Here is a 288,358-nt window from a genome sequence, read left to right as displayed (position 1 = left end):
CTGCCCACCCTGGCCAGACACCACAGTTACCATTTGCATGAGTTATTTTATGAAAGGAGTTTCTGGTAAGGAACTTGGAACTAACAAGCCATCACCAACCAGAAGAATTTGGGAAAGATCAACAAGAGATAACAGTTCATATGTTCTACCAAGTGAAAGCGTTAGTCACCCAGTCATGTTCAATTCTTCACGACCCCATGAACTGTAGCCTGCCAGGCTCCTCCATCCATGGAATTCTCCAGGCAAGAATACTGGAGTGGGTAGCCATTTCCTTCTCCAGGGAATCTTCCCAACCCAGAGTTCAAACCAAGGTCTCCTGTATTGCAAACAGATTCTTTATCATCTGAGCCACCAGGGAAGCCTTACATCCTAACAACCTCCCAGAATCCTCCTAGCTAGAATCCATCTTTGCTGAGTATTGTACGTGACATCAGGAAGGACTCTGAGTCAGAATGATTGGCCAGAGACAACCTAGAAACTAATTCCATCACATGAAACCCAAGACTGAAAGCCATGTGGCAGAGCAGTTCTCCTGAGTTCCCTTACCCTCCTGCCCTGCACCTGGGTGCCCCTTCCCAATAAAGTCTCTTGCTTTGTCAACACATGTGTCTCCTCAGACAATTCATTTCTGAGTATTAGACAAGAGCCCACTCTTGGGCCCTGGAAGGGGTCCCCCTTCGTGCAACAGTGGGAAACCACTGGACAAGGAGTCCACAAGAAAAGTTCACACAATCAGCTCTGGTAAGCCACTGCCAGCCAGCTCCTCACCATTACATAACCAAGGCTCCACTTTGAAAACCATATCAAGTAATGGTTCCTATTATTTTCCCCTGCACCTTACTCCTGATCAACAGAAAATTTTGGCCTTATCTTGTTGTCAAACTAAAGTCCCTTTCTTGAATCTCAGAAGTGACCCCAGAAGATGCTATCTATCAGAAATCCCTGATCAGACAATGTCCGTGCTCATCTGGGTCTTAGCATACCCCTTGCTTCCAAAATTTCTGTCATCATGTCTCCATGTTTGTCAGGCTATTCTATCCTTGAGAGATGTGTTTATATTAATCTGCATGGACTGTCAGCATCTTCAAGTTATGGTTACAGTTAGGGCTGTATCTGGGGCCAAAGACAGGGTCTACTGAAATAGGGGTACACCTCATGACTAGGAATAAGGAGTTCACTCACCTGTAGAAATAAAATCTATTCCCTTGGTATAATTAGCACCTTGTTTTCACTATCTAGATACTAAGCACAACCTCCAGGTACAAGTCATTGACCATACTGCCATAAACACAACCAGGAGTTTCAGGATGCTCTGGACACAGCCCACTCATAAGTAAGAGAGCAATATCTATTTAATGAACAACTCATAGCATATAATCACATGCAGACCATGAACTCTGAAGTTGCTTCATCATATAGACTAAAGCAGTGCCAGTAATTCACTCATATGCTCATATGGCTGTCAAGTATCTTACTTGGTAATTGGCAAAGCTGAAGGCATATTGATGCAATTATCTGTGTCAGTGGGTAAGTGATCCAATTATGTGTATAATTATGGCACAGCATTAATGCTGATAATGATGAAAAAGATGATTCCATAACGACTAAGCCAGAAAACAGAAAAAAGTAATTTGATTTGGAAAACATGAAGCCACTGAGAACATCTGTTGGCAATGGACATCTCTGGAATATTCACAAGAGAAAAAGGTCAAGAGGCAGAGAAAATGACTCAACTAGCCCAGTAAACTTTACATCTCAGTAAATAGAAAGTTTATACCCTACAGACTATATAACAAATATTTGACACTTTGAAATGCAGGTAGCAGAGAATCCAATTATGATCATGCTAGTCTTCTAGCATCTTGAAAGTTCTTGGAAGTACCATATGCTCAGGAGTTTTCCCCTGAACTATAACTATAGAAATGCTGAATGATTATAAAGCTCCTGGATTTCTCTCTCTCCTGATAATATATACATATATCCAGCCTGTTGCATCTCTTAAGACAGCACACTAAAGTGATAAAGCTCACTGCAGTCCACATAAAAAGAAGGCTCTTATAGAAACACAACTAAGTCTCACCCACAAAAGACATCTTAGCTTCTCCTATTTCCATTACAATTTATATTATTTCCACGTGGCCAATCTCCCTCTTCATTTATCTAGCAAGCCAACCCCAGCCCTGAGGCTGGCTCACTCATTTGATTGACTATTCTTCCACCTATTTTATTGTTTCTTAAATAATCATTATTGAACATATACCAAGAATTGGTGCTTTTGAACTGTGGTGTTGGAGAAGACTCTTGAGAGTCCCTTGGACTGCAAGGAGATGCAACCAGTAAATCTTAAAGGAAATCAGCCCCGAATATTCAGTGGAAGGAATGATACTGAAGCTGAAGCTCCAATACTTTTGCCACCTGATGCGAAGAGCTGATTCATTGGGAAAGATCCTGATGCTGGGAAAGATTCGGGCCAGGAGGAGAAGGGGACGACAGAGGATGAGATGGTTGGATGGCATCACCGACTCAATAGACATGAGTTTAAGCCAACTCCGGGAGATGGTGAAGGACAGAGAAGCCTGGTGTGCTGCAGTCCATGGGGTCACAAAGAGTTGGACACGACTTAGCGACTGAACAACTATGTGATAGACACTAAAATGCTTAGGGTTAAATACATACATACACATAAACATATATATCAGGTCAATGTACTCAAAGCACCAACAAATCTAGTGCAAAAGCAGACAGGTAAACTGGCAATCATAAAGGACTGTTAAAATTCTTTTTTGAGTCATCATGGGGCAAAAAATGGAGCCCAGAAGAGAAACACTAATCCAGAGGAGTCAGAGGTTTTCTGGAGGAAATAACATTGGAGACAAAGGACTAGTAGGAGGTAGATGAAACAATACTGCAGTGCACAAAGCAAAGGCCTTGCCTACGTGGATCTTCAGTGTAGGGAAAGTTAAACAATAAAAACTTCATACTGGGTTTGCCAAAAAGTTCATTAGTGATTTTCCCTAAGATGTTATGGAAACCCCAAATGAACTATTTGGCCAACTCCATATATATTATATATCACTTAGTATCTGGTATGAAGAAAACCAGACCAAGGTGTAGAGATAGCCTAATAGGGGTGCACTTCAGATTGAAGGATCAGAGAAGGCCTTGCTGAGACATTTGTATAGACTTGAATGACATGAGGGAGCAATACATGTGGATAATTAGAGAGGAATATTCTGGGCCCTGAAGTAGGAGCATGCTGAAAGAGTTTCAAGGACTGATATAAAAAGCAATGTAGTAATTTAGCACCTTGCTAAAGCTGAGTTGGTGATGGACAGGGAGGCCTGGTGTGCTGCGATTCATGGGGTCGCAAAGAGTCGGACACGACTGAGCGACTGATCTGATCTGATCTGAAAGCTGAGTATACAGGGTAAGAGAGGAAGGAAATTAAATCAGAAGGCAAGCCAAAAGCCAGGTCACATAGCAGCTTACAGGTCATGGCAAGGTATTTGTTTGGGACTTTTCTTAAACTTCGGGTGTACAGAATTTAATTAATCCTAGTTCCTAATTCAGGTTATACTATGATTGCTTTACAAATTATTCATCTGTTTTAGTGTCTTAAATATCCATGAACCTGCTGCCCAAACCTGAAACTGGATCTTACCTGTATTTCTCCCCTAACCCACACTCTATGGCACCTTGAAGGTAACCACTAGCCTGAATTTTATGTTTATTATTCTTTTTCCACTTTATTAATTTGATCAAGTATGATATGTGTATTCCTTTATAATATTTTTCCTTTTTTTCATTTTACAAAAAGGTTGTTATATTCTATGCTATCTTCTAAAAAGTGGATGTGTTAGTCGCTTAGTCGTGTCCATCTCTCTGCAACTCCATGTACAACAGCCTGCCGGGTTCCTCTGTCAGTGGAATTTTGGGGCAAAAAATACTGGAGTGGGTAGCCGTTCCATTCTCCAGGGAGTCATCCTGACCCAGGGATCAAACCTGGGTCTCCTGCATTGCAGGCAGATTATTTACCATCTGAGTCATCAGGGAAGCCCAAGTAAATGCTATAGTTATCCCCAGTATCATATCATGAAGGTTTATTCACATTGCTTTACACTGACATATCACATTATGTGACCATACCACAAACCATCCATTACTCATTTTCTTGTTAATGGGCATTTAGTAGATTCCCCAAATTTTGCTATTACAAACAATGCCACTACACGTTTCCTTAGGTACATGTGTTAAAATCTGTCTTGGAATACGCTAGGTCATAGGATGTGCAAATGCTTGACTTTACAAAATAATAACCAAATTGTTTTCCAAAGCAGCTATAGCAAGCTATATTCCCACTAACAATGTAAAAGAGAACTCACATACGCATTCTCCCTAGCACTTTGCATTTGCAGGCTACCTAAATTTTATCATTCAAATACATGTAAAATGGTTTCTCCCTGTGGTCCTGATCTGCATTTCCCTAAGGAACTGTGGGCTTATCTCTTCCTATTTATTAGCCATGTTGCCATTTCTCTGAAATGCTTAGTCCTCTTTGTTTCTCCATTCACTTATAATGAAAAAAAAAAAAACTGTCAAAAAAAAAACAACAACAAATACATAAAGTTTTTTAAGGTAACATTGGTTTATAACATTATGTGTTTCACGTGTACATTATGTTTCTTTTTATTATTTTTTTTACTTTACAATATTGTATTGGTTTTGCCATACATCAACATGCATCCACCACGGGTGTACATGTGTTCCCCATCCTGAACCCCCCTCCCACCTCCCTCCCCATACCATTCCTCTGGGTCATCCCAGTGCACCAGCCCCAGGCTTCCTGTATCCTGCATTGAACCTGGACTGGCGATTCGTTTCTTATATGATATTACGGAGTATTACTCAGCCATTAAAAAGAATACATTTGAATCAGTTCTAATAAGATGGATGAAACTGAAGCCTATTATACAGAGTGAAGTAAGCCAGAAAGAAAAACACCAATACAGTATACTAACGCATATATATGGAATTTAGAAAGATGGTAACGACAACCCTGTGTGTGAGACAGCAAAAGTGACACAGGTGTATAGAACAGTCTTTTGGACTCTGTGGGGGGGGGGGATGATTTGGGAGAATGGCAATATTATATTTCTGCTCTGTATACCTTACAGCATGCTAACCACCCAATACTTATTTTCCATCCTTATGTAACCTGTCTTTCAATTTTGCCTGTGCTGTTTATTGATAATCAAGATATTTAACTTATCAACCCTTTATACTATGGCTAGGTCTATTTTCTCACTCCAAAGTAAGAAACATAACCACCCACATTTTCTTTTGAAAGTCTTAAAATTTTGCTTTCAGCATACAAGTTCTTAATTCTTCTAAAGTTGACTTTTTAAAATACAGTATAAGGTAAGCATCAATTTTCATTTTTCCCTATATGTAGTTTTCCCAGATTCACCTGTTGGATAGTTCCCTTTTTTCCCTGTGATCTGCCAAATCACTTCTGTTATGTGTCAAAGTTCATTGCATACATAGATCTATTTCAGCAATGTTCTATTCTACCGTCAATGTGTCTGTCCATGTTCTGATTCCATACTGTCTACCTAACTCTTGTTTGAGGTCCTACCTTCTTGCCAAACATGACCCACAATCAGCTACTATTAGCAATATCTGTTTGGCCAGCCATAGAACCCCCTTCTTTTTATATACTTCTTTATAAAATAAATGTTATATACCCTCATTGGTTGTAAATGGCCAGGTCATGGCAAAAGTCCAAGTGTCAGGCTCGTATAGTATATGCGTCCTCTCACAGCAACACGTACCATTAAAAGAAGGGGCCATTCCCTTCCCTTCCTTGCCCCCTTCTTACTTCCTACAGCCTGGAATGAGGGTGCATTATCTCGAGGTGAAGCAACCATCCAGGAATATGTAGAGACTTTGGGAACAAACACTTCACACAGCTGAGCAACAAGATAGAAGGATCCTGGGACTTAAGACCATGGAACATCCTAACAGCTCTGTAAGACCTAGCTCCAATGTTTCAGATGACTGAGATTATTCTTGTAGTTGTAAGCTGCTGCCTTAGAGTTTTGATTTTCTGCTACTGGCAGCCAGATCTAATCCTAAATTAAATAATTCCCATTAACTAAACTCATGCACCTTGCTTCATTCAGTAATATAAAACCTCTACTGGTGAGACACTTGCCAGATAGCTCAAGCTTAAATCAATAGCTATCCAATTCCCGCCAAAAGCCAAGTTAAAGCAACTAATAGTCATGAACTGAACAAAAGACGTGCTACTCATCCATTCCTCAAGGCCTTCTACACCACCTACATTCACCTAGATCACCAGAAAGAATACAACCTGACTGCAATTTCACCTCTCTGCCAAAATGTTTCAACTGAAGTATAAGTTAACAATATGATCTCCTATCTGGGTGAGTAGGGATCAAAAGGAACCTATATTAAGCCTCACAACAAAGCAGGAGAATTCGTGTTTGTTTTTTACAGATTTTTTTTTCTATGCTGGTTGGATCAGGATTGCTGTGGTGCTGATATTTAGGGCAAATACAATTTGTTTCCAAGTCACAACACTTTTAGGAGTGAAAGAAGATGCTACTAACACATACATCAGGAAAACAGGCATGAGCCAGGAATTTCCTGGGCAAACAGATGTATGGTCACCCTGGTATGGAGAGTTAGCTTTCTTAGTCAAACTTAGATCAAGTGAGTACATTTTTTAAGTAAGAAACCAATGACACCCCAATGTTCATCGCAGCACTGTTTATAATAGCCAGGACATGGAAGCAACCTAGATGTCCATCAGCAGATGAATGGATAAGAAAGCTGTGGTACATATACACAATGGAGTATTACTCAGCCATTAAAAAGAATACATTTGAATCAGTTCTAATGAGGTGGATGAAACTGGAGCCTATTATACAGAGTGAAGTAAGCCAGAAGGAAAAACACCAATACAGTATACTAACGCATATATATGGAATTTAGAAAGATGATAACGATAACCCTGTATACGAGACAGCAAAAGAGACACTGATGTATAGAACAGGCTTATGGACTCTGTGGGAGAGGGAGAGGGTGGGAAGATTTGGGAGAATGGCATTGAAACATGTGAAATGTCATGTATGAAACGAGATGCCAGTCCAGGTTCAATGCATGATGCTGGATGCTTGGGGCTGGTGCACTGGGACAACCCAGAGGGATGGTATGGGGAGGGAGGAGGGAGGAGGGTTCAGGATGGGTTCTTAAATTTGTAAGGAGAAAAAAAAAAAAAAAAAAAGAAACCAATGACAATACCTTAGATACTACCTTCAATTCTTATACTCTTACCAAAACACTGTAAACCAAAACTACCAGGAAAAACGATCTGGTCAGTCAGCAAAATCCAAATGAGATAGGTTTCACTACAACTGTTACATAACGAATGATTTCAAGGTTGAGAAAAGAGGCTTCTCACATGTATGACTGATGCAGTATAAAGACTTAAGCATTTAGCATCTCCAACAAGCTATGCAAATTCATTCAAATATTATTACATTCATTTATTTGCTATTCTGGAACTCCCTCAGAAGCTACTTAATAAGGGCCTGAGGGCACTGGTGGTCAATTTCACATAGGGTGAAGTGAAAGAAGCTTACACAGCTCTTGGCTGCAACACGTGTTTAAGAAGTCATCATTTCTTCTTTATTCTTCCCTTTATCCTTCCCCACCTCTTCCTTCTTCATCCTCTTTTCCCTCTTCAGATGGGTCTAGTTTGAGCTTATTCCTTTTTTTAATGCTATCTAGCATAATCTGGTTATGACCACTTATTAACTCTGTCTTCAGAGACTAAAAAATAGGCTTATCAAATATATTAGAGGGGTTATATGATTCTGGGCTTATGCCCAAGTAGGCTGCTGTCCAACTGTGTTTTCATCTTGCCCTACAGTATGGCAGAAGATCATCCAGAGACACTGATGTGCATGTTTCTGCTGATGAGCTCATCAACAGATACAGCTTTGTTAGGCTTTACTCCCTATTATCAGCAACCCTCCATTCTTTTTTTTAATTAATTTTATTTTTAAACTTTACATAATTGTATTAGTTTTGCCAAATATCAAAATGAATCCGCCACAGGTATACATGTGTTCCCCATCCTGAACCCTCCTCCCTCCTCCCTCCCCATACCATCCCTCTGGGTCGTCCCAGTGCACCAGCCCCAAGCATCCAATATCGTGCATCGAACCTGGACTGGCATCTCATTTCATACATGATATTTTACATGTTTCCATGCCATTCTCCCAAATCTTCCCACCCTCTCCCTCTCCCACAGAGTCCATAAGACTGTTCTATACATCAGTGTCTCTTTTCCTGTCTCGTACACTGGGTTATTGTTACCATCTTTCTAAATTCCATATATATGCGTTAGTATACTGTATTGGTGTTTTTCCTTCTGGCTTACTTCACTCTGTATAATAGGCTCCAGTTTCATCCACCTCATTAGAATTGATTCAAATGTATTCTTTTTAATGGCTAATACTCCATTGTGTATATGTACCACTGTTTTCTTATCCATTCATCTGCTGATGGACATCTAGGTTGCTTCCATGTCCTGGCTATTATAAACAGTGCTGCAATGAACATTGGGGTACACGTGTCTCTTTCCCTTCTGGTTTCCTCAGTGTGTATGCCCAGCAGTGGGATTGCTGGATCATAAGGCAGTTCTATTTCCAGTTTTTTAAGGAATCTCCACACTGTTCTCCATAGTGGCTGTACTAGTTTGCATTCCCACCAATAGTGTAAGAGGGTTCCCTTTTCTCCACACCCTCTCCAGCATTTATTATTTGTAGACTTTTGGATCGCAGCCATTCTGACTGGTGTGAAATGGTACCTCATAGTGGTTTTGATTTGCATTTCTCTGATAATGAGTGATGTTGAGCATCTTTTCATGTGTTTGTTAGCCATCTGTATGTCTTCTTTGGAGAAATGTCTATTTAGATCTTTGGCCCATTTTTTGATTGGGTCATTTATTTTTCTGGAGTTGAGCTGTAGGAGTTGCTTGTATATTTTTGAGATTAGTTGTTTGTCGGTTGCTTCATTTGCTATTATTTTCTCCCATTCTGAAGGCTGTCTTTTCACCTTGCTAATAGTTTCCTTTGATGTGCAGAAGCTTTTAAGGTTAATTAGGTCCCATTTGTTTATTTTTGCTTTTATTTCCAATATTCTGGGAGGTGGGTCATAGAGGATCCTGCTGTGATGTATGTCAGAGAGTGTTTTGCCTATGTTCTCCTCTAGGAGTTTTATAGTTTCTGGTCTTACGTTTAGATCTTTAATCCATTTTGAGTTTATTTTTCTGTATGGTGTTAGAAAGTGTTCTAGTTTCATTCTTTTACAAGTGGTTGACCAGATTTCCCAGCACCACTTGTTAAAGAGATTGTCTTTAATCCATTGTATATTCTTGCCTCCTTTGTCAAAGATAAGGTGTCCATATGTGCGTGGATTTATCTCTGGGCTTTCTATTTTGTTCCATTGATCTATATTTCTGTCTTTGTGCCAGTACCATACTGTCTTGATAACTGTGGCTTTGTAGTAGAGCCTGAAGTCAGGTAGGTTGATTCCTGCAGTTCCATTCTTCTTTCTCAAGATTGCTTTGGCTATTCGAGGTTTTTTGTATTTCCATACAAATTGTGAAATTATTTGTTCTAGCTCTGTGAAGAATACTGTTGGTAGCTTGATAGGGATTGCATTGAATCTATAAATTGCTTTGGGTAGTATACTCATTTTCACTATATTGATTCTTCCAATCCATGAACATGGTATATTTCTCCATCTATTAGTGTCCTCTTTGATTTCTTTGACCAGTGTTTTATAGTTTTCTATATATAGGTCTTTAGTTTCTTTAGGTAGATATATTCCTAAGTATTTTATTCTTTCCGTTGCAATGGTGAATGGAATTGTTTCCTTAATTTCTCTTTCTATTTTCTCATTATTAGTGTACAGGAATGCAAGGGATTTCTGTGTGTTGATTTTATATTCTGCAACTTTACTATAGTCATTGATTAGTTCTAGTAATTTTCTGGTGGAGTCTTTAGGTTTTCTATGTAGAGGATCATGTCATCTGCAAATAGTGAGAGTTTTAATTCTTCTTTTCCAATTTGGATTCCTTTTATTTCTTTTTCTGCTCTGATTGCTGTGGCCAAAACTTCCAAAACTATGTTGAATAGTAATGGTGAAAGTGGGCACCCTTGTCTTGTTCCTGACTTTAGAGGAAATGCTTTCAATTTTTTCACCATTGAGGATAATGTTTGCTGTGGGTTTGTCATATATAGCTTTTATTATGTTGAGGTATGTTCCTTCTATTCCTGCTTTCTGGAGAGTTTTTATCATAAATGGGTGTTGAATTTTGTCAAAGGCTTTCTCTGCATCTATTGAGATAATCATATGGTTTTTATTTTTCAATTTGTTACACTGATTGATTTGCGGATATTGAAGAATCCTTGTATCCCTGGGATAAAGCCCACTTGGTCATGGTGTATGATCTTTTTAATGTGTTGTTGGATTCTGATTGCTAGAATTTTGTTTAGGATTTTTGCATCTATGTTCATCAGTGATATTGGCCTGTAGTTTTCTTTTTTTTGTGGGATCTTTGTCAGGTTTTGGGATTAGGGTGATGGTGGCCTCATAGAATGAGTTTGAAAGTTTACCTTCCTCTGCAATTTTCTGGAAGAGTTTGAGCAGGATAGGTGTTAGCTCTTCTCTAAATTTTTGGTAGAATTCAGCTGTGAAGCCGTCTGGAACTGGGCTTTTGTTTGCTGGAAGATTTTTGATTACAGTTTCAATTTCCGTGCTTGTGATAGGTCTGTTAAGGTTTTATATTTCTTCCTGGTCGAGTTTTGGAAAGTTGTACTTTTCTAAGAATTTGTCCATTTCTTCCTTGTTGTCCATTTTATTGGCATATAATTGTTGATAGTAGTCTCTTATGACCCTTTGTATTTCTGTGTTGTCTGTTGTGATCTCTCCATTTTCGTTTCTAATTTTATTGATTTGATTTTTCTCCCTTTGTTTCTTGATGAGTCTGGCTAATGGTTTGTCAATTTTATTTATCCTTTCAAAGAACCAGCTTTTGGTTTTGTTGATTTTTGCTATGGTCTCTTTTGTTTCTTTTGCATTTATTTCTGCTCTAATTTTTAAGATTTCTTTCCTTCTACTAACCCTGGGGTTCTTCATTTCTTCCTTTTCTAGTTGCTTTAGGTGTAGAGTTAGGTTATTTATTTGACTTTTTTTTGTTTCTTGAGGTATGCCTGTATTGCTATGAACTTTCCCCTTAGGACTGCTTTTACCATGTCCCACAGGTTTTGGGTTGTTGTGTTTTCATTTTCATTCGTTTCTATGCAAATTTTGATTTCTTTTTTGATTTCTTCTGTGATTTGTTGGTTATTCAGCAGCGTGTTGTTCAGCCTCCATATGTTGGAATTTTTAATAGTTTTTCTCCTGTAATTGAGATCTAATCTTACTGCATTGTGGTCAGAAAAGATACTTGGAATGATTTCTATTTTTTTGAATTTACCAAGGCTAGCTTTATGGCCCAGGATGTGATCTATCCTGGAGAAGGTTCCATGTGCACTTGAGAAAAAGGTGAAATTCATTGTTTTGGGATGAAATGTTCTATAGATATCAATTAGGTCTAACTGGTCTATTGTATCATTTAAAGTTTGTGTTTCCTTGTTAATTTTCTGTTCAGTTGATCTATCCATAGGTGTGAGTGGGGTATTAAAGTCCCCCACTATTATTGTGTTATTGTTAATTTCTCCTTTCATACTTGTTAGCATTTGTCTTACATACTGCGGTGCTCCCGTGTTGGGTGCATATATATTTATAATTGTTATATCTTCTTCTTGGATTGATCGTTTGATCATTATGTAGTGACCTTCTTTGTCTCTTTTCACAGCCTTTGTTTTAAAGTCTATTTTATCTGATATGAGTATTGCTACTCCTGCTTTTTTGGTCCCTATTTGCATGGAAAATCTTTTTCCAGCCCTTCACTTTCAATCTGTATGTGTCCCCTGTTTTGAGATGGGTCTCCTGAAGACAACATATGTAGGGGTCTTTTTTTGTATCCATTCAGCCAGTCTTTGTCTTTTGGTTGGGGCATTCAAACCATTTACGTTTAAGGTAATTACTGATAAGTATGATCCCAATGCCATTTACTTTATTGTTTTGGGTTCGAGTTTATACACCGTTTTTGTGTTTCCTGTCTAGAGAATATCCTTTAGTATTTGTTGGAGAGCTGGTTTGGTGGTGCAGAATTCTCTCAGCTTCTGCTTGTCTGAGAAGCTTTTGATTTCTCCTTCATACTTGACTGAAATCCTTGCTGGGTACAATAATCTGGGCTGTATGTTATTTTCTTTCATCACTTTAAGTATGTCTTGCCATTCCCTCCTGGCTTGAAGAGTTTCTATTGAAAGATCAGCTGTTATCCTTATGGGAATTCCCTTGTGTGTTATTTGTTGTTTTTCCCTTGCTGCTTTTAATATTTGTTCTTTGTGTTTGATCTTTGTTAATTTGATTAATATGTGTCTTGGGGTGTTTCACCTTGGGTTTATCCTGTTTGGAACTCTCTGGGTTTCTTGGACTTGGGTGATTATTTCCTTCCCCAGTTTAGGGAAGTTTTCAACTATTATCTCCTCAAGTATTTTCTCATGGTCTTTCCTTTTGTCTTCTTCTTCTGGAACCCCTATGATTCGAATGTTGTAGCGTTTAATATTGTCCTGGAGGTCTCTGAGATTGTCCTCATTTCTTTTAATTCGTTTTTCTTTTATTCTCTCTGATTCATTTATTTCTACCATTCTATCTTCTAATTCACTAATCCTATCTTCTGCCTCTGTTATTCTACTATTTGTTGCCTCCAGAGTGTTTTTAATTTCATTTATTGCATTATTCATTATATATTGACTCTTTTTTATTTCTTCTAGGTCCTTGTTAAACCTTTCTTGCATCTTCTCAATCCTTGTCTCCAAGCTATTTATCTGTGATTCCATTTAAATTTCAAGATTTTGGATCAATTTCACTATCATTATTCGGAATTCTTTATCAGGTAGATTCCCTATCTCTTCCTCTTTTGTTTGGTTTGGTGGGCATTTATCCTGTTCCTTTATCTGCTGGTATTCCTCTGTCTCTTCATCTTGTTTAAATTGCTGAGTTTGGGGTGTCCTTTCTGTATTCTGGCAGTTTGTGGAGTTCTCTTTATTGTGGCTTTTCCTCGCTGTGTGTGGGTTTGTACAGGTGGCTTGTCAAGGTTTCTTGGTTAGGGAAGCTTGTGTCGGTGTTCTGATGGGTGGAGCTGTATTTCTTCTCTCTGAAGTGCAATGAAATGTCCAGTAATGAGTTATGAGATGTCTATGGTATTGGGGTGACTTTGGGCAGCTTGTATTTTGAAGCTCAGGGCTGTGTTCCTTTGTTGCTGGAGAATTTGCTTGGTATGTCTTGTCCTGGAACTCGTTGGCCCTTGTGTGGTGCTTGGTTTCAGTGTCGGTATGGAGGCGTTTGATGAGCTCCTGTCAATTAATGTTCCTTGGAGTCAGGAGTTCCCTGGAGTCAGGGTTTGAACTTAAGCCTCCTGCTTCCAGTTATTGGTCTTATTTTTACAGAAGTTTCAAAACTTCTCCTTCTATACAGCCATTGATAAAACATCTACGTTAAAGATGAAACGTTTCTCTACTGTGAGGGTCACTCAGAGAGGTTCACAGTGTTACATGGAGAAGAGAAGTGGAAGGAGGGAGTTAGAGGTGACCCCAATGAGATGAGGTGGAATCAATAGTGGAGAGAGTGGGGTAGCAGTAGTCACTTCCTTATGTGTACTCCACAACTGGACCACTCAGAGATGTTCACGGAGTTATACAGAGAAGAGAAGAAGGAGGAAGGAGAAGGAGACAGAGGTGGCCAGAAGGATAAAAGGGGGGAATGAAAAGGAGGGAGACAGATCCAGCCAGTAATCAGTTCCCTAAGTGTTCTCCACTGTCTGGAACACACAGAAATTCACAGAGTTGGGTAGAGTAGAGAGGGGTTAGGGAGGAGATACAGGTGACCTGGTGGAGAAAAAGGAGAGTCCAAAGGGAGAGAAAGCAGTCAAGCCAGTAATCTCGCTCCCTAGTGAAAAATGGGTCCTGAAGATTGGGTTCTTAAAGGTACAAAATTGGTAACAAATACATAAAAGCAAAAATTAAAAATCTAGAGTAGAGTTTGGAATTTCAAAAATACGATGTTAAAGAAGAAGGAAAAGAAAGAGAGAAAAAACGAACAAAGAAAAACAAGGTCGCAAAAATTATAAAGAAAATGTAGGTACAAAATTGATAACTAATACCAAAAAGCAAAAATTAAAAATCTAGAGTAGAGTTTGGAATTTCAAAAATACGATGTTAAAAAAAAGAAAAAGAAGCATAAAGAGAGAAAACAAACAAACAAACAAAAACAATGTCACAAAAATCATAAAGAAAATACAGGTACAAAATTGATATCAAATACTAAAAAGCATAAATTAAAAATCTAAAGTAGAGTTTGGAATTTCAAAAATACGATGTTAAAGAAAAGAAGAAGAGAAAGAAACAGAAAAAAAAAAGTCACAGAAATTATTAAAAAAAAACTATAGGTACAAAATTGATAACATATACCAAAAAGCTAAAATTGAAAAACTAGAGTAGAGTTTGAAATTTCAAAAATACAATGTTAAAGAAAAGAAGAAGAAGAAAAAAAACAAGGTCAAAAAATTATAAAATATATATATATATGAAGTTTGCTGAAGAAGAAAAAAATAGGGTCTTTTTTTTTTGCAAATTAATAGGTTATAAAAGTGAAAATTAAAGGAACAATAGAGGACTTAAATTTTTTTTTTAATTAAAAAAGAAGGAAAGAAAGAATGATCGTAAAAATAGTAAAAATATATCTAGGACTTTTTCTGGTTTTGTTGTGAGTATTGGGGGTTCAGTTCATTTTTGGCTAGTTCCTTGGTCCGACTTATATTTCTCAAGATCTATAGGCCCCTTCCTATGTAGTCCATAGTAACCACAGGGTTTTCATCTATTGCCTGTAGCTTCCAGGGCGTTTCCCTCTGTCATAGCTTCTTCTGTTTGCTGGTCTTTTCAGTGTCTGGTTTCTGCCCTGACACAAAGGGGACAGTGGAGGAAACTTTTTTTTTTTTTTTTTAAGGCTCACTTGTTCAGTCGCGCTGTGGGGAGGGAGGGAGGGATGCTGCAAACAAATAACACTGGCGTGCGCTCGCAGTGCCTCAGCCACACTGGGTCTGCCCCCGCTCATGGCGCATGTAGCCTCCCTGCCCACACTGCTCGGGCTCTAGGTTGTTCCGCCGGGATCAATCCGAGGCTGGCCCTGGGCTGCATGTACCTCCCAGGTCCAAGCCGCTCAGGTTCAGGCACTCGGGTAGTCCTCAGAGGCGCAGACTCTGTTGGGCCTGCATTTTGTGCTCTTCCCAGGTCCGAGCAGCTCAGGTGATGAGGTGTTTGGCGAGTGCCAATGCTGCGACTTAGCGCCTCCCCGCCACTCGGTTATCTGGGTGTAAAACCGGCGCACCTTCTCAGGCAGATGTTAACCGTCCAGACCCCCAAGAAGTTTTAGTTAGCAAAGAAGCCTGCTTATAGTTTTATAGATAATGTCTCTCTGGGGCTGCGATTGCCCCCTTCCGGCTCTGGCTGCCTGTCACCGGAGGGGGAAGGTCTGCAGCCGGCTATCTCTGTTCAGTTCTTTGTTCCGTGCGCGGGCCTGGCGGTGTCTTAGGTTGGGGCTGGCTTTTCGCGTGGTAGATATCCCACAGTCTGGTTTGCTAGCCCAAATTATTTCGCTCAGATAGCGCTCAGGGTATTCAGGCCAGATTCTTTCTCTAAGGGATGCAGCCCGCGCTGCGCCTCCCTGCCCAGCCCCCGCTTGCTAATGGCGTGTGCAGGCGTCTGCGCTGCTTCTCTGCTGGGGGAGTTACCGTAGGACTCGCAATCTGCGAGTTTTAATTGTTTATTTATTTTTTCTCCCTGTTATGTTGCCCTCTGTGCTTCCAAAGCTCGGCACAGATTCGGCAGTGAGAAGGTTTCCTGGTGTTTGGAAACTTCTCTCTTTTTAAGACTCCCTTCCCGGGACGGAACTCCATCCCTCCCTCTTTTGTCTCTTTTTTTGTCTTTTATAATTTTTCCTACCTCCTTTCAAAGAGTTGGGTTGCTTTTCTGGGTGCCTGATGTCCTCTGCCGGCATTCAGAAGTTGTTTTGTGGAATTTACTCGACGTTTAAATGCTCTTTTGATGAATTTGTGGGGGAGAAAGTGTTTTCCCCATCCTACTCCTCCGCCATCTTGGCTCCTCCTCAGCAACCCTCCATTCTATCCATACATATTTGGTAACCATAGTATCATATATACACATATACATAAGATATGTGTACATATACACATATACATAACTATCCCATGTACAATATCTTTGATTGAATCTATACTTAAAAGTCTTTACATAAAAACCTGTGAAACATACTATGATTAACTCACAACTCAAAGCACCTCTTATTGATTTAACATCATTTAGCCAATATTAATAGTGGAAGCTAACCCATTTGATAGTTTATGATTCACTCTTTGGAAATAGAGGCCTTCATAGAGTTCAGGCTCCAGGCCCACAAAAAGAGAATTTCATGGGAAATATTTTCTGATGCTTTAACTTTAAAATGCTCTCCTCTCAACCCCAGCCTGTCAAGCAGTTAATGATCATAAACAAATGCTTGAATGCACTCAAAGGATTGCTATTTAAAGCAAAATTACAGTCAATCTTCCGGTAGAGCAAAAATTTTTCTTGAAATGGGAGTAATCATTCCCTAATTCATATGTTTTCCAAAAGTTTTATATCTATGGTTTGCAAAAGCTCCACTCTTCCTTCAATTCAGGTCAACAGGTATTTACTAAGTGTTTAGAATAATCTTTTCTTCCTTGCTCATGTAAGCTAGCAAGGAAATTTCCCACCCTGGATCAGGTGCCAATCCTTGCAAAAATCTACTGTGTCCAGGAGGTGGGATCCCATGGTAGCAGCATGGTGACTTCTGTGGAAACCATGTAGATGTGGGTGGGGTAAGGAGAGGAACATATTCTAGAAAAGAGAGTGTTCAAGGCATAAAACAATAGTTGCCCACTGCAGCATAATGCACACAAGGTTACAACACAGTTTGTCTTTGAGAAACTTTTATCATTTTCCTGTGCCAGAGATGTTAAAATTAAAAAAAAATCATACTTGAAAGAGGCACATATCTTGACTTGTCCACTGGCAGAATCAAGTTTAGGCTCTTCCATAATTCAACAAAGTGGCTATTTTGCCAGGGATTCACTTTCTCATCCATCAAAACAAGGAGGTTGGACTAGATGATTTTTAAATTCTGTCATCCTTCCTACTTAATGATACTGCACCACCATCCACCCAATGGCTCTTGCCAGAAATCTAGGAGTCACCCTGAATTTACTTTCTCTCACCTTCTAAATCTAATAACCCTCCCCACCAAAACCACTGGCCCCATTCTCCCTCATCTTAGCCTGTAACAACTCTAATTCCTTCTGGTTGCTCAGACTGTATCATCTTTGACTTTTTCCTTTCTCTCATGACCCACATGAAATTGATCAGTAACCCCACATGTAATTGATCAATAAACTCTATAGACTTTACCTTCAAAATTTATACAGAACCTAACCACTTCACAGTACCTTCACTGCTGCTGCTGCTAAGTCGCTTCAGTTGTGTCCGACTCTGTGCGACCCCATAGATGGCAGCCCACCAGGCTCCCCCGTCCCTGGGATTCTCCAGGCAAGAACACTGGAGTGGGCTGCCATTTCTGTCTCCAATGCATGAAAGTGAAAAGCTGCTGCCACCCAAATCCAAATCACCGTATCTCTAGCCTAGATTATGCAATATCCTCCTAAATGGTTTCAGTGCTTCCTCTCTTGACCCCTTATTATCATCAACAGAGCAGCCAAAATGATCCTGTTAAAATGTAAACTGTTACATAAAACTCTCTTGCTCAAAACCCTCCAAGGGTTTCCCATCTTATTATCTTAAAAGCCAGGGTCCTTACACTGGCCCAGCATGAGTGTCCCCACTGCAGAACACCCCAGTCTCAGTTGTTAACTCTCCCCCTCACCCACTCTAATCTAGACACACTGCCCTCTCCACCACTCCTCAAGCTGCCCAGTACCTTCCTGATATTTTATTCACCTAGAATTCTTTCCCAAGATAACCATACAGACTGCTACCTGATTTTCTTCAATATCTGCTCACATGCGACTTTTAAGAGCATATTCCCTTAAACCACTCTCTGTATAACAGGAATCCCAAAGCCATCCCAGTGTTCTCTAAAAATGCCTTGCTTTATTAGCATCTATGACTCTTATCACCCTTGGGCATATTATACTTATGTGTTTATTGTCTATATCTTCCCACTAGACTGTAGGCTCCATGAAGGCAGAGATTCTATGTCATTTATTTCTCTCTCCCCAGTACTGACAATTGCTTGACACAGAGGAGGCACCCAAATTTGGTAGATGAATAAATGAATGAATCCAGTTCATCAATAATCCTGTCATTTCTACCTCCAAAATAGAAGCCAAATTGGTGTATTTCTCTCCCATCCACTGTTTGGATTTAAGTTCATATCATTCTCATCTGAATGGAAGCAGCAGTCCTCTACCTACTCTTCCTACCTCCACTCTCACTCCCCCCCCTGTATTTTTCATAGCACTCTCCTAACAATGTGCAGTGTATCAGATCACATTCTCTCCTACGTAAAACTCTCTAAACGTTTTACATTGCTTTCGGGATTAAACTCCTTCAAAGCCCTACATGATTTAATTTCCACCAAACTTTCCAACTTCATTTTATATTGCCCTTGTTAACATTTATGTGTTTCCATTCCTCCTAGAAAGAACCATCTCGAAATTTTGCATATGCTATTTGTTCTATCAGTCTATCTTCTCTTCTGACTTTTCATGTTTCCATTTATCACTTCCTTCCTAATGAAATATCTTCACTTCCTCTATTAGCAGGACTTTGTACATCATTTTCTCATGAAGAACCTTCCTTTTCGTCTTCTTAAAATGTATTAAAATTTGTAACAATAATTATATCTCAACATTCAATGCCTGCCTACCCAGCTTCTCTAATTTCTCTGAGGTCCTTATTTGGAACTTATTTGCTTTGGTCACCACAAGATACCCAATGCTTAGCAAAGTATTGGGAACACACTGAATGAATAAGCATGAAATGATTTTGTCTAAGCGAATAAATTTAACTATTATTTGTTAATATATATAAATATGTTTCTCTTTTAGTTTCCGGTTTTGATGTAGAGCTCCAGATAATGTCTCATAAACCCAAAGGAACTATAGCTTTCTTATTTGACCCTGCTCTTCACAGATAAATAAAGACCCTTCTGGGAAATAAAGTGCAATATTGAAGGTAACAAGCAGTTCAAACTCTTAACTCTTTAGTCAGGGCAATCCCTGGAGTGGGAAAAAGACTGGAATTTTCATGTTTTTCTTTTTTTCTTTTTTAAAATGTGGCTTCTGCCCATAAAAACCATTTGATTTAAAAAATAGATCACAAAATTGACAGGCCAATGTGAACTATAGTGACATATCAATGAAGATGTAGAATGATGGGTAGAAAAGAGGTACTTGGGTATTTTTATTTTCTTATCTAATCTATGCACATGAAGATTCTTCTTGGTGTTTGGCTCCATCTCCTCATGTACTTTATTGTCAAATATGCCACTCTTGGCTAATTTCATATTGGCCACCATGAGAAAAACAGCAATACAGTTCACAATGCCACAGCTCTTCAGAACCCATTTGTATTGAAATGATGTAGATCTTGCCTCTGCTGCTCCTGTAATGTTGATGACATCATTACTTATGGCGCACTATCCATGCTCCACACCCACTGATGCTCACTCCCAATTACTCTCAGAAGTTTTTATTGTGTCTCATTCTTGATGACCACAAATGTAAACCTTGACCAGTACATGCAATAAAATGTGAATGATGATTTATTTTCTCTGGTTGCATTAAATTTTTACTATTTGGGGTTTCATAGCATAAATGTAGAACAGTGTATCTTCCCATCAAGTCTTTTGAATATTTTCAGCCATAATTATTGCATTCCAAGTATACGCTTGCTTTCAGATGTGCTGACCACATCTCTGCTTTTATACACCACCACCAGCTAGGGGAATATGCAAGGGGCACATGGACAGAGAGTGAGAGGAGTTGTTCTACTCATGCAAGGACTGTCTGCCCCTCATCTAGCACAGCTTGAGGCTTGCCACAGAGAATGTGAAATCCCTACCTCTGACCCCATCAGACCCAAGAGGGAATGTCCATGGGAAGAACCCATTGGCAGTATACAACAATGGTCTCAAAAACCCTGAGAGATAGGCATGAGCAGCCAGAGAGGACTGTGTGGCACAAGACACAGAGCCTATGGAAAGGGATGAGGTAGTGACTGCCTCAGATAACAGCAGTAACAGAAGGGTAAAAGATACCTGAAGCTACTACCCTCACCACTCTCTGCTGATAGAAGCAGAAGGCCTAGCCATGGTTAGAACGGAACTAGGAGAGCCAGCACTTAGGTCAGTGGAAACGTATGCTCCTCCCGTGTTCAGTATGACTGAGTCAAATGTAAAGGTAAAGTCTTAGTCGCTCAGTTGTGTCTGACTCTTTGTGACCCCACTGACTGTAGCCTGCCAGACTCCTCTGTTCATGGGATTTTTCAGGCAAGAGTACTGGAGGGGGTTGCCATTTCCTTTTCCAGGGGATCTTCCTGACCCAGGGATTGAACCCAGGTCTTCCGCATTGCACACAGACTCTTTACCGTCCGAGCCACCAGGGAAGCCTATTGGGCTTAGGGTCATCCCAAATCAACATCGCAGTAGGAGTCTGGCAGCCTCATCTAGCACAATCCTGGGAAAGAAATACTGGTTTGTCAAAAAAGTTCACTCTGGTTTTTCAGAAAGATGTTGCAGGGAAACCTGAATGAACATTTTGGCCAACCCAATACTTTTTAAGGGAGCTAGCAGCTTACTAGGCCACCCTCTTAGGATAGGGTACCATTCACAGGTCTGTGAAAGGGTTTTACAGGAATGAGTCCTGGTGCTCCTTGAGGCATCTGATCAACCCCATGCCCAGACCAGAGAAGGATGGAGAGTCCTAACCTAGAGAAACAGGGAGTGAGATTCACAGTTACCAGCCTACATTGAGGACAGCTCAATGGACAGCATTCGGGGTGTCATCTCAGAGAACTGTGAGGAAGTACAGGATCCCCTGAGGTGTGGGCTGTAGCAAGGGCCCTACTTGCCTGGTCTAAGCAGGTTGGGGGGAGGCTTTGTTACATACATATGTCACACACACACACACACACACACGCTTCATTTTCTCTATTCCTTGACTCTCCTTATTTCCAAATGGCAATGGTATTCTTCAGGGTAGCCCGTTTCTTCAGCTAGTCCCTTGCCTAGTAGCCTGAAGCAAAGCCCAAAGGCTTTTACATTAGGTACTGTGCCCAAGAGACACGGGTTCACTTGTAGATACATATTATAGATCTTTGATATTGTCTTTTAGGAAATATACTAAAGGTGACAATAGGCCAGAAACCACCAAGATTTTCTTCATTTCTAATTCACATGCCTTCTTTTGAGCCCTCAATAGTTGGACAAGGAAAGCGGCTCCTTTGTTAACAAAAAGCCAAGGACGTGGGGATGGAGTGATGAGAGACATCTATACCAGTTTAAAAAAAAAAAAAAAAGACAAAAACAAAGCAAAGGAACTAAAACACTTGGGCACCCCAATCAGATCACTTTCTTTCCAAGATCATAGCCTGCATGGTAAACTTATTTTTATAAAATGTTAAGATTAGCAGAAAAATCAAGCTGTCCCTTTGAGTGCATTTTCCTCTTTTGTCTAAAGCCTATGAATTAAAACCACTATTTTGGGCAGATTTGAAAATAGGATGTGAGTATTAGAAAAGATGCCATGGGTTTTCTTCTTGAACCATTTGAAAGGAAGTGCTGAGGAAGGCATAATTTTTAGTGTGCTCTTTTAGCAACTTGGGAAGAATTCAACTGCTTTACTGCTTCTGAACATACAGGCCCCAGGGCCCTATATTCTTAGGGTAAAATGAGCTTTGGGACCTGAAGAACCTCCACAGAGGCCTCTTTTGTAGCTCCCAAGCTTCCTCTGTGATTAAGATCCATCCTAGACCTCAGCAGTGAGGTAGCACAGACAACCCCTGCATCTGCATATCTGCTAGTCAATTTCCTCTCACTTAGGGGTTCCCAGACAAGCACTAGAATTGGGTGGTTTTATTCCTTTCGGAAATGAACTGTAAGGTTGATATCCGGACTCTATTATAATGAACACCTTAGGTCGACTACATAATGGTTCTTTATAAAGTGGTTTCTCTTTTAGGCAAAGGCAGTTGTGGCTTTAGAAAGTGTGGGGTTTTTCTTTTCGTCTGTATATATACCTTTGTAACATACTATGCGAACAGGAGAAAAGTAGAAATCTTGTTTTAATGCAAATGAAGGAAGAGTAGCAGGGTGGTGGGGGAGGGGAATGGAGTCTATACTCTCTTATATCAGCATCTGGATGCTGTGAAAATACTACACGCTTGAAAAAAGAAAATTTGCATTCCACGTGAATTTCCATGCCTCTCATGTGAATCAAAGATAATATGAGGTAACTTAACTTTCCTCAGGAAGACAAATATAGCAGCGAGTTTCTTTAAAGAACTATTCAGCAATGAAAATGCTAACAGCATTTCATTAAAGGCAAGTAGAATTCACTAATCTATGATTAAATTTTAATAAGGATAACCAAAGGGTATGTGATTTGATTGGATTATAAATTAAAAAGATCAACTCTCTTCTCTCAAGCCCCTAAAATTTTGTTTTCTTAGAATGTGTCTACATGGGTACTGAGTCAGTGTTTGCAAGGTCATCCAAATAAACCGCTGACCTTCCTATCTGTGACACAGCTTCATAAGAGCAAAGGAACATTTGCTAGCATGGATGTGCAAGATCAAGTCTTATTCCTTCTTTCAAACTTTGCCAATTTTAGAGTAGGGTGGGTACAGAGGTCAAGGGAGCATCTAGGTCCAGGCAATGTGGCTCTGTCCTCACATTTTTCCAGCAAAGCAGCTGTGATCAAGGTTCTCAATATTATCTCAGTTGCTAATTCAACTGAAATTCAGCTGCACTTGAAGTTATTTCAGACTCCTTCACCTTTGAAACTCCTATCCCTTAGCTGTAGTTAACACTTATCACTTATTTTTTTCCGTCATAACTTCAAAAAAATTATTTATTTGGCTGTGCCAGGTCTCAGCTGCAACATGTGGAATCTAGTTCCCTGGCCAGGGATCAAACCTGGGCCCCCTGCACAGGGAGCATGGAGTTTTAGCCACTAGACAACGAAGGAAGTCCCTTGCCATCATAACTTGACTTTTCTGAATTTTCTTTTCCTTTATTCTTCTTCCTTTGCCTGTCCTTTAAATGTTGGTGTCTTTGGATCCCATTCTCAGTTTTCTTATAGTTTTACATGCTCTTTTTAGATAATCTCACCTAATATTTCCTCGAGTACATTTTCATCAACCAAAACCTATTTCCATTAGTTTCACTAAATCAGTCTTGAGAGAGAGAGAAAGATCACACAGGCATATAAACTTGACAAAAACCTCCCATAATGGATTCAGCACTCCTCAGAAAACTCCCACACCTAACCTCTTATAATCCGCATTTCAGTTAAAGGAATCACCATTCCTCCCTAATTCTCAGAACTATCTGTGGTTTCATCTTTGACTTTAATTGTTCTTACCTCTGTGAATCAAGAGCTCAGAGGACAGTCCTCTAAATCTCATTGAGCTCATCCCCTCGTAACTTCCTTGTTAAAGAAAACAATGATTCTGACATTTGCTCATTCATATAGTAAGGCAGACAATTCAAAACTATTGCAAAACAGGTATTGTGATGGGGACAGAGATCAGACTCAACCCTAAGTGCACCAAAGACAGATGGGGATTTTTCACTCATGAGCAGAGTCGGGGGGTGGAGGGGGGAGGCAGCAGATGGAAATAACTAATAGGAGACATCAAGGGTGGAGAGATTCTTGCTGAAGGCAGGCCAGGGTGACCAAATATCAAGGGTGAGAGACTCTCTCTAAACAGGCCTAGCAGGATTTTTACTAAAATTGGACTTCACAAGTATGGCCATGGAAGTCCAAGATTGAAGGCTAGTTGAGAACAGGGATCAGAGAAGCATAAGTAAAGTTTAGTCAGAGACAGCATCTTTGGCACTCTGCCCCCCTTTTTGTTCAGGCCACTGTTACCTCTTTCCTTAACTATTGTAGTAGTCTCCTACTATTAACTTTGCCTCTGGTTTCCAATCTGTAAGATCATTCCTCCTCTTTCTAGCCAGAATGGTCTTTCTAAAATAAATAATCAAATCAAGTCCCTCACCTTCTCAAGAATCAAAAGCCAATAGATTTCAATTGCCTAAATATATAATTTAATCTCCTTTACATGAAAAACAAGTGTTTCAACTCATTGAACACGTACTATGTCTCAGGCCTTATGCTAAGCACTTGGCAAACATCATCAGTTCAGTTCAGTTCAGTTGCTCAGTCGTGTCCGACTTTTTGCAACCCCATGAATCGCAGCACACCAGGCCTCCCTGTCCATCACCAACTCCCGGAGTTCACCCAGACTCACGTCCATGGAGTCAGTGATGCCATCCAGCCATCTCATCCTCTGTCGTCCCCTTCTCCTCCTGCCCCCAATCCCTCCCAACATCAGGGTCTTTTCCAATGAGTCAACTCTTCGCATGAGGTGGCCAAAGTACTGGAGTTTCAGCGTCAGCATCAGTCCTTCCAAAGAAATCCCAGGGCTGATCTTCAGAATGGACTGGTTGGATCTCCTTGCACTCCAAGGGACTCTAAAGAGTCTTCTCCAACACCACAGTTCAAAAGCATCAATTCTTCGGTGCTCAGCTTTCTTCACAGTCCAACTCTCACATCCATACATGACCACAGGAAAAACCATAGCCTTGACTAGACGAACCTTTGTTGGCAAAGTAATGTCTCTGCTTTTGAATATGCTATCTAGGTTGGTCATAACTTTCCTTCCAAGGAGTAAGCGTCTTTTAATTTCATGGCTGCAATCACCATCTGCAGTGATTTTGGAGCCCAAAAAAATAAAGTCTGACACTGTTTCCACTGTTTCCCCATCTATTTCCCATGAAGTGATGGGACCGGATGCCATGATCTTCGTTTTCTGAATGTTGAGCTTTAAGCCAACTTTTTCACTCTCCTCTTTCACTTTCATCAAGAGGCTTTTGAGTTCCTCTTCACTTTCTGCCATAAGGGTGGTGTCATCTGCATATCTGAGGTTATTGATATTTCTCCCAGCAATCTTGATTCCAGCTTGTGCTTCTTCCAGCCCAGCGTTTCTCATGATGTACTCTGCATAGAAGTTAAATAAGCAGAGTGACAATATACAGCCTTGACGTACTCCTTTTCCTGTCTGGCAAACATCATACTTTACATAAATTAATCCTCAGTATAATCCCACAAAGTTGTTACAATTATTATTCCCATTCTATAGGTGAGGAACTCAAGACAGAGGGATTCATTAACTTGCCCAAAGTCACACATCAGTCACTTAGCAGCAAGTGGCAGTGCCCAATTTGAACCTGGTCCATCTGATCCAGTAACATATGGTTATACAGTTTCTCTCCCTCACCATCTGGTTTAATCTGTCTGTCCGTCATCACCACCATGATATTCCCCTACATACTGTCACCACTCCAGATACCCCAAACTAGTCACAATTTCTTTCTTAAAGACACCTTATGTCCATCTTTCATGTTTATCTGTCTTTATACATAATATCCATTCTGCCTAGAATGTGTTCTTTCATCTCCTAGACTTTATGAATCTCTACTCATTCTCCCAGATCCAGCTCAAAAGTCATGACCAGTACATAGCCCTGCCCAGCCCTTTCAGTTAACTCATTCCCTCTTGGGTTGGATAATACTGCCTTTTACACAGAAGAGAATGTATGGTCAATGAGCTTGTCTTCTTTACTCATTGCTATTTCTTAGTCACAGGGCTTGACAGATGGTAGGCAGTCAATAAACATGTGTGGAACAAATTAATTAAAAATACATTTCTCAGGAGACAGGAGGGGGCTCAACAGGGAGGGGTATATATGTAATTATATATATATATGGATATATATGTAGGGTATATATGTATCCTACAACAGGATATACATGTAATTATGACTGATTCACATTGTTGTATGGCAGAAACCAGCACAACATTGTAAAGCAATTATCTTCCAATTAAAAAATTAAAAATTAAATAAAAACCAACACTTAGAACTCAAGAATTAGAGAAGGTTTTAAAAATACATTTCTCATAGTGCTCCTAATACTACATTGAAATTTTTTCACATGGCTGTCCCCATACGACACTGTAAACACCTTGTAGTGTTTACAGTGGAACCACATTTTATTATCACATCCATTATTGCTAATGTAGCAAGCATGTATTAAAAACTTATTAAAAGAATAAATGTCTGATATTCATACCATAGAGATGCCCTGGGATAAGGTTTCATGGTGCTAACAATTTTCTTATCAAATGCAAATATGCCTGAGGGAAAGAATAGAAGCCGCACTTTGGCAATTATCAGGTATTAGGACCATAGCAGAGATTGATTTGCCAGCCTGATTTCTGTGACAACTGCCAGCAGGTGAGTACTTGGATAAGACAGAACATGGTGCAGTACAACAGGTCCACAACCATGGACACAGTTTGAGGTCCCTGAGCTGTCTGAGGGTTGCCTAAAGGCACGCAGTGACTTGAGGAAGAAGAAAGGCCTACGTACTTGTAAATGTCTCCACGTATAAGGTGTCTGAAAGTGGAGAGTGAAGCAGATGGTCAAATAAATTGGTTGCTAGTTGGATGAGGAAGATATTAGTCTGGAAAATTCACAGATGGAGAAATAGTCTCCTAAGGCTTTCCCATTCTGCACAGATAATTCTTACATGGAAACACAGACAGCATGCACTGAAGAACAGATACTAAGTGGTTATTCTGAATAAAGAGTGAAGTGTCTCCATTTTGCTTAGTGCTGACTGTGGATAGGGCTTTGTGCCACTTTAGACTCTGCATATGGTGAGCACTCAGGCCTGTGATTACTGGCAAGGGCCCCAGACACTGCTTGAAACCAACAGCACCACTGACGCAGTCCTCACTCCCTAGAAGGTGCCTATCAAAAAAAGCCCCCCTTGACATTTACATTCCTTAGTGAGCACCTGGAGTTCTTTGACTAGGAGAAAGAAAATGGATGGACAAACTCAAGTTTCAGCCAGTTCAAGAATTAGATTTATCTGATTATAGAGTTTTTCATGTAGAGTTAAAACCACTTAATGGGTCTATTTTCAAAGCTTCTTTTCATTGATTTGAAGAAGTACCTTTCTAAGGCTCTTTGCAAGATTTAGCTTATTTATGCCTCAAGCAGGCTGGGGGATAAAGTTTCTGAAGAGAAAAGAAAGAAAGAAAGAAAATAACCACACAATTCACAGAGGCCTAAATAGATGGGCCAGAGAGTGAAAATTCAAGAAGTTGTAAGTTTTTGTACCAAAAAAGTTGGGGTGCTATTACTTCTAGGCCACAGGGAACCAGGGCTAATCCCAAGTGCTCTGGGAAACAGAATCAGTCTTGCACCTCAGTGAAACCAGAGGCAGTTGAATGTCTTGCTGGTTTAATTTGAAGTCCAGGAAGCCCTTTCTTCCTTTTCTTCCCCCTTCTCTGCTGCTGCTGCTGCTAAGTTGCTTCAGTCGTGTCCGACTCTTAGCGACCCCATGGACTGCAGCCCACCAGGCTCCTCCATCCATGGGATTTTCCAAGCAAGAGCACTGGAGTAGGGTGCCATTGCCCTCTCCGTCCCCCTACTCTAGAGCTTTCAATTCCCATCATGACAGTTTGGGTTTTTCTTTGGGGTAAGGCACTCAAGTGAAATGGAAAAACCCCTGGGAGCCTGAAGACATTAACTTCTGATTAGATTTAACTACCTTAGCACTGATTCACTTAATAGCTACCAGGGGAACAGCCTGGGAAGAAGAGAGCAGGGCCTTGAAGGCACAGAATCAGATGTCAGAATCAAGGAAGGAAAAAGTTTAGACCAGAGCTTGACCAGTATTTGGTGCAACCCTGGTGAAAGAGAAAATGTTTCTGGGGTCATAAGCACTTTGCCAAGAGGCAGCAGCACTAGGGCCACCTAGAGGAAAGGTGAGGAAATACCATGGACCATAAAGCAATCCCCCCATGTCCCAGTTTTTCAAATCTAGCTCTGAAGGAAACCTTCTAAAGATACCCATCAGCAGATGAATGGATAAGAAAGCTGTGGTACTTATACACAATGGAGTATTACTCAGCCATTAAAAAGAATACATTTGAATCAGTTCTAATGAGATGGATGAAACTGGAACCTATTATACAGAGTGAAGTAAGCCAGAAAGAAAAACACCAATACAGTATACTAACGCATATATATGGAATTTAGAAAGATGGTAACAATAACCCTGTGTACGAGACTGCAAAAGAGACACCTATGTATAGATCAGTCTTATGGACTCTGTGGGAGAGGGAGAGGGTGGGGAGATTTGGGAGAATAGCATTGAAACATGTATAATATCATGTATGAAACGAGTCGCCAGTCCAGGTTCAATGCACGGTACTGGATGCTTGGGGCTGGTGCACTGGGACGACCCAGAGGGAGGGTAGGGGAGGGAGGAGGGAGGAGGGTTCAGGATGGGGAACGCGGGTATACCTGTGGCGGATTCATTTCGATATTTGGCAAAACTAATACCATATTGTAAAGTTTAAAAATAAAATAAAATTAAAAATAAATAAATAAATAAATAAAGTGAGGTTGGCCCCTCCTCTTCACCCCTTTAACTCCACAGTACTTCTTTTAAAACACATTTTTATTTGTGTTTACACAAAGGCATTGGAAGGCACTGCCAAACCAGAGGAGTAGGGAATCTATTAATCATCAGAAATAGGATGGGGAGGACACTTTGTCCTCTTTGAAAGAAGGGCTTGGATGTGGGGTGTCACCACTCACAAAAGGTATGCTGTCAACATCAGTCAGGAGCCCACACAGCCGTGTGAGTGCAGCTCTGAACCTCTCCAGTGCAGCCCTGAGCCTCACCAAGGTCTCACAGGAAGTCTAGTGAGCTCTAGTCAAGGACATCAGTTTCCATCCTTCTGGGGCAGGGACTGCCTCCCCCTCAACTAGGTCCCAATGTGAAGCCTGAGGACCCTGTGTCCCTCATCCCCATTAGTCACCATCACACTTGCTCACAGAATTGATCTGTCCCCTATGGAGCCAAAGTCCTGTGCTTTCTGTGGTCCACTGGGGCCGTTGCACTCTGCCCTCTGGAGCCCTGTTCTACTGTCAACAGCATTTATTCTACTTTCTACCTTTCCCCCAGATTTGGATTTCTACCAAATCCCCTCTGCCCTGGGATTTGCCTACTGCCTGTTGGCTTCCCCCCTGAGATCCCTGCTTCCCTCATAACCTGTTCAAGAGGCTCTACCTCTCCCTCTCAGGGCCAAGAGAGTAGTTCTATGAACGCCTCACTCACCCCAGCTGTCTGCCTTCTGCTGTTCTATCACCTCCCTTTGAGCACCACAACTTTGAAGCTCACCCTGCAACCCAAGCACATCTGCGTCTTCCTGCCCTCCACAGCAGCATCACTCATCCTCCACACTGTTTTCTAATATTTTCTTCCACACAGACTCCTGTTCAGGGTGACATTAATTTTTTAAATTATTCTTAAAAGGTTTTATTCTGTATTGGAGTATAGCCAATTAACAATGCTGTGACAGTTTCAGGTGAACAGAGAAGGGACTCAGTCATGCATATACATATATCCATTCTCCCCCAAACTCCCCTCCCATCCAGGCTGCCACATAATATTGAGCAGAGTTCCCTGTGCTACACAGTAGGTCCTTGTTGGTTATCCATTTTAAATTTAACAGTGTATACATGTCCATCCCAAACTCACTACAGGGTGACATCAATTTCTAGATGACTAATCTATATCACACCCTGGCCTAGCAAATCTTTCATTCATTCTTCTCTGAAGATGTTCACTTCCACTCTTTTGAACCACACTCTCTTTTGACAAAAATTTGTAACTCAATCTCATCTGGAACTCTAAGACCCATCCTCTCCCACACTTCTGGGCACAACTTACTTTGCTCCCCCTACTCTGAGTCCCACCAAATCTGTCTTGAACCTTATCATGAGCCCCACTCTCAATTGTTCTCCATCTTCCCAGTCTGTGAGGGCCCTCCTGCTTTCTTTTCCCCTCCCTTGCCGGCCAGATCCCCTAACTCTCCAGCTCCCAAGGAACACAACTCAAAAAGACACCGTCAGACAAATGAAGACAAATCAATGTTTCCTTTCTTCAGCTGGGCTCTCAATGCTTCCAGTCGCTTTCTTTCTTACTTGCTGCCTGCCCCAATCCTCCCAGCTTATACCCCACTCTTCTCAAGCCCCCAGATTCACCTCATCTTCACAGTTAAAAACAAAATAATGATTTTTTCAAAAAAGACCTTATGTGAACACTGCATTCTTCAAGTAATTCCCCATTTCTCATTTCTTTTACTGACAAAAATCAATGAGTACATTTCATTTTGTACACCTCTTTGCCACACACTCCCTTATTAACTCTAACCACTATACTTAAACTGTTCATTCAAAGGTAACTAATGATCTCCTAATTGCTGAATGCATCAGCCTCTTCTCCAGCTACATCCCACTCAATCTCTCAGCACCATTTGATAGTTTATCACACCTTGCTGCTGCTGCTGCTGCTAAGTCACTTCAGTCGTGTCCGACTCTGTGCGACCCCATAGACGGCAGCCCACCAGGCTTCCCTGTCCCTGGGATTCTCCAGGCAAGAACACTGCAGTGGGTTGCCATTTCCTTCTCAATGCATGAAAGTGAAAAGTGAAAGTGAAGTCGCTCAGTCGTGTCCGACTCTTAGCGACCCCATAGACTGCAGCCCACCAGGCTCCTCCATCCATGGGATTTTCCAGGCAAAAGTACTGAAGTGGGGTGCCATTGCCTTCTCCGTATCACACCTTATTTGTTTAAAAAAAAAAAAAAAAGAAACCTCTGCATCACCTCCTGTTCTTCCCTCTCCTCTTCCCTCTCTCCCACTAGAAATAGCCTTTGATATCAGGAAGACAAGGCCATCAGCTTCTCCAACCTTGCCAGTTATTTAGCTGTTCTCCTTCCGCAGCCCTGAGCACCCCCTCACCAGGCATTCCCACCAGATCTTCAATGATTTTGCTTCCTTTGCCTTCTGCTGTGTTTGCCTTGCCAAAGCCCAAGTTTGGACACACACAACTCTCTTTTTTTCCCATGCCAGCTTCCAGGCCACAAAGCACAGCAGACAGAAGTCAAGCCCCAACAATAAGTATCTCCACGGCTATGTGAAGAACTGACTATCGATAAATAAGTCGCAGGATGCAAGATAAATGGAGGTAGGTCATTTCTCTGTTCTGGAAATTGAAACAGTTTTGATATTCTCATATATAATGTGAAAAGTCGACTGTGATTAATTTCCCAATGTATCTGCCTTAGAAACATTTTTCTCATTGTCTCCCAAAATAACATTCTGAAGGATATCATTTACTAAAATACTGCGATTTCACATTCAGCATTTTCCATTTTCTTTTCTCAGATTTGCTCCCTCAACCCATTCTCAAATTATCAGAGGTATTCCGGGTTTCCTTGCTCTTAGCTAATGATTTGTGCATCCTGCCTCACTGAGAAAAATATATTTAATGTACATGAAATTCCCAGCTGTTACATTGATAATTGTTCTCTCTCCAAGGTCCATGTGGCTCTCCTCAGCTATGAAGCTAAATCCTGCTTTGCGCTTCTGATCTCTCATCAACTCCATAATACTGGTTCTCCCCACTACTACTACATTTTTTTTCCTTCATCCTCCTGGGACTTAACACCCTCTGACTCAGACATGGGCTCGTTCAAGTTCTCTTATCCCTGAAATAAACAAACCGGCTTGCCCTGCAAGGTAGCATTTATTTCCTTTCATTGCCACCTGCCAACTCCTTGACCGGGTAGTCAGTCTCAGGGCCCTGCCTCCTTTTCATCATCTGCTCACTCTTTTACTCCTGCAGTTTGCCTTCTGCCCTCACCATGACCACTGTGCTCATAAGTCAACAGGGTTTTCATAACTGAAAGGCCTCCTCTCAATACCCATCCCAATGACTACTGTAGAGCATCTAACAGCTCCCATCACTTACTCCTCTCAAGGCTTAGACAATCCTGCCTTCTTTCAGTTCTCCCCTTAAATCCTTGTCCACTCCATTTCAGTCTCCTTTGCTGCCTCCTCTCACAGAGCCCCTTCCTTTAATGTAGTGCTTTCCCAGAGTTCTGTCATTCCCTCTTCTATTTTCTCCTTCTACAACTTGCCCCCAAAGTGAGCTCATTCTATCTCATTCTTCTCCTTGTGACCCTTCTTCTGAGCTTCAGACTTGACTTCCAAATAGCCCCTAAGCATCGAAACGACATTTTCCTAGTCACAGGTGCTAACAATTTCCCACATCATTTTTGACACCTCCCTCCCTCAGGATCTCCAAACATGATCCCACCCACATGCAATCCAAAGAGCCACTGAATTCTAATTCTACTTCCAAAATGTCATTTGTATTTGCACTCAATTCCCAACCAATTTTTAGGACTCTAGGTTAAGCCTCCATCATCTCCTGTATTATGTGAAGCCATCCCAATTCAGGTAGGAGTGGTATGCTATTCACACCACAGGCACTCAGTTCATTTTGTAATTTAAGTGCATTGAACAATATGATGAAACTGAAAGGGCGGGCTGTGGGCTCTAAACATGGAAGGCTGTTTGTCCCCTGCCCACTCCACCGCCCATTTCTTGTAGGTAAGACTTCAGCTGGCATGATCTTCTCTGAGTTCCAAAGGGTGAATTCCAACAGTTGCTGATCAAGAGAGAGGCAGCCCCAAGCTGGATGGGAGGGGACTTTGGGGGAGAATGGACACATGTATATGTATGGCTGAGTCCCTTAGCTGTTCACCTGAAACTATAACAACATTGTTAATCGTCTATGAAAGTGAAAGTGAAATTAAAGTCGCTCAGTCATGTCCTACTCTTTGTGACCCCAAGGACTGCAGCCTACCAGGCTTCTCCATCCATGGGATTCTCCAGGCAAGAATACTGGAGTGGGTTGCCATTTCCTTCTCCAGGAGATCTTCCCAACCCAGGGACTGAACCCGGGTCTCCCACATTGTAGGCAGACGCTTTACCATCTGAGCCACCAGGAAGTCCTTCTATACCCCGGTACAATATTAAAATTTTTTTTTCTTTCTTGTAAAAAAGAGGGAGGAGCAGTCAAGAAACAACCTGAGGCAAGATTAAAGGTACCAGAGAGGCTCACCAAGATTAGGAGACCAACCAACACACAGCTGCACACACACCCTAATCTTGTCAGCAACCCCACCCTTATTAAGCTCATCAAATCCTCCAGGGTTGAGGGGACACAGTTTTGCTGCATCCCCCTTTGCCTGGCAAAGACTATTCTTTTCTACTTCACCCAAAACTCTGTCTCTGAGATTCAATTCAGCACTGGTGCAGAGAGGCTGAGCTATCAGCATCAAAAGTGTTAGTTGTTCAGCCATGTTGAACTCTTCTCAACCCCATGTAGCCCACCAGGCTCCTGTCCACGGAATTCTCCAGGCAAGAATACTGGAGTGGGTAGCCATTCCCCTTCTCCAGGGGATCTTCCCAACCCAGGGATCGAACCTGGGTCTCCCATATTGCAGGCAGATTCTTTACTGTCTGAGGCACCAGGGAAACCCTAAAACCATCTGCAAAGAAAGCCCATCTAGTTAAGAGAAAAGGCTTTGGAGCCAGGCTTACCTGAATTCATATTCTGGCTATGAAAGGGTAACTTATTAGCTTTTCAGTTTGAGCAATTTAAAGAACTATTTCTTTTTACTTAAGTTTCCTCATCTGTAAAATGAAGATAATAATACCTACCTCATAAACTTATATGGATTAAACAAGTTAAAACATTTTAAAAAATGCTCTAAAACACATAGCAAACAAATAGTAAGCAACTCAGAAGTGTTAATAGTTATATCATAATTACTTCCTTACACACTCATTGCAATACAAGCTGATTCATAAAACATTTCCAGAGTCTCCAGTTCCTATTTAGTATTTTCCCTGACACAGGCTGGTATCCACTTTAACAGAAAAGTCTCAGACCAAGCTAATCAAACATACTGTTTCTGTCAACAAGTCACTTAAAGTGACAACATCAATACTGATTTGAAAGCAAGATTTGGCCCAGATAATTTCTAATCCACTCAAACTACCTCTAGAGGATCCACTGTTGAATGCCATTAAGGATTGGATTAAATTCTTTGTGTGATGTTGATTTATCACAGACCAGAACAAGAGTTTTTCCAGTAGTCATATATGGATGTGAGAGTTGGACTACAAAGAAAGCTGAGCATCGAAGAATTGATGCTTTTGAACTGTGGTGTTGGAGAAGACTCTTGAGAATCCCTTGGACTGCAAGGAGATCCAACCAGTCCATCCTAAAGGAAATCAGTCCTGAATATTCATTGGAAGGACTGATGCTGAAGCTGAAGCTCCAGTACTTTGGCCACCTGATGTGAACACCTGACTCATTTGAAAAGACCTTGATGCTGGGAAAGATTGAAGGTGGGAAAAGGGGATGACAGAGGATGAGATGGTTGGATGGCATCACCAACTCAATGGACATGAGTCTGAGTAAACTCCAGGAGTTGGTGATGGACAGGGAGGCCTGGTGTACTGCAATCCATGGGGTCACAAAGAGTCGGACATGACTAAGCGACTGAACTGAACTGAGAGTAAGAGTTGGCTAGAAAGGCCTTTGGGTCAGTATTAAGGTATTGAGGATGGAAATAAAGGATAAAGCAGCCCAGGTATGGCTCTGAATCTGTGCAAGACCAGAGACAGAGCCTGAGGGCAGACTACTAGCAGGGAAGTCAGAAGTCTACTAGCAGGGAAGGAGAAGAGGTATCCAGTCAGAACTGGACTCTGGATTCAGACGGCCTAGTTTCAAGTTCTTACTCTTTGACTTGGTGAAGTGTGACATTGAAGACACTGCTTCACCTTTCCATGTCCTTATCTACATCATGGGATTACAATATAATACCGCCTCCTTCATAATGTAGTTGTGAGGATGAAATGACAAAAATCTATGTGCACAGCTTGGCACAATGCCTGACTCAAGGATTACCTTTAGCATCATCATCATCATTAATGGAGTTTAAGTGCAAAATGCCAGCCCATAGAGATCCAAACCAGAGTCAAGGGCAAGCAGCAGCTATAGGGCTCTTATGACAGAATATGCTATCTTAAGACTGTATTGGACTTCCTTTATCCTGCTTTGTTCTCACTTTCAGTTCTTTTAGAAGTTAGGCTCTTATCCTCATGAATGACTATGAATTTTCCCTCCACAGTCGAATTCTCAAGAGTTCAAATGCCTTAACAAGGTCCTCCATGACCTGTCCCCCCGCATTCTTTTCAGCCTCATCTGCCTTCACTCTCATTTTTACATATTATCCTCTAGGTACACTGAGTTGTTCATAGGGTCCCCATAGTCCATCATGCCTCTCTGCTTGAGTTCAAGCTCTTTCATCTGCTTAAGAACCCCTTGTCCATTTAGCAAATAATTGAGAATGTTCATCAGCATTGTTTCAGATACTGAGGACACAGCAGTGAATACAAAAAACAAAACTCAATTACCTTCATGGCTCATATCTAGGTGGGGGGTTAGTAATAAATATGTGAATAAAACAAATAACACAATGACAGATTGTGCCAGTGCTATAAAAAATGGAGAGTCATATAGAAAATAGGATATTATTTTCAACAGTGGAGTCAAGAAAGGGCTCTATGAAAGATGTCTTGGACTTATTATTAGTATGGTTATTCTTCTAATCCTTTAGGTTTCTGTGTCAATTTTCACCTCTCCAAGAAGCCTGCTCTAAATCACCAACTCAGGATAAATACTTTTCTTGTGGCCTCTCACAGCACCCAGGGTAGGCTGCCCACAGTGCCTGAGTCCTAACAACTACCTGGTAGAGCAGGGGTTCCTAACCAGAGGACAATGGACGTTTTGGGAATCCACAGGAAGAGTAAGTTGCACTCCAAAGTGAGTATACACGTGCACTCATGTATTTTTCTGGTCTGAGTGGTCACAGGTTTCATATTCTCAAAGAGCAGATGACCTCATCAAAGTGTAAGACCTACTGCTATGTTGACGGTCAGTGAACCATCAAATTTCACCATCTCTTTGTGAGCAATGCATTAGCTATCCTTGGATGAGCTCTGTCCTGTGGTATGTATGGCTTAATGCTGAATTACTCCCCACACTAATTTGTTTCTTTAATGCATTTAACATCCTTTTATTGAGGGGCAAAAATACAGCAGGCCCTCAATAAAGGGATGTTAAGCACAGTGGGGGCTGAAGAGATGAGATCCAAATATTCAATAGAAAGCAGAGCAAAGGCCTTACACCATTCCCACACATAGATCCATTCTCTATTTGGTCATAAACTCCTGTAAAGACAGAACCTCTCACTGTGCTTTCTTCCATATCTCCCTTTAGCTCTTAATGTGAAGTCCTCATGTAAATGGTACTCAGTCAAAGGCTATTCATATCTTGGTCATTTGTGTCAGAAGACAGGGCAATGAGCTGAATTCTATTGTATCCAGTTAACAATGGGTCTGACTGTACTTTCAGAAATGTGATTACATATAATGTATAAAAGATAACAGCTCAGAAAATACCAATCCTTCTGAACTAATGGCATGACCTCCTCTGGAACTGGAACAGTGACCCATGTTATGTTCTACAGGAAAATGAGCGAGGCTTCAAGGAGGGAACTAAAATAGCCAGAAAAATATGTCTTTGGGCTAAATTTATACCCATTGGAGGTCACAACACAGCATAAGGGCATAATTCCAAAAGCAGCAGGATCATTCAAACCAAGAACAGCTTGCTAGGGGAGAGCTCAACAGCTAGAACAAGGAAGGATGTCAGGGAGGGGGAAGAAAGGGAGGAAAAAGGAAAACCTGTGTTGCTGGTGACCACAGAGTATCATTTTGGTCCTTTGTCAAATGTGAAACGGTTTCATTCCAGTCTGTTAAAACTGCCTCTGACATGATAATTCTAAATTCTTCTCTATCTAATTCCTTTCTAACACTCTGGGTCATGCCTAGATAAAAAAAAAAAAAAAAAAACCAAATTACATTCCTTCAGTGAGGAGTAGCCTTCCTTAGAAGAATAATTAAGACCATGTCTCAAAATATTTACCTTTTTTCCTTAGATTCCACTAAAACATCATTTTTGTTTTCTCTATTTTGTTAAAACATCAGTTGGGAGAATCCAAGAAAAGGGGTATTCAGAGACGCCTTTTGTAAAAATAAAGCTTTGCCAAATTAGATTATTTAGGAATAGGGTTAAATGAAATTTGTGCAAAGTTTACCTTTTGGAGAAAAATCAAAGAAAAAGAATACTATCAAGTATTATGCACTAATGTAAACTAATTGCTAATAAACCGTTTTAGAAAAGAGTCCCTTGGACAAGCTTTAATTAAGAGATATGACTCATTTGTAATTAGAATATTATTTGTAGGAAGGCAGGTGTAATAAAAGGCAATTTGAGAACTGTTTTTTTTTTAAGTTTAATTGCTTAAGTAGGCTTGGCATGCCTCCTACAATTTTGTTTTTACTGTTTCTTTATGCATGCAAAGAGAATCAAAGCCTAGTGTTTGCCAAATGATCATAAATTCTAAAATTTAGAGAAGACGACTTATGTATCATAGCACTAATTTTTATATCTGAAAAGGAACATGAAACCCTAAATGTTCAAGAAAGTCACAAGCATCTGTGGAAAACTAACCTTCACATGGATGGCAACACTTCATATCAGCTCTTACAGGTAGCTTTCCAAGTATACAGGGGATGGGCAAATGGCAAATTTTCCAAACTGACAAATGTGTCACTAGATATCCAGATAGATTTCTGTAATTCATCTCCAACCTAGACCAATTCTTTAAACATAGAAATTATGGTTAAAGTCTGTATCATATAAAGCCATTATCAGAGGGCCCTTGTGGGTCTATTATTAAATATATGTGCTTTACTTTAGGTTTTGGTCACATGGTCTTATCTCATTCTCTGATTACTTTTGACTAAATGTCCAAAACATCATGGGCAAAAAACTGTAAAAACCAATTTGAGATTTTAGATAATTTTATCTTCCTTTAGAGACAATTAACACTTGTTTTTGGCAGGCACTAACAGTCTAAGGGCACCATCACAGATCACTTTTAATCGGATCAGATGTTGGAGTGACTACATGCTAGCCTTGAGTCCCTACAAGGACTAGCCTATTTCTGGTTTGCCCTTATGCCTAGGATATTGTTCTTCGGGGTCACAACCCCAAACTGGAGACTTAACCAGAAACCCTCTTCTTTGATGTGCCCTGACATTCAACTGTGGCTCCCCCAGCCTCTGGAGCTGTAATTTCTGCTCAGTTTCTTGGCCTCTGTTACACTTTTGGAATCAATAAATATGTTGAAGAAAGATATAGCACCAAATGTTGGATTCCCCTCTTTGGGCTTCTCTCTTCCCTTGGTCTTGGGCCACTAATTCTTCCTGGCTTGGTGTGATCTCCAGTGTTTAAAGTGGGTATTGTGTACATTTTGAACAGCTTTGTTGTTTTCAGTTGAAGGGTTGGTCCGAACTAGCAATAATGACTTGACTTCATTAGGAACAACAGACGCTGGGCTAAGGCCCACAATACTTTATGGGCCCACAAAAATGTTTTCATTTCTTTTCAAATCAAAAGAAAAAAATGAACTTTTAGGTTGGATAAAATATTTTTTTAATTTATTTTAATTAGAGGCTAATTACAATATTGTATTGATATTTTTTATTTTATTTGTAAACTTTACAATATTGTATTAATTTTGCCAAATATTGATATTTTAACATGTAATCTTAACATTACCATCTTTAGAGCAATGAAATTATAAACTGCTGCTGCAGCTAAGTCGTGTCAGTCATGTCCAACTCTGTGCGACCCCATAGACAGCAGCCCACCAGGCTCCCCTGTCCCTGGGATTCTCCAGGCAAGAACACTGGAGTGAGTTGCCATTTCTTTCTCCAATGCAGGAAAGTGAAAAGTGAAAGTGAAGTCGCTCAGCCATGTCTGACTCTTAGCGACCCCGTGGTCTGCAGCCTACCAGGCTCCTCCGTCCATGGGATTTTCCAGGCAAGAGTACTGGACTGGGTCGCCAGTGTCTTCTCCAGAAATCATAAAAAACAATGTTTAATATTTTCTTATGGACGAAAAGAATTCATGAAGTCAAAAGTGCCTACAGCCCACAAAAATCATAATGGCTGAAAGTCATAGTAGCCATGGCTAAAAGCAAAACTTCTTTAAAGGTATTTCAAAGGCATTAATAACACTGTATAAAATGACATGTAAGATGAGATTGCCAAAGACTTTCTTATCCACCATCTTCTTTGAAACTCCTGTGAATCTGGTAAGGGAGGTGAGGTAGGTGTTAGTTGTTCTACTGAGGGAAATGGGACACAGAAAGTTTAAGTGAATCGCTCAAGGTCACACAACAAGTCAGTAATAGACTCTGAATTAGAGCCTATATCTGGAACTGAAGAATGTTCCAGAAATGAAGTATGCAATATATCCACAGAACCCTTGAATATTTTGAGAATAATATGACATGATAACCTTTTATCAAAAAGTTATGAAAACACTTTTTTACTTCAATAAGCAGACTGTTCCAAAAGTCAGAAGATCTGAGTTCTAATCCTGGCTCAGCACTAACTTATTGTGTGGCCTTGAATAGGTCTTATCTTGGTCCTAGTCCTCTTCTCTAAAATGAAGCACTTGGAGAGCTCAATCTGAAATTCTCTACCAGCTCTATTTTATTTATTTATTTTGATTCAGTGAGCCTACCAAGCCAAAACACTCATCCTAGAAATGTTTTAAAGGCTGCTGGAAATAAAAAGATTGTAATTCTCTAAGTCAACATAAATAACATGCTATATAATAGCCAAAAGTACCCAGTCTTCTTTGATGCCACAAATTAAAGCATACAGGGGAAAATAGAGCCCCCAACAATGAAAGACCATATCAGATAAATACCATTTCCCCTCTTATCTGCAGGGTCTCAGAGACAAATCAATACGTGTGGAGCCAGGTCCCTGTCCGCATTTCCACTACCTTTATTAATATGGCTTTCTTCGATTCCATTAATATTGCAAATACCAGCAAACAATTTGTGTTTAAACTTTTCCCACTCTCTTTTACTAAGAGATGACAGTTCAAAAGCAGAGAGTTATATTTGTTTAAATCCTGTGTACTTGAATGTTAGAACAGTCCTCGACAGCAAAGTCACTTTCTAGCCTCATCCCTGGGTTACTTAGATCACACTTTGACCTCAAGAGAACACAAAGTAAACAAGTAGAAAGAAAATCAGGGAACCACACTTTAATTGTGGCTGCCTATGGTGAGAGTTCAGAGAAGGCAATGGCAGCCCACTCCAATACTCTTGCCTGGAAAATCCCATAGACCGAGGAGCCTGGTAGGCTGAAGTCCATGGGATCGCTAAGAGTCAGACACGACTGAGCGCCTTCACTTTCACTTTTCACTTTCATGCATTGAGAAGAAAATGGCAACCCACTCCAGTGTTCTTGCCTGGAGAATCCCAGGGACGGGGGAGCCTGGTGGGCTGCCGTCTATAGGGTCGCACAGAGTCGGACACTACTACAGCAACTTAGCAGCGGCAGCAGCATGATGAGAGTTACATTCAGTTCCTTTCAGAATTGCACATGCCTTATGCTTCAGATGGAGAAGGAAATGGCAGCCCACTCCAGTATTCTTGCCTGGAAAATCCCATGGACGGCGGAGCCTGGTGGGTACTGTCCATGGGGTCACAAAGAGTCGGACACAACTGAGCAACTTCACTTCACTTCACTTCACTTATGTTTCAGAGGTAAGGAAACAACACTCCTCTAGGAGTGAGGCCGCCAGGGTTTAGAGCCTACTCTGCCACAGACAGCCGTAGTGTAAGTTCAGTAAACCTCTTCCTTCTCTGTACCTCTGCTGCTGCTGCTAAGTTGCTTCAGTCGTGTCCAACTCTGTGCGACCCCAGAGACGGCAGCCCACCAGGCTCCCCATCCCTGGGATTCTCCAGGCAAGAACACTGGAGTGGGTTGCCATTTCCTTCTCCAATGCATGAAAGTGAAAAGTGAAAGTGAAGTTGCTCAGTCGTGTCCGACTCCTAGCGACCCCATGGACTGCAGCCTACCAGGCTCTTCCACCCATGGGATTTTCCAGGCAAGAGTACTGGAGTGGGGTGCCATTGCCTTCTCCGCTCTGTACCTCTGACTTCTGTTTATTACAGAGAGGCAATTGGATTCATGATTTCTAAGAGCCTTTTCATTCTAAATGTGTATGATTCTGTTCTGAGGGTTGCAATGTATGGAGGGCTCGCTACAATCTTCATCAGTTTCCTGCCACCAGAACCCCTCAGTCTCCTGTCTCCCTGGCTTTACTCAGTGCAGCTGTGTGATACCAGGTCGCTGACAGGACTAACACAGACTGCCTGACACTTTCCAGCTGTGCTGCCCACATGGGCAGCTAAAAGGATTTTAAGAGCATCATCTACTGACAAGTCCAGATCTCTTGGGGGATGGAAGTAAGAGTGGAGGAAGGAAAGAAAAACCTCAAGACACAGGGCTTCATTTTAAGCAACATACAAGCCACACATTTTCCTTTCACATCATCAAAGCCTCGCTTTGTGAGGAGCAGAATGCTGCTGGGGCACCTGGTGGTCCCTTTTCTGAGAATACATTTTCTTTGCACATTGACGGCCCTTTATCGTCTTTAAAGACTCAGACAGCATGGGCTGTCCACTGCCACGGCAGGGAACTGCGCCAGTTCCGGGAATGTAGCCGCCCAGAGTAATCTACATAAAAATCTCAAGTAGGGTCGGCAACTACTAGGGGGCTGCAGTGGCCAGGCACGCTGCTGTGGACACACAATGGAAGAGAAGAGGAGATGAAAAGGCGAGGAGGAGAAAGAGCACAAAGGAAGAAGGCAAAATAATATCCCGAAACTTGGAAACAAATGTAACCGATTCTCTGTTAGTAAAAGTAATATCTCTTTCTGTTCACATTAAGGGAGTTATTAAATGCAATTTGGGGAACTAGAAAATTTATGGTGAGGCATATTAACAATGTTTAAAATTTAGACAGGAAAATGACTCACTCACTCCTGGCACACAAAACTAGACCACTGCTTACCCACTTTGGGCAACTGCCTGTTCTGAGGATTGGTGATAAGGCCTCTGCAGTGCTTCAGCCAACTTGTATGCATTATTGCTGCTGCTGCTGCTGCTAAGATGCCCCAGTCATATCTGACTCTGTGCGACCCCATAGACGGCAGCCCACCAGGCTCTCCCGCCCCTGGGATTCTCCAGGCAAGAACACTGGAGTGGGTTGCCATTTCCTTCTCCAATGCATGAAAGTGAAAAGTGAAAGTGAAGGCGCTCAGTCGTGTCCAACTCTGTGCGACCCAATAGACGGCAGCCCACCAGGCTCCCCCATCCCTGGGATTCTCCAGGCAAGAACACTGGAGTGGGTTGCCATTTCCTTCTCCAATGCATGAAAGTGAAAAGTGAAAGTGAAGGCGCTCAGTTGTGTCCGACTCTTAGTGACCCCATGGACTGCAGCCTACCAGGCTCCTCTGTCCATGGAATTCTCCAGGCAAGAGTACTGGAGTGGGGTTACTCAAAAGATATATGTGCAATCTGGCAAGGGGTTGTTTGCATTTTGGGCCAAGCCTCTGTCTGCTTTGCGAATCTTGCTTTTGGAATCCCCGGTGGCTCAGTGGTAAAGAAGCCACCTGTCAATGCAGGAAATGTGGGTTCAATCCCTGAGTCAGAAGTTCTCCCAGAGAAAGAAATGGCAAATCACTGCAATATTCTTGGAGAATCCAATGGACAGTCGATCCTGAGGGCTAGAGTCCATGGGGTCACAGACAGACACTACTGAGCAAGCAAAGCACCACCATTGTCTGCTGTGGATTATGTTATGTTAGTGGCTCAGACATGTCTGACTCTTTGTGACCCCATGGACTGTAGCCCACCAGGCTCCTCTGCCAATGGGATTCTCCAGGCAAGAATATTAGAGTGGGTTGCCATTTCCTCCACCAGGGGATCTTCCCAACCCAGGGATTGAACCTGAGTCTCCTGCATTGCAGGCAGATTCTTTACCATCTGAGCCACCAGGGAAGCCCCTGCTTTGGATAGGGTGGAGCCAATGATAGGTGGGTTCATGAAGAAAGCTGAGTTAAGTGGCTCCACAATTCCACATTTTCCAATGCTCCACAAAAATTAAAAACTGCTGCTCTGTGAAAGACAATATAAAGAGAATAAAGAGGACAAGGCACAGACCAGCAGAAAATATTTTCAAAAGACACATCTGATAAAGGACTGTTATCCAAAATACACAAAGAACTCTTACAATTCAACAGTAAGAAAACAAGTCCATTCTATATGTGTGTAACTGAATTACTTTGCTGTACAGCAGAAATTAACAGAACATTGTAAGCCAACTAGACTTGAATAAAATAAAAAGAAAAAAATATTTTCCAGTACAACACAAATACCCTATACAGCCTGATGTTTCCAGGGAATTCCAAGCACACTACCTCTACAGCATGACCCTTTGCCAAATGGGCAGAAGAGTCTAGTTAAAAGTAGGGAATTCCCTGGCAGTGCAGTGGTTAGAACTCTGAACTTTCACAGCAGTGGCCCAGTCACATTCGATCCCTTGTCAGGGAACTAAGATCCTACAAGTGGTGCGATGCAGCCGAAAAACAAAAAAAGTGCTGAAAATAATATTGCTCCGGACAGTAATAGACTTGAGGTGAATCTGGGCTCTACAATAATCTAGCTCTGTAACACTGGACAGATTACAGCTGATGATTCATGGCATGCATGCCATTCATTCATATCTTGCAACCACCAGATAAACTAATGAATGTAAGGTCCTCTGTCCATGGGATTTTCCAGGCAATAATACTGGAGTGGGTTGCCATACCTTCCTCCAAGGGATCTTTCTGACCCAAGGATTGAACCCGTGTCTCTTATGTCTCCTATATTGGCAGGTGGCTGCTTTACCATTAGCGCCACCTCGAAAACCCCAATTAAGGTAAAGCCACTAGCACAGCATAGGTGTTCAGGCAATGCTAGATGTCACATTATTTGTTCTAACGCTAACAAATAATGACAATTGTTACTGCCATTACTCTGTTATGGCTATTCTGACACTAGCCTGGTTCAGCTTGTTCCTGTAGCCTACAGTCAACTCACCCCAAAGCCTCTGCCTCATCGAGTGGATACTGCTGTTCCCAGATCCTCTCCCATCCTGCCTGACCTGCCCTCCTACCCAACTCCTACCCAACAGAAGCTTGAGGCTTCGGTTCTGACAAACAAGTGGGCCACAAACCAGAACTCACCAGTGGGGACAAGGAGCTAATGGCCCTACCAGCTGCAGCACCTAACCCTGGGGGAGGAAAGAAAAACGAGGGTGCCAAATATGTAAATGGCCCCTGTCTTGACAGCTCATAAGAATTATCAGTTAAGCCCAGAGGCTGCTTTGTATGCTCATGTCTTCTCTGTTATGGGAATGATGGCTGCGATGTAACAGATCACCCTTAATCGCTCCAGCCCATCAATTACCTGCAAGGGAGGGGAGGGAGCATGGCCTGCTGCCAGGGGGGACCTGTAATTGATAGTCACCTGAACAGCAGGGATCAGGTCTTGCATTCAATATAAGCAATTAAAAAGAAAGTTACACTGGAAATGGGCGGGTACTACATTGGCTTGGACTCTCTCTCACATTTCAGAACTTGACCCTAGGCCTGCAATCTGGCAAGGTATTATTTGATATACTCATGGACAAAGCCATACTTGCTTAGGAGGGCTTGGGTAGCCATTGCTTAGGCCTCAAGTTTAAAGGCTTCTGCCCCCTAGAAAATATTAAGCCCTAAGGTTTCATCTCAAATCATGTCTCTGGAAGGAGCTGCTGAGAAATAGGAGATGCTACATCTTGAGAGAGAGAGAGAGTGTGTGTGTATGTGTGTGTGTTAGTTGCTCAGTCATGTCCAACTCTTTGCAACCCCATGGACTGTAGCCTTCCAGGCTCCTTTGCCTATGGGGATTCTCCAGGCAAGAATACTGGAGTGGGTTGCCATGCCCTCCTCCAGGGGGTCATCCCGACCCAGGGATCGAACCCAGGTCTCCTGCATTGCAGGCAGATTCTTTACCAACTGAGCCACCAGGGGCTTATATACATCTTAAATGGCCCCTCCCTAAGCTAGCATACTAGACTGCCATATAGACCCTTATCCGTCACAGTCACCTGTACCAGGGAACTAAAGGCTCAGAATCAGAATCCCACAGGAAGCAACGTACTCTTACATTTCAATCCCTTGCCTGGCTGATATTATGTCCCATAAAATGTTATCCCTTTAGAGCTCTTGGTGAATTGAACCAATGTGCCACCCCTTCCTTATCTCATCTTTTCTCTTCTGTCACTGCACCCTCTTCTGCCCTTGGTTGCTCAGCTCAGTTTTTACCACGTAATTATAAACCCAAGTGTGGCAATAGATAGAACAAGTTTGGGCCCAGGCAGCAGTAGCAACCAAAGAGCACACATTGACCCTCTCCAAATTCTAGCATCTGTCACAAAGAGGGGATGTTTTTCCTCCTGGGGCTATGAGCTGCTGGAGGGCTGGAAGCATGACTTTAAAAAGCCTCTACAAAAGGTTATCTTGAGCATTACCAGTCAATCCAAAGTTTCCCCTAAGTTCTTCATGGTGTCTGGCGTGGGGTAAGTAGTCTGAAATCATTGTGTATGTCATCATCACCCTTGCCCCTCTTCACAGTCCCAGCAACTAGCACAGTGCCTGGCATTTGGAAGGCACTAAGTAAATATGATTATACAGATAATCAAATCCCTTATGATTATACAGTGGAAGTGAGAAATAGATTTAAGGGACTAGACAGAGTGCCTGATGAACTATGAATGGAGGTTCGTGACACTGTATAGGAGACAGGGATCAAGACCACCCCCATGGAAAAGAAATGCAAAAAAGCAAAATGGCTCTCTGGGGAGGCGTGACAAATAGCTGTGAAAAGAAGAGAAGCAAAAAGCAAAGGAGAAAAGGAAAGATATAAGCATCTGAAGGCAGAGTTCCAAAGAATAGCAAGGAGAGATAAGAAAGCCTTCCTCAGCGATCAATGCAAAAAAAAAAAAAAAAAATAGAGAAAAACAACAGAATGGGAAAGACAAGAGATCTCTTCAAGAAAATTAGAGATACCAAGGGAACATTTCATGCAAAGATGGGCTTGATAAAGGACAGAAATGGTATGGACCTAACAGAAGCAGAAGATATTAAGAAGAGGTGGCAAGAATACACAGAAGACCTGTACAAAAAAGATCTTCACGACCCAGATAATTATGATGGTGTGATCACTCACCTAGAGCCAGACATCCTGGAACGTGAAGTCAAGTGGACCTTAGAAAGCATCACTACGAACAAAGCTAGTGGAGGTGATGGAATTCCAGTTGAGCTATTTCAAATCCTAAAAGATGATGCTGTGAAAGTGCTGCACTCAATATGCCAGCGAATTTGGAAAACTCTGCAGTGGCCACAGGACTGGAAAAGGTCAGTTTTCATTCCAATCCCAAAGAAAGGCAATGCCAAAGAATGTTCAGACTTATCTCACACGCTAGTAAGGTAATGCTCAAAATTCTCCAAGCCAGGCTTCAGCAGTATGTGAACCGTGAACTTTCAGATGTTCAAGCTGGTTTTAGAAAAGGCAGAGGAACCAGAGATCAAATTGCCAACATCCACTGGATCATGGAAAAAGCAAGATAGCTCCAGAAAAACATCTATTTCTGCTTTATTGACTATGCCAAAGCCTTTGACTGTGTGGATCACAACAAACTGTGGAAAATTCTGAAAGAGATGGGAATATCAGACCACCTGACCTGCCTCTTAAGAAACCTATATGCAGGTCAGGAAGCGACAGTTAGAACTGGACATGGGACAACAGACTGGTTCCAAATAGGAAAAGGAGTACGTCAAGGCTGTATATTGTCGCCCTGCATATTTAATTTATATGAGAGGACATCATGAGAAATGCTGAGCTGGAAGAAGCACAAGCTGGAATCAAGATTGCCAGGAGAAATATCAATAACCTCAGATATGCAGATGACACTACCTTTATGGCAGAAATTGAAGAGGAACTAAAAAGCCTCCTGATAAAAGTGAAAGAGCAGAGTGAAAAAGTTGGCTTAAAGCTCAACATTCAGAAAACTAAGATCATGGCATCTGCTCCCATCACTTCATGGCAAATGGGGAAACAGTGGAAACAGTGTCAGACTTTATTTTGGGGGGCTCCAAAATCACTGCAAATGGTGCTTGCAGCCATGAAATTAAAAAACGCTTACTCCTTGGAAGGCAAGTTATGACCAATATAGATAGCATATTCAAAAGCAGAGACATCACTTTGCCAACAAAGGTCCGTCTAGTCAAGGTTTTTCCAGTGGTCATGTATGGATGTGAGAGTTGGACTATAAAGAAAGCTGAGCACCAAAGAATTGATGCTTTTGAACTGTGGTGTTGGAGAAGACTCTTGAGAGTCCCTTGGACTGCAAGGAGATCCAACCAGTCCATCCTAAAGGAGACCAGTCCTGGGTGTTCATTGGAAGGACTGATGCTGAGGCTGAAACTCCAATACTTTGGCCACCTCATGTGAAGAGTTGATTCATTGGAAGACTCTGATGCTGGGAGGGATTGGGGGAGGAGGAGAAAGGGACAACAGAGGATGACATGGTTGGACGGCATCACCAACTCGATGCACATGAGTTTGAGTGAACTCTGGGAGTTGGTGATGGACAAGGAGGCCTGGCGTGCTGCGATTCATGGGTCACAAAGAATCAGACATGACTGAGCAACTGAAATGAACTGAACTGAAGTAAGTATGTACTTATGGGTCCAGAGTCATTTATCTAAAACCTTTGGGCCCACGAGTACTTCCAAATTTGAAATACTTTTCAGATTTGAGAAAGATAAGATGGGGGACATGCTGTAAAGTATACCCCAGCAAGATAAGGAACAGCATACCACAAACACATGAACCTATCTGTAGTGAAACAAAGAAAGAGCCCCTCAACTTGGATTAATCAAGAAGATAAAAGCCTTTGAGTATCAGACCAGAAGAGATTTGTTTTCCAGTGAATTTGCATTCCAAATTTGCCAAAACACAACTTAATTTTCAGACTTCCAACTTTGGAATAACAGATGGGAGTTTATGGATCTGTATGAAATAATGAGTGGAGGAACAGTCTTTAGCCTCAGCACCCCATTCAGGGTAGGGAGATGTTACTCACTATCATCCTCTAAGTCCTCAGGCGAGTTTGCCTTCCGTGTCTTATAACATGGGCAGACCCTGTACAACCGAACTTCTAAGGAAGCCAGTTCCCTCCCCCTATCCCGTTCTCTTAGCTTTCAACATTACATAAGCAAAGGAAAGAGGGGCTTATGTAGAGCTAGTAATTCTGTCACTCACAGGATTGTGGCCTCAAGCAAAGCCCTTAGCTCTTTTAGCTGCAATCTCTTCTGTAAAACAAGAAAGGGTAAATTGAGGCAGTAAATGCTAATATTACTGAGAACCTTCCAGGGTATGATTATCACCTGTATTTTACAGATGAGGTAACCGAGGCTGAGTTAGGGAACCTTGGCCCTTTTCTCCTTGGTTGGGAGGGAGACAATTGAGAGAATAGAGGGGAAAATTATAGAAGCCAACCAATGAGCTAAGTATACACATGCAAAATCCTCTAAAGATAAAACTAGTTAGTGTAAGGAATTGCTAACCGGATGCCTCTGCCCACCTCCTTGCTACCTCTGTGTGTCACAGCAAATGTAACAAGGACAGAGTGGGAAATTAAAGGCTAAAAGGAGAAATCAGTGAGATGGCAACACCCCCGAGTGAAGGGGAACCAAGGGCCACTTAATTGCAGAGATCAAGGTACTATATTTTACTCCTAGTTGAGAATGCAAATGATGGCATCATCCATTATTCTTTGGCAATATTTTTTAGTATTCAGAGTGCAGTTTTGTGGTCTGAAAACAATTTAAACTGAACAAAAACTAATGCTGCTTTGACTGATTCTTATACTGGATTCTTCCCTTTCCCTACCCCCAGCCCCTGCCCAACCGAGTCTCTTCTATGAATACACAGTGAGTCAATCTGGTATATCTTGATGGTTGAATAAGCTCTTTGATTTTTGAATTATTTTGAGATTAACTGAATTTGAAATGTGGGCTGCCTGCAATGTCTTGCTGGCACAAAAAGATGAGCTTTGTTATTGACAGAGAGACTTGCACATGACATTTTTTTTTATCATTATTCGCCTGCACTGAACTACTGTTCGCTTTAGCCTGGCCTGGCCGCCAAAACGGGTGCTGCAAGGCCAAGTTCAAAAGTGCAATTTACAATCTTCTCTCTCTTGTGAACTTCCACGTGGCATGGGGCAACTTCTGCCTGGGAAACCAGACACATATTTCTGACCGCAATCAAGTCACACTGCCCATTATATTACAGTTTTTGAGAACTTGCATAATGTCCCAAATGCATAAAAGCTATCATGCAAGAATCATATTATGGGTAAGTTGAATCAGAATGTCACTGGAGCTGATCAAGGGTTTCTGTGTGTGAGCCCTCCAATCCTGTCCTTGGTCCCAAAGGAAACTTAGCAATTTCACAGCAGCCTTAGGGACTCAGTCTGTGGACTCCATGATAAACAAGCATCCTCTCCCTTTTCAATTCCCATAGTAACTCTCACTTTTTCCTTTCCTTTTATTTATCCCCTATATTTTCTCAACCCAGACTTTGTTATCTACTTCACAGGATGACTTTTCCATCCACCCTACTATCACTCTCCCTGGCCATCCACTTCTCATTTTGATATCTTTTCTTTTTCTTATTCCTTCTAGGCCATCTCGTCCTATCCTATCCTTTCAACCTTCAGTTTTTCTTCAACTTATTTCCCTAGCCTTTTCATCTTCTACCTGCCCCCTAGCAAAAAGCTGCCTTGGCCGGTCCTACAGATAGTGGTTATAGCACAACACATATGAAAGCACCCATGAGGCAGGCACAGCCACCTATTAAGAATTCTGCGTTAAGGCACAGGTAATGATGATTTTAAATGACCATGCATTAATTTGCAGAGGCCAGTATTTCTGAAGTGATCCAAGTTTTGCCCTCCTATCATACAGGGTAAACTTTACATATGAAGTGTTTATAGAAACACCAGCCTAGGGATACAGTGGTGCTTTAATAACAACAACAAAAAAGCAAAAGCCAAGAGGCCTCACAAAGCCCCCTTGGGAGACAAACTGGCAATTCTTGAACATGATGACAAGCAAGAGGGCAGCCTAATGACCAACACTGGATAGCAATCCCGAGACCTACTGATACCCCAGCCCTTCCAGATCTCTCCCTCTGTCTCAGACCTGGGGTCAGGAAGAGTCATGATGGCCCTGGGCAGGTAGCAAACAGCAACCGGCCTGCACGTCCCCACCGGATCTCTGGGCCAGTACTGCTGCCCAGTCTGTCTGCACAGCACTCAGTCTGCCCCAGCAGGCCCAACAGGCGCCACAGTGAAATCAGTAGGGAGAAATCCTTTTTCTTTACCAGTTCTATTCTGCTTTTAGGTCACACAGCAGCAACAACTTGTGCTCCTAGGGCCATCCATAAACTCTCCAGATATGACGATTTGGGCTATGATCCCTACCATTAGTAAAATTGCAAGCAGCTTGAGGCAAGAGCTGTGTCATTTCTCTATCTCCTGGTGCCTCTAAATGTGATGCCTATCACACACTGGATGCCCAATAAATATGTATTGGATTGAGTCGTACTACTCAGTACCATTATCAATATTAAAATATTCCGTTTTCCACTTTATTCACTACAGACATCTGCAGCGCTCTCCTTCTACCTGGTCTGCACTTCACGGCAAGATGAAAAATGAAACTGTTACTTTAAATTCAGTGGCCTTCCCTTTATTGAAAGTTAATCATCCACCAGGTTTTTCTTTCTCACTGATACTGTATGAGGAAACAATTAGCAATACTTTTTCTGATGTCAGTAAATGACCTCAATATTAATCTTATCAGGCTTGCTTCTTTGGGGAGTTTATTCCGAAATCAATTCAGGTTGCACTATAAATCAAAAAGAAGAAAAAAGCAATTCCTAGCTTTCTCATCTACTAATGTGAGCACATCAATTAGGTAATATCCTGATTAAAATCTCAGGATTGTGTCACAAATGAGCCTTTCAATTTTTTTTTTCCTTTTCAGACAGATACTTAATTTGCTAATCTGCTGAAATCATTGGTTCCAATAATGGCTGCTATATTTTCTGTCTGTTCACTCACTCGTGTTTTTTTTTTTTTTTTTTTTTTGCCCCCAGAAACTGGACACAGGGTCCCTTATCTTCATTTCTGCCTATGTGCTTGCCACCCAATAATGAAGACATCTTTTAAATCCAAACTCAGCTCTCAAATTAGGCACTTCATTAAACATTTTCACTGGAAATTCCATTTCTTTCATCTTCCTTTCAGCATCAGCCAATAATCATGGTGACTCTGATGACCTGCATAACTAATCTCTAACCCAGTTACTTTCTTTTACACATGCAAGCTCAGAACATAAAAGCCCCAACTGGCTTTTGTCAGTGCACTAAATTTAGCAAATTTTCAGCCAGGTTTCTTCTAGTTATTCATCTGGATGTCTAGGACCTCTGTGACTCTTTCCACAGCAGCATGTTCTACTTCAAGACTGAAATGAGCTCAGGGTATACAAAGACACAAACTGTGCACTCTCAGAATCATCTAATTAGTTAGTAATGATCCTGTTTATACCATTTCCATAGCCTCCCCTTCTGCCGGAGTCCCTTTCTCTTCAACTTCTTGGCCTCTGACATATAAGGCATTTCACTTCCCTTAAGTCATATCAGAGAAAGTCTATTTTTGATGGCTTTGTACATTCTTTCCCTTCTCTGATCAATGTCACAATGAATTAGATCAGCCTTCCTGGAGCCTAGTCCATTTGTCAAGAACTTTTGTCCATCTGTTAAGCAATAGATTTGGTAAACAGCCAAGTATTCTATACAATAACTTGGTTAGAGACTTCCTAGTTACATAAGAATCCTGGCTCAAATAGCCCAGCCATTGAAAGATTTTGACCCTAAGGGTTTTATGATTTTCTTTATGTTCTAACAAGATCTCTGCTTTAAGGAGAATAGACCACACAGAAGGGTGTAAACAGACAGACAAGTTAATAAATTTTGTAACAATCCAGGTGAGAATATATTGTGTTCTGCATGAAAATGGTAGCAGTAGAGGTGGTGAGAAGTGGTTAGATTTGGAATATATCTCAAATGTAAGGACAACAAGATATCTAATTATCTTCAATTACTAAAACAGGGAGAAGTATGGGATAGGAGCAGGATCCGGAGTTTGATTTTTAATATTTTAAATTTGAAATCCTTTTTGGAAATCCAAGTGAAAAAAAATACTAGGTGCACACATGCATGCAAACTAAGTCACTTCAGTCATGTCCAACTATTTGAGACCCCAGTGGACTGTAGCCCGCCAGGCTCCTCTGTCCATGGGATTCTCTAGGCAAGAATACTGGAGTGGGTTGTCATGCACTCCTCCAGGGGCTGTTTCCAACCAGGGAAAGAACACAAGTCAAATGTCTCCTGCATTGGCAGGTGGGTTTTTGTTTTTGTTTTTGTTTTTTACCACTAGCGCCACCTGGGAAGCCCCCGCTGTTAAAAGTACTTAGCTATTTGATTCTGAGCTTCAGGGAAGAGTCTGACCTAAAGATAAAAAATATCTGGGTAGTCAGCATATATAGATGGCAGTTAAAACCATAAGGCTGGATGAGATCATCCCAGGAATGAGAACAGATGGAGAAGAGGTCAAAGGAATGAGGCCTAGAACCCTCCAGCAATTAGACCTCACAGAGATAAAGAAGAACTAGTAAGGAAGATTGCTAATGCATGACTAAAGAGAAAATCACAGAGAATTTTATCTTGGAAATCAGGTGATAAATTGTTCTATGGAGGAAGGAATTATCAACTGTGGTGAATACTGCTGAAAAGACAAATAAGATGAGGACTGAGAATTAACTACTGGGTTTGGCAATTTATTGATTATTGGTGACCATAGTAAACCATTTTGGTGGAGAAGTGAGTATAATTAGAGTGGGTTTAGGAAAGAAGGCATTACTTTTCTGACAAAGGTCCGTATAGTCAAAGTTATGGTTTTCCAGTAGTCATGTATGGTGTTCGAGTTGGACCATAAAGAAGGCTGATCGCAGAAGAATTGATAGTTTTGAACTGTGGTGTTGGAGAAGACTCTTGAGAGTCCCTTGGACTACAATGTAATCAAACCAGTCAATCCTAAAGGAAATCAACCCTGAATATTCATTGGAAGGACTGATGCTGAAGTTGAAACTGCAGTACTTTGACCACCTGATGCAAAGAGCCAACTCACTGGAAAAGACCCTGATGCTAGAAAAGATTGAGGGCAGGAGAAGGGGACAACTGAGGATGAAATGGTTGGATGGCATCACTGGCTCAATGGACATGAGTTTGAGCAAGCTCTGGGAGATGGTGAAGGACAGGGAAGCCTAGTGTGCTGCAGTCTATGGGGTCACAAAGAGTTGGACATGACTGAGTGACTGAACAACAAACAGGAAAGAAGCTTCCCAGAATCTCTCTCCTTTCCTTCCAGTATCCCAGTTTAGAAAAAAACACTTCTCCCCTCTTATGGGGAGGCTTAGCAGAAGATTAATTCTTAGCTTCATTTCTCTCTCCCTGCCTCTCATTATGAATATCCAGGAGTCCAGATCCTTTTTCTACCAGCCCCTGATATAGCCAAGGAGCAGTCATGTGACAAATTCAACCAGTATGATGTCTCATCAGGAGTTTGCATTTTTTCATACAAGCAGCAAGGACATAAAAGTTAACAAGTGTGGCAGAAGTTGTAGCAACAGCGGCAGTGTTCTAACTAGGTAATTTTCACTGTGATACAGTGTTTCTACGTTCACTAGAGCGTCTTCAGTTTCTGCTCTTTGCAAACCAGGTTTCCCAGCCTCCTTTGAATCATATGAGTCCCTGATGTCCTTCACAAATATCTCCTTGAGTTTCATGTAGCCTGAGTGTGTTTGCCTTGCTCGTGGCCTAGAACCTCACCTTACAGTCATACAATCCCCTCAGGGGGCTGGACCACTAGCCATAATGGTAAGAGTTGTTATGGAAACTCATATTTTAGATAATTAGGTCCAGTTCTTTCATCCTCAAGAGGCCAATGGGCCAAGAAGTTTTTTTTTCCTTAAAGTTTTTGCTGAGACAGCAACAGAATCAGCTTAGAACTCAGCATATCCTATACCATTCAACTAAGCAAGCATGGAGCATACCATGTACCTGATAACTCCAGTGCAAAGAAGAAATGAAATTAATGAGTGACAAACAGTGATGGAGAAGTGGGGGAAGACCATAAGGGGTGGCCAAGTGTAATGCACAACAGGACTTCATCTACTCCTTTTCCCTAACATGTTCTTTGGCCAGATGACATTTTAAATACTCCTGATGGAGTTAGATTTTTACTCAATCCTTTAAAAAAAACAAAAAAAAAGGAAGAAAGAAAAACTCTGTCCACTGAAGATCAATGGGAAATGAAGACAAAGTAGCTCTGAAATGGCAATGTCAATCAGCAGGGATGGATAATCAATTTCCATAGGACTTTTCAAGGCCACATTCAATGTTCATCGCAAGCTAAACCTAGGTTTAAACTGTCTATTTTATCTTCATTTCCCGGGACTATACATCTCTGTGTTTACTTTAGAATAGCTCTCAAATCTGGGGCCATAACTGAAGACTATTTAGTAAGTCAATGTTATAAACTCTAAGCTCCCTGAGGGCACTTCTCAGCATGATGCCTGACCTATGATAGGTAATCAAAACCTGTTTAGTAAATAAATAAAATAGACTTTTAAAAACTTCTCTAGGAACATAAAGATAATTTTGCTTTTAATTTTCAAGGTGCTATCATTTCTTAATTTTTTTTGGTGGGGGTAGATGTTCCTCTCTCAGCATTTGATTCAGAATAGTTTATAGTTTAGACTTTGTTAACATGAACATGAGAAGTTGACAACTTTATTCCAGCCTGAAGCAAAAGAGAATGTTATTTTTTAATCCAAAGAAACTCTTCTTTTAAAAAAAGAAGGAAAAGAAAGCATCTCTGCTTCTATCCCATGTGTGAACCAGCAGATATAGAAGACAGTGTTGCTTTGAGACAATAATTATCATAGGTAAAACTTTTTGAAAGCTTAACTCTGTGCTGGGAATTGTTCTAAGTGCTTTACATTTAGTATTTGATGATCTACTCCAAGCATGAAGAGGAAAAGGCAAATAGGAAAAAGATGAGGGATGAGAATAACTATTTTAATAGTAATAATCATAACAATAATACCTATTGGGCACTTAAACATGCAAAGAATGTTGTGTTTTGCATAATTATCTATCCCATTTGATCCTCATAAAACCCTATGAGGTAGGAACAATTATTATTTCCACTTAGATGGGGGGATAACACTTTGAAAGGTTAAGTGACTTGCCCAAGAGCATACAGCTAGTGAGTGGTGGAATCAGGAACTCCGAGTACATCTGCATGACTCTAAAGCCTAAATTCTTTCCCACTGTGCTACAACGCCTCCCTTTTGGATAGTTGTTTGTCCTGAATCCAACTTTACTGATTCAAGTAAATGGGAAATAACTTTACAAATAGTTCTCTGCTTTAAAATTATAAGCGTGTATTTTCAACATTCCTTTGCCTACTGAGCATTTCTTGCATTCTTTTTCATTGCTAGAGATAGAGCTGTGAGCAAGGAAAACATAGCCCCTAACCTTAAGGGGCAAACAGTCTAATGGAAGAGCAGAGATATAAATAAGGAACTACAATCAAATGAGAGATATGTGCACAAATTATTATGGGACTGCAAAAAGGAGGTATTAACCTACCATGGGAGTGGGAAGGGCAGACAAGGACTATTTCCTAAAGAAGATAAATATAAGGTGAGCTCAAAGCTATGTCCAATTATACAGGCCAGGAAGGTATAAGCACAGAAAGGCAATCTTGACAAAATGGATAGTATACACAAAATATAAAAGCAAAAAAATGGCAGAGTATAGGGAAGGAATGAACAGCATTTCCAAGCTAAGCCTGAAAAAATAGGCAGGATAAGATCCAGAGGCCTTATATGCCATACTGGGGAGGTTGAGTATTATTCGGTAGGTAATGAGGCAGTTTTACAGAGTTTAAGCCACAAAATTAATGTGGTCAGATTTTCTTATAGAAAGATCTTGCTGGTGGCAGTGTGGAGAATGGCTTGGAAGAGAGAAGATCAGAGGTCAATTGGAAAAACTATTTTTATAGTCCAGAAGTTAAAAGAGAAGAAAGGACAAATTCAAGGAATGTTTAAGAGAGAGTCAACTAGACATAGTGATTTATTAGAGGTATGGAAAAATAAAGGAATGAGGTAGGACTTTTCAATTGGGTGACAAAATAGAGACATCAAAAGAAAGGATGGGTGTGAGGTGGGAAATGATGAGTTCTGTTTTAGACATAAAGAGTTTGAATTGTCTATGAGACATCCAATTGGAGTTGCTGGCAGGCCATTGAATATATAATCCTGACATTTCAGGGAGACATTGGGGCGAAAACATCATCTGGGAATCATCAGCACATAGGTGATGAGTGAATGGCATTGCCCAGTGAGAATGCTGACCTTGATAACAGTAGTTTTTGTGGATAATGGCAGCAGAAGACAGTTTACTGTAGCATGAAGAGGGAATAGAGGTGTGAAAGTGGAGACAAAGAATGCTATCTACTTATAAATTAGGATAAGAAAAAAATAAAAAGGAATAGGACTATGAGAATCAAGGGTGAAATTTTGTTTTTAGAATAAGAGACTGAAACATGATAATTGCTGCTTGTAAATTCTTTCAAGGTCACCGTTGAGATGGCAGCTCTATTGGAAATGGGTAAGTCAGACTCCCTAGTAGTGGATGAGAGGAAAGAAGCCTGGCTTCTCCAATGTTTTGAGAAATTCAGGAATGACGATTCTGAAAGATGAAGTTGACAGGGGTTATTTTAGAATAAGACAAATCAATTGGTGATCCACTTATTGGTATTTTTGGATTGTTAATAAATGTTTAACAAAAAAGGGCTCAATAATTCAACATCACATTAAGGCAGAAAAATATTTTAAAGCTGTCTGTAGCTGCCCATGAATTGTGCAGTGTGTGATCGACTTCCTGCCAAGAACATTTGCTTGTTCCAACTTCGTCTGCTTTATCTAGATACAGTAATTATTTCATTTTGGCAAAGATGCTTGTTTGAAATTAACACTCATTGACCCCCTCCATTTTCCCCTTCCTGAGTTCTCTTCATCTCCCATTGTCTGCCTAATAACTCTGTTTATGACAAGGTCTCGGCAATAAAGGCCTTTCAGAAAACACTGGTCTCCAGATAGACAGTGGAAAGGAAATGACACAATCAGAAACAAGAACTGGGCTGTCATTCAAAGAAGGCCTCCACTGCTACCCTCCTATAGAGTGAAAATAATTAAACCTCAGCTGTATTCATCATTTGTATCTTACTCCCAGCAGTCCTTTCCCAAAGAAGAGCCAGCAGTCAGTTGGTTTCCCTGGAAAGTGGGAGACAGTTGCAGAAACAGGTGATCTAAGGTTGGAAGAGAGATCAACAAAAGCGGTCTTCCCAGGCTTCATCATCTTGTATTGTGCTCGGCACATCAGTGCCTCCTCTCACAAGGGTGGGGGTTGGGGTGGCCTCTTCCATTAGTCACAATAGGCACAGGGCCTGAGGCCTACAAAAACATTTTGCTTTCTTTTTAAATCAAAAGAAAAGCTGAACTTTTAGGTAGAGTTTTAACATATAATATCCCTGATGGCTCAGTGGTAAAGAACTCACTTGTCAATGCAGGAGACGCTGGTTCAATCCCTGGGTCAGGACGATCCCCTGGAGAAGGGCATGGCAACCCACTCTAGTATTCTTGCCTGGACAATTCCATGGACAGAGGAACCTGGCGGGTTACAGTCCATGGAGTTGTAAAGACTCGGACATGACTGAGAGACTTTCACTGTGTGGTAGCAACACTTGTAGAAGGGAAGGAAAGGAAGCAGAAAGGAATAAAAGGGGAAAGCAAGCTGGAAGGCACATTCAAGGGCAGACTGGGCTGGTTCCATGGGAGTTCTGAAGCTAGAATGGCCCTTCATTTTGTTCCAAGCGGGCTGAGATGATGGGCCTTTTATTCCCACATCTGTCGTTGGCTACAGGATGCTCCCAGGCGACATGACCCTCTGCAGCTGAAGCACACCTTGAAGGGCCGACAGCTGGAGGCTCTAAACTAACCTCACCCCCAAGTGGCTGAGCAGTGAGTTCTCAATGGATGGAGGATCTGGGCAGTGTTTCCCCAATGCCTCTTATACGCACATCCACACCACTTCTGCTGGCGGAAAGTGAGGCCATCATAGCCCCACTTCCTTCCAGTCGGTTAAGAACAGCCACAGGAAAGACATCATAAATTAAATCAAATACATTATGTTGTGCATTTATTTTTATCTGTCTACAGCCCTTAGGTTATTTTTATTACCTTTTAAAAAAGAAAATTCAGGTCTCCCTGGCCATTCCATCAATTTGTCAGGTTTGAATTCTCAAATCTATATATCCATATAAAATTTACACCCCCTCCAAGCATATTTTTATCCCCACATAAAGTTTATGTCAGTAGTCTTTTGCCAATATGGCTACCATAAAAGTTTTGTTTAGACTGAGAGAGTGAGCTCTATACATTGTAGATAACGATTTCCTTAGTGCAGGAGAGCCAGTGATATAAGTTATGGGATAGAGCGCTTGGCTGTCTTGTGCACACATTTATTAGCATAAATGTATTCATCTTCTGATGAGATGAGAAATGGTCCAGGTCTCATCTTATCTACAAGCCTTTCTCGAGTCTCTACTGCACAGGTAACAAAACCCAAAGAAGGGAAGAAAATCAACATCAACCCAAACACAAGAGCCAGTTGAATAAAATCGGTTTGAGGAATGACAGAGGAGGAGGAGGTGCTACATTTCGAAGTTTGGACAAAGGTGGAGGCTTCAGGGGAAAATCACCTACTGTTTTCCCATTTGCAAGTGGTAGAGGGGAGATCTCTGGCTAGATTTTCTTTTTAATATGACTATTATCCCCATTATTACAGGGAAGAAACAATGAGATGGAAATGCCTGTTTTCTTCTTTAGTGAAATACCTGTCACTTCACGCTTGGCTCCTCTCCTCCCTAGATCTGATTATTTGGAGATAAGTTATGAAAAGCAATTTCAAAGTCTGTACAGTATACCAGGCTCATTTTCCCAAGTATTCTTTTTAATGGGTTTTGCACGTCCTGGGTTTCAGATTATGTCATCATAGACAAACTCCCATGATCTGACTCTAGCAATTGACAGACAGAGATTTGATTATACAATCCTGAACAGCTAGGGAAAGCTTTTATTCTTCTTGCAAAGGCATAATTGCCTGAGCTTTCCTTTGCAGCTGCCTGCCTCTCGGCAACCCAGTTGGGTTTCAGTTTGCAGACTACTAACTTCTAATCACAAACTCCAGTTTTTGTGATGGGGAAAACATCCATTCGGCACTAAAACAAAATGATACGACCACCCTATCCTGCCATAAAAATGGTCCAAATACCAAGTCCTATTTCTGCCTCACAAATGTCCCTATCTGGGTTTTGCATGGCCTATTTATTCTATATTGTTTTTTGTTTTTTGGGTTTTTTAATTGAGATATGATTGACATATAACATTCTGTTGGTTTCATTGGTACATCATGATTCAATATTTGTTTTTTATTGGAAAATAATTACTTTACAATGTTACATTAGTTTCTGCTGTATAATAAAGTGAATCAGCTATAATAATATACATATATCCCCTCCCTCTTGAACCTCCCTTCTGCTACCCAGCCCACTCCTCTAGGTCATCACAGAGAACCCAACTGATCTCCCTGTGAATGCAATTTTATATTTCATAATAAAAATTCCACTATAAGAAGATCCAAATTTATAAAGCCCTGGGGGTAGGTGATATGAGTGAGGATAAGTTAGAAGATAAAACAGACAGGAAGTGTAAAATCACATATTTTCTTTAAATGAAGGCTCACATAATAATCCTCTTGAACACCAACACTCCCAAACACTCATACCTGGTCCATTTAAGTGCACCCACACTTCTTGACATGTTACCTTGTAACTTTCAAACTGAGCCTTTCATTCATTTTATATAACTTTAGTTTCACCAACACAGTGCCCATCCTAGGGCATGGTAGAGTAGCTTGTACACAAAATGGAGCATAAATGGTAAAATGATCATAAATGATATCATAAATGATAACTAAAAGTGAGGCAATATATGTGAAACAACGTAACAGAAAGCCTGGCACTTAATACATGCTGTTTCTACTTTTTAGTGCAAAGTACATTACAGACATAATTGACGGAAGAGAAGGTACAATCAGAACCTCAAATCTGATTCCTAAGATGCTCAATATTTTATCCAAAATAATTCCAAACTAATCAGTAAAACCAGGGAGCTCATTATATGAGCATGAGTCATCTACCTATCTGGTATCTTAATTTAATTGAGGAAGATGAAATAATCTATTTAAGAACACTTTAGAGACTGAGAACAATATCTGTGCATAAACACATACATACACACGTGTGCACACATGCACGCACACAACGGAACAAAAGGGATAGAATTACCACAAATTCAGACTCAGTACGTGATAAATTCTGTTTTCCATCTTAAAACAAGGAAAATAGACATCTTAATCCAAGTATTGTATCTATGGTCAATTACCCATATTGCCTTAGAAAGACACCGATTACACAGGGCAAGCAGTGATGAGCAACTGCCTAACACAAGGAGAAAACCTGCATGAAAACTCCACATGGAATGGCTAGTGTTCTCCTTTGTCCAGTGGTTGCTGGGAAGAACAGAGATTACATAAAAAGTGAAGCAAGGTTCAGCCAGTCCACTTTTCAACCTATGAGTTATCAATGACATCTGGTTAACAAGAGTCCTTTTCTGATATTTTTAGTTTCGTAGACTATGGAAATAATATTCATGTATGCCCCATCACAAAACTCTGGACTTCCTACAATATTAAAATTTTAAGATACTGTAACAATATTTGAATCTCATAGCCTATGTTCAGCTGCTAAAATAAAATACCAAACAAGAGACAGATTCTTAAGTCTACTGATTCACTAAACTAATATTTTCATGACCCTAAGATAATGTTAGCTAGTTCTTTCCCTGGCTGCAAAGCTACAAAGATTGATGAGATAAACCTGATGATCGACTTTGATGTTTGTGAAAGTAAGTTAAGTTTGAAGCTTGTCAAAAGACTGACAGTTCCTTTTTAAAAATAAATTGCCCAGAATATTAAATGATGTTTTATGTACAGGCGCAATTTTATTTTTGCAATATCAAAGAAATTACCAAGCATGGTGTTGGAGGTTTGCGGGGGGGACCTTTCAATCTTTATTCTGAAGTTGGATTCTGAACCCCTGAGGGTGGCTCCTTTTGAAATTTTTTTTCCTGTTATAAAGGTCTTAAAGGCTTCATTAATAATTCTGCTTTGAAAGCATAAAACATCATCCTTGGCCTTGAATCTAGTAGGCTCTCAAGAAAATTGTTGAAGTGTGCTGTGACTTTGTCTCCTTTGGAAGATTTATTGTATGGGATTACAGGGAGAAAGACCTCTTGGCTCCAAAAATAAGAGATCCATTAAGGAAGCTTTGACATGTAGAACAGGCTTGTGGTTGCCAAGGGGGACAGGGGTAGGGGAGGGATGACTTGGGAGTTTGGGACTAGTAGATGCAAACTATTACATATAACATGGATAAACAATGAGGTACTACTGTCTAGCACAGGGAACTATATTTGATATCCTGAGATAAAGCATCATGAAAAAGAATATTAAAAAAGGAAATATATATATAACTGAGTCACTGTGCTGCTGCTAAGTTGCTTCAGTTGTGTCCAACTCTGTGCAACCCCAGAGACAGCCCACCCGTCCCTATGATTCTCCAGGCAAGAACACTGGAGTGGGTTGCCATTTCCTTCTCCAATGCATGAAAGTGAAAAGTGGAAGTGAAGTCGCGCAGTCGTGTCCGACTCTTAGGGACCCCATGGACTGCAGCCTACCCAGCTCCTCCATCCATGGGGTTTTCCAGGCAGGAGTACTGGAGTGGGGTGCCACTGCCTTCTCCAGTCACTGTGCTATACAGTAGAAATTAACACAAAACTGCAAATCAACCACACTTCAATACTTTTTTAAAAAGAGAAACCTTGACATAGCTTTCCTATTTTACAGTTCCATGGAAGAAGCAAGCTCACTATGGAAGAAACAATGCTGGCAATTTGTAGCATCAGTGCCAGTGTTGGTGAACCAGATGGTTCTCAATAGCAGCTCCAGAACTGAGACCTAAAATTGAATGGAATTAAGGAGCATAGGCTACTAGGCTGGAGAAGGCAATGGCACCCCACTCCAGTACTCTTGCCTGGAAAATCCCATGGATGGAGGAGCCTGGTAGGCTGCACTCCATGGGGTCGCAAAGAGTCGGAGATGACTGAGCGCCTTCACTTTCACTTTTCACTTTCATGCACTAGAGAAGGAAATGGCAACCCACTCCAGTGTTCTTGCCTGGAGAATCCCAGGGATGGCGGAGCCTGGTGGGCTGCCATCTATGGGGTCGCACAGAGTCGGACACGACTAAAGCGACTTAGCAGCAGCAGCAGGCTACTAGGCTATGGATGGGAGAGCTCTGAACCAAAGTAATGTTTACTTTATTGTGATCCATGGACCACTGCATCAAAATCACCTGGGGAGTTGTTACAAAAACAGATTCCTGAGCCATATCCCCAGTCTACTGAATTAGATTCTTGATCAGGGAAATACCTTGAAACTGCAGTTATACCCATCACCCCCAGGTGACTGTCATAAATAATAAAGCTTTGTTGTTATTCAGTCACTCTACTGTCTCTGACTCTCTGAGACTCCATGAACTGCAGCACAACAGGCTTCCCTGTCCTTCACTATCTCCCAGAGTTTGCTCAAACTCATGTCCATTGAGTCAGTGATGCCATCCAACCATCTCATCCTCTGTTGTCGCCTTCTCCTCCTGCCATCAATCTTTCCCAGCATCAGGGTATTTTCCAATGAGTTGGCTCTTCACATCAGGTGGCCAAAGTAATGGAGCTCCAGTATCAGTCCTTCCAATGAATATTCAGGAGTGATTTCCTTTAGGATGGACTGGTTTGATCTCTTTGCTGTCCAAGGGACTCTCAAGAGTCTTCTCCAACACCACAGTTCAAAAGCATCAATTCTTCAGCACTCAGGCTTCTTTATGGTCCAGCTCTCACATCCATACACTGGGAAACATTAAATTGATGCTTCTGAAACTGGGCTGACATTCCAAGGTATAAATCTTCCAAGATTTCAACATTTGAAAAGTACTTGACTGTTCATAAAGTAAAACATGAAAACAACAGCCAGGACTACAGAAATATATTTGAGTAGATGCATAGGAATTTGGGAAGAAGTTTCAGCACTACAGGTTTTATTCTCCCCATCAACCCAGTTTATATATTATCTAGTGTAGTTTTTAAAATGCTTCCTGGAATTCCCTGGTGGTTCAGGGGTGAAAACTCAAGAGCTTTCACTGCTGTGGCCTGCATTCAACCCCTGGCAGGGAACTAAGATTTTACAAGCCATTCAAAAAAATGAATAATTTTTTAAAAAGCTTCCACCCATTTAAGCAGAGAAACTCAGGACTATGGCTGAAAGTAGCTACCACATGACCCACCCACTTAGTGGTGGCTTCTGAAACCTTCGTGAAATAGATGATGTAAGGTGAAGGCTTAGGGTCATTTGCAATTTCTGGTTAAATACAGATTAAGAAGATCTAAATTAAGAATTTAGATTCAACTTCCAGTGTGGAATATATTTCTCAAATGTGATTTATTTTTCTATCTGAAAAAAGTCTGGACTAGTGAACAATTAACTGAATGACTCCTTGAGTCCCCACAACTTTGCTGGGTCTCAGAGGCTCCTGAACATTTCGATGGTCAGTAGCACAAGTCTACATCATATCAAAGACAGGAGCCAGGGCTAAATTATTCTAGCCCCAAGAATTCCACAACCACATAGCTGTTGGTTTTAATTCAAACAATTCTGAATGTTTTTATATCACCTATCTTTATTAAATAAAAATGTTTTCTTACAATTTCTTTTTCTATAAAGTGGGTTGGTGACAAGATAATCAGAAGGGGACAGTCCAGCACAGACATTCCTGTCATTACGGGCTCTAAGTAAATGGGCTTCAGTTAAAAACAGACAGAGCTGTATCTGAGACCTGTGTGGCTGCCCTGTCACACGTTGTCCACTGCTTTCCAAAACACTCCTCCTTCCCTAGGATAAGCATTACACATAAAAAAAAGTCGTCAAATATATCTAAGAGACACTGAGATGCACAAAATTAACTGATTTCTTTCCTGCAGGACTTCCAAGAGTTTTTCTTATACTAATCTGCATCAAGAATCTCCATGAGAAACAGCATGCAGCTTTTCACAAACTTACATTTATTTGTTGATTCCTTTTCCATAGAGAAGCTTCAGTGAGCAGTTCCCCACCCCTTCCTCACATGCCACCCCAGCCACCCAAACAAGTCATGCTCAGAGAAACTGAGCTGACCATTTTCTCCAAGGGAGCCCTGATCTCATTCGGCTCTATCCATCTAGTTGCCTTTATTTGCTTCCTGGAACTTACCACTACCTAATAAAAATATGGGGTTTTGAGATTATTTGTCTGATTTACCCCATCTCCTCTACTAGATGAGAAGCTCCAAAAGAGCAGAAGATGTGTCTCTTCAAGACAACTTCTCCGGTTCTAGTGTCTAGAACAGTGTCTAACATATAGCAAGCACCTCATCAACATTTGTTGAAAGAAAAAGCAAACTAAATAGCTGACTAACTATTGGTCAGCTTTTGACCTTTTGGTCACCAGACACCAAGAAACATTAACATTGACACCAGATGACCAAACCAGTATCACCACCCAGTATCATACAGAGCAGATGATGTGAAAGAGGGAGGTGGCCTGTCCTACCTGCTTTCTGGGCAGCTCTGAACTATGCAGCTCAGCACTGTCAGCTGAATTCTCACATTTTGTCAAATCAAACCTTTGAGATTTAGTCTGTCTTGAGAAGATAGGCTATTGCCTGAAATATTCTGTGTCTTACATCCTGGTACTGTACCATTTAAACCAATGCTCACCAACTTTGTGGCACCAGGGACCAGTTTTGTGGAAGACAATTTTTCCATGGATGGGGTAGGCGTGTGGTTTCAGAATGACTCAATGCATGTAAATGCATTACATTTATTGTACATTTTATTTCTATTACCACACAGTTCCACCTCAGATCATCAGGCATTAGATTCCCAAGGTTGGGGACCCCTGATTTAGACAATAGGACAATAAGATATTTCCATGTTCAATAACAGAAAAATAAACTGCATTGCCTATACTATTAACTGAATTTCTAGCAGCTAATCCTCATATATCAAGGCCATCCTAGCATGGGAGTAAATACCCTAAACCACATCACAGATTAGGTAACATAGGCTTTTAACTACCCTGGACCACGGAAAAGGGTGAAGACAAAGAATCAAGAATTACAGCACTTCATTATTAGAAATGAAGCTAGATAGAAAAATAAAGACAACACAAACGAACTCTAAGGATAAGGTGGTAGAGTTAGGCTTGTTCACACAAAATCTGTTGCCAATATTTCATGAAAACAACAATAATAAACATAAAATAAGCAGCAAACAACAAAGTCACACATTCATGCCACAATAAAACTGAAGCTAACAGAAATGAGAAATGGAAGATTCTCAGAATTAATACAGCTCTCACCAAGCTCCTTTCTCCCATGAATTAGTACAGTGGAAAGAATGTGAGTGTATAAAAATCATGAAAGTACACTGAAAGGAAAAGATCTGGAATACCTCTCAAGAAGAGAAGTCACTCCTTACTAGCTCAGAATCTTGCCAATTTACAGAGGAAACAGCAGGAGAGTCAGTAAGGCTTCATTCTGAGTTTTGCGAGCTAGGGCAGACGCAGGAGTGAAAAGACAAAACAATCATCATCACTCACAGATCATTTTTTTCTGTCAACAACTGAGACTGGACAGAATAGAAAACAAACAAGCAATTAAGTACAATGAAACTGGAGTAGTTAGGGGCTCAGAAAGAAGAGGCACACGGACATGACCTGATGAATTTCCCCCTCCAAGTATGCAAGAAAGTAGTGCTGTGGCCAAAACCCAAAGGTTTGTATGCTTTATCTCTAAGGTCTAAGATGGAAGGATAGAGTGGGAAAAGTTGATTTCTAGCATTAAAGTACTTTTTGAAAGGGAAGATCCTAGGCTTCATCTTGATTTAGATGACAACCTGGAGCTGGAGACATCAAGGTGGAATAAATAGTTCTGCCACTTGGGTCAGTGGTTCCCAGTCATTGTTATGCAGAGGGAATCATCACACTATATACAGAACATCTCCGAGAAGTCTTTTAACTTAAACATGAATACAATGAAATTGTGTAGAATAAAAACTCCACAAAAATACTATAGGAAAGAGATGGGGTGGGGGAAAGCAAGGGAAAGAAGGAGGGAGAGAAGGAAATACAGATGATGAATCTGTGCTTGAAGAAAACATTCCCACTAAAGAAAAGAAATATTTCCAGGGCACATAGAGTCATTGCAACAAGACATCAAAGACAAATGATAAAACAATGGAATGATAAGAATGAGATGAAAAGGGAGACTACAGAGTTAAGAAAACAAATTGAAAACCAAAACAGCATTACTGAACTATGAAACATATTACATACCATAAAAATGATGAAAGAAGAAAGCAGAGGTTATGATATTAATAACAGAGAAGATTGAATTCAAGGAAAAAAGTGTTTTGATAAAGGACACCATCCACAATAAGGATATAACTGCCATAAATATTCATACACCAAATAACAGAATCAGAATACACAGAACATAAACTACATAAAATGCAAGGAGAAATCCCTAAAAACCCATGGTAGTAGGAGTAGATCTTAACACGTTTCTGTCATCTAAGACAAAATATAATCAAGAATAGCAAGGAACATTCTGAAAGAAGCATAGAACAAAATTAAGAGCACTGTGAAGCTGCAAAGATTAAAAGAATTTAATAAAGTAGAAGAAAAAGGTAAATCAATGGAATACAGTACAGTTCAGAATTAGACTAAAATGCATATGAAGGTTCAGTGTTTGACAAACACTGATAACATTTCACATCAGCAAAGATATGTATAATTCAATTAATATGTTGGGAATATGTGACCGTTTCAGGAAAAGACTGAATTTCTTCTGCATTTATTAAAATAAATCCTCTCTGGATTAAACATTTTGACAATGAAAAAAACAAAACCATAAAATTGCTAGGTAAAAACACAAGGAGACTAATTCATAAACTTGAAGCTAGAAGTACTTTCAAAACAGAATACAAATCTCAGAATCCAAAAAGAAAAAGACAAATAAAACTGACTCCAAACAAATGTAAGGCTTTTTTTTATTGCCTATGCCAAAAACAAAAGACAGATTGAAAGAGTGTTTGCAGCATATACGACAAACAAATGACTGTCTCTTCATTCACAATAAGATTGTAAAAATCAATGACTAAAGGATGAACAGCCCCCAAAGAAAAAGAAGCAAAGAATATTAGCAGGCATTTCTCAGAAAATGAAACATAAATGGCCATTAAACATTTGAAATGATGCTTGACCTTATTCATGATTAATGAAATGCAAATAAAGACAGCTATGAAGGTGCCTTTTTCACCCATCAGATTCTCAATAATTCAAAAGCTCACCAAGATAAGAAGTAAAAGGCACTCTCATACACTCTCACATACTGTTGGTAGAAATGCAAATTGGTCCCACCTCTGGGGAGGCTAAGTGAGCAATAGAGAAATTCTATGTATCCAAGAATAATCACTACTGGAAAAGGGGCCACTTAAAGGAAATCTATTGGATTGGCCAAAAAGTTCTGTCAGGCTTTTCTTAGCAGCCTACAAGAAAAAAATCAAATGAGCTTTTTGGCCAACCCAATATTTAAAATGAGAGCCAGAATATCATAGACTTTCATTAAGTTTAATTGGAATTTTATTTTTAAAAAATTAAGGAAAACTGAGTCTGCTCAATTTTTTTTTAAAAAAGAAAGATTTCATGCAACTATACATGAAAATTACAATGTAATTTTCAAATACTAGTTGCAGATTTTCTTGCTGTGACTTTTCTAAAAAAAAAAAAAGGCATGATATTGCAATAGGCATCTTTCTTATTTTACAACAGGATCATAAACAATAAGCTTTATGATTACCTCAATTTTCCCAAGAAACCTATTTGCATGAATTTGTTCTTTTCCTCAAAAATAAACTTTGCCAAGTCCTTACCTGTCAATGGCTTTGTAAAAGTCAACCAAATTTCCACTTTCAACAACTTCATTAAATTTTGTATCTTTTACAAAATTTGAAATTTCACTTTGTGATTGATCTGTACTTTCAAAAATACAAAAGTGGTGCAAAAGTAATTGTGGTTTCAGGCTGTGAATTTTAAATTATTATGAAAAGTGAAAGTGAAGCCACTCAGTCATGTCTGACCCTCTGCAACCCAATGGACTGTAGCCTACCAGGCCCTCTGTCCATGGGATTTTCCAGGCAAGAGTACTGGAGCAGGTTGCCATTTCCTTCTCCAGGGGATCTTCCCAACCCAGGGATGGAACCTTGGTTTCCCGCATTGTAGGCAGACGCTTTTACCGTCTGAGCCATCAGGGAAGTCATTATAACTAGGCTCAAACACACCTTTATTAATCAAAAGAGGAACCATTACAATCAACACATTTTGCCAATGAGAAATATGTTTGTTTATACCTGTAGTGTAAAAATATGTGCTTCAGGATTTGATGAACTCTTGGAAAGCATTTTCTGCATCCTGCTGGTTATGGAAGCATTTTCCCTGCAAAAAGTTGTCTAGATGCTTAAAGAAGTAGTAGTCAGTTGGTAAGAGGTCAGGTGAATATGGCAGAAGAGGCAAAACTTCATAGCCCAATTCACTCAACTTTTGAAGCTTTGGTTGTATGACTTGTGGTTGGGCATTGTCTTGGGAAAGAATTGGGCGCCTTCTACTGACCAATGCCAGCTGCAGGTGTTGCAGTTTTCAGTGCATCTCATCGATTTGCTGAGCACACTTCTCAGATGTAATGGTTTCACTGGGATTCAGAAAGCTGTAGTCAATCAGACCAGCAGCAGACCACCAAACAGTGACCATGACGTTTTTTTGGTGCAAGTTTGGTCTAGGAAAATGCTTTGGAGCTTCTTTTTGGTCCAACCACTGAGCTTGTTGTCACCAGTTTTCATATACAATCCACTTTTCATCACACGTCACAATCTGATCGAGAAATGATTTGTTGTTGTTGCATAGAGTAAGAGTAGATGACACTTGAAAATGATGATTTTTTAAATTTCTGGTCAGCTCACAAGGCATCCACTTATCCAGCTTTTTCACCATTCCAATTTGCTTCAAATGCCAAATGACCATAGAATTGTCAACACTGAGTGCTCTGGCAACTCCTTGCATAGTTGTAAGAGGATCAGCTTCGATGATGCTCTTAATTGGTCTTTGTATACTTCCAATGGCTGGCCACTACGCTCCTCATCTTCAAGGTTCTCGTCTCCTTTGCAAAACTTCTTGAAACACCACTGCACTGTATGTTTATTACCAGTTACTGGGCCAAACGCATTGTTAATGTTGGGAGTTGTCTCTGCTGCTTTATGACACATTTTGAACTCAAATAAGAAAACTGCTCAAATTTACTATTTGTCTAACATCATATCCATAGTCTAAAATAAATATAACATAAAGAGCAAGGATTAAGTCATTAGCAAAAAAAAAAAACCATAAAGCAAGAACTGTGCATTAAAATGATAACCACATTTATTTAAGAATGTATTCTGATATCAAACAGCAAATTTCAACAATGCAAAAACCGCAATTACTTTTGCACCAACCTAATAGAAACTGCTAAAGACATTTATATGATGTGCAATGATAGGAACCAGTATAAAATAGGGAGCAGTATTAAGTAAAATTTTCCAAGTGATCAATTCACTAAAAAATGAAACTCATTGTTTGCAGATGACATGATCCTATATATAGAAAACCCTGCTGCTGCTGCTGCTGCTAAGTTGCTTCAGTCGTGTCCGACTCTGTGTGACCCCAGAGACGGCAGCCCACCAGGCTCTGCTGTCCCTGGGATAGAAAACCCTAAAGACCACCAAAAAACTATTAGAGTTCAATGGATTTAGTAAAGGGTACAGGATATAAAATTAATATACAGAACTCTGTTGCATTTCTATATACTAGCAACAAACTATCAAAAAAAAAAAAAAAGAAATTAAGGAAAAAATCCCATGTACCACCATATCAAAAAGAAAAAAATACCTATTAATAAACCTGACTAAGGAGGTAAAATAACTATACTCAGAAAACTATAAAACACTGAATAAGTAAATTGAAGTTAATACAGACAGATGGAAAGATTTGCTGTATTATTGGTTTGGCACTTTTCACAGAACTAGAGAACAAATAATTCTGAAATTTGTATGGAAACACAAAAGACCTTGAATATCAAAAACAATATTAAGAAAGAAAAACAGAGCTGGAGGAATTACACACCCTGACTTCAGACTATACTACAAAGCTATATTAATCAAAAGAGTATGGTACAGGAATAAAAACAGACATATACATCAATGGAACAGAATAGAGTGCCCAGAAAGAAGCCCACACATTTATGGTTGATTTATCTATGACAAAGGAGGGAAGACTATATAATGAAGAAAAGACAGTCTCTTCAATAAGTGGTCCTGAGAAAACAGTGAAGCATCATGTAAAGAATGAAATTAGAACATTCTCCAACACCACATACAAAAATAAATTCAAAAAGGATTAAACACCTAAATAGAAGACCAGACACTATAAAACTCCATAGGAAGTTTAGTCATAGGAAGATATAGGCAGAACATTCTTTGACATAAATCATAGCAATATTTTTCTGGACCATCTCCTAGAGTAGTGGAAACAAAAGCAAGAATTAACAAATGAGACCTAAAAAAACCTCAAAGCTTTTGCACAGCAAAGGGAATCATAATCAAAATCGAAAGACAACCTACAGAATGGGAGAAAATATTTGCAAATAATGTAACTGATACAGGCTTAATTTCTAAAATATACAAGCACCTCATACAGCTCAATACACACACACACATGTGTGTATATATATATATACACATATATACACACACATATATGTATATATACACACACATATATGTATATATACACACATATATGTATATATACACACACATATATATGTATATATATATATATAACACACATGTGTATATATGTTTGTGTGTGTGTGTGTATATATATATATATATAACCAACAACCAAATCAAAAATAAAAATAGCCAGAAGATCTGAATAGACATTTCTCCAAAGAAAACATACAGATTGCCAACAAGCAAGTGAAAAGATGCTCAATGGTGCTAATTATTCAGTTCAGTTCAGTTCAGTCGCTCAGTCATGTCCAACTTTTTCACCCTCCTCTTTCATTTTCATCAAGAGACCTTTTAGTTCCTCTTCACTTTCTGCCATAAGGGTGGTGTCATCTGCATATCTGAGGTTACTGATATTTCTCCCGGCAATCTTGATTCCCGCTTGTGCTTCATCCAGCCCAGAGTTTCCCATGATGTACTCTGCATATATGTTAAATAAGCAGGGTGACAATATACAGCCTTGACGAACTCCTTTTCCTATTTGGAACCAGTCTGTTGTTCCTTGTCCAGTTCTAACTGTTGCTTCCTGACCTGCATACAGGTTTCTCAAGAGGCAGGTCAGGTGGTCTGGTATTCCCATCTCTTTCAGAATTTTCCACAGTTTATTGTGATCCACACAGTCAAAGGCTTTGGCATAGTCAATAAAGCAAAAGTAGATGTCTTTCTGGAACTCTCTTGCTTTTTCTGTGATCCAGCAGATGTTGGCAATTTGATCTCTGGTTCCTCTGCCTTTTCTAAAACCAGCTTGAACATCTGGAAGTTCATGATTCACATATTGCTGAAGCCTGGCTTGGAGAATTTTGGGCATTACTCTACTAGCATGTGAGAAGAGAGAAACGCAAATCAAAACTAACAAAAAAATGAAGTATCATCTCACACCAGTCAACATCAAAATGTCAACATCAAAATGTCTACAAATAATAAATGCTGGAGAGGTTGTAGAGAAAAGGGAACTCTCCTACACTGTGCTGAAGCCTGGCTTGGAGAATTTTGGGCATTACTCTACTAGCATGTGAGAAGAGAGAAACGCAAATCAAAACTAACAAAAAAATGAAGTATCATCTCACACCAGTCAACATCAAAATGTCAACATCAAAATGTCTACAAATAATAAATGCTGGAGAGGTTGTAGAGAAAAGGGAACTCTCCTACACTGTTGGTGGGAAGGTAAATTTGTGTAGCCACTCTGGAAAACAGTCTGGAGTTTCCTTAAAAAACTAAAAATGGAGTTTCTGTATCATCCAGCAATCTCATTGCTGGGCATTTATCTGGAAAAGATGAAAACTCTCATTCAAAAAGATACATCCACCCCAAGTTTATAGCAGTAGTACTTACAATAGCCAAGACATGGAAGCAACCAAAATGTCCATCAACAAAAGAACGGATAAAGAAGATGTGGTATATATACATTTTGGAATGTTACACAGCCATAAAAAGAATGAAATAATGCCATTTGCAGTGACATGGAGAGACCTAGAGATTATCATACTAAGTCAGAGCAAAATAAATATATGTCACTTATATTTAGAATCTAAAAAATACAACAAACAAGTGGATATAATAAAAAAGAAACATACCCATAGAGAACAGACTAGTCACTACCAGTGCAGACAGGGAATTGGGGGCAAGATAGGCATAGAGGATTAAGAAGAACAAACTATTAATATTATGTATAAAATAAGCTACAGGGATATATTGTACAACACAGGGAATATATTAATAGCCAATATTTTATAGTAACTATAAGTAGGGTATAACCTTTAAAAATTGTGAATCACTGTATTGTATACATTTAACATACAATATTGCACACCTTTAACATATAATATTGTACAACAGTTACACTCCAATTTAAAAAATAAATGATAAACAGCCAAAAAAAAAAAGTTATGCTCTAATGACTTTCTCTTCTAAAATCTTGTAACTTCAGTGACTCAGATAATGAATATCTGGATAATAAGGATTTTTCTGTTGCATATCCGTATTTAAAATGCATCTACCCTTAGTACTGTGCTGAGAATATTCTTTTCCCTTCTTTACTTTGGTAACTTCTATTCATCTTTCAGTAGTCAGTTCAAGAATGAATTTCTCAGGAGAGTGTTTCTCAGCCTCCCCTGACAAGGTCAAACACCCTATTTCAGGTTGTCAAAGCACCTCTGGAACATATGTCATGGTTGCAATTCTACTTTTCTATAATTTAATGATCATATTTTCCATTAGATAATTGACTTTCAAGAGGCAGAGATTATGTCTGGCACATAGGAGTCCCTCAATAAGTATCAATTTAAAGAATGAATAAAGAGCCAGATAGAATGTACACAAATATCTGTATAATGGAACAACGTATTAAGTAGTCAAAAAAAGAATGAAATACGTTCTGATATAGAATTATTTCCAAGATATTACAATGAAAAGCAGCAAAGTGCATAACAGTCTGTAAGATTCTGCTTGTTCATATTTGCAAAGACTACATATGGATGCTTGTAGGTGCACACAATATTTTTCTGGAAGAATTACTATCAGAGGTTACCTTTGGGGAAATGGACTGGGAATTATGAAGAGGGGATTTTAAGTTTCCTTCCCTGGTAGCTCAGTTGGTAAAGAATCCACCTGCAAAGCACAGGAGACCCTGGTTCGATTCCTGAGTTGGGAAGACCCCCTGGAGAAGGGAAAGGCTACCCACTCCAGTATTCTGGCCTGGAGAATTCCACGGGTCGCAAAGAGTCAGACACAACTGAGTGACTTTCACTTCACTTATACACATATGTACTCTTTGAATTGCTTTACTATATCATGTGTTATTTTTCATTTAATACAAGTATATATATTTTTTAATATAGGGCACAAGTGCTGAGCAGCAGAGTGAGACAAGAAGTTCAAGGTCCATGTAAACAGTCAGCAGCTGGAAGCCATGCCAGAGTTGAAACAACTTAGTGTATTTCCTATCTTGGTTGGTGATCTTCATTTCCCAGTAATGAAGCAGAAAACCAAGTCATCTTCTGCTGTCATTGTTCACTTCCTAAGTTGTATTGGACTCTTTTGCAACCCCATGGACCGTAGGGCGCCAGGCTCCTCTGTCCCTGGGATTCTCCAGGCCAGAATACTGAAGTGGGTTGCCTATTTCCTCCAGGGATTGAACCTACATCTCTGGCACTGGCAGGTGGATTCTTTACCACTAATCCACCAGGGAAGCCCAAGTCATCCGGTTTTCTTTTTCTTAGCCCTCGGATCTCAGTTACTAATTCCTATTGACCCTATCACCTAAAGAGCTCTCACCATCCTCTTACCATCACCATTAGCACTGCCATTGTCTTAAATCAGCTCATCACATCTCCCATAGATGTGCACTACTGCAAGCTCTCTTTTTCTCCCTCCTTCTAGTTTCCATTCTCACAGACCATCCTCTAGTCTGCTGCTACAATCATCTACCAGTCTAATTAAACCAAAACAAACAGACAAAGACTATCAAACCAACCCAATCCCTCATCTGCTACTCTTTCCCATGGCCTTTCACATTTCAGCCATCCTGGTGTACCGTCATGTACCTGAAACAACCTAGTTAGCTTCTCCCTTGGGGATTTTGTGTCTATCCCTCCTTCTGTCTTTGATACCCTCCTTTCCCCATTTGCTTCATTAACTCATATTTTATTACTACTTCTTCAATCCTCACCCCTCCAGACTAGATTAGATCGCATAGCATTTTGCCCTTATCCTTCAGAGCACTCATCACATATTTGTTTTTCCCTTACCTGTCCTCCCTACTTCCATCAAGAGAAAGATTATACCCACAGAGCTTGACAGAGAACTTGGCACATAGCAGTGACTCAATAAATTCCTATTAACTGGTTGACAGCCTGAATGAATAAATGAATGCAAGTTGGTTTACTTAACTTTCTTGTTTAAACTCCATCACTGGCTCCTTTCCATATGAAAAATAAAGTCTATGACACACTTCATGAGTGGGTTCCTGCCTGCCTTTCTAGGCTCATCTTCCCTAACCCAAGCCTTTGCATCTCATGCTCCAACAATCTGAATTATGTAGAGTTCCTGTAATAAATGTTGCTATTCCCCTTGCCTCTGGATCTGCCAATCCTGCCCCATCAATTACTTCTCATTCCTTCTCCCTTATGTATATCCAGTGAATACCCACTTATTCATTAAAAGCCAGCCAGAAGTTCTCTAGAGAAGTCTTCCTTGATCTCCTTAATAAAGTTCATTCATCCTTCCTCTGTATCTTGTATGTTCTCTTTTTATGCATTTATCATTTTGTGAATATTCTTCACATAAAGATTTCTGTCTTATTTTTATGTCTAACACATAACTAGCACATAGTAAACACTAAATATATGAAGCTAATTGAACATGGATTGGTTTTTGAGTATAAACTACTAATAGTATATGTATAATACCTACAAGCTTATGTATAATTTCCCGGGCAATAGAAAATATTATCAAGATTTTATATGCAGTAACTCCATTTATATATAGTAACCTGAAAGAAGAGCAAATGCATACCTTTTTTTTTTTTTACATCAAATAAATCTTCATGCTGCTGAGCGAAGAGCAGCATAAAGCTTTGTTTCCCTAGGACACCACCAAATCTAGGGCAAACGGGTCTTTTTTTCCCTCAGATCTAAGGTTTCAAATCCATGTGGCAAGGAAGGAAAGCAAATGGCCTTCATAGACTATGCAATTTAACAGCAGTAAACAAACCAGCCATTTGGTGCCCATGTAAGCACTCCATACCATCTTCTCAGGTCACATGAAGGAAACTGGGCCTAGCAGATCTAACGACATGAAAAAAGGAAATAGAAGAGAGAGCTTTTCCTTCTGCACAGGAACTTTCAAAATCACAAATACCAATTCAGAGTTAGCAATGCCTAGCTAACTGTTGTCATTTAGTCCCACCATTTAGATTAAGAATCACTGGGGTCATCCTCCAGGTACACAGAGAGGTTCATAAAATAACAACTACAGCTTATTCTTCAGCTTCCTAGGGCTCCTCCAAGGTGTCCCACATTATTCATCACTGTTAGGCCCATTAAGCATTGGATAATTTCTGTTTAAAGTCCCTTTTGGCACAGTCAAGATACAGCCCATTGGAGGATTCTTATTTTTAGTGATTCTGAAGTTGCTTGGATATCTGCCAGGATCATAATCATCTAGGCTTATCTAGGGCCTTTGAGGTCTGCAAGGGGTCCTTCTGGAACCTTTCTTTTGGAACACCATAGGTCAAAGGCAAATTCTACCTATTCTTTGAGGGCAAGCCAAGTTCTGCAACCTTCAGGAAGCTTTTCCTGGTTAACCCCACTCTGACCTGAACAAACTTTTGTCAGCATCCCTATAACGCTAACAGTCTACATCCCAAGACCGGGGGCTTAATGATATGGAGCTGTGTATTGTTATCCAAGGGTTTCACATTGGTTACTTTTCTTCTTCCTAAAGTAGAGTGGTAAGAAGCTCCATTAGGGCAGAAATCAAGACTTCCCACTGGAGCCCAGTTCAACAAATGTCATCTACCACTTACTAAACCCTAGACTGTATTGGTTAGAACTCTTAGTTGGAAGCAACATAAAACCAGTTGAGTGGCTTAAGCATAAATGGTGACTTAATTATAAGATATAGAAATGAAAGAAATATAGCTGTGTCTGAGGAATTGACTGCTTTAACACTCCCATTGTTCTTTTCAAATCAGTTTCCCCTATTTAGGGGAACAATATGTTAGAAAACATAGCTTCAGGTAATCCCTAAGCATATGTTACTGATCCAACCATACAAAGGCAGGATCTTTCTCAAAGTCCCAATTCAAATTCACATAACATGGACTCTAGGCCTAAGATTGTTAACTGTGCTGCGAACATAGGTGGGGACACAGACATATAATTAAATAATATTAATATTCTTAAATGTTTTAAAAAGAGCTAAACAAATGGTGTTATAAAAAAGAAGGAAATTGGGGATTTGAAGGATATTATTGAAAAAAAGAGGTAGGTAGGAAGGCATTTCTTGAATAAAGAAAGAAACGGACACATAAAACAGAAGCACATGTCTGAGAATCTACAAGCAGCATAAAATAAGAAATATAATGTGTTTAGAAAGAGCCTGGAGAGGTAGACAGGGACAAGATCAAAGTCCTTGAATAAGAGATTAGGAAAACTGGTTCTATGTAGAATGTGGTATCATCCGATTAATGTTCTAGATGGCTCCGACAGCTGTTGGATAATGGATTGGAAGAGGAGGCACTGTGCCCCAGCAACACAGCATGAGGTACATTTTGGTCACATTGTATGAAAATCTGGCTGAATGATTGATTCACATCATCTTGGTTCTGGCAAACAATTAACTTCCCAACAGATACCCATTTATCTGATCACTGCTACTCCCACATTCCCTACCTCCCAAGTTTCAGGTGGGTTTGCTTATGTATCCCAGTGACTAAGTCCCTAGTTTTAGAGTTCAGGCTGTTTTACAGACTTCCATGGGGCAGGACAAAACCATAATTAGGAGTCAGTGACCTATGGCTTGAGAAATGATCTTTAGCCTGGGGCAATGTGAGCTCAGATTGAGACCGGTTAGCCTGAGACTTAAAAGAAGATTGTCAGGTCACCTGGTAGGATTGGGTAAAAAGCTACATGAGTCCCAAGACCTGCCTTTCATAGGTGCACTGCCAGTCATCTCTCCCCCTCCTTCCCATCCTGCTACCCACCACCTCCAGCCCATTCACCTCCAAATAGCTCCAACATTCCTTTGGTAATCTAACCTCTGATGGTCAGTGGGTAACAAGAAAAGAAAGGGACACTAAACCTATGGCCAGATGGAGCCTATGGAACTCGTTTGTGACTGCATAACATTCTCATGTCATTCTTTCAATCCCATCAGCCAACATGTTCATATTCAATAATAGTTACTGTTTTTTTCCTGCCCCACCACATAAGATTGCAAGATCTTAGCTCCCCAACAAGCATTTAACCTGGGGACCAAGCAGTGAAAGCACCGATTCCTAACCACTGGACCATCAGGGAATTCCCCATAGTTACCATGTGAGGAACTATTTTTAGCAAAGCAAACCTGGCCCTCCAGCTCTGTCTGCTTAAAAAGTTTTGAGGATCGTATTCACCTCTCTCTCTTCTCTCATTCTCTCAACAAAACAATGCTTTATTTGAGGTGAAACGAAACCAAGTCAGACTCTATTAAAGTTTACTATTCAAGAGACACATTTAAAGGTCACCCAAAGTTAGGGCCTGGCATTTGCTGTCACAGAGAGTGGCTTTCATGTGGAATCACACAGAGTTTTTAGGGTTTGCACTGTTTGTGATTCTTTCAAATCCCCATTTCCTGGAAGAGTCCTGAGGACACATGTCAGAGTCCATTTCCCCGCCTGATTGCCCTTTTGCTATCTGCCTTCCCTTCTCTTCCAGGGTCATCTACCAACTGCTGATGAAGGCTCCAACGATCTTCCTTTCACACTATCCATCCACCCTGACTCCCACCCTCAGCCACTCCTTTCCTTCCTGCCTACTGTCTCCAAGATAGAATGGATCTCCCTCAGCAGAGGAGCTGTTTCCTCTCAAAGACAATGGAGAGAAATCCTCAGCTAACTCAGCACCCAAGTCAAGAGCTAAATAATTAGACACTTGCAACACTGTCCCTCCAAGAATAGAAATACATATGAGCATGGAAATGATGATTATGTGTGTGTATACTCACGCAAACACATAATCATTATTTCTCTGGCTATTTCACAGCAAATAAATTAAGAACTGATTCAGAGAGAGAATAAGATGAGGCCAATCTAGGGATGTGGATTCTCACAGTGGGTAGTGACTTATTCTCAAGGGAAACCTTTGTTCACACAGAAAAGCATGATTCTAAGTCTACCCCTCTTCAAGAGAAGTACAGGCATCTCATTGGTAATTCAAATATTTTGAGCTGAGAGCTGGCTCATATTTCAAGCCAGAAGCAGGGAGAGTCTCCATGGAAAGAGTATCCCCACTGCTTCCTCCTTCCTCCTCAGGTATTCTGTGCTCTTGGGAAGGCCTCTGCCCTGAAGGATGAAAGGAACTAATGAACACCTTCATAGTGAAAGCTTGATGACAACACTGTATTCTTTCCAAGTGTATTTACATTTCAAAAGAGAACAGAGAGTATAACCCTAAGAAATGAATCTCTAAGAGTGGAATTGCAACAATATGATACTTGGAGAAGGAAGTTATAAGTGCTGAGAAATCAGGTTGGAGGGGGCTTCCCAACTTCCCTCAAATTATAGTTTTTCTTCCTTGCCAATATGTTAAGACAAGGTATTAACACCTTCTCAAAGTACTTCATTTATCCTTACTGTCTACAGGGTCAAGACCACGCTCCTTAGTAACATTCAAATCTCATTTTTTCCTGCCTCCTCTTCCAAGGCTCCCCTATACTTCACTCATTCTCTCCCAAACATACCTTCATTTAAATTTTGCTCATGAACCATCTTCTCCCTGGAATTGCCTGTAACTCAATATATTCTTCCAACTTCAACCTCATTTATTCTTCATGGGGCAGCTCAAATCCTACCTCCTGTATCAAATCTCCTCTGAACATCCCAACCAAAAGTAATATCTTGCCAAATATTTACTTGCATTCCTGCATTATAACTAAAATGAAGAAAAATTCAATACTACACAGTAATTGGAATTGGATGGACCTGGTTTCATAGCCATCTTCTATCATTTCTACAAATTCTGTGAACCTGGGTAAGTAGCCAATCTCTTTGGACCTTATTCTCCACATGTTTAAGACAGAGATAGTAAGGATAATTCACAAAAAGTGCTAACACAGCTCCTAAATGAATAATCACTACTGTGTTAGCACACCCTCACAATAATCATTAAATGGGTTAATGCATAAAAAGCACCAGCCCAGTGCCTGAATGAATAACCACTATTATGGTGTGATCACCCTCACAGCAACTCAGTGAGGACCCTGGAGTATTTCATCAAGTACTCTTTCTGCTTCCTTTATCTACTGCCTCCATATTTCTTCCAGCTTGCCCTCCTAATTTGAACTACCAGAGTATATTAGATGTTATTAGCTGACCACCAAAATCTGTTCAATTTTTTCTGGAAATATGAAGAGTTTGCATTATTGAAACTTTCTTGCAGTTAGGTGTGGTTTTGTGACTACACATACACAAGACATGTTCTAGTTTCTTCTCAGTTAATTTCTTAAAAACCTTGCAAAAGCCACTTTACTTCCATTGATTATAATACTTTCATTTGGGAGACAGAGGTAATAAATTAGAATTATTATAGTATCTGAAATAATCTCACTTTACTCTGCATCCAAAGGCAGGGACCAAGTATTTTATTTCCTAAAGGCTCACAAATATATAGAAATATTCCATAACAAATAGGAGCTCTGTAAATTTAGCCAAATAATCAGAGGCCATAGATGACACGCACGACCTTACATAATCAGGAAAGAAAGGCAAGAACATATTTGACTTCATCTCTAAAAGTCTACAGAAACCCTGAAGTATTGTGTGAAAATTAATATCCACAAAGGTCAAACCTAATTATACCTCAAATAAATATTATAACTAGATCATAAGCTAGTCCTCTTTTTTTAATTATTTGAGGAACTTCCATACTTTTTTCTACAGTAGTTCTATCAATTTACATCCACTAGCAGTGCACAATGGTTCCCTTTTCTTCACATCCTCCCCAGCACTTGTTATCTGTCTTTTTGATGCTAACCGATGTAACAGATGTAAGGTGATAATACACCGTAGTTTTGATTTGCATTTCTCTGATGCCTGTTGATACTCAGTACCATTTTCATTTACTTGTTGAACATTTGTATATCTTCTTTGGAAAAATGTCTATTCAATTATTCTGCCCATTTTTAATCAAGCTGTTTTTATGCTATTGATTTATATGACTTCCTTATATATTTTGGATATTAAACCATTATTATATATGTGGCTTATAGACTAAATATTTTCTCCCATTCTCTAGACTGCCTTTTCATTTTGCTTTGCTGTCCCGAAGCTCTTTAGTTTGATGTAATGCCACTTGTCCATTTTTGGTTTTCTGGCTAATTCTCTTGGTGTCATATCCAAAAATTTGTCACCAGCACTAATATCAACAAACATTTTCCCTATATTTTCCCCTAGGAGTTTTATGATTTTGTGGCTTACATTTAAGTCTTTTATTTATTTCAATTGGAGGTTAATTACTTTACAATATTGTGGTGGTTTTTGCCATACAACACAGGAATCAGCCATGGGTGTACATGTGTTCCCCATCCTGACCCTCCCTCCCACCTCCCTCCCATCCCATCCCTCAGGGTCATCCCAGTGCACCAGGCCTGAGCACCCTGTCCCATGCATAGAACCTGGACTGGAAATCTGTTTCACATATGATAATATACATGTTTCAATGCTAGTCTCTCAAATCACTCCACCCTCGCCCTCTCCCACAGAGTCCAAAAGACTGTTCTCTACATCTGTGTCTCTTCTGCTGTCTCGTATACAGGGTTATTGTCACCATCTTTCTAAATTCCATATATATGCATTAGTATACTGTATTGGTGTTTTTCTTTCTAACTTACTTCACTCTGTATAATAGGCTCCAGTTTCATCCGCTTCATTAGAACTGATTCAAATACATTTTTAATGGCTGAGTAATATTCCATTGGTATATGTACCACAGCTTTCTTATCCATTCATCTGCTGATGGACATCTAGGTTGCTTCCATGTCCTGGCTATTGTAAACAGTGCTGTGATGAACACTAGGGTACACATGTCTCTTTCAATTCTGGTTTCCTCAGTGTGTATGCCCAGCAGTGGGATTGCTGGGGCATATGGCAGTTCTATTTCAAGATTTTTAAGAAATCTCCACTCTGTTCTCCATAGTGGCTGTATTAGTTTGCATTCCCACCAACAGTGTAAGAGGGTTCCCTTTTCTTGGCACCCTCTCCATCATTTATTGTTTGTAGACTTTTTGATAGTAGCCATTCTGAGTGACATAAGATACCTCATTGTGGTTTGGATTTGCATTTCTCTGATAATAAGTGATGCTGAGAATCCTTTCATGTGTTTGTTAGCCATCTGTATGTCTTCTTTGGAGAAATGTCTGTTTAGTTCTTGTTTTTTGTTTAGTTCTTTGGCCCATTTTTTGATTGGGTCATTTATTTTTCTGGAATTGAGCTGCAGAAGCTGCTTGTGTATTTTTGGGAGTAATTCTTTGTCAGCTGCTTCATTTGCTATCACTTTCTCCCATTCTGAAGGATGTCTTGTCACCTTGCTTATAGCTTCCTTCATTGTGCAAAAGCTTTTAAGTTTAATTAGGTCTCATTTATTTTTCATTTCCATTACTCTGGGAGGTGGGTCATAGAGGATCCTGCTGTGGTTTATGTCAGAGTGTTTTGCCTATGTTCTCCTCTATGAGTTTTATAGTTTCTGGTCTTATGTTTAGACCTATAATCCATTTTGAGTTTATGTTTGTGTATAGTGTTAGAAAGTGTTCTAGTTTCATTTTTTCACAAGTGGTTGACCAGTTTTGCCAGCACCACTTGTTAAAGAGTTGTCTTTTCTCCATTGTATATTCTTGCCTCCTTTGTCAAAGATAAGGTGTCCATAGGTGCATGGATTTATCTCTGGGCTTTCTATTTTGTTCCATTGATCTATATTTCTGTCTTTGTGCTAGTACCATACTGTCCTGATGACTGTAGCTTTGTAGTATAGCCTGAAGTCAGGTAGGTTGAGTCTTCCAGTTCCATTCTTCTTTCTCAAGATTGCTTTGGCTATTTGAGGTTTTTTGTATTTCCATACAAATTGTGAAATTATTTGTTCTAGTTCTCTGAAAAATACCATTGGTAGCTTGATAGGGGTTGCACTGAATCTATAGATTGCTTTGGGTAGTATACTCATTTTCTCTATGTTGATTCTTCCAATCCAGGAACATGGTATATTTCTCCATCTATTTGTGTCCTCTTTGATTTCCTTCATCAGTGTTTTATAGTTTTCTATATATAGGTCTTTTGATTCTTTAGGTAGATTTTTTCCTAAGTATTTTATTTTTTTCATTGCAATGGTGAATGGAATTGTTTCCTTAATTTCTCTGTTTTCTCATTGTTAGTGTATAGGAATGCAAGGGATTTCTGTGTGTTAATTTTATATCCTGCAACTTTATTATATTCATTGATTAGCTCTAGTAATTTTCTGGTGGAGTCTTTAGGGTTTTCTATGTAGAGGATCATGTCATCTGCAAAGAGTTTTACTTCTTTTCCAATCTGGGTTCCCTTTATTTCTTTTTCTTCTCTGATTGCTATGGCTAAAACTTCTAAAACTATGTTGAATAGTAGTGCTGAGAGTGGGGACCCTTGTCTTGTTCCTGACTTTAGGGGAAATGCTTTCAATTTTTCACCATTGAGGACAATGTTTGCTGTGGATTTATCATATATGGCTTTATTTCATTTTCATTCATTTCTATGCATATTTTTATTTCTTTTTTGATTTCTTCTGTGATTTGTTGGCTATTCAGAAGTGTGCTGTTTAGCCTCCATATGTTTGTATTTTTAATAGGTTTTTTCCTGTAGTTGACATCTAATCTTACCACATTGTGATCAGAAAAGATGCTTGAGATTATTTCAATTTTTTTGAATTTACCAAGGCTAGATTTATGGCCCAGGATGTGATCTATCCTGGAGAAGGTTCCATGTGCACTTGAGAAGAAGGTGAAATTCATTGTTTTAGGGTGAAATGTCCTATAGATATCAATTACGTCTAACTGGTCCATTGTATCATTTAAAGTTTGTGTTTCCTTGCTAATTTTCTGTTTGGTTGATCTATCCATAGGTGTGAGTGGGTTATTAAAGTCTCCCACTATTATTGTGTTACTGTTAATTTCCCCTTTCATACTTGTTAGCATTTGCCTTACATATTGCAGTGCTCCTATGTTGGGTGCATATATAATTGTTATATCTTCTTCTTGGATTGTTCCTTTGATCATTATGTACTGTCCTTCTTTGTCTCTTTCCATGGTGTTTATTTCAAAGTCTATTTTATCTGATATGAGTATTGCTACTCCTGCTTTCTTTTGGTCTCCATTTGAGTGACATATCTTTTTCCAGCCCTTCACTTTCAGTCTGTATGTGTCCCTGGGTTTGAGGTGGGTCTCTTGTAGACAGTACATATAGGGGTCTTGTTTTTGCATCCATTCAGCCAGTCTTTGTCTTTTTGTTGGGGCATTCAACCCATTTACATTTAAGGTAATTATTGATATATATATGATCCCATTGTCATTTACTTTGTTATTTGGGTTTGAGTTTATAAACCTTTTCTGTGTTTCCTGTCTAGAGAAGATCCTTTAGCATTTGTTGGAGAGCTGGTTTGGTGGTGCTGAATTCCTTCAGCTTTTGCCTGTCTGTAAAGTTTTTGATTTCTCTTTCATACTTGAATGAGATCCTTGCTGGGTACAGTAATCTGGGTTGTAGATTTTTCTCTTTCATCACTTTAAGTATGTCCTGCCATTCCCTCCTGGCCTGAAGAGTTTCTATCGAAAGATCAGCTGTTATCCTTATGGGGATCCCCTTATGAGTTATTTGTTGTTTTTCCCTTGCTGCTTTTAATATGTGTTCTTTGTGTTTGATTTTCATTAATTTGATTAATTTGTGTCTTGGGGTGTTTCACCTTGGGTTTATCCTGTTTGGGACTTTCTGGGTATCTTGGACTTGGGTGGCTATTTCCTTCCCCATTTTAGGGAAGTTTTCGACTATTATCTCCTCAAACATTTTCTCATGGCCTTTCTTTTTGTCTTCTTCTTCTGGGACTCCTATGATTTGAATTTTGGGGCATTTAACATTGTCCCAGAGGTCTCTGAGGTTGTCCTCATTTAATTATTTTTTGTTTTTTCCTCTCTGCTTCATTTATTTCCACCATTCTATCTTCCACCTCACTTATCCTATCTTCTGCCTCAGTTATTCTACTGTTGGTTCCCTTCAGAGTGTTTTTGATCTCAGTTATTGTGTTATTCATTATTGACTGACTCTTTATTTCTTCTAAGTCCTTGTTAAACTTTTCTTGCATCTTCTCAATCCTTGTCTCCAGACTATCTGTAACTTCATTTTGTTTTCAAGATTTTGGATCATTTTTAGTATCATTATTCTGAATTATTTTTCAGGTAGACTCCCTATCTCCTCCTCTTTTGTTTGATTTTGTGGGCATTTATCATGTTCCTTTACCTGCTGAATATTTCTCTGCCTTTTCATCTTGTTTAGGTTGCTGTGTTTGGAGTGGCCTTTCTGTATGCTGGAAGTTTGTGGTTCCTCTTTATTGTGGAGGTTCCTCCCTGTGGGTGGGGTTGGACGAGTGGCTTGTCAGGGTTTTCTGGTTATGGAAGCTTGCGTCAGTGTTCTGGTGGGTGCGGCTGGATCTCTTCTCTCTGGAGTGCAATGAAGTGTCCAGTAGTGAGTTTTGAGGTATCTATGGGTTTGGTGTGACTTTTGGCCTCCTGTATTTTTGTGCTTAGGGTTATGTTCCTGCTTTGTTGGTGAATCAGCTTGGGATGTCTTGCTCTGAAACTTGTTGGCTCTTGAATGGAGTTCGGTTTCAGTGTAGGTATGGAGGATGAGCTCTTGTCGATTAATGTTCCCTGAAGTCAGGAGTTTTCCAGTGTTCTCAAGTTTTGGATTTAAGCCTCCTGTCTCTGTCTTTCAGTCTTATTCTTACAGTAGCCTCAAGACTTCTCCATCCTTACAGCACTGATGAGGTTAATGGTGTAAAGATTCTCCCCAGTGAGAGACACCCAGAGAGGTTCCCAGAGTCACATGGAGAAGAGAAGAGGGAGAAGGGAGATAGAGATGACCAGGAGGAGAAGAGGGAGAATCAAAAGGGGAGAGAGCAATCTAGCCAGTAATCAATTCCCTATTTGTTCTCCTCAGTCTGGAACACTCAGAGAGGTTCACAGAGTTCCACAGAGAAGAGAAGAGGGAGGAAGGAGATAGAGGTGAGCAGGAGGAGAGGAAGGGAAATCAAAAGGTGAGACACAGATCTAGCCAGTGATCAGTTCCCTAAGTTTTCTCCACAGCCCAGAATACCCAAAGAGATTCACAGAGTCAAGTAGAGAAGAGAAGGGGGAGAGTGGGGATAGAAGTGACCTGGGGGAGAAAAAGGAGAGTCAAAAGGATAGAGAGCAATCAAGCCAGTAATCACACTCCTAGGTAAAAATGGGCACTGAAGATTGGATTCTTAAAGGTACAGAATTGGTAACAAATACCAAAAAGCAAAGATTAAAAATCTAGAATAGAGGTTAGACTCTCAAATATACAATATTAAACAAAATCAAAAAAGTTATAAAAATATATATATATATGAAGTTTGCTTTAAAAATACGGTCACTTTTTTTGAAAGGTAATAGGTTTTAAAAATGAAAACTAAAGGAGTAATTTAAAAACTTAAAAATAAAAGATTAAAAAAAATTTTTAATGGTAATATAAAATATATCTAGGAATTTTTCCAGAGCTGTTGAGGGCAGTGTGGGGTCAGTTCAGTTTCAGATAGTTCCTTGTTCCAGCTTATACTACTTTTCAAGGTCTATAGGTCCCTTCCAATGTAGCCAGAGCTAACTACAGAGTTTTAGTCTGTTGTACCTGTCACTTCCAAAGCAGTTCCCTCTTCTTTATTTTGGCTGCCTCTGTTTGCAAGTATCTTCAGTATCTAACTTCCGCCCTGACACAGGGGGCGAAGGTGGTCATTCATTTAGGCTCGCTTGTTCAATTGTGCTGCAGGGAGGGAGGAACACTGCAAACAAATATCACTGGCGTGTGTGGGGAGTGTTCACAGTGTCTGGACCACACTGGGTTTGCCCCCGCTCACAGCATGTGTGCTTTCCCGGTCTACAATGCTCAGGCTCCAGGTTGCTCTGCAGGGGAACTGTTTAACGCAGACCCTGGGTTGCGTGCGCTTCCCAGGTCTATGCAGCTCAGGTTCAGGTTCTCGGGTACTCCACAAAGGCAAAGACTCAGGTCTGCGTTTTGTGCTCTTCGCAGGTCTGAGCAGCACGGGCGACCAGGTGCTGGGCAAGTGCACTCTTCCAGCTGCGCAGTGTGTCTTATCACCTCCCTGGTCCCAGCTGCTTGGTTTCCCGGGTGTGCAGCAGGGGTGCCATTTCAGGTGTGCAGTGTGTCTCCTCTGGGGAGCTGATCTCTGGCTGCAACCCTCCTGGTGGATGTCAACCGTCAAGGATCCCAGGAAGACTTGGGAGACTGCTCGCAGTTTGGTAGAGGATGCCATTTCTAGGGCTGAGTTTGCCCTTTGCCTTCCGACTCTGGCTGTTGCCCACCTGCCTCCCTGCCTCCAGTGGGGGATGGGCTGGTCTGCAGCTGGCTAGCACTCCTCTGGTATCCGCTCAGTCATTTGTTCTGTGAGCAGGCCGGGCAGTGCCTTAGGTTAGAGCTTTTCATGGGAAAGTTTTTTTTTTTTTCTCCCTCTCTGGCTATCCCATGGTTTGGGTTGCTATCTCAGGTTAGCTCCCTCACATTTCCCTCAGGGCATTCAGGCCCGGTCCTTACCCTAAGCAATGCAGTCCGCCCCTCCCTGTTCAGCCCCTGCTTGCTGGTGGCAGAGCCGAGTGTCTGGGCTACTTCTCCACTAGGAGATGCAGTTAGGCGTGTAACCTGTGGGTTTTATTTATTTATTTTTTCCTGCCAGTTATGCTGCCCTCTGAGATTCCAAAACTCCCCACAGACCTGCCAGTGAGAGGGTTTCCTGGTGTTTGGAAATTTCTCCTCTTTTACGACTCCCTCCCTGGGATGGGTCTCTGTCCCTAACTCTTTTGTCTCTCTTTTTATATCTTTTATATTTTGTCCTACCTCCTTTCCAAGACAATGGGCTGCCTTTCTGGGTGCCTGTTGTCCTCTTCCATCATTCAGAAGTTGTTTTGTGGTATTTGCTCAGCGTTGAAATGATCTTTCAATGAATTTGTGGGGCAGAAAGTGGTCTCCCTGTCCTATTTCTCCACCACCTTAGGACTGCCCCCTACATCTAAGTCTTTAATCCATTTTGAGTTGATGTTTGTGAATGGTGTGAGATAGGGATCTAATTTTATTCTTTTATATGTGAATATCCAGTTCTCCCAAACACCATTTATTGAAAAGGTTATCCTATCCTCATTGATTATTCTTGGCTTCCTTGTAAAATATTAGTTGACCATATACGCATGGGTTTATTTCTGGGCTTTCAATTCCTTTCCACTGGAATATGTGTTGCAAACAACCAGTTAAGACTGAGTTGCCATCAATGTCTGCTCACTGAACTAATTAGCTACTTGTGTCAGCACCATATTAAAATAGTATGGCTGCATCCTTGCTCTTTACTGTCTGAAAATTAAAATTGATATGAATCAGATGAATCACACCTTTATTCTGGATCATTCAGCAGCACAGGGTTACAGTAACCAGTTTACCTTAGATTACCAATGTCTGGCTTCTGAGTGTGAAGGCCTTGTGCAGTACTGACTGAACTATGGTACATTTGATCCACCTCCAGTTTCCCTTCCGAAACAAAATTCAGGTGTAAATAAAGGCAATGCTTGAAAAGTGGGTAAGTCCAAATCACACACATTTAATATACATGTGGGCTATGACCTTACTGCCATGCAGGGTCCATCTTAGAGATCGCTAATCAGATTGATTATATTCTTTGCAGCCAAAGATGGAGAAGCTCTATACAGTCAGCAAAAACAAGACCAGGAGCTGACTGTGGTCATGAACTCCTTATTGCCAAATTCAGACTTAAAGTGAAGAAAGTAGGGAAAACCACTAGACCATTCAGGTATGACCTAAATCAAATCCCTTATGATTATACAGTGGAAGTGAGAAATAGATTTACGGGCCTAGATCTGATAGATAGAGTGCCTGATGAACTATGGAATAAGGTTCGTGACATTGTACAGGAGACAGGGATCAAGATCATCCCCATGGAAAAGAAATGCAAAAAAGCAAAACGGCTGTCTGGGGAGGCCTTACAAATAGCTGTGAAAAGAAGAGAAGCGAAAAGCAAAGGAGAAAAGGAAAGATATAAACATCTGAATGCAGAGTTCCAAAGAATAGCAAGAAGAGATAAGAAAGCCTTCCTCAGCGATCAATGCAAAGAAATAGAGGAAAACAACAGAATGGGAAAGACTAGAGATCTCTTCAAGAAAATCAGAGATACCAAAGGAACATTTCATGCAAAGATGGGCTCAATAAAGGACAGAAATGGTATAGACCTAACAGAAGGAGAAGATATTAAGGAGAGATGGCAAGAATACACAGAAGAACTGTACAAAAAAAATCTTCACGACCCAGATAATCATGATGGTGTGATCACTGACCTAGAGCCAGACATCCTGAAATGTGAAGTCAAGTGGGCCTTAGAAAGCATCACTATGAACAAAGCTAGTGGAGGTGATGGAATTCCAGTTGAGCTATTCCAAATCCTAAAAGATGATGCTATGAAAGTGCTTCACTCAATATGCCAGCAAATTTGGAAAACTCAGCAGTGGCCACAGGACTGGAAAAGGTCAGTTTTCATTCAAATCCCAAAGAAAGGCAATGACAAAGAATCCTCAAACTACCTCACAATTGCACTCATCTCACACGCTAGTAAAGTAATGCTCAAAATTCTCCAAGCCAGGCTTCAGCAATATGTGAACCGTGAACTTCCTGATGTTCAAGTTGGTTTTAGAAAAGGCAGAGGAACCAGAGATCAAATTGCCAACATCCGCTGGATCATAGAAAAAGCAAGAGAGTTCCAGAAAAACATCTATTTCTGCTTTATTGACTATGCCAAAGCCTTTGACTGTGTGGATCACAATAAACTGTGGAAAATTCTGAAAGAGATGGGAATACCAGACCACCTGACCTGCCTCTTGAGAAATTTGTATGCAGGTCAGGAAGCAACAGTTAGAACTGGACATGGAACAACAGACTGGTTCCAAACAGGAAAAGGAGTACATAAAGGCTGTATATTGTCACCTTGTTTATTTAACTTATATGCAGAGTATATCATGAGAAACGCTGGACTGGAAGAAGCACAAGCTGGAATCAAGATTGCTGGGAGAAATATCAATAACTTCAGATATGCAGATGACACCACCCTTATGGCAGAAAGTGAAGAGGAACTAAAAAGCCTCTTGATGAAAGTGAAAGTGGAGAGTGAAAAAGTTGGCTTAAAACTCAACATTCAGAAAACGAAGATCATGGCATCTGGTCCCATCACTTCATGGGAAATAGATGGGGAAACAGTGGAAACAGTGTCAGACTTTATTTTTCTGGGCTCCAAAATCACTGCAGATGGTGACTGCAGCCATGAAATTAAAAGACACTTACTCCTTGGAAGGAAAGTTATGATCAACCTAGATAGCATATTCAAAAGCAGAGACATTACTTTGCCAACAAAGGTCCGTCTAGTCAAGGCTATGGTTTTTCCTGTGGTCATGTATGGATGTGAGAGTTGGACTCTGAAGAAGACTGAGTGCCGAAGAATTGATGCTTTTGAACTGTGGTGTTGGAGAAGATTCTTGAGAGCCCCTTGGACTGCAAGGAGATCCAACCAGTCCATTCTGAAGGAGATCAGCCCTGGGATTTCTTTGGAAGGAATGATGCTAAAGCTGAAACTCCAGTACTTTGGCTACCTCATGTGAAGAGTTGACTCATTGGAAAAGACTCTGATGCTGGGAGGGACTGGGGGCAGGAGGAGAAGGGGACGACAGAGGATGAGATGGCTGGATGGCATCACTGGCTCCATGGACATGAGTCTGAGTGAACTCCGGGAGTTGGTGATGGACAGGGAGGCCTGGCGTGCTGTGATTCATGGGGTCGCAAGGAGTCAGACACGACTGAGTGACTGATCTGATCTGATGGTGTCTAAAGCTCCTACCATGTAATTACATAATTATATCTAAACAAGGGATTATTATCAAATCATACACATCCATTATGACAGTAGCTTGATTTTGTATATCACATTACCTACCTCTTTACCCTTGAGGCATCTTTACATTCTTTCGGTTAAATAAATATTTAATAAGAACTAAATTCAAGTTCTTTGTAAGGACTATTGATTAACACCTAGGGCGGAGAGTGAAGGAGCTGGAGTGGGGACCAGCACTTGAGGAAGGCAAGCACAAGCAGGACAGCACACTTAGAGCAAGAAGAATCTCTAAGTTAACCAGGTACTGAAGATTTTGTAGTAATTTATCAGTTATTACTTAGTGTTCTACAAAATGAAGTCCACTGAACAGATCTAAAGTTCTGCCAGACCACTATAATGGCAAAGACATGGGGCCTAGCATAGTACCTGACACAGAGTAGGTACTCTAAACTTAGTATTATAATTTCCAATAAGTAAATGCATCTGAACTTCATAGAAGACATGAGAATTTATACTTGTGGAAAAAGTAGGGAGATACCTTTTTAACAATATAGACTAAAAAACTGTAGCCATTTTCCAAAAGAGGATTTGTTGGAGGTTACATAAGATGCATCTGAATGGCTAATAAATTTTAAAATACTTATGTATATGTGTGTATATATATACATATATATATATTGTAAATATATATACACATATATATGGCCGATTTTATACACACAATCAGCCAATTTGGGGAAGAGACATATATCATGTTTCAAGCCCAACATCTTATTTTTTCCAATGTAAACTGTGCAAAAAGGGAAACTTCAGCAAATCAAGCCTTAAATATTACTCCTACTGGGAGTTTCAACAATTTACTGATAATATACCAAACTGTATAGCTAACAGAGAGAGCCAGGGACCAATATTTTTGTAAGGGAAAACATAAGAGAACCAAATTTATGAGCCAACTTGCTCTTTAAAAGCTGAATGAGCTTCTATCTTAACTACTGTATCCCACCCCCGCCCCACCCCGCGCTACCAACTAGCAAACACCATCCCCTGGTGTTAATTGTGCATGTTGTCAAAATAAGGGTTCTGCCACATTTCCAGCCAGCAATGTACTCTGGTATCAATGTTGGATGAATATCACCTGGCCACCACATTTAGAAAAGAAATGTGGTTCATTCTTCAACTGCTTCTAATCAATACCTTCAGAATTTATATTCTGTAAACATCCATACTTTGCTTCTAAACAAATAATTTCATCATAAGCTAGTTCTCAGTAAAAACTACAATAAGTTTTCACAATATATTATGGGAGCTCTGGCTATTCAGTTCTAAATAATGGCTCCTTTTGCTGGACAAGTAAATTGAAATTGATTTGTTTCAGCCGCCTGTGCTAGAACACACAATGCAAGCTTACAACAAGCCTATTGACTCCTGCAAACACTACTCCAAGCCTGTTTCCTCAAGGACTCCCAGCAGGATTTTTAAATCATCCCACCTTCTCTCCCCTAACCCTGAGAACAAAGCATCTATTTAAAATAGGGACTTGGCACAATGTGTCTGAGAAAGACAATGTGAGGGAACTTCCATTGAGATGAACAGGGCAGAGCCCAAGGTGGGGAGTGAGCCATCGGATGAAAGGTGAGGGACACAAAGAGGAAGAGTGATTAAAAGTCAAATCAATGGCTGCTTGTGAATTGACAAGGTGAGGGGAGAGTGAGACAGAGAGAGAGATGGATACTCTTTCCCCCTTGGGATAGCGCCATCATGGAGACAGTTGAGGATACAGGAAAAAAAAAAAAAAAAATCTCCTGAGAGAACTCTCACTTCTGGAGGATGACCATGACTGACCGAGGAACAGTGGGAACTTCTGGTAAATGATTTCCAAAGATGTTGCCTACAAAGTCCACGATGCTTCCTGTGCTCTAGTCATTCAGGAAGGAAGGCCCACCAGGCAGAACAGGAATCTGATTTCTATACCGATTGCACAGGAGTGTGGGGTTGGATTTTGGACAGAGGTTTCCTTGTAGAAGAATCTATGTGGGGGCAGAGGCCAGCTGTAATGACCCTCCATTAATAAGCTTTAGAGGCACAGTTATCTTAGTAAATGCTAAAATGGTCATCCATGGTCAACCCAGGACTTCTCTATGCATTTTAGAATTTCCTAACAGATGTTTCTTTTAATACAGTGTTTTTTTCCCACAATTGTGTGATGGTGGTAGGGCAAATATTGTTATTCTCATTTTAAATATTAAGAAAACGAGGCCCAGGTAGAGAGGAGAGAAATTAACAAAGATCCAAGAGCTTGTAAATGTCAGCCCTGAAGTTTGAACCTAGGTCTTATGACTTTTGATTTAGTGCTTTCTTCACAATATTTGTATTTTGTTCTTTCATTAAATTATCCATCCATTTATTCAATGAATCACTATATCAAGTGCTGACTCTGCCAGGTAATGGGAGCCCCCACACTGTTCATTCTCTAGCATTTCCTCTCAGGACCACTTCTTGGTGCTACAGAGGGATCTAGGGGAGGGATGTTCCACTGTGGATATTAATCTCAGCATCAGTAAATTTCTTCCATTAAGGCCTAGCAGGTTATTTCTTAATCCCAACAGAAACATCAAGTTATGATACGAATCAGTGTTCTTTTCACAAAAGCCTAATGGCTGGCAAGAAGCCTCTCAAACAGCACACACCACCAGCCTTCTCTCATTAGAAAAGTGTCACTCACCAGACCTTCAAATATACGACTTCCTAAAACACTGCTGCCCTTCAGGTGTGGGGCTGCTGTGATCTGACACCCAGCAATGGCTTGTAGGTCCCTAGTCCCACCCACACTGTCATCTAGAACTTTCCTGCCTCACCTCACCACAACTTACAGGCCCCTACGTTCCCCTTCCCTTGAAGTGCTCTCTATGCTAAAGCAGGTAGTAAAAGTCATTTTCACTAAAGCTACTCGTCTAGACCTAACACACTTGATTTTTCACACGACCCTGTGGCCTTCACCAAATGGTTTCCATGGGGAGAGTTCCAGGCTCCCTGGTGGACTACATTTGGGAGAGACTTATCAACTTGTTAACAAGGAAAAGGGGCTTTGAGGTGCCATGTCAATTCACAGCCCAGGAATGGGGCTTATGTTGCTTACTTTTCAGAACAATGAAATGAACACAGAGGATAGTTACATATGGAGACATACTGTAGGTATCAGAAAGTGCAAGTATCATCAGACCAATCAGGTGTGGGCCTCACAAATCCTGAAAGGATAAAATTTACCATTACCTTTTCCTCTTAACCTTTATTCCCATACTGTATGAGGCCTTGTTCTCAAATAGCTTCTGGATGAAATCTATATTTATAGCTGAGCTCTTGTCAGTATGGTCTCCAGTTACATGTCCCTTGTAGGCAAAAATCCAGCCTAAGTTGCTGGCTTCCCTTCTGGCTCCTCCAAGGTCTGTCTCTGACCTTGTGTATCCACTGTGGTTACTCTCTTACAGGGCTTCTCAGCAACCATTTGTCCTATCTCCCAGCATCTTATATACCATTTAGAACGTCACCTTTCCACCCATCTGGCAATAAGAAAGGGTTGCTTCTCCCACAAGGTCACAATAGCCATCTCGCTTTATAGTCTGCTTTTTAGGAGTTTAACTGTTGCTTCAAAAATGCACTAGTGAGAGAAACACTGGTCCCACAGCCTCACAGGCCTTCTGAATGAGGTGATCTGAAGGAGCAGCAGGAAGAAACAAGAGGCCCTTCAGTCACAGAGTCCTGCTATTTCCCAGTCTGATGATTTGCTTTTCAAACTCTATTGCAACCCGGATCCAGGGCCCCATCTCCTCTTATTAATCTTAATGCAGTTGACATTTACCTTGCTCCAATATTATCATCCTTTTATTGTGTTTTTTTTCATTGAAGCATACTTGATTTACAATGTTGTGCCAATCACTGCTGTACAGCAAAGTGATTCAGTTATACACATATATATATTCTTTTCCATTATGGTTTATCCCAGGAGACTGGATATCCATCCTACATACTCCTGCTAAGATTAGTTCTTTTGCAAACACAGCTTTCCATGTGTTATTCCTCTCCTCAAAACACTTCATCAACTCTATTTACAGGACAAAGTCCAAACTCCTCAGGTCAGCATTCAAGACTGTTCATGTCATGCACCCACCTTACCCTATAACCCAACCCTATCCTCACCTCCTTTCTCAGATGAGACTGCTGTCCTGCCAAGATTAGCTTTTCATTGTCCTTGGCAGAGATTCTGCTTACCACGTCCTCAGTGCCTGTATTGCAGACTGCCTCTCCTACCCATCACACCATAGAAAGTCCCCTCACTCTCTTCTCTGTCTGGCCAAGCCTTACCTTAATGCTTAATGTCCCATTCAAGATACACCTCTTCTGTTGAGCTGCCTCAACCCAACCAATAATGCTAAATATCAAACCTCTTCCCAGACCTACAGAATCAGAACCTGTATTTTAACAAGACCCTATGTATACTTCTGTATACATAGCAGAAGTGCAGCAGCTGCAATGGCGGCGCAGAAGTGCAGCAGCTGCAATGGGGGCACAGAAGTGCAGCCAAGAGGAGCTACCCCACGTCCATGGTCGGGCGGCGGCCGTGCTTTGCTGGAGGAGCTGTGAAGAGATACCCCACATCCAGGGTAAGAGGAACCCAGGTAAGATGGTAGGCACTGAGAGAAGGCATCAGAGGACAGACAGACTGAAACCACAATCACAGACAACTAGCCAATCCAATCACATGGACCACAGCCTTGTCTAACTCAATGAAACTAAGCCATGCCATGTGGGGCCACCCAAGAGGGGAGGGTCATGGTGGAGAGGTCTGATAGAACGTGGTCCACTGGAGAAGGGAATGGCAAACCACTTCAGTATTCTTGCCTTGAGAACACCATGAACAGTATGAAAAGGCAAAAAGATAGGACACTGAAAGATGAACCCCCCAGGTCAGTAGGTGCCCAATATGCTACTGGAGATCAGTGGAGAAATAAGTCCAGAAAGAATGAAGGGATGGAGCCAAAGCCAAAACAACACCCTGCTGTGGATGGGACTGGTGACAGAAGCAAGGTTCGATGCTATAAAAAGCAATACTGCATAGGAACCTGGAATGTTAGGTCTATGAATCAAGGCAAATTGGAAGTGGTCAAACAGGAGATGACAAGAGTGAACATCGACATTTAGGAATCAATGAACTAAGATGGATGAGAATGGGTGAATTTAACTCAGATGACCATTATATCTACTACTGTGGGCAGGAATCCCTTAGAAGAAATGGAGTAGCCCTCATAGTCAACAAGAGAGTCCGAAATGCAGTACTTGGATGCAATCTCAGAAACGAAAGAATGATCTCTGTTTGTTTCCAAGGCAAACCATTCAATATCACGATAATCCAAGTCTATGCCCCAACCAGTAACGCTGAAGAAGCTGAAGTTGAATGGTTCTATGAAGACATAAAAGACCTACTAGAACTAACACCCAAGAAAGATGCCCTTTTCATTATAGGGGACTGAAATGCAAAAGTAGGAAGTCAAGAAACACCTGGAGTAACAGGCAAATTTGGCCTTGGAGTACAGAATGAAGCAGGGCAAAGGCTAATAGAGTTCTGCCAAGAGAATGCACTGGTCATAGCAAACACCCTCCTCCAACAACACAAAAGAAGACTCTACACATGGACATCGCCAGATGGTCAACACCGAAATCAGATTGATTATATTCTTTGCAGCCAAAGATGGAGAAGCTGTATACAGTCAGCAAAAACAAGACTGGGACCTGACTGTGGCTCAGATCATGAACTCCTTATTGCCAAATTCAGACTGAAATTAAAGAAAGTGGAGAAAACCACTAGGCCATTCAGGTATGACCTAAATCAAATTTCTTATGACTATACAGTGGAAGAGAGAAATAGATCTAAGGGACTAGATCTGATAGACAGAGTACCTGATGATGAACGATGGATGGAGGTTCATGACATTGTACAGGAGACAGAAATCAAGACTATCCCCAGGAAAAAGAAACACAAAAAGGCAAAATGGCTATCTGAGAGGGCATTACAAATAATCGTGAAAAGAAGGGAAGCAAAAAGCAAAGGAGAAAAGGAAAGATATACCCATTTGAATGCAGAGTTCCAAAGAATAGCAAGGAGAGATAAGAAAGCCTTCCTCAGCGATCAATGCAAAGAAATAGAGGGAAACAACAGAATGGGAAAGACTAGAGATCTCTTTAAGAAAATTAGAGATACCAAGGGAACATTTCATGCAAAGATAGGCTCAATAAAGGACAGAAATGGTAGGGACCTAACAGAAGCAGAAGATTTTAAGAAGGGGTGGCAAAAATACACAGAAGGACTGTACAAAAAAGATCTTCACGACCCAGATAATCACGATGGTGTGATCACTCACCTAGAGCCAGACATCCTGGAATGTGAAGTCAAATGGGCCTTAGGAAGCATCACTACAAAGCTAGTGGAGGTGATGGAATTCCAGTGGAGTTATTTCAAATCCTAAAAGACGATGCTGTGAAAGTGCTGCACTCAATACGCCAGCAAATTTGGAAAACTCAGCAGTGGCCACAGGACTGGAAAAGGTCCGTTTTCACTCCAATACCAAAGAAAGGCAATGCCAAAGAATGCTCGAAGTACTGCACAATTGCACTCATCTCACATGCTAGTAATGCTTAAAATTCTCCAAGCCATGCTTCAGCAATACATAAACTGTAAACTTACAGATGTTCAAGCTGGTTTTAGAAAAGGCAGAGGAACCAGAAATAAAACTGCCAACATCCGATGGGTCATCGAAGAAGAGAATTTCAGAAGAACATCTATTTCTGATTTACTGACTATGCCAAAGCCTTTGACTGTGTGGACCACAACAAACTGTGGAAAATTCTTAAAGAGATGGGAATAACAGACCACCTGACATGCCTCTTGAGAAATCTGTATGCAGGTCAAGAAGCAACAGTTAGAACCGGACATAGAACAGCAGACAGGTTCCAAATTGGGAAAGGAGTACGTCAAGGCTGCATATTGTCACCCTGCTTATTTAACATATATGCAGAGTACATCATGAGAAACGCTGGGCTGGAGGAAGCACAGGCTGGAATCAAGATTGCTGGGAGAAATATCAGTAATCTCAGATATGCAGATGACACCACCCTTATGGCAGAAAGTAAAGAAGAGCTAAAGAACGTCTTGATGAAGGTGAAAGAGCAGAGTGAAAAAGTTGGCTTAAAGCTCAACATTCAGAAAACTAGGATCATGGCATCTGGTCCCATCACTTCATGGCAAATAGATGGAGAAACAGTGGAAACAGTGGCTGACTTTATTTTGGGGGACTCCAAAATCACTGCAGATGGTGATTTCAGCCATGAAATTAAAAGACTCTTACTCCTTGGAAGAAAAGTTATGACCAACCTAGACAGCATTTTAAAAAGCAGAGACATTACTTTGTCAACAAAGGTCTCTCTAGTCAAGGCTATGGTTTTTCCTGTGGTCATGTATGGATGTGAGAGTAGAACTACAAAGAAAGCTGAGTGCCGAAGAACTGATGCTTTGAACTATGGTGTTGGAGAAGACTCTTGAGCGTCCCTTGGACTGCAAGGAGATCCAACCAGTCCATCCTAAAGGAGATTAGTCCTGAATATTCATTGGAAGGACAGATGTTGAAGCTAAAACTCCAACACTTTGGCCACCTGATGCGAAGAGATGACTTCATTGGAAAAGACCCTGATGCTGGGAAAGACTGAGGGCAGGAGGAGAAGGAGATGACAGAGGATGAGATGGTTGGATGGCATTACCAACTCAATGGACACGGGTTTGGGTGAACTCTGTTTGTTGGTGATGGACAGGGAAGCCTGGCGTGCTGCAGTCCATGGGGTCGCAGAGTCAGACACAACTGAGCAACTGAACTGATATATACTGGGTTGGCCAAAAAGTTAATATGGAAAATCTGCATGAACTTTTTGGCCAACTGAGTATTATCATTGGAGAACCACTGTCCTCAACAACACTACGATTTATACCATTAAAAGGAATGGTATAAGTGACTTATGATTGCAAACTGTGAGAGACTACCAAACTCTCCTTTGCTTTTTCTCCCAATTCCATCTTCCATCTTTGTGATATACCCCTAGATTGTGCAGACACAAGGTGTGAGATAAAATTCCTATTTTATGGCAAAACAAGAAAAAATTAGTCATAAAAATATTTCTCTGCCCTTTCATCTCCTCTGTAACCCTTCCTGTGCACTGTGAATCTGCATTATGCATCAACCGAACCTCCCTCCTCACCTCATCCACCTGCAGGAATACCTGATTGACCATAGAGAGGAACATTCTCCTAGCATCAACCATGTATCAACTCCTTAAAGACAACATTCCTTCCTGATCTTGTAAGGGGCCATAATGACCCTTAGATCTCCATTGTGTGAATGGTCAATACATCATTTCATGTACAGTCCTGTGTCTCAAAAAACTTACAGAACTGTGCCTTGACTTCTAACGGGAGGAACTGTTTCCAGAGTTTTCTAAGATACTCTTCTCAGGTTAGAATCCTCAAATTTGATTCAAATAAACGTTTCCATTTCTTTCTTAGATCAACTGATTAATTTTTCTTTGACAAAGGGAAAGTTTGTACATTTTCAACCCTATACATCCCATAACCTGTCACTCCTACACCCTTGGTATCCTTTAAGGGTGCAAATTCCCTAATTTTGATTTAATTAGGATTTTCTCTTCTGGGATCACAATTTCAAAGAATTAATTTGACTGCTAGCTGATTATAAGTACATTTATCTACATCATCTCCCCTCCCCCAAAGGCAGAGAGGACTAGGGAAGTAGTCAGCAAGCCAAGTTACTGTGCTCTGTATGAGGAACACTACACTCAGGGTAAGGCAGGGACAGGGTTAGGATGTGCTGAAAAGCAGGCAGTAGAGGATTTGCTGGGATCTGGCTGGCTGCTCTTCCATTTCCAAATATTCCTATATACTTTACCCTGGGTCTAGACTCTAAGATCAGAGAAGGCAATGGCACTCCACTCCAGTACTCTTGCCTGGAAAATCCCACAGATGGAGGAGCCTGGTAGGCTGCAGTCCATGGGGTCGCTAAGAGTTACACACGACTAAGCGACTTCACTTTCCCTTTTCACCCTCATGCATTGGAGAAGGGAATGGCAACCCACTCCAGTGTTCTTGCCTGGAGAATCCCAGGGACGGGGGAGCCTGGTGGGCTGCCGTCTATGGGGTCGCACAGAGTCAGACACGACTGAAGTGACTTAGCAGCAGTAGTAGCAGCAGACTCGAAGAAAGGACGTCAGGGCTGGAGAAAGTTAATCAAGTCCCTAACATATCATCACCAAAGCAACAGAAAACCAAACACCTGAGAAGCTTGTTCAGGCTCTCTATAGCTCCCTTTGATAATTTTTCTCCATTTCTTATTTGCTCACTCTCAGTCCTTCTCTCCCTTTCCCTCTTTTCTGGATTTTCATGCTTTGAGCTTGATGAAAATGGAATTTTCCAGGCATGGGGGGTGGCACAGGACTATAGAGATCTCTATATCAAGAAGCACAAAAGTCCTTCACTCAAAGCCCATCTTTCTTTACAATTCAAGTACTGTTCTCCCCTGTACACCTGCCATTTCATGATCTATAATTCTACTACAGTCAAAAATTAGGCATTTCAAAAAGCTGTAAGGAAGTCAATCTAGTTAACCTAAATTGTGGGCTTTAAAAAAAAAAAAAAACCTAGAAGAAGATGTTCGTTCTGCTATTCAATATTAATTTAAACTTGAAAATGTAAGCGCAGTATATTGAGAAGCTGTTATGGAATTTACCACAAAGGAAAAGACTTATCAGAAATGTAAATAAAGTGCTAATTTTTAGTATACAATAGTCAAAAAGTGCTTCCAAATGCCTAGTTCTCCTAGAATCCAAGTGTTCTCCTATACAGGTAAATCATTCTTAAACTTGTTTACAATGTTCCACTGCTAAAGTGACCCACTCATCACAGACCCAATAGAAATTGCAGGTCAAGTTAAATTTAAAAAAAAAAAAAAAAAAACACCACCACCACCAAGTCCAATTCAAAGAATTTTCAAACAATAAATTGTTCCTGCAGTAGTTTCAAGCACCAGTAGCATCGGAACAACCTGAGGCTCTAATTAAATGCACAGATTCCCTGACCACACCCTGCTGCTGCTGCTGCTGCTGCTAAGTCACTTCAGTCGTGTCCAACTCTGTGCGACCCCATAGACGGCAGCCCACCAGGCTCCCCCGTCCCTGGGATTCTCCAGGGACATGGAGCCAATGGAGTGGGTTGCCATTTCCTTCTCCAATGCATGAAAGTGAAAAGTGAAAGTGAAGTTGTTCAGTCGTGTCTGACCCTCAGCGACCCCATGGACTGCAGCCTACCAGGCTCCTCCATCCATGGGATTTCCAGGCAAGAGTACTGGAGTGGGGTGCCATTGCCTTCTCCGAACCACACCCTAGATGGAACAAATCAAAATTTCCACCTTGAAGGCAGCCATCAGTATATATAAACAGCTCTCCAGGTGGTTCTTAAGCCCCCGTCCTCCTGGACTGCCTGATTCTTCACCAGAAACTTGTTAAGCTGGCAGCCACTACAAGTGCTCTTGAGGAGGTATCCCCTGGCCCACAGCAAGGGCATTTCTCATCTTCTTTACCAAGTGGCACTAGGCATCTGTGGTGACACTGAAGTGGAATGCCTTTAACAGGGTTTTCCTCTGAGATTTTTTACCTTCTCTGATTACCACAGCCTGCAGCCACTGAGGCTTGTCCTTTGTCCCTTGTCCTCTCCCAGGCACAAGGCCTGGCAACACACTTAGACCTTCAGGTTAAACAGCTACATGCCCTGACTGAAGTTTCCACATGCAAAAGGCCGAACTACCAAGGAGACCAGGAGACAACTCAGGATGGTTCACACTTCCAAGGTAACCTTGGTTTCAAGGATGGAGAGAACAAACATCACAGCTGTCACTGCACAAGTGATATCCAAAAATGCCTCCTTCTAAAATCCTATCCAAGTGGCTCAGTGGCAAAGTATCCACCTACCAATGCAGGAGACTTGGGTTTGATTGCCGGATCGGGAAGATCCCCTAGAGGAGGAAATGGCAAACCCACTTCCGTATTCTTGCCTGGGAAATTCCATGGACAGAGGAGCCTGGTGGGCTATAGTCCATGGGGTCATAAAAAAGTCAGACACAACTTAGTGACTAAACAACAACAAAAATCCTTCAAGGCAGAAGTGGGGATTCTATAGAAGATATGAAAGAAGTAGTTGTAAAGCAGACGAGGCCCGTTTCTGGTGCTTCTCCATCTGCACGTTCTGCTCCAGCATGGGTCACCGGGCAGGTCCTAAGGCCCTTGGACCTTTCAGAGCAGCACACGACCCATGAGTTGCCCTTGCGCAGATTTCCTTCTGACCTTCCCTTCCTTCTGCCTTTTCCCTCTACCTTCCAGCTTGGCTCTCTTCCTTTAAGGCTATGCTTTGAGTAGAAAGTGTTGGATTAAATAAGTAAATGTCCTTTTGGGTTTAAGGACAAGTTCAAACTGGGGGTTAATCTGAACTAACCATTTCACCAAAGGTAAATGATTCAGGTTATTTTCACTATGTCCCCTGGTACCTAGGGAAATCTGGCCCTACACTGAGTGTTAACCCAGGCCATCTGACAGGTATGTATGGTTGGATACTAAGAGGACCAAAAAAACAGTATGATTGATTCAGAGAAACCTCATGCCCCACCAGTAGAGACACAATTCAAAGGATACATCCTATCTAATTGACTATAAATCAGCACTGTTACTTTGCTGTAGGAAGCCTATCAAGTTATCAACTGTAATTTATAATCCACCAGTAAAAGTCAAGGGATGGGGGGTAGACAGAGTTAGCAACAGAGTCTATTATGTAGGTGAACAAAGTGAATTAAGCCGAGCCTACTCCACCGAGACCCCAGAGCCTCCCGGTCAGCAACATCAAGATGTGTTTTTTAGTGTTTTTACTGACATAACCCTGACTCTGCTCATATTGGAAAAAATAGGAACTGAACCATGGTGCCAGAATATGCATGGAAGTAAATATTTATAAGCAGAACAGACAATAAATGTCTGAGAGCAACAACCTTAGAGGCACCCAAACGTGAAACATCCAACATTGTTGCCATTTGTTGTAGCTTTGAGCTGTAAATAACAGCCCTTAAAATAAAGTTCAGTCTCCTAATGGCATCATATTTGAAATATAGGAAAAAATATCTGAATGATCTCAAGGTGTTTCACTCTGAAACAACTGTTAGTTAAGTTCCGCCTGCTATTAACTGTTGAAAATTCATTCAGGTGTCTTTTCCTAACTACCTCGAAATCCAGTCATTTCTCAGTTATTCCACAGATGCTAATCGCTTCTCCAAGTTCAGTTCTCCTATCATGCAACCTGCTTCTGGGAAGCCTCCCTAGGGAGCAGGTGTATCCCTGTCTCCACCAGCCTCATATGCTTGATGACAGATGAACTCGGAAGTAGAAACCATCAGTGGGGAAGGAAACTACACCATGCTCCAGGACAAGAGTGGCAATTGCAGCCCTCAGTGAAACTGGGGGGGAGGTGAAGGCTGTCTTTGCTGGCATCACTGGCCTCATTGCCACTGTCTTCTCTGTCCCCATATCCTTGGCCAACAAAGCAAAGTCTTCCCATCCCCCCACCTCCACCTGCTCCTGTATCAGAGCAGGGTGCAAGTATAACCACAAACATGAACAAGGCAACAGATTTGTGTTCTAATTGGGACTCTAGCTCTGTGACCTTGGGGAAGTCACTTCGTGGTCTTTGTATCCTCGTTAATAAAATGAAAGGAAGGAGATCCAGGGCAGTAAAATTTATAGAGCTCTTACCATGCGCTAGACACTGTGTTCAAGGCAGTTCATATCAATCATTCCCTTAATCTTCCCAAGCAGTTATTATCATGCTTACTTTACAGATAAGGAAGGTTAGGTTCTGAAGAGTTCTGTGACTTTTAATCTGCAAAGCTCAGCAGTGGTAGAAGAGGGAATTGCATCCAAATTTGTATGTCTGACTGCACTGCTCCCAGGGGCGTGGCACAGGTGTCTGTGAAATACTACTAGGTATTCAGCTGTCCCCTCCAGCTTTTTAAGGTTCCAGTTGCAAAAACGTGTTTAAAAAAAAAAAAAAAACAGAAAACACAAAAAATAAACAGAGATACTGAGCAAAGGGCATTTGGTGTCCAAGTGTAACGGTGAGTCAACCTGAGAGAGGAGACCTGAATAGCTCTTTAAAATATACTGTGTCCACTAACTTCAAAAATAGTTGAGACATGCCCACCTCTGGCCTGTATGAGAAAGGGAAATAAGTTATAGGAGACTAGCATTCTATAAATCACAACCCCTACAACCATTAGAAGAAGAAAGGAACCAGTTTGTCTGTAGGCAGCTTAATGAACCAAAAGGGGATATTATGCTCTCCAACCATCTGAAACAAGACTGAAAACCAGGGGCCTGGAAGTAGGTTTCTGACACATAGTAACAGATGGACAGGAGAATCATTCCCCAAAATTGGGAACACTGGGCTGAGTGTCAGAGTTGGAAGGAAATTCATAAGTTGTCACAGGAGGGGAGTCTGTCTAAAACACTCCTCCCATCCTGAGAGCCTCCACTGAAATGACTGCAAAGTCGTCACTCATGTGGGGTTTAAATCTGTAACTCCACACCCTCTCCCCCTAGAACAATTATAACAACTTTCTAACTGGTCTTCCTGCCTCTAGCCCTGCCCTCTTCCAATCCACCCTCCACACTGCTGCCAGAGAATTCTAACTCAAAGGCAAATCTCTTCATACCACTCCCTTGATTAAACACCGTCGGTGGCTCCCGCTGACCTCAACATGAAGATTCAGCACCTGAAAGTGATGTACCAAGCACTTCATGGACCATTTCCACACACTCCAGATTCACCTCTCCAAATACACCAAACAACTCGGAATTCCCAAAGCACATGAAAACATCTGGTTTTGTGCCTCTGTTTATGCTGCTATCTCTACCAAAAATGTTCTCTCCTACACCCTCATTTGCCTGCTAAATACCTATCCAAAATTTACAAATCATAGCATGTTTAACTTCTCTTTCAAGCCCTTCCTGACATCTTCACCATGACCTACGCTGTGCCCCAGAACCAGTACATGATTCTATCATAATGAAGTGAAACTTACTCAGTTGTGTCTGACTCTTTGCGACCCTATGGACCGTAGCCCACCAGGCTCCTTTGTCCATGGGGTTTTCCAGGCAAGAATACTGGAGTGGGTTGCCATTCCCTTCTCCAGGGTATCTTCCCGACCCAGTGATTGAACTCGGGTCTCCTGCATTGACAGGCAGATTCTTGACCATCTGAGCCACCAGGGAAGTCCACTGATTCTATCATAATACCAATACAATTAAGTGCTATAAAATGTGATATTAGTACTATGAGAGAATCATGTACTGGTTGTGTGGCACAAATGAGGTCACCGTATCCATGGAGCATTGGTTCCAAGATCCACCCCGGATACCCACATCCCCACATACTCGTGTCCCATAGCTAGCCCTCTGTATCCATGGTTCCAAATCCTCAGATCTAACCAACCACAGATCATATATTATTGTACTTACTATTGAAAAAAATTCACACATATGTGGACCTGTGCGGTTCAAACCCATGTGGTTCAAGACTCAGCTGTATAGTCTTCCTCCCTCACCATGGTGGCCCTTACAGACAAGCACAACGCACAGAGCTTGGCATAGTTCATTCTCAGTAATAGTCTATTGAATTAATGGATGGTTGGATGATAAAACAGATAAGCAAATGAATGGATTGATAGAGAATATAAAAAAAGAATGAATATATGTGTATGAAGCAGGTGATGGCACAAACATTTAACAATCTGCCTGCAATATGGGAGACCTGGGTTTGACCCATGGGTTGGGAAGATACCTGGAGAAGGAAATGGCAACCCACTCCAGTATTCTTGCCTGGGAAATTTCACAGACAGAGAAGCCTGGTGGGCTACAGTTCACGGGGTCACAAAGAGTCAGACACGACTGAGCGACTAACAGAGATGACAGATATATGTGTATAACTGAGTCACTTTGCCATACAGCAGAGATTGGCATAACATTGTAAATCAACTATACTTTAATTTAAAAAGCAGCAAATGAATGGATTGATGAACAAATGGAGGCAATACTAGCAAAAATATGATATAACACATTACACGTTCACAGAGAATCACAGTTTAGAAAGCACTTTAAAACTTTCTATCTTAGTTGTTCCTGATAATACTTTGAGGCAAAAAAGGCAAACAGATGACATCACCTCATCATTCTACAGATGAGAGATCTAGGTGACTTTTGAAGGTCACAGATCTAGTACATCTCAGACTAGAACCTAAGTCATCTCAGTTATTCCAGAATTCTCTCTCCAGTGGCTACATACGTTATGAGAAAGAAAATTACTAGGTAATAGGAATTTGTCTTTTAGGGCCTTTTTCCTCCCTACATAAACTGTTGTAGCCATGCATTCCAGGAAACACACTCACTGAGAAGGACAATGCAGATAGTGGAGTGCAGCTTGTTACACCAGCAGGCCCAAGGCAGTCTCCTCTTAGCCAAGGACCCCAACCAGTTTTTGTGAAAACCTTATATACCCTAAGTGTACGTGCACAAACCTACCTCCCCAAATTCCCTGGCAATCAAAGTTAACCCATGATTCATATGCCTGAAGCCTAGGTAGTTAACAGTGGACAATTATCAACAGGCCTGTGGTCATACCCCAGTAAGCATAATAGAATGCTTCGGTTACACAGATAATTAGGGTATTCTTTTAGCTCTTCCTTCTGGGGGCCTGGTTTTCCAGTTGGTATATTGTTTCCATAGATAGTGGGCATATAGCTCAAAGTCCACAGTCCAGCCCAATATGGAGTCCTGCTTTCAAGATACAGCCTGTTCTGTTTCCTCCTTCATTCCCGCCTCTTGTTGCTCTTAAGTCATAGTATGAGCATCATTCATAGGGATATATTGCACCCTGCCTCTCAAACCACCCATTTGGGAGAACGACACCAACCTTTGGGTTACAAAGTTCATAATACATTGTAAAATGCAGGGTCCACAGAGCAGAACTATCAAGGCAATTATATATTCCACCAATCACCCTTCACCCAAGATAGTACTCAAGTTCAGAAAGGAATGTTTTCATTTGACATTGCTTTTACCTGGTTTCTCACATCATCTAAAGCAGCTGATACATTGCCAGATAAATCAGGAATATATACACAATATTCAACCTTAATTATAGCATAGGTCCCTCCTTAAGCAGCTGTGAGCATGTCCAAAACCATTCTAATTTGAATTACCGCATCTGTTACTTTTATGAAATTGGTGTTTACATAATATGTAACCCCATGACCCGAATCTATTGACTAGGTCTGGCTTATACCAAGAGAGCAGGGAGAGATTATGATTGTCAAGAGAAAGTCAAGTCTCTTTTTGTTGTCCCAGGAAAGAGAAGAGTGGTTTAAAATCTCCTTGGCGGAGTGGTGACACCCACCAGGAAGTCCATCGATCACAGACAGACGCATAGCCCCACATACCCAGCAGTTGGAGGTAGAGTGGAAGTCCACATAGGAATGTGCACACTGATGAGACCAAGCAGCAGGAGTTGATTATGTGACTTCATCCTGAAGGAGCTCATCCAGGATCTTCTTTTTCCTCTTCTTCTTAAGGATGATCTTAGTCTCTCAAGGGTCAGCGGGGTCCCTCTGTGCAGTCCACTCAGCATTTTCTGGGTCTGCGTGGTATGCTCTCTTCACCCTCATATGATGGATCCAAGGGGCAATACCTGCAACTTTAACTGAAGTAGGGGTTGTTAGATTAACAGTATAAGGGCCCTTCCACCAAGGTGCTAGTAAATCATGTTTCCAATCTTTGACCCATACTTGGTCACCAAGCATAAACTCATGAATCTGTTTCCCAAGGGGGAACAGCACTCTTTCTTGTACAAACTTAGTTACCGGATTTATCACCTTACCCAGTTCCATCTGCTGTGAAATCCTATCCCCCGCTTACCTGAGGCAAATTTGTTGACACCTGTTTTATAATGGGAGGGGGCCCCCCATACACAATTTCGTACGGAGAATAGCCATGGGACCATGGAGTCATCCTGAGTCTGAGCAGAACCGTCAGAAGCAAGTCCACCCAGGAGCAGTCAGTCTCTATGATCCATTTGGAGAGTGTCTCTTTAAGTGTCCGGTTGGTTCCTTCCACCATCGCAGAACTCTGGGGCCTATATGCTGTATGTAATTTCCACTTGACATTGCTTATCTGTTATACTAAATCAGCTACGAAAGCCGGGCCATTGTCTGATCCAATGCTGGTAGGAAATCCAAATCTGGGAACTATTTCTCTAAGCAGGCACCAGCCTACTTCTGATGCTCTTTCAGTCCGGGGAGGAAAAGGTTCTACCCATCCCGAGAACGTACATACCGTGACCAGCAGGTGACGGTAGTGTTGGTGAGGTTTCATTTCAGTGAAGTCCACTTCCAGGTGTTCAAAGGGCAGCGTGCCTTTCAGCTGAATCCCTGGAGGTTTCTGTCTGTGCCAAGAGGTAGCACTGACCTGTGAGCAGGCAGTGCAGTCCTGAGATTCTGTCCTGCATAGGGAGGAGAGGCGGGGAACCAAGAAATATTTTTGAATTAGCTCTTCCAGTTCATCATGGCCTAGGTGGGATGCTTGGTGTGTTTGGCTTACCAGAGTGGGTGCCAGCTCCTCTGGTACCAACAATTTGCCACTTGGCAATTCCCACCATCCCTTTTCAGTCTTGATGGCCCCTTCCACTTTGGCTAGTTGGTTTTGGGCTTCAGTGTATTTTGGAGAGTCCAGCACTAGCTCAGGCAGCTCCGCCAATACGAGAGCTTTAATAGGGGCTTCACTTGTTACCCCCAAGCCCTCGACTGCTTGTTTAATAGTCTTATCTGCCAGTCTGTTTCCCCAACCCTGGGGGGTATCCTCTTTGTGATGTCCTCGGCAGTGTATGACCACAACCCTTTCTGGTTCCCAGACAGCCTCTAATAGGGTCAGAAATTCTTTATTTTTAATATCTTTTCCACTAGCTGTCAAAAGGCCTCTCTCCTTATACAGAGCCCCGTGTACATGTAGTGTGGCAAAAGTGTACCTGGAGTCGGTGTACATGTTTACTCTCTTGCCTTTTGACATCTGGAGTGCTCGAATAACTCAGCTCATTGAGCAGACCAGTGTTGTGGCAAGGAGCCAGCTTCAATGATAGTCTTTTCTGTGACTATGGCGTAACCTGACAAACATTGTCCTTGTTTTATCAGGCTAGTGCCATCAGTATATAGGACCCAATCAGGGTCCAGAATCGGTTGGTCTCGGCAACTGCGGCAATTGCTCACAAGCATCCAGGCCACCTGGTGGTGACATTGTCAAGCTGCCTTGAGAGATAGGCCACAGGTCTGCCCCACGTGCCCACAGTATGCCGGCCCAGGCCTCTACTGGTAGCAGGTACTGGCTCTTTCTAACTGGAATGGCACCTGGCTTGAGTTCCTTTATCACTGGGGCTTGATGTTTAGCCAGCCTGAGGTGGGGGTGGTGGGGGCGGTTGTCTTCCACCCAGACCTCAGGGAATAATTGAGTTAGCTTTCTCTCACGCTCTTCTGGCCCACCCAGTTCTTCATTTGGGGGGGGGGGTATTAAGAGAGAGAACAAATAAGTCATAGTGCCCAACTAAAAGGTGGGCCTCTCCTCAGGGGAGAAAGTCACTTGTGCTCCCAGTTTGGAGAGCAAGTCTCTTCCCAACAGGGGTACTGGGCACTCAGGAATGTAGAGGATCACTCGGTAACCCCCATCTGACATTTTCGGGGTAGGCTTGAGACACAAAGGCTGCTCACCATCTGAGACCCAGCAGCCTCTGAATCTATTGGTGTATAAAGTCTATAGGCCTCGCACAGTCTTTCATAGCATAGGTTTTTGGGCCCTCCCTCCTTGAGGACTTGTAAAATAGCCGCCCAATATCTCTCCAGGTGGCCCCTTCCTTCCTCTGTGTTATAGTCCAAATTAGGTTTATCAGTGGGGAAGGCTTGCTCTATCCACCTTTCTAGGTTTGCAACACCTTCTGGAAGCATCTCTCATAACCATTTTCTGGCCTCACTTAGGATCCTGTGTCTGTCCTCAGTGCTGAAGAGGGAGACTAGCAGTTGGATTATGTCATCACATGTAGGGCAGTGGGTTCGAAAAATAGTCTCCATTAGCCTAATCTGGTAATAATAGGCTACAGGGGGCTGATGGTAGTGGCCGTCTGCCCCCTAAACCGGAGGCTGCTATAGCTCTCTGAGGGGCATTTGTAGCAGAGCCCTTTCCTCTGGCTCCTTAGCGGAGCACAGCCTCTGTTTAATTCTGGTGTCTCCTTTCCCCTTCCTGTCAAGTACTCACCGGGAGAGGTGGGTATAGCTTGGGCAGTTCAGCTGGAGCCAGATTCTGGAAGTGTTGGCCAGAGGCTTCTGCAGCCAGGATCAGAGTCTGCTGAGGTGGCGGCTCTACGACCTCTGGGAGAGCTGACGGAGGAGCAGCGGCTGCTACAGGAACTTTACCTGGCCCTGGATCAAGCATTAAGGTGGCCTCCGGTCCTGGTGGAGCACGGGGCAGTGGGCGCATCATCATCCAGTATCAGGGATGGGAAGGTCATCCTCGTCCAAATCCTGCCAGATCCCAGAGGAAGGAGGGGGATCGGCGTGTCTTCACCTGCCGGTCAGCATGGCCGAACCAGAACACCACGTGGTCCAAGACTGTTTCTCCCTTAAAGTCCATTCTGCCTTAGTGGGCTTGAACAAGTGTGGATGAAAACACAGATGGGTTAAATATCCCATGTCCCAGGCCATCTCCGGAAAAGCCAATTCATACTCACTTACGTATCCCCCTCCTTCTAGCCTGATGATTCCGACGGGGTCAAGAATTTCACAGCAGACGGCACACCACCTGGGGGAGGGTAGAATATAAGCACACAAGGATCAAGTTTCTTCTCCTAAAAATCCCCTGGCGATTGCTTGGTAATAATTTTCCCCAAGATGGCGTGGACACATCTCCTAAATGACCTTCACAAATTTCCTTCCTAAGCCCTAACATGCCTGTCAACTTGTGTACCAAGCAATCACTGCCACCTGCCTATTCCAGGCTCCTGTGGGTCCATGCCCCTTCTAGTCCCTCCCAGAGGGGTGTTCAGGCCTCTTCTTCCACCCTGCCGGGTGGGTTCCTCCTCACCTGAGCACTCAGTTCCCTTGCTGCCATCCACTACCTGCTAATATGAAAGGTCCAGGCATTGAGAAGCAGAATCCTTCCAGAAGGGCAAGGCACCTTCCCCCCTCTAGAAGATTCAAACTGCAAGGCCTTGGAGTAGTCCCACATGGGACTTGTCTCCTCAAAGTGAGGAGTTTCCCAGCCAATGCATGAAATGTTGTAGCCAGGCATTCTGGGAAACAAACTCACTCAGAAGGACAATGCAGATAGTGGAGTGCACTTTATTACACCGGTGGGCCCAAAGCAGAGTCTCCTCTTAGCCAAGGACCCCGACCAGTTTTTCTGAAAACCTTATATACCCTAAGTGTACGTACACAAACCCACCTCCCCAAACTCCCTAACAATCAAAGTTAACCCATGATTCATATGCCTTAAACCTAGGTAGTTCAGTTCAGTTCAGTTGCTCAGTCGTGTCCGACTCTTTGCGACCCCATGAATCACATCACGCCAGGCCTCCCTGTCCATCACCAACTCCTGGAGTTCACCCAGACTCATGTCCATCGAGTCAGTGATGCCATCCAGCCACCTCATCCTCTTTCGTCCCCTTCTCCTCCTTCCCCCAATCCCTCCCAGCATCAGAGTCTTTTCCAATGAGTCAACTCTTCATATGGCCAAAGTACTGGAGTTTCAGCTTCAGCATCATTCCCTCCAAAGAAATCCCAGGGCTGATCTCCTTCAGAATGGACTGGTTGGATCTCCTTGCAGTCCAAGGGACTCTCAAGAGCATTCTCCAAAAGCATCAATTCTTTGGTGCTCAGCCTTCTTCACAGTCCAACTCGCACATCCATACGTGACCACTGGAAAAACCATAGCCTTGACTAGACAGACCTTTGTTGGCAAAGTATTGTCTCTGCTTTTCAATATGCTATCTAGGTTGGTCATAACTTTCCTTCCAAGGAGTAAGCGTCTTTTAATTTCATGGCTGCAGTCACCATCTGCAGTGATTTTGGACCCCAAAAAAATAAAGTCTGACAGTTTCCACTGTTTCCCCATCTATTACCCATGAAGTGATGGGACCGATTGCCATGATCTTCGTTTTCTGAATGTTGAGCTTTAAGCCAACTTTTTCACTCTCCACTTTCATCAAGAGGCTTTATTAGTTCCTCTTCACTTTCTGCCATAAGGGTGGTGTCATCCAGTGGACAATTATCAATAGGCCTGTGGTCATATCCCAATAAGCATAATAGAATGTATGATTCTATTCGGTTACACAGATAATCAGGGTATTCTTTTAGCGAAGGGCTCTTCCTTCCAGGGGCCTGGTTTTCCAGTTGGTATGTCGTTTCCATATATACTGGACATATAGCTCAAAGTCCACAGTCCAGCCCAAGATGGAGTCCTGCTTTCAAGATGGAGCCTGTTCTAGTTCCTCCTTCAAAACTTCCTCTGTGCCCTCATCAGCCATCTCTTCCATTTCACCTGAAATTGTTTACATTTTTTGACATTTGATGCAAAGTCAGGTCAGTGTTCCTGGGCCTTGTCAGAACTCCCAGAGCACAACAGCACAGGACTTGTGAGGAACCTCCAATGTTAAAAGGCCCATTGCAAGGCTCATCAGAAAATCAAATACATAACTCTAAAAATATCCTCCGTGATCTATGTATGTAGCCACGGTGTCTGACAAATTCAATTAAATCTGTCATACATCATTCTCCACAGTGTTATTGAGAGAGACATAGTAGTATCGAATTTTAATTATTCAGCTCCTATTGATCCTACCATAATCTGGTGAGAATCATTTGCAAACTGACAGGCCCCTCAGGAGACAGGCACTATTATCTAATTATAAATCTCACAGTGTCATTTGATACAGTGTTCGGGTTTTTCTTTTCCACAAGAAGAGCCCCAATATTTGCCAACAAATTCCTATATAGAAACCCAAACAGTGCACACCAATCTTAACTTCAGCTGAGATAACTAGAGCCTGGATTGTGGCATCAATCCCTGGGCCCTGCCCCATCACCCTGTCCCCAGAGTTTGTTATAGGATTTCTCCACCAAGTCCCTTCCTCCCCCACCATACCTGACTGGCCATTCATCCCAAAGGGCCCTGTGATCTAGGCTAAAGCCTCTTTGGTGCTAATAAATCAGTGGCAACTATTTTTGCATTTTCACATTCACATTTTTGCATTCTCAACATACAGAAGTAAGGAATGGTGGGAATATCAGGTCCCTGGCCCACAGCTGGAGAGACATTGGGAAAAGAAATACCTCAAGATGCAACTTAACCCCACCTCCCAGAACACCCTGAAAGACTGGCCCAGGAATAAACAGTCACCCAGCCAGCTAGCCAACAAGTATTTTCTGAACACTGAATCTGTTCCAAGAACACTGGTAGGCCCTGCGGGGATACAGTGGTGAACACAATACAAATGTACCTTAACAGAATAAACGGCTACAATGAATTTAAGTGGTGCAAACATGTAACGGGCTATGAAGAAATAAAAAGGCAAATAAAATAGGGTTTTGAATGGCTTGAGACACCCCTGATTAACCTGGGAAATGGTTAATTGGCATTACGTGGGTGAAGAGTGAGGCTGGGAGAGACAAGGCTTGTAAGGCTGCCTGCAGTAAATACAGCTGGTAAGTATGGTTGCTGTGTGAAATGAAACTATCTCTTGCCATATCAACAAACAAGAAATGGCACACCCCTCAGCGACTTCTGGCCTCCAAATGTGAATGAGGGCTCCCAAAACTGTGATCCAGCATATGCTGCCACCCCCCATGGTGACTGCTGAGGAGCCTGGGGAATGCAAGAAGCAGCCATCTGCCACTCTTTAAGGGGAACAAGGAAACAGGATTTGGCCCCAGATAGCTGAGGTACATATGAAAGGAATGAACTCAGTCAGCCCAGAGGCTTGCATCTTCCCACACATAGAATGCTAAATTCCTTAACTTGGGATATCTGGTTTCGTTTAATTAACAATAATCTTTTGATGTTCAGACTGTCTGCTCTTTGGTGCAAAACTTCTGTATAACCTGGCGCCTCCCCTCACCTCCTTGGAGCAGTTTTCTCAGTTACTGAGATGCTGTCTCCATGGGTTGGAGTCCTAAGCATTTCCACCAAATAAAATAACTCTTCACTGCCAGGTTGTGACTCTAGTTTTTAATCAACACTGGTGATGGGAAAGGGCAACAGACAGCTGCTGGTGATAGCCTAGGGTGTGGGATCAGATCTGAATGATGGGGTTTGTCTTCTAATTGGCATAGCAATTCCCAGCAGGTGTGGTAGGAGTATCGTGGCTCTGTTGGCAGACATCACCTTTGGCAGTGGGCACCACTGTTGGTAACTTATGGTGGGGGCTGAGTTCCATTGGCATAGACAGCAGTAGGACTCCAACCCAACTTTTCCCAGACATCTACCCAACTTTACCCGTTTATATCATTTATTGGGGAAAAAAATCTTGTTTTCACCTCTGATTTGAAATGCCATATTTATCATGTGCTAATATGTTTTAGGGTCTATTCTTAGGCTTATTTTATAGTTTTAATTACTGTAGCTTTGTAATCGATCCTAATATCTGAAAAAGTCAGCTCTCTACTCTTATCCAGGTTCTTTCATGCTATTCTTGTGCATTTATGTTTTCTATACAGACTTCAGGTTCCTAACAGACATCTTTATTTGATTATCTTAAAGTTGTCAAATCCACATCTTTATGACGACAAGTGTTCCAACCCAAGAATATGGTGTGGGTTTTCCATTTGTTCAAGTCTCCAATTAGATTGTTCCTCTCCATGTTTTAAGTTATCTTCAAAAAGATCTTGCATGCTCCTGGATAAATCTATTCCTAGGTCTGTTATTTTTTTTTATAATTAAAAATAGGATTCTCCCATTCTGTGTTATACTTGGTTGTTTGTACATAAAAGGAGCTTGTCGATTTTGTCTATTAATGTCCTGAGAAGTCTTTCTGAATTACGTTTACCATATTTAAAAGTTGATTCCCTTGTGCTTTCTATGTATTCAATTACATCACAGAAAAATATCAATAATTTTGCCTTTTATTTTACCATTTTATACTTATTTCTCTTTTATAATTGGACTGACTAAAATTTCTAGAACAAAGTTAATTCTTACCTTCCTTCCTGAATGGAAAATCCTTCTAGTGTTTCACCTTTTAGCATGATATCAGCTTTTAGAGGTTTTTAGGTAGGTAGATAAGTTATTTTAAGGACTATTTAGCTATTAAATACCTCAGTTGGTAAAGAATCTGCCTGCAATGTGGAAGACCTGGATTTGATCCCTGGGTTGGGAAGATCCCCTGGAGAAGGGATAGGCTACCCACTCCAGTATTCTAGCCTGGAGAATTCCATGGACTATACAGTCCATAGGGTGGCAAAGAGTTGGACACGACTGAGCAATTTTCACTTTCAGCCATTAAAATTTTATTGAGTGATTTTTAATTGGGAATAATGTTAAATATCATATCTTTTCAGCATTTCTAGTGATTGTATGATTTTTTCTTATTTTCTAAGTATGATGGGAGAATAGGCAACAGAGAGAGGAATAACAGTTGGGGGTGATTTCATAGAGAATGCTGCAGTTGAGCTGAGATCTGAAGGATGACTAAGAGTTCTGGTTTTGAAATGGCAAACTAAATGCACATGGTAGTTTCCCTACCTCCTAACTCCAAACCCTCTATTCTTAAGTTTTTTAAGCCAAAGCTAAGAAATGGGCTAAATAGCTGGGCTGAAAATCAGGAGACATCGTTAGATGACTGAAATTTGAGAAATCTTTGAGAAACTGACGGCCAACCAATTCAACTGAGGAAAACAGCAGCCTAGAAGATGCACAAATTAGGTACCACAAACTGTTTTCACAAAACACAGAAGCAAAGCGAAGGGCACACCATGCTTGAAGTCAATGAAATCTGAGAAAAGGAGAAACCAACAAAAAAGATTAAAAGTGGGAGGAGGGTGGATACTGAGACGCTTACAGCAAATAAGTTGTCCAGATTGAAGTTTGAAGACAGGAGAAGAGGACAACAGAGGATAAGGTGGCTGGATGGCATCACTGATTCAATAGACATGAACTTGGGCAAACTCTGGGAGGTGGTGATAGACAGGGAGGTCTGGCGTGCTGCAGTCCATGGGGTTGCAAAGAGTCAGACATGACTTGGTAACTGAACAACAAAACTTCCAGCTTCTGTGCAGTCCCCTGCCCCATCACCCCTGTGAGTCAGGCTCCAGCATTTAGGCAGGAGCAAGTACTTGAGTTAGAGAAATGTAATAGTGTCTCCAGAGGCTGGCAACTTCTGGGAGGAATGCAAAATGGTCATGTTCCAACTGCTACAATATCCTGCCCATCAACAACAGACCCCAGTGAGCAACTCCTGGGGAACTGCACAAACAAGGGCAGTAAAGAGTCTAGCAAGGAATCACATCAATAAAAGTAACTTCATAATCAGAAATCACACAATAAGCTGAAGGGCAAGGAAGGACTTTACCAGGTGGAGATGGAGAGAGATACACCAGCTTCTGCCTGCTATGTATCAAAAACACAGGCGCCCCTGTTTGAGTTTCCTGAGCCATACAGCAAATTCCCCTTGGCTATCTATTTTACATATGGTAATGTAAGTTTCCATGTTACTCTTTCCATACATCTCATCCTCTCCTCCCCTTTCCCCATGTCCATAAGTCTATTCTCTATGTCTGTTTCTCCACTGCTGCCCTGTAAATAAATTCTTCAGCACCATTTTTCTAGATTCCATGTATATGCATTAGAATATGATATTTATCTTTCTCCTTCTGATTCACTTCACTCTGTATAATAGGTTCTAAGTTCATCCATCTCATTAGGACTGACTCATATGCATTCCTTTTTATGGCTTTTTATTCCTTTTTCATTTTGTATATTTACAACTTCTTTTTTAATGTAAATTTATTTATTTTAATTGGAGGCTAATTACTTTACAATATTGCATTGGTTTTGCAATACGTTGACATGAATCCACCACGGGTGTACATGTGTTCCCCATCCTGAAACCCTCCCCCCCCACCTCCCTCCCCATTCCATACCTCTGAGTCATCCCAGTGCACCAGCCCTGAGCACCCTGTATCATGCATCGAACCTGGACTGGTCATCTGTCGATGGATATCTAGGTTGCTTCCATGTTCTAGAGGGGTGGGATGGGGAGGGAGATGGGAGGGAGGTTCAAAAGGAAGGGGATATATGTATACCTATGGCTGATTCATATTGAGGTTTGGCAGAAAACACTAAAATTCTATAAAGAAACTATCCTTCAAAAAATAAGTTTAAAAATGGTATTCAAAGGAAAAAAAAAAAAAAACACAGGAGCAAGGAAAAACAGGATATGTTTCAAATACAGAACATTGGAGGAGAGAGGGCAATAAGCCTAGAAAGGTAGGCTGAGGCCAGATTGGTGATGGCTTCAGATGCCAAGTAGTGGTGTTTGTTTTTTGTTTGTTTGTTTTTTGTTTTTGTTTTTCCTATAAACAGTGAGGATGAAGACAGAGGCATTTATGAAGGAGAGAGTGAAATGATGACAGCTGTGTTTTAGAAAGATGACTCTGATGGGCATTTGGCATGCAGATAGAAGGAGAGAGTAATTTAAGGGGTCCAGCAACAGACTAGAGGTGATGAAGGCCTATTTGAGGACACTGGCAGTAGGAGAGAAAAGGAAAGAAGTGAAATGTTGTAAAGCATCTGTAATTGATCATATTTAAGGGCAAGGGGAACTGAAGGAGACATGGGCAATATGAAGTTGCATTTCTTGTACCATTCCCTGAATGGGGAAAAAAGAAGACAACTACATCTGGTTTTGGTTTCTTTCATCAATATTGTTGTTTGGGGGATAAGAAACTCACGTTGTGACAATTTGAGTTTGAGGTACCTGCATGATATCTTAGTGAAAATGTCCCATAAGTTGTTGCAAGTTAAGATCCAAATTTCAGGGGAAAAGCCAAAACTAAAATATGTAGATGTTAGAAGTCTTTTGCAAGATTGGATGAGATCATGCACCAGAATGGATGAAGGGCAGAAGTAACAAGGAGACTGGGACAAAAGTTATAAATGTGGAACAGTTATCTTGGGGAGCGACTTGAGTCATTTTCCATAAAGCACTATGTGGAATTTGTTTTTGTTTCTACTAATCAGAACCAAATGTGTTGACCAAAGTGACCCTGAGAGTAACTCACTAGAAATAAATTGGTAGAACAAAGAGTATGTTCTCTCAACAAATAAAGATGTATTAGTTGAGTAATGTTGATATATTTAAAGCCATGCATAATGTTAGAGTTCAATACTTCTTTTTCAGTTGGGGAGACTCAAGTACAAAGCAACTGACATGACGCCTCCAAGATCAGAGTCAGCAAGAATCAGAGCACAACTAGAGTCCAGTTCTTTTGCTTTATAGTCCAGTGATTCATATTCTCCCCAAACACCCCTCCCACTAAGTCACACTGTCCTCTCCCACCACAACTAACAATTGACATGGTGGATTACTGCACTTGAGTCTAAAAACTGCAACCGTAATTGAAGGTATTTGGTGGGGACGAGGTGTCATGTACTAGGTTGATAGCTATCAATTTAATATGTAGTTAACTAGCAATTATTTCTGCCAAAAGGGAAGCCATCTCAGGAAAACTCCAAAACAATGGATACATTTCAAAATTATTTCAGTTTAACACATACAGTATTTCAAATTTATATCATTTAAAGTAAGCTGTGCACTCTTGAAAGGTTGTCTGCAAAACAGCTGTGCGTAAAGTGAATCATCCTTTCTCCCTTGACTTATAGTACAATTTCTAAGATGTAGACTCAGATAAAAGACAAAATACACTGTGTTTTCAAGATAACTTGATTCTTCCAAATCATTCAGTTCAGTTGCTCAGTCGTGTCCGACTCTTTGCGACCCCATGAATTGCAGCACGCCAGGCCTCCCTGTCCATCACCAACTCCCGGAGTTCACCCAAACTCATGTCCATTGAGTCAGTGATGCCATCCAGCCATCTCATCCTCTGTCGTCCCCTTTTCCTCCTGCCCCCAATCCCTCGCAGCATCAGAGTCTTTTCCAATGAGTCAACTCTTCCATTAGGTGGCCAAAGTACTGGAGTTTCAGCTTTAGCATCATTCCTTCCATGATAAAGACTACAAAAACACTTCTTAGAATCTGTGGACAAGAAATTTCACACCCCATAGCATGTCAAAGTTTCCAACCTTTTTCTGGATCCATCTGTTCCACACCTCTATATTAACCCCTTCTTCTAATGACACTAAACCATTAGCTGTTCCCCAAACATTCCATGCACAACTGAGTTCTTCTCTATCCCTTTGCTCACACCGTTCTTTAGTTTTGAAAAGGACTTTCTCCATCAATTCTTGTCAAAAGTCCTAGTTGTTTTTCAAAATCTAGTTTGAATTTCATTTCCCCATGAAGCCTCTTCCTCACCATTCATTCCGTATAGAAGTACTCTCTCCATCTCCACACCTCCCACAGGAAAAAATAATAGAATCAGAGGGCATGTTAGTTTTGGAGCCCATTTAAGGTATTCACACTCATGCTCAGCCATGTCCAACTCTTTGCAACTTTTTGAACTGTAGCCCGCCAGGCTCCTCTGTCCATGGGATTTCCCAAGCACAAATACTGGAGTGGGCTGCATTTCCTCCTCCAGGGGATCTTCCTGACCCAGGGATTGAATCCACATTTGTGTCTCCTGCATTGCAGGCGGATTCCTTACCCGCTGAGCCTATTACTTCCTCTTAAAATGTAGGTCAAATTTACCATTCATTCATCTGTCCTAAAAATGTGCTATGAACTAGAGATCATGCTCACTGTTAAGAATATAATGATGAGCAAGAAAGAGTCCATGCTTTCCAGTTCACAGTCAAGCTAAAGAGTCAAACCACTAAATAGGCAATTGTAATTAAATATGATTGGTGCTACGACAGGGGTTGGAAAAGGCAATGGCACCCCACTCCAGTACTCTTGCCTGGAAAATCCCATGGATGGAGGAGCCTGGTGGGCTGCAGTCCATGGGGTCACTACGAGTCTGACACGACTGAGCGACTTCACTTTCACTTTTCACTTTCACGCACTGGAGAAGGAAATGGCAACCCACTCCAGTGTTCTTGCCTGGAGAATTCCAGGGATGGTGGAGCCTCATGGGCTGCCGTCTATGGGGTCGCACAGAGTCGGACACGACTGAAGCAACTTAGCAGCATGATAGGGGTGAGCACTGGACTCGCTCAGAATCTGTCACTTCTTTCTTCTCCTATTTCTCCCTTTTGCAGTGGGAACATTATGTCCTATGACTGTCCTACCATTGTGCGTTGGAAGCATATAACTTGTTTGATTTCACAGAGTCACAGCTGGAGAGCAGTTTGTCTCAGAATGAAAATATCTAGAGTCTCATTCATATCCAATTTAGATGATATTTTGGTGAGACTTCAGAATTTAGGCTTTTAAGTTAATGGTGGAACAAGACTGCCAGGGTTCTTGAGATGGAATGAATGTATTTTGCATATAAAAAGAACATGAGTCAGGGGCAGGCTGTTATAGACTGCATAATATATGTGCCTCCCCTCTCAAAAATTTTATTTTGAAACCTAATCACCAAAGTGATGGTATTTGGAGGTAGGGCCTTTAAGAACACTCATGAATGTTATTAGTGCTCTTATAAAAGAAACTCCATTATATTTTATAATGCCCTTATAAAAGAAACTCCTTCCCTTCTTCCACCATGAGAAGTTTTAGTGAAAAGACTGTGAACAAGGAAGTGTGCTCTCACCAGACACCGAATCTGCCAGCACCTCGATCTTGGACTTCTTAGTCTCTAGAACTGTGAGAAATCAATTTCTGTTGTTTATAAGCCACCTAGTCTAAGGTACTTTGTTGTAGCATCCTGAACAAAGACAAATGGTAAAGGAAAGGGAAAAACTAAGCATTACCCTTAGGTCTCTAGCTGGGACCACTGGAAGTCATTTACTAAGATAAGAAACACAGAAAAGAAGTAAATTACAAAGTCAGAGTGAGAAGTCAGAGAAGGTAGTTTGGGTTTGAGGTATACTGAGTCTGAGGTTCTTGTATCACTGAGCACTGCATCTGGCATCCAGGAGAGGTTCAGTTCATATTTGTTATGATTTTTGTAAATAACTGATGTTAAAGAGACAAGTACAATAGAAGCTGAGCTCATGAAATCGACTGAGAAGGAATGCCAGTGAGAATGGAGAAAAACCCGAACAGTGTGTAATTTGACAAAAGTCAAAGGTAGAGGGTATTTCAGGATGAGAGTCCTGGTATAACAGAGTCAAATGCTGCCAAGAGGTCAAATTAAAGGATTAGAAATAATCCCCTGAATTTGTCAAAATGTTGGTTTCTCCTACAAAGGCAGTTTCAGTGTCATGAGTATAGAAGCTGAAGTTGAATGAATTTCAAAGTAAATGTTGCTGGGACTTTCACTTCTGGCTAAGATGGAGTAACAGGGACTGAACATACTCTCCTGGAGGAAACAACCAACCAAAAGAACAGAATAAACTCTATAAACTAATAGTTTTCAGACACTGGGCACCCAAGCAACAAATGACAATGATCCTTGAGGGATGGGAAACAAATGAGGTGAACCCTGAACCTACGATTGCCCCAGTTTACTACCTGGAAAGAGTGTTTAGGCCATGGCAGAGGAAGGGGAACCCAGACCTAACTTAATAGAATTTTTGAGTTGATAAGATGGAGCTAGAAGTCTAGAGAGGTTAGGAGGTTAGACTTTGTTGGGCAAGTTTCTGAACAACAGAGAACTCCACACAGAGAACCCTGGATATCTGTGGAGAGTCTTGCTTGAATATTCAGTTAAGTATTGATTAGCACATACACGTGAGGAAGCTTCCCAAACCTGGAAGAAAATAATTTTCTTTTCCACACTAATAAAGGATTGGAGGAAACAATAATTACTGCTCATGTAGGGTAGAAAGTGATGTCTGTTCACAGAGAAGGGGAAAAGAAAGTCATTTCCTAATGACAAATTTGTCCATTTAAGAGAGTGTAATAGTCTTAAACATCCACACACTTAGCAACAGAACTACAAAATATGGGAAGTAAAAACTGACAGCTAAAGGAGAAATTTGTAAAACCTTCATTTATCGTTGAGAACTGTAACATCTCTCCCTCAGCAACTGATAGAACTACCAGACAGAATATCAGTAAGGACAGAAAAGAACTAAGTAACACATAATCAATACAGATAAAACACTCTACCCAACAACAGAACAAGAGTCTTTTTTTACGTGAACAAGAAACATTTACTAAGACAATATTCTAGGCCATAACACAAGCCTCAAATTTAAAATGATCCTAAAACCACATAAGGCATGTTCATTTTTTCTACCAGAATGGAACTAAGCTAGCATTTACAGAAGGATCTCTGGGAAATCACAACTATTTTTCTCAATGGAACAACACATAAATGATCAGTGGGTTAAACAAGGAAGCAAACGGGGAATTTAAAACTATTTTAAATTAAATGAAAGTGAAAAGACAGCATATGAAAATTTGTAGGGGGAGCTAAAACAACAGTTCAGTCACTCAGTCATGTCTGACTCTTTGTGACTCCATGAACCGCAGCACACCAGGCCTCCCTATCCATCACCAACTCCCTGAGTCCACCCAAACCCATTTCCATTGAGTCGGTGATGCCATCCAACCATCTCATCCTCTGTCGTCCCCTTCTCCTGCTGTCCCAAATCCCTCCCAACATCAGGGTCTTTTCCAATGAGTCAGCTCTTCGCATCAAGTGGCCAAAGGATTGGAGTTTCAGCTTCAACATCAGTCCTTCCAATGAACAGCCAGGACTGATCTCCTTTAGGATGGACTGGTGGATCTTCTTGCTGTCCAAGGGACTCTCAAGAGTCTTCTCCAACACCACAGTTCAAAAGCATCGATTCTTCAGCACTCAGCTTTCTTTATAGTCCAACTCTCACATCCATACATGACCACTGGAAAAACCATAGCCTTGACTAGACGGAGCTTTGTTGGCAAAGTAATGTCTCTGCTTTTTAACATGCTGTCTAGGTTGGTCATAACTTTCCTTTCAAGGAGTAAGGGTCTTTTAATTTCATGGCTGCAATCACCATCTGCAGTGATTTTGGAGCCCAGAAAAATAAAGTCAGCCACTGTTTCCACTGTTTCCCCATCTTTTGCCATGAAGTGATGGAACCAGATGCCATGATCTTAGTTTTCTGAATGTTGAGCTTTAAGCCAACTTTTTCACTCTCCTCTTTCACTTTCACCAAGAGGCTTTTTAGTTCTTCTTCACTTTCTGCCATAAGGGTGGTGTCATCTGCATATCTGAGGTTATTAATATTTCTCCCAGCAATCTTGATTCCAGCCTGTGCTTCCTCCAGCCCAGCGTTTCTCATGATGTACTCTGCATATAAGTTAAACAAGCAGGATGACAATATACAGCCTTGACGTACTCCTTTTCACATTTGGAACCAGTCTGTTGTTCCACGTCCAGTTCTAACTGTTGCTTCCTGACCTGTATGTAGGTTTCTCAAGAGGCAGGTCAGGTGGTCAGGTATTCCCATCTCTCTCAGAATTTTCCATGGTTTACTGTGATCCACACAGTCAAAGTTAACACAATAGTTAGGAGTGGTTTTATAGCATTAAATCACATATTTAAGAGAAAAAATAATATGTCTTCTATTAATGAAACTAGAAAAAGAAGGGCAGATGTAACCCAAAATAAGGAGAATAAAGGAAATAATAAAAAGAAGAATGTAAAACTATGAAATAGGGAACAGAAAAAAACAATGAAACCAAGAATTGTTTCTTTGAATGGACCAATAAAAATGATAAACCTAAAGCCAGGCTGATTAGGAAAAATGAAACAAATTAACAATACAAGGACTGAGAGTAGTGACATAACTATCAGATCAGATCAGTCGCTCAGTCGTGTCCGACTCTTTGCGACCCCATGAATCGCATCACGCCAGGCCTCCCTGTCCATCACCAACTCCTGGAGTTCACCCAGACTCACGTCCATCAAGTCAGTGGTGCCATCCAGCCATCTCATCCTCTGTCATCCCCTTCTCCTCCTGCCCCCAACCCCTCCCAGCATCAGAGTCTTTTCCAATGAGTCAACTCTTCACATGAGGTGGCCAAAGTACTGGAGTTTCAGCTTTAGCATCATTCCCTCCAAAGAAATCCCAGGGCTGATCTCCTTCAGAATGGACTGGTTGGATCTCCTTGCAGTCCAAGGGACTCTCAAGAGTCTTCTCCAACACCACAGTTCAAAAGCATCAATTCTTTGGTGCTCAGCCTTCTTCACAGTCCAACTCTCACATCCATACATGACCACAGGAAAAACCATAGCCTTGACTAGACAAACCTTTGTTGGCAAAGTAATGTCTCTGCTTTTGAATATGCTACCTAGGTTGGTCATAACTTTCCTTCCAAGGAATAAGCGTCTTTTAATTTCATGGCTGCAGTCACCATCTGCAGTGATTTTGGAGCCCAGAAAAATAAAGTCTGACACTATAGATTCTATAAATATTAAGTGGCTATTAAGATAATATTAAGAACTTAATAAAAAGTTAATAACAAATAAAAATTTTTGTTAATCAAAGCAACAACTTAGGTAAAATTGGCAAATTCCTTCCAAGACAGCAGCTACCAGAGTTCACTCAAAGACAGACACCCTGAATAGATTCATATCTATTAAAAGAATTGAATATGTAATGTAAAAACATCCCTATAATTAAACTCCAGGCCCAGATGATTTCACTGGAGAATTTTAGCAAACATTTAAAGAATAAATAATACCAATTCAATACACTCTTCTACAAAGTTGAAGAGGAAGGAATAATTCTCAACTCATTCTATGAAGTAAACATTCCTATTACCAAAGCACAGTAAAGATATTATAGGAAAAGAACTACAGAACACTACCCCTCATGCAAAGTCACATTCTTAACCAAGCCACCCAAACCCAATCACATTTAAAAGGGATAATACATCATGACCAAGTGGGGTTTATCCTAATATTTCAAGTTGGACTTAATATTTGAAAAAAATGTCACCATAGACAAAAAGGAAAAAACATATGATAATCAAAAAGATGCAGAAAATACCATTCCTGATTTAAAAAAAAATACTCTTAGCAAAGTTGGTAAAGAAGGAAACTTCCTCAACCTGATAAAAGGCACGTTAAGAAAAAACTACAGCTGACAACCTACTGTTACATGTCGTAACACGGATGAATCTCAAAAATATTACACTTAGCCAAAGTCGGACGTAAAAATGTATGTACTATTCTCCACTGACTTCACCGATATGAAACTCTAGAAGAAACAAATCTATAGTGACAAAAAGCAGAACGTCATTGCCCAGGCCTGGAAGGTAGACAACTGACTAGGAAGAGGCAACTGACTTTAAAGGTGATAAAAATGTTCTATATCATGATGGTGTAATGGTTACACAAGTTGTGCATAAACTTGTCAATCTCATTAATGTACATTTAAAAGCATGCATCTTATTTTATGTAAATTATACTTCAAAAAGTTGAAATTTAAAAGTAAATGTAGGCTAGGAAGTATAGATAATTCACCCTAATCTTTGGGGCATTTTGGCTGGGAAAAGAAATATGGTATTAAAGGAAAGTTTCTGTTTTGCTAATATGTTAAGGAATCAACTTGCTTGAAAGTGAAAAGAGAAAAGAGGAAGAGATCAGAGATACAGAAGACAGCTTTAGTAGTCTCACTATCTTCTACCCCGCCCCCTGCAATCCCAATCTCCTGCTTCTCTACTAGACAAGAGTCTCATCCAAACAAGAAGTGTTAAGATTTGAAAATCTGTGCTGTAATACCTAGACTTCCAAGGAGACATCTCAAGCACACCAAAAGCTTTTCTCTGGGCAGCGTATGTGAAATCCTCTACCTTCAAGCAAACCTCAGTCAATTACCTAGGCCTTGACTATAGTCGAGAGAGGAGGCAGGAGATATATGTATATGTATGGGTGATTCACTTCACTGTACAGAAGAAACTAACAACATTGTAAAGCAACTATCTCCAATAAAAATTTAAAAATAAAAAGCAGAGAGTCCCCCCTTCTTTTCCCTGCTATTAACATGACTGCCCTTTGATGATTGAAAGTTAGCTTCTCCCTATACTTTTACAAATGTTTGAACTTTATAGTAATTATTTTTTAACTATCAAATGAGATTTATTCCATTTTAAGTCTTCTTTGTCCAGTTTCCAGTTAAACCTCTTGTTTACCCACCAACTGTCAGACTACTTTGAATTCTGGAAACAGTTTACTTGGGTTACTCAAGATAGAACTCATTTCCCAAATGCATTTTAAATTCTCAGCATGTATACATTTCAGAACTTTCCCAAATAAGATCTGTAATTAAGCAGGGGCTACCAAAGTCAAGCTAGCGGAGGTGATGGAATTCCAGTTGAGCTATTTCAAATCCTAAAAGATGATGTTGTTAAAGTGCTACACTCAATATGCCAGCAAATTTGGAAAACTCAGCAGTGGCCACAGGACTGGAAAAGCTCAGTTTTCATTCCAAGCCCAAAAAAAGGCAATGCCAAAGAATGCTCAAACTACCGCAAAATTGCACTCATCTCACACACTAGCAAATGCTCAAAATTCCCCAAGTCAGGCTTCAACAGTATGTGAATCATGTACTTCCAGATGTTCAAGCTGTATTTGGAAAAGCCAGACGAACCAAAGATCAAATTGCCAACATCCATTGGATCATCAAAAAAGCAGAAGAGTTCCAGAAAAACATCTACTTCTGCTTTATTGACTATACTAAAGTCTTTGACTGTATGGATCACAACAAACCGTGGAAAATTCTTAAAGAATCTGGGAATACCAGATCACCTGACCTGCCTCCTGAGAAATCTATATGCAGGTCAAGAAGTAACAGAACTGGACATGGAACAACAGACTGGTTCCAAATAGGAAAAGGAGTACGTCAAGGCTTTAATTGTCACCCTGCTTCTTTAACTTATATGCAGAGTACATCATGAGAAACACTGGGCTGGAGGAAGCACAGGCTGGAATCAAGATTGCCAGGAGAAATATCAATAACCTCAGATATGCAGATGACATCACCCTTATGGAAGAAAGTGGAGAAGAACTAAAGAGCCTCTTGGTGAAAGTGAAAGAGGAGAATGAAAAAGTTGGCTTAAAGCTCAACATTCAGAAAACTAAAATCATGGCATCCGGTTCCATCACTTCATGGCAAATAGATGGGGAAACAGTGGAAATAGTGACAGACTTTATCTTTTGGGGCTCCAAAATCACTGCAGATGGTGACTGCATCCATGAAGTTTAAAGATGCTTGCTCCTTAAAAGAAAAGCTATGACCAACCTAGACAGCATATTAAAAGTCAGAGACACTACTTTGCCAACAAAGGTCCGTCTAGTCAAAGCTATGGTTTTTCTAGTAGTCATGTATGGATGTGAGAGTTGGACTATAAAGAAAGCTGAGTGCCAAAGAATTGATGCTTTTGAACTGTAGTGTTGGAAAAGACTCTTGAAAGTCCCTTGGACAGCAAGAAGATCCAACCAGTCCATCCTAAAGGAGATCAGTCCTGAATATTCATTGGTAGGACTGATGTTGAAGCTGAAACTCCAATACTTTGGCCATCTGATGTGAAGAATTGACTCACTGGAAAAGACCCTGATGCCTGGAAAGATTGAAGGCAGGAGAAGGGGAGGACAGAGGATGAGGTGGTTGGATGGCATCACCGACTCAATTGACATGAGTTTGAGTAAGCTCTGGGAGTTGGTGATAGACAGGGAAGCCTGGCATGCTGCAGTCCGTGGGGTGGCAGAGTCGGACATGACTGAGCAACTGAACTGAACTGAACCAATGTCAAAACCCAAAGGGATGGTTCTACTCTCACAAGTCTCTGATCCGTGGGCACACCAGTAGGGTAGATGATTTGTGAATGAAAGAAGCTTTCAGTTTCAGGTGCCATTTTCACAAGTGGCTCTTGTAAACATTGGCCTTGGGATCTTAAATATAAGAAAGTGGAGCAAGACAAAGTAGACAAAATTGGGTGTTTAGTCTCTAACAAAAAGAATGCAGATACATCTGCAGAGAGACCTTACACTTTTATCCTAGCTTTAATCCCAAGAACTAGGAGCAACCATTCTCATACCTTCATGTCAGCCCAAGTTTTCTAGGCTAAAAGCATGTATACTGCATTTGTTGTCATATGAAAACAGGTCACTCTTTTCCTATTAGGAAAGTAAGCATGTATTTTTTTTTTTCTTTTTAGTATAAGTGATGGAGATATAGTGCAACATCCTTACCTTATTTTCTGGTCCCATTTATGACCCATAATACATGTATCTGAGGGTTAGAGCTTCAACCTACGGTTGAGGTTAGGGGACTCAGCTTGTGACAAGGGTTAGCTTATGAGCAAGGTTAGGGCCTCAGCCTGAAGCTAAGACTTGAGACTATATTTAGGGTTAAAACATATGTCCTGGATTCAATCAGTAGCTAGTAAAGCAAGCAGAGTGAAGCCACCTGGCCCAAGTTATCAACAGAAGAAACCTACAATCTTGAGCTCATTAGCACAAGACTCTGACCAGCCAAGTTAAGCAGCCAGTGTCTGCTTTGCAAGAGCGTCTGCAAGAGCACCCTGGGAGCCACTGCTTGTGGGTCCTTCAACCTCTGCTGACAATTAGCTGAGAAAGTCATTTCCTCTCACCAGGCTTCCCATTACCCAATCTTCCAAGTGCAGAATGTGATCATTATTTCTCACCATGGGATGAGGAGGTAGGGTGGGAGGAGAACAAGGAAGGAGCAATGAGCTTGAATTAATATTTGCAGCTTCTTTTCTCCCCTGTCCAGCAAGCCTCTGTCTCAGTGAAAAAGAAACCAAGTGCCCTATTTTAACCCTCCAAGCTTTGGCTCCTGTCTATTTCTCCTACCTATAATTTTACTATTATACTTACTGGTTTTCTGAAATCTGAGTATCTTTTTATCAGCTCCTATACTGCCCTAATTGGTTCTTTTCTCTGTGTTCCTTCCAAAGGCTCTACGTCTGTATGTGTACATACGCATGCGTGCACACATACACACAGACACACTTTGCAGTCAGAAGTGTTAAGGTTTGAAAAGATTTGAGATAATATCTGGATTTCCAACTAGAAATCTCAAGCGAGCCGAGAAGGATGCACACTGCTTCTGCAGGATAATTAAAGGGTAAGTCCCTTCAGAAACAAATTCACTGAACACTTTTTGTCAGGGTGATGACTATACTATATATTGAAGTGGGAGGAGGAGTGAGGAAGACCTGGCATCATTTGATTGCCCTGAAGGTGGTTTTGCCTAGTGCCTGGGCCACCTACTCCCCCTGATATCACACCACACCATGGAATCCCAACAGCTCCTGAAAGTAAGATGGCATGACCAGATCTAAAAAAACCTCATCTTGGTCCTTGGGAAGTAAAACTCAAAGTGCACATAATATGCCAAGAGGAGTATTTAGGTAACAAAGAATAAATCCCACTACTGGTGCTATTCATCACAATGATCTTTTAGGTCATTTAGGTTTTTTAATAACTTTCTTTGTTTGGATGCCCCAGGTTTTAGCTGTGGGATCTTTGTTGAGCCATGCCAGAACTTCCATTGCAGCACAGGGACTCTTGGGGCATGGGTTTAGCGGCTCCAAGACATATGGTATCTTGGTTCCCTGACCAGGGATCGAACCAGTGCCCTCTGTATTGCAAGGAGGACTCTTAACCACTGGACCACAAGGGAAGTCCTGATCATTTAGGTTTTAGATATTGGAAATCAGTTTTCTCTTGGTAGTACAGTCTCTACCCCAAGGACCACCAGTCATACCCCAGCTCCGTCACTTCAGCAGTTCATTTCTTCAGGGTGGAGTAACACCAAATAACAGCAAGGAAAACAATCTTTCAACCACAGTATTCAAAAGATTAGGGTCTGAGGGCACTAGAGAGGAGAGAGGGTAAAGAAACATGTTTACTGAAGAAATAAGTATTTCTATTTCCTCAGATTAGAAAAGACCCTTCACTGTGATAAGGGAAGAGACAGAGAAATATTAAGACTAGACTCTTTAGAGTCCTTTGGACAGCAAGGAGATCAAACCAGTCATTCCTAAAGGAAATCAACCCTGAATATTCACTGAAAGGACTGATGCTGAAGTTCTAATACTTTGGCCACCTGATGTGAAGAGCCAACTCATTGGAAAAGACCCTGATGCTGGGAAAGACCGAAGGCAGGAGGAGAAGGGGACGACAGAGGAAGAGATGGTTGGATGGCATCAGCAGCTCAATAGACATGAGTTTGAGCAAACTCTGGGAGATGAAAGACACGGAAGCCTGGCATGCTGCAGTTCATGGGGTCACAAAGAGTTGGACACAACTTAGCTACTGAAGGACAGCAACAGAAAGCTAAATTTGTGGGCTGAGATTTGAACACACCACCTGAATATGTAGAAGTTGACTACATCCCTGAATTCATCAACTTTATGCGTTCCTTAAATTTAGCTGATAATTGATTCTTCGGTGGTGGGGGGTATTATTGAATGAAGTCAACTGACTAAATTATATCATATAGTTGATCAGGAAAACAGAGGTCCTGAAATGGAGCCTCACAGTTGCACATAATATCAACTTCTAGCTGCATGTAAAAATTAGGCAGGAATTAAATGAGGACCACAGTGCCTGCGGATGGTACAATTTTCCACAGGAGAAGCTGTCTGTCACATTTTAGCTATATATATATGGAGGTGACATCAGATACTTGTATAGTGTAACTGATTTTCTTGCCAGTCAAATATCTGATCTTAGGCATACAGCAGTATGTAACTTATAGTTCTAAAGACACAGAAGCCCCGAAACATGTGTGCATGTCACATAGCTCAAAATCAAAGCCTCAAACCAATAAGGACCTACTGTAGGGCACAGGAAACTCTGCTCGATAGTCTGTAATAACCTAAATGGGAAAAGAATTTGAGAAAGAATAGATACATGTATAACTGAATCACTTAGCTGTACATCTGAAACTAACATAGCATTGTTAATCAATGATATTCCACTATAAAATAAAAACTAAAAAAAAAAAAATCAAAGCCTCCAGATGAAGGCAAATATCCTCTCCTCCAGATCTTAGCTTATGCAATTCCAGGTATACTTTTAACATACTAACTTCAACAGCAATCATAGGTTTGTCTGTTGATTAGACATACAACTATCTGTTCAATGTTTACCTCCAAACCTCCTCCCAGAACGATTTTGAGGGGCTGTCTCCTGTTGTCACTCTGGCATTCTCCCTCTTCATGGCTTACCTCAACCAAACTCTCTCAAGTTTTGTCACCTTCAGTCTGGAAGTGACTCAAGGCAGACCACCCCCAACTTCTGATGAGACTGCCCTACTTTTTCATTTCCTCAATTCTGAAAAGGCCCCTTTTCCATACATTCCTCTTCTGACCATTTATCAGTCTTCCCCCGACAAAACATCCAACACTTGGCATCGGGATGATTCATAATACTTCCACCATGGCTTTCAGATGTCTGCCTCTTAACTGTTTTCTGATTGATAAGGTTCAACCTAAGGAGGCAGCACAGTGTAATGATAAAAAGCACAAGACTTGAAGTGCTTACACTCTAAAAGCCTCAAGTTCAAGTCTCTTTCCGCCATTGACTAGCTGGGAACCTTTTGACCGGTCACTTCACAGTTCTCAGGCCTTAGTTTTCTCACTGACAAATTTGAGGGGTGAACTAGACCATGAGTCTGGAAGCTCAAGATCTGAGTGATGAACTGTGTAGTGCTTCCTTTTTTTTAATGACTGTAGAAGGATAACACATGCTCTACTTTCCCAAAACACCCATCACTCTTTAATGCCTTCCACCCATGGGCTTCACCCATGGGCATTTGCATTCAGGAGTGCTTTGTACCTAATATTCTTCCACTCTGATGGCTCTTCATGCCTTATCATTCCTTCACTCTCCCAAAAGACAGCTCCCAGTCCACAGCAAACTAGGATCTGAACTAGGTTTTAACAGATGATAGTTAGGACTGCAAATGACTGTCTGGCTATCATTCACAAAGAACTTACCCCATCCGCACTGACTCACAACTCCATTCCATCTGCCACCTCCTCTAGATCACCAGTCTGTCACTCTACATGGCACAGGCCATCCCAGGACACCTACTACCTCAGAACTCTCTGGAATTCTGAAGCCAGAAACAACAGGGAACATCACCCATGTTTCAATCTCTTCAAATAAAAAACCTTTGAAATGTTCACAAAAAGCAGCTCAGCAGGCTTTTCGGATATCAAATCTCTCTTACAAAACAACATTTTGATGTGTTAAATGTAAATCAATTGGATGCACATGGATTCAATAGGTCCTAAAATGTGCCCAGGCTTCAAAACGAAGGCAAACATCTTAGTGCAGCATCTGGGGACATTTGCTAACTGAGAAATATCAGAGGATCAAGTATGTCTTTATAGGCCATAGAATCACAACCGCAGTGAGGCTTCTGGACCCTATCTGGTCCCATACTTTCGCTGCCTTCTCACTCCAGTGCAGCTCAACAGTAATACCAAGTCACTAACCAGTAATTAAAAGGAGGGTGCTCATGCTATCTATGTCCTTGGGGAGACCTAAAGTCCAGTGGCAGAGACTTATAGCCACCTATCAGATAGCCCCATGTTGGATGGCAGACTCTCCTATAGAGCTGGGAAGACATTCTCTTCGATAACAAGTTTCCAATCTAATGGAAAGAAATTCTTGCTCTCAGGAACTCCCTATTCAGCTAGTAAGACAGAAAACAACATCAAGAGCATAGTCAATAAGGAGATCATATATATTATGCTCCTAAAGCTGGTACTGACAAAGAAAATGTAAACATAATTCAGACTGTCTTGAGATTCATATTCTTTGCTACTTAAAACAATATAATTTAGGGGTAACAATAACAATACTAGTACTACTACTAATAATGTCTTCCATTTTTCAATGCCCTTATGTGATAGGCAATGAACTAGGCATTCACCAATGCAATGGACATGAACTTGGGCAAATTCCAGGAGATGGTGAGAGACAGGGAAGCCTGGGGTGCTGCAGTCCATGGGGTTGTGAAGAGTCGGACAAGACTTGGTGACTGAATAACAACAACAAACATACATTTTCTTGTTTAATCCACCCAATAATGCTATAAGGTAGATTTATTAATAGCACTATTCAGAAAGTATGGAAACAATCTCTAATGACAAGCTTATATGCAGTTCATAGACAGTTAGGTTCTTCCTGGCCACATACTCTATTGAGTACTGTATTTTGATTCCCCTTTCTTCACTGACAAAGCCAGATAAACACCATGTTTGTCCCCTATTCTATATTCCCTTTCCAACAAAAACTTATATTCCTTACTTGGCAGAAAGCCAAGCCGCAGCAGACTCTAATCACCCTTGGTGTTCAATCCATAGTGGTAACTAAATGACTTTGTCATTCAGGCTTGACTCTGTTAGAGCCATACTTAAGCTGCATTGCTGGTGCTCAGGTGTCATATGGAGTTTTACATGAACTGGCACTCTTGATTTTGTGCGTACCTCCCTCCTAGTCTCCACAGCACTGAGGCATGAGTCCATGGTTGTCTTGGCCAGGAGACAAATCTGGGATAAAGACAACCGTGCTGCACAGTGCTTGGTTTCCCTCCCATCTGACGACTACGGCTTTCTCACTGGTGTGGCCCATCACTCCTGCATGGTTCCCGCTTCCCTGGGAAAGAGTCCTCGTCAGGAGGCCCACATGCCCCACCAGTTCATCAGCTGTGTCCAACAAACCCTAATCCCAGTTGATGCTCAAACTGGGTGGGACCAGGGGATGAGCTGGTTTCTGTGTGTAGAAATGGTGTGGGAAGAGAGTCAAGGGCCAAGGACTTAGGTACGTAGGGAAAGGGGAAGGTAAAAGTGTTAGTCACTATGTTGTGTCTGACTCTTTGGGACCCCATGAACTGCAGCCCGCTAGGCTCCTTGTCCATGCAATGCTTCAGGCAAGAATACTGGAGTGGGCTACCATTTCCTTCTCCAAGCTACCACTTACCCTATCTGTGTGACTGTGGACAAGTGTCTTCACTTCTCCATGCTTCTGTTTTCTACCACCTGTAAAATGGCTAATAACAGTACCCACCTCAGAGCACTGCTTTGATAATTAAATGAACTGAGCAAACAGGAAGCTTGAAACACTGCCTGGCAAATGCTTAATAAATGTTGGCTATTGTTATCATAACAGATGGACAGTGAGTGGCTCAAATTTAAGGCAGGGTAAGTATGGACATCCCAGAGCCCACTCCCTCACTCACCACACTTTGAAAATCATTGCTTCACTACAACCTTCCAGCCAGTTCCAGAGCCCCCTCTATAGCATCTGACATCTTAACACTTTCAAAGATGAGGGCCTCATTACCTTAAAAATATGCTACCATCTCTAATCATCTCAGCCATCAAAGTCTTCTCACAGTGACTCAAAATTTACCACCCAGTATTGTGGGAGGTGCCACTAATGCAAGAGGCAACTGGATACAGCAGAAAGCAGTTGCCCTTTCATCACATAGACCTAGGAGCCCAACTCTGCAATTTCTTAGCTGGGTAACTTTGGAGAAGTCACTTAACATCTCTGAGCCTCCGTTCTCTCATCTGGAAAATGAGAATAACATTATCTAAGGCACAGGCTTGCTGCTATGGACTGAATTGTCTCCCTCTCCCTCAAATTCGTATGTTGAAACCATAATTCCCAATGTGACTGCATGGGAGACAGGGTCTTTAGGAGGTAATTAAGGTTAAATGGGGCTTACCAGCTGGCTCAGTAGTAAAGAATTCACCTCCCAATGCAGGAGACCCAGGTTCCATCCCTGGGTTGGGAAGACCTCCCTGGAGAAAAGAATGGCAACCCACTTCAGTATTCTTGCTGGAGAACCCCATGGACATTGGAGCCTGGCAGGCTACAGTCTGTGGGGTCGCAAAGAGTCAGGGACAACTGAGCATATACACACATACAAAAGGTGAACGAGGTCATAAAGGTGGCGTCCTAACCTGGTAGGACTGTGGCCTTACAGGAAGAGGGAGAGAGAAAGTCCCCTTCCTCCTTCCTTTCCTCCATGACCACAGAGTAAGTAAAGGCCAAGTGAGCACACAACGAGAAGGCCGCTCACTGCCTCAAGCCAAGAAGAGAGCTCCCACCAGGAACTGAATTGTCTGGCGCTTTTGATCTTAGACTTGCCAGCCTCCAAAACTGCGAAAAAATAAATACTATTGTTTAAGTCACCCAGTTATGGCAGTCCTAGCTGATACCATTTCTGTGAGGATTAAATGAGGTAATATGTGTAAAGTGCCTGGCACAAAGGCAACACTCAAGAAGTGGAATTAGTTTTAGTTCTCAGTTCTACTTTGGCTGGATAATTAAAGGCAGATGGCTTGAAGGACCCACCACAGCGGTTTGCCAGAGGCAGTCAGTACTCCCTCTTAATTTGGACTCATTACACGTGCCTGTCTCCATGACGACTGTAAGCTCCCTGAGGGCAGAGAATATGTTTTAGTCCTTTCTGTAGTTTCCTCGCCTATAATAGGGTGGATGCTAGGGGTAAATACCAAGGTGATGAATGGATGAACACACAATCATACCTAATAGTGGGTATTTTGGAAGCCTCCTGGCCAGAGACCTTGACTCACACACAGAAGCCTGAGAATGATTTGTTCTTACCTGAGGCTCTTTAACTGACAGCAAGCTTGCTGCCCCTCAGCCACAGAGAACACTGTAGCACTGAGCAGAAAAAAAAATAGCCAGCCACAGTTAACCAGGCTCCTTTAGCAATGGAGCTCACAAGATTCCCACAATATTGATCCCATGTTTGCTAGTTTTCTCAGTTACTGGGACACATAACGTGCTCCTACTTAGGACACGTCCCCCGTGTCAAAAGTGGCAATTCCCAACGATGAAAAAGGATTGGGTTAGTTCAACGCTAACTTTGCAAGGCAGGTCTCCTCAGATTTATCACCTTAATCCATTACTTTACGTGAAATAACTGCAGCTGTTTTTTGTTTTAACAAACCTGTCTGAGAGTTGATGGGCAGCATATTAGGAATAATTGTACTAAATGATTTTCTAAATCTTTTGGAAGAACGGGAGCCGACCGGGACCCTTATTATTGTTTGTGCATGTGTGTGTTGTTAAATTAGTCTTCTTTGTGTGAAATGAAGTTTGATTTGGAATGGTAGATAATGAAGTTTGGGCCAGCGGGGCTTAGTAATAGAATGCAAATCCTTTAATAATAAAATGTAGCGCTATAAGGCAGACACTGCCTCAGACCTCAGAAAAGTTTTCCCTGAACACAAGAGGCAGAAGGGAAGGAGAGAGACAGAGAGAAAACATTAGAGTGAAAACAGCAGTTTGATATGAGAAAAGCCATCCAGCACCTAGAAAGAGAGAGAGGACCTATGACCTGGACATGAATATTTTTCTCTAACAGCAAGCAGTAGGTTTTCCCAGAGCCAATGACATTCTTCTGCCCAATTGCCCATGAGATCTATGGCAAACCTGGGAGTAGAATAATAATAATATAAATAACAACAGCAACAGCTAGCATTCATCAAATGCTTATGATAGAGCAATCACCTTGCAAAAGTTAGTTCATTTAATCCTCAAGTATCCTTGTAAGGCAGGTGTTATTCCCGAGTTAAAGACAGGGAAACTGAGGCTCAGAAGGGTTATGTGAACCAGTCCAAGGTCCAACAGCTTAGGCACAGAGCCCTGATCTGAACCCACATTTGACAGACTAAAGGGAGGTGGTCTATTCAACTGCCTCTCACCTTATCTATTGATCAGGATGAGGCCAGTGCATTCTTGTCTTTCTCCAATCCCATCAGGGATTGTATGAACTCTGATCATGCCCTTTCTTTCTTTGCCTTTAAAAAGAGGCAGCTTCTGCAGTCTGAAATCTGTTTTCATAAGGCTGGGCCCATCCCTTTGAACATTTCTACTAAATGCGCAGCTCCATGGGTGTGGATTGGGGGTGCTGTGTGGGAGACAGCAGCAGCGGAAGGAGGGAAGATTGGGGTGGGGGTTAAACAAGGCTGTTCAAGGCGGGGTTGGATGCAGATCTCTGTGGCTAGATGCGGCATGGCATTTCTCTTTCTGTTAGCCAAACTTTCACCCTACAGACTCCAGAAGCCCCTAGGGCCTGCAATCAGGGAAAGAGGAGGCTGAAATGGTTTTTCAAGCGCCTGATGCCTGCTCCACCGGATGGGAGACTGGGAATCAGGGCAACTCTGAGGCTTCCTTGGAGCCCTCCCAGGGAAGAGGCTCCCTTTGGAAGAGAGCTTGCCTCACTGTAGGTCACTCGCTCCCCCTGCAGGCCGATCCTAGGAATGACCTCTGTTTTGAGCTCTGCGGGTTTGTTCTTTCCATTGGGAGAGGGTGGGAAGATTTGGGAGAATGACATTGAAACATGTAAAATATCATGTAAGAAACGAGTTGCCAGTCCAGGTTCGATACACGATACTGGATGCTTGGGGCTAGTGCACTGGGACGACCCAGAGGGATGGTATGGGGAGGGAGGAGGGAGGAGGGTTCAGGATGGGGAACACATGTATACCTGTGGCGGATTCATTTTGATATTTGGCAAAACTAATACAATTATGTAAAGTTTAAAAATAAAATAAAATTAAAGATAGAAAAAAAAAAGTCAGACATAACTTAGGGACTAAACAGCAGCAACAACAGCAAATTTAATTGGAATATTTAGTCCACTTTTAATATAAATGCTCTTTTGGTTTAAAAAAAAAAAAAAAAGAAAGATCAACCTGGGGCTGTCACCCTCCCCCTCCCACTTCTGCCCCCTCTCCTAGGTGGGCGGAAGAAGAAAGAATCATCGAGAAAAGGGCCTGCCCCCTTCCGCTCATGACCAATTACTCTGAGCCTAAGCAGCAACCCTGTTGGAGGAAGGTTTGATGAACTATTCATCACACTCCTAAATAATTCATTTCCCTTTGAGATCCAGCAGCCCACAGGAGCTGTAAGGTTTTCTTTAGCTGACACCTTTTGAGAGATGAAAAATAAAGCAAAAGCCCACTTTTAGAGAAACCACAGTTGCTTTATATGCCATTTCCTGCATCTCCCTTCTGCTGTTTCAGGGCTCCTCAGCTCTGCCCTAGTCCTCCAGATTGGTCTCCTATTGTGTTCTTTGCTTTTTGTTATTCAAACAACTCTACTTTGTAGGATCCCCTGTGCAGACCCCTTCTACCATTATCTCTCTCTCCAGGCTCTTGGGCTTGCAGTGTGTAACAACCCAACTGCCTTTCAATTGAGGATAGGGTACAAGATTGCCAAGATTGCCAGGTGGGGGGCAGGGAGTGGATGAGTCAAATGAGCATTTCAGGAGCTCCCTTTTGTTCTGACTCTGGCTGCCCTGACACAGCTTCACTACTTTCATTCTGCGAACATCTTCCCTCCCACATTCCTTGATTTTCAGCAAAACTTCCAGAGGGCTCTTCTCTGGGCCAGCCAGGGCCAAACACATGGTATGCAGCTTCTCTGCCTCTATCCCCAGCCACCCACGTACCCCAGAGACCTATTTTATACAAGGGAAGCAGGCTGCAGAGGATTGTGAGGGTGGGTAATGGCAGGCTGAGACTAATTATCTTCTCTGGTACTGACCCTTGCCTCCTCCTCCTGGTCTTACGGTCCTGGGGCTCTGACTGTGCCCTGACAACCAAGGTACCTGTCCTCATTTACCACACTCCAGAGGAGACTGAGCAGAGCAGTTCTGAGCGGGAGCCTGCAGGCCCCCCAATCCACACTGACCTTTGCCTAGTATCTTTCTTTTTTCTCTTACTGCACTTTTTAGAGAAAACGTAACAGATTTGGAACCAGAGCAGATAACGATTTAGGATGAAAAATGAAATGGACACATGCCCTGAAATAGTTTAGCCTTCAAACTCACCCTGATTCAACCAAACAGCACCCAAGAAAATTAATACAATTAGAAATGTTGCTTACTGAATGAGCAGACATCCTCAGTGACCAAGGTGAGCAAGCAGAGAGCTTGAGGGATGCCTCCCCTTAAGCAGACAATAAGGAAATCCAGCTTTCTCAAATGCTTGTCTCAGTGTCCATTGCTCTAGTTTTTTTTTCAAAAAAGCATTTCAAAGATGCTTATATTCATCAGCAAGATTTCTGTTTAAGACCAGGATTGCTTTAGTAAGAAAAGTGGATATAAAAGAAAGTTCATAAAAACTGAAGCACTAAAAGCACCTAACAGCATAGAGTGAGGTAGCCCAGGACATAGAGAGGGGCTTGGGCATGCTATGAGCAGATCGAGAAAGCTGCAAACACTGGATGTCCACCAGCACCTCAGTGTTAGAATTACACTTCGTCATCCATGTAAGACTATAATTTCACAACAGCACAGAGGACAAAACAGATTTAACTAGTAAGAGATATCCTGCCAGGTGATGGGTAATTTTATGCATCAACATGACTGGGCCACAGGGTGCCCAGATGTTTGGTCAAACAGTATTCTGGGTGTGTCTATGAGGATATATTTGGATGGAATTAATGTGAGACTGAGTAAAGCAGATGGCATGCACTAATATGAGGCGGCCATGTCTAATCCGGTGAAGGTATACTAAGAAGACAGAACTCCTGTCTGACTGCTTAAGCTAGAGTATTGGTCTATTCCTATCTTCAGACTTAAACTAAAATATTGACCATTTGGGGGGCTCAGGCCTGCCAGCTTCTGGACTGGAATTTACACCACCATCTCTCCTGGTGCTCAGCCCTTCAGACTTGACTTATAAGTATACCATCAGCTCCTGGGTGTCCACCTAGCTACAGAATTTGAACTCCTCAGCCTCTACAATCATGCAAGCCAATTCTCTACAACAAATATTTTTCTATTATATATACGTCCTGTTGGTTCTCTTTCTCTAGGGAACCTTATCATAGTCTCTATGTTATAGATCAGGGCTCTCCACACTGTGATCCCATCCCCCACATGGAAATATTTTCAGTATGTTCCCCAGTAGGTGGATATTTGACACTGAACTACCTGTAATCAAATCTTGACTCTGCCAGTCTTGAGCTCGTGATGTTAAACAAGTTATTCAACCTCTCTTTACCTCAGTTACCTAATCCAAAACTGGAAATACTAATATTATTATTATAAACATCAGGAGTTACATAAGTGTCATTATAATGATTACATGAGATTACAAAACTAGAAAATCTTAACAAATGTTAAGTAAATAGAAATAAAAATTTAACATTATATTCCCATACGTCTCTTGACAGACCACTGATCAAACCATGTATAAGCAAAAACTATAAGCTATGGGCCAAATCTGGCCCACTGCTTATTTGTATATAGCCTATAAGCTAAGAATGGCTTTTATATTTTAAAATGGTTGGAAAACAATCACAAGAAAAATATTTCAGAGGATTGTTTCAAGATGACAAAGTAGAAAGACCATGAGCCAATCTACTCTCATAGTGTTAGTCACCCAGTTGTATCCGATTATTTACGACCCCATGAACTGTAGCCCGTCAGGCTCCTCTGCCCATGGAATTCTCCAGGCAAGAATACTGCCATTTCCAGTCTCATAGGCACACCAAAATTATAACTATTTACAGAAAAACTTCTGATGAGAAAGATCTACCAGAAAAGATCTTCTACAACTAAAGATATAAAGAAGGAATCACAAGGAGACAGGTAAGAGGGGTGGAGGTACAGTGTAGTCAAGACCCACAACCCTCAGTGGGAAAACCGCAAATGTGAGAACGATAACAATTGCAGAGGTTCTCCCCAAGGAGTAAGGGGTCTGAAGCCCTCCTCAGGCTCCCCAGCTCAGCAGTCTGGCACCAGGAAGATGAGCCCCAGAACATCTGGCTTTGAAGGCTAGGTCTACTTTCAGGAGACCCAGGAGCTGTGGGAAATAGATTCGACTCTTAAAAGTTATGACCAACCTAAACAGCTTATTTGAAGAAGGAAATGGCAACCCACTCCAGTGTTTTTGCCTAGAGAGTCCTGTGGATGGAGGAGCCTGGTGGGCTGCCGTCTATGGGGTCGCACAGAGTCGGACACGACTGAAGCAACTTAGCAGCAGAAGCAGCAGACAGCATATTCAAAAGCAGAGACATTACTTTGCCAACAAAGGTCCGTCTAGTCAAGGCTATGGTTTTTCTAGTAGTCATGTATGGATGTGAGAATAGGACTATAAAGAAAGCTGAGAGCAGAAGAATTGATGCTTTTGAAGTGTGGTGTTGAAGAAGACTCTTGAGAGTCCCTTGGACTGCAAGGAGATCCAACCAGTCCATCCTAAAGGAGATCAGTCCTGAGTGTTCGTTGGAAGGACTGATGTTGAAGCTTAAATTCCAATACTTTGGTCACCTGATACAAAGAGCTGACTCATTTGAAAAGACCCTGATGCTGGGAAAGATTGAAGGCAGGAGGAGAAGGGGACAACAGAGGATGAGATGGTTGAATGGCATCACCAACTGAATGGACATGAGTTTGAGTAAGCTCCCGGAGTTGGTGATGGACAGGGAGGCCTGGTGCACTGCACTCCATGGGTTTGCAAAGAGTCGGACACAACTGAGCGACTGAACTGAACTTGAAGGGTACACACAAAATATCACACACTCCAAGTCTCAGGCCAGAAGCAGTAATGTTAAATGAGCCTGGTTCAGACCCACCTGCTGATCTTAGAGAGCCTCTCAGAGAGGGAGGAGGCAACTGAAGCCTCACCCTGGGACATAGATACTGGCAGCACCCATTTTGGGGAGGTCCTCCTACCACAGGGCACTGGTGCTGGCAAATGCCCTTTTGAAATCCCCCTCTGGTTTGTTAGCTTCAGGACCCAGCCCCACCCACCCCCACCAACCTGTAGATACCAGAACTGAGATGCCTCAGGCTGGGCATCTAGCTGGGTGGGGACACAGTCCCACCCACCAGCAAGCAAGCTGAGACCACAGCCACCCCTGGATATGGCCCTATCAAACAGGGGGCCCAGGACTCAGCCCCACACACCAGTGCACAGGCACTACACCTGGGACCCTCTGGGCCCTGCAGCCAGAGACCCCAGGACCCAGCTCCACCCACCAGTGGTCAGGCACCAGCCCAATGACCACCACAACCCTACAGCCAGCCATGGAAGGACACAACCATTTCACCAGCAGGCCAATACCAGTTCTAACCCCAGGATCTGGCCCCACTCACCATCTGGCCAACACAAGTATGACATCCTGGACCCCACATCCAGGTGTGTCAGGACCTAACCCCACCTACCCATGGTCTGACACAGATCTGGGACTCCTGGACCCTGGAGCCAGAGACCACAGGACCAGGCTTTGTCCACCTGGCACTAGCCCCAGGATGCATGTTGACCTACTAATGGGTGGGCACCAATCCCAGGATCTCTTGGACCCAGATCCACTAGCAGAAGGACTCTGGCCCAGGGAACACTGAAGCACAGAAACCTGCTTTGTCAATACCCAGTCAACACACCAGAGGGGTGGCACCAGTCAATCAAGTGGGTATAGAAGAAGCATATCTCAACAAAATAAAGGCCATATCTGGTGAGCTCACATCTAACATCATACTTAACAGGGAAAATCTGAATGCATTTCCTCTAAGATCAGGAACAAGGATGTCCATTCTCATCACTTTCATTCAACATAAAACTGGAAGTCCTAGCCATACTAATCAGACCCAAAAAAGGAATAAAAGAAATTCAAATAGGAAAGGAAGATGTAACTGTAGACAGTAGGATTCTATACATAAATCTTAAAGACACCACCAAAAAAATGACTAGAGCTCATCAGTGAATTCAGCATAAAGTTGTAGGATACACAATTAATATACAGAAATCTTTTGTATTTTTATATACTAACAACAAACTATCAAAGAGAGAAATTAAGGAAGCACTCTCACTTAAAATTGCATTAACAAGAATAAAGTAACTAGGAGTAAACCTACCAAAGAGTTGGACATGACTTAAATGACTTAGCACTCAAGCATGCAAGGAGGTAAGAGCTGTGCTTGGAAAATTATAACACTGATGAAAGAAATCGAAGATGAGACAGACATATGGAAAGATACACAGCGTTCATGGTTTGGAAGAAATAAGATTGTTAAAATGACCACATTACCCAGGGCAATCTACAGATTCAATACTGCTGCTGCTGCTAAGTCGCTTCAGTAGTGTCCAACTCTGTGCGACCCCACAGACGGCAGCCCACCAGGCTCCCCTGTCCCTGGGATTCTCCAAGCAAGAACACTGGAGTGGGTTGCCATTTCCTTCTCCAATGCATGAAAGTGAGAAGTGAATGGGAAGTCGCTCAGTCATGTCTGACTCCTAGCCACCCCATGGACTGCAGCCTACCAGGCTCCTCCGTCCATGGGATTTTCCAGGCAAGAGTACTGGAGTGGGGTGCCATTGCCTTCTCCAACAGATTCAATGCAACCCCTACTAAAATGCCAATAGCATTTTTCACAGGACGAGAGTAATATTAAAAGTTGTATGGAGACATAAAAGACCCCAAACTATCAAAACAATCTTGAGAAAGAAGAACAGAGCTGGAGGAATTATACTCTTTAACTTCAGACTATGCTACAAATCTAAAGTAACTGAAACAGTAAGGCACATGAAGAAAAATAGACACACAGACCAATGGAACAGAAGTGAGAGCCCAGAAATAAACGTACACACTTATGGCCAATTCATCTATGACAGCATTCAAGAATACACAATGTGGAAAAGACAGTCTCCTCAATAAGTGGTGCTGGGAAAATTGAACAGCTACATGTAAAACATAATACTGAAATTAGAACATTTTCTCACACCATGTACAAAAATAAATTCAAAATGGATTAAAGACCTAAATATAAGACCAAAGACCATAGAGCAGCTAGAATAAAACATATGTATAATACTCTTTAAATAAATTATAGCCATAGTTTTTTGGATGTCTCTTAAGGCAAAGGGAATAAAAGCAAAGAAAATAAATAGGATCTAATTCAATTTTAAAGCTTTTGCAAGGGAAACCACTGACAAAATGAAAAGACAACCTATGGTGCAGGATAAAATATTTTCAAATGATATGACAGATAAGGGTTTAATATCCAAAATATATAAACAGCTCATAGAACTCAAAAAACAATTCTATTAAAAATGTGCACAAGACCTGAATATACATTTTTCCAAAGAAGGCATTCATATGCCAATAAGCATATGAAAAGATGCTAAGCATCATTAATCACCATAGAAATGCAAATCAAAACCACAGTGAGATATCACCTCACATCTGTTAGAATGGCTGACATCAAAAAGACCACAAATAACAAATGTTGGTGAGGATTTAGAAAAAAAAGAAGCCTTGTACACTGTAAGTGGGAATGTAAATTTGTGCAGCCACTGTAGAATAAAATATGGAGGTTCCACAAAAAACTAAAAACTACCATATGATCTAGCAATTCCAATCTTGGGTGTACACTCAAAGAAAATTAAAATAGCAATTCAAAAAGATACATAAACCCCAATATTCACAGTACCATTAGGTTATTTCCATATCTTGGCTGTTATATAAGTGTCCATCAACAGATGAATGGATAAAGAAGATATATGATTTGTGTGTATACACACAGTGGAGTACTACTCACCCATAAAAAAGCTAAAATATTGCCCTGTGCAGCACCATGAGTGGATCTGAAGGGTATTATGCTTTGTGGAACAAATCATACAGAGAAAGACAAACATTGTATTATATGTGGACTCTTTAAAAATAAAAATGAATATTCAAAAAAAGAAAATATCTTATGACATGAAAATTATATACAATTTAAATTTCAGGTTCATAAATAAAATTTTTGGACCACAGCTGTGGTCAAGCATTTATATGCTGTTTACAGTTCCTTCTCTGCTACAGTGGCAGGGTTAGGATAGACTATATAGTCCAGAAACTCTAAAAATATTTACTATCTGGACCTTAACATCGGTTTGCCAAACTCTGTCTAGATCTCAGTGTCAAAATCATCACCCGGATCATGTGATAGAATTGCAGAGTTTCCAGATCCTGCCCTAAATGTTCTGAATATGTGATAGAGCCTAATATTATCCATTTTTCTAAATCCCCTTAAGAACTCCAGTTTATCCAGTCCCAGGCTTTAGACATCACTTAAATTCTAATGACACTTAAGTCTATCTGTAGTCCAGAATTCTCTCATAACTTCTAGACTCATAAATCCCAGAGTTTTTCACATTACACATAGATGACTAATTGACATCTTTGACCGGGCATATCTAAAGCTAACTTTTGCTCATATGCTCTGCCAATCTTTTCCACCTCCAGTCTTCCCCACTTCAGTTAATGGCACTAGCAGTCACTTAGGCAAAAACCCCAGGAATCTTTCTTGATTACTCTTTTCTTGATCCTGTGTTCCATCAAATCAGAAATCCTATTGCCTTTGCCTCCAACATATAAGGAATCCAATCACTTCCACTTATGTTCACCCACCATCACCCTAGTCTACGACATTGTCAAGGCTCACCTGCTGCTGCTGCTGCTGCTAAGTCGCTTCAGTCGTGTCCGACTCTGTGCGACCCCATAGACGGCAGCCCACCAGGCTCCCCAGTCCCTGGGATTCTCCAGGCAAGAACACTGGAGTGGGTTGCCATTTCCTTCTCCAATGCATGAAAGGGAAAAGTGAAAGTGAAGTCGCTCAGTCGTGTCCGACTCTCAGCGACCCCATGGACGGAGGCCCACCAGGCTCCTCCGTCCATGGGACCCTCCAGGCAAGAGTACTGGAGTGGGTTGTCATTGCCAGATTACTACAATTGCCCCCTAACTGTTCTGCCCGCTTCCACTTGTTAAAGTCTAATATTCAGTAAGATAAACTTGTGATTCAAACAAACATGTGTCAAAGATTTGAGCCAATGCATTAATTAACGCAGGAAGCAGTAAGATCTTAAATCTGATCCAAAGACCATTTGAGAAGCTAATTATTTCTAGTAATGTTAGGATATTATTCATGGATTAGGTATAAAACTAATTACTATCTGATAAAGCCATAACTGTAAACTTTGGATTTTTTTTACAGTGGGAATTAAATTATTTGCCTCTGTGGTAGGCAACAACCTACAAGTTATACTCTGTTTCAAAAGGTTATACAATAGTCTAGACAATAGAAAGTCAAGTCTAGCACTGTACTGCAAAAAGTCTCAGTAACTTATTTTACCAAGTTCCAAGTTTTTTATAAACTTTTCTGACACACCCTTTTCCTTCTCTGTATAGATTATTATTCCACACAACAGCCCAAATGATCATTTGAAAGCATAAACAGGGTCATAAAACTAAAATACAAACTCCTTAGTACAGCCAAGAGACGGCTACGTGACTAGACCCCAGCCTAGCTTTCTGACCTCAAGGCTACCACTCTTACCCGTGCACAAGGTTTTGATTTCTCTGGCCACAGTTTCACTTCCTGGAATACTTGAGGCTTATTCCTACCACAGGGCCTTTGCAGGAACTCTTCACCATACCTGAAACTATCTGCCCAAATCTGTTGGTTGTCTCCTCATCACACAGGACTCAGCTTAACTATCACCTGAGAAGACCTAAAATACCTACCTAACTCACCCTATTAGTCCTTCATTCACCCTACTTCCCTCATAGCAATTATCCCTTTAGTTTTGTTTGCCTATAGTTTTCTCTATGTCTCACCCCACCATTAAAAAGTAAATGGCATGGAAGGATCGGATTCTGTCCTGATAACAGATATGTCCCCAGCAACCAGCACAGCAATTGACACATAGGTGCTCCATAAACATTTTAATTCACTGATCTGGAATGCATTCCAAGTTCTGCCCCTGTATCTGTCACTAACTGGCAACTCTGGATTTGGGCAAGTCCTTCCCTCTCCCTTGAACCCCAGTGTTACCATCTAGAAGATAACGGTGTGGAACTAAATTATCTGCAAGGTACATACCAGCTTTATAATGCTACCAAAGATTTTGTAAACTGATATATCACAGCCACTTTTCAAAAGCAGCCGAGAATAGAGCAGCAGGCATCATCACCACCACCATCACTGATATACACAATAAGCATTTATTCAGGCCCACTGTCAGCTAGACTCTCTGCTAAAAGTTGAAAGACAGCAAATGATTAAAATAAAAAAACATATTCTTCCCACATAGAGACGGTAATCTAATTTAATTAGGGAAATATTCCATATATATGCAAAGCAAAGTAACAATACGAAGTACTATGTGTGTGCGTTCAGTCGTGTCCAACTGTTTGGGACCCCATGGACTGTAGCCTGCCAGGATCCTCCGTCCCTGGAATTTTCCAGACAAGAATACTGGAGTGGGTATCTATTCCGTTCTCCAGAGGATCTTCCCGACTCAGGGGTCAAACCCGCATCTCTTACGTCTCCTGCATTGGCAGGCAGATTCTTTAGCATTAGCACCACCTAGGAAGCCCCCAAAAAGTACTATGGGTGCACGGTGCTAAGTCACTTCTGTCCTGTCCAACTCAGTGCCACCCTATGGACTATAGCCCATCAGGCTCCTCTGTCCAAGGTATTCTCCAGGCAAGAATACTGGAGTGGTTTGCCATACCTTCCTCCAGGGGATCTTCCCAACCCAGGGATCGAACCCACATCTCTTACATCTCCTTCATTGGCAGGTGGGTTCTTTACCACTAGCACCTCCTGGGAAGCCCACAAAGTACTATGCAATTGCCAAATAAGTTGTAATCATAATAATTTTGATAGCTAAAATGTATTGAGAGCTTACTATGTACCAGGTATTAGTCTTAAAAATGTATCTTTATTAAGTTACATAAACTTTATAGCAAACTTACATGACTATCATTTTTAAAGCCCTAGGAAATAGATACTAGTTATACTATATCTAGTCACAGATAGCAAGTGTTACTAGAATGTATAAGATCTCACCAAGGACCGAGTAACAGGAATTCTCAGAAAACAAAACAAAACAGAAGCTGAGCTGAGAATGGGACTTAGACCACTGAAGTGGAAGAGAGAAACCATCCCAAGAAGAAGGAACAACTTGAGGTAACATATTGAAGGGGAAATGCATTTAACAGTTTCAGGGCATGAGGAGCTGAGTGCTTTGACTAGAGTAGAATTGTCTGGTAAAACAACTGAGACACAAGTTTGAAAAGAAAGGTGGGACGTGAATAGTGGACGCCATGCTAAGAAGTGCGGCCTTGTTTCTGGAGATACTGAGGATTCAGTGGCATTTTTTGAGAGTAGAGTTTCACTTTCAAAATAACCACCTCGGAAGATTAATGGGGCCATTAGTAGGCTAGCCCTGAAGTCCAGGTTGTGAAGTGATAAAAGGTCTATATTAGGGTGGTTACAATAGGAGAGAGGAATTTGGGGCTGTAAAGGAAAATAGAAGAAAAATTAACAACTGTAACTGGTGCCTGACATGACATTAGGTGACAAGATAGACATGACAAAAATAACCCCAGCTGTTTTTTTTCTAGTGAGAAGAGGAAGAACAAGTGTTTTTAACTGAAATAATAGTTTACTTACAATGCTGTATTAATTTCTGCTGTACAGCAAAGTGCCTCAGTTATACATACGTGTGTGTGTGTGTGTGTGTGTGTGTGTGTGTGTAGTTGTTGTTTAGTCGCTAAGTCCTGTCCAACCCTTTGCAACTCTGTGGACCATAGTCCATCAGGCTCCTCTGTCCATGGGATTTCCCAGGCAAGAATACTGGAGTGAGTTGCCATTTCCTTCTCCAGACCCTAGTATTCTAGTTAGGGTGTTTTTGACAGAAATGAAAATATCTTGAGGAGTGGGAGATAAAATGAGAAGTTACAGAAAAACTTTGGACACATTTATATAATGTCTGATGACCCTGAGAAGACACAGTAATGTAAATAAGTGCCAAGTTACTTGACTTCAGTTCAACAGAATAAAGAAAATAGTGACTGCATTATCAAGTGCTCAAGAGACATTCAATAATAACTGTTATCAATGTCTAGAAAGGTATAAAGCCCTACTGGAGACAGAGTTCATGTTTCCTGCTTGGCTGAAAATTATGAAAAGCTATCTGAACCTAATCAGAGCACAGTGAGAGATGAGGACATTCTATTCATACTTGGAATTATGGGATCCTCCCTTTGTCCCTCTTGATCTACTCTCCAGTCTTCATCCTGTTCTCTGCCTTCAGAAGGTGACCTATATGGACCTTAGCAACTGGCTCCCTTCCCTCTGGCTTCTGGATGGACTTGGCCAGTATGATCTCCAGTTGGAGATCAAAAGGAGAAGAAAACAAGATCAGGATGTTTGATTCTCTGGCTTCCTCCCTGCAAGGTTGCTCTGGCCTGGCTGTGTCCCTAATCCAAAGGTCACTGCTCCTCTCAAGACTTTACACAAGTTTTCCCTTTCAAGATCTAGTAACTGCTCCCTCCCTCCATTCATTCCATGGGTCTAGGACTGGTAATGTCTTCACTGCCACCATCCTTGAATTGCTACACAGTCCCCTGCAGCTTCTCCACACCTGTACCTCTATAAATAATCCCCTCATAAATAAATCTTCCATGAATGATGCTAATTTTCTACTTTCTTGCAGTTGGGATCTTACCAATACATTAAGTATTCCTTAAGTGGCCCCCTTGAAACAGATTTTCACAGTGAGATTCTGAGATTGACTTGGTCATATTGAAGAGTATGGGAATAGCCTTCTTGCTGAGGGGAAAAATAGGAGTAGGTAATCTACAGCATACAGTGGCATTGTAATCATTCAAATTATTACCTATCACAGCATGGGATAATGAGGGCAATGTCTTGGGAGATCAAATGGCCATAGCAATTAGTCTACAAAGGCCTGAACAACACTTCCTTCATCAGAGCATTATGACAAACATGGGGAACACCACCAACCTCCAAGAATTCTGTGATAGCTGTACTCTTCAGGTCATGGATGATAGTAGGGGATGCTATCGTGGAAATGTATGTCCTGTTCTCATTGGGAATATGGGATCCTGAAGGGCTAATGGCAGGAAGGTGTCATTTAACAATCAACCAGTGACATGGTAGGTACAATTTACACAGTAAAACCCAGGGACAAAATGGGAACCAAAGTATCGACCTGCAGGGATCTGCAGTGATGGTTAATTGATCATGGAGATCTCAAAATGGAACACACAAACTGTACCAATGGGCTGCTTGCCATCCAGAGGCAGGACAAAAATCTTGGTCTACTAAACAGAAACTCACTAAAGTGACAGTTCATGGCCGCTGGTACAATTCCCAAACTTAAGTCAATTCAAGGTGTGAAGCCCTTGAGGCCACAGAAGTAAACTGTAAATCTTCTCAAAGCCTTCTCCAGAAGTACTTGCGGCCATATACTATGGAAAGAGAAATAGTCAGTTCTTTTGGAGATTATTAGATATAGACTCTAATAAACTTGCACTAATTCCCAGGAACCAAAATGCCACAGTGGTTCACCATCAGAATAGGGACTTTTGGACAGTAGATGGAGTCTTGGCCTCAGTCTAGCAGCTTAGCTGGACTGGGAGCGGCATAGCTAATAAGTGGAAGATTCTCCTCTTTCATTCCCTGACCCAAGCACTGAGGGCTATTATAGTAGGGTGAGTCAAATGTTGGCTCCTTGGAACTGCCTCTTCCCCAAATGATGGTAAACCAAATGACATACTGCATCTCCGGGGAAACCAGAAAGACTAGTGCCACCATCAAAAACTTGAAAGACACCAGGGTGATGATATTTACCACATCCTCACTTCACTTGCCTGCCTGGTTGTTGTAAAAGCTCAAGTGGGTCTTGGTGAAGAAAGAATTGTGATATAGAAAATATCACAAGCTTCATCACCTGGTACTGCCAATCACAACTGCGGTTTCGGATTTGGCATCTTTACTAGGCAAAATCAGAATATCCCTTAGCACCTGATAGACAGCTATTGACCTGGAAAATGCTTTCTTTTCCATCTTGATCAGTAAGGAAGACTATAAGCAGTTGGAATTTACATGGTAGGAACAATAGTATATCTTCACTATCACACCCCAGGGTTGTGTCAATTCTCCTCCTCTCCATCATAATAGAGTCCAGAGGCCCCTTAACATCATGCTGATCCATTACATGATAACATATGGCTAATGACTTGACAAGACGGAAGACTCAAGAATCCTGTATGCCTCCTTAAGATATATGTACGCCAGAGGGTAGAAGATAAATTTTGTGAAAGTTCAGGGACTTGCCACACTGGTGATGTTTTTAGAAGGTTTAGTGATCGGTGATACGTCTGGATATCCTTTATAAAGCAAGGGACAAGTAGCAATACCTTATATTAATATTTCCCTCTCTGAAGAAAGAGGCACAATGCTTGGCAGGACTCTCTGGATTTCAGAAGCAAATATATCCCACATCTGGGTATAGTGTTCTGACACATTTGCCAGGTAAATCATAAGACTACACTGCCTGGCTTAAATGTGGCTAGTAGGGAGCCCAGAAAGGAGACTGGAAGGAAGTAGGAAGGTGCTGTGAGATTATTCCCCTTGCTTCCTCCCTGCAAGGCTGCCCTGGTCTCATTGTGCCTCTAGACAAAGATGACTGGCCCCTCCTATCAGCCTCCTCTGAATGAGTCTCTTGTTCTGGGTGCCTATAACTTCTCCCTCCTGGTATCCCTTCAACTTAGAGATAACAACTGCTCCCTTTGACATGACCATGCTACTGTTTGTGGATCCTTTATACCTACAGCTCTGCCAACAGTCCATTTATAAAGAGTCCTCCTTCAATTTTTCTTAATCTGAATGTACCTCGTGCTTCCTATTAGCACATACTGACAAACCCAGTTGGAAAGCAGGTTTTACATGTGTGCTAATAGACTATACAATCTAGGTGTCATAGTTAAGCACTTAAATCACATGTCCGCCGTTTACTAACGGGTATGATTTTAGAAGGGCTTCCCTGGTGGCTCAGTGGTAAAGAATCTGCCTGCCAACGCAGGAGACATGGGTTCAATCCCTGGGTCAGGAAGATCCACTGGAGAAGCAAATGGCAACCCACGCCAGTATTCTTGCCTGGGAAATCCCATGGACAGAGGAGCCTGGCGGGCTATGGGGTCACAAAAGAGTCAGACACAACTGAAGTGACTAAACAACAACACATGACTTTGGAAAGTATGTTTCATCTGCAGGTTCTTTTGCAGGTGAAACTCAGTTTCACCTGCAAAATGGCAATAGTACCTCACAGAGCTGTTGTAAGAATTAAATAAGACACTACATGTAAAGGGCTTGCCACATTGCCCGGTGTGACGCATGTATTCAATGATGTGAGTTATGCTTTTTACCTTAAGCTCCTAGCATTCACAGAGGAGGGAAGTACAGTTCGAAAATTCATTAATTAGGGTCCTGTTTACAGTTTTATTGTTAACTCTAATTGCTTGTTTGAAATAGTCTCCTGACTTCATTAAAGTAATTATTGCCTGTCAGTAAATGATAGGTTTAAATTTCTGCACATATGCTAGAATTTCACACATTGTGCACTTCACAGCAGGAACCCAGTCTTAGTCAACACTTTCTTGCTCTGACATCTGCACTCAATGCATAGGGTCTTACTTAAGCACAGACATAATTATCCTTCAAAATAAAAGTATAAACAGCATTGCCGATCTTGGATTTGTTAATGTGCTCCCTTAGTGTGAACATTCTAGTTACATTATCCGTGTTAGACTGTCAGCATCACTGTCAGCAAGTCCTGGTGCAAAATAACAAAGTGGAACTCCAGGAAACTGAAGCAAGGCTGAGGGTGGAAGGGAAGGATCCAGGGAGGAGAGCTTGCCAGCCCTGAGAAATCAACCAGGAGCACGAGTCCAGGGCAAAGTTTGGAATCGCAAGTCAAGGGTATAGGCCTCAAATGCCATATAAGCCTTAGAAAGCTCATGCAAGCAGGAGTCACACAATGTATCTAATATTTAAGAAATTATTGATTCAATACCTACAATGTGCAAGAATTCATAATAGGTAGTAAGTTAGGCCAAGAGCTAGGACATAGAAAACAAAGACAAGACAGAGGCCCAAAGTCCGAAGTCTAAGCAAACATCCTGAACAAAGACATTGCACAGAAAAGCAGAAGTTCAAGTAGCCAGACAAGCCACTGGGGCAAGCAACATGGAGAGCTGCCCAAGGCTTTAGGAACCAAAGTCAAAACCTCCTTTATCATTGGGGAGCTTCTCCTGTGCTTCCTTCCCAGGGAAAACCCATGTTCAAGCTCACAAATTAACCTTAAGAGTTGCAGAAGACTGGAGGGAAGAAGGAAGTTAAATTGAGAGCAGTAAAGAGCTCCTAGGAAACATACATAAAATGTACACATATAAAAAGTTTGTGTTATAAGTCTTCAGTCCTGCCCAGAAGCCCAACAGTTTTTTGCTTGTCTGGTTTCATTTCCCACATTATATTATTCATAGACTGGAATACTTTAAGTCTGATAAAAATCAGATGACTTTCTCACCACCAATAAAGGGAAGAGAGAAATATATGCAGTGAGTTTATGGGGCTGCAAAGGGAAATTCTGGATATTGTGTCTATAAAACTAGGGATAAGATTCCATTCAAGATAGAGGAAAGCAGCTGTATGCTGTAGGTCAGAGAAAACAGCAACAAAAGACAACAGAAAATGAACAAACGAGGGGAGATGAGCTTTGGGTTATGTTGTAACCACCCAGGAACCACCCAGGCCAACACTCTATCCCAAGATGACCTGAGTTACAGGGGGAGAGGGATGAGAAGATATTAAAAGAGGTGGTGGTCGTGGTTTAGTGCCAAGTTGTGTCTGACTCTTGTGAACCCGTGGACTGTAGGCCACCAGGCTCCTCTGTCCATGAGGATTCTCCAGGCAAGAATACTGGAGTGGGTTGCCATGCCCTCCTCCAGAGGATCTTCCTGACCCAGAGATCAAACCTGGGTCTAGTTTCTTGAAAGTGTAGAGGGTACTTACTGGCTTTTCCAAAATTCCAATATGCAAAACAATGAAAGTGCCCATCCCAAAGTGGGTTCTATTATCTAAATCACAAAAGAATTTTACTTTTTCTCAAAGACTTTTCCAAGTACATTTAATTAGCTAATCATGTCCATCTAAATGGTTTGCTAAAAATAAACAATATGACTATATTTGTCTATGAACAATATAGCCATGTATTTTGTGTTATATGTGATTTTCAAAATAAATCTGCCCATGCATATACAATTCTATCATGTATTCTTGGAGAGCCATGGGTTCATACATAACTTAGGTTGGGTTGCCCAAGAAGCTGACCCTGAGATGAGAAATGATACAAGTGGTAGGTATATCTGGGGTGGGAGGTGATCCCAGGAAGCACTTGTAGGAAAATAGGGAAACATTTCAGGGAGAAAAGGAAGCCAATATAGAATGAATACTGAGCAGGTTACCACTGTGAGTAACTGGGGCTCAATCCCACTAGAGACCTCAAAAAGATAGTAAGAATACTCCTCAAAGTTATCCCAACAAAGTGGGAAGGAGTTGCAGTATTTATCCACCAACTGTTGAGGGCTGCTTCACTAGCTGGGACAGATGCATTCACTCCCTAGCATAGGTCACAGGGGCACCAGCATCAGAAAAAGCACACGGACAAGTACTCAGTGCTTTCAGTTCAAAGATGTCAGATGGATATATACAGAAATGATGAGTGCCCAGGAGATATGAGTGGGGTCCATCTCTCAGTGTAACTGCAATACAAACACACATCTTTTTACAGCTACCTGAAGGATGGAGGAATAAGCTGAATGGCATTTCAAGGCATATTCCAACTGTATCATTCTTTAATTATATAAAGAAACTATCTAACATTTTTATAATTACTATAATAGACAAATACACATTGCTAGAGACTGAATGATTTTGCTCCCCCCACCAAAATTCTTCTGTTGAAACCTAACCCCCAAGCTGGTGGTATTAGTAGGTAGGGCATTAAACCATGCAATATCACGGTAATCCAAGCCTATGCCCCAACCAGTAACACTGAAGAAGCTGAAGTTGAACGGTTCTATGAAGAACTATAAGACCTTTTAGAACACCCAAAAAAGATGTCCTTTTCATTATAGGGGACTGGAATGCAAAAGTAGGAAGTCAAGAAACACCTGGAGTAACAGGCAAATTTGGCCTTGGAGTATGGAAAGAAGCACAGCAAAGGCTAATAGAATTTTGCCAAAAGAATGCACTGGTCATAGCAAACACCCTCTTTTAACAACACAAGAGAGGACTCTACAATGGACATCACCAGATGGTCAACACCGAAATCAGATTGATTATATTCTTTGCAGCCAAAGATGGAGAAGCTCTATACAGTCAGCAAAAACAAGACCAGGAGCTGACTGTGGCTCAGATCATGAACTCCTTATTGCCAAATTCAGACTTAAATTGAAGAAAGTAGGGAAAACCACTAGACCACTCAGGTATGACCTAAATCAAATCCCTTATGATTATACAGTGGAAGGGAAAAAAAGATTTAAGGGCCTAGATCTGATAGATAGAGTGCCTGATGAACTATGGATGGAGGTTCGTGACATTGTACAGGAGACAGGGAACAAGACCATCCCCATGGAAAAGAAATGCAAAAAAGCAAAATGGCTGTCTGAGGAGGCCTTACAAATAGCTGTGAAAAGATGACGAGCGAAAAGCAAAGGAGAAAAGGAAAGATATAAGCATCTGAATGCAGAGTTCCAAAGAATAGCAAGGAGAGATACGAAAGCCTTCCTCAACAATCAATGCAAAGAAATAGAGGAAAACAACAGAATGGGAAAGACTAGAGATTGATTCATGAAAATTAGAGCTAGCAAGGGAACATTTCATGCAAAGATGGGCACAAAAAAGGATAGAAATGTTATGCACCTAACAGAAGCAGAAGATATTAAGAAAAGGTAGCAAGAATACACAGAAGAACTGTACAAAAAAGATCTTTGCGACCCAGATAATCATGATGGTGTGATCACTCACCTAGAGCCAGACATCCTTGAATGTGAAGTCAAGTGGGCCTTAGAAAGCATCAATATGAACAAAGCTAGTGGAGGTGATGGAATTCCAGTTGAGCTATTTCAAATCCTGAAAGATGATGCTGTGAAAGTGCTACACTCAATACGCCAGCAAATTTGGAAAACTCAGCAGTGGCCACAGGACTGGAAAAGGTCAGTTTTCATTCCAATCCCAAAGAAAGGCAATGCCAAAGAATGCTCAAACTACCGCACAATTGCACATCTCTCACACACTAGGAAAGTAATGCTCAAAATTCTCCAAGCCAGGCTTTAGCAATACATGAACCGTGAACTTCCAGATGTTCAAGCTGGTTTTAGAAAAGGCAGAGGAACCAGAGATCAAATTGCCAACATCCACTGGATCATTGAACAAGAAAGTTCCAGAAAAACATCTATTTCTGCTTTATTGACTATGCCAAAGCCTTTGACCATGTGGATCACAATAAACTCTGGAAAATTCTGAAAGAGATGGGAATACCTGACCACCTGATCTGCCTCTTGAGAAACCTGTATGCAGGTCAGGAAGCAACAGTTAGAACTGGACATGGAACAACAGACTGGTTCCAAATAGGAAAAGGAGTACGTCAAGGCTATATATTGTCACCCTGCTTATTTAACTTATATGCAGAGGACATCATGAGAAACGCTGGGCTGAATGAAGCACAAGCTGGAATCAAGATAGCCAGGAGAAATATCAATAACCTCAGATATGCAGATGACACCACCCTTATGGCAGAAAGTGAAGAGGAACAAAAAAGCCTCTTGATGAAAGTGAAAGTGGAGAGTGAAAAAGTTGGCTTAAAGCTCAACATTCAGAAAACTAAGTTCATGGCATCTGGTCCCATCACTTCCTGGGAAATACATGGGGAAACAGTGGAAACAGTGTCAGACTTTATTTTTCTGGGTTCCAAAATCACCACACATGGTGACTGCAGCCATGAAATTAAAAGACGCTTACTCCTTGGAAGGAAATTATGACCAACCTAGATGGCATATTGAAAAGCAGAGACATTACCTTGCCAACAAAGGTCCGTCTAGTCAAGGCTATGGTTTTTCCAGTGGTCATGTATGGATGTGAGAGTTGGACTGTGAAGAAACCTGAGTGCCAAAGAATTGATGCTTTTGAACTGTGGTGTTGGAGAAGATTCTTGAGAGTCCCTTGGACTGCAAGGCAATCCAACCAGTCCATCCTAAAGGAGATCAGTCCTGGGTATTCATCGGAAGGACTGATGTTGAAGCTCAAAGTCCTATATTTTGGCCACCTGATGCAAAGAGCTGGAAAAGACCCTGATGCTGGGAGGGACTAGGGCCAGGAGGAGAAGGGGATGACAGAGGATGAGATGGCTGTATGGCATCACCGACGCGATAGACATGAGTTTAAGTAAACTTCGGGAGTTGGTGATGGACAGGAAGGCCTGGTGTGCAGCAATTCATGGGGTCGCAAAGAGTCGGACACGACTGAGCGACTGAACTGAACTGAAGGTCATAAGAGGTGAATGCCCTTATAAATATCACCCCAGAGATCTCCCTCTCCCCTTTTGCATGTGAGGCTATAGCAAAAGCAGCCATCTATGAATCAGGAAGACAGTAGTCATCAGAGAGTGAATCTACCAGCACCTTGAACTTGGACTTCCCAGCCTCATATTGTGAGAAATGTTTCCTGTTTAAGCTGCTGAGTCTAAGATATTTTTTGTTACAGCAGCCCGAAAGATCTAATACACACATATACACATTGATGACAGAACTTGGATTAATGTAAGTTTCAAGAAGGCAAGGACCACTGATGTCTTATTCACTACTGTAACCTCTTGTTCACCCTGTACCCAGTACTGTGTCTGTCACATAGGAAGCTTTTTGATCAATAGTTGAACAAATGAACAAGTAGGGAATCAAAGTACTCAATTCAGTTCATGTTTACACGTCTCTGGTTGACTAGTCATCTACAATCTTTTGCTTATTTGAACAGAAGTCTTCTTTCTAGCAGAGGTCAGCTAATACTCTACAGATCACAATTTTCTGTAAGGGAAAGAGCTCCTCTTTAATCTAACAAATGACTGTGTTTTACAATAGCATGACAGACAGGTTCTTAATTGATTTGCTAATAGTTTTTCCCCATATATGGTCATTAACTCCAGCTGACTCTTTAGCCATAATGCAGTGTGTGTATATCTGTGCCACATACAGGTGTATTTCCATACAGACAGATAAACAGGAGCCCATGCAAATAGGTTGACTTTATCTGTATCAATTTACTTTTATGGTACACTCCCAAGTTTTGACAACTGGTTTAGCACAATTTAGCTGCAAGCACTTAAAATATTCTTGAATGTGGGGAAGTAACAAAATGCCTTTTCACAAGCTGCAGAAAGACAGTTCACAAGAAAATTAGGACAATTTTGCATAGCAACTTGTGTATTTACATACCAACAATCCATTTAATGAAGAGCACCAAAAATAGCAGATCAAGTAAGTCCAGAAGCTGCAAACACAACACATTCTGCTAAATTCAAAACAATAGAAGTTGAGCAAGCCTGGTCTGTGTTCTAATAGTGGAAAAATTCAATGCTTCTAAAAAAAAAAAAAAAAAAAAAAAATCCCGGCTTGCCTTCTTTGAACTAGGAGTAACTGTATGCTGATCACATAGGATGTGGTACTTATCTCCAAATCTCAGCCATCCTAGTGAATTCACTTCCCTTCTGAAGTACTGTCCTGGTCCTGACAGCGAGTCAATTAGCCATCAGTGACAGAGTGCCCACTGTGAGCTGAACACTGAACTAAACATTATTGAGGGCAGACCAAAGAAACAAGGCTTAGTTCCTGCACTTGAAGAGTTACAACCCTGTTGCTTAGATAGGACATACCTTTTAAAAATGAACCCTTCAAAATGCTTACAAAGCAGCATCAAGGAGTGCCAATTAAGAACACAGAGAGGAAGGGTGAAAAAGATTGTGGCTGAAATCTAAACATCCATGAAGTGGCTAGATGGGAAAACACTTATTGACAAATGTTAAAATAGCTGTACTAGCAAAGGGATTGCAAATCAGTTGCCCCCAATGGAAGCAGTTTGTAGCCCATTTGGCGAGCAAAGTGCATTTTAAAATGTGTAATCAAATGCCTACAGGCTCTATCATGACCTATTCATATTACCTCTGATAGTTCTACGTATTTACAATTACTTACTAGCCTGGTCATTGAAGACACATAAATTTGTCATCCCTGAACTACAGGCACACTTCTAAAGCTGGCAAAATGGTTTAGGATCCTGCTACTCAAAGTTGTGGTCCAAGGACCAGCAGCAGCCACAGCATCACCTGGGAGCCTGTTAGAAAGGCAGAATTCCAGGCTCCACCCCAGACCTGCTGAATCAGAATCTGCATTTTCACAAGATCCAAACTAAAGTTTGAGAACTACTGGTTCAGGATACATGAAAAGAAAGCCCTACCTCAGCCAAGAATAGTTACATATGGAGACTGTGCTACCCACCAAGTGAAAATACAGGGTGAAAATAAAGCCAGCTTCAAAAACATTGAGATCATATGAGCTACATGTAACATAGCACATATCATATCATACTGGAAGTGATTCTTAAACATCAGTGCTCATCAGAATCACTTGAAATGCTTAGACTCCGCAGCTCTACTCTGGTGGTGATCTTGATTGAGGCTATGTAGGGTGGAGCCTTTCAAACAAACATACACCGGTGATGCTGAGTGCTACAGATGAAAGCGCGTCTCCGCCAAATTCAATGCTGAAGCCCTAGCCCTCAGTGTGACTATATTTAGACATAGGGCCTTTAGGAGGTAATTACAGTTGAACAGGGATAAAATGTGGAGTTCTAATCCAAGAGGATTAGTGGCCTTATAAAAAGCGGAAAAACTCTCCCTCTAGAGTGCTCGGAGGCAAGGCCACATGAGGACAGAGTGGATGTGTATGAGAGAATCCTTGCCAGAGCCTGACCGTGCTAAATGTTGAGCTCAGACTTCCAGGCTCCAAAACTGTGAGCAAAGAAACATTGAAGCCACCCAGTCTATGGAGCTTTGTCATAGCTGCTCCTCAGACCTCACTTTGCCCTGGACAGACCTTCTTACAGCCCGAGTCTCACAAGGAATGGAAACAGCTTCTCGGTATTTTCTCCCCCAGGGCCTCTGAGGATCTCAGCAAATGATCCCAGGAAAGTGCACCGCTGTGCTGCTCAAAAGAACGGGGTGAGAGAGCATCAGGGGGGCAGTTGTTACGGTCAAACTGGGGTGGTGCAAGGCAGCTTAGGCAAGGCACTGTGCTGCCAAGGATGGGACAGGGTTCCCCCAGGCAAGGACAGCAGGGAAGGGGGAGCCAGGCTGCCTGCTCCCCACCCTCCACCTGCACTTGTCAGCTGAGCCTGCATTTGGTCTCACTTTCCACTCCAGAGCCCTGCCTGCTGTGACTCCCAGTCCTCCATCCCCAAACCTAATTGTTATGGGGCTTGAATTCATGGCTGAGTATAGATATCTGGCCTGGGGGATGTGGAGGTTCGTCTATCCTGGGCTTCCTGCCTTTTTTCATCTTCAACTCAAGTAAACAAATTCTATGTACAAACGCTGGGTCCCTCCCCTCACCTCAAGTTGCTGCATGTCAGTGCTCCCCAACTCTCCCCTTCACCCTGACCTCAGTGTCTCACACATCTCTCATCTCCATAGCAACAGACTGGGTCACATCAGCTGGCATAAGTAGATGAAGGATTTCCGCAGGCAGAAGTGGAAGCAGGAAGACAAACACTGTAGAACACTGCTTTTCAAACTTTATTAGACATCAGTGTCACCTGGACTGCCAGTTATAATGCAGATGGCAGGGCTCCCATCATTCTGATTCAGTAGGCCTAAGGTAAGACCCAAGAATCTACATTTTTAACCATCATTTCAGTTGATTCCAATGTGATCAGAGGACCACACTTCGAGAACCACTAGTTTGAACCACTGCTACAGAATCACAGTCCGTCACAAAGATGAGACAGTATACCTCTGAGCTCTAGTTTAAACAGGAGAGCTGAGCTCTTTCTTTGTGATGGACATGGGTCCATGAATAGCCTATAAAATCTCTCTTAAAACAAAGGATAGAAAGTTCTAGCAGAGAGGCTTGAGGAGGCATTTCAGAGACAGCAGCCATTTATTCCACACTTACAACTTTTTCCCTAACATCTAAAAGCAGAACCTTCTACTGGTCTCCCACAAATAACCTGTTATTTTGCCCCCTCCTACAAATGCAGATGGTGACCGCAGCCATGAAATTAAAAGACACTTGCTCCTTGAAAGAAAACCTATGACCAACCTAGACAGCATATTAAAAATCAGAGACATTACTTTGCCAAGCAGAGACACTACTTTGCTAAAAAAAGTCCGTCTAGTCAAAGCTATGGTTTTCTCGTATCCATAGTCATGTATGGATACGAGAGTTGGACTATAAAGAAAGCTGAGCACTGAAGAACTAATGCTTTTGAACTGTGGTGTTGGAGAAGACTCTTGAGAGTCCCTTGGACTGCAAGATCAAACCAGTCCATCCTAAAGGAGACCAGTCCTGAATATTCATTGGAAGGACTGATGTTGAAGCTGAAACTCCTATCCTTTGGCCACCTGATGTGAAGAACTCACTCCTTGGAAAAGACCCTGATGCTGGGAGGGACTGGGGGCAGGAGGAGAAGGGGATGACAGAGGATGAGATGGCTAGATGGCATCATCGACTCAATGGGCATGAGTTTGAGTAAGCTCCAGGAGTTGGTGACGGACAGGGAAGCCTGGCGTGCTGCAGTCCATGGGGTCACAAAGAGTCGGACCTGACTGAGTGACTGAACTGAACAACAGCCTACCTGAATCTTTACTTTGCCCCAGGCCAGAAAACCTTCACATTGTCACCAGATTTTTTTTTAAAAAAGGTCTGATCATGGTTCTTCCCTGCTTACGAGCCTTATGACAATAGTTCTCAAATTTCTGTGTGAACTGTGTAGGAATTTTTTTTAATTCAGATCCTTGAACCTGCTTTCCACCCTCTACCCACAAGCTAGCAATCACACACAAGCCACTTTTATTCTGAGGATTTAGGGCAGGGCCCAGGAATGTGCACTCCAACAAACTCCACAGGCAATTTTGATGCAAGCTGCAGACAGACCAATGCTTCTAAATTGACACAGAAACTATCTCAGGAACCGTTAGTGTGGTTCATTTAGGGCCTTCCAGAGACACTACTCAGTTTTTAGGACTCCAAGCTCTGTGGGGGCTAACGAGGGGAGATGTTGGGGACCCGAGAAGCTTCCTAAGTTCTGGAAATCCTTTGTGCTGGCTGGTTCTTGAGCAGAGAAGAGTGGGATAAAATACCTGGAATTGATTATTTCAGCAACCACGTCTGAGCACAACCGGAGAGCAGATGGGATTCGAGACTCAGAAGGACTTAGGAGGTGAAGAACTACATACAGGAAGCAGATCAATGGGTCTCTGAGTAGACTACCTCGGTTCCAGGTTTTTGCTCATTGTTTTGTTTGTTGCCTTCACAAACTCTGATGACAGTGGAATCCTGAAAAATGACAGGAGAAAAACTACCAAAAGCCTTCCTCAGAAAAGGAATGGCCGGGTCTCAGAGACCAGCTGCTTTGGGAGAATTCAAGCATGGGGCATGCCACTGGGCTTCCCTCTCCAGCTGCACTTTTAAGTCAGAGAAGAAAGGTTTCAAAAAAGAAAAGACAGGCAAGGAGCGAGTCAGAAAATACACTCAGTGTCTAGGGGATTGGTGCGGGTGGGGGATTGTGAGGAGAAACAGATGAGGATTTAGAGCAGGGCGTTTTGTTTTTTTTTTAATTGAGTAAGGAAATAATTCCACAGCATTAAGTGCCACATCACACCAGAGACCAAGCAGAGCAGCCCAGCCCAATACCGCATGCCATATGGTGAATTAGAAGCCAAGCGTGCCTGGTGCTCCAGCTCACAGAAAAAGCTACCTTCCCAAAGTTGATAATTTTGCAGACCACCTGGGGTTCTTTCACAGTAGCATCCCTTGGGACCCAAGGCTGCTTTATCCTCCCACACCACCCCCACAAGGACTGGTGGCTGACTCAAGCAAAGGGAGATTCCTCTCCCTCCCAAAACTACATATTTCAGTGCAGCCAACAATGAGGCAGTCAGCCTGCTTCCAGGGAAGAGTTTGCTCTGATTTCAGTCTTTGAGCCAGTAAAGCTACTTGATGAGAAATAGCCAGTGACAAAACCTAATTTCAGGGACAGTCATGGTGCCCTCACTGATGTTCTTCATTGCAACTATCGAGGATTTTCTAGTGTTACACTTGAATAGATGAGGTGTTGATCCTTGTTCTGGACTTTTCTATATGTACATACACATACACCCCTTCTTAAACTCCCTTGTCCCATGTGCCATTAAATCAGGCGCACAGGGGAGTGATTGTTAATCTGATATCTGAATCCAGCCTAGTGTATTAATGGGTACCAGTGACTGCAGGATCACATTCAAATATGTCAGGTAAGTGAAATCATCATTAGGAGTCATACAGGACTGGGTCCCGATGCCAGCACCGTCACCTACAAGCTGCCTGACCTTGAATGAGTCATCTACCCACTGTGAGCCTCCAGTCTCCAAACAGCAAACCTGGGAAATACTGGTATATATCTCAAAGGGAGGGGTTAGCAGCATTCAACAAGGTAATGTAAGCATAGCATCTAGCCCAGATCCCATCATAGAGCAAATGTCCCATAATTTATCATTTTGATATTGCCAATGTCACTCCTCCATAGCACTGTAGGCATTTCAGCAAGAAAGTTCTAGGGACAAATTAACAAGGACTTCCCTAAGTGGTCCACTGGTTAAGACTCTGTACTTCCAGTGCAGGGACCGCTGTTTCGATCCCTGGTTGGGGAGCCAAGATCCCACATACCATGTGACAATGCCAAAAAATACAAATGGAATACAGACGCATTAACAGTGGTCATTCTAGGTGTTAGAGAAGTTAGTCGAGCGCAGTTGAGTTTGGGACCTTGCTGATTTCCAGCACACCCACAACAGAAGTCATCAGAAATCCTGGATCTTGCCTTACTGCTGGCTTGTCCCAGGCCTCTCAGTGCCTGTCTCCTGAGCACTGGGACTAGGTGGCCTCCTCCACATTACAGACAAGAAAATGGGCCTAAAGAAAACACAAGGCAGGGCTGCTCTGACCCTTGGTGCTGATTAGTGGACCATTTTTGGCCCTGTGTCCCCACAGTGTGTCTCTGTTTTTCATTTCACACCAGAACCAAATTCAAAATAGGGGTTCATTGACAGTAGGAATTCTGCCATAGAGAATACAATAATTGTGACATGTTTCTTTTAAAGCTGATTTTTACTTAATAAACTGTCTGTTGGGGATAAACTGGTGCCATAAAAAATGTTCTTTATAGATTAACCAGTAAGTTTAAAGGTCCAAGGCAATATCTGTACTTAGGTAACTGTTATACTCATGGTAGAGGATACATTTTTAACATGTCAGACTACATGTATAGCTGCCAATTAAATTTCTAATTAAATGTCCACTCTGCACAGTGAGGAAGTGCCCTAAACCTGGTCTATCAAAGTGATTCTCTTGGGATGACTAGTGTAATATTAATTTAAGATACCTACATGGGCAATGTGAATAAGCAAACTGTAAGTATACAAGGACCAAAATTAAAGAGGGAATCAGAAGTGATCTATCTTCTAGAGAGAAGACACTGCACCCTCCATATGAAGCAATCGATAGCCCTTTCAGGCAAAGCCTGGGTGTCACCAGGGGCGCAGAGGCCTAAGCAATCTACTAATTATTCTTCAGTGGGGGCCTCTGAAGCTTGCATTTACCCCACCATCCTCACTCTAACCTTGGGTTGCTGATCATAATTAAATTAATCTGGTCAATTAAATAATAGTAATGAGAGAGGAGGTGTTTCCCAGGTGGCTCAGAGGTAAAGAGTCTGCCTACCAATGCAAGAGACACAGGAGATGCACATTCGGTCCCTGGATGGGGAAGATCCCCTGGAGGAGGAAATGGCAACCAACTCCAGTATTCTTGCCAGGACAATCCCACGGACTGAGGAGCCTGGTGAGCTACATTCCATGGGGTCACAAAGAGTCAGACATGACTGAGCATGCATGCACAACGAAAGAGGAGGCAACGATCCAGATTCATTTAGTTTTACAGTAACTAGTAGCCATTGTCCTCACAGCCACAACACCTAGGATCCTGGGATAATAAATGCAAAGAAAATTCAAGAACTGAGACTGACCTAGAAAAATCTAAGTGTTATTGACACATGGCCAACCCCACATCATAAATGTTAATGTTTGCACTTCAAGCCTGTTTCAAGCAGAGCTTTCATAAAGTTTTTATAAGCCCCATTTCCCCTGTCCCCTTCCACTGAATATGACCCCTTCATAGAAACAATAGCCATATGACCCAGGAGTGGTGGTAGAGGAAATATCAGAAGTGATGGTACAAATTTGCTGACTTAACAATTTTCCATTTTTGCCCCAGTCTCTGATACCACCTTTTCCAGTGTCTTATCTCATCCACTGGCTAACAGACTCAGTCATGACAGGACTCCTTGTCACCACACTAAATTTCAAAACTCGTAAATTCCAGATGCTTACGTACCACATAGGAAAAATACCAACTTTTGCCTTTTTCCACCTTTACCCTTATTTACAGGGAGGTAGTAGTTGGGTCCGAGTCATGGGAGTGTGGCATATGAACTTCTGCTCAATTAGATGAGGAAGAAAGGAACAAAGGCACGCCATAGATGGATGGTCATCCAAAGCCTTTCTGATAAATCAGGATTAAGGCAGCAAACGAGAGTTGAAGCAAAGTTTAAAAGGTTTATGCACCACCCCCCAATTTCACTGGTAACTCTACCTTACTGTTAGACTTACTATTCATAAGAGTAGAATTATTATGATGATCATGATGTAGTGGTGGTCTTTGGAATCATACACCTGAGCTTCTGCTTGCAAACTGCTCAATAAAGAAATGGTGGGTGTTCTAGGGAAAGGACAAAAGGATACTGGTGCAGGCCTTCTACTCTCTATCAAAGAGGCCCCAGTGTGGCACCTGTCCAAAGATAAAAAATGGGGGTGCCCTAATCTGTGTGTATCTCATCATGCATCTTGTAGGCCATATCTGCTACCTAGCCTCAAAAGCAAATGCCAACTGAAAATCATTGCCTATGTTTATTTTTGCCCAACTTTGTTATTTTGTGATGTCAGCAGCCAGGTCCACCTTGCATGTCTCACTGTCACTGCCCCCCTTTTTTGGCCATGCCACGCAGCTTGCGAGATCTTAGTTCCCCCACCAGGGATTGAACCTGGGACCACCACAGTGAAAGTACAGACTCCTAACCACTGGATCACCAGGGAATCCCCTAGCACTGCATCTTAGACTCTCATTAAAAGATCTATAAGCACCATGGGTGATTGGGCCTCAGCCATCATGTCGTGAGCTGGCTGAGGGCTGTTTTGCTAGCTTCAATTCTTGCTATGAAGTTTTCCAAATGAGCTTTCAGCACAGAGACAAACAAAAGCAAGACCCACCTGCAGCTGTAGAACTGATAGTCCCCCAACAACTGAAAACTAGTGCATAGTTGGCAGAGGCTTCATCTTTAGCAACACTCTGGGTGCCCCAATTACAACCCCAAACTATTCAGAGGCTCAGCTACCCAAGAAAAGGAAGCACACCAAGATAGCTCCTCTTACAGGCTTTCCCTGCATTGCAATCTCTGGGTCCATGATCACAGATGAATCCAGGGGCTGTTTTTATCCCTACCCCCACCCCCAGGCCCAAGAGGAGACAGTGGTATCCATCAGGAATCTAGAAGCTATTAATCTCAGGACTTTCTTTTCAGCCTGAAGAATGCCCCTTCACTGGTTCCTGTTATTAATGTATAGAGCTGATTCAAAGCACACTGTTTCCGTGCCAAGATTTCACTTTTGGATTTCTTTATCTTTTCCAGCCTGCTCTGTGCTGCACATCAGATGGCCTGGTATGGGGAGGAGTAAAGCGAGAAGCCAGAGAAGGGGAAGGATGAAGAAAGAAGAATCAATGTTGTTGGGTTGGTTTCTTTTTTGTAGCTAGAGCCTGCCTTATGACACATATGGAGCTCTCTCCAACCTGTGCCAGAATCTGAAATTTACAACAGCATTCATCCTTTTGACTTCATTTCAATGTAACAATGATGTATGGGGCACTGACTTAAAGTAAGGTCCCGCGGAGTTCCCTGGTGGTCTAGTGGTTAGAATTCCGTGTTTTCACTGCCATAGCCCAGGTTCAATCCCTGGTCAGGGGACTGATACCCTGCAAGCTATGTGGTATGCCAAAAAAAAAAGTAAGATCCTGTGGTACACTGCAGAGGATGTGGTCCCCAGGCTTTAAGAAGATTCTGGTATGCAGGGAAAATGAGGAGACAAAACTAACTAGGAAATACAAGAGAATGCAGTATACTCTAGTAAACACAGGGAAACCAAAAATAGAGGAGTACAGACAACTTGTGGGAGAGCCCTAGGATTTCAGAGCATGGCTAAGGGCAGAGCAATGCAGAGTGGGAGGGGAAGCAACAGCACAGGGCTCCCATAGCCCTTCCTGAGCTCCTTCTCCAAATGGTAAGGCTCCAAGAACGTTCAACATGGTTCCCAGAAAGGCCTTACACAGGATTGGAGTAGGCACTCGCCTGGTCATATGATTTAGGAGCAAAGAACATCTCCTCACATCAAGTCTATGGCTGCAAAGGAAACATATAAGCCAAAAGATGATATATAAACCTGGAGATCACTCCTGATGTGCATTCCTCCAGAAGAGGAGAAAATGTAAAATCATCACCCACAGTGCCAAGAAGATCCTGATGAAACCCAGGAGTGCCAGGTCCCTAGGGAGGAGTTGAGAGGGAGGAGGAGGAGAAAGGAAAAGGGGTAGGGGGAGCACCAGTTGGGCCAGACTCTGCCAAATCAGCTCAGCACAGCGCTGATAGGGACAGCCTTAGCTTTGATACCTAACTCCACCACCTAATCCTGGACAAGTGACTTAACCTTTGTGGATATCCATTGCCTTGCCTGTGCCATGGTGATAACCATGACACTGCTTATGCAGTGCTGCAGGATAGCACATGCTCGGAAAAACTCCACAGTTCTGTTGACATATGGCTCTGACAGTGAAGAGAAACATGAATAAGGGGAAAATGATGGCTGTGCACCTTGTAGGGACTCCCCGATAAAGGGGAAGGCTGTAAAGGGAAGAAATAGAAGCTTGTCTCTCAGAGCATAGAAGTTGGTTGTAAAAACTTCCAGAAGAGAATTCCAGCAGGAGGTTGGGCCTGTGGGGTAGAAAGAAGCCTGAATGGGAGTAGATGAGGTGCATCTGACAGGAAGAGGCCTCATGGGAGTCATTAGGGCCATCCTAGGGGCCAGTAAGGTGTACCCCCTTCCCATGGGTATTTGTCAGAGAGAAGCACAGACAATGTAACTTTCAGGAATCCTGTAATGAATAGTAATCAAAGGGAGGTTGCTGTGCGTGTCTATATAGGGTGCGTTGGTTAGGCTACAGGGACAAAGGCTGTGGTTACAGGCTCTAGTGATCATTTTAACGCTTATAGCCAGATGGAAAGGCTTTCCTGGTAGTTAAGTGGTAAAGAACTCGCCTGCAAATGAAGGTGACATAGGAGACACAAGTTCGATCCCTGGGTCGGGAAGATCCCCTGGAAAAGAAAATGGCAACCCACTCAAGTATTCTTGCCTGGAGAATTCCAATGGACAGGAGCATGGACAAGGGCTATAGTCCTTGGGGTCACAAAGAGTTGGACACAACTTAGTGACGAAAGAACAAGTCAAATGGAAAAAGCAGAAGTCTGTGGAGGGTGAGAGGTGTGGAATGCTCTATTTTCCTGCACCCCAAGCAAGACACTGGCTTCCCTGCCTATCCCTTACCTACCCCTTCAAATTTCTCTAACTTAAATTTTTTTGGTAATGCAGATTTTGGTTACTTGGGACCATGGTTTGAATGTCTTTATATGGAAGTTTCATGCAACCTCACACCCTTCAATTCCCAAATGAGATGACTTGTGTGGCGGAATCTGTGTGATGGGCACCATAAAAGTCAAAACCAAAAGTTGCAACTAGAAGCTTCAAGAAAGAGAGTCTTTTGAAGCAAGCAAACCAAACCCCAGAGGGGGTCAGTACAGAAAGCTGGTGGATCTGGAGCAGTTAGGAGAAAATAGAACAGCTCCTCTGGGGTGGAGCTGTCCATGGCTGATGCCTGATGCACAGGAAGGAGGCCAGACTGGAATTTCTGGCAATAAGGTATGACGATGCCCCTAGATGAACCCTGAATTTGCTGCCTCTGGAGAGAACTCTTTGATCTCAGAAGGAAGGGGTCTAGGGAATACAGGCCTCACTTGAATAAACAGAAACATCCCTCCTGTTTTCTCAGGGAGCAGAACAGAAAGCATCTGTTCTGCTACCTGGCTTCTTTTCCTTCTGTACTTACCATTCCATGTTCACAGTCTCACTCATAGTTGAGAGATAAGCTTTACAGTATGTACATAATACAAGCCCACAGCTCTTTGATTTCTAGAACAGTCTCTGGCCATGTATATTACAAAGATGAAAGATCCCATGTCTTTTTGATCAACCATTTTGAGAGCTGTTTCATCAAGTTTAAATCCTGGGAATTCCCTGGTGGTCCACTGATTAAGACTCCACACTCCCAATGCTGGTTGGGGAACTAGATGCCACATGCTGCAATTAAAGATTCTGCGTGCCACAATTAACCATCACACATGTTGCAACTAAGACCCAGAACAGCCAAATAAATTGTACTTATGGAAAAAGAAAATGAAAATCCCAATTATTTAGTCTTGCCATAGCCTGATTTTCACTTGTTTTGTGACTCTTGCAAGATATTCGAATGATCACATGTGGAAATGTGGCAAGGAAGACGCCATGGTCCAAGCACCCAGAAGGAAGCAGGGAAGAGACAGACGACAAGACAAAAAGGAACATGAAGAGTAGGGGCACAATGCAGTGGGAGGGATGGAAGGGGGAGAGAAAGGTTTATTCAGGGAGATAAGCTTTAGCACATCCATGCATACAGTTCCCTAAGCCAGCAGGGTCAATTTGGAATTGATCTGGAAAACAGAAAGTTTGAATGCATTCTATACTTGTTTCTACTCCCCACCAGCACTGTATGTTTCGATGAGTGGTCTTTTGGCACAAGCCTAGAAAATGCATAACTGTGAAGACAGAAAGCACTGCACATATTAAACAGTGGTTGGTGCAGCACACATTTAGTGCAGGTCCCAGTGATCTGCATTTTTTTTGCTCCATTTCAACCCATTGGACTGCTAGATAATGGGCATTAGAGCCTGAATGCCCAGGTTGGGGCAGAATACACCCCCTGGAATTTTTTTTTCTGAATCTCTATTTATCAAGTTCCCTGACTGATGTGAAAATCCATACAGCAGAGTTGGCATCAACTTTTTTTTTTTCCTTCCAAAGAAGAATACTCTTTTTTTCAGGTAGTTCATCCTTGAGGCTGCAGACTAAACACAAGTTTTTTTTTTTTTTTTTCCCTTAAGTCTAAGCATTAATTAGAGAGATAAAGAAATGTATCTCCCTTTGTTCAGAAGGAGAGTTCTATTGAGCCTTTGACAATGAAGCTGCTTAAGGGACAGCCTGAGTTGCTCTTTCTGCACAGAGCTTCTGCAGAAGGAAGATAAAGAGCTTGCTCGTGGAGGACTCTGGCTTTGTGCCATCTTCTTGCTGCTTCCTCTGGACTCCAGTAGAAAGTAGAGTCCGAAAAGTAAATAAAAGGTCTGCCAAGGCCAAGATAAAGCCTGTGACTTAAAGCCACAAACCAGAATGCTCCATCGGGGCACCTAATTGCCTCAGAAAGCCTTTGTGAGCTCGTGTTCTCATTTTAGACCCTGCTGCTCTCCCCGAGCATCAGCTGAGAGATTATGGTGAGCTCACAAAAAGACAGGCCAGTCAGGAACCCAGCCAAGATGGGTTCATCGTAGGCACAGAAGGCCCCTTGAAGCCATACCACTAGTCTATCAAGGACCTCTAGGGGTGAGGGTCTGTTTTGCTCATCTGTACAAGAGTTTCCTTTTACAAAGGTCCTTGGTTACACGGGGGAGCAGTAAACATCAGCACCCTCAAGGTCCCTCCATTGGAGACTGAATTCAGGGCTTGGAGAGCCCACCCCAGGCAGTTCCCTGACTGTAATCCCAGGTTCTTTTCCTGAACAAATTGGCCAGTTCCCTCTGCTACAGCCCCGGGCTGCCCTTAGGCCATTCTCACACCTCTTGCTGGATTCCACTTCTCAAAACCTTTTCTTTTTTCTTTGCGGGGTGGGGAGAGGGGGATATAAAAGAAGTTTTTTTAATTGTTTATTTATTTTCACCACACTGCCTGGCATGCAAGATCTTAGTTCCCAGACTAGGAATCAAACCCACGCCCACTTCAGGGGAAGTGTAGATTAACCACTGGACCACTAGGAAGTCCCAAGGGAAGCTTTTAATTGAGGCATAATATATAGAGAGGATAATGTGTAAGTCATAGGCATCCAGCAAGGTGGATTTTCACAAACTAAACACATCTATGTAACCGACACACAGATAAAAAATGAAAACATTGCTAGCAACTCAGAAACAGCCCAGCTCCCCTGTAGTCACCTATCACCCAAAGTCATGACTATGCTGACTTTTGCAAACACAGATTAGTTTCATGTTTTGGTATTTGATAGACATTGAACTCTACTGTATGCCCCACTGGGTCTAGTTTCTTTTGCTCACTATTACATCATAACTGCTAATTCAAATGATTGAATACAGTTTTAGAATCTTCCTTCTCATTTCTGTTAATTGTATATTCATCAAAGCCAGATCTCCCACATTTCAGGCAGATTCTTTACCAGCTGAGCCACAAGGGAAGCCCGTATATTATTCTCCCCAAGTAATACTAACTTACTGATCCATTCCACTGCTGAGAGGAATTTGGGTAGTTTCCCAATTTTCGGCTGTCAAAGAGAGTTGCTATGAACATTCTAGCATGAGTATTTTGGGGAACATACGTAAACCAGGGACTTTGGCTTTCCCACTTATGCCAAGCTCAAATCTGGATTCTAAATCTCACTAAACAGCAGTGAATAGGTCTGATGAATTACTGTGATTTTTTAACATGAGATGTGGCCAACAGGCCTTAGAGTGGACCCCAAGTTCACACCCTGTATAATCCCCTTCCACTAAGTGTGGGCGAGACCCCTGATTTGTTTCTAAGGAACAGAATACAGCAAAGTCTGTCACACTTAGGATTAGGCTACATTATAGTTATAGGTACTGGTAGCTCAGTCGGCAGACAATCTGCCTGCAGGGCAGGAGATCTGGGTTCGATCTCTGGGTCTGGAAGATCCCCTGGAGAAGGAAACGGCTACCCACTCCAGTATTCTTGCCTGGAGGATTCCATGGACAGAGGAGCCTGGCAGGCTATATAGTCCATGGGGTCTCAAAGAGTTGGACACAACTTAGCAACATTATAGCTATACAGCAATGGGGACTGGATGTCACTCCTGCGATCCAACATACACACCCCCACACGAACATGTACAAAGGTCGACAGAGAGGATCATGTGATGAGCAACTACAGATGGGCTCCAGCTGCTGAAAGCAGCCTCTGGTTTATACCCAAGAGGGCATACAGTAGAGCTCAATGTCTATCAGATACCAGCAAGAAAATGGAAGCCCAAATTCCACAGCTGCAAGCTGAAGTCTACCAACAAAACAATGGTCTTAGAAATGGTGTATCTCCCAGTCAGGATTTCAGATGAGAACACAGCTGGCCTTTATTACAGCCTCGTGAGACACTGGGCAGAAGAACTACTGAAGCCATGCCCAAACTTGTGACCTGTAGAAACTGTGATAATAAATGTGTGCTGTTTTAAGTCACGAGCTCTGTGGTAATTTGTTACACAGTATAGAGGTTTCCTATCACTGCTGTAACATATCACCACAAACGGTGATTTAAAACACACACAGTATCCTGGCAACACAGAAGGTATAAATCCTAAATCAAGGTGCTGGCAGGACTGCATTTCTTATGAAAGTTCTAGGGGAGAAGCAATACCCTTATTTTTTTGCCAGCTTCCAGTGGCCACTTGCATTCCTTGGCTCATGGCCCTTTTCTCCACTTACCTTTTCTTCTTTCATCTCATCTCCTACTCTGACTCATACCTTCCCACCTTCCTCTTATCCAGATGCTTGTGATTCCCCTGGACCTACCAAGATAAACTGGAATTATCTCTAAAAATCATATCTTCAAAGTCCCTTTCACTGTGAAAGGTAACGTGTTCATAGGTTCTGGGTGTTAAGATATTGACATTTTGGGGGTCCATTATTCTGCCTGCTACTTGCTTCAATAGAAAACTAATACACTAAGTAGGGGACTCAGTTTTCTCCCATAATGTTCATCCCATTACAGCAACAAGCCCGCCCCTATGCCCCCTCTTCTCTGAAAAGTGAAAGTTGCTCAGTCGTGTCCGACTCTTTGGGACCCCATGGACTAAACAATCCATGGAATTCTCCAGGACAGAATACTGGAGTGCGTAGACTTTCCCCTCTCCAGGGGATCCTCCCAATCCAGGAACTGAACCCAGGTCTCCCACTAGGTTCACATATTATTTCAACAAGTCACTTAACACCTTCTCTGAGTTCATTCTGGTGGATCACTAGTAGATTAAAAGCACATACCATAGAAAAAGTCTAAAAGCCTCTCTTTTCCCAGTTTTCATGAGAAGGAGAGTGTATTTACATGGGAACAGAGCTGAGCATAACTGCTTCCCCGGTGGCACTAGTGGTAAAGAACCTGCCTGCCAGTTCAGGAAACATAAAAGACTTAGGTTCAGTCTCTGGGTTGGGAAGATCCTCGGAGGAGGAAATGGCAACCCACTCCAGTATTCTTGCCAGGAGAATAGAGAAGCCTGGTGGGCTATAGTCCATGGGGTTGCAAAGAGTCAGACATGACTGAAGTGACTTAGCATGTACAACTGAGAAAGCATCTTTCTTTTCATAGGCCAATGTTTTTGTTTTTTAATTTAGACAAGATAGAAAGGTGTGCTGACTGTTCTTAATATACAGTAACCTAGATGTATCAACTGAAAACTAAGTTTGGCTGTAATTTGGACCCCAAAAATACCTGTGGTTCATACTGAATAGTTCATTTATTTGTCACATGAAAATCTGGAGACGAGCAATCTAAAACTCATTGTGGCTGTAATCCGTCAAGTCCTCCACCACCTCTCATTTATCCAGGAATTGAATGAGGATGAGGGGAAGAAGACAGTAAAGAGTACATGCCAAGTTTAAGAAAGGTTCCCCCAAACTGCCATGTAGTTCTACTGACATCCCATTGGCCTTATATAACCAATCCAACAATACAGTTCTTTTTGTGAATGGTCATAAGTCCAAAACTTAAACTACAGTCACTCAGTCGTGTCTAACTCCTTGCAACAAGGACTATACAGTCCATGGAATTCTCCAGGCCGGAATACTGGAGTGGGTAGCCATTCCCTTCTCCAGGGGATCTTTCCAACCCAGGGATCACACCCAGGTCTCCCACACTGCAGGCAGGTTCTTTACAAGCTGAGCCACAAGGGAAGCAAAAGTCCAACAAGAAGGTAATGATCCTATTACTGAGGAAGTATAGAATGAAAATTGGAGATAATGCTGCCTCTATATGATTTCAAGCTGATGACTTCAAGTAGCCACACTGGAAGCTGAGGGCTTTGTGAAGACCATTACTGTTATAAAAGACTTAAACTGAAATGAGATACTTGAAATTTAAGCATGCACATATATTTCTTGGATGTTCAAAAAACATCCTAAAGTCTTCTGTTCCTTTCCCTCACATCACATTAGTCACTAAGTTCTTTTGATTCTATCTTCTATATATTAATTTCATTGTTTTCCACTGCCACTACCATAGTAGAACCTCATCAGCTACAATATGGATTATTACAATAACATGTAGGAGATTAGCAGAGACCTTGCTTTTTATTTCTCCTGTCCTCTTCCACACCATACCATGCATGCTCAGTCACTGTCATGTCCAACTCTTTGAAACCCCATGGACTGTAGCCCACCAGGCTCCTCAGTCCATGGGATTTTCCAGGTGAGAATACTGGAATGAGTTGCCATTCTCTTCTCCAGGGGATCTTCCCAACCCAGGAATTGAACCTAGGTCTCCTGCATTGCAGACAGATTCTTTACCATCTGAACTACGTGGGAAGCCCCCCATACCATACCATATACCACAGATATACATACTGATCAGCTGGCTGAATTTACACAAACTTACCCATTTATACTGCTCAGAATTATTTTACCATGTTTGAATTGGATGAATACTTCCCAAATGGATCATGTCAGATAGCTTTACAGACTTATTTCTCTCATAACCATCCATTGCTTTTTCCTTTGTTTCATGAAGGTAATCACATCTGGACCCCTCTGAACAGAATTCAGACTTTCTACTCCTCCTGAGTAAAGGTTATGACCCATCCCTAAAGGTCATTAACCCTGAAACCAAGCCTAGATTTTTATGTGTGCAACAATCATTATTTATTCCTCATCCCCAGGTGCCTTCTTTGGGACTGACAGAACCTTACTAGTAGTCAATGTCAGGAAAAAGGAAAATGATGCCAGATGAAAATCTAGATCTAAACAAAGGAAAAAAAAAATGAAAATGTAACTATCTGGGTAGATATATGGAATATTTTTATTTTAAAAAACTCTAAGTTAGGTTAAAAAATCTCTTTAAAATATAGTACCTTATTTTAATAGTCCATTATAAGTTTATACCATATGTAAAAGTAAAATGTATGACAATGAAAGCACAAAGGTTGGTATGGGAGAAATGGAAGTAAACTATTATAAATTTCTCATACTAACATGAAGTGGTATAACTTGAAGGTAGACTGTGATTAAAGATATGTACTCTAAACCCTAAAGCAACCACAAAAATAAAACAGAAATATAGCTAATAAGCTAACAAAGGAAATGAATATCATTGTAAAAATATTCAATTCATCCAAAGCAATGCAGACAAAGAGGAAATGGTAACAGAGAATAGATAGGACAAATGGAAAACAAATAGCAAGATGAGAGATTTGAACCTAACCACATCAATATTCACATTATGTGTAAATGGTGTGAATACCTGAATTAGAAGGGAAAGATTGTCAGATTGAATACAAAAGCAAGATCCAACTATATGTCACCTATCAGAAACACATTTCATATCTAAATAAGTTAGAAGTAAAAGGATACAAATATGTGTATATGTATGTTAGTCGTTCAGTCATGTCCAATTCTATGACTCCATGGACTGCAGCCCGCCAGGCTCCTTTATCCATAGGATTATCTAGGCAGGAATATTGAAGTGGGTTGCCATTCCCTTCTCCAGGGGAACTTCCCGACCCAGGGATCGAACTTGGGTTTCCCGCATGGCAGGCAGATTCTTTACCATCTGCGCCACCAGGGAAGCCCATGGATGGAAATATATAATGTTCAGTAGGTTAGGTGTGTTAAGTGCATTTGACTTGGCATTGTCAACTTAGAGTTGGTTTACTGGGATATAACCCCATCATAAGTTGAGGAAGCTCTGTATGTGAAATAGACTGAAAGAAATGCAGAGAGAGAGACAAATCCACAACTGTACCTGAAGATTCCAACACCTCTCTCGTGCAACAACTGATAGAGCAAGGAAGTAATCAACATACATTTTAACACTGCCAACCAATTTCGACAAGTTGCTATTTATAGAGCACTCAACAGGCAAATACAAATCTTTTCATATGCATGTGGAAGAGTTACCAAGACAGACCATATTACAGACCATAAAACAAGTCTTTGATAAATTTCAAAGGTTTCAAATCATAAAAACTACATTGCTATCTACAATGGCATTGCTATAAATAGGTAACAGAAATATTCCTGAAAATTCTCTAATATCTAGGAAGTAAATACACATTGTTTGACTATTTGAAATCCATGAGCCAAGGAAGAATTCAAAAGGGAAATTAAAAAAAAAAATTAACCAAATGAAAATACAACCTATCCAAGTTTTGGGTTACCAACAAAGCAGTACCCAGAGAGAAATTTATAGCATTAAAGTCCCTAAGTTAGAAAAGAAATTTCTCAAATCAATGTCCTCAGCTTCTACCTTAAAAATCTAGGGAATTCCCTGGTGGTCCAGTGGTTAGGACTTGGTGCTTTCACTGCTGGGACCACAGTTCTATCCTTGGTTTGGGAACTAAGGTCCCACAATCTGTGCAGTGCAGCCAAAAGAAAAAAAATCAGGGGAAGGAAAGTAGGGATTAATTACAAAGGGGCAAGAGGAAACTTTTGAAAATATTAGATATACTCATCATCTTGATTGTGGTGACAGTTTCAAAGATATATCCATATTTCAAAACTTGAATAGTATGCTTTAAATGTGCAATGATATTGTTTATGTCAAATTATACTTCAACAGATCTGTTGTTAAAATGCATTCCAGGGCCAAGATGGTGGAGAAGGAAGATCTGAATGTATCGCCTCCCACAAGCACACCAAGATTACAATTATTTACAGAGCAACTATCAATGAGAAAGCTCTGAATACTAAAAGAAGACTTTGCACAACTGAAGATATAAAGAAACCACAACAAGGCAGGTAGGAGGGGTAGAAACGTGGTATCATCAAGACCCAACAACCAGGGAGGTGACCCACAAATGGGAGCACAGTCACAATTACAGAGTTTCTCCCCAAGAGTGAGGGGTCTGAGTCCCATATCAGGCTCTCCAACACAAGGGGGTCTAGCAATGGCAAGACAAGCCCCCAGGAACATCTGACTTTGAAGATCAGTGGTGATTGTACACGGGAGAGTCAGGAGGCTTTAGGAAATAGAGATTCTGCTCCAAATGCAATATACAAAATCTCACATTCTCTGAGACCTAGGATAGAAATATTAATTCAAAAGGAGCCTGGGCCAGACGTACCTGCTGATCTTAGAGAGCCTCCTGGAGAGGCAGAAGACAATTGAGACATGTCCCTGGTAGCAGCTGGTACCAGCAGCATGCTGGTAGCAGCCATTTGGGGGAGCTACACTACCACAAGGATACTGATCCTAGTAAGCACCAATTCAGAGACCCCTCTCTAACATACGAGCACTGGAAGATTACCCACCCACAAGCCAGGTGGAGGCAGTTCAGGGACAACCCAGGCAAAGCAGCAAGCATTCCATGACCCATCTCCATTCACCAGTGAGGCAACGTTCTGCACACGAGGCAGGGCCTGGAAGCCAACTGGTCCAGGGTACAGCCCCATCTACCAATGCACCCAGAGTAGTAGACCTATTCGCAACAGAGAGTCCCATGAAGCCAACATAGGCTGCATCCCTAGAGCATATATCTCTGGTGACCAGAAGCTGTACCTCATAGAAGGTCTTCTATAGAAGGCCACTTCTCCAAGATCATGAAACATAACATGTAAGAATATATTCTCACACAGAGAATTAGACAAAATTAGGAAACAGACGAATATGCTCCAAATGAAGGAAAAAGATAAAACCACAGAAGAACTAAGCAAAGGGAAGACAAGTAATGTAACCAAAAAAGAGTTCAAGGTTACGATAATAAAGTTGCTCAGTGAACTTAGGAGAAGAACAAACACAGTAAGAAGTTTAAGAAAGAGTTAGAAAATATAATGCAAAAGTAGGAAGTCAAGAAACACCTGGAGTAACAAGAAAATTTGGCCTTGGAATACAGAATGAAGCAGGGCAAAGGTTCATCGAGTTTTGCCAAAAGAACACATTGATCATAGCAAACACCCTCTTCCAACAACACAAGAGAAGACTCTACACATGGACATCACCAGATGGTCAACACCGAAATCGGATTGATTATATTCTTTGCAGCCAAAGATGGAGAAGCTCTATACAGTCAGCAAAAACAGGACCGGGAGCTGACTGTGGCTCAAATTATGAACTCCTTATTGCCAAATTCAGACTGAAATTGAAGACAGTAGGGAAAACCACTAGACCATTCAGGTATGACCTAAATCAAATCCCTTATGATTATACAGTGGAAGTGAGAAATAGATTTAAGGGCCTAGATCTGATAGAAAGAGTGCCTGATGAACTATGGACGGAGGTTCATGACATTGTACAGGAGACAGGGATCAAGACCATCCCCAAGAACAAGAAATGCAAAAAAAGCAAAATGGCTGTCTGAGGAGGCCTTACAAATAGCTGTGAAAAGAAGAGAAGCGAAAAGCAAAGGAGAAAAGGAAAGATATAAGCATCTGAATGCAGAGTTCCAAAGAATAGCAAGGAGAGATAAGAAAGCCTTCCTCAGTGGTCAGTGCAAATAAATAGAGGAAAACAATAGAATGGAAAAGACTAGTGATCTCTTTAAGAAAATTAGAGATACCAAGGGAACATTTCATGCAAAGATGGGGACAATAAAGGACAGAAATGGTATGGACCTAACAGAAGGAGAAGATATTAAGAAGAGGTAGCAAGAATACACAGAAGAATGGCACAAAAAAAAAAACATCTTCATGACCCAGATGATCATGATGGTGTGATCACTCACCTAGAGCCAGACATCCTGGAATGTGAAGTCAAGTGGGCTTTAGGAAGCATCACTACGTACAAAGCTAGTGGAGGTGATGGAATTCCAGCTGAGCTATTCCAAATGCTAAAAAATGATGCTATGAAAGTGCTTCACTCAATATGCCAGCAAATTTGGAAAACCCAGCAGTGGCCACAGGACTGGAAAAGGTCAGTTTTCATTCCAATCCCTAAGAAAGGCAATGCCAAAGAATGCTCAAACTACTGCACAATTGCACTCATATCACATACTAGTAAAGTAATGCTCAAAATTCTCCAAGCCAGGCTTCAAGAATATGTGAACCGTGAACTTCCAGTTGTTCAAACTGGATTTAGAAAAGGCAGAGGAACCAGAGATCAAATTGCCAACATCCGCTGGATCATCGAAAAAGCAAGAGAGTTCCAGAAAAACATCTATTTCTGCTTTATTGACTATGCCAAAGCCTTTGATTGTGTGGACCACAACAAACTCTGGAAAATTCTGAAGGAGATGGGAATACCAGACCACCTAACCTGCCTCTTGAGAAATCTGTATGCAGGTCAGGAAGCAACAGTTGGAACTGGACATGGAACAACAGACTGGTTCCAAATAGGAAAAGGAGTACATCAAGGCTATATACTGTCACCCTGCTTATTTAACTTATATGCAGAATACATCATGAGCAACGCTGGGTTGGAGGAAGCATAAGCTGGAATCAAGATTGCTGGAAGAAATATCAATAACCTCAGATATGCAGATGAGGCCACCCTTATGGCAGAAAGTGAAGAACTAAAAAGCCTCTTGATGAAAGTGAAAGAGGAGAGTGAAAAAGTTGGCTTAAAGCTCAACGTTCAGAAAACTATGATCATGGCATCCAGTCCCATCACTTCATGGCAAATAGATGGGGAAAACAGTGTAAACAATGGCAGACTTTATTTTCGGGGGCTCCAAAATCACTGCAAATGGTGACTGCAGCCCTGAAATTAAAAGACGCTTGCTCCTTGGAGGGAAAGTTATGACCAACCCAGACAGCATATTAAAAAGCAGAGATATTACTTTGCCAGCAAAGGTCCGTCTAGTCAAGGATGTGGTTTTTCTAGTAGTCATGTATGGATGTGAGAGTTGGACTGTGAAGAAGGCTGAGCGCCGAAGAATTGATGCTTTTGAACTGTGGTGTTGGAGAAGACTCTTGAGAGTCCCTTGGACTGCAAGGAGATCCAAGCAGTCCATCCTAAAGGAGATCAGTCCCGAGTGTTCATTGGAAGGACTGATGCTGAAGCTGGAAGTCCAATACTTTGGCCACCTGATATGAAGAACTGACTCATTTGAAAGACCCTGATGCTGGGAAAGATTAAAGGCTGGAGGAGAAGGGGACAACAGAAGATGAGATGGTTGGATGGCATCACCGACTCAATGGACGTGAGTTTGAGTAAACTCCAGGAGTTGGTGATGGACAGAGAGGCCTGGCGTGCTGCAGTCCATTGGTTCACAAAGAGTTGGACACAAGTGAGCGACTGAACTGGAAAAATATGAAGAACCACCAAACAGCATGAAGAATAATGAAATAATAAATACACTAGAAGGAAGCAACAGCAGATTGTACAGAGGAACAGCTGCTCAGCAAACTAGAAGACAGAGCTGTGAAAATCCCCCAAGCTGAACAGAAAAAAGAAATAAAAGAATTTTTAAAAGTGAAGATAATGTTAGAAAGTTCAAGAACAACATCAAGCATACTAACATTTGCAATATAGGGGTCCTAGAATAAAAGAGAGAAAGGGGGCACACAGTTTAGTTAAATAAATAAAAGCTGAAACTTCCCTCAGCTGGGAAAGAAAACAGATATCCAGGTCCAGGAAGCACAAAGTCCCAAATAAGATGAACCCAAAGAGATCCATTCACTGTAATTAAAAGGTTCAAAAAAAGAAAGAAAGAAATCATAAAAGCAGTAAGGGAAGAGCAACTTATTACATACAAGGGAGCTCTCATAAGACTGTTAGCTGACTTTTCAGCAGAAATTCTGTATGACAGAAGAAGTGGCACAACATACTTAAAGTGTGAAATCAAAAAACCTATAATGAAGAATAACCACAAAGGTTATCACTCAAATTTGAACGAGAGATCAAAAGCTTTACCCACAAGCAAAAGCTGAAAATTTAGCATCACAAAATCAGCTTTACTAGAAATGTTAGAGAGACTTTTCTAAGCAGAAAAGGCCACAATTAGAAACACAAAAATTATGAAAGGAAAAAAAAGTCTCATTGGTAGAAACAAATACACAGTAAAGTAGGAGATCAAATAATAAAACTAGTAGGAAGGTTAAAAGACAAAACTATTGACATCATTTATATCCATAATAAGTAGTTAAGGAATACACAGAAAAATGTAATATGATGTTAAAAGCATTAAATGTGTAGCAAGGGGACTAAAAATACAAGGCTGTCAAAATGAGTTCAACCAAAGAGATCAACAAATTACATATATATATATATATACACATATATATATATATTTATATATAACGAAAGTGTTAGTCGCTCAGTCGTGTCTGACTCTTTGTGACCCCATGGACTGTAGCCCACCAGGCTCCTCTATCCATGGAATTCTCCAGGTAAGAAAATTGGAGTGGGTTGCCATTCCCTTCTCCAGGGGCTTTTCCTGACCCAAGGATTGAATCTGGGTACTCCACAGTGCAGGCAGACTCTTTACCGACTGAGCCACCAGGGAAGACCTATTTATATATAGTTTTATTTATAAGCCCCATGGAAACCATGAGCCAAAAATCTATAATAGATGCACTCATACAAAAGATAAAAAAAAACACTAAAAAGAGTCATCAAACCACAAAGGGAGAACCAAAAGAAACTACAAAACAACTAGAAAACAATAAAGAAAATGTCAATAAAAGTACATACTTGTAAATAATTACTTTAATGTAAATGCACTAAACATTCCAAACAAAAGACAGAGAGGCTGAATGGATTTATAAAAAAAAAACACACAAATATGCTGCCTACAAGAGACTCACTTCAAATTCACAGACACACAGAGACAGAAAGTGAGGGAATGGAAAAAGGTATTCCATGCAAATGAAACAAAAAGACATCTGAGGTAACAACACCTATAAAACAAAGACTGTAAGAAGAGATAAAGACATTATATAATGAATCAAGGATCTAACAAGAAGATATAACCATTGTAAATATATACAGATTCATTATAAGCAGCTAAATATATAAAGTACACATTAACAAATGAAAAGGGAGAAATTGATAGTAATAGCAAGGAACTTTAGCATCCAATTACATCAACAGACAGATCATCCAGACAGAAAATCTATGGGGAAACACTGGCCTTAAATGGTACTTTGGATCAGATTGATACTTATGTGTATTTTTATAGATGCCAATCTGATCTAATGTGTCATACAAACACACACAAACACACACATATATATTCCACCCAAAAAACAAAATACACATTCTTTTCAAGTGCACATGGAACATTCTCCAGACTAGATCACACTCTAGGTGACAAAACAATCTTAGTGAATTTAATAAGACTAAAATTGTATTAAGCATGTCTTCTGACAATACTATGAGACTAGAAATCAACTATAAGGGACAAAACTGTAAAAACACAAACATGTGGAGACTAAACAGTATGCTACTAAGCAACCAATGGGTCACTGAAGAAAGCAAAGAGGATATTTAAAGATATCTGGAGAGAAATGAAAACAAAAACATGATCCAAAAATCTATGAGATGCAACAAAAGCAGTTCTAATGAAGTTTATAGCAATACAAGCCTACCCAGGGAAACAAAAATCTCAAATAAACAACCTAATCTTACCCTGAAAAGAATTAGAAAAAGAATAAAGTCCAAATTTAGTACAAGGAAAGAATAAAGATCAGAGCAGAAATAAATAGAGTCCAAAACAAGTATGAAAGGAATAGCTGGTTCTTTAAAAAGATGAAATCAATAAATGTTTAGGGAGACACACAGCAGCAGGACACAAAATTGATATACAGAAATCTGCTGCATTTCTGTATAATAATATACCGGAAAGAGAAATTAAGAAAATCTCATAACTGCATCAAAAGGTTAAAATACCTAGGAATAAATCTAACCAAGGAGGTAAAACACCTGTACTTGGAAAACTGTAACACTGATGGTACAGGGAGGGAGGTGGGAGGGGGTTCAGGATGGGGAACACGTGTACACCCGTGGTGGATTCATGTTGATGTATGGCAAAACCAATACAATATTGTAAAGTAATTAGCCTCCAAGTAAAATAAATAAATTTATAATAAAAAATAAATAAAAACAAAAAAAGGAAATTGAATATGACACCAACAAAATGAAAGATATACCATGCTCAATAAATTGAAGAATTAGTATTTTTACAATGAAATACTAATTGTAAGGCAATCTACAGATTCAATGCAATCCCTGTCAAAATACCAATGGCATTTTTCACACAGCTAGAACAATTCTAAAATTTGTATGGAAATAAAAAAGATCCTGAGTAGCCAAAACAAACTTGAGAAGGAAGAATGAAACTGAAGATATCATAACAACAGACTTCAAACTATACCACAAAGCTACAATAATCAATATAGTGACTGAGTGAGTGAAGGTTGCTCAGTCATGTCTGACTCTTTGTGACCCCATGGACTATACAGTCCATGGAATTTTCCAGGCCAGAACACTGGAGTGGGTAACTGTTCCCTTCTCCAGAGGATCTTCCCAACCCAGGTATCGAACCCAGGTCTCCCTTATTGCAGGCAGATTCTTTACCAGCCGAGGCACCAGGAAAGCCCAAATCAACATAGTACTGGCACAAAAACAGACACATATATCAGTGGAACTAAACAGAGAGCCCAGAAATGAACCCATACTTATATGGCAATTAATCAATGACAAGAGGAGGCAAGAATATACAATAGGAAAAAGACAGCCTTTTCAGAAATTGGGCTGGGAAACTGGACAGCTACATGCAAGAGTTAAACTGGACTACTTTCTCATACTATATACAAAGATAAACTCACTGTGGATTAAAGACTTAAACGTTAAGACCTGAAACCATAAAAATCCTTGAAAAACATAGGCAGTATGCTCCGTAACATCAAGCAGGCAGCTTACTATTGAACAGTTCAGTTCAGTTGCTCAGTCAAGTCTGACTCTTTGCAACCCCATGAACCGTAGCACACCAGACCCCCCTTGGCTTAACCAACTCCCAGAGTTTACCCAAACTCATGTCCTTGAGTCAGTGATGCCATCGAACCATCTCATCCTCTGTCATCCCCTTCTCCTCCTGCCTTCAATCTTTCCCAGCATCAGGGTCTTTTCCAATGAGTCAGATCTTCCCAACAGGTGGCCAAAGTATTGGAGTTTCAGCTTCAGCATCAGTCCTTCCAATGAATATTCAGGACTGATTTCCTCTAGGATGGACTGGTTGGATCTCCTTGCAGTCCAAGGGACTCCCAAGAGTCTTCTCCAACACCACAGTCCAAAAGCATCAATTCTTCGGCACTCAGCTTTCTTTATAGTCCAACTCTCATGTTCATACATGACCACTGGAAAAACCATAGCCTTGACTAGATGGACCTTTGTTGGCAAAGTAATATCTCTGCTTTTTAATATGCTGTCTAGGTTGGTCATAATTTTTCTTCCTAGAAGTGTCTTTTAATTTCATGGCTGCAATCACCATCTGCAGTGATTGTGGAGAACAACAACAAATAGTCTGCCACTGTCTCCACTGTTTCCCCATCTATTTGCCATGAAGTGATGGGACTGGATGCCATGATCTTAGTTTTCTGAATGTTGAGCTTTAAGCCAACTTTTTCACTCTCCTCTTTCACTTTCATCAAGAGGCTCTTTAGTTCTTCTTCACTTTCTGCCATAAGGGTGGCATCATCTGCATATCTGAAGTTATTGATATTTCTCCCAGCAATCTTGATTCCAGCTTGTGCTTCTTCCAGCCCAGCATTTCTCATGATGTACTCTGCATATAAGTTAAATAAGCAGAGTGACAATATACAGCCTTGATGTACTCCTTTTCCTATTTGGAACTAGTCTGTTGTTCCATGTCCAGTTCTAACTGTTGCTTCCTGACCTGCATATAGGTCTCAAGAGGCAAGTCAGGTGGTCTGGTATTCCCATCTCTTTCACAATTTTCCAGAGTTTGTTGTGGTCCACACAATCAAAGGCTTTGGCATAGTCAATAAAGCAGAAATAGATGTTTTTCTGGAACTCTCTTGCTTTTTCAATGATCCAGCGAATGTTGGCAATTTGATCTCTGGTTCCTCTGCCTTTTCTAAAACCAGCTTGAACATCTGGAAGCTCACAGTTCACGTATTGCTGAAGCCTGGCTTGGAGAATTTTGAGCATTACTTTACTAGTATGTGATATGAGTGCAATTGTGCAGTAGTTTGAGCATTCTTTGGCATTGCCTTTCTTAGGGATTGGAATGAAAACTGACCTTTTCCAGTCCTGTGGCCACTGCTGGGTTTTCCAAATTTGCTGGCATATTGAGTGAAGCACTTTCATAGCATCATCTTTTAGGATTTGGAATAGCTCAGCTGGAATTCCATCACCTCCACTAGCTTTGCTCATAGTGATGCTTCCTAAGGCCCACTTGACTTCACATTCCAGGATGTCTGGCTCTAGGTGAGTGATCACACCATCATGGTATCTGGTTTGTGAAGATATTTTTTATACATTTCTTCTGTGTATTCTTGCTACCTCTTAATATCTTCTGCTTCTGTTAGGTCCATAACATTTCTGTCCTTTATTGAGCCCATCTTTGCATGAAATGTTCCCTTGGTATGTCTAATTTTCTTGAAGAGATTTCTAGTCTTTCCTATTCTATTGTACAGGAGAAGGTATTTGAACAGGAGAAGGTATTTGCAAATGATCAACATATCATAGGGTAATATCCAAAATATACAAAGAAATAACACAATTCATCATCCAGAACAGAAACAACCTGATTTTAAGATGGATAGAGAATGTGAATAGACATTTTTCCAAAAGAAGACATACAGATGGTAAACGAACACATGAAAGGATGCTCAACACCACTAACCACCAGGAAAATGCAAATCAAAATCATGGTGATCTATCGCCTCACCTGTCAGAATGGCTACTATCAAAAAGATAAGAAATAACAAGTGTTGGGAAGATGCTGATAAAAGGGATCTCTCATGCACTGTTGCTGGGGATGTAAGTTGGTGCAGTCACTATGGAAAACGTTATGGAAGTTCCCCCAAAATTAAAAACAGAGCTCTGAAATGATCCAGCAATTTCAATTCTGGTTATTTTTCCAAAGAAAACAAAAAGACTAATCTAAAATTATATATGTACCCTTTTAGAGTTCATTGAAACATTTTACAATAGTACATTGAAACAATTTACAATAGCCAAGATATGAAGCAACCTACCTGTCCATCAATACACGAATGGATAAAGATGTGGTATAACACACACATGTGATGGATTACTCAGCCATAAAAAAGAATGAAATCTCACCATAAGCAAAAACATGGATGGGTCTAGAGGGTGTTATAAGTGAAATAAGTCAGGCAGAGAAAAACAAATCCATACGATTTCACTCATGTGGCATCTAAATAATAAATGAACAAACATAAGAAAACAGAAATGAACTCAAACAGGTGGTTACCAGTGCAGAGAGGTGGAAAAAAATAAAAACAGGTGAGGCAGCTTAAGAGGTCAAATTTCCAGTGGCAAAATACATGTCATGGAGATGAAATGAATAGCATGGGGAATACAGTAAATAATATTGTACTATCTTTGCATGGTGACAGATGGTAACGAAATTTATCATGGTGATCATTTTGCAACATATAGAAATAGAATCACTATGTTGTGTACCTGAAAGTAACAGTGTAGTGGGTCAGTGATACTTCAAAAAAATGCTACCCAGATATAGGAAACGCCCTGTGTCCAGTTGGCACTGTATTTCTTTAAGTCCCTACCCAGTTCTTGAGTCTCTTCCCTGCTTAAGAATGGGCCACCACAAAAATAGAAGAGGATGAAAATGCAGGTAGCTATTTGCCAAATGTACAACAAAGCCTGAACCTGAGAATTTCATAGGGTTTTGTGAAGATCAAAAGCAATAAGAGCTCATTACAAAGCTAGAAAGTGATATGAAAATGTTAATGACTTCTCTCTCTAGTTTCAGGTTTCCTCGTAAAGTAAATAATAGGACTTACTAGAGCCAGGTTTGAAAGTGGATAAAGTCTGTTCTTGGTCCACTGTGCCCTGACTTTTATACACTCATGCTGTGACTCCTAATGCCAGGGAGAGCCAAACGGGACTCCACCTTGCAGCTCTTTCTCCTCTGCTCTCTGCTAAACCCCTTGCAAGCTTCCTGTCTCTCTGAGAGAGCCTGCTCTCAATGAAATGACAGTGAATGTTAAATAAGCGATTCAGATAAATGACTTTCTTAAAAGCCATTTACCCATATGTTATCTTTGACCCTTAGTGGCTTACGATGCCTTAAAGCTGGTTTAATACTAATTTCAACAAAATCCTTCATTGGCTGGTTCTTACAAGGGGGTGGCATTTGGAGGTAGATGGCCCCTTATTCAGTTAATCTTTTCAGAAACTAAAGACTTCTTAGAAACCCCTTCTGTTAACAATGCTGCAGTTTCTCTGCTCTAGTTATTTTATTGTAAACCAGGGACCCATTACAAGAGCATGTCTAAAACTCATACAAATTTCCTTCCTCTTCCCCCACCCATGTACACCTTTAAAAATAAGAAAGCAAAGCAGCTCTGATTACTAAAAGCATCGCAATGTACAATTTCATCCCTTGTATATCACTTTGGGATTATAATTAAATCGTTAAAATGCATTGCTAATCTGTAAATCTTGTCTCATTAGCATAAGTGTGCTCCATAATTGCAAAGCACAGTGAATGCTTGTGACTTTGACTTCTGGACTAGTAAACCTGCATGAATGCCCCTCCCCTCATCGTGGCCCAAGAGCTTCTGGTCCAGCTTTCTCCAATTTTGTTCTGTATGCCAGGCCAGTCGTCTTGGTTTTCCTTTCTTTTTAATAAACTTTCAAACACTACCAGACCTCCAACAAACTCTCAGTTTTTGTTTTTTTTTTAATGTATCTAGTCTGAGATTGCTCCTCCCCTGCTTTTGGAATAAAGTATAAAATATAGGCTTATTGATAGGATCAATCTCCTGGGGTCTTTGAGAAAAGTATAAGCTGATCTAGTCAGTTGACATCTTTTCTTGCACTGATGTCCTCAAGTCTTTTTCTTACCCAAGTATTTTTTGGGAAGTGACAGTCACTGCCTCGTTGCATTGGCTTTTTGTTTCCATCCATTAATTTTTAGCTTATCATTGGTGTCCTAGGCTGTAGCCATATCTGGGCATCCAAGAATATACGTTTTTTAAGATATACATGCACACACACAAGTACTATGCACTGCTCAGCATCATTCTCAATTAGGTGCCCATGTTCTCCCCTGGTTTGCCTTGGCTCACTCTTCCCCTGTATTACTGCACACATTCCTTTCTGGGATATAAGACCTCTTCCCAGGCCATGGAGTCTGGATACAGATGCCTACCCCCTCCACCTCACCTAAAAAGTCATATAGTCAAAGCTATGGCTTTTCCAGTAGTCACGTATGGATGTGAGAGCTAGACGATAAAAAAGGCTGAGCACCGAAGAATTGATGCCTTTGAAGTGTGGTGATGGAGAAGACTCTTGAGAGCCCCTTGAACAGCAAGGAGATCCAACCAGTCCATCCTAAAGGAAATCAGTCCTGAATATTCATTGGAAGGACTGATGGTGAAGGTAAAGCTCCAGTACTTTGGCCACCTGATGCAAAGAACTGACTCATTGGAAAAGACCCTGATGCTGAGAAAGATTGAAGGCAGGAGGAGAAGGGGATGACAGGATGAGATGGCTGGATGGCATCACTGAGTTGAAAGACATGAGTTTGAACAAGATCCAGGAGTTGGTGATGGACAGGGAAGCCTGGCAGTCCATGGGGTCACAAAGAGTTGGACATGACTGAGCAACTGAACAACTCCACCAGGAGACACCATCCACCAGCCTTCTGGGGCCTCATGGCAAAGCTGAAAGAAAAGGTTTTCAGTGGAAAGGAAACTTCCAGTCTACCTTTCCTAGAGTGCTACTTTTCTTTCTTCTCTCTGGGAACATATAATCTGCCAGTGCACGTTGGGGCAACAGTAGGGGAGGAGAGACTCATGATAGCTCATTCTCCTTTTTTGCAATGTCACTGGATGGGTGGGGTAAGATTCAAAAACTTGGCTTTTCTTTCAAATATTCCCTAATAGCTAGAGAATCCTCCTTCTCTTTTTCCAACAACTTCCTCAGATGGGGGGAAAAAAAGTAATCCGACAGGAGATAAATGGCCTTTTGGAGTAGTAAAATGTTAAATACAGCTTCTAAATCTAGCAAAAAATCTTTCTGAATTCTCCCTATAATGGCCAGTTGATGTGCTTCTTGCTTTAAAACATAACTTACATCCACGGGACTTCTCACACTGTTTTAATAGATGCAATCCCTTCTATAGGCCTTCATTTCCAAAGGGCCTGGGCTTGGATGTGTGACTGTGATGAATTTTTTTTATTATTATTAATCTAGGAGGTGGGGTAGACTCCCCCTGGCATTTTGATCCTTCCTTTCCCTTTATTCAAGCAAGTTAATTGCTCTGTGCTTATGTCAAAAGAGGCATGTAGCAAAGGAGAATACAGAACTAAAAGCCAGAACGGTTGGCTAGTTAAGTTCTCAAGGCTAAACCCTTGAAAGTGAAAGTTGCTCGGTCACATCTGACTCTTGGCTACCCCATGGATTATACAGTCCATGGAATTCTCCAGGCCAGAACACTGGAGTGGGTACTCGTTCCTTTCTCCAGGGGATCTTCCCAACCCAGGGATCTCGCATTGCAGGTGGTTTCTTTACCAGCTGAGTCACAAGGGAAGCCCAAGAATATTGGAGTGGGTAGCCTAGCCCTTCTCCAGTGGATCTTTCTGACCCAGGAATCGAACCGGGGTCTCCTGCATTACAGGCAGATTCTTTTCCAGCTGAGCTCAAAGCTGAAACCCTTAGGGGAAGTAGTTTCTCTGGTCAAGACAAAATGTCTTAGCCCAACTATGAAGGGAGACAGATTTTTCCTCTGCTGGGGAAAATCAGACTAGGAGACAGGGTGCTCTCCACCTCACCTTCTGACCCTGCCCTAACCCTGACCTTCACCTCCTGACCCTGCCTGCTGCACAGCAGCAAGATGCCAGCGGATGAGATGTGCAAGTCTTCAAAGTAGAGGCTGAAGACCTCAGCTTTCCAATTGCAGGCCAAGAAGCCAGCCAAGACTCCACAGAAGAAAAGGCAACACAGATCCACAATGACAGGTGGGGTGGATGGGTGGACACAGAGAAAGTACCTAGAAAGGCCTATTCTTCCTCACTTCCCTTCTTATGCCTGGGAATCTTGACTATACCTGAGCCCTTTTCAGCTCAGAAAGGCTTTGCCATTTCAAGTAGGAATCTAGGCTGCCAGTGTCATTTTGTTGTGAACATTCCCCATTAGGACCTCAAAGACTTGAGGTGGACTCTTCTGTCTCTTTATTGGATTAAATGGACTTCCTACGGGTACTCCTCAGGAAGAGATCAATGCCCCAATTTCCTGACAGGAAGTATCAAAAAAAAAAAAGAAAAGAAAAAGGCACAGATGGATTATAGGACATGGACAAAATCTTCTGAGCCAGTTTATCTTAAATCTCTTTTGGCATAAAATACTCATTTTGAATTCTGGTTTTTAATATGTGGGAATTTAGTATTGAATACCTTTTAAAAGCACATTGTACAACGAAAACAGACGTCTTTTGCTTACCTTAATATTCAAGAATGCGATTTTGTGCAGCACCTACAGAAAGCAAAATCAGGAATGGGGGCATGGTTTATTTGCCCCCATGTAAGGATTAGGATTTCTGCACTGAAATGAAAATATCTAGAGCTTTGTGTAAACATTAAGAATTGAGATCTCAGTGGAAATTGTTATAATTCTAAATTAGTCTCAAATTCTAGCAGACATAATCTGGAAAGGTTTCAAATCCAATCGAGGCTTCTGTATAAAGATATGCTTTCCAGTATTTTTATACACTAGTTGTATTTTCTGTTTTAACTGACTTCTTGAAGTTTGAATTTATATAGCATTAAGATACTTATCCAAAAGCCTCTAAGAAATGAAAATTGTACAAAAGAAATATATACAAATAAGAATACTGGAAACATAAAATAAGAAATCTGAATTATGATGCTTGGATCAAAGGAGTTTGGGGCAAAACCTCCAGAACTTCTCTTTACTGGTATTTTTTTTTTAAGTCATATGGAATTCTACTAGGTATCATCTTGAACCTCAGTAGAAAAATTAAAGATAATGCTACCTCACTAAAATAACAGTAATTATTATTTTAATGGCATATAGTTGGTTTACAGTATTGTATATTATATGCCAATAAAAATAATAAAATAAAAAATAAATAAAAGTCTACAAATAACAAATGCTAGAGAGGTTGTGGAGAAAAGGGAACCCTCCTATACTGCTGGTGGGAATTTAAACTGGTAGCCACTATGGAAAATAATATGGAGATTCCTAAAAAAAAAAAAAATAGAGTCACTATATGATCCAGCAATCCCACTCCTGCGCATATATCTGGACAAAACTGTAATTTCAAAAAGATACATGCATGCCTATGTTCATAGCACTATTTTCACAATAGACAAGACATAGAAACAACCTAAAAGTCCGTCAGCAGGTGAGTGGATAAAGAAGATGTAGTACATACATACAATGGAATACTACTCAGCCATAAGAGAAAATGAAATAATGCCATTTGTAGCAACATGGATGCAACTAGAGGTTATCATACTAAGTGAAGTAATTCAGAAACAAAGACAAATAACATATGATATCACTTAAGTGGAATCTAAAATATAACACAAACTAACCTATGAAACAAAAATAGAATCACATACACAAAAGAACAGATTGGTGGTTGCCAAAGAGGAGGGGGCTGGGGTTAGCAGATGTAAGCTATTATATATGGAATGGATAAACAAGATCCTATCATATAGCACAGAGAGCTATATTCAATATCTTATAATAAATCATAACATAAAACAGTATTTTTAAAAAGAATATATATAACTACTTTGCTATACAGCAATAATTAATGCAACATTGTAAATTAACTATACTTCAATAAAATAAAATAACAGCAATTGGAAAGATCATTTTATAAACTACAAACTTTGGTTAAGATTACAGAGGATAATATATGTAATTGTTAAGGAAATGTTACAATGTTATTAAAAGGGAAAGTTTGCAGCTCAGAAAAGAGCAAGAAATAAACTAGTTTCAAAATAAGGACAGAAGTCAGTAGAGTTAAAAGATATTTGAAAATATGAAGTTCTAACATTACTGGAATTTAAATAGAAGTCAGAATTGGTTTATTCAGCCAGAAATCATATATGTGAATGTTGTTCCATTATATATGGAACAGAACCTTGTAAACAGCATCTGAAATTTTCCAACATCTTCAGGTAGACAGGTGAGTGGACCCTCCCCTTCCTTTAATTTCTATCTTCACAGCAAAAAAGAGTAGTAAAAACTTTTGTAGAGAACTTACCAACTGCTAAAAGTCAAAGCCTTCAGTTTGAAAGCGAAAGCAAACAAATAACAGAACAAAACCATCAGACTAATTCTTATTTAACCACACAGAATGAGGGGCTGAGTGATTTTAGAATAAAGAAATCTACACTTTCTTAGTGGAACGCAGCGAAGAACAAAAGGAACTGTACTGAATCTTGAACTTAATTCAATAACTTTATCATCTGTTTTAATACTGTATTGTTACTTCAGAACTCCTGTTTTCCCAGATTAAGCCAAGAAGTCATTCTACTTACTGTGTCAGGAATCAAAAGTTTATGAAAGAATTCTATACCATTAGAATAGAACTGGAAATATCAATATGAAATAAGAAAAAGGACATGTCTTTTCTGGCTCTGTTCATTGAAATGACCCAAAAGCAATGAAATCCCCACAGTGCCCCCTAGTGCTCAGATTCTGGTCTCTCATACTGTTTTTACACTAAAAGGAACCAGGGCTCCTTGGAGAAGAGTGATTCTTTGGGGCAGAAAGGCACAAGATAAGCCTGGAAAATCTTATTGTGGCAGAAAGCAACAAAATTTTCAATGATTAGTGGGTCATGTGAGGACACAGGAACAAATTTAGAAGACTCCACTGGCCAAAGTTGTTACCATTTTGTATGTCAATCATACCTCAATAAAGTGATTTTTAAAAGGAGAATAATGATTATAGTTAATATATGAGAAGTCATATGTCCATAATGACAGACACAAAGAAAAAAGGTAACAAATGATTATAAAAGGAGGTTAACAGAATAGAATGCATTTCTCATTCATGAAGCAACAATGATTATTGTATCAGTGGAAAATATCGAAAGTAGAATGGTAAATACATCAGTTGGAGGGCATTTTCTGACTCCAAAGGAATATCAGAATGACCATGAACTGTGGCCCCTAACTGGGCTAAACTAAGTAAATTATGTAGAACTCAATCTGTATAAATTTTAGTATTCTTAAGATTTATATGGTTCTAAGAATATCAATGAATGTGGAGAGTATTAACGTATCTCGGGATCCCAATTTACAAGTTTTTTAGAGTGAAAAAATACATTAATATATCATAAGGTTTTATCAATCAGATAGAAGCTGCAGATTTATTACATAACATATAAAACTTTACTCAGCAGAGTGGGCTGAATGCTCACTGCTAAAGGTTATTGAATCACTCACAGAAGCGCCACAAATAGGGTTCAATATGCCTTTCAGGGTCATGAATGAGAATCTAGCCTCCAGGCCTAAATCTCTGTTGGTAAATACCCTAACTTATCCGGTATGGTGATTCTTTCCGGGGGATGATTCAGAAGTATGTACATAGATATTTAAGAGAAATAACCCATTATAGCTTTATCTTTGTGTTAAGAAAGCTGTGCATATTTGATTTTTTTTTTTACATATTTGTGATACATAAAAGAATTTAACCATCCTCTTCTAAGACAAGCTTCTTTGGGCTTCCCTGGTGGCTCAGATGGTAAAGAATCTCACTGCAATGCAGGATGGACCCAGGTTCGATCCCTGGGTAGGGAAGATCCCCTGGAGAAGGGCATAGCAACCCAATCCACAATTCTTGCCTGGAGAATCCCATGGACAGAGGAGCCTGATGGGCTCCAGTCCATGGGGTTGGCAAAGAGTTGGACACGACTGAGTGACTAACACTTTCACTTAAGAAAGCAGTGCATATTTGATATTTTTCCATATTTATGATACATGAAAGAATTCACCCTGTTAGTGATAGCCTTATAAATCTAATTTTAAATGGGTAATTTCAAGTTATGATTTGAAAGCAAAATCTTATTATCTTCAGTGTTGAAAATCTAAGACCTTTAGGCTTGTCATTTTTATATAAATTTAATTTTTAAGAAATTTTTAGTTCCCAGGTAGATTTGTTTGGTAGATCACATGCTAAAATACTAAAAGGGGACATGCTTGAGGTGACACAGCTGTTAACACTGCTCTCCCTTCAGACTGTCAGCCCACAGCAGACATCCCACTGCTCTATCCCCAGGTCCTACCTGTCCCATCTATTCGAGGGGGCCTCACTGAGAGAACACCAGCTTTGATAGCAACCTGTCTCCTGTAGCCCATTCACTATATCCGCACTGGAATCCTATGTCCTTCCTTCCATTCTAGCCCAGCATCCCATTTAAAGTACACATAGGTGTAATGGGGGAAGGGGTATAATGGAATAAATTTAAAATGCTGAAATGATAGAGATTTTCCAATATATCATTTTCTCAGTGTGTATGCGCTACCCCCTCTGTGCTGCTTATAATGTGAAGATGCTAGAAATGTGATATAGAACCTTCACCTACCTGCAAATTTATTTTATTGACTATTTCCAGGAAATGGGACACTCTCATGGCTTGGCTTTGTGACTTTTTTTTTATGGATGGCTCAAAGCTTTCCTCTTCAGTAGGGAGGTGTTATTACCATTGTTTTTTACAAGTGCTCCAGGAATTTCTTCTCTGTGGAATTACTCGTAACATGAACTCAGACCTAGATTTTTGTTTTATGGTTCAAAATTTCCAACATGTACTTAAAGCTGTAAAAAAAAAAAAAAAAAATTCACATTTCAAACACATTTTCTTTACCACTCTCAAAGATCTGGCAAAATAGAAGCAAAACAAATTGTGACATTAGGGACTAAGTACATTTAGCCATGAAACAGGCCTTAAGTGACCTAAGGCCCTTCAAATTATGATGAACCTGTGAGCTGCAAGTCACAACTCAGCCTACATATAATTGTCCTCCAGCTAACAGCCCAGCACTTACCCTCAAATGCCAAAGGATACATTGCAGTCTTCTCGTCAAGGGCAACTGTTTACATTTCCTTTCAGAATGTGTGCAGGCTGCCAAACCAACACTGAATTCCACAGCAAGGTATCCATGCCAACCAGGAGACTAGGTCCAGGCAAAGAAATTCCAGAAAAGAAACCACCTTAAACTCAGAGTTTAAGGTGTTAAGAGTTTAAGAGGTGCCAGGTACTATGAAATCCCCTAATTCAGACAGCTACAACAGAATACTATACTCCAGGTGGCTTAAACACAGAGGCTGGGAAGCTCAAGGCTCCAACAGATTTACTGTCTGATGAAGACCCGCATTCTGATACATAGATGGCCATCTCCTTGCTGTGTCCTCACACAGCGGGAGGAGGCCAGGGAGCTCTCTGAAGTCTTTTATAAAGACACTAACCCCACTTACAGGGGGTCCACCCTCATTACTTAATTACCTTCAAAAGAGCCACATATATGTAAAATATATCCTTCTGGTTCAGTTTCAGTCTAAGGATTTGGAGGCAGACACAAATACTCAGTCTGTAACGCACAGACATAGCTGTACGGTCTCCAGACCACCAGACAGAAACTCGTCTAAATGCAAGCCTGCCTCATCTGTGAACCACAGCACCAAGAACTCAAGCCACAAGCCCATAAAATGGAGCAAACCTAACTCCTCTGCAAAACACAGACACAACTAAAGATCTCAGGGCCTATATGGGACTAGGTGTCCAAAGCCAGTGGCACTTTTAGCCTAGAAGGGAAAAGGGATTAATTCTTGGCATCTACAACTCGCTGAGGTGAAGACTACAGTGAGGTCTCAGAAATGCATGGGCAGATAACCTCAGGGCTCATTACACAAACTGGGAAACTAAGCTAATTAATACCTACCGAAGTCTTAACCTCGTTCACCTAGCTTACCATTGTAGTTTGCCATCATTTACCAGAAGAGCTTCCATACCTACTTCCACCTTGTGCATCTCCCCTGAGCATCTCTTACAGTGAGAATGAACAAGGGTAATCCTTGATGAAGCATACTCACAGCCAAGTTCATGTACAAATAAAAATATGTGAACTCAGGGCTTCCCTGGTGGCTCAGCAGTAAAGAATCTACCTGCCAATGCAGGAGACACAGGTTCAATCCCTGCTCAGGGAAGATCCCACATGCCACGGAGCATCTAAGCCCATGCACCACAACTACTGAGCCTGTGCTCGGCAATAAGAGAAACCATCACAATGAGTAGCCTGTGTACCACAACAAAGAATAGCCTCCCACTCTCCACAACTAGAGAAAAGCCCACGCAGCCACGAAGACCCAGCACAGCCAAAATAAACAAAATTATTTTTAAAAATGTGTGGACTCACAATCCACAGATGAGAGAATATGAGGAAGAAACTAGCTGCTCCATTAAAAGGCTCTGTCCCAAATCAGCAATTAGAAGAGAAAGTGTGGGCAGAATGATCCCTAATGTTTCACTAGACAAAGAATGACCCCCCCCCTTTCAAATTCAGGTTAACAGCCTCTATTTTAAATAGCCTTTTGGAAGTTCGCTAACTTATGACTTCTTATGCCCTGCTGAATGTCACAAGGTCTTACCATCTCCATCCAAAGACCACAAGAACTTTCATCCTCTGCTACCACAAGACAATTCTTAGGAAAGACTCTTAGGCTGTGCTCATATATAAAACAAAGCCTGTGATTTGAATGTAAGGGTGAGGGATCAGCTTCAGTCTCTGGCTAATGAGTACTTCTTCACTTCCTTCTTATAGTAACAACACACTTCTTATAAATGACCAAGACTTAATTAAAAACTCTGAGACTGCACTCTTTTTCCTCACAACTTAAATCAAGAAAGCTACCTTTTATACACACCTGAGTTTGGGACTGAGCTCCATTGCTGTTGCAGGTGCATGCGAGCAGAGTTTCTGAAGGTGGGAGAGTGGGGCAATTCCTACTGGCAGCTTCTATGAGAACCAGGCTACCAAGTCTAAAGAAAGTAAGGTGAGAAGGGAGATTCAAGACAGGAACTCAAGGGTCGCTTAAAACACAGAGGCATGCAAAACAAGGCATGATGCGGGCACTGAGAAGGAAGAACAGGGCCGAAAGGCTTAATCCCCTGAGCCAATGAATGCAATGCATTTTTAGGTGCTTCCTGTAAAATTTATACACAGGGATTCTTTGGGCACATTTTTTAAAATATTTAATTTAGTGGAGATGGGGCAAAACTGATTTGTTATTAGTAAAAACGAGTCACTGATTACGCCGGGTGCCAAGGCTGTCATAGCAGCATGTTTTCTACTTCATTCTCACTCTCCATTTTTTCCTTTTTAAAATTTCTGAACCAAACAAATTCTTAATAGTCATATGAAAGGGATTCAAGTTTGGTCAGCACATCTTCTGTTGCTATTACCTGCACTGATTAGGGCTCAACATTTCTGCCAACTGACTGACTGTAAAGGAAGTTTGCGGTGGTGGTATTTGTTTGGGTTTTTTCATTTTCACGCAAGGATGTTGTCTACTTTGAAAGGAGCAGAACCAATTTGTATGTCCCTAGTTACGTGAAGCCAAGAATGAAAACCTTAAGAAATTAGCACATTTATCCCAGTCACATTTTAGGGCCCAGCTAGATTGGCACCATGGAAAGTCCACAACTGGCTGCCTCTTCATTGGCCACCTGGCCTCAGTGTGGGGGAGAATGCCCTGTGGTCTTGTGGGTACTGCTAACAGGCAGATACTCCATCTCCCAGATTGGCCTTTGGAAAAAAGAGAAGTGTTCTGGCCCATTTCTGCAGTGGGAAGCAGGTTCTCATGACTGCCCCTCTGACTGTAGATGCTGGAGTTGACAGTGGCATGACCATGCATCCAGTGCCTCTTTCAGTCTGCATTCTGGCCCTCTCTGTACTAACAGCTATGCTTGACCAATAGCTATGCTTTCACAATGGCTTTCCCAATGACTCAGCAGGTAAAGAATCTGCCTGCCAATGCTGGAGACACAGGAGATGTGGGTTTGATCTCTGGATTGGGAAGATCCCCTGGAGAAGAGAATGGCTACCCATTCCAGTATATTCTTGCCTGGAAAATCCCATGGACAGAGGAGTCCAGTGGGCTACAGTTCATGGGGTTACAAAGAGTTGGACACAACTGAGCAACTAAATTTGCTTTCATGCTTCACAAGGAGTGGAAATGAAGTCATTCAGGTTAGGGGAGTGAAGACAAGCTTGCCATGGACCTGTTATGAAAGAGAGAAAGATTTGCAAAGAGGAAGGAAGTTGGAGCAGAAAGGAAGACTTCTGTCCAGAGGTAAATTCATTCAGCCAAGACCATTAATTCCAGGCCAAATTGTAAGTCCCTTCTATTCTCCTCAAAAGGGCACTTAGGTATTTAGGGTGCTCTTAGCAGGGAGGGGTAGGCAGCAGCTTCTGCTACTGCCCTCCTCCCCCACTCCCCTTCTGAGTGATGCCACTGTCTAAATCCACTACCAACTCACTCTCTGGGGTACAGGAAAAATCAGATCACTCTTTGGAAAAGTTAGATTTTGTACCAAGGCCAGGAGCTGGGGCATTAATCCTGAGTGACTAAATGAACTGTTAAAACAAATCGGGCATTGAGCTTATTATCTGCCTAGCCCAAGACAGAATATTTGGGGATAGGAAATATACATATGAAACATTAAATGAGGCAGCATGCTAGAGGCCATGAGGTTCAGACTTACTCTTAGTTACTTTATGTCATATGTACACCCCCAAGTGAAATAAAGAAACAGTTCTAGAGAGGGAAAGGTAAGCGATTTGAACCCTTAGTTCAGTGGCCCACAAATGGGAATGATTTGTCTCCCTGGTGACATTTGGCAGTGTCTGGAGACATTTTTAGTTGTCGCAACTAGGGGATGCCACTGGGGCATCCAGTGATCAGAGGCCAGTGGGCAGCTGAACGGCAGAGTGCGTGCAGGACAGCCCCACAACAAAGAATCATTTGGCTCACAATGTCAGTAGTGCCTCGCTTGAGAAACCCAGCCCTAGGGCCTTGGTTGTCCATTTCTAGTAGGTGTCAGAATCCCCTGAAGGACTTGTTAAAACACAGATTGTTGGGCCCCATCCCCAGAGTTTCCAATTCAGTAGCTCTAAAATGGAGTCTAGGAATCTGCTTTTCTAACTAGTTTCCAGGTGGTTCTGAGGCACCTGGTCTGGAGACCACACTTTCAAGAGCCCCTGACCTAGTTCTCCACTCTAATTACCCTTTCAGCTATCCACCTGCTTGAGAATGTGGTGCGACTCCCCTTAGACCAGAGTCTTCAGATTGCTATTCATCCTCACAAAAGGAGGAAGCAAGAGGCTCCTCTTTAAGCAAAAAGACTTCCCAGAGACTTAATTAAAGTTTGGGAAAGTATCCTGGGAGGCAGGGGAGGGTGGGGGGGGGGGTCAATACAATCGATCCAAATAAATTCTTTGCACATAGAAAATAAAACTCACACACACAAAAATAAATTTGATCAATAAATTAGTAAATTCAGAGTGAGGAGGGAGTAATTAACAGGCCCATTTAAAGCGCAGAATACATTAAATACAGAATGAGTGACTCCTCCGGGACCACTGAAGCAGGAAACACCGATGTGTTAGAAGATTAGAAACATATTTCAGCAAGGAGAAAAAAGGAGAGAAAAGGGAGAGTCCCAAATGATGAAGATGCCAAGGGGGTGTATGTGTCAGAGTCTTTGGAGCCTTGGATTTTGAAATTCTGCAAAAAGTTTAACAAAACTGCAGCTGTGCACGTGTGCACTTCCTGGACACACTGAAGTTTTAAGAGCTGCTGCAAGAGCTCACAGGGCCACACCTGGCCCTGAGCAGGTACCCTGTCAAGTCCCTCTATTTAGGAGTAAATAAAAGCATTATCCCAAGTCAGCTGGAGCAGAGGCAGACCTCGGAGGTCCAGAACAATTCCAAAATGATCTTGGATGCCCGGGCAATTTATAACAAGGGTCCCCAACCTCCAGGCTTACCTGGTGGCTCAGATGGTAAAGTTTCTGCCCACATTGCAGGAGACCCAAGTCTGATCCCTGGTTTGGGAAGATCCCCTGGAAAAGGGCATGGCAACCCACTCCAGTCCTCTTGCCTGGAGAATTCCATGGACAGAAGAGCCTGGTAGGCTACAGTCCATGGGGTTGCAGAGAGTCGGACATGACTGAGTGACTAATGCTTTCACTTTCACCCAACCTCCAGGCAGTGCACCAGCACCCGTCAGATCAGCGGTGGCATTAGGTTAGCAATAAAGTGCACAATAACTGTAACACACTTGAATCACACCCCCTTTCCTGGTCCATGGAAAAATTGCCTTCTGCAAAACTGGTCCTTGGTACCAAAAAGGCTGGGGCACTGATCTATAAGATCCCCTGCTAGAGAAACTGAGGCCAAAGCAGACACCATCGACTGTTCAAGCCAAAGCACTTGGTTGTTGGAAGTCAAGTTCTGAGGCAGTTTACTATTGAGGGCAAATAGAAGGCCATCGTACTTCAGACACACACACACACTAAACACATTCTCCCCAAGAGCGTGTGGAGCATGAAGGAAAGCAAATGTGTGACAAATGGCAGAGCCAGAAAGGTATAAATTATCAGATATATAGCAGGATCTTGATAAATGTCAGATCCCTTGCTTTCAGGGTGATTTCAGAGTCCAGTTCCCCACTTAAGCCCCAAGTGAGTCCCTTGAGGTTTCTGTCGGTGATGGAAATTTTAAACTGGACCAGCCATGAATATGAATCATTGGGATCATTCCTTTAGACCTGGTGCAGAACCAGACCTTGGCTAAAAACTGCATCAGCAAGAAACAGACCTTTCTGGCTTCTCAGCCTCCTTACCATGCCTCTGGAGACCTCTAGCACACTTGAGTAAGAGCTTATCTTCCTTTAAGGGAGCTCAGACAGCCTAGTGCCATGAATTTCACTGCAGATTAGCAAAGGGCTGGGAAGAATTTTTTGCTTTCCACAGACCCCTAGTCCCCAAAGACCATTAAGAAGAATCTTTCCAAGCTTGGGGCGGGGGTACCCAGATTTCAGTTCTGAAGACTCAATCCAGTGTTCTGAGTCTCCTTTTCCTCCCAGGAGTGTGGGGCCCAGGCCTCAGCTTTTAGCAGAGTGGGTGGGAGGTTGCTAGGCTCCGAGCTGCCGCCTCTGTTTTTTTAATTTCCCTCCACCGCTTTCCATCATGCCTTCCTCATTAGCTGGATGAGAAGGTTTATAGAGCCAAACCGGCAGCTGATTCCCTCAGGCTATGTTTTAGTTCTAGGGCTTCCTGGAGCTTTGGTCATAAAGGCACCTCCCAGGGTGAGCCAACTAGCCACACGATTGGCTGACACTTGGCTATGAAGGGCAGAGGCTGAAACCACTTTCCCAGAGCAGCCCTGGAGCATCCCAGGCGGTGCCGCCTTTCTTCCCGACCAGACACAGGCCCCGCTGCGGAGCTGGGGGACTCATTCTGAGTCTACTGTGCCCTTCCAACCTGCTGCTCCAGCCTTGGCTGTCACGGCGGGTGGCTTACATGGTCCTCCAAGTGCAAGGTCACTGAAAAGGCATGGAGCTGCAAATTCCCAGACTCAGGGAGGGAGGCAAAGGAGGTTTGCAGGCACGCCAACTACACTGGATTGCAACATCCTGGCAGAGAGGCAACCCACCTTTGAACACCTCTAACGGGAGGAAGCTTTGCACGCCATGACGTGGCAGGCCTTCTGCTGTTGAACAGCTCTCGTGGTTAAAAGGCCATCCTCTTACCCCATCCCCATCTGCCTCCCTAGATTTCCTATGGAGCTACACGGAATATGTCTGCTGCTCCTGCCATCTGACGCTGTTTCCATTTGTGCACTGTCTTTGCAGCCACACTATCCAGATGGTTTGTGAGAGTGTGGACCACATCTCTGCTCCTTCTGCAGCCCCATGGTGTTGGTGGCAGGCTCTAAGGCTTCTGGGTAGTGTTCTCAGTTGCGCTCCAAGTTTCTGTGCCTGTGACTGTCCCCTCCCCAACCCCAACATGAATCATGTTCATTCCAATTCCACCCCTCTGCTCAGACCAGGGCCACTACTGAAGGATAAAGTTCACATACATCCTTGGGAAACATCCACTGTAAAGAAAGTGATCTGCTTCAATGCCAAGCACATCTTTCTTCCAACACACACACACACACACCCCAGCATCCATCATTGTATCTAGGTTAATGTCAGCACAAACAAACTTTGAGGGCATCCATGAAGCGGGAAAGTTCAAAGTGTCAGTCGCTCAGTCGTGTCGGACTCTTTGCGACCCTCTGGACTGTAGACGCCAGGCTCCTCTGTCCATAGAATTCTCCAGGCAAGAACACAAGAGTGAGTTGTGTTCCCGACTCAGGGATTGAACCTGCGACTGCTGCAATGCAGGCGGATTCTTTACCATCTGAGCCACCAGGGAAGCCCCAAAAATACTGCAGTGGAAAAGGAAAGTCTCAAAATGCAATTTAGAACCTGAGGAGGATGAGTAAAATGGAAACCAAGAGCACTTCTCACTTCTTGCCTTGGGGCTGTCTCAGCACAACAGCAGGTACATCTCCCTCCTGCAACCATCTCTATCTGTGAGTTAGTCACACATGCAGCAACAAGGACCCCACGTCCAAAGAGCCAATTGTAACCAGGGCACAGCACCACTGCCCTCCTGGGATGTCCTTTGGTATCTGCTCTCTAAAAATCCAACTCCTACCACTCATCAAACCTCTTATCCAATCAGACAGCTTCCAGAAGTGCCCACTTCTTTCCTGAACTCCAACTGCACCTGTCTATGCCAACACCTCAAATTTTAAAGGATATTTGACTTTTCTATTAGTCAAAAGTGTTTATATTTTGTCTACTTTAGACTACAGCCTCCTCAAAGGCAGGAACCATGATAGCGATACTTCTGCATATACCACAAGGCCTGGCACAAGGAGGGGCACACAGCTGAAGCTTAATTAAATGAGTGGTTTAGGGACTTCCCTGGAGGTCCAGTGGTTAAGACTCTGCACATCCAATGCAGGGGGCATGGGTTCGATTCCCGGTTGGGTAACTATGCTCCCACATGGTGTGCAGCCAAAACAATTTTTTTAAATGTTAAAAATCTAAAATTTAAGTTTAACAAAAAAATGTGGTTTAGAAATATCTGGAAAGGAAGGCTACCAGTGAGTGAGTCAGGGAGACAGGTAACCTAATATCCATGCACTATCACCATATCGAGCACCTCCAAAGTATAAGGCATCCATCCATTTTAGTGGGATAGAACCCCATTGGGAAAAGATGGGCAAGTCCTCTCCTTACAAACCCAGAACACACAAGTCTGTTTTTCACTATGCTGGTTTTCATACACACAAAATTCCAGCTGGTCACATCCTTTTGGCCCCATGTCAGTGCAGCCTTCATGAGGTGTGTCTCCAATAGTGAAGATGGGTTTGCCTGCACCAACCACAATCTCATACTTGGGACACAGTATCTGTAAAAATGACAGGTGAGGCTAGAGATGCAGCTTGGGAGAAATGCCCCAATTCAACAGCAAACCTTGTGAAGTTTTAGTGAGGAAAAAAGTCAGCCTAGTTGCTAAAGGTCCTTCTTAAAGTAAAAAAGCAAATGAGCCCCCAGTGTGTAAGGGAACTGGTATATGTGGTTGACAGGATGGTGTTATAATGCCTGAGGAGACTTCATCAAGCTCTAAATGTGTGTACAAAATGTGGCTCCTGAGGACATGGAAGGGGCGCAGCCACCCTTTGTATGCTACGAATATGCCTCGAGGCCTCTTTACACATCCTCTGCCTGGATTCCACCCCTCCTGACTAGCTTTTTCTTGATTCCCAGGCCTCAGCCTAAATTTCACCTGATTCCAAAGAGACCTATGTAGAGAAGCTCCTCCACTGATATTCTTTACCTCTGGCTTCTTTCATTTGCAACTTAAAAAATATATTTACCTGCATTTTGTCTGTTTCCATATACTTGAACATAATAAGCTCCAGTGAAGATATGACTATGTCTGTTTCATTCACTGTGTCCCCATAGGACCATGCAAAATTAGTGCTCAAAAATTGAGATAAATGATTATGAGACAGTGTAGCAAAGCCAAAAACCCAGGGAATTTTACATCAAGTGATCTGGGTTCCAGTGTTAGCTTAGCCATTTACTAGCTGCGTAACATCAGACAAACTGCCTAATCTTTGAGCCTCAGTTTCTTCATTTTTTATATGAAAAAATAACTTCACCTACCTCACAATACTCTTTGGAAGAAAAAACGAAAATGAATGTGAAAGTAATTGGTACAAGGTTGAGTCCTGTACAAACATGAATTATTATGTGAGGCACCTAAAGAAGTATCTCTGCTTTCTCTAGGACATCCACCACAAAATCTCCTGAAAAAATCAAACCAGTCATACTCTTTGCTGAATGCTATCTCAGACATAAAATACATTGAAAACCATTATGAAACTTTACTGTAAGCATTTGACCTCATGGTTACCTGGCAGAGAGCAGACTCCTTAAAAAGGTGGGCCCAGGATAGATGATCTCAAGAAAAGGGGAGATGGAAGGAGAATCTTAAAATGTCCTGAAATGCTTTAAGCTCAGATGACATTTAGAGGGTGAGCGCAAGCCAAGGGGAGGGGGCAACTGAAGTGAGGGCCCTGGCAGAGCCACTACACTGAGTCATTAGGCAGAAGGAAGACAAAAGGAGGTAGAAGGGGCAGCTACAAACTTTCTCTCCTTGGCCTTGTGCATCTCAGGGACGTTTGACTTTACAGAGTCCATGTGTGTGTACTGCAGGGAAGGGAGGGAGGCCAGAGAGCAGGAAACTGACGCCAAGGGAGCTGTACTTAATCATAATAACCATTAGTATTGACTTTGGTGCCATCTTAAAGGAGCCATTTGTTATAAGAACCAATAGTCAAAACCCCTAGTCAGCCAGGCTTTGTCTTATGAGCTCTAAAAATAATGGTATTTTGCTGTTCATCTGTTTTAATTTTCCAAATTCAAATGCAATTTGAAATCAATTCAAAAATTGATTTCTTTCTTCTAAACAAAGAGATGTTAAAAGGAGAAAGGAAGGAAGGAAGAAAGGAGGACAGACAGATCTGGCTTTTCAATGAATCACATAATAATACCCCAAAAGCAGGAACCCAAGGCAGTAATTATTCCCCTAACTGAGAAGTATGAAAGGAAAATGGGTGAGAATTATGACCACATGAACAATATATAAAACCTCTCCAGAGCTGAGACCAGCAAATCACTTACCTACAGCTTCAGCAGTGACATATAAAAGCTGGAAGAAACACAGTTAAGGTCAATTGGCTTCTGGTTTATAAAGCACCACCTCATTTTAATCAGCTCCCCATGCCATGCTGCATCTCCAGCTGGCAAAAGGGCTAAGTGAAGTTAAGAGTTGTTTGCTCTTTTTCAAGCAGCTTGAAAACCAAGTGGAAACAGCAGAATGATCTTGTTTAGAGTATGGGAAAGGTCAGCGGACTATTTTCCAGCCAGGCCTTATGAGTCTGTCTGCACCTTGGTGTGGTCACCACAATCCAGGGTCTGGCACTCTAGAGCCCCTTTGTTCTGTCAACCTCCCCAGCTTCCAGGGACCGGTTCACAGTAGCCAAACTGAAATAAACCGACCGATAACCTGGACCACCAACTTAGAGGGACAGATGGTGGGATAGACCTAACAGCCAGAATACTTGGGCCCACTAGCCTACTCTACAGGAAGGAAACTGAACTCATTAAACAACTCAAAAGATGAGAAAATAAAGATAAACTACATCCATTTAAATCTAGGTTCATGGCTTCATGTAACGTGATTCTTTGGGCCTGAGTTTTCTGATCTGTATAAAGAATAGTGTTTACCACTTACCATTATTTATTTTTAGGATATCTGAAAAACATTTTGTGAACCAGAGAACATGACAATTGGAGTAGTCATGCTTGGCAATAAGATGGCGGTTTGGTGCACATAGAATTTGAAAAAGAGGAGCTAGAGAGTTCTACAGGCAGTTTTACCCCACTCCAGTGGAACCAAAAACAAATCCTTACTATACTGTTTTTCTAAGGACTCAGAGCCTCACACATAGTCTCCGTGCCCTGGACACATGGAGAAGTCTCAGTCTCTAGCACCTTTTTCAAAACTCCTTCTTAGACACCCAAAGCTTCCATCATCCTGCTATCTCCTCGTGAAGCACAGGCTGAAATGATGGATGCTGTCTGCAGAGTCTGTGCTGTGAATTCCCTCCTAGGTGGACACATTCCTGGGGACACTGCCCTGCCTGGCACTGGACATGATCACACCCGCAGCTACACATTCACTCCTGCCTTGAGATGCTGCTACAAGAAATGGCACTGATCCACTCCAGGAAGATTCCTGTTGTTTTCCATCTCAGAGGGGGTGTCTTTTTCTGATCTGATCCCCCAGTTCCAGCTGTGCCCCTCTGTTAAGAATGATGAGGGGTTCTCACTCAGAGCCAGGACAGAGGGAGGTGAAACTGGGAAGGGGCAGTGACAGCACAGAATGGATGGTTCTAGACCACCCGAGATCCAAGCATTCCCCTGGGACAGGGAAAACTGGGCATCATTCACTCTAGAAAGAAGCAGGATGAGGGACACAGAGGCCCCAAAGGCAAACCACAGAAGCCAACTGGTGAAGCCAGCAGGGACTTCCCACTGTTCTTGGAACACAATCCAAGCTGCGTATCCTGGTCCATGAGGCCCCGAATGACCTAGACTCCACCTGCTTCTTCTCATACGCTCACTGCCCCCACCCCATCACTAGCTCCATCCACAGTGACCTTCTTTATGTTCTTTAGGCTTGCCAACTCGTTCCCAGGCCTGAGTCTGTGCACCTGCTCTTCCTCCCATCTGGGATCCTCTTCTCCTATATCTTTGCCTGGCCACCACTCAGGTTTCAGCCCAAATGTCACCTCCTTTTCTGATGGCTTTTCTACCAATATTTCCCAATCCCTCAGCCATTCTCTCTCCTGTTACCATGTTTTATTTTCTTCTTGGCATCTACTCAACATTACTTTCTTATTGTCTTGTTCTTCTTCCATAAGAGACAGGACAGAGAACCAAAATAGGTGAGGCTGAAGCACTGCAAATCAGAGCAGTTAGCAAGATGTGCTGAGAGAGAGATTCTGGAAGATGGAGGAGAAATTCTTTGTCTTGTACATTTAAATAGGCCACAGTCAACATGCCTGGGGTATCCACTCTGTAACATCCCCTTTGCATCAACTAGGTCCTGCCTCCTGTCTCCCTGAAAGGGGCGAAGGGGAGGCTACTGCTCCTGTGCTAAAGAAGGAACAATATTAGAATCCCACAAAGTAGAAATCGCAAACATTAATTGAGCAACATAAACCAAAAAGTTTAAGGTCACTTCACTGAAAAGATAATGTGGGCATGTCTGCTTTTCTCTCAATCACTTGCCCAGCTTCTAGACTCCATTCTGTAAGCCTATTTGCCTGGGGACTCTCAACTGCAAAAGAAGTCCTCTATTCTTCAGCTTCAAAACCTATAGCTAATCTTAATTTGGGACATTTGTAAGCCCCATTCTTTATCATGCCTAAACCATATCCCCTGGTCCATCTTTAACAGATAATGTTGTTTTTTTTTTTTTTTTAGATACTGGCAGAGGGATAATAGAATGTGTGGACTTAGGTCACTGAGGTTGTTACATTGGCTCTGCCATCTACTGAGTAATCTTGGATAAGCTATTTAATATTTCTATCCCTTAATCTTTTCCTATATAAAATGGGACTATTAATATCAACCACATAGGGTTGATATAAGGGACAACATGACACAAAATATCTAGCACAGCATTAATAAATTTTTTGTTATTATCACTAACAAGAAGTAGTAAAAGGTACAATATTGATCTCCATCTAATTCCTTATGTTTGTTGTCAATTGATTAGAGATAAGCAGGGTATAGAGGTAGACAAATTAGCCTCACCAATCTCCAACATGGCCTGGAAAACTTAGGGGATAAACACAGAGAGTGGTGTTTGGGGGAACTAAAACACTATTGGGTTGGCCAAAACGTCCATTCGGGTTTTCCCACAACATTTTGCAGAAAAAGCCGAATGAACGTTTTGGCCAACCCAGTATATCATCAAGAGGCCAGAGTTTTTGATCAGCCTTACCAGCACTGGTCTTTGAAGCCTTAAATGTGGCTTCATCTGGGATCCTCAGGTTTGGGTCTGGGGTCATGATTTGTACCAAAAGAAAATTATTTTTGGTGTCTGGGGTCCTACAGGGAATTAGCCTTATGAAAGAGCAAAGTGAGCTCCAGAGTCGGGAGAAGCACTCTAAGAACACTTGGACTACAAAGGCAGTAGGATCCCATGAGCTTCAGAACTCCTGGGGGAGAAGGATAAGGTTCTTACTAGACTCAGGAATGTTGCTCAGATGCTGAGTCATGTACAACTCTTTCTGACCCTATGGACTGTAGCCCTCCAGGCTCCTCTATCCATGGGATTTCCCAGGCAAGAATATTGGTGTAGGATGCCATTTCCTCCTCCAGGGTATCTTCCCAACCTGAGGGATAGAACCCACATCTCTTACATCTCCTGCATTGGCAGGAATGTTCTTTACCACCAGCACCACCTGGAAAGCCCAGACTGAGAAATGGCTCACCTCAAAACAAGCTAGTATGAGCATTAACTGATCGGTAGCATATGACAGTAGTTAATAGGCTCAGCTTTGTTTTGTTTAGGAGGATTCCTCCTCTGTTACATGTCTTAGCTAGGACTGCAGTCCAAGGCTCGAAAACAAGTGACTAGATTCTTTGAGTTGTAGTACAATAATATGCATCTTCCCTCATAGCTCAGTCGGTAAAGTATCCGCCTGCAATGCAGATTCCTGGGTTGGGAAGATCCCCTGGAGTAGGAAATGGCAACCCACTCCAATATTCTTGCCTGGAGATTCCCATGGACAGAGAAGGCCAGCAGGCTACACAGTCCATGGGGTCACAAGAGTTGGACACAACTTAGCATCTAAACTGGAGAAGGGAATGGCAAACCACTTCAGTATTCTTGCCTTGAGAACCCCATGAACAGTATGAAAAGGCAAAATGATAGGATACTGAAAGAGAAACTCCCCAGGTCAGTAGGTGCCCAATATGCTACTGGAGATCAGTGGAGAAATAACTCCAGAAAGAATGAAGGGATGGAGCCAAAGCAAAAACAATACCCAGCTGTGGATGTGACTGGTGTTAGAAGCAAGGTCCGATACTGTAAAGAGCAATATTGCATAGGAACCTGGAATGTCAGGTCCATGAATCAAGGCAAATTGGAAGTGGTCAAACAAGAGATGGCAAGAGTGAATGTCGACATTCTAGGAATCAGAGAACTAAAATGGACTGGAATGGATGAATTTAACTCAGATGACCATTATATCTACTACTGCGGGCAGGAATCCCTCAGAAGAAATGGAGTAGCCATCATGGTCAACAAAAGAGTCCGAAATGCAGTACTTGGATGCAATCTCAAAAACGACAGAATGATCTCTGTTCATTTCCAAGGCAAACCATTCAATATCACAGTAATCCAAGTCTATCTCCCAACCAGTAATGCTGAAGAAGCTGAAGTTGAACGGTTCTATGAAGACCTACAAGCCCTTTTAGAACTAACACCCAAAATAGATGTCCTTTTCATTATAGGAGACTGGAATGCAAAAGTAGGGAGTTAAGAAACACCTGGAGTAACAGGCAAATTTGGCCTTGGAATACGGAATGAAGCAGGGCAAAGACTAATAGAGTTTTACCAAGAAAATGCACTGGTCATAACAAACACCCTCTTCCAACAACACAAGAGAAGACTCTACACATGGACATCACCGGATGGTCAACACCAAAATCAGACTGATTATATTCTTTGCAGCCAAAGATGGAGAAGCTCTATACAGTCAGCAAAAACAAGACCGGGAGCTGACTGTGGCTCAGACTGTGAACTCCTTATTGCCAAATTCAGACTTAAAGTGAAGAAAGTAGGGAAAACCACTAGCCCATTCAGGTATGACCTAAATCAAATCCCTTATGATTATACAGTGGAAGTGAGAAATAGATTTAAGGACCTAGATCTGATAGAGTGCCTGATGAGCTATGGAATGAGGTTCGTGACACTGTACAGGAGACAGGGATCAAGACCATCCCCATAGAAAAGAAATGCAAAAAAGCAAAATGGCTGTCTGGGGAGGCCTTACAAATAGCTGTAAAAAGAAGAGAAGTGAAAAGCAAAGGAGAAAAGGAAAGATATAAACATCTGAATGCAGAGTTCCAAAGAATAGCAAGAAGAGATAAGAAAGCCTCCTTCAGCGATCAATGCAAAGAAATAGAGGAAAACAACAGAATGGGAAAGACTAGAGATCTCTTCAAGAAAATCAGAGATACCAAAGGAACATTTCATGCAAAGATGGGCTCGATAAAGGACAGAAATGGTATGGACCTAACAGAAGGAGAAGATATTAAGAAGAGATGGCAAGAATACACAGAAGAACTGTACAAAAAAGATCTTCATGACCCAGATAATCACGATGGTGTGATCACTGACCTAGAGCCAGACATCCTGGAATGTGAAGTCAAGTGGGCCTTAGGAAGCATCACTACGAACAAAGCTAGTGGAGCTGATGGAATTCCAGTTGAGCTATTCCAAATCCTGAAAGATGATGCTGTGAAAGTGCTGCACTCAATATGCCAGCAAATTTGGAAAACTCAGCAGTGGCCACAGGACTGGAAAAGGTCAGTTTTCATTCCAATCCCAAAGAAAGGCAATGCCAAAGAATGCTCAAACTACCACACAATTGCACTCATCTCACACACTAGTAAAGTAATGCTTAAAATTCTCCAAGCCAGGCTTCAGCAATATGTGAACTGTGAACTTCCTGATGTTCAAGCTGGTTTTAGAAAAGGCAGAGGAACCAGAGATCAAATTGCCAACATCCGCTGGATCATGGAAAAAGCAAGAGAGTTCCAGAAAAACATCTATTTCTGCTTTATTGACTATGCCAAAGCCTTTGACTGTGTGGATCACAATAAACTGTGGAATATTCTGAAAGAGATGGGAATACCAGACCACCTCATCTGCCTCTTGAGAAATTTGTATGCAGGTCAGGAAGCAACAGTTAGAACTGGACATGAACAACCGACTGGTTCCAAATAGGAAAAGAGTATATCAATATACAATACTGTATATTGTCACCCTGTTTATTTAACTTATATGCAGGGTACATCATGAGAAACGCTGGACTGGAAGAAGCACAAGCTGGAATCAAGATTTCCAGGAGAAATATCAATAACCTCAGATATGCAGATGACACCACCCTTATGGCAGAAAGTGAAGAGGAACTCAAAAGCCTCTTGATGAAGGTGAAAGTGGAGAGTGAAAAAATTGGCTTAAAGCTCAACATTCAGAAAACGGAGATCATGGTATCCTGTCCCATCACTTCATGGGAAATAGATGGGGAAACAGTGGAAACAGTGGCAGACTTTATTTTTCTAAATAATAAAGTGGCTCCAAAAATCACTGCAGATGGTGACTGCGGCCATGAATTTGAAAGACGCTTACTCCTTGAAAGGAAAGTTATGACCAACCTAGATAGCATATTCAAAAGCAGAGACGTTACTTTGCCAACAAAGGTTCATCTAGTCAAGGCTATGGTTTTTCCTGTGGTCATGTATGGATGTGAGAGTTGGACTGTGAAGAAGGCTAAGCACCGAAGAATTGATGCTTCTGAACTGTGGTGTTGGAGAAGACTCTTGAGAGTCCCTTGGACTGCAAGGAGATCCAACCAGTCCATTCTGAAGGAGATCAGCCCTGGGATTTCTTTGGAAGGAATGATGCTAAAGCTGAAACTCCAGTACTTTGGCCAACTCATGGGAAGAGTTGACTCATTGGAAAAGACTCTGATGCTGGGAGGGATTCGGGGAAGGAGAAGGGGACGACAGAGGATGAGATGGCTAGATGGCATTACTGACTCGATGGACATGAGTCTGAGTGAACTCTGGGAGTTGGTGATGGACAGGGAGGCCTGGCATGCCGAGATTCATGGGGTCACAAAGAGTCGGACACGACTGAGCGACTGATCTGATCTGATCTAGCATCTAAACCAACACCAATGTGAAATTCAGGGCTTTGACGTTTTTAGTGTTGGGGATTGTTAGATAGAATTTGGGGCAGCTGACACAGTGCTATTAATATCTCCCTTGATCTTGTCTGAAGTTGCAGGCAGGACCAAGGGAGAAGCCTTAAAGGGACCAACCTTGGGTCTGTCTGGAAGGTCCACAGACTCCCTGGAGCCTCCTGTCCCCCTCCACTCAATTGATTCAGGAGGATCTGAGCTTTCTGTTTTTATAGTTATCTGGGAGTAAGCAGTCTATTTCCGGTATGTCTGTCAGGGAGCCAAGCATCATAGTAAGGCGTGGCCACTTACCAACACTGTCTCCTCCTCATTCTACTTTTCCCATCTTTCTTCTATGCCTCTGTCATCTTATAATTCTATAGACCTTAAACTGAATGTTCCAAGTATTTTGCCTTGATACTTTGCTCTTTTCCAGGCCACACTCTGTAGACTAGACTCCTCCACTGCCAAAATTTCACCTCCAAGGAGATGACTCACTCACTGCGTCCTACCTGCAAGGGTATCCCAGATTCCCACTGCACACCTCCTACATGCAGTGCTTTGCTGAGCTGGTAAGGGTGGAGAATCTTAGTTTTCATTTTTGCCACTTTCACCTCCAGCTCCGCATCTCCAAAGATAAGGCTCTCTCCACAAACATTCTCTTCCCAGTCTGTCAATGGTCCCCATCAGAAGAACAAGCACTTCCCAGGTTTCAGTTTCATTTTGGAAGTTTCCACAAGGGAAACCCACATGGCCACTCTGCAACCCTTCATTCCCCTTTCCAAGGCAAGACTTGGCTTATTGGTGAGACTGACAAATAAACTCTTTGACTCAGTTCCTACTGTGCCAGGGGTTGGCAAACTCCAGCCCGTGAACCAAATCCAGCCCACCTCCTGGTTCTGTAGCTTTAGTTTTATGGGAACACGGCCATACTGGTTCCTTCACCTACACTCTGTGGCTCTCTCACACCTCAAAAGCAGAGGCAAGGAGAAACGACACACCAACCACACAGCCTGCAAAATATCAGCCATTGGCTCTGGCCAGATCAACCCTCGGGGAACACCACTGTTATCCAGCTGCTTAAGGACTTGTAATGGCCACCTGCTGCTGCTGCTGCTAAGTCGCTTCAGTTGTGTCCGACTCTGTGCGCCCCCATAGACGGCAGCCCACCAGGCTCCCCCGTCCCTGGGATTCTCCAGGCAAGAACACTGGAGTGGGTTGCCATTTCCTTCTCCAATGCGTGAAAGTGAAAAGTGAAAGTGAAGTCGCTCAGTCCTGTCTGACCCTCAGCGACCCCATGGACTGCAGCCTTCCAGACTCCTCCATCCATGGGATTCTCCAGGCAAGAGTACTGGAGTAGGGTGCCATTGCCTTCTCCGAATGATCACCTACAGACTGCTAAATAAAGCCTATTTCTGTGTAAACAAGGAAGGGAGGATTTGGAGGGGGGGTTGAGACTTTGTTGCTATTTCTTAGAACTTGAAATTCTTGTTGAGAACAGGGATACACTTAAGAATAGGATGTTTTTAGTCTTGACCTTTTCTGGATAGGGGCAAACTTGGGGCAATAAATACACTGTTAAATCCTCTCTGCCAGTGGCATTGAAACATATATTACCACATGTAAAAGAGCCAGTGGGAATTTGCTGTATGAGGCAGGAGCTCAACCCCATGCTGTGTGACAACCTAGAAGGGTGGGATGGGGTGGGAGGGAGGTCATGTAGGGGACATGTGTATACCTATGTCTGATTCATGTCGATGTATGGGCAGAAACCCACACACATCACAAAGCAGTTATCTTCTAATGAAAATTTTTTTAAATCCTCTCTGCCAAGGATGTTCCAACATAGCTGTGTAGAAAAGAGGTGAGAGAGAAAATACAAGGCTGCTTTCTGCTGTAGTTTGGTAAATTCAATGGAAGTAACTCCCCGTGTGAACCAGTTTCTGAATCTTGAGAGGAGGGGGCACATGTGAAAGAGACAGTCACAGAAGTTCTAAGAGCCTTAACTCCCATTTCACCGGTCCCAGGTGGCAAGGATCAGAAAGGCAGTTCCATGGAGATGCAGAGTTAGGACTGGGACTCTCCACTGAGTTCATTAATGAAAGAAAGAGCAACACTCCTGGGTGACCACAGGCTGGACTATTAATCCTCCAGGGTAAACAGAGCAATAGTCATCCCCGGTGGTCCAGTGGTTGAAACTCTGTGCTTCCAGTGCATGGGACGCTGGTTTGGTCCCTGGTCAGGGAGCTAGGATACCAAATGCTGCATGGTGGGGAAAAACAAAACCAGAGCAACAAATTGTGGTGTAAAGAGTTGACTCATTGGAAAAGACTCTGATGCTGGGAGGGATTGGGGGCAGGAGGAGAAGGGGACGACAGAGGATGACATGGCTGGATGGCATCATCAACTCGATGGATGTGAGTTTGAGTGGACTCTGGGAGTCAGTGATGGACAGGGAGGCCTGGCGTGCTGCGATTCATGGAGTCGCAAAGAGTCAGACACGACTGAGCAACTGAACTGAACGGCTTTGCCCAACCACCAAAGGAAAGCACAAGCCTCTCTCTCCAAGTCCACAATAAAGAAGTTCTTGTGAAGGCTAAGGATCAAAACGGCCTCCAAGAACCCAATATGTACACCAGGTTAGGAAATACAGCATCTGGTGGAGGACAAGAAAAAATTCTATATATAAAAAGTTCTATATATATCCAAAGAAAACTGCTCTTTCCATTGCTTCCTTCTCTGAGAAATAAGTCTTCCTCTTCAAGCATCTAACAAGAAGGACTCTTCATCACTTGTAAAGCCTAACAGGATCATGGTTGAGTCCAAGGTAAAGAAACCTAGCAATGACAAATAACGCCAGACCTGCTCTAAACTTAAGGAGAGAGGGCCCAACTTTCTTCAGTCTTGCTTCTGTGCTGAATTTCAGAAGAGTAGGGATGACACTGAGGGCCGAAAACCAAGGTTTGGCCCTAGGGGAAAAAAATTCAAAGAGGCTACTTGGTCTGCTTCTGGCCTAGGTGATAGGCACCAAGGACAAAGGTAGTCCCTTCAATAGTGAGTTGACCAGAAAGTTCATTTGGGCTTTTCTGCATCATCTTACAAACCTGAAGGAACTTTTTGGCCAACACAAGGTCTGGCTTAACAAAGCAAGGGGAGGAGCTTACCAAGGGGTTACAAGAGGCTTGCCCAAAGTAGTACTGCCCAAACAGAGCAAGTATAGCTTTATGAGGAAGACCACATTCTCAGGAGCCAGGTTCTCCGGGATCATCTTCCAGACCTGCTTCTTACTAGCTTTGTGACCTTGGGCAAGCTCTTAGCATGCCTAAACCTCTGTTTCCTCAGCTAAAGTGGGGAGACTAACACTTCCAAGTTTCATAAGGTTGTTTTGAGGATTAAACAGAGTAATTCTCGCAAATGTTGTAGAACCATGTGCTCAACAAATGTTCAGTTCAGTCGCTCAGTCATGTCCGACTCTTTGCGACCCCATGAATCACAGCACGCCAGGCCTCCCTGTCCATCACCAACTCCCGGAGTTCACTCAAATTCACGTCCATCGAGTCGGTGATGCCATCCAGCCATCTCATCCTCTGTTGTCCCTGTCCCCTCCTACCCCCAATCCCTCCCAGCATCAGGGTCTTTTCCAATGAGTCAACTCTTCGCATGAGCTGGCCAAAGTATTGGAGTTTCAGCTTTCGCATCAGTCCTTCCAATGAACAGTCAGGACTGGTCTCCTTTAGGATGGACTGGTTGGATCTCCTTGCAGTCCAAGGGACTCTCAAGAGTCTTCTCCAACACCACAGTTCAAAAGCATCAATTATTCAGCACTCAGCTTTCTTCACAGTCCAACTCTCACATCCATACATGACCACTGGAAAAACCATAGCCTTGACTAGACAGATCTTTGTTGGCAAAGTAATGTCTCTGCTTTTCAATATGCTATCTACGTTGGTCATAACTTTCCTTCCACGGAGTAAGCATCTTTTAATTTCATGGCTGCAATCACCATCTGCAGTGATTTTGGAGCCCAGAAAAATAAAGTCTGACACTGTTTCCCCATCTATTTGCCATTAAGTGATGGGACCAGAGGCCATGATCTTCATTTTCTGAATGTTGAGCTTTAAGCCAACTTTTTCACTCTCCACTTTCACTTTCATCAAGAGGCTTTTTAGTTCCTCTTCACTTTCTGCTATAAGGGTGGTGTCATCTGCATATCTGAGGTTATGATATTTCTCCCAGCAATCTTGATTTCAGCTTGTGCTTCCTCCAGCCCAGCATTTCTCATGATGTACTCTGCATATAAGTTAAATAAGCAGGGTGACAATATACAGCCTTGACATACTCCTTTTCCTATTTAGAACCAGTCTGTTGTTCCATGTCCAGTTCTAACTGTTGCTTCCTGACCTTCATATAGGTTTCTCAAGAGGCAGGTCAGGTCGTCTGGTATGCCCTTCTTTTTCAGAATTTTCCACAGTTTATTGTGATCCACACAATCAAAGACTTTGGCATAATCAATAAAGCAGAAATAAATGTTTTTCTGGAACTCTCTTGATTTTTCGATGACCCAGAGGATGTTGGCAATTTGATCTCTCGTTCCTCTGCCTTTTCTAAAACCAGCTTGAACATCTGGAAGTTCACGATTCACATATTGCTGAAGCCTGGCTTGGAGAATTTTGAACATTACTTTACTAGCGTGTGAGATGAATGCAATTGTGCAGTAGTGTGAGCATTCTTTGGCATTGACTTTCTTTGGGATTGTTACCTGTTATTATAAAACAACATACCTTCTCTGCTAGAGATATTCCTTGGCAGATAGAGCAGGAAGAGCTATGGCCACAGGGTCTGGGAGCTTCTACTCCTAGTTACAGAGACTTGGAAACCACTGTGCTAGCTAAGTGCATCTCATTATTGCCCCCTTCTCACCTTCTTTTCAATCCTCTTCTTGCTGTTTTAGTACCCCCTGCCAAAAATGCCTTCTCCCTCCTTTATCTTCACCTACTCAACCCTAGCACAGTTCCATCTCCTAAAATACTGGTGTACTTACAATCAACACTAGGTAATTTAACACTTAATTGTCCCTTAATCCTTTCACGATGCCTACGTTCATCACACCTAAGAATTAAGGCATTAAATGTCACTGTTAAGATGAAAATGTCATCTTGCTCATAGTAGATACTCAATAAATGTGCAAGCACTCTGGGAAAAGACTCAGAACGTATACAAACATGTCTCCACAGCAGGTCATTATCAGTCATTAGTAAGATACACTGGGTCTTACAAAACTTGGTGATTCAGACAGCATGGGCTCCAGTGCCAGACAACCTAGATTCAAATAACAGCTACACTGATGGCTAGCTGTGGGGTCTTAGACAAGTCACTTAACCTCTCTGGGCCTTGATTTATTCATCTGAGTAATGGCTACCATAAGAACTATCAACCTCACAGGGTTGTTGGGTGGATTTCATGAATTGATATAAAGCAAGAGCTGACTCATTGAAAAGGACCCTGATGCTGGGAAAGATTGAAGGCAGGAGGTGAAGGCAATGACAGAGGATGAGATGGTTAGCATCACCGACTCAATGGACATGAGCTTGAGCAAACTCTGGCAGATAGTGAAAGACAGGGAAGCCTGGCATGCTTCAGTCTATGGGGTCACAAAGTGTCAGACATGACTTGGTGACTGAACAGCAACAACAAAATTAGCAGAATGCCTCTAAGGATTGGATTCCATTGTGTTTGTTGTTAATGCTACTGTAAATTGCTTTATCAGAGTAAATGAATAGAACCTCCTAGAAATGAAACACAAAGCCTATTCTGATAGAAAGGACCACTAAAAAAGAGTCAAAGTGTAGGGTCAGGCATGAAAAGACAGCCAGCCCCAGGGAGGTGCTGTAGGAAGGGGCCCTGGGGGTCTATGACAGGCCACACTAGGAAAGAGGGCTCCTAAGTGTGGAGCGCACAACACAGACTTCTCCAGCTGCCCATGTTTGTCTTAGGCTGGTTTTCATGGTGACTGGAGTATTCTAGCCTGGCCCAAGTTGTGCTCAAAGAATGAAAAGAACTAACATTGCACTTCTGAAAGACTCCCATTTGGTTTATTAAGTAATTAACTTCCTGATGCACAGAGGACAAAGCACTGAGGGGACCTCTGAAGTCAATTAAAGCCCAAATGGCTGGATTGCTGCAAAGAATGCATTTACAGGGAAAAGCCTCCCCTTTCTGAGGCTACCTCCCACCAACCTACTAATTAGAGTAGGAAGAAAAAAGTGGATGCTGAAGAAGCAAGGAAATGCCAACCTGAAAGGGGGGGGGGTGGTATAGAGATCTGGGAGCCAAAAGGAAATGAGGAAAAGCTCAGACTGTCCCTCAGTGAGTGCTAACAGAAACAAGGCAAGCACAAAGCACCATATCCAGCCTCTGCTGGACTGGGAGCACTAACCCTCTACAGAGGCCCAGAGCCAACCTGTAATAATCAATAATGTGGGTGATCCACAGTGACTTCGGAATCCCAGGTTGGCCTCCTTCTGAGTTTCAGAACATTCCCACAATACCCAGATCATTGGTAATCACCAGAGAGTCATGCTAATGTGAAGATGAATCAAGCCTAGTACCGAAGATAAAGCCCCCAAAAGAGCAGGTGGGGCTTGTTAATAAGTCAGAACTGTATTCCCTTTCCATAGAACTCAAAATTGTATTTTAGATACACATTGTCCCTCCCCACCAAGCTGAAAGGTCAAACCGTGGAACCATCCCTGATGCATTTCTCTATTCCCTACTAGCATCTAGCACAATGCCTGTGCAAAATGCTCAGTAGATAAACATTTCAGTTCAACAAACATCTCAAACATAGCGAAGGATGGGAGAGGAACAGAACTAGGAAAACAGTTTCTGGTCATCTGCAGTATTCCTTCTCTTTGTGGATTTTTCTGCTCAATTACCTTGACTAAAGAGTGTGGGTACAGCAAGAACTATTTAGAAAGATGTGGGACAAATTATACAAGAAATACAATGCATCAATATCCATCCAGATTGCCTTATGTTTTACTATGGCCAACAATGGCTTAAATTCCTAAAAACTGTTGTCCAAAAAAAAAAGAAAGACATAAAATTAATTGTTTTTAATCATAAGTTTCAGGTTTAGGTACTATGTAACTTGAGGCAGTGTTGTATAATAGAAAGAGCACAGACTTTGAAGTGTATGACCCTGAGCAAATTAATCCCTAAACTTCTGTTTCCTACCTGTAAAATGGCAGGTTATTAACAGATCACACACCTCATAAGATGTTGAGATTTAATCCAGTTAACACTTCTAATACACCTAGAAAATGCCTGACAATAGAAAGTGCTTAATAAATTTTAGGAACTATTTGTATGAGAATTAAGTGAAGTTAAATGAGATGAAGCATGTAGAACTAGGGTCACAGCTTGTATCTAACTAGGACTCAAACACGTTTGGGTACATCTGGTACAATCTGTAAACAACCCAAAAGAAAGCTATTTCTGCCGAAGGTGAGGAAGTGCCTGGAGAAGAGTTGCAGTACAGGAAAGAATAAGACACACGGACCTTAATCAGGAGATAGAGCAGGAGGGGGTAATATAGCTTAGTCATCAGGGATCCTGAGTATAGTGTGATGTATGCCACCTGGATCTGTTTCCTAGCCCAATCCCACATCTTATGTCTGAAGAAGGAAGAATGAAATAAGGACATTAAAGAGTATTACTCAAAGCTGTAAGGGAAGGAAAAGTGTAAAATAAGGACATTAAAGAGTATTACTCAAAGCTGTAAGGGAAGGAAAAGTGTCAAGCTAAGTAACTTTGGAAGTGAGTGGAGACTGGACTACTAAAAATAATAGGAACTGTACCTAACCAGCACACTCTGAGAAAGTTGTTTCCCACATGGCTGAAGGTTAATAATTCTGAAGCCACTCTACATGTATACTGCTGCTGCTGCTAAGTGGCTTCAGTCGTGTCCGACTCTGTGCGACCCCATAGACGGTAGCCCACCAGGCTCCCGTCCCTGGGATTCTCCAGGCAAGAACACTGGAGTGGGTTGCCATTTCCTTCTCCAATGCATGAAAGTGAAAAGTGAAAGGGAAGTCGCTCAGTCGTGCCCGACTATTAGCAACCCCATGGACTGCAGCCCACCAGGCTCCTCCATCCATGGGGTTTTCCAAGCAAGAGTACTGGAGTGGGGTGCCATTGCCTTCTCCAACATGTGTACTAGAATTGAACAATTAAGTACATGGATGACAGATGATGAGAGCTAGGTTTCTTGCTGTTGAATAGGAGGTTATGGACAATTAAGGGAAGAAGCTAGAATGATCCATATGGTAATAGAGTTGAAGACATCAGTTTAAACTCATGTTTAGCTTCATACAGATTATGGTCACATATACAAGTATTTATAGATATATGTATATCTGTACCAAGTCATGTTCGTACACGTATCTCCTTACTCTGTCAGCTAAGAGGGCCTAGAAGTGATGGCACCTCAACAGCAACAAACACACCTAGGGCCCAGATCTTGGTTTCCAATACCATTCTCCAAGAAAAAGAACCAGGGTTCCTTGGAGAAATGACCGATTCTAGGAATAGGACAAGAAATTAAGGAATTACCAGAAATTAATAAACCTTTGGGGGAAAAACCTGACAGATTGAGGACAGTATATCAAAAGGGACAAAAAGATGCAAGAGTCAAATGAAAGTGTTTCCAATGGCCAAAGTGAGAACATTTTAGCAAGAAGTTTATAAAGAACAGACTATTCATTTAATCATGGTAGTTATGTTCTATAACATCTCCACAAGCACCAAATTGGTGAATACTGAACCACTGCTCCTAGGGTAAATACAGGATTATTTTCCTGCAAGCCTCTGATCACAATGTTCTCTTTAACCAATAATCACATAAGCTTGTTTTATGTGGGTTTCTGCTTACAGGCAACTTATTTATATATATTGAGTCATTGACATTAAACTCATGGCCTGTAATTCAGAACAAAGCTTATCTAACACATATATGTTCCCTCCATCACAGCCTTCTTGTACACAGGAACACATTAGGGGGTACTTCAGCACTAAACTTGGAATGCATTTTAAACTTTGAAATTACCAGTGAACAAACCCCCACAAAAATAAGGAAAGTGTGACACTAAATAGACCATGAAAAGGCTACTTGTTTACTTATAAAATAAGAAGGCAGAGCATCACCTTGTTCAACCTCAGCTGGAAACATGCATGTCAGGCTACTCAAGTTTATTTTCCTGCATGTCTGCAAATGACCATGACTGTGCCACACGTATTGATTTTGGAGTTAAACATAAATTTTAACAAGTAGGCGAATTCAAAAATACAGAACCCATGAATATTGAGGACTATACTAGGTTATAACCCAAAGTTTAAAATAAATACCCATGAGTCCACACTAATATTAATATAAATGATTAGATAATCAAATGAGTGAGGAGAGTCAAGTCTCCTGTGGAGAAGATTCCAAATAATTTATGTCGATACTCTACCCTCAAGACACTCCCCACTCCTTAAACACTGGCTGTGTATTGTGACTTGGTGGCTCCCTGGTGGCTCAGACGGTAAAGCGTCTGCCTACAATGCAGGAGACCCGGGTTCAATCCCTGGGTCAGGAAGATCTCCTGGAGAAGGGAATGGCAACCCACTCCAGTATTCTTGCCCCCCCCAAAAAAGGGGGCTCAAAGAAATATTTTGCTCTTCCCTGGTGGCTTCGAGGTTAAAGCATCTGCCTGGAATGTGGGAGACCTGGGTTCAATCCCTGGGTTGGGAAGATCCCCTGGAGAAGGAAATGGCAACCCACTCCAGTACTCTTGCCTGGAGAATTACATGGAGGGAGGAGCCTGGTAGGCTACAGTCCATGTGGTTGCAAAGAGTTGGACACAACTGAGCAACTTCACTTTCTTTCACTTTCCAAAGGGTACCATATAGAAAGGCGTTTTAAAAAAGACGAACTTTATAGTGGAGACATCTGAAAAACACTGCCCCAACCAAATGATCGAGTTCAACATCAACTGTGATAAGTCACGTTGACAGCAGGTACCCTTGATATGAGAAGGGCACTCTACCTCTGTGCTCTTCTCCCTCAAAACTACAAACCCACGTCTAAACATGAAACATGAAAAACATTAGACAAATTTCACTTGAGGGATATTACACAAAAAACCTGACCAGTAGTATCCTCTGAACTGTCAAGGTCATCAAAAACAAAGTCTTAGAAGAAACTGTCACAGCCAAGAAGAATCCAAAGAGACATGACTATTAAATGCAATGCGGTATCCTGGGTGGAACCCTTTAACAGGAAAGGAATGTTAGGAAAAATAGGAAATCTGAATAAAGCATGTACTTTAGTTAATAATGATGCATTAATATTGATTCATTAACTGTGACAAGGGTACCACAATAATATAAAATATTAATAGAAGAAACTCCCTGTACTACCATCTCAAATTTTCTGTAAATCTAAAAACTATTCTGAAACAAAACGATTATTTTTAAAAAAAAGTGGTAAGATTACCAGCAGCTCTGAAGACTCCTTCCAAAAACATATAAAACAAATGAGAGGCACATTCTCCTCTGCTTTGGGGACAAACTATTCAGGTGCTCTGGTACCACGAACACATCTGTGCTTTGTTGTCAATACCCAGAAGAAGAGCAACAGAGTCAGGAGGAGCCATGACAGTTCAGGAAAGTAGTGGCAGCAAAAGCAGCAGAGCGTTAAAGAGAGATAATAAGAACAGGTGGATACCCAGTTAACTCCAGCAAAGCAGCAGCAATACATGGCAAGAGCAGACTTGTTCATAATCATATGAGAGATGCCCACTAGAGACTTCCTGAAGGATTTAAAAAGACACAAGAGGGGATTGAGACCTTGCCAGAAGTACGTAGAATAACAGCCAGTGGTATTGAATTATATACTGTTATTGTCGGAGAAGGCAATGGCACCCCACTCCAGTACTCTTGCCTGGAAAATCCCAAGGACGCAGGAGCCTGGTAGGTTGCAGTCCATGGGGTCGCTGAGGGTCAGACACGACTGAGCGACTTCACTTTCACTTTCACGCATTGGAGAAGGAAATGGCAACCCACTCCAGTGTTCTTGCCTGGAGAATCCCAGGGACGGGGGAGCCTGGTGGGCTGCCGTCTATGGGGTCGCACAGAGTCGGACACGACTGAAGCAACTTAGCGGCAGCGGCAGCGTTGTTAAAAGAAGTGATACATGCAGTGTCTAGCCCATATAGAAGTCCCGCAAAATTTGTTTCCTTACCCATGTGCTGAAGTTGGCCTACTCTAGCTCACAGGAGTCAATTATTAAATGTTCAGATAGTTTGTGAGCCGGTTGTTATAATGTAATGTGCCCGCCTGAATGGGGGGCGGGCGGGGCATGGTTTGATGGAGAATGGATACATGTATATGTACGGCTGGATCCCTTAGCTGTTCACCTGAAACTAGTACAACATTGTTAATCAAAAAACACCCCAATATAAAGTTTTTTAAAGTTCAATGATGCATATCTGCACTATACAAATTATATTAAAAGAAAGGTTTAATACTCCAAACCCTTTTCCTAATTCCTGTACTACATCTTACTATTTTTTCTATGCTGTCAAGGTTATTTGTGTTTGTCTATGCAATGGAAATACCTTGTAATAGCATGCTCTTTCCCATCACTTCTGACTCCTCGTTCAGTTACTTTACAATTATAGTTTCACAATTCAGTCCAGTTAGTGCCCAGTTGTAATGGGTGGGGCATGCCTTACAACATGGAAATTTGAATATGCTAGAAATCAAGACTTGATTTATCACACGGTTGTCTAGACTTTAAAAAAGTGACAGCAAAAGTGTTCATCAGATCAGATCAGATGCTCAGTGGTGTCCAACTCTTTGCGACCCCATGAATCGCAGCATGCCAGGCCTCCTTGTCCATCACCAACTCCCGGAGTTCACCCAGACTCACGTCCATCGAGTCAGTGATGCCATCCAGCCATCTCATCCTCTGTCGTCCCCTTCTCCTCCTGCCCCCAATCCCTCCTAGCATCAGAGTCTTTTCCAATGAGTCAACTCTTCGCATGAGGTGGCCAAAGTACTGGAGTTTCAGCTTTAGCATCATTCCTTCCAAAGAAATCCCAGGGCTGATCTCCTTCAGAATGGACTGGTTGGATCTCCTTGCAGTCCAAGGGACTCTCAAGAGTCTTCTCCAATATCGCAGTTCAAAAGCATCAATTCTTCAGCGCTCAGCCTTCTTCAGAGTCCAACTCTCACATCCATACATGACCACTGGAAAAACCATAGCCTTGACTAGACGAACCTTTGTTGGCAAAGTAATCCACTGAATTAAATTTAAGAGCATTTTGTGTTGGAGCTGTAGCTATTACATGATACCTAACACAAAATGGAAAGACATATTCTTCCAGTATTTTGAAAAGTGAAGAAAGTGAAGTCGCTCAGTTGTGCCCGACTCTTTGCAACCCCATGGATAGTAGCCTGCACCAAGCTCCTCCGTCCATGGGATTTTCAAGGCAAGAAGTACTGGAGTGGGTTGCCATTTCCTTCTCCAGGGAATCTTCCCAACACAGGGAACTGTCATCTAATTTAACAAGAAGTTTGCTCACATCACTAATGAATAAATGAAGTTTTGCCCTGCCATCTCTGTTGTCTCACTTTCATCTTCCTCATTAACAGACTTGAAAATATCAGCCAACACTACCTCTGGACTATCTTGGTTCATCACAACCATAGGTTGGATATGGATACAATTCTTCAAGAATAAAGAAAATATGTTGCTAGGAGATATTTGTTTTTACAGTGTCCAGTTTGAAAAAGTTATCAAAACAATGTAATGAATTTGTGTATAAACGTGTTGTTGAGAATGTATTTTTATTTAAATTTTATTTTCTTATCAAGAGTGTTATAAAATGCAAAACTTTTGAAGCTATTGCTTGGGAATAACAAATAAATTACAACAAGCCTGGGGGGGAAAATAAGCATTCTGTGGGAAAAAAACTGGCTACAGGAAACTTAAAATAAGGAGTAATACATATTAATATCTTTTTAATTGTGTGCTACCTATCCTATGTTAGTAAAATGTAGGAATACATCCACATATCCTTTTTTTCTCTAGGAACCATTACCAGCACACCACAGGCTCCTTGTCACTGCTGACTATACACACACACACACACACAAATTGTCACTACACTCCTAGTGCATTTTGCTTAGGTGTCTCCAAGTGACTAGAAAACTTGTTGGGCAACAGCTCCAACCTGGAAACAGATAGGAAAGGAGGGACTGTCTGAGGCAGCTGCACAGAGGCTGAAGAATGAACAGGAGATGCCTCTGAAAATGAAAGGATTTAGGACCAAACCTTACACGGGTCAAGCGGTTCCAGCCAAGCTCCACTCTAGCTGTCTCTCTGCTTCCCCAACCTGGACCAGTTGCAAGCAGCTACAGCTCTTTTCATTCATCCCTGTCTTCCAAGTTAAACACATTTAATTTGCAGAAGCTTCTACTGGCAGCAGAAATTGCTATATTAAAGGAGGGGGGAGGCTTTTTCAGAGGAATGTTGTGAGGGCATGGGAAAAATGTAAAATACCAGAGTGAATAATGTTGTACCTGTGTATATGTTGTTAATACTGCTCCCTGTCAGCTTTACCATAACTAGTGGAAAGACAAGTCTGTCATAAAAAGTGTCTCAGGGGACATACGACCAGCATACCTGACACTTGATTTTGAGAGGCTTTTGTTAATTCACATACACCATTAGAGAACCACAAAACCTAGTCTTTCCTGCTGCTTTGACATGTCCAACTCTTTGCGACCCTATGGACTGTAACTCGACAGGCTCCTCTGTCCATGGATTCTCTAGGCAAGAGTACTAGAGTGGGTTGCCATTTCCTCCTGCAGGGGATCTCCCGGACCCAGGGATCAAACCCAAGTCTCCTACTTGGTAAGCGAATTCTTTACAGCTGAGCCACCTGCTTTGGCCCTAATTACCACTGAAATTAGCAGCCAGCACCCATCATTGACACAATCTTGATATCATAATATACGTGTATTAAGTCTGAAAGGAATGCTTTCCTTTTTTGCTTTTTGAGTATGAAGAGCTTTATAGTCTAATTTTGGTATTGTAGATACTGCAAAAGGACTGAATGTGGAAATGGAGAGAAAAAGGATCACGTTAAGAGTTCAAGGCAATGGGATGCTGGAGCCAGCACAAACTGTTTCACAACAGCCAAAGACACACAGCATCTCCCAAAACCACATTCAGAGACAAGTTGGAAGTTCACCTGGATGGGAATATTTATACTACAGAAATCGGCAAACATTACACATGAGGGATTTTCCCCCTAGAGATCTAGTTTACTAGCACATCAGAAGCTCAAAGGGACCTTAGTCCTCATCAAATGTAACCCCCTGGAGAATACTGTGTTGGCTACAAAGATTGTTCAGGTTTTTCCACGTTACATGAACTTTTTGGCCAACCCAATACTAAAGAGGATTAGGACACTGGGAAAAGGAGAGGGAAAAGGTAAAAAGGAGTAAATTTGTGAGGGTAAGGGATGTGGAAGAAACCCTGCCCTCTTACCATCCCCTTGGTCTTTGCTCTTGTTCCCTTTACCCAGTCCTGCATCAGACAGAGCGTGTGAGAGGGGCCGAGATAGCAGTTGCCATGAATACTCCCAAGTGGAGAGCCACTCAGAGCTCAGCCTGCTTGCTCTGCCTTTAGTGTCAGATCCCTGAGGGACTAAAACAGCAAAGGGGTCGCAGATTCCCCACCTGGTTACCAGGAAAGCAAAACTCCAGTACAGCTCAACACAATGGTCCCTAGTTACAGATTAACTATACAGAATTCCCCAGCTGCTCAAATTGATAGGCTGGACTCAAGTGGCAATTCCCCCAAAATAGAGGAATTAAAACACCACACTTAGCTTCCCTGGTGGCTCAGACAGTAAAGGATCTGCCCACAATGCAGGAGCCCCAAGTTCGATCCCTGGATCAAGGGAATAGCGACCCATTCTACTATTCTTAGGCTTCCCTGGTGGCTTAGATGGTAAAGTGTCTGCCTACAATGCAGGATACCCAGGTTCGATCCCTGGGCCGGGAAGAAATCCTGGAGAAGGAAATGGCAACCCACTCCAGTATTCTTTCCTGGAGGATTCCATGGACAGAGGAGCCTGGCGGGCTACAGTCTATGGGTCTCAAAGAGTCGGACACGATTGAGCGACTTCACTTTCTTTCTCCATACCCACCACCTTGGCCCCTTCTCATTTCCCCTGGGGCATTCAAATGCACACTCAGCAGGGACACACAGCACTCCCCAAAGCTCCTTCATTGCCCCTATGCCTTTGTCTTTAGTTGTCAGCTTCTGAAACTGCTCAGGAAAGCAGCTGTCAATGCTGGGTCATCATCTAGCACTCACTGCATGCTCTGCACTCACCAATCAGGCCTGGCTCTGTACACTTACTGAAGTTTTCCTTTTCAGGCAGACTTTCCAAACACAAGTATTTGGAGTGTTTACCATGTGCCAGTGATATATGGATGCATTTATCTAAAATGATACCTGGATAGATAAGGCATGGACTTTGCCCTGTCAGAGTTTACAACTAAACAAAGAAGACATACATATGTTACTCTAGTATTACACAAAATGAAATTTACTGCTGACAGTGGCAGAGGTCCAGAGATGCAAGTCCCAGGCATCTGGAACGATGATGGCCAAGGAGAGTTAAAGTGAAAAAGATTAGCTGATGTTTAACTTCACATGTGCCAGACTGCATGATAAGCTCTTTACATAAATCACCTCACCTAATCCTCACAACAATCAAGATAGGTAGCATCATCCCCACTTTACAGTCTAAAAAAATTTTTAAGTTAAAATAATTAAGGTATAAAGAGATTAAATAATTCACCCCAAATCATACACTAGCTAAAAGTTGGAATAGGGGTCTGCTATAGACTGAATGTATCTCCCCCCAAATTCCCATGCTAAAATTCTAACTGCAAAGTATTACAAGGTGGGGCATTTGGGGAGGTGATTAGGTCACAAGGGAGGAATCCTCATGAGTGAGATTAGCACCCTTGTAAAAGCGACCTCAAAGAACTCCCTTGTCCCTTCTGCCATGAAACAACAGAAGTCACAGTCTGCAAGTCAGAAGCGGGCCTTCACCAGAACCCAACCTCCCCAGCCTCCAGAACTACAAGCAATATTTTTCTGTTGTTGATAAACAACTCAGTCTATAGTATTTTGTTATAGCAGCCTAAAGAAACTAAGACATGGTCTATCCCAGGTCTTTCCAATTCCACAACTTAAGGCAGGGTTCAAGGGAAGCTAAAATGAGGTGTCATATTGTTTTATAAAATGATCTCCACATTCTTATATAACTGTAAGTGCTATTAACAGAATTCATTCATTCTGTCAACACGTCCCAAGTACTGTTCTATTGGAGTGAAGAAAACAGAAAAAATTCCCTGCCTTTGTGAAAGTTTTAGTACAGTGAAAGATAGGTTCTTTTAGGAAGAAAATTGCATGTATAGGAACAAATACTTTAATAAGTGCTTGGAGCAATGGAGCAGATAAAGCAGTGGCTTTATCATCATAAAGCCCATTTAATAAAGATAGCCACCGACTCCCTGGTAGTCAGATATTAGCTTTATTAACTTGCTACAGCAAATGAGATTGCACAGTAGAGAAACCATGATGTAACCTCACCAAACAAAGGAAGGGACAGCATTATTTTGGATCAGGCAAACAGAATGTGGGGGAGAAGTGTGTAGGTACAATGTAAATGAAGCCATGGTTTGATGGTCTCAAAATAGAGCATGGCTTCTGTATGAAAGGGGGAACCTTAGCCCTGAGCTGACAAGTGGACCCAGGGTTTTACCTCCTTGGTAACTACAGAATTAAGATAAACGTGGAATGGTGTTCCCAAAATCCCATGAAGTTCTGCAACTGGACTGGAAATCAAGGCAGTTTCCAGGTAAGAATGGGATGTTCCATTATTCCTGGTCCAATTTCAAACAGCAAAATACTGTGAGCCTAAGATTTTAGGACAACAAGGTTTTTTAGCACTAGATACTTTTGTTAATGAACAAGAAAAATGTTCTTAACAAGCTCACAAAGATGATCCCAACCTGAACAACCCAAGTGATAACCGGCAACAAGGACACAGAAGAGTGAAGTGGCTGCTCTGCCAGTATAGAGGAGAAATTTAGCATTGTCAGGACAAAATAGGAGGGAGGGAAGTGAGGAGCTGAGATGGGAAAGTAACAGGGCAAGTGACATGGAACAAGTCTGTGGGGGTGAGTGATGACGTGACTCTGCCCACATACGTGCTGAAGAAAGTCTACTGAGCTCATGGCTGGTTTGGCCGGGAGACGCAGAGCCTGATGGAGAGAGAGACAGAGCCCCTGTTTCATGTGTTGTGTGAAACACAGTCATGTTTGACTCTTTGCGACCCCATGGACTGTAGCCCACCAGGCTCCACTGCCCATGGGGATTCTTCAGGCAAGAATACCAGAGTGGGTTGCCAAGCCCTCCTCCAGGGGATCTTCCCAACCCAGGGATTGAACTCAGATCTCCCACATTGCAGGTGGATTCTTTATCATCTGAGCCACCAGGGAAGCCCATACATACTGGGTATGTTTCATACCAAGTAAATATAGTATGTGACAGGGTCAGCAAGTATAACCAAGAAGTATATGAGGCTCCCCTGGAAGTCACCCAAAATCTTTAGGATGTGTTTGAATTTCCACAGACCATGAAGTAATTTCACATCTTAGATCACAGGGGCAGGCCAGGCAGACACAAGACATATAGGCCTCTAGGCACATCTAAGATACGTTACTTCAATCTACAAGGAATAAACTTAAAGAACACATTCCTTCAAGAATGGAGCCACCTAGATTCGAGCTCCACCTCTATTAGTCAACACCTGACAAATTCAGAAGTCAGTCAGGAGGATTCAAAAGGGCCAAGAAGCAAAGAGTTGAGACAAGCAAGATGTGAAGAATGTTAAGAAAGCCGAGTTGCTTCCTCAGGAAGCAGAAAGTTCCCAGGGTTCTTGTGGCCTCACTCTAAAGGTAAAGGAAGAATAGTTAGCTGCATGTGCTAATGGAAATCAGGTGTCTACAGTTGTGTTCTGCCAGAAGGAGCTTAGTGAGTGCAATGAGACAAAGATCATCATAAACCTGACTTTTGAAAAGAAAATCTTAATATCTGGTTATCTTAAGAATATACAACCAAATCTTGACTGGCAGAGTCATCAAATGTCACCAAGTGAATCAAGAGTTGTGGTCCTGGGACTTCCCTGACAGACCAGTGGTTAAAACTTTGCCTTCTAATGCAGGAGGCACAGGTTTGATCCTTGGTTGGGGAGCTAAAGTCCCACATGCCTCGCAGTCAAACCAAAACAAAACATGAAACAGAAGCAAAGTTGTAACAAATTCAGTAAAGACTTTAAAAATGATCCACATCAAAAAAAAAAAAAAAAATTTTAAAGTTGTGATCCTGAGCAAGGAACTCAGCTGGCATCAGAGTTCAAGACTTAATGAGACAAATATTTCCTTCTGGGATATTTTGTCCCTCATAGTAACTTAAAAAGTTTAACTTTCCAACATAAAAGGACAGAAATGTTGTGTTAGGGAAAAAAATAATCACATACATCCTCTTGAAGAATCAAAAGATCTAACAAGATTTGGCCCACATTCTCATGTGGCAAGAGAAGATTGGTGTGGATGAGAAATATCTCTTCTGCTTCCCAGAAGTCCCCCCCCCCTCAAGAATGTTTCCTACACAACCAGTTTTGTTTATTCAATTACCTAGCAGACTCCTGGGCGCTTCCCTCATAACTCAGTAAAGAATCTGCCTGCCATGCCGGAGATCCCGGTTGGATTCCTGGGTCAGGAAGATCCACTGGAGAAGGGATAGGCTCCCCACTCCAGTACAGCAGACTCCTGGAGGAGTTTGTACTTCCTGAAGTACCAAAGTTCATAGTATTTTGCTTAAAAAAAAGTGAACACACCCCATCTGTTCACTCACATACTCCACACTTGTTTTGCTGTTGTTCAGTCATGTCCTACTCTTTGCAACCCCACACTTGTTTGGCGGGCTTTTTTTTCCCCCCAGAATATTGTGCCTGTAAAGCTGCTTTTTCTGGACTGTGTGAAGGGAATCACTTCCCCTCATGCCAGTTTCCTCACTTCGTTCACTGCATGGCCAGCTTGGGGTCTGTCTGGTTACCAGTGTTTGTGAAGAAGGACAGTATGACCTCTGGGGCAGGAGGACACTTGCAGTGAAGAAAGTCGTTAGCAAATCAATCCTAAAGTGATTTATTTCTAAGCAGTAGATAGCAAGGAGGCAGTGTATATTTATCATTTGGACAAGGCCTTAATAAAGATAAATTCAGAGTTTGAGTTCCTCTAAGGAAGTGGCTTTAACTTCCAACATATGCCAAAAATGCATGTCACAGCTAATTAGGTGGTATTCGCGTACACCTTGCAAGTGGGTATTGTTAGGCAGCAGAGGAATAATGTGTTTGTCTGCGCTGAGATGTGCCATTGATGGTCTGAAAATTCAAGGGGCTTTGAGACCAATGTCAAGAGTTAAATCCAAGGAGAGCCCCAAAACTAATAATGAATGTGTGCTTGTTAGAAGTGTCTGTCAAGACTTTCTTTAGCTACAGCATGGAGGGCAAGTGAAGAGAATGACAGTTACATTCATGTGATGAATAAAAACATGATTTCTGAGCTTTATTTTTAGTGTCTCCCATCTGCATGTGGAGGATCCTTGCATTTACCAAAAACAAAGGGGGTTAAAGAATAGACTCTACTCTCCAAATAATCTCAGAAACACTGGTACTTCAGGGTCTCAGCTTTGACAGCTAGGACCTGAACTAGGAGAAGGCCAGACAGGCTCCTAAGCACAAGATTTCAGGAAATTCTCACTCTCAGGGTCTGGCAAGAACAGGGTTATACTTGTCAAGTGAGCACCTCCTTAAATTTTCCTCCCTAGGGACCTGACATGCCTCACCATAGTCCCAACCCTGTTAGGAACATTTTTATTCTCATGATGCTATAAGGTCTCACCAAGGATGGGGAAAGGCTAAAACATGTAAAATACTTACAAAATCCTGTACAATAACGTGTAATAACCTATCAAGACACGACATGCAGATAATATTGTAAACCCTTACATCATCACAGTAAGGAAAGGGGTCAGGAAAAACGAGTAGCATGTCTGAATATTCCTTTTTCAATTCCAAAGAAGCCTACTAATGGAATTAAGGGCTAAAAAGGTACTGCCAAGGACCAGGCAAGCCTTGCAGGTGACAAGTGAGGACCCCACAATGAAGTTCTGTGCTTTGTGATTGCTGCCTCAGTCAATTGTGGGGTGGGGTTAAGAGAGACTAAAACTCATTTCTTCAATTAGGCTAAGAATCTCTAAGATCTTGACAACGTGAATCATTTGCCTGGGAAATCTTTTTGCATAGAGCCCCAAAGGGAAACTTCAGTCCTGTCTCATGTACAGCAATTTCCAGGTAGAGGTTTCATCCTGCCTGCAAGAGAAGCAAGACAGGAGACCTCAGGTCTTATTTTGCTCCATGTGGTTCGAGTGAGATTACCAAATGGCATTGGTCTTAAAACCCCAGTCTACCTCATGCCCTCTCTCTTCTTCTACTCCAACCCTCAAGGCCCAGAACATGAATACATATGTCAGGATTGAGAAAAGAACAAGCTACTGTGGTGCCAAGCTGAGAAGGGTCATTCTCATCCAGTCTTAACTGGAGCCCAGCTTGAGACCTTCCAAATGAAAGATCATTGAGTGCTTCCAGGTGGAAAACTGCCAGTTCAACAAAATTTATCACACTGGCTTGTGAGGCCCTGTGGGCATGGGCATGTGTACACACGAGTGCATGCACACACACACATGAGAACAAATGAACGAAAACCACCCACTCTTGTTACAGAGACAGACTCTGGAAATGAATTCTAAACACAGGTATTAGCATTTCCACAGCACACGGAAGGGAAAAGTCCTTGATAAAATGTGGTCTCCATTTGCTAAATTCCACTTAGCTCAGCTCTCTGGCAGCTTCTCCCTGGGTTTGGCTGGGCTACATGGGCGTGAGGGCTTCCAATAAAGCATTTCCAAACAAGTGATTGCACTAAGCATAGTCCAGAACTTGGCACAAACTTTTTGAAAGTTTATGCTCAACATTCTGAATTACTTGACACTGCTCATCAATTATTCAAATATTTATTAAGTACCTCTGAATGTACAAGATTATTCTTGGTGCTGGAGGGAGGCATAGTGAGAAAGATACCAATGAGATCCCAAGTCTACTATGAGAGTTAACTGTCTAGTAAGGAGGTTAAGATATGCACAGGAATAGCTAGTATGAAGCAGGAAAAGTTACACCGCACAGATGGGGAACAGAAAATAGGTTTGAACCTCCATACTCAAAGCATGTTCTGCTTACCAGTGTGTGGGTATCACTGAGAAGCTTGTTAGCAGTGCAGACTCTCAGGCCCTGCTCTGATTCAGACTCATTTTTTCCCTTCCGTTTGCAATCTTAAACCTTTTTATCATAATCTACAATGTTGTTAGTTTCAAACACACAGCTAAGTGATTCAGTTATACATACATTCTTTCAGATTCTTTTCCTTATAGGTTATTACAAGATACTGAACACAATTCCCTGTATTATACAGTGGGTCCTTATTTATCTATTATATATAGTAGTGTATATGCTAATACCAAGACTATAGTTTAACAAGAACCATGGGAGATTCTGATACACTTGACAGTCAGAAGCCCCAGGTGGCTGCTGCTGCTGCTAAGTCACTTCAGTTGTGTCCGACTCTGTGTGATCCCACAGACGGCAGCCACCAGGCTCCCCCGTCCCTGGGATTCTCCAGGCAAGAACACTGGAGTGGGCTGCCATTTCCTTCTCCAATGCATGAAAGTGAAAAGTGAAAGGGAAGTCACTCAGTCGTGTCCAACTCTTAGCAACCCCATGGACTGCAGCCTACCAGGTTCCTCCATCCATGGGATTTTCCAGGCAAAGTACTGGAGTGGGGTGCCATTGCCTTCTCCGAGCCCCATGCTAAAGTAGTTCAAAAGATAAATGGTTTTCAGCTGAGAGGCTCAAGAAAAATCTGAAGGAGACAGCATGTGAGTCAGATTTCAACAATGTGACAAGCTTCTAGCTGGCCGCCAAAATTTGCCCTCCACTTCTTCCACATGTGTGGCTAGACTACATTGCCTAGCCTCTCTCGGAGTGTGTGGCTAATTTCTGATGGAATCTGAGAAGTGGCATGTACCACTTCCAGGCCTCCAACTTAAAAGAGTCGACATGCCTTGTTCACTTTCCTCTTCCTCCAGCTAGGTCCTGGATGTGTGTGAGGGGGGAGGTGGGGCAGTGCCGGGGTCCAGCCCCAGCTGATCCAGGGTATTCGAAGGGGAGACGGCTTAGGCAACTATTTAAATATTCATCAAAGATATAAAGAGTAATAGAATGAGGATAGCTCAGTAGGAAAATTCAGTGGAGAAAAGAGGCTGAGTAGCTTGGTTTACGCAGGAGACCAATAAAACTTCAAGACAAGAAGTTTGCACCACTTACGTAGGCCGCAGGCGTCCTTCCGTTCTCCTGAAGGAGAGGAGACACTGAGGCCTCCCTGGTCGGATCTTAGAAGCCCAGGCATAATTAGTAAGCATGGCGGGTTCCGCGCTCCAGATGGAGACTCAGCCAGAGAGAGAGAGAGAGAGCAACATGGGGAGACCAGTATTTCGAGGAACTGATCCCAATTCTTTATTTTCCAGAGTCTGTTTTTATACACTGAGATGTTATACAAAAGTCACGTGGGGACAGCAGTCCTGATTTTTATTAAAGTCAGGTGCTTCACACAAATGTATACAGAGGTCTTAGGGGTGTTGCATCATCTTCTGGCCAGGGGGGCCTGCTGAGAATTTACGACCCTCTCCTTGTGACAGTGGTCAGTTAACCAGAACACTTTTCTCTCCAAGGGTGATTATTCTTAAAACAGACGTCACTCAAATAAAGTTACATTCCTATAGGGTGAGGGTGTAGTGGGTTTTAGTTAAGGAAAGAATTTACTTAGCCTAAGGTCTAATGTGATTTATATCAAAGGTTAATACTTATTTCTTCTATTCATTCATTAATGTGTGTAAGGGCAGGGGATGTGGAGTCTTAGCAACAAACATTGGCTCAACAAATGAAAAACCCTTCACCAATACAGTTTCTAATCAGCCCATTATACTAATAGTTTTCTAACTTTTCTAAGGAACCTGTTTTTAGAAGGTTTAAAGCATCTCGTGCCTCTCACGGTTGGGAGGCTGTGAGCAATCACATGTGGCCTGACAAGCCTGTCAGGTAGGCTAGAGAACCTTCAAAGGAGTTTGTAGGTTAAAACACTCTTGTCACGCCCAGGAGTTTTTATTAACTGGAGCTCTAGGTTAACTCCTTCTCCAAAAGAGGTGGTGGGGGACAGCCCCCCATAAAGTCAGAGGTGTAGATGAGCACAAAGTAGTAAAGTAGGCAGGCTCTGGTTATGGGGGTAAATGCTCGAGGATTTCCAAGGGGACTCCTGAGGCTCGATCCCGCCTTTGCGTATGTCGAGCCTCCTTCCTCATGACCTTTGCCACGGGCGGAGTACCTCACTCTGGCCCCCAACAGGGCAGCCTCGACCATTCAAATGAGAATCACATCTTAGGGAATGCTAGAGCAGTAGCTTGTTGAATTGACAACTTGTAAAGAAGCCTAAATTCTGGAATGAAGATGCAAAGCACAGCCACTATCGTTCTGAAACACAGCAGAACTTTCACGTGAGAAACAAGTGACCTTCTGAATTTTTAAAGCCTTTTTACTCTATGGTCACTTTTTTCAAAATGGGGGAGGGGATGAGGCCCTCTGTTTATCCTAACAAATGCAGATGTATAAAATGCAGATGGAGAAAGGTGGTGAAGAGAGTATTATTGGAGATTGAAGGATCAGCCGAAGTAGACACAGGGGTACGCATGAATATGCATGGACAATTCCTATTGTCAAGGAATCACAATAGTTAGGCTGGCTGGAGCATACGGTATGTGACGTCATAATAGCAAATAGAGTTGGAAAGGTAAATTTTAAATTCAGATTATGGGATCTGGCATTCCAGGCCAGGGGTAACAGGGAGCCATTGCAGACCTAACAAAGGAAAGCATAATGTTTGGGTGAGATTATTCTGGCAATAGTGTGTGTGATAACTTGACATGGGGAGATGAGAGGAAGACCAGTTAAGCTTTTGCAATAGTCCAGCTGAAGAATGGCAGTAAGAACCTCAATGAGGTTAGTCAGTTCAGTTCAGTCGCTCAGTCGTGTCTGAGTCTTTGCGACCCCATGAATCACAGCATGCCAGGCCTCCCTGTCCATCACCAACTCCCAGAGTTCACTCAGACTCACATCCATCGAGTCAGTGATGCCATCCAGCCATCTCATCCTCTGTCGTCCCCTTCTCCTCCTGCCTCCAATCCCTCCCAGCATCAGAGTCTTTTCCAATGAGTCAATTCTTCACATGAGGTGGCCAAAGTACTGGAGTTTCAGCTTTAGCATCATTCCTTCCAAGGAAATCCAGGGCTGATCTCCTTCAGAATGGACTGGTTGGATCTCCTTGCAGTCCAAGGGACTCTCAAGAGTCTTCTCCAACACCACAGTTCAAAAGCATCAATTCTTTGGCGCTCAGCCTTCTTCACAGTCCAACTCTCACATCCATACATGACCACAGGAAAAACCAAAGCCTTGACTAGACGGACCTTTGTTGGCAAAGTTATGTCTCTGCTTTTGAATATGCTATCTAGGTGGGTCATAACTTTTCTTCCAAGGAACAAGCGTCTTTTAATTTCATGGCTGCAGTCACCATCTGCAGTGATTTTGGAGCCCCAGAAAATAAAGTCTGACACTGTTTCCATTGTTTCTCCATCTATTTCCCATGAAGTGATGGGACCGGATGCCATGATCTTCATTTTCTGAATGTTGAGCTTTAAGCCAAATTTTTCACTCTCCACTTTCACTTTCAAGAGGCTTTTTAGTTCCTCTTCACTTTCTGCCATAAGCGTGGTGTCATCTGCATATCTGAGGTTATTGATATTTCTCAATGAGGTTACTGCTGCTAAGTCACTTCAGTCGTGTCCGACTCTGTGCGAACCCATAGACGGCAGCCCACGAGGCTCCCCCATCCCCGGGACTCTCCAGGCAAGAACACTGGAGTGGGTTGCCATTTCCTTCTCCAATGCATGAAAGTGAAAAGTGAAAGTGAAGTCGCTGAGTCTTGTCCAACTCTTATCGACCCCATGGACTTTGGCCCACCAGGCTCCTCCGTCCATGGGATTTTCCAGGCAAGAGTGCTGGAATGGGGTGCCATTGCCTTCTCCGCAATGAGGTTAACTGCAGTACAAATATAGTGTTGAAAGCAGCTATTCTCAATTTAGGTATTCCTCCCAAAAATATCTGATAAGCTTTGAGCTCTTAGAGGCTGAACTAATGATAGAGTATCTAGTGTAGGGTAAAATTAGCTGTTCCAAATTACATAGAAAAATAGTAAATCACCATAGATCTTTGAACATGCACTTGAGGTGGGAAAAAGGAAAAAATTTCAGATGGGGAAAATTTTCAAAACTAGGAAAAGCTATTATATGAAACTGTATCCAAATATATTTGTTTATTATCTGCATTTCTAGAAGTTAAACTAAAACTGGATTTCTGTAAATGAATTATTGTCTTCCCAATGAGCTTATTTCTGAGTTGTGTCCTCTTTGACTAATTGTCCACAGAAAACACCTAACATGTGACCTTTAGTTTCTTCACCCCAGATTATTATACAGCTAAAGGCAACCCACTCCAGTGTTCTTGCCTGGAAAATCCCATGGATGGAGGAGCCTGGTGGGCTGCAGTCCATGGGGTCACTAAGAGTCAGACACGACTGAGCGACTTCCCTTTCACTTTTCACTTTCATGCATTGGAGAAGGAAATGGCACCCCACTCCAGTGTTCTTGCCTGGAGAATCCCAGGGACGGGGGAGCCTGGTGGGCTGCCGTCTATGGGGTCGCACAGAGTTGGACACGACTGAAGCAACTTAGCTGCAGCAGCAGCAAAGGCATTGGAAACATTTCAATAAACTCTTCACTAAAGCCAAGTAGATTGTAGTTTAAATTTAAAAGTGCTCTTGTAATTTGGCTTTTCAAAAAATTTAGAGGTCATATATGAGTTATGCCTTAAAGCATGGCCCAGCCATACTAAACAATAAATGAGTTTAATGATAAATATACTTCAAGTTGGTGACTGGTTAGAATCCCAGGATTAAAACAGGATATAACTGAAGCACTCCTGAGGGTGTGAGCACACAAATATTGAACTTGAAAATTACAGGCTTCAACAGTGTAGAGAGTGTACTAAAGAAGTTGATTGAAATCAATTACGCTCCTGAAAATTGGGAGGTATTCAGAGAACAATTAGGAGGAGTCCAATCCATACTCATTAATACAGAGTGAGTCCCCAAATGACAAAGATATCTGCTGTGATTAACAAAGAAGTTAAAAAAAGAGATAGCTTCATAATAAACAGGCGTGGGAAAGGCTTACAGAACACAACAAACAGTAACATTCTTAAATTCTATTAGAAAGAAGCTGCAATCTAGTTCATGATGAAATATACTTATTAGTAATAGGAGCCAAAGTGAGGGGGCTCTGATTCAGGTGTGTTACCCAACCCAGAGAAAGTGACGAAGCCTCGTTTGCCCTTGCCTGTGGCTTATTTGATAACTTGATGATAATCCATATGGTAGGTCAGCCTTCAAACATAGGCAGAGGAAGGAGGCTTTGACATTAAGAAGGAATCCAGAGCTCTGGGTTCCAAAACAAAGGCCTTTCACTGTTGCTGAGGATCCCTGAGGGGCTCATCAACCCCCACATAAAATGATGATAATGTCTGTCCTGCCTGCCTCACAACAAAGGTATTTAATAATCAAACGTGACTGTATGGAAGTAGATCATTGCTGCACACTGCAAGGAATTGGTTACTGTTTCACTACTTTGTTCATAATAGCAGCTGACTATGTGCTAGCTCCTGTGCTAAGCACTGAGCATTCATTAATAACTTACTCTTCATAACTACCCTATGGCAATGGGTTCCATTATCCCATTTTACAGGTAAGGAAACAGAGCCTCAGAGAGTTTAACATACAAAATGACACAGCTAGTAAATGGTAACACCATCATGTGAGGTCAAGCTGTTTGATTACAGAGCTTATTCTGTAGTCCAGGGGTCCCCAGCCTCTGGGCATGGACTGGTACCTCCTGTCAGATAAGAGGTGGCATTAGATTAGAAGTACACAATAAATGTAATGTGTTTAAATCATCCCCAAACCATCCCCCTTCCCCTGGTCCATGAAAAAAATTGTCTTCCATGAAACCCGTCCCCAGTGCCAGGAAGGTTGGGAACCACTGCAAACCACTGGATTGCAATACCTCTTGACATTAATACATGATATTTGCATATTATTTTGCCTCTTCCAGGCTGTTATTCCTTTGATGAGCTCCTTCTGCAATTCATACATTATCATCTATTTTCAAACACCTTCTCATTTAATCAATACCACAATCCTATGAAGTAGGGAAATCTTTCCCTGTATCATGGAAGGGAAACCAGACTCAAGGGAAAGTGACTTGACCAAGGTCACACCACTGGTAAGTGTTCTTGACAATACACTGAAGCTGCCCTACCAATTTGGTTTCCTGGGTACATGGCGATCAGGAAACGTTTCCTCAGTCATCCAATGTGACTATTCTATTCCCTGGAAATATCTTTAATTTTTTTTAATCTAAATTGCATAAAATTTAGAAATAGCAAGACTCGTGAGGTGTCAGAGCACAAGACAAGCACAGCTAAAAATTAGGGTCTGGGCCAAGCTCTATGGAGGCGCCATGATGGGGACTCCAACCATCGAAATACATTCATCAATGACAATCCTAGAAGCAGGATGAGGATCTAAGCCACTTTTGATAGACTGCACCTCTAAGCCCTTTAAGGGTAAATCCACAGATAAGGATGATTCATGAGCATGTTCAGTGCGGCTTACAAAAAGGATTCATTTGTGGAGATTTTAACTGCAAAGAGTAACTTGTTTGAATGCAAAATTCAACATCAGTCAGTGTCTGAAGGTCAGTATTAGGTGACCTGTCCTCTGCAGATTTCAAGTCAACCGTGAATCTCAGCCATCAATATATTCCCCGCTTCCTGCCCCCAAAGGCAAATGAAGTACACCTGAAAGGCAGAGGACACTTGCTTGGGGCATTCCTCTTCTTTTCACAGCTCTCCAGCTGCCCAGGGCCCTCCTGCTGCCTTCCATTGCCGAGTACCATCTGCTGTTGACCTCCCTGTAGAATCTCCCGTCTCTCACCTACACTTTCCTGTCTAAGTGACCCCTTTCCTTAGGGTAACACATGGGATTGCAAGTGCCTCTGAGAAATTAATTACAACTAATTTATTAATGGCTGAAAAGGAGTTTTGTTATTCAGCCCCACATCTATCCGACCCTAGAAAACAGGAGACAGCATGGTTCAATAAAGGAAAAGAAAGTGTTAGTCACTCAGTCGTGTCTGAATCTTTGCGACCCCATGGACTGTAGGCCATCAGGCTCCTCTGTCCATGGGATTCTCCAGGCAAGAATACTGGAGTGGATAGCCATTTCCTTCTCCAGTCAGTAGAGGAAAAGTGGCCTCAAAATCCACCAGACCGAAAGCCAGGACAATAGGGTCATAGTTCAAGGTCTCTGTGCCTGAGCTGTGTGGTTTATTTTCTTCGGCATCAGTTTAATTGTGACTAGAACCTGTTACCCATTCACGGAGAACCAACATGCCCTGCATGCTTCTGGGATCTATCCAAGCCCTGCCCAAAGTGAAGAGGACTTAAGTCATATTTTTGCATGCTTTTCTACAGAATAGGACTGGTTTTACCTATGCTTATACACATTGGAAGGACTGATGCTGAAGCTGAAACTCCAGTACTTCGGCCACCTAATGTGAAGAGCTGACTCATTTGAAAAGACCCTGATGCTGGGAAAGAGTGAAAGCGGGAGGAGAAGGGGACGACAGAGGATGAGACGGTTGGATGGCATCACCAACTCAATACACATGGGTTTGGGTAGACTCTGGGAGTTGGCGATGGACAGGGAGGCCTGGCATGCTGCAGTCCACGGGGTTGCAAAGAGTCAAACATGACTGAGCAACTGAACTGAACTGAATATACCTGTCACTGCTCTCCAGGAAAAGCTCTCTCTCCTTCAATCAAGTCTGACTCCATAGTCAAAGATGATAGAAAGAGACTGTCCAAAGCATTCTTAAGAATATTTTATTTTTTGGTCCAATCTTAGAGTTGAAAACACCAAGGTTTAGGACTTGGTTCTCTAGAACAGCAGGAAATCATGGAAGCCTTCTGAGCAGAGAAGTGACATAAATAGGGTGGCATTTGGAATACTAAATACTTAAATGATCACTCTATGGGATAACACCCATGCCAAGAGCCTTACCACATCCCCAAATCCATAAAATAACCCTATGAGCCAGGTATTTTTGCCCACATTCAGGAGGAAATTGAGACACAGATTGGTTACAAACATGTTATAGAACTTGTTGAAAGCCACACAACTATTAAACAATGAATCCAGGGTATAATCCAGGTCAGTCTGATCTCTTTATCACTATACTAAGCAAGAAGTCCACTTGCCTGTTGAGATTAGACTCGGGGAGCATCGGGAAGGAAACAAAACGCCTCCATCCCATCTCACCCCTATCTCCAGCCACTTCCAAGTGCCAAAAATTTCATATAGAGATTTACCCCACCAACCGAGTCCCCTTCTATGTAGTGGCTCTTGGGGATGCCATCAGTCATTCATCCTTTATGAAGGAGCAGTTCTCCATGCTCTCATAGGACAGGATTTTATAGATAGGACAGAAGAAAGGTTGTGGGCTCTGGGAATCTAGGTGGGAAGGAAAAAAGAAGGAACAAACCATCATGGGGATAAGGAGGAGGAAATAGGCCAGGAAGGGAGTGAAGATGAGGAACTACCAAAGACCAACTTTGCTGACTTCGTAATTTTGCCAGGGGTTGGTTTATATATCACAGAAAGTGAGCTGAGCAATGTTCCTTCTGAACTGGAATTAAAAGAGAAAGAAGGTTTCTCAATATTTCAACCTGTCAAACTAGTTCAAGGATTCCATTTTACTACTAACGGAAACTGATCCAACCAGCCAAGAAGATGGATTTCTCAAAACTAGTGCCTTGGCTAACTGCATCTCTACATGTGTTGTCATTTCTTCCTCATACCTCACTCCTGACTCATATATATATATATATATATACACATATATATACACACACACACACACACACACACACACACACACACCACCTTCAATTTCTGAGCAGATTAGGGCCAAGTGTGGCTGCCCTCCTGACTTTGTGCATTTCTTCAGAAAAGCAGTGAGCGCTTCTGGTCCTAAGTAGAAGTGGCAGCCATGAAGATGAGAGAATCCGAGAGCTGCCTCATCTGTTTAGTGCAGCCAGGCTCAAATAACCTGTGAGATGGATCTTAAGAGACCTCAGCTGAGCACAGACCCTCACAATGTAAGGAAATGACAAGAAGAGAGTCAGCAGCATCCAAAGAAAAGACTCCGAGCTCATTCATCAAAGAGGTGAGACCTCGGAGCAGAAAAGACTCTATAGCTGCTATGACTCGCTTCAGGGGCTGGACCTTATGCACACTCTGGACTCCAGCAGATTTGTGTAAAATCTCCCTCTTACTATTGTAAATTTAAAAATCTTTTCACCTCTATTTATCAAGCAGGCACTGGGAGAGGCATGAGATCAGAAATGAAGTAAACACAATCCCCAGTCACTCCACCTTTGCTGCCATTTGCTACTCCATACATCTATTACTGGACTCACCATTTCCTTGCAAACCAGAAGGGAAGATCCTTGAGGACTGGGAATATCCTTGTTTCTCGAGTGCCTATTACAATGCCTGGTCCATCGCAGAAGCTTGATATGTGATCTGCAAGAACAAACCCAACTCCATAAGTGATCAGGTTCTTTTACTTTAGCCTTTGTATTCAATTGCTTTTGCTTAGTTGTATTAGGTCAAGCAGGCATGAAACTGAGCAGGGCCCTGTAGGGCCCTTCTGGGTACAAAAGCCTTTCTGGGTCCCCCGTTTTTCATTTGTAGGTAATAGTTTCATTCAGCCTCCTAGACCTTCCCTGAGTTCCAAAGGGCAGATTCAAACAGCTGCTCATCACGGAAGGGTGGGGATGCAGAAACAAAGGAGGAGCAGTCAAGAAACAAAACTGCAGCCATAGGACAAGTTCCCCATTTCTCTGGAAAGGATATACAAAACAGTATCTTTGAGTTTTTCTGCAGGAACTAAAGGCGTCCACTCAGGTGGACACAGTAACTCCAGGCTGTGCACCAGATTCGTGGACTTCCACCCTGTTACCTCATCACCTATTAGTCAGAAGAAAGCCACACACCTTGCGGCCCTCACCCCAAATTTTGCCTATAAAAACTTGTCCCCTGCCCCAAACCACCCAAGAGTTTTGGAGGTTTTGCATACAAACCATCTACTCTCCTGGTTTGGCCCTGCAATAAACCTTTCTCTGCTCCAAATTCTGGCATTTCAATTCGGCCTCACTGTGCGGTGGACACTCAAAACTGGCTTTTACTAACAGGCAGGCAAGTTAAGCACTAAAGGGATGTGGCCTTTAGCTTAAAAGATATACCATTTCGGTGAACCTGACCTCCTACTCTGGAGCATAAAACACATTTGTTTAGTTCAAGGCAATATCTCAAGCAGGCCCAAGTTCCAGCAGGTGCTAGACGAACAATGTAACAAATCCCCTTGGGGCCTGGCCAGCATCAAAACATTTGTAAGACCTATTGTCTTTTGACCTTGCCTCCAGCCCGCACCCACGGTATTCTTGGTAGCACAAAAGAAACTAATGTCAAAACCTGGGCAGGATGATTCTTTAGCCCACCACCTTCTCCTTTGCTGGCTTTCCCAAAGTTGCTATTCCTGCCCCAACATCCTGTCTCTTGATTTATCAGCCTGTCATGGGGTGAGTAGTACGAGCCTGGACAAAGTAACAAATATAAGTGGTAAACAAACAGGGATTATAAATTAAATGAATCTGACTTTTATACTAACCCTGACTCTCAAGTCACATGGATCTTCAAAGACCCATAGCTGCAAAGGCTTTCATTTTGACTCCTCTCTGTCAACAGTCTATTATTATATGTTAACAAAGCATAAACACACTCAGGAAGCACCTTCAATTTTTAGGAATGCTTTTGTACCCTAAAAAATAAATAAATGTAGTTGACCTTTTAAGTAAGTTTGACAAACCTGGTCTTCCTAAAGCTGGGAAGCCTGCAGCAGCAGCTTCTTCCAGCCCCTCTTTCACAAAGCAACTTCCCAGATTTAAAACCTCCCCCCACCCCAGGAGGAAAACACGTTCCCTCCCAGTAATCCTGGCGTGAGCCCACAGCTGCTCTGCCTATTGTTAGGCACCAAAGCAAAGCAATCAGACTTTCTTTGTATCAGCTGAAAAAAAAAAAAATCTCACACATCCATGCCTAAATGCCTCACACCTGTGCTCACAAAGGTGTCAGCAGCTCTGAGCATCCTGTAACTAAATCTGGAAAATTGTCTACTTCAAGCAAAGTGACGCTCAGTAAGCTTCAAACCTCTCTGCCAGCTACATATGATTTGGAATACACATGTGTTCCTTTTTCCTGGTAACCTTTCAAGCCTAAGCTCTACCCAGTATCAGACTTCCAGATCATGGCTACAGGCAGAGAGCTCAGATCTGGAATTTCAGTGGTGAGTCTGCAAATTGGCCCATGTTGCTGCTGCTGCTAAGTTGCTTCAGTCGTGTCCAACTCTGTGCGACCCCATAGATGGCAGCCCACCAGGCTCCCCCATCCCTGGGATTCTCCAGGCAAGAACACTGGAGTGGGTTGCCATTTCCTTCTCCAATGCATGAAAGTGAAAAGTGAAAGTGAAGTCGCTCAGTCATGTCCGACTCTTAGAGACCCCATGGACTGCAGCCCACCAGGCTCCTCCATCCATGGGATTCTCCAGGCAAGAGTACTGGAATGGGTTTCCATCCCTTCAACGACTGGCCCATGGGACCTCCGTAAGTGCAGAGAGTCTTCAAGAAACAATCTCACTCCATAAACCGACTCTGTTTCGGAAAAAATAATTGCAACAATTTATTGTGTGCTTGGGCTTTCCAGGTGGTGCTAGTGGTAAAGAATCCACCCGTCAATGCAGGAGACGCAAGAGAAGCGGGTTCAGTCCCTGGATTGGCAAGATCCCCAGGAGGAGAAAATGGCAACCCACTCCAGTATTCTTGCCTGGAAAATTTCATGGACAGAGGAGCAGGCTACAGTCCACAGGATCACAGAGTCAGACACAACTGAGCACACACACAGAGGGTGTGCTGTAACTTCTAATGTTATGACATGCCAGACACTGTTTTAACCATTATTTCAGTTTTAACAGGTAAGGGAACTGAGCCATAGATCTGCTAAGTAACCTGCCATAGATTGCATAGCCAACAGATGTAAACCCAATTAACTCCACGTGTTTTTTATCACGTGTTTTTATAAATTAATTTATTAACTCACTACTCTTAACAGGATGAAAATACTTATGTTAAGCCAATTATAATTTGCTGAGTTTAAATCAACATAGCCTTTAAATTGGTAGCATTTTTTATTTATTTACCTTTGCCATAGACTCCAAATTCTGTGTGAGCAATCATCAGTGTTGTGGAATCCAAAGTCGAAAAGCACACCTCGGAGGACACGTAAGACAATCGAGTACAGTTTACTACACCAGCAGGTCCAAGGGGAATCAGGCCCCAACAAGGACCCTGATGTTTCTGAGAGGCCCAGTTTTATACCCCCCACTACTTGACTGGTTACATGTTAGCAACCTCTTTGGTGCATATGATTGAGTTTTACAACAAGCAGGTGCTAGGAGAACAAACAATTAAGGTTAAAGGTGGAGGGAACAATGCTTAACAAGCTGGGGGATGTCTCCATGGTTAACCTAACAGGGGCAGCCTGACCTCAACTACAATCTGTTTGCCATCCTTAGGGAGGGAAGTCTCCACAAGACCTGGTTTTCACTAGCAACAGTTTTCTTACTTTTGGTCAGGGTTTAGGCCCAGTTCACATCCTGTCTTTAAGATGGACAACAGGCTTCAAGATAGAGTCTCTCCTGCTTTCTTCACACTGGCCCCAACATCAGGAATCATTTCAACTCTCTTCATCCCTGCCTATCAAAATCCTATACACCTTCAAGATCCAATTCAAATACCCACTCCTCTCTAAACCTTTTTCTAGTCACTTATCTAGATACACTCTCTTCTTCCTCATATTTCTCCTCTGGGAAACTAGCTTTTAGTAGATATTTTTGGTCCAGCTCTTAGTAGACATTGGGATGATTATTTATCCTTACCATCTACTCAACCATAAATTCCTTAGAGGCAAAAATTGAGCCACACTCAACTCTGAATTCTCCACAGAGCCTAACACAGTGCCTTGCAATAGTAGCTCCAAATTGAATTGAATTTTCGGTTGAGAACAACATTTATATCTTGCTGGGTAACAAATAAGTGAGAACACTGAAAGATATGGGAAAATAATGTCAAGTGGAAGAGATGTCGGAATTGTCCCAACATAAGAAATAAGCCAGAAAGAAATATGTGTAAGTACCACAAATCTACATGGTAAAGGAAGCTAGAAAGAGTGTGAACCATTTGGCATGATAATATGCCAGGATGCAAACCACAAGGTTATAAAAAAGACAACTATTATTTGCTAATATCCTGATCACAGGGTCAAGGGAACAATAGGAATCTGGCATAAGTCACAATGATCAAATATAAAGTCAAAAAAAATCAACTAATGGAAAGCAGATAGTCAAAACCATACAGAAAGTCTAAATACCTAATGCAATACAATAAGTGATCAGCTGGTTTAACATCAAATTATTTCAGTAGAATTTGGAGTAAAGAGTATAATTTTCAAAGACTTACCATTACTGACTAGCTCTTCCAAGATACAAGAGGAGTAGCTTCATTTTTTTAATATGCTAACAATTTTTTTGGATCAATCAGATTTTCACATCCCATTGAGCATCCTATTGTTTGTTTGTTTTTGAACCATCCCTCACTGAATATTCAGCAGACCAGAGAATCCAAGTTACACCTAGATCTTTTTTTAATGGTTAGAAACCTTGTCAAAATCCTGTGATAAAGAGGGCATTGTCTAGTCAGAGGGAAGGTTCACATTTGGAACAAAGCTTCGTGAAAGGACCCGATTCAGAATTCTAGTCCCTAGCCCATTTCTTATATTAATAGTTGGGATCCGCCCAAACTCTCAATCAGTTGTTTCCATATGGCAGCTCATGGAACTGTGCCAGTCTGTGATAGAGTTTACCCCTGCTGGGGATGAAGTGAAAACAAAAACAAAGATAGCACAGGCTAAATTTAATTATGTTTTTGCTTTTATTTTTTGATTTGCCTATTTTTCAATTTTGTTTTTCACAGAGACTAAGTTAGTCCTATTTAATGTAGTCAACTGAATTGGCTGTTTTTATTTTAATACTCCGGCCTTCATGCTTGCTTGTTTTTAAAATAACATAACATAAAATAACAATAGTAGTAGTTGGTAATTGTGTGTGTGTGTGTGTGTGTTCCCACATAGTAAAATAAATTTCTGGTGATTTAATATTAGTCTTTCAGGTATGTATCTACATTTATCCCAATACACACAGACACACAATTTTATTTTGAATTGGCCTGGGCCTCTGCTCAGAAAGATATTGATAACTTTAATAAAGGTATGGAAGGGTTAGTGTGAACCAATTCCAATTAACAGCTAAACTCAGCAGACTTATCCTGCTGGTGGTAGGTAGCCATTTTCATCGAGTACAAAGGTAGCTAATTATATTTGGTTTAGTTCCACAATTAATTTCTTACAAGAGTCTATCATAGGGAAATCTATGAATTAATATTATTAAGTTTATGTTATTAAGACACATTACTTATAATCATTTCCATTTAGTGTATAGAGCATGTAAATTGTGCTTCTGAATCTTCTAAAGAGAGATGCATTCATAGATTTACCCTTGAATCAGGCACTCCCATATTGCAGCATATTTGTATTTATAGATTTTTTTTTCCTTGGAACTCAGCCTCACAGACACTTCAGTGCAGTCTCTCGCCATCCTTTTGCAGCTTCCTGGTGGAGATGACATTTGCTCAGCTAGAGAATAGACACTTTCTGGCTGAGTTGCTCATCACACTGATACCCCAAGGCCTCGCTGATTTGCTGTCAGAGGACTCCAGCTGTTTCATTGCCATGATGTGTCTTTCATAGGAAAAGACATTTCCTGGAACATCAACAGCTTGTTAAGGACCGGGGAGTGCAGGGGAGAAAACTTGAAATTTTGGAGGAACAGAGTGATTTGAACTTGGCGGAGGCATGAAGATGAAACAGACAAAGGAATGATCAGGAGAATTTTCCCCCATCTGTGTCTGAAAGACTCATTTTCAGAGCTAACCATACAATTTGTGATGAGCGACCCTCCACAGCTTAGAAGGTCAAATGTTGGTAGAAGAAACACTTGTGACTTACTCACCCTAGGGATGAACAGATTAGATGAGGATATAAAAACTCATCAAAGAAGCTGGAAAACTCATGAGAGATGGTGGTTGCCTCAGTGAAAACTAGCAGAGACACGGCTTTGAGTGTTACCTCTATGAATGAGGAGCAGCACGACACTTTGTGGCACCAAGCTCAATTTAATGGCCTGTAGGAGGAAATGGCAACCTACTCCAGTATTCTTCCCTGAGAAATCCATGGACAGAGGAGCCTGGTGGGCTACAGTCCATGGGGTCACAAAGAGCTGGACATGACTGAGTGACTAAATGGCAGCAGCAGCAGGAGTCCTGTTACCTGTCCTTTCCACCCCCACAGCTCTTCTCATTCTATGTTGTCTCTGTTATCATGCCTATTTGTTTTCCCACTAAACTGTGGGCTCTTGGAGAACAGAAATTGTGTTTTACTCAACTCTATAACCTGGAGCCTCACACAGTGTTGGCATATAGTAAGTGTTCAATAAATCTTTGTTTGTCGAATGAATGATGGAATACAAAGGGCTTCAGGGTTCCCAACCATTATTTGCAGCAACTTGCTGGGTCATCAATCTATAGGATTCTTGTGTGTGTGTGTGTGTGTGTGTGTGTACACACCAAAAAGGAAATGAATGTAATTCACTCTGAAAATTTTAATGGATAAAAGTCTTACCTAGGTAAAAAATTTTACCTATATATCAAGGGACAGATGTGGATAATAACAAAATTACATTGTCAACAAAGGTCCGTCTAGTCAAGGCTATGGTTTTTTCAGTAGTCATGTATGGATGTGAGAGTTGGACTATAAGAAAGCTGAGCACAGAAGAATTGATGCTTTTGAACTGTGGTGTTGGAGAAGATTCTTCAGAGTCCCTTGGACTGCAAGGAGATCCAACTAGTCCATCCTAAAGGAGATCAGTCCTGGGTGTTCATTGGAAGGACTGATGTTGAAGCTGAAACTCCAATACTTTGGCCACCTGATGCGAAGAGCTGACTCATTTGAAAAGACCCTGATGCTGGGAAAGATTGAGGGCAGGAGGAGAAGGGGACGACAGAGGAGACGGTTGGATGGCATCACCGACTCAATGGACATGAGTTTGGGTAAACTCCGGGAGTTGATGATGGACAGGGAGACCTGGCATGCTGTGGTTCATGGGGTCACAAAGAGTCAGACACGACTGAGAGACTGAACTGAACCAGGGTAATATCATCAGCCTCTAAAGGTTTCTGGCCAGTGGCCTAACCCTGGCTCATGCAACCCCATATGCAACAAAACAAATCTTTTTGAATAAAAAAGTCATAATCTACATTCACAATGTTGATATTTGGTCTCAAGTATCAGTTTGTGAAATGCTGGTAGCTACCTCATTGGGTATCCCTCCTCTTATTAGCATGTCCATTTTGCAGAGAGAGAAAAACTGAGTGTTCATGTAATTTTCCTAGTCACTTGCTCTAAGTGCCAGAAAGTCAGGCTTCAAACCCAGGTCTTGTTTCTTTCCAAAATTTTTATTTGGAAAAAATTTTTTTAAATACAGAAAATTTGGAGGAGTGTGAAAACCATATGCTGCTGCTGCTAAGTCACTTCAGTCATGTCCGACTCTGTGCGACCCCATAGATGGCAGCCCACCAGGCTCCCCTGTCCCTGGGATCCTCCAGGCAGGAACACTGGAGTGGGTTGCCATTTCCTTCTCCAATGTATGAAAGTGAAAAGTGAAAAGTGAAAATGAAGTTGCTCAGTCATGCCCGACTCTTAGTGACCCCATGGACTGCGGCCCACCAGGCTCCTTTTCGTCCATGGGATTTTCCAGGCAAGAGTACTGGAGTGGGGTGCCGTTGCCTTCTCTGGGGAAAACCATATGCTCACAACCTAAATTCTGTCATTAACATTTTTCTATACTTGCTTTATCCATCTATCCATCCCTCTATTCATCAATAAACCCATCTTAATTTTGGTGCATGTCAGAGTAATTGCAGACATCAATATACTTCAACCTACATGCTATATGAAAATCAGAGATACCAAGGGAATATTTCATGCAAAGATGGACGTGATAGAGGACAGAAATGGTATGGACTTAACAGGAGCAGAAGATATTAAGAAGAGATGGCAAGAATACACAGAAGAACTGTACAAAAAAGATCTTCGCGACCCAGATAATCACAATGATGTGATCACTGACCTAGAGCCAGACATCCTGGAATGTGAAGTCAAGTGGGCCTTAGAAAGCATCACTACAAACAAAGCTAGTGGAGGTGATGGAATTCCAGTTGAGCTATTTCAAATCCTGAAAGATGACACTGTGAAAGTGCTGCACTCAATATGCCAGCAAATTTGGAAAACTCAGCAGGGGCCACAGGACTGGAAAAGGTCAGTTTTCATTCCAATCCCAAAGAAAGGCAATGCCAAAGAATGCTCAAACTGCCACACAATTGCACTCATCTCACACGCTAGTAAAGAAATGCTCAAAATTTTCCAAGCCAGGCTTCAGGAATACATGAACTGTGAACTTCCTGATGTTCAAGCTGGTTTTAGAAAAGGCAGAGGAACCAGAGATCAAATTGCCAACATCCAATGGATCATGGAAAAAGCAAGAGAGTTTCAGAAAAACATCTATCTCTGCTTTATTGACTATGCTAAAGCCTTTGACTGTGTGGATCACAATAAACTGTGGAAAATTCTGAAAGAGATGGAAATACCAGACCACCTAACCTGCCTCTTGAGAAATCTGTATGCAGGTCAGGAAGCAACAGTTAGAACTGGACATGGAACAACAGACTGGTTCCAAATAGGAAAAGGAGTATGTCAATACTGTATATTGTCACCCTACTTATTTAACTAATATGCAGCGTACATCATGAGAAACGCTGGACTGGAAGAAACACAAGCTGGAATCAAGATTGCCAGGAGAAATATCAATAACATCAGATATGCAGATGACACCACCCTTATGGCAGAAAGTGAAGAGGAACTCAAAAGCCTCTTGATGAAAGTGAAAGTGGAGAGTGAAAAAGCTGGCTTAAAGCTCAACATTCAGAAAACGATCATGGCATCCGGTCCCATCACTTCATGGGAAATAGATGGGGAAACAGTGGAAACAGTGTCAGACTTTATTTTGGGGGGCTCCAAAATCACTGCAGATGGTGACTGCAACCATGAATTTAAAAGACGCTTACTCCTTGGAAGGAAAGTTATGAGCAACTTAGATAGCATATTGAAAAGCAGAGACATTACTTTGCCAACAAAGGTCCGTCTAGTCAAGGCTATGGTTTTTCCTGTGGTCATGTATGGATGTGAGAGTTGGACTGTGAAGAAGGCTGAGTGCCAAAGAATTGATGCTTTTGAACTGTGGTGTTGGAGAAGACTCTTGAGAGTCCTTTGGACTGCAAGGAGATCCAACCAGTCCATTCTGAAGGAGATCAGCCCTGGAATTTCTTTGGAAGGAATGATGCTAAAGCTGAAACTCCAGTACTTTGGCCACCTCATGCGAAGAGTTGACTCATTGGAAAAGACTCTGATGCTGGGAGGGATTGGGGGCAAGAGCGGAAGGGGACGACAGAGGATGAGATGGCTGGATGGCATCATTGACTCGATGGACGTGAGTCTGAGTGAACTCCGGGAGCTCGTGATGGACAGGGAGGCCTGGCGTGCTGCGATTCATGGGGTCGCAAAGAGTCGGACATGACTTAGCAACTGAACTGAACTGAACTGAACTGAGGGTAGGTATATTTTTAGTTTTATAAGTGCCAGACCCTCTTCCCAAACTGATTGTACCATTTTAGTAACCCCACCAACAATGTTTGCCACTTCCAATTCCTCCACATCTTCACTAACACGTTGGCTTTATCACTCTTTTAAATTTTAGTCATAGTGGTGGATATGTGGTAATATCTAATTGCCCAACTCCGATATTTCTATTTCAAAATGAATGTTTTTCCACCCACACCACACAGATGTATGTAGGTATATAAAAAAATATCCAGATATTTACAATATAAGGTACAATATGAGAAGTGCAATATAAACAAAGTACCAAAACATCACAGAGGAGGGAGCTAAAACTTCCAACTGAGATATTCAATTGGTTTTCATGATAAATGATATTTATGTATTCATTAAAAAATATTAAGAACCTATTAAGTACTGGTAGGTATGTGTATATGTATATATAAAATAGTGTGTATATACACCAGTAATGAGTATAACAATAACCAAACTACCAAGGTCCCTGTCATCATGGAAGATAAATTCTATTGGGGTGAGGGGACACAATAACCAAACAAATAAGTAAAATGCATTTCAAATGGTGATATGACACAGGGGAAAAATAATATGGAGTGGGAGGGTATGAAGGGCTGAGAACAGGTGGTTATTTTCTATAAAATGGTCAAGGCATTTGAGACAGACATTGAAGACTTATTGGGATTCAGTGTGAAGGAGGCAAGTGGAGGAACCTGAAGTAAGGTGGAGGTGTACCACAGAAAGCATTGACTATTGGAAAGGACAAAGGCTAAGTTATATATGCCAGGAACCTCTAGTCCATCTTGGAGCACCAGGGGAGAAGCTGGAAAAAGACTGGGGAGGACCATTTATGGACCCTGCACCTATTTCAGCAGGCAACAGAGAGCTAAAGAATGGGTTTGAGCAAGAAAACACCTCATCATCATCTGAAACCAATTATATATGTCAATTTCAGCTTAGTAAAAAAATAATAATGATAACTCAATCACAAACACACTATAGCAAAATTTAATTTGTGGCATTCTATTTAGTTGAGTAAACATTTTGCAGTATCTATTATGTGCTTCATAGACAGGACTGTAAGAGGGAGAAACTAAAGACTGGTAGGGAGTAGGGGGAGTCATGAATCATCTGCTATCATTGTCCATGCTTAGGGCAATGAACATCTTAACTAAGGCTGTGGAAATGGTAATTGAAAGACAGAAAACAGTGAAGAAGCAGAATTATGCTTAGGGCAATGAACATCTTAACTAAGGCTGTGGAAATGGTAATTGAAAGACAGAAAACAGTGAAGAAGCAGAATTGAGAGCCCTGGTGACTGAATGTGGTGATGGGAAGGGTGGTAATCCCTCTTTTGTTTATAGCATATAGCCACCTTCCAGTAGCAGCAAATGTGAATATTGGCAGAGGTTCCCATATAGAAGGGGGCTTGCCTCTTATACAATTGGGTCTTTTTCCATTGCCTTTGCTAGAGCATGGCCCTCAAGCCACTACTCTAGAGTAACTGTGTCTATTTGAACCTGTGTGCTTCTATGCAGTATTACTGGAATCACAATCACTTAGGTCATGGAATCCAAGTGTATGGAAAATGCTCACTGGGATTTTTGCATGTGGTTTAAAAAGATGGTTGGGTTTCCCAGGTGGTTCAGTGGTAAAGAATCCACCTGTCAATGCAGGAGATGCAGGTTCTATCCCTGGGTCAGGAAGATCCCCTGGAGAAGCAAATGGTAACCCACCCCAGTATTCTTGCCTGGGAAATCCCAGGGACAGAGAGCCTGGTGGGCTATAGTCCATGGGGTCCCAAGAGTCAGACAGGATTTAGCAATTGAAAAACCACAAAAAGGTGGTTATTTCCAAGGATAGCAAAAGGAAATACCAAGGAACATTGCCACCACCACCATCAAAAATCCTTCTTCTGCTGACTTGTCAAATGCCTGAAAATTTCACCATTCAGTGAGAGAATTCAGTGACAACAATGAACATTTAGGCCCTTTTGGAATCATGAGCATTGACATTATATGGATACATTTTTGCTTGAGAGAAGCAAGAGATTGGCACAGGCATGTGTTCATGTATGTGGTTCCTCAATTACACTTTTTGATTGAGTAGAATAAGGCCCTCACAGAACAGAACTCTTTAGGTAAAGTAAAGATGGGTAGTGGGGATATTAACAGAATCTACAACAGCAAACAAGCACAGATAGAGCTCCAATTTATGGGTGTCTGGGTACCTATGTCAGTCACTCAAGGCTACAAATGAATGGGAGAATGGGCCACTAGAACACAATCTTAGCAAGATATCTTCTTCAAATATTTTCCTTTTATCCAAGTGCTGGGGTATGGAAAGTCTGAAAGAGTAGGAGTCACTGTTATTCAGTCATTAAGCCTTGTCCAACTCTGGCCTAACTAATAAAGCTTTATTTGCAATAAATCAAAGCTCTGAAACTTAAAAATGCCAGTGACATAACTTGGGTTCCTGGCCCACGACACCTGACCATCCTCTTCATGCATCTCAAATATTTCCTCCACCAAGGCCCTCCACTCTCTCAGAATGCGGTACTTAAGGGAATCACTAAGGAGCACCTCTGTGCTCAGCTCTCGTTCAGCATCTGGTGCATCCATGTCGGTGTACTCAGTGAACGCCAGCTACTTGGCTAAAGAGGCTGCAGGCTTTCTGCACAGTGCGGAGAGGGTAGATCGCAACTCATCAAATGTCAGAGTAACGAACAGGGGAACTGAAGCGAAGTGAAGCCAATGATCGGCAACAGCAGGAGCTACTAAAACGCCGTTGACCACTGTTTACACTGCTCACTTTAAAGAGCCACTGAACAAAAGGGCCTTTGTGAAGTGTAGGACAAAAGGTAGCACCTGGACAGAGTGTGCATTGGATCCATGTGTGTTGAGTAACAAAGTCAGAAAAGTAGCATGAGGCCAGGTAGAAGTGCCCAGTGACCAGAGGTAGATATTTCCTTTTGGGGGGAAAAAAAAATCCTGTGCCTCCCCCTCCATTCTGTAGCATCTGAATTTTCTTTTAAATGCATGAAACTATTTTCTGTTCCTTTATTACTACTTAAGTGATTTATCTGCTTCCATGCGCTCTCGCTGTGGTTGTACCTGCCAGTGACTATAGCATAATTTCTTGTAATCCAAAGAATAAGCCTGGTTTATATGGGAGACCCACTGATTAGGACCCTACACACGTAGAACTGGTGATGACTTAATGGCGATTACTATAAACAAGCTAGAGGGCTACCTAATCTAGTCAAAGAAATATTCAGCTAACCATTTATGGAAAACCCAACAACCCGTGTTTAAACTTTTAAGTGGCTCTTCTAAGGACCCATATCCCAGGCAACAGAAGATTAAAATGCTTCATTAATTCAGACTGGTCTGTGCTCAACATCTCCATCATTGATTCCCAGTCACTGATGATATAGCTTAGCCTAAGAAATATGGAGAGTGATTTGGCTACACAGGTATAGCTAATGTTAAGTGGTCCCTGAAAAGCTTGGAATTTGAGCTGAGAGGTGAAAAGCCCTAAGAGACCATCTTAAACATAGAGAGTTCTCTGAATTCAACCAAGGATATTTTCATGAGCTTAAAAAAAAAAAAAAGAATCTTTATCCACTCCAGGTAAACCCTATCAATCTGCACACAGTTTCCACTTGTTAAATCCCACTAGAATCTGCTATACCTTGGGAGAAAAAAATTCTTTCAGGTCTCTAGAGACATGAAAAAATAAACCAAGTAGCTTCTAAAATGAAGTGGACACTTCAGGTGGTTTATTTTTCCATTTGTGGAGACAGAGGCCTTTCCTAAGAACTTTCACAGAAGTCTTTAAAACATATTCCTGAGGGGAGAGGGAGAGAAAGAAAGAGACAGAGAGAGAGGCTGAGATTAAGGAAGATCTGAGTGGGACTTCCCTGGTGGTCCAGTGGCTAAGACTCCAGACTTCCAGTGCAGTGGGCCTGAGTTCAATCCCTAGTCAGGAAACTAGGTCTCATGCTGCAACTAAAGAACCTGCATCCCACAATAAAGAAAAGATCCCACGTACCACAGTCAAGACCTGGTACCTGTGGCGGATTCATTTTGATATTTGGCAAAACTAATACAATTATGTAAAGTTTAAAAATAAAATAAAATTGGAAGAATAAAAAAAAAATAAAAAAAAAAATAAAAAAAAAAAATAAAAAAAAAAAATAAAAAGAAGATCTGGGAGACAAGACCAAAAAATGAAGCCTAGGAATCTCAGCCCCTGCTTGCCCAAGTATACCTAGGTTGAGGTTAGCAGAACTAGGGAATTCTCTGTCTTAAAGGTAATTCATTAAATCATCATATCCCAGATGAAGTTGAAAATGATGAAATAGTTTGGAAGAAAAAAGAACAGAGTCTGTCTCTAAATAACCAACAATAGCTTTAGTTTCAAAAATAATAAGATGAGCAGTCATAGCAATCCAGGGACAAGTAAGAATAAAAGGCTAAAACTGAATGGAATATTTTCCTTTACTGTGGGGTATGGACAGAGAAACTGGACAGGCCCAATCTGAATGCTAAGGAAGAGAGCACAAGCTAGAATGGCAGTCTCTGCCTTTACATTTCCTTTCCAACTCACCTTGCTTTTAGCACCTCAGAGAAAAGAAGAGACATACACATAGCAGGGAAAGTGCTGTACTTTTTGATAATGAAATGACAGTCAGGAGACCTAGCCTCTAGTCTAGCTCTGTCCTGTCCTGGCTGTGTGATCCTGGACATTTCACTAAACTTCTCATGACTCCAGTTTTCTGGTGTGTAAAATAAGAACCTTAGTTTAATTGTGCATACAATGCAATGGTGTAAAATATTTTGAAGCTCCTTAAATATTACAAAAATATTACATGATATTATTGCTTTAATAGTCTATGATTCAGTGATCCTATGTACCCAAGAAATAATTTCCAGACCACAGAGATTCAACTGAAGGGAGCATGTACATGTGTGTGTGCACACAGAGGAAAGGGTAGGGGAAGAGCCATAGAAAGAAATAATTCATTATGAGCACATGAGAAAACCAACCAGAAGAAAATAGATGGTTTAAAAACAAACTGATGTCTAGCTACTTGTATTTACTCTAAACAAGCCTGCAACCTGGTTGGGTCACAATCTAAAAAGTCTTTCTTGGACACACACATAGATTTTCAACACAATCCTGCCTCAAAGTCATGTAAAGGAAATTCTCCGGTGAGCTTTTAAATCTCCATTAGGTGCTACATTGAAAACAAAGGTTAGATGAACTACACGGTGGGGAATAAACCAACAATCTATTCCTATACCATATTTACACTGCATCAGAATGTGATAGGCATCTTGCTTTGCTATTGGTAAGATAAGTATGATGTTTAGAAGACAAAGAACGAATTCGTACTCAGAAGAGGGGTTGGCAAACATTTTCTACAAAAAATAGATAGTAAATATTTTAGGCTTTACAGGTCATATGGGCTTCCCTGGTGGCTCAGAGGTTAAAGCGTCTGCCTCCAATGTGGGAGACCCGGGTTCGATCCCTGGGTCGGGAAGATCCCCTGGAGAAGGAAATGGCACCCCACTCCAGTATTCTTGCCTGGAGAGTCCCATGGACAGAGGAGCCTGGCGGGCTACAGTCCACAGGGTCGCAAAGAGTCGGACACGACTGAGCGACTTCACTTCACTTCACAGGTCATATACTGCCTCTGTCACATCTTCTTTGAGTTTGTTTGTTGTTTTATATAATTGTTTCAAAACCTCAGTAGAAAAACAGACTGTAGGCTGGATTTGACCTGCTGGCAGTAGTTTGCCAAGCCCTGCCCTAGAAGAATTCTAAGCAATCAAGCAGTAGTAGTAGTGACACCACAAATCCAAGTGTTTAAGTGGCCAAGGTGAACTGGACTTAGAGCAGGTAAATCTATCAAGCTACGTTGCAAAAGAACTGTTTAAGAATGTATAAGCTAGGCAATACATTGAGGCCCTTAGAAAATAGCCATAGCATGGCTTCAAAGTATTACTACTGATCTTATTTACAGCTAGGATCTGAACCCAGACAGACTGACTCCAGAGTACTGTCACATACTCTGGAATAGCACGTTGTGAATGACTTCATGGATACATCTCACATTTTAGATTAACAGGGGGTTCCTTTTTCTGTAAATCAACTGCTATTTTTCACTGATTTACAATGAAAATTTCAGATGGACTGTCAAAATGTACTTGTTCTTAACAAATTAGTCTTAAGCTTCACTGCCTCTTTCCCTCTTGCTTCCATCTTCTCTGCCAAGTACTTAATGATGTATAAACAACACAAATACAGAAGGCAGCCCAATATTTATTTATTTTTATTAAATTAATTTATTTATTTTAACTGGAGGCTAATTACTTTACAATACTGTAGTGGTTTTTGTCAAACATCGACATGAATCAGCCATGGGCGCACATGTGTTCCCCATCCAGAATCCCCCTCCCACCTCCCTCCCCATCCCATCCCCCAGGGTCATCCCACTGTCTGAGCGCTGAGCACCCTGTCTCATGCATCGAACCTGGAGTGGTGATCTGCTTCACATATGATAATATAGGCGTTTCAACGCTACCCTCTCAAATCATCCTACCCTCACCTACCACAGAGTCCAAAAGTCTGTTCTTTATCTCTGTGTCTCTTTTGCTGTCTCGCATCTAGGGTCATCATTACCATCTTTCTAAATTCTATATATATGCGTTAGTATACTGTATTGGTGTTTTTCTTTCTGACTTACTTCACTCTGTATAATAGGCTCGTTTCATCCACCTCATTAGAACTGATTCAAATGCATTCTTCTTAATGGCTGAGTAATATTCCATTGTGTGTATGTACCACAGCTTTCTTATCCATTCATCTGCCGATGGACATCTAGGTTGCTTCCATGTCCTGGCTATTGTAAACAGTGCTCCGATGAACACTGGGGTACACGTGCCTCTTTCAGCTCTGGTTTCCTCAGTGTGTATGCCCAGCAGTGGGATTTTTGGGGCGTGTGGCAGTTCTATTTCCAGTTTTTTAAGGAATCTCCACACTGTTCTCCATAGTGGCTGTACTAGTTTGTATTCCCACCAACAGTGTGAGAGGGTTCCCTTTTCTCCGTGCCCTCTCCAGCATTCATTGTTTGTAGACTTTTGGATAGCAGCCATTCTGACCGGCATGAGATGGTGCCTCATTGTGGTTTTGATTTGCATTTCTCTGATAATGAGTGATGTTGAGCATCTTTTCATGTGTTTGTTAGCCGTCTGTATGTCTTCTTTGGAGAAATGTCTGTTTAGTTCTTTGCCCCATTTTTTTGACTGGGTCGTTTATTTTTCTGGAATTGAGCTGCAGGAGTTGCTTATATGTTTTTGAGATTAATTCTTTGTCAGTTGCTTCATTTGCTATTATTTTCTCCCATCCTGAACACTGTCTTTTCACCTTGCTTAACTTTCCTTTGTTGTGCAAAAGATTTCAAGTTTAATCAGGTCCCATTCATTTATTTTTGGTTTTATCTCCATTACTCTGGGAGGTGGATCATAGAGGATCCTGCTGTGATTTATGTCAGAGTGTTTTGCCTATGTTTTCTTCTAGGACTTTTATAATTTCTGGTCGTACATTTAGATCTTTAAATCATTTTGAGTTTATTTTTGTGTATGGTGTTAGAAAGTGTTCTGCTGCTGCTGCTGCTAAGTTGCTTCAGTCGTGTCCGACTCTGTGCGACCCCATAGATGGCAGCCCACCAGGCTCCCCCATCCCTGGGATTCTCCAGGCAAGAACACTGGAGTGGGTTGCCATTTCCTTCTCCAATGCATGAAAGTGAAAAGTGAAAGTGAAGTCACTCAGTCGTGTCTGACTCTTAGCGACCCCATGGACTGCAGCCTACCAGGCTCTTCCATCCATGGGATTTTCCAGGCAAGAGTACTGGAGTAGGGTGTCATTGCCTTCTCCAGAAAGTGTTCTAGTTTCATTCTTTTACAAGTGGTTGACCAGTTGACCCAGCACCATTTGTTAAAGACATTGTCTTTCCTCCATTGTATATTCTTGCCTCCTTTGTCAAAGATAAGGTGTCCACAGGTCTATGGATTTATCTCTGGGCTTTCTATTTTGTTCCATTGATCTATATTTCTGTCTTTGTGTTACTACCATACTGTATTGATGACTGTAGCTTTGTAGTATAGTCTGAAGCCAGGCAGACTGAGTCCTCCACTTCCATTTTTCTTTCTCAAGATTGCTTTGGCTATTTGAGGTTTTTTGTATTTCCATAGAAATTGTGAAACTATTTGTTCTAGTTCTCTGAAAAATACCATTGGTAGCTTGATAGGGATTGCATTGAATCTATGAATTGCTTTGGGTAGTATACTCATTTTCACTATATTGATCCTTCCGATCCATGAACATGGTATATTTCTCCATCTGTTTGTGTCCTCTTTGATTTCTTTCATCAGTGTTTTATAGTTTTCTATATATAGGTCTTTTGTTCTTTAGGTAGGTTTTATTCCTACCTATTTTATTCTTTTCATTGCAATGGTGAATGGAATTGTTTCCTTAATTTCTCTGTTTTCTCATTGCTAGTGTATAGGAATGCAAGGGATTTCTGTGTGTTAATTTTATATTCTGCAACTTTACTATATTAATTGATTAGCTCTAGTATTTTTCTGGTGGAGTCTTTAGGGTTTCCTATGTAAAGGATTCAGGGAAGGCAATGGCACCCCACTCCAGTACTCTTGCCTGGAAAATCCCACGGATGGAGGAGCCTGGTGGGCTGCAGTCCATGGGGTCGCTAAGAGTCGGACACGACTGAGCGACTTCACTTTCACTTTTCACTTTCATGCATTGGAAAAGGAAATGGCAACCCACTCCAGTGTTCTTGCCTGGAGAATCCCAGGGATGGGGAAGCCTGGTGGGCTGCCATCTATGGGGTCGCACAGAGTCGGACATGACTGAAGAGACTTAGCAGCAGCATGTAAAAGATCATGTCATCTGCAAACAGTGAGAGTTTTACTTCTTCTTTTCCAACCTGGATTCCTTTTATTTCTTTTTCTTCTCTGTTTGCTGTGGCTAAAACTTCCAAAACTATGTTGAATAGTAGTGGTGAGAGTGGGCACCCTTGTCTTGTTCCTGATTTTAGGGGAAATGCTTTCAATTTTTCACCATTGAGTATAATGTTTGCTGTGGGTTTATCATACATGGCTTTTATTATGTTGAGGTGTGTTCCTTCTATGCCTGCTTGCTGGAGGGTTTTTATTATAAATGGATGTTGAATTTTGTCAAAGGCTTTCTCTGCATCTATTGAGATAATCATATAGTTTTTATCTTTGAGTTTGTTAATGTGGTGTATCACATTGATTGCTTTGCAGATATTAAAGAATCCTTGCATCTCTGGGATAAAGCCCACTTGGTCATGATGTATGATCTTTTTAATATGTTGTTGGATTCTGTTTGCTAGAATTTTGTTAAGGATTTTTGCACCTATGTTCATCAGTGATATTGGCCTGTTGTTTTCTTTTTTTGTGGCATCTTTGTCTGGTTTTGGGATTAGGGTGATGGTGGCCTCATAGAATGAGTTTGGAAGTTTACCTTCCTCTGCAATTTTCTGGAAGAGTTTGAGTAGGATAGGTGTTAGCTCTTCTTTAAATTTTTGGTAGAATTCAGCTGTGAAGCTGTCTGGTCCTGGGCTTTTGTTTGCTGGAAGATTTCTGATTACAGTTTTGATTTCCATCCTTGTGATGGGTTTGTTAGGATTTTCTATTTCTTCCTGGTTTAGCTTTGGAAAGTTATACTTTTCTAAGAATTTGTCCATTTCTTCCAAGTTGTCCATTTTATTGGCATATAGTTGCTCATAGTAGTCTCTTGTGATTGTATTTCTGTGCTGTCTGTTGTGATTTCTCCATTTTCATTTCTAATTCTGTTGGTTTGATTCTTCTCCCTTTGTTTCTTGATGAGTCTGGCTAATGGTTTGTCTATTTTATTTATCCTGTCAAAGAACCAGCTTTTAGCTTTGTTAATTTTGGCTATGGTCTCCTTTGTTTCTTTTTCATTTATTTCTGCCCAAATTTTTATGATTTCTTTCCTTCTACTAACCCCGGGGTTCTTCATTTCCTCCTTTTTTAGTTGCTTTAGGTGTACAGTTAGGTTATTTATTTGAGTTTTTTCTTGTTTCTTGACGTAAGCTTGTATTGCTATGAACCTTCCCTTTAGCACTGCTTTTACTGAGTCCCATAGGTTTGGGGTTGTTGTGTTTTCATTTTCATTAGTTTCTTTGCATATTTTTATTTCTTCTGTGATTTGTTGGTTATACAGAAGCATGTTTTTTAGCCTCCATATGTTTGTATTTTTAACAGTTTTTTTCCTGTAGTTGACATCTAATCTTACCACATTGTAATCAGAAAAGATGCTTGGAATTATTTCAATTTTTTTGCCTTTACCAAGGCTAGATTTAAAAGGCAGCCGAATATTTAGAGGACTCCTTTGGGAATCTTTTAATAAGCTGAAGAGTCCTTTCAAAAAATGAGGGATCCCTCAATAGAACAGACTAGAAAGTACAGAAATAAACCCAAACACAGATACAGCACACCCTAAATTCCTCTATGTTTGGCCTTATTATTTCTCTGTGTTTGGGCTTTCCTGATGGCTCAGACAATAAAGAATCTGCCTGCAATGAGGGAGACTGGGTTTGATCCCTGGGTGGGGAAGATCCCCTGGAGGAGGGCATGGCAACCCACTCCTGTATTCTTGCCTGGAGAATCCCCATGGACAGAGGAGCCTGGTGGGCTACAGTCCATGGGGTTAAAAAGAGTGGGACATTACTAAGCACAAAAGTATTTGGATCCATAAGGAACAGATAGTTGAATAAGTGGTGTTGAGACAACTAGGGAGAAATCCAGGCAAATGTAGTCCATAACTCACACCTGGGCCAAATAAATTCCAAATGGATCAGAGTTTTAACATGAAAAATAAAACCATGAGAAACACTAGAAAATGAAATAATTTTTAAAATAATTTTTGAGTAGGAAGTCCTTTCTAAGTATGACACAAAACCCAGAAGCCAAAAAAAAAAAAAAGTTCAACACCGTTGACTACATAAAAATGAAAATTCCTTCATGGCAAAAACTTCCATAAGGTTAAAAAATGGCAAACAGAGAAAATACTTGCAATTTATATCACTGAAATGGGCTTTCTTAATATAACAAAAGACTTCTCATAAATCAGTTTTGAAAGACCAACAACCAAATAGAAAATGGTCAAAGGATAATAAACAGATTATTTATAGGAAATAAAACAGTAAATTAAACATATGACAGTTGCTCAACTTCATCATAATAAGAGAAATACAAATGAAAACCTCACTGAGATAGTATTTTCCACCCATCAGACAGGTGATGATGAAAAATCTTGCTAACACACTGTGCTAGTGAAAATGTAGGGAAATACTCACTCCCCCAAGCTGTTGAAAGGAAAATAACTGGCACAACCTGTTCAGTTCAGTTCTCTTTGCGACCCCACGAATCGCAGCACGCCAGGCCTCCCTGTCCATCACCAACTCCCGGAGTTCACTCAGACTCATGTCCATTGAATCAGTGATGCCATCCAGCCATCTCATCCTCTGTCATCCCCTTCTCCTCCTGCCCCCAATCCCTCCCAGCATCAGAGTCTTTTCCAATGAGTCAACTCTTCGCATGAGGTGGCCAAAGTACTGGAGTTTCAGCTTTAGCATCATTCCTTCCAAAGAAATTCCAGGGCTGATCTCCTTCAGAATGGACTGGTTGGATCTCCTTGCAGTCCAAGGGACTCTCAAGAGTCTTCTCCAACACCACAGTTCAAAAGCAACCTGTATGGAGGTCAATTTGCCCATATCTATCAAATTTAAAATGCACTTCCTTTGGACCTAGAAATTCCACTTTTAGGAATTAACCCTATAGGTATGTACATGTATAATAAATGACAAACATAAAGATATTAATTGGAGTATTTTTGCAGTAGCTACAGATTACAAATACTTTAAATGTTTATTAATAGGAAACTGGTTTATAAATTTTGGTAGAACCCAATGAACATCTATATGTTAATAGTATAAAATGCCCTCCAAAATGTATTCATTCTCGTCCTTTAGGCAGCTATAACTTCCTATGTTACCTCCCAAGTATATTCTCTGTATATTTCTTTATTTAAGTTAAAGTCACTCAGTCGTGTCCGACTCTGTGCAACCTCTTGGACTGTAGCCCACCAGGGTCCTCTGCCCATGGGATTTCCCAGGCAATAATACTGGAGCTGTTAGCCACTCCTTTCTCCAGAGGATCTTCCCAACCCAGGGATAGAACCCAGGTCTCCTGAATTGCAGACAGATTCTTTACTGTGTGAGCCAGCACTGTTCGAAGACTTTTACAAACATCTCCTCCCACTTATCCTTTTCTTTGTTCCATAATTTCCACTTTCCATGTCTTGCACTGTAGCTTCTTACTAGTTTTAGTACAGGCTTCCCTGGTGGCACAAACAGTAAAAATTCCACCTGCAATGTGGGGCCTGTCCTTTCCATCATCTCAGTCTCCTCATTTGTCTTGAACTTTCTACATTCATTCATGATTTCACTACCTTTCTGCTCCTGACTCCCTGGGGTACCTTTCACCGAAATGGAATCTTCACATCCTTAGAGTTTCAAATCTAGATATTTCATCATCTCAAATTCAGCATGTCAAAGTGAGCATGTCATCCACCTCTCATCTCAACCTCCCTACTTTTTAGCTCCCAAGTTAGAAACTGGATTCTTTACTTTGACTCATCTCTGTACTTAATTCCCTAGATCCAGTAAATGCATCAATTTATCCTTTCACATCTGTCTTCCTCACTTTTGCTATTGCAGGATTATTGCCCTAGGCTAATGTGAACAGTGTGCATACTTATTACCTGGAGAGCTTGTTAAAATGCAGGTACTGCATCAGTAGGTATGGTAGCAACCCACAAGATGGCCTCTAATGAGCCCCATCTCTCAGTATTAACTCCCTGGATTGTTTCCTCCTATATTATATCAGGGTTGGTCTATATGACCAAACAATGGGACAGAAGTAATGGTATATCACATCTCAGATTAGACTATAAGACAATGTTGCTTTTGTCTTGGTTGTTCTCTGTCTCTCTTAGATCACTCACTCTGGGGAAAGCCAACTACCTTGTGGAGAAGTTACAAAGGCAGTGTATAGAGAGGCCAATATAGTGACAAACTGAGATGTCCAGGCAACAGCTAGTGAAATCTGAAACCTGCCGACAGCCACATGAGTGAGGTTGGAAAAAGGCCCTTCAGCTCCAGTCAAACCTTCAGATGACTATAACTCCAGCTGAAATCTTGACTACAACCTCATGAGAGACTCTAACCTAGAACCATCTAGCTAAGCCACTCCTAGATTCTTCACCACAAAAATGTGAGTTAAATATTTGTTGCTTTAAACTAACAGATTTTGAGGTAATGTGTTATTTAGCAGTAGATAACTTACACAGTAGATCTGGTGTAAGGCCTGAAAAATTCTGCATTTCTAACAAGCTCCCAGGGGACACTAATGTTGATGCTGATGGACCCTGCTTTAGTAGCTGGCCACATACCACTGCAACAGCTTCTCACCTAATCTCTACCTCAATTATCTCTCTGCTTCAAGCCCATTACACCCCTCCTTCCCAGTGTAGAACAGTTCCCTATTACCTACCATGTAAAGTCGGAGTCCACAGCCTATTATCAAAATGACAAGTGTTGGCGAGAATGTGGGGGAAAGGGAACCCTTGTGCACTGTTGGTGGGAATGTAATTTGGTGCAGCCACTATGGAAAACAGTATGGAGACTCCTCAAAGAAATAAAATACAGAACTACCATATGACCCAGAAATCCCACTCCTGGGTACAAAACCAAAGGAATTGAAATCAGTATCTTCGAGATAGCTGCAATCCCACGTTCATTGCAGCATTACTGACAATAGCCAAAACAAGAAGACAACCTGAATGTCCTTTATCAGATGAATGGATAAACAAAATGTCACATTTTCCTTATCCAGTCATTGGATATTCATTGAAATGGAATATTATTTAGCCATAAAAGAAGGAAATCCTGCCATATTCAACAACTTGGATGAATCTGGAGGGCATTATACTAAGTGAAATAAACTAAACAAATACTATATGCTATCACTTACATATGGAATCTTTCTTACAAAAATTTTTAATTTTTTTTTACTTTTTGGCCACACTGTATGGCATGTGGGATCTTAGTTCCCCAACCAGGGGGCTGGAACCCATGCCCCCTGCATTGGAAGGCAGATTCTTAACCACTGGACCACCAGGGAAGTCCCTGAAATATTTTTTTTTTTAATCTGATTTCATAGAGACAGAGGATGCAATGGTGGTTGCCAGAGCCTTGCAGGAGGGGAAAACAGGGTGATACAAGTCAAAGGATACACATTTTCAGTTTTAAGAATACATTCTGAGGATCTAATATAGAGCATGGTAACTACAGTTAATAATACAGTATTGTTGGACTTCCCTGGTGGTCCAGTGGTTAGGAATCCACCTTTGAATGCAGGGGATGCAGGTTCAATCCCTGGCCTGGATGCCTCAGGGCAACTAAGCCTGCACACCACAACTAGAGAGCCCATACTCACTGCAACTCTAGAGAAAGCCTGCGTGCCACAATGAAAAGCCCATATACTGGGTCTTTCTGTGTGCCCACAAAGACCCAGCACAGTCAAAAATAATAAATTAATTTAAAAAATAATGCAATATTGTATACTTGAAAGACATTGAGAGCATTCTCACCACACACACACAAAGTAACCATATTAACTATGTAAAGTGAACGGATGTGTTAATTATTTTGATCTTGGTATCATTCTACAATCATCGCATTGTGCACTTTAAACATATACAATTATGTTTGTCAATTATTCCTCAGTAAAGTTTTTTTTAAAAAGTCCTCAGCTTGCCTTCCAAGATCCCTTAAGACCTGGCTATTTACATGCTTTACAGTCATTTTTTCCCACCACTCTCTGTCAGGCACTTTCTGCTCCTGTTCACCTGATTTCCTCATTGTCTCCTGCAGACATCACATTTGTTCCTGGTCCAAAGCTTTCTATTAGCAGTATCTCTCCTATTCCCTACCATCTCCCAATATGTATAACTGGCATGTCTTCTATCCTCCTCTGCTATCCAAGGTCAACCTTCAAGGCCTAGCTCAGGTCCCATTTCCTCCACTTCATATTTTTGAAAGTATTTATTGAATTTGTTACAATATTGCTTCTGTTTTATGTTTTGGTGTTTTGGCCACAAGACATATGGGATCTTAGTTCCCTGATCAGGGATCGAACCTGCACTCCCTGCATTAGAAGATGAAGTCATCACTACTGGACTGCCAGGAAAGTCCCTCCCCCCTTCATTTTTATCTAATAGCTTTATGAACTATTATTTGAAAGTGAAAGTAAAAGTGTTAGTTGCTCAGTCATGTCCGACTCTTTGTAATCCCATGGACTGTAGCCTGCCAGGCTCCTCTGTCCATGGGATTCTCCAGGCAAGAATACTGCAGTGGGTAGCCATTCCCTTCTCCAGGGGACCTTCCAGACCCACAATTTAAACCTGGGTCTCCCTCATTGTGGGCAAATTCTTTACCATCTGAGCCACCAGAGAAGCCCATGCACTATTATTTAACTATTTACTAAATAAAGAATCTCAACTTCCAAGCTAGATTTTCAGCAACTTGAGGTCAGGAATAGTATCTTGTAAGTCTTAATAGCTCCAGGGTACCTGGCATCTGACTGGACACAGAAAAAGTAAATAGGTGTCAGTTGACTGAATCAGCCTGTCACGTTCAGTGTGGCTGTACGCCTACAAGCAGTGCCAAAATGTACTCCCAGATTTTAGAGCAACAGAGAGAAATCTCTGCAAAGTCCACCCCCCTCTTCCCTACCTCCTTCCTCTATACCAAATTATTGTCTCCTTTATTTGTTCCACATCACTGGCAGGTAAGAAGGTAACATTTTGAGAGAACAACTTATATTATGGACAGCAATGAAAGGAAATAATGTCACAGTTAATCCAAAAGTCATTTCATTTTCGATTTGAAATCCCTTCTATGATCTGGAAGGCAGATGTGCTGTGAACTCATTAGGGTTTCCCTGAATAGTGTTGAAATCATCTACAAGAACACAATGAGAGAGGGGCCAGGGGAGATCTGAGAATACAGTGGCTGATGCAGGAAGACTATCTAAGGAAGATAAATATTGCACAGATTGCCATGACAAAGGTAATGAAAAAAGCAAGTAATACAGGGATTTCCTGGTGGTCCCGTGGCTAAGATTTCACACTCCCAATGCAGGGGGCCCAGGTCCCATCCCTGGTTAGGGAACTAGATCCCACATGCAATAACTAAGAATTTACATTGCACAACTAAAGATCCCATGTGCTGCAATGAAGATCCTGCATGCTGCAACTAAGACCTGGCACAGCCAAATAAATAAATAGATTAAAAATTAATATTAAAAAAAAAACAAGTAATACAGAGACAGAGACCAAGGGAAGAAGAGAGAGAGAGACCTTCTAGGCATTGCATATTCCACTCATCAGACCATGAAGATCATTTTACAAAAGGACAACATCCACTATTTTTTGAGTGTTTATTGTCAGCCATTTTGCTAAACTCTTTGCACAAATCAACTGATGGTCATCCACACAACAATTCCCATGAGATTGATGCTGCTATGGGCAGACCCATTTCCCTGATAAGGAAGCCAAGGCTCAGAAAAAGTTAAGGGATTTCTCCCAAGATTACACAGCTAGGAGCTGTTAGAGCTGGGATTTGAACCTTTAGACCCTTTAGATCCAGTGCTTATCCTCATTTTTTTTTTTTTTTGGCAAATCTTGAATGTAAAGATCTGTAGCAGATCCTGGAAATTTGGAAAGCCAGAAAGTTACTATTCAGTGCTCATCCACATTCAGACACCTGGGGACCTCCTGCCGTGTGACTTCCCTCTGGCTACCCAGAGCACCTCATCAGACTGGGAAAAAAATCCCAGCCTTGTTCTTCCAACAAAGTACATGTACTCATTCTATAATTCCACAGCCTGCAGGATGGCAATGAATGTAATGAAATAATCAAATCCTGTTACCAGGTAACTAATGGGTTACCCCTCGCTGGTAATATAAAGCATTAGCTCCATTAAAAGAGAAAACCCCTAAAGAGGAAATCTAACGACAAGAATTTGGACACCTTGGCAGGCCCACCGGGAGAAAGGTTTGGAGCCAAAAGACCTTTTCCTGCCCCTCCTCTCATGTCTGTTTGTCCTTCTGGGTTTGACGTGTGCCTTAAACACATCATTGCTTGCACTTATTCAACTACCAATGGTAGAACAAAATGTGGCTTTAAAAAAAAAATCTAATGAAGTTTCCGAATTTCAATTAAAAGCAACATCTCTCCATCCATCTATTTATCCCTGCCAAGCATTTGTGTTTTGAAGCTGGAAGTTCCATTATCTGAAATTTGCAGGCAATTACTAGGTCTAGTAACTCCCAAGATGTGAGCATTTTTCCAAGTCTAAAGTGAAAAGTGGTTTTCAGTAAACGTGTCTGTGTGTGCATGCATGCTTTAAGAAGTCTGTTTAGAAAAGAAAGGTGTGATGAAGGCAGGTGGGGGAAGGGCCAGAGGGAATCATATCGGGTCATTTATTTGTCTTATTTGACATTGGGAACTCCGGAAGTGTTAATAAGCAGCCCTCCATGTCCCAGGGGAAGCTTTCGGATTTACAGCTTTAAACAACCACTCATCCTCATTTTGGCACAAAGTCAAACCAAAATTTGTTGCAGTTTATAATGCTTGTTAACGAAGAACATCAAAAATTAATGCTCATTAGGGTGCTCATTAATATGCACGATGCTCACCAGTTTGACTTAATTAAGCAAAGCTCCACTTGACGATAATATTGTGGTCCAGCCCAGAGAGGAGACTGTTCGGGGCTGAAGGGTGTTCCCTTGGGACAGCATTAGCAGCATTGCAGGGCGAGGTGCCTGCCTGCCTCCTCCTGAAACTCTTCCTGTTAGAAAACAGGAAGCTCTCAAAGAGCAAGTGACTGTAGCCCATGCTGTGCTGTCTGATTTCACACTTTAGTTTTCCTGTTCCAAGACGTTATTTGCTGAGATGACAAATTGATGTCAATGGTACAATCAGATCTTGGCCAAGAAAAAGACCCCTAAAGATAGAAAGAGGCTCAAGAACTTAGGCTCAAGACACAAGATTGGGGTCAGGAAGGGGGAGGGGGAAAAGGAGAATAGTAAAAGAAGGTGACCCTCCAAAAAGACAGCAAAGTAAACCAAAGAAAGTAGTAAGCAAGGGAGAGAGTGAGATCGATATCCAGATACTGTCATATTCCAAAGCAGAGGACACACAGGTGGGGAATTACTATTTGTGTGAGGTTTTGCTGATTTTTTTTCCTTAGTCAATTTGAGGTTTCTGAGTCTGTTCTGTTCAGGGTCATTTCAAAATCATTAATTCCAATGGGTCACTGTAGATAAAAACAAATAATTGAGCTCTAGAACATGTAGCCAGAGCTTTTCCAGAGAATCTTAAACCTAAAACAGAAGTAGGAAGCAATGGAGCAAATGAGAGTGAGACAGGGGAATTTGAATCCCAGCTCTACTACTTAGGGTGTAAATGGAGGAACTTGGAGAAGCCACTTCATGTTGCCAAGGCTCAGTTTCCTCATCTGTAAACAATAAGGGTGAACTGTATGAAATTGCCATTTCATTCTTGAAGATCTGAATGTTCAAATCAACAATTTCATATGGTTCAAAGTAATAAAAATATTAAACCAAATAGTATATTTTAAGACAAGTTTAAACTGTAAAATGCCAAAGATCATTTATGACCAGTCTTAACTGTTGCTACTTTAAAAATATGCATATAGATTATATTATGCTTCACCAATAAGACTGGCTAAATTAAATCAAACTTCTTTCCCAAACATGGCCAAAGACCTTCCTGACTCAAGATTCAAGATTAGGATAGCCACAGCCCAGGTCTATCACTGTGAACCAATATTATTGACACAGTTTAAGATAATTTTAAAATGTCCTGCTTTGCTGTGATAGATATTTAACAGAAAGTGACCAAATTATTTTCCAAGTGGGTCGATACATATGTATAGGTGCCTATACACACCTGTCAGCCATCCTCCTATCTCTGTTCAAATTGACCCAAAGCTGTATTGGGGAAAAAATAGTACAGAGTTGTATAAGGAGAAGTATTCATAATGGCATCATTTCAGAGTATTAATTATACCAAGTCCAAGTACCCCATAGGAGAGAAGACAGGCCAGTGAAGCAAGGAATTTTACTATGCAGGTTCTAGAAATCACAGCAGGCAATGGATCTGCGTCAAGCAGCCCAGGCAAGAAAGTGTCAGAGCAAAAGGGAACAGAGAAGGTGAGGGGAACTCATGGGGCAGAAGCCTAACAAGCAAACAATAACCAAGAGGCCACAGATGACTGAAGCCAGAATAAAACAGAAACGGGGGCTCTGTAAAAGATAGAAATTGGAAGGAAGACAAGTAGCCAAATATGTAGAAACTGAGAGATACAGTATGACAAAGTACGATTCAAACAAAATAGGAATGTCAGTTTGAGGGGAGGATCTAATTTAATGGGACAAAACGGTGTCTTGTCTCATCTCAGGAGATTGTTGGGCTTGCTGTGGAGGCAGGCATTGCCACACTGGGGCTTACACGGTGAAACAGTCAAAATACGGGACTGGAGTCAAGACAGAGAGGGTTAAACAAAGGACCATTTCTGATAAAGGGAGGGAGGTTATTGATGGGAGAAAGGGCTCTCTGTGCAGTGAAAGGAAAGCATCTGCATTATAGGAAGTACACAGAAAGCCCACACCTATACACACCTCTGCCAATCAAACTGTGAAGATTTGGAATCTCTGTGAAGAGCAGAGTATGATATTGTATTAGAATAATTTACCATTCAACCCAGATAAGAAGCAAATGGCATATTGTACTGGGCACACATCTCTCAGAGAGATAACGCCACCACCTTTGATGGGGGCATTGTATTGTGTCTGTCCAGCAGGCAATCTGGGTCTTTTTCTTCCTTCCTAAGTCTGAGCTTCATTCTCAAACAAACTGACGGCAGGGAATTTCAGTAATGACTTGACACCCTGCTCTATCTAGCCTTTTACTGCTCTGAAACAATTCCCTCTTTGGGCTCTTTGTTCCGAGACGTCTTAGTCTGAATTTACATTTGCAGCTTTGCATTGTTTCTTCATTCGTACACAGCATTCTCCAAACTTGGGATTTTTGTCCACTGCATCGTCTTCCGGCTCATTAATGTAAATAATAAAGAACCTGGTTTCCGATGCCGTTCCCTTTCAGAGCCATATTAATAATTCATTGCCAGCTTGACAGAGTCCTTTCGGCAGCTGCTTTGTTCAAGGCTTGGCTCCTCACAGTGGCAATAGGTCAATTGTCTTCTGGTGAAATTGAACCAGAGGGCCTGAGAAGGGCATTCGTATTCCCCACGTGTGACCATGGGGGATTAATGGGGTGGGGGAAAATGCACCGAGTCCACTTCTAAGGCCTCCTCTGGAGAATGAGCCTCTTATTCCCCTGTTCTTTCTGAATCCGTTCTTTTTAGCATTAATTATGAAGACAATGAGCGCAGTGCCAAAGTGTAGGAGCTGAATTCCCAGTTACACACAGAGAACAAAGTCTGTTTGTCAGTCAAGATACCTTTTCTTTCTCTTGGAGCAGAGAATACCATGATCTAGTGAGGTCATCTCAGAGCAGCGCCTGGGGCATGCAATAGCTTACGTAGCATCTTGTGCGTAGTAGGTGTTTGCATTTCTGACTTTATTATAGTATCTGGCTGGGGCCAACATTCCAGGGACAAGGATCGGTGGGGTAATACCCATCCAAATCCTCAACAGCCCCCTTTTCCATCTGATAGTCTTCTGGAATATTGAGGGAAACATGTTAGTCTAATACAGAAAATTGAAGTTTTGAAAAACCATAGACAGGGGCAGGTAAAAGAGTCAGTTATAGACTGAAAATAATGGGCTATGTGACACCAGGTGACAACCCTCTGGACAGACAGAAGTGACCCTTTGCCTACTTGGTTAGCATCACGTATGAAGTACAGTGTGAGGAAAAAGCAGGATGGGGAAAAGCTAATGGGGGCTTTGAGTGATCAGAGAGCAGCATCCAGTCCCAAAGTATTCAGGGAGGGACTTCCTTGTGGTCCAGTGGTTAAGACTCTACCCTTCCACTGTAGAGGGTGTGGGTTCAATCCCTGGTGGGGGAACTAGCATCTCTCATGCTGCTCAGTGTGCCCCCAAGTTAAAAACAACAACAACAACAAAGTATTCAGGGAAGAGGAAGTCATCTTGTCAGGGCAGTCTCCAGGAGCTGTCCTGGAAAAGCAACGTGCACTGACTCTGAATACAGAACTGGGAACTGGTTTTAAGATGGCCACCCAAGGCTTCCCAGTCAGCCCAATCCATTCTTTGTTACCTGGGTGAATGAGAATCCACCTCTGAGTATATGAAATAAAAACAAGAGGTAAGACTGAGTGCTAACCACTAGAATCAAATTCATACAAACTGGAAGATAGAGGTGAAAACACAGTTCCTTGAATGGTGTGTTTTTAGGGAGAAGCGGTGCTGGGGGATCTAGCCCTTTAAGAAGATTCTCATCCTGACAGCCTCATTTCCCCCAACAGTCTCATCAGGTCCTTTTATGCCCCTTCCATTCAAAGCATTCCAAATCCTGCTCTCTACTAGGTGGAGGGGATGATAGTATGATTAGGTTAAAAAATTCACTAGAAAGAGTCACACATCCCCCATATAAATGGAACACCCTATGCTATGAGAGTCAGCATAGTTTAATGGTTAAGAGCACAGACTCTGGAGCCAGCCTGCCTGGGTTTGCAATCCTGGCTGTTTCATTCATTGGCTGTGAGTTTTTGGACCTCTCTTTCTCTCTCTCTCTCTCTCTGTTTCCTCATCTCTAAAATTGGGAGACTAAAATTAGTGCCTGCCTCATAGGGTTGTTACAAGGAATAACTATAGTAGTTAACATCTCTAAGGCCCTCAGTGCCTAGCATACAGTCAGTGCCACATAAGTGCCTATTAATAAAGTTAATTTATTAAAAATTGCTTTGGGGACTTCTCTGGTAGTCGAGTGGCTAAGACTCTGTCCTTCCACTTTAGAAAGTACAGGTTCAATCCCCGGTCAGGGAAGTTCTGCATACCTCGAGGTGTGGCCAAAAAAAATAATTGCTTTTGAAAATTCTTAAAGGATGATCTTTAATGATGGGGTTTAAGTAACTATAAGAAAAACATTTTGGAAGCACTTCTCACTTCACATTCCAAGGATAACCATCTACCACTAACAAGACCTTAAAACCCTTAGAAACCTGCTCATCCAGGATAGATTGACTGCCCATCACAGTCCACTTTCAATGATTCTTCTGTCATCCAGTGAACACATCCAGGACACAAGCTAAAAAGCAGAATCTATGGCTTCTATGCCTCCACATCTCCAGACCTTTGCCTCTTGCCTGCCTTTGCAATGTGCTTTCAAGCTAAACACAGAGCAGATCCAGCCCCATTAACAGTGCTGCAGACAACAGCTGAGGCTCATTGCTTGGCAACCTCCATCCTTCCACTCACCTTCCTGCTTCCTGCTGAATCAACTCATGCTCCAAAGCAGGTGGTTAAGGATGTGTCGGTAGGTCACCAGCATGGATCAATCTTTCACAGTGTAGGGCTGTGAAGGAAGGGAGGATGTAAATGAACTAGACATCAGTCCTTGTTTGTAGAAAGTGACCAGTCCAACAGGAAACAAAACCCAATCCTACATGAAAAGATTTTGCCTCATACATAATAAGGCTCCCAGTGGGCAGCCTGAAACCAAATGGATAGCCGTAAGAAAGCTATTGCTTCATTGTGACCTGAGCAAAGATCAAAGAATGATGAAATTGATGGGATTTTAATACTTCTGGTTCAGTCCTAAGTTGAAAAATCTTATGAGAAAAAGGAACCTAGTAGAGCGCACTGGAAATCAGGGCTTTAGAAATATTTTGCTCCCACCCATCAACAAAAACAGATGACTGGCAGAAACAGGCACAAAACTAGATTATTCACATTTTGAAGACCTTCATTTGGCAAGCATTTTGGATATAGACATTGAATCAGGTTTAACGTGAAACAAAATGGAGACACCCTTTTCATCTTTACTTTGTCTCCATACCTTTGTTTGTCATATTTCTAGTACCCTCATATTGATCCCTGGCTAAGAGTCCTGTTCACCTAAATTTGTCATCTCAGAGAAACCTGACTTTTCCCATCACTGACCCATGTATTGGGTCAATGTATTCCCCTACTCTCCCCATTTACTCCCCCTAATCTAGCCTATATCTTATTCTTTTGTAATCTGCTTCCTAAAGTATTAGCAATTTAATAAACAAAACTGTGTTGCAGTATCCCAGGCTGAAAATGAATGAGCTATCCTATTTGGTATGGTGGAGACTGTTAGCTGTCATCCAAAATCTATTCTGCCATTTTTTTTCCCAGTAACATGACTAGACTGCATTTCCCAGCCTTGCTTACAATTAGATGTGACCATATGATTGAATCTGACCAATGACATGTGAGAATCACTTCTAGGTGTCACCTCCAGGCCAAAGCTTTTAAGAAAAGAGTTTGACTCTTCAGGCGCACTTTTTTATTCCACCAGCTGACGGTAGGTACTAATGAGGCCTTGAGGGATTGGGGGGCCACAAGATGGGAAAAAGTCTCTAAACAACTGTGAGGAGAAACATTTTACCCGTCTGAAAATTCATACAGAGTGCTGTGTTGAGATATTACATATTTGGTTTTAGTCATTACCACAGAATAGCCTAGCCTAGCCTTACTAAGACACCTGGAATATATGCATTTTTACAGATGTCTGCTATACACACAATCCCCTAACTCAAAGATCTGAATCTCTGATAGAAAGAGATTTCACATATCACTGATAGAGATTTGGGGGTTGGAGCTTCTGGCAGTACTCATCATATCATCTACAAAGACAAACCATAGATGGATTCAACCACAGAGGATGATGAAAGAGGAAGCTGGATCAAAGGTACTGAAGGAACGTGACCAGAATGCAGAGACTGACCTCAGCCAGGACAGTTGGGATTTCCAGGGTTGGGTCTGCACTGCAAACAATGGTTAGAAGGAGGAGATCAAACCCAGCAACAAGAAATTCTAGAAAAGTTCTAAACCAGAAGTCAACCACCATAGTGTCTGTCACCATCATGACTTGTCCATACCTTGCCCTTTGATAGAATATCAAGGAGTGGGCTGGGGCAAAGTCTAGGGAGAGAATATGGGCAGGAGATAGGCAAGGTTCAGGATGGGGGCCCATCTCTAGAGGGGGACAAGGGAGAATCACTGGATAAACTGTAGAGTGGGAAATGAAAGCAGAACTGAGGAGCACTGCAATCTGGGGGTGGACTGAATGCATAAAACTCAGTGCTTTAAGCTCCACTAAAGAGGTCTGAGGTTGGTGGTACATCATTTTCTGACATTTTAAAAACTGATCTAGGAATAGGATTGGGAATGTCTGGGCTGCAAGTGAGACCCTTCAATGAGGACCACAGCACAACAGAAAGCAAAGACAAGGGGAATGTGGGAGGAACTGACAGTTCGAAGATTCAGGTTTTAGCTAATATCAGTGCTGGCCAAAAAATCTTCATATTCATCACAAAGGCATGGCTAATGTCAAATCATAGGTGACCAATTAAAATTGCATAACATCATCTTCATTAAATCGGTACCACTAAAGACCAGAATTATTAGCACATGTAAGCATGCATGACCAGTACCTCTCTCACCGATGAGTGAGCAAATCCTCTTTGTCCTTGCGAGAGTCCACATAAGCCAGATTCAGGGAATTATCCAGCTAATATTGACCATAGCTAGAGTTGGGTAGAAACTGCAAAAAAAGAAAAAAGGCTTTCAGTCTCATTTTGCAATAGTGATCATTTTCTGACATTGGACTGTTTGTTGTACATTTATTATCCGTCTCCCTCTGAGCCCTTTCACAGCAGCTAAAGTACTCCCTCTGATGGTCTCTAGGATTCACTCACAACTAACAACAGGGCATTGTTATGTTGGATTTTTCCTTGCAATGGCTTCTAACAATCCCCAAAGCCAGGACCCTGACTGCATTTAGTTCAAGCTTTGATTTAGCCCTTTGGGTCCTTTTCTTGCAAAAAAAAAAATTAAAAAATAAAAGATACTGATATGATCTGTATTAGAAGTTGGAAAACACACACATATACAAATATACGATGTACATATAACATGCATAATTTAGCAACTTCGTGCTCCGTGATTCTAAAAGAACTTTGCTTACAGAACACTTTGCAAAATTCAAATCAATTTTAAAATGCTGTCTTGCCAATTTGGAGTGGGGTAATATCAGTGGTGCCTTACGGAGGAGAGGGAATTGCAGTATCCAATCATCCTAATAAGGACGTGGACTGCACAGGGTGAGGTGGACAGCAAAGGCCAGACCCATTATGCAAAGCCCTAAATTCCAGTCATTCACATCAAAGAGGTTGTGAGCGCCAGGAAAAGAACTTATGGGCATCTCCCCTCTAGCAGTCAGATTTGTAAAGCTTCTTTAATTCCCACCCCCAACAACCCTTCCCCACTTTTAGGGCTTATTTGTTTCTGCTCTATGCCATGCCTTCTTTCTACTTTACTCTTGAGCTTGTGGTTCCTGTCCAATCCCTAAGCTGAGCCCCATAGTCTCTTCCTGCTTTGATGCACAACCATACTTCACTCCACCACAGAAAATTAGTAACAAGGACCATAGCCCTCCCCCTGGACACCACAGCAATGCTATAAGCTTAAAATAACAATTTTCAAAACCCAGTTTACAAAATACTGCTGGGCTGTGCTGAAGTCTCACTGATATATATATATACATATACATATATGTATATATGCTGCTGCTGCTGCTGCTAAGTCGCTTCAGTCGTGTCCGACTCTGTGCGACCCCATAGACGGCAGCCCACCAGGCTCCCCCGTCCTTGGGATTCTCCAGGCAAGAATACTGGAGTGGGTTGCCATTTCCTTCTCCAATGCAGGAAAGTGAAAAGTGAAAGTGAAGTCGCTCAGTCTTGTCCAATTCTTTGCCACCCCATGGACTGCAGCCCACCAGGCTCCTCTGTCCATGGGATTTTCCAGGCAAGAGTACTGGAGTGGGGTGCCATTGCCTTCTCCATATGTTCCCTTCCCCACACAGTGAAAATAAGGAGCGATCATGGAATAAAGGACGGTCCTTGATCGCTCATTCTTATTTTCACTGTGTGGGGAGGGGAACATTAAACTGCCCATTCTTTAATTTCCCTAAATATCATGGTGATGGTAATTGGTGGATGAAATTCAGCTTGGAATATTTATTTTGGTTGTGTGTTGGTGTGTTGTTGTTTTTGTTATTGTTGTTTTTATTTCGCAAAAATAAACTCCATGGGAGAGAGAGATAAGAGATAAAGACAAAAACAATAACTAGTTTAGCAAATTAGCTCCTTGTTCAAACTACCGTACAACTGCACTCATTTCACATGCTAGCAAGGTAATGCTCAAAATCCTTCAAACTAGGCTTCAACAGTACATAAACTGAGAAATTCCAGATGTACAAGTTGGATTTAGAAAAGGCAGAGGAACCAGAGATCAAATTGCCAACATCTGTTGGATCATAGTAAAAGCAAGGGAATTCCAGAAAAACGTCTACTTCTCCTTCATTAATTATGCTAAAGCCTTTGTGTGGATCACAACAAACTGTGGAAAAGTCTTAAAGAAATGGCATACCAGACCACCTTACCTGCCTCCTGAGATATCTGTATGCAGGTCAAGAAGCAAGTTAGAACCAAATATGGAACAACAGACTGGTTCCAAATTGGGAAAGGAATATGTCAAGGCTGTATATTGTCACCCTGCTTATTTAACTTATAGGCAGAGTACATCATGAGAGATGGCAAGCTGGATGAAGCTCAAGCTGGAATCAAGATTGCCAGAAGAAATATAAAAACCCTCAGATATGCAGATGACAGCACCTTTATGGCAGAAAGTGAAGAGGCACTGAAGAGCCTCTTGATGAAAATGAAAAAGGAGAGTAGAAAAGCTGGCTTAAAACTCAACATTCATAAAACTAGGATCATGGCATCCAGTCACATCACTTCATGGAAAATAGACGGGGAAAAAAATGGAAACAGTGACAGACTTTATTTTCTTGGGCTCCAAAGTCACTGCAGATGGTGGATACAGCTATGAAATTAAAAGATGCTTGCTCCTTGGAAGAAAAACTATGACAAACCTAGACAGCATATTAAAAAGCAGTGACATCATATAGTCAAAGCTATGATTTTTCTAATAGTCATGTGGGGATGTGAGAGTTGTATCATAATGAAGGCTGAGCACCGAAAAATTGATGCTTTCAAACTGTGGTGCCAGAGAAGACTCTTGAAGAGTCCCTTGTACTGCAAGGAGAACAAACCAGTCAGTCCTAAAGGAAATCAACCCTGAATATTCATTGGAAGGACTGACGCTGAAGCTCCAATACTTTGACCACCTGATGCAAAGAGACCCTAATGCTGGGAAAGATTGAGGGCAGGAAAGAAGGGGAAGACAGAGGATGAGATGGTTGGATGGCATCATCGACTCAATGGACATGAGTTTGAGCAAACTCTGGGAGATAGTGAAGAACAGGGAAGCCTGGCCTGCTAAAGTCCAAGGGGTCACAGAGTCAGCACTTAGTGACTCAGCAATGAAACATTCTGGGAATGAAATTAGAAGGGGGTGGGGGAGGTAGGATGCATCTATTTCAATGGGAGGATAAACAGAGGATCACAAAGGGCAGAAGTAGCCTAAACACCACAGGTGAGTCTTGTTTAAAAAATTGTATCCTGGGAGGCTTCCCTGGTTGTCCCTGGCTAAGACTCGGAGCTCTCAAATCAGAGGGCCCAGGTGCCATCCCTAGTCAGGGGACTAGGTCCTGCATGCCACAAATAAGAGTCAAACAAATAAATAAAAATAAATAAGTATTAAAAAAGAAACTGCACCCTGGAAGGCAGTAAAAGGAGAACATGTATAATCACAGAAGAGGACTTGGGGTATACTGAAGATAAACTTTTTGATTTTATATTAAAGCCCAGCTTCCACTACAGCCCTCTCATTTGCCCGATTTATAGTGACTTTCAAAACTGCACATTGGGATACATTGCACTGACATCATTTGAAAATAAGACTCAAACTTTATTCTGATAGCAATTAAATTCCCAATTACCTGGAAGGCAAACGCAGTTATGCAAATTACAGATGCGGACTGACTAATATTAGAACTCACATGATGATCACTTCAAAGCTAGGCATTCTGCATCTCCTTTCCTTTTTTAAAGGCGGCAGTGAAATTTAGTTGAACTGGACTTTGTGAGTCACTGTACTAAACTCCATTAATTTTCTGAATATAAAATGTTAGTTTAGCTTATCTGAAAATTGATCTTCTCCCAAGACTCTCCCCCTTAATCTTTTTCTCCCTCTACTTCTTCATAAATGTATTATCTAATTCAGTCACTATATTATTTATCATCTATTATTATTTATTAATTCACTAGCACTATCATATAATTCAGCAATGGAATTTTTGCCATAATGCTTTTCAGTATATTTGCATACTGAATAAAACCATATTGATTCTTAAGGATTTTTATGTTCTAGAAATGCTTGCTGCAGACAAATTTGCAAACAAATTTTTATTTGGTTTCTGAAGACATTATTTTGACATGATTTCAACTGATGCCAACAAATCAAACCAAGTTCTGCAACAAATGTCTTCTTAATGGGTTTTGTGCTATTTGTTTTAGTTGACACCATTTATTATAATTTAACAGCATTTCCTTCCTAGGAAAGTCCAAAATCAATAAAAAATGGTGACATATGTTTGTATTTATTTGGAAATACAAATGCAACCAAAGGGCTCTGTCAGTGTACAATTAATAGAGTACAAAATGCTGTGGTTCGGGGGCATCTGATTATCTGTCTCATAATGTGAATTTTGAAATAGCTTGGGATTCCTGCCCCTTGACTTTCAGGTTAGGACAGAATTTCACATTAACAATAAATCACCTTGGATATGTGGTGTTCTATTTCAATTTGTTGCAATGTAGCTTCATCAGTTCATGAGGGGAGGAGAGGGACCACAGGTGGGATACGGAGAACAACAAACTGATAATAAAATATTAAGACAAAGAAATAAACACATTTGAGATGGTATTACTGTGAGAGATGCTGAAACAGACATATCTATCTTTTCTTCCGACTATCATGGCTCACAGTCTGGCAATGGAAATCGCAAAGCCCAAGATGGGGCACTGAGGTTTATCATCAAGTTCTCCTCACAACAACCCTCTGGCCTTTTTAGATAAATTCTTCTTCTTATTGACAGTAGGGAAATATGATTAAGAATTCTAAGGAGAGAAAATACCCTGCTCTGGGCCTGATTGCCAACACATTTTCAGGCTCTGCCTGTCCCTTGACCCAGGGTTGGTTCTCCTTGGTTCTCTTCTATGGGCTAGGTACAAATGAAATCCTATCATAGAATTATAACATATCATGGTTAAAAGGATCTTAAAAGTCATCTATTACAGTGGTTCCCAAAGGCTAGTTCAGAAACTACTGCCAAATCCTAATGAAATTTTGCAGGTCTGTGAAAAATCGAGGCATTGTGGTAGAAAGCTACATTTATTAATGGACTTTGCTTCGTTCTATTTTTGAGGTATGAGACAATGTTCAAAATGGTAGGGCCTTTTTCCCCTTAGTGTCCTCATTAGAGTGTAAGCCTTCATTTCTTGTCTTAAGATCTCCATGGGGAAAGAGCTCCACTAAAATAATATTCCTCCCTCTCTCACTCCTCATTTACTTTTCTCCATGGGAGAAGGAGTGAATTATTTGATTTAGTAAGTTTGAAAGAAGAAACTGAGAATCTTTACCTTGGCCCCTTCTGAGATTCCACATTCTGGAGCCATCTTGTCCATGGATCTTCACATTTTGTGCCAAACAGTTGTCCAGCTGGAACAATGGCTGGGTGAATAAGTCGAGCAGGGTTGAAGTATTACCACAGCCACTTGCCTGCAGATATAGAGCCACAACCTCCATTTTTGCTTTACCAGTACTATTAATAGTTGGCAGTGATTTTTTTTTTTTATTGGAGTATAGTTGCTTTGGGCTTCCCTGGTAGCTCAAAGGGTAAAGAATCTGCTAGCCAATGCAGGAGATGCAGGTTTGATCTGTGAGTTGGGAAGATCCCTTGGAGGAGGGCATGGAAACCCACTGCAGTATTCTTGCCTGGAGAATCCCCATGGACAGAGGAGCCTAGAGGGCTACAGTCCATGAGGTCGCAAAGAGTTGGACACGACTGAGCAACTAAACACACACAGCGTAGTTGTTTAACACTGCTGTGTCAGTTTCTGGTGTACAGCAGAGTGAATCAGCTATCAGTTAATTTCAGTTCAGTTCAGTCACTCAGTTGTGTCCAACTCTTTGCCACCCCATGGACTGCAGCACACCAGGCTTCCCTGTCCTCCAACAACTCCCGGAGCTTTTAAACTCATGTCCATTGAGTCTGTGATGCCATCCAACCATCTTATCCTCTGTCGTCCCCTTCTCCTCCTGCCTTCAACCTTTCCTAGCATCAGGGTCTTTTCCAATCTTCGCATCAGGTGGCCAAAGTATTGGAGTTACAGCTCTAGCATCAGTCCTTCCAATGAATATTCAGGACTGATTTCCTTTAGGATGGACTGGTTGGATCTCCTTGCAGTCCAAGGGACTCTCAAGAGTCTTCTCCAACACCACAGTTCAAAAGCATCAATTCTTCAGCACTCAGCTTTCTTTAGGGTCCAACTATTGCATCCATACATGACTACTGGAAAAACCATAGCCTTGACTAGATGGACCTTTGTTGGCAAAGTAATGTCTCTGCTTTTTAATATGCTGTCTGGGTTCGTAATAGCTTTTCTTCCAAGGAGCAAATGTCTTTTAATTTCATGACTGTAGTCACCATCTGAAGTGATTTTGGAGCCCCAGAAAATAAAATCTGTCTCTGTTTCCATTGTTTCCCCATCTATTTGCCATGAAGTGATGAGACCAGATGCCATGATCTTAGTTTTTTGAATCAGCTATGCATATGCATATATCCCCTCTTTTTTGGATTTCCTTCCCATTTAGGTCACCATGGAGCACTGAGTAAAGTTCATTGTGCTATGCAGTAGGTTCACATCAGTTATCTATTTTATACTTAGTATCAATAGTGTATATATGTCAATCCCAATCTCGAAATTCATCCCACCACCAACCCCTTACCCCCTTGTTATCTGTATGTTTGTTACCTACATCTGTGTCTCTATTTCTGCTTTGCAAATAAGATCATTTATACCATTTCCCAGATTCCACATATATGCACTAATATATGATATTTTTTTTTCTGACTTCACTCTGTACAACAGTCTGTAGGTCCATCCACGTTTCTGCAAATGGAACAGATAAGGAAACTGACACACACAAAGTTTAAAGAATTTTACTAAGGTTATTCAGCTAGTAAGTGCCACAAGTCTATATTCAGACTCTAGTAGCCTGGCTCCAATTTCCAAAGGGTTTCAGACTCAGGAAGAGAAGAAAAGTGTTATCTGTTGCCAAAAAAAAAAAAAAAACTGTTATCCCCAAAATCTTATCAGGCCTTACATGGTTAAAAAAAATCAAAAGCTGTAAACCTGTATCAGTACTTTGAATTATTTGTTTAATCTTCACTAGTCATACAGATGGAGAAGGCAATGGCAACCCACTCCACTGTTCTTGCCTGGAGAACACCAGGGACGGGGAAGCCTGGTGGGCTGCCATCTATGGGGTCGCACAGAGTCGGACATGACTGAAGCGACTTAGCAGCAGCAGCAGCAGTCATACAGATCCCATACTGTACCAACAAGTGACTGGCTCCAAGCATTTGTGCAGTTTAAGAATCCCTTCTCCCTCTTCCTGTCCATTGTTCAACCTCCATCTCTGTACCTGAAGACCTAGAATAATAGGACACATTATCTAGGCTTCACTTTTCTTGCTAGAGCAGCTCCAACTGATAGAAAAGTTTTCCTTGTATTCAACTACAATCTGTTCCAAGATTTGTCATAAATATCCACACAACAAACTTAATCCCTTGTGGATAAAGCAGCCCTCTCTAAACATTTTTTTCACTCCTAATTAAATATTCTAGGTTCCTTATGTCATGGCTTGGAGTCTGTTCATCTTACTAACAATCCTCTTCTGAAAGAACACTAGTCTGATTATATCTCTTTAAAGGATGGTGTCCAAAAAGTATTCTAATACTCCAGGTGAAACCTGGTCAGTAATGATTAGATCAGGCCCATTTCCTTGCTGGCTTGGGATTTCACACTTCTGTAAATATCCCCTCCTTCTCTTGTCCTCCAATTTAAATAAGTGATTTTATCAGTAACTGCATCATCTGGAAGGGCATGACCCAGGCCACAGGAGTTTCCAATCTTAACTATCAATATTATTTTGAAATCAATAACTAAGCAGTTCACATGACATTTATACTCACATATATGTCTGATAACACCTGGCACTTGGCTTCTGACCCAGGTCTGCCTCCAGTCCTTCCATTTTTCTATGGTTACTGATATTTGATGCTGACCTGATCTGACAATTGGTCTTGTCATATCCTTTGTTTCCCCTGAAAAAGGATCTTGTCAAATACCAGGGGAGCCTGACAATGCCCTCAGGCCTATCAACAAGCATTTTCTCTATTCAGTTTGCTTATTTGCTGTGTGCCTATAGCTGGATCTATAAAATTTGGAAATATTCAGCTTATTTTGTCAATAAATCAGGCCATTTGATGCACAAAGATTAGTAAAAGCAGTTGTTGATCAGCACATAGAAAAGCATTGTAGTCCAACTGTAAAATAGTTAATAACAATGTTAAAGTAAATTTGTATAAGATAGACCCTTAATGAGCTGGGGAATAGTCAAGATTATTATAGGCATTAAGAGTATAGGCACTGTTCCTAAACTCTGAAGGTTGATGTCATGAAAAGCAAATATATCCATCTTCCCACAAAATTTCTCTTATTGCCATAGTTGAAGGTAGACTCTTAGGCCACAGGGAATACTGATATGACCCAATATGGCAGGTCTTAAATTCTTATAAAAACGTGAGAAAGGG

The 288,358-nt window shown here is 41.7% G+C and overlaps 1 long non-coding RNA gene across 1 annotated transcript; it reads right to left on the bottom strand.

The window, feature by feature from the left end:
* Window positions 1-107,843: 107,843 nt before the first annotated feature.
* Window positions 107,844-248,536, bottom strand: LOC113887782. Its single transcript, XR_003509826.1, has 4 exons — window positions 248,399-248,536; window positions 245,562-245,667; window positions 111,382-111,924; window positions 107,844-109,585 (listed from the first exon to the last, which is right to left on the bottom strand). It is a non-coding gene; the product is annotated as an uncharacterized LOC113887782 (long non-coding RNA).
* Between the last annotated feature and the right edge of the window lie 39,822 nt (window positions 248,537-288,358).

This window comes from Bos indicus x Bos taurus, chromosome X, assembly GCF_003369695.1.
Source record: "Bos indicus x Bos taurus breed Angus x Brahman F1 hybrid chromosome X, Bos_hybrid_MaternalHap_v2.0, whole genome shotgun sequence".
In the NCBI taxonomy this organism is placed as follows: domain Eukaryota; kingdom Metazoa; phylum Chordata; class Mammalia; order Artiodactyla; family Bovidae; genus Bos; species Bos indicus x Bos taurus.
The sequence above is the reverse complement of the archived record's forward strand: the minus strand, read 5'-3'. Positions and strand labels throughout refer to the sequence as shown.